The sequence below is a fragment of the Aplidium turbinatum genome, chromosome 16 (assembly GCF_918807975.1).
Source record: "Aplidium turbinatum chromosome 16, kaAplTurb1.1, whole genome shotgun sequence".
NCBI classification, from domain to species: Eukaryota; Metazoa; Chordata; class Ascidiacea; order Aplousobranchia; family Polyclinidae; genus Aplidium; species Aplidium turbinatum.
The window spans coordinates 5,154,771-5,443,128 of NC_137487.1; the positions used below are offsets into that span (position 1 = coordinate 5,154,771).

The following is a 288,358-nucleotide window of genomic DNA, read 5'->3' on the forward strand; positions in this document are numbered from 1 at the left end:
TTAGAAAAATTGTATGTTTTTTTCTTTTCTTAGAGGGACTACGTGATCAAGTGACTTCTGAAAGTCTGCCAACAAAAAACAATGCCTGGAAAGATGTGTCACTTCACGTATTTGTGATATACAGTAATAGAAATTGACATGCAAGCGTAGGCTACAAAAGAGTGTCACAAGATTTCCTGTGTAAACTTTACATGGCAAAGAAATATTGCTACACATTGGAGCTCTAATTACTTAACATTGATTGCAAAGGGCAAGATGAATTGCACGTAGAGTGTTTTCGAAACGACTTGTTGCTAACCTAATGACACAAAATAAAAACCACGAAGCAGAAAAACAGATATGGTCACTGAAGTTTATAAAGTTAAGGTTTCTCTACATCTAAAAGATGTTGTTGTTCAACTAATCCGTCCACTAAGCGCCACTGAATTGAACGTTGTAGCCTACTTGAAACGCTTTGCTCAAATTCGAGAAGTGAAGTCTCCGGCTCAAGTTCAGCATGTAGCCCAGCGTTTGTCAAAGTGGGCGAAAAAATCAAAGGGGGCGATTGGGGGGCGAAAACACTCGAAGAGGGCGAATTTATGAAACCACCAATAACAGTCCAACGCGCTAACAAATGTCCAACGCGCAAACCATTTAGGCTACTGCAAATAAATGATTCCACCTTGACCGACAATGTATCGCTGCTGCTTGGATATGTGTGTTTTGTTCATAATATGAGAACAAGAAAAAATGATTTTTGCGCTCAGTCTTCTTACAGATATTCAGGCTTCAAGCATCTTTTATGCAGTGAAAAACTTCTACGAAGAGGAGGGGATTTCACTGAAGAATATTCTACAATGCGCAACTGATGGTGCTCTGGCAATGGTTGGAAAGCATCTAGGGCTCATTGCACTGATGAAAAGAGCAATTCCTGGACTTATTGTAATTCATAGTGTAATTCACCGTGAGCATTTGGTTGCCCGTAATCTCAGTCCTGAACTGCATGAATCACTGAATATTGGGATAAATGCGTCAACAAGATAAAAGCGTAGGTCAAAATGTCTCAGTTTCCCAATTTGAGGGAGAATGTTACTCAGTTTCCTAATTTGAGCGAGATTGTTATTACAGAAGAACAACGGCAAAAATACTGCTCACATTTAGACATGCTTCATAAAGACATGAAACTTCGCTTTCCAGATGTCGTGGACCTCCATGTTCCAAACTGGGGGGTACAACTATTTTCTACCGAACCTACAGACATACTTTAGAAGTGGAACTTCAGGAGCAGTTCATTGATATGCAAACAGATGATGAGTCAAGAGTGAAATTCAGAAGTGATCGATAGGTAGGCTACGATTTGTTTTGTGCCAGGTTGCTGGCAAATATGAGCTTCTCTGGAAAGAAGCTAGAAGAATGTGGATTTTGTCGTTTCCTACTTCATGTATGGTTTAAAAGGGGTTTTCGGCTGTGGCATCGATGCTTTCAAAGCAAAGACATGCTTGCTAGTTCATAAACGGGATGATCTTCTACTCTATCTTACGAAGATGTCGCCAAACATTTCAAAACTTTGTAAAAGTCGCCCAGGGTATCTAGAGAATGGGATATGAAGGCTCGCAGCGATTGCCTTATTCTCATGACACTACCAGGGCGGTAGTTTGTAGTGCTTTAAACATGTGGTTCTTTTTAAAATCGTAGAAATTTTGTAGTGCAGCTGATACAGTAAGCTACAGAAGAAAGTTAGCAAATGTTACGAGGAGCATATTTAAAGAATACCTGTTTACAAAGACAGTTGAAAAGTTACCAGTAAGCTGTTTTTTTTAACAAAGCCTTTGCAGTAGGCTAGATGTAAAGCAAGTATATTGGTAGTTGAATTAACAAGCAACCATGAGCATGCTGTGAATATCCAGGCCTGATGCTAATAGCGCAATGCAAGTTATCATAACAAGATCTATTAAACTACTATCGGTGCCAATTGTCATTTTACGATAAACACAGATTATTTACGATTAACAAAAGCCCTTCTATTGTCAGACGTAATAAAAGCCTTCGTATCCCCTTCTTTAGATATCCCTGAAGTCGCCAAGCTCATCCATCCCATTGAACATTATCATGTAGCCTATTCATGTTACTGTCAATTTCGTTGATTAAATTCCTAAAACTAAATTTGTCTATCACTCTATTATCAATGTCTATTTTACTTTACAGAATTAGGGGGGCGAAATTTTATTTTAATAACGAAAAGGGGGCGATGGACTAAAAAAGTTTGAGAAACACTGATGTAGCCGGAGACGTAGCCACGGGGAAGAGGAGCAAATTTCATCGTGCTCCACCATACAATATTTTTTATTACTATTACAACGCTTTAATACCATTGTCATTCGTGTTGCATGGCGTTTGCTCCCAGTCAACAATTGATTTTGCCTTCCTGAAATTCTGTCTGGCTATGGCCTACCGCACTTCCAATTGCCAACCCCTATAGAGTTGAACCAGTGCTGCTTGTTCTTATCGTGTTTTTGTTCACTGAGCTATCCTACGGCATTATAAACTGTTGCGATAAATTTGCTAGATCAATTACTTATCAATATCAATTACAGATCTAAATTTACAGATCCAAAATTACAGATCAATATCAATTACAGATCTCAGACATTACTAATCAATTACAGATCAATGTAAAACATCAATTTAAAAAATGTCAAATCACACAACTTAATTTTAGATCCAAATAAAAGAGCTTGAAATAATAACTTGGAGCTTAAAACACAACTTTTTCACAATCATTTACAAGTCAGGACTGCCTCGTCTAAAATGTATTTTAATAAGTCTAGACCTGTGGAAGAGAGTTCTCTTTGTTGCACCCTATCACAGACACAAAATATTGAGTAGCCTAACGTCGGTAGGACGGTAGGTTTAACATAGGCTACTTTTTATTTTATTGTCTACCGTAAACGAAAAAAATATGCGGACATAACATAAACAAAAAAGTAAACTATTTTCAAGTATTTTCAACACATGGTTGTGTCCTAACCAGGTATAGCCTAATTGTGATTATATCAATAAAGGCTATAATAAATAAGAGAAAGCGAGGCAAAACGGAGCCTTGGGGCAAAACGGACTAGCATCACAATTCCTTTACTAAATCATGACAAACGCCAAGAAATTTTTTTTTGAAAATACGAAACGGATGCCATTTTGAACAAAGGAATGAGAAAAGATAATGTGTTTTAGAGGATGTTAATGTAAGAAAAGTCTAGTGAAAGTCGGTGTTGGCTGCAAAAGTTGAAGTGAAGATGAAGTTGCTTGTTTGCTAAATCAATTGTATGGAAATACTTCTTTATTAATCAGAAACAGTTGGAGTCTTTTAGTAACAATTTATTTTAAAAGTGTTTTATGTGAAGCATAGTGTTGGGGCAAAACGGACCCCCGAATGGGACAAAACGGACTGTTCAAGGACCAGACAAAAATGGTAGGGTACTTTAAAATCAGTTTTCGGTTGATTTGGCAAACGTTCCCACCTCGTCAAAGGGCCCAATGAGGATTTCGATAGCATACACGTTACACTGCCTTCTTCTAAGTTCATTTCCAGGTAAAAGAAGAATTGACAATAGGAATTTCTAACAAGCTTTCCAGTAAAAGTCTGTTTGTTGAGAGAATAACAAAAGCGTCAAAACTCAAAAAATTTTAGAGGAAAGACAATTTTTCCAAGCACTCTAAAGCAGCTGTTGTTGGTAGTTCTCCTTTTAAAGGGTGTTGCTAAAAGTATTTTGCAACAGTAAAAAAAGAACGATTTCTCTCTCAGATGGGAGATTTTGCCCTGCATTCCCCTAACGCAAGAAAGTGACCATTATGCTCAGTAGTGTTGACAAAGGGCTCCGGGGGCTACTTTTAGACCCGGGCACGAGAATAATTTCAGGGCCTGTAAAATTTCCGAAGGGGCGGGAAACTTGAGGAAACCATCAATCATACTTCGGATATCGCGCGTGTTTTCGAGAAGTATCTTAATTTGGGGCGAGAAGATCTGATTGGTATGGGGCCACAATCATCCACTCAACGGCCCTGATTATGCTAAATTAAAAGTTCAATTTGAGTTTTTGACTGTCCAACAACTACAAACGAATAGTTTTGAACCGAACAGTAGAAAGTCAACAAGTGACACAGAAATAATAACAAGTAAACAACACTGCGATAAACAGATCAAATGAGGTTAGAGATGAAGATGAACATGGACCTGGGTTTAAATCCGGCTAAATTTGAGGTCAGTGACCGGGTTTGAATAGGATTTAGACTATTTTTAATATTTAACTCGATTTTTGATATTTAACAATGAACTCACAAAAATAGAGAAAAAGCTTTAAAAACGTAAAAACTTATCCTGGAGCTGATTGTGGTACGAATCACCAATTGTTAAAAGCAGCAGAAAAGCTTCAGCTACAGGAAATGAAACACTCCTTGCTTCCAGTTCACGGTAAATGACAATATCACAAAAAATTTGAGGTGTTATTAGATGTAGAGGGAGAAGCATCACCTCAGAGACGCTGGAATAATACAAAGGAAACAATGTTAAAATCTGCCTAGATCACAATACCAAAGAAAAACAGGAAACAACACAATTGGATCAAAGAAGAGACATTAAAAATAAAACAACAGAAAAAGTTGAAAGCAAAAATTTTCAAGACGCAAGAAGCTTGACAAGAGTAGCCTACGCTCAGCTCAATAGAGAGGTACAAAAGGCCATAAGGAAAGACAAACTAGACAATATAGATTTAATATAGCTCTATATCGTAGAATTTGTTTTATTATATAGTTTGTTTTTATTTCTGACCATCACAGTGAAAAATAATAGCCTATATGCCAAATTTCACCTTGAAGTTTATAGCCCGCACTCCTTTCATGGTCGCAAACGCCCCCGAGGGGCGCTGGCGTCCACTTTGGGAACTACTGAGCTAGACGGAAAGAAAAACAAATGAATTTGTCATTCAACAAATAGACGATAACAGAAGTCTGATTAACAAAATAAATCTCAGAAAATTAAGATATTTCGGACACATAGCAAGAAGTCACTCGTTAGAAAATTTAATGTTGACTTGGATAGTAGGCCTACAAGGCAAACAGACAAAAGGACGACAAAAAATGAAATAATTTGATAATATCAAGGAAACATAGGCGTAGCCAGGGGGGGCGAAAGGGCCCATGCCCCCCCCAAATATTGAAAGTTTAGATTCCAAAGTTGAGCCCTTTGTTGAAAATATAATAAAATTTGTAGAAACTTATAACGTTTTTCCAAGAGATCTGGCCAGTAGCGCAGCCAGGAATTTTAAAAGGGGGGATTTAGCCACCCAGCGGCGGGGGGTCTGGGGGGCCTCCCCCAGAAAATTTTGAAAAATTACTTTGAATTTGGTGCATTCTGAGAGCATTTTCAACAAAAATGTGGGTACGAATATTCCTGTAAAATGGTGCTGTCCGGAAGGAAATTACGGGAATGAAAAGTATGTCGTATTGTAGGCCTATAGCAATGGTCGGCAACATTTTTCTAACAGCGGGCCAAAGCCAAACTTCACATTGGCTTGGCGGGTTGTTTCCTATTAATACCAGTTTTGATAGATTCAGAATCATGACTTCAAGGTGTTGACGTAGCCTAATGCCTTCAGAATATCAGCTAGGAAGCTTAATACCCTTGACGGGAATCAGCTGAACAAATTCTTCAACATCAAAACCTTATGTTTACTGCACGCACAAATACTCCCTGCTCAGATGAAGGCTTATCTGTCGTGTCTGTGTTCTCATCTATTGCCATTGAGAAGAACTGTAGATATGCAATAACTTTTTTGCTGTATTTTACGTTCTCAGATATTTCTTCTTTTCGTCGAGTTACGGTTCTTGTTGAAAGACTTATATTTGAAAAATAGTTTTTTTTTTTCTCTGGACATATGTTTTCAATAACATCCATCTTACATCTTTTCCCAAACTCGCCGTTACTATACGATTTCTTATCTTTTGCTATTGAATGTGCTACCTTGTAGCCAGAGATGGGCAAGATCACCAGTATTGGTGATCTTGAAGATCAAGATCAAGATCACCAAGAATAGGTGATCTTGAAGATCAAGATCACCAAACTATGTGATCTTGAAGATCAAGATCACTTTCAAGATCAGTTTTTGTGTAGGCTACTTGAAAAAAAAATGAAGTTTTTGATCAATGATGTTGCAAAAATTAATTACTATGAGCAACCTGGGTAAAGGTATATAGTTGGTATTGCTAACTTTTACTTTTAACTACTCGATCGCTAGCCTAAGAATTGTAATAAGTTAGTGACTGTTGCTATTAGGCCTATCAATTGTTGACGTAGTTTGCGTAGAATCGCAACGTCACACCCAAAGCCGAGGTTAATTAGGGCCTACAGTAGTTTTGAAAAAGTCGCAAAATTTGCAATTAGTTTTATACTTTTTTATTTACAATAAATAAAAAAAAATAAACTTTGAACAGCATCTTTTTTACCAAATTTTTGTCTGGTTCATGTGGGAGTTTTTATTCGTGTTACTAAGTAGTTTTAACTTTCACTAGATTATGTCAATGTTTATGGCACCATTTACCCATCTGGCAACATTGATACTGTTGTCTGCTGTCAAAAAAGTTCAGAGGTTTGCGGTCCGACAAACCGCTCCATACTCAGACCCTAAACAAGTCTTGGTCTGGTTGATTTGCTGCAATAAACCACTTTACATGACCAAAGTTTGCTAGAATCCAGATTTTTTAACACCGCCATTCTAGAGTTTTGAAACATCTAAAATTGAGTCAAAGAAAGCAAACATTTCTTTAAAATTCGCACTTGGAAATTGTGAACAAATTAAATCATTTTTTATTATGCGTCAACATAAAGTACACGGAAGTTGACTTCTTTATTATGACCAACACAGAAAACTTTTTCAATTTTGAAATGGCAACACTGACCAGATTAGATGGAGACTTTAAATCGTCTTTTGTTGGGCACATATCATATTAACAGTGGCTTTATGTTAGTAGTTGCCACTAACTTCTTTGTACAGTACGAGTTCTAAAAAAATGCCTCCATCTAGGAAGTAAAATTCAATTTTAAAGTGATCTTGATCTTATTGTTCTTCAAGATCAAGATCACACAAAAAAAGTGATCTTAGATCAAGATCAAGATCACCAAAAAAAAAGTGATCTTGAAGATCAAGATCAAGATCACGCCCATCTCTGCTTGTAGCTAGCAAAAGAATTTTCTGATTCATTGGTTTTCCTTTCCTTTGTAAGAGAGAAACTTTCTGTTTTAAAGCTATTTTTGAGTAGATTAACTTGCCATTCCTTGTTTGACCCATTAACTTGGAAAAAAATAATATGTTTTGTATCATAATGACGCTTTATGTTCAGTTCTTTGTTTACACAAACAGAAACGCTGCAAATCAAAGAGGTATAGTGCAGCAGGTTATCATAACCATTGTGCAAATTATGACTAAAGCATGAAATTTTCACCAGTGTTAGTATATATCATAAGGTTTATTTTAAGGTTAGGAGGTAAGTTAGATTTGACCTCTGATGACCTTGAGAGGTCAATGACCTAAACATGACCTAAATTACAGTTTTTCAAGATTCTGGTGCAGTAGGCTATGTCTGTCTCGGGAATTATTTGAAAGACATGTTATGATAAATATTAAAGCATGATATTTTCACCAGGGTTAGTACATAATATCATAAGGTTGATTTTAAGATCGGGATGTAAGTCAGATTTGACCTCTGATGACCTTGAGAGGTCAATGACTTAAATTACAGTTTTTCACGATTGTGGTGCAGTTTGTTTGTCTCGCGAATTATTTGAAAGACATGTTAAGATAACTTGCTGCAGTGTAATGTTTAATGTACATTAGACAGAGGCTATAAAAGCTTGAAGTACAGTGAGGCCAGGCGGGGCCTCAGACACATGAATAGTAGCCTACCTATCGGTAATGATATGCAGACGAATTATCCATATTGCCGCATAAATGTCGAGGTGTGTCATCGCAGCTAACAGTCTCCGAACATGCGCATAATGCAGTGCACTTCAGCGCAGCCTTGATGGACTTGCAGTAGCCGGTACACCCTTTCTTGTAGTTGCAGTGGATCAGTTCTTGGCAAGATTTTGATGCCTCTGGCAGTGTCGTCCAGAGAGGCTGCCACCCAGAGGCCTCCTTTGTCCAGCCCCAGTCAGATGGGCTCGGAAACTTGGGATTTAGGACCAGAGTTTGGTTCCAGCAATTGGCCTGGAAAGAAACCCGCTTGATGTGTTTCTGGAATGTTGCCTGCGCAGGAAGGATGTTTTCTAGAGCCCTCGACTTGTGTGCGAAGAGTAGTTTCCAAGCGTCGTTCACTTCCATGATGTCGCTGGTGCGGTCATACATCAGCACAACGAAGCGCTCCAGCAGTGACATTGACTCCTCACTGACATCACTTCACATGCGTAGTAGTTCTTCGAAAGCATCAGTCACCTCTGAGAAAACTGTCCAAATCTCCCAAGCAGTCCTTTTCTCTCTGCCAGCGAATACAGACACATCAATATCGCATCACATCTGACACATCAGGACCAAAAGTTGAGAAAAAGTGAAAAACTATTTAGCTGTTCAGCTAAATTCAGCAAAACGAAATCCGAAAACCGCAGCTCACGAGACTTGAGTGCAATTCGAAAATTTTCGTTTCACCACAGTTCTCGTTTTCTTTCAAAAACACAAATTTTTGAAAACATTCTGCGTCATTTCAACATCTACAAATATCGGATAAAAAGGAAGTGTAGGCTAATAAATTGCAGTTACCTGGTGAAATATATCCGTGACTCAATCACAGTATGAAAACATTACCACAATTGTGGAATTTTCATCATGTTTGTGGTAAAAATGTGGTAATGAAAAACTTGTGGTAAAAATGTGGTAATATGGAAATTTTGTGTGGAAATGTTGCCAAAATGTGGAAATTATAACTTTTGAAAATTTGACATAAAATACTATCAATAAATAAGAGCATTTAAACTGTTGCCCTCCAAAATCGAACAGATATGCAAAAAACTACTTATAACAGCATGTGACTAGCATGTTCCGCTGTTTTCGATTTGATTTTGGAATGCGTCCTGACTTTTGACTTTGAAGGTAGGGTGACCACTGACCATGTGATCATATTCATAATCAAGATGTCTTTCAGATTGTAGCTGCGGTGTCAAGTACAGTACTTTGCAGTGGCGTAGCCAGGGGGGGGGTTGGGGGTTACAACCCCCCCTTTGGCACGCGTGTGACGTCACGATATTGAGAATGATGCTTTCAGTCTCTATGTCTCTAAAACAAAGTTTGCCTAATTTTAAACAAAACTGCATTAAAAGAGCGAGTTTTGCGAATACTAAACATTCAAATATCTCAGCCAGGAATTAGCAACAACAAAAAAATATAGAGACTTAGCTTTATTACCGAAAAATGCCCAAGAAAACATGATCTTATTCTTTTGCTATGCCACCAGACAGCACTATTTTACAGGAATATTTATACCCACATTTTTGTTGAAAATGCTCTCAGAATCCACCAAATTTAAAGTAATTTTTTAAAATTTTCTGGGAAAGCCCTCCAGACCCCCCGCTGCTGGGTGTCGCCTTTGGCAAAGAGGCCGGCGGGCGAAGCCCGGCGGCCGTCAAAACCCCCCTTTCAAAATTCCTGGCTAAGCTACTGGTACTTTGCTTTCTTATTTCGGACGTTCTGTTAATAAACTGAGTAGTTGTTTTAGGCCTTATTTTACACTATATAGTGTAAATATAACCAAATAATAGCGTTGCCGGATAAGGAATTCTGTCGTAATTTGAGAAAAGTTTAAAGCTGTTGAAAACAAAAACTTGCATTTTAGAAATTTTTTTAGTTCTGGGTAAAACCCTAACCTTATTCCCAAGTCTTACCTTAACCATTACTAACTTTAATCCTAACTCTGACAACACCTGATAGTAACTATGGCAACAAGTGGGTAAAGATAGCCACTGTGTTAATGTAAAATACGGTTAAGATCGGGTAAAAAATCACAGTAAAAAATGTGGTAATCTGAGGACAAATGTGGTAATACAAGTGGTAATCTAGTTTTGTAAAAGTGGAAGCACTGAGTTGAATACTATCTCAATCTCACCTTGGCCACAACTCATGAACCTGAATTAGATAGTTTAAGATGTTGTGTAGTGGCATATCTAGGGAAGAGCGATCGAGCCCCGTAAAACACAGAAAAGTAACTTTATTTACGGTACGTTTGTAGCTAAGGTTCTGTTTCTGCTTTGTTGAAATTGCCTCCCCAAAAGCTGCTTGCTAGATCTGCCCTTGATTTTGTGTGATACGAATTAACCACATTTTTATGTTTGCTGTACAAGATGTTTGTCGAGATCACACCGTAAGTAGCTAAAATATAGAACACAATGTCACTGTGGATATGCGATATTTCATGACAAGATGATTCAATGGTTTTGCAGCAGCGTGCATCACATATCAATTAAAATGAAAAATGGAATCAAAGAGTAGGACAAATGTCTGGAATGCTGTAAGTTGCTTCTCCATGCAGCTCTGTCCTATCCAGTGTGGTTACGATTGCAAAGTCATTGGGGCATTCACAACGTTGTGCTATGTTGGCGACCTCCGCACTAGCCAGTACACGAGGCCAGATCATCAAGTTGGTGATGTTTCCTCTATGAAACATTACAAAGATGTGTCATTTGATACAACGATGGTAAACCGCAAACATATAGAACAAAATCTATAGTGTAATTTTTTTTACAATAATCCTTGGGAGAAAGCTTTGATTTTTCTTGCTAGAGCGTATCAAAAGGTGAGTCCCTTACTTGAATCCAAGCATCGGGGTTGAAAAGATAAGGTTCTCATTGTACTAATTGAGCTTTCGGCACTAACGAGAGTAGGGTGTCCAGTTTCTTTCACTTAGCCACCTTTACTTCAGCAACTAACCCCCACTCAATCTATTGCACTCCACATGTGAGCAGTGTGTTTTAACAACCAGCTTAATTGAAAGTTGAACCAGGATCGCATGATCGGAAAGCGAGCGCAGCACCATCTCACTCTATATAGATAATAATTATATACTCACAATATAGATTTCGAGACCATAGGCCTATAGGTTGTATAAAAAACAATTGAAAAGTTAAATAGAAACATTGCTCTGCTGATTTGCAAACTAACTACCACAAGTAGGTAGGCCATAACAGGATATCTTAACTTCACAACTGTCACAATCAATGTGCAGGGTCTCGCGACGGGCTGCTTTGTATTTTGACCGAACGTGCTGTTTTAATGGTGGAATTCTTATGCGATATGTTATTTTTGGTTATTGTCCTGTAGTAACCTTTGATTGCGAAATCTGTATTATGTAACGTATTTCCAGAATCTTCTGTAAGCATGCAAATCTGAAATGTTCTGTTTGTTTTTTTTTCAATTGCTGAGTGTCGTTTGTCATGACGTCATAAGGATGTTTACTAGTAGATCTGTGATTGCGAAATCTTTATTATGTAACCTATCTTCTCGAACGTTTTGCCCTACGTGACAAGCTGGAAGCTTCTGCTTGTTTACGTTGCAACTCGACAGAACAATGATTCCTTATGATGTAACATTACGTAACCTTCTCGAAGTTACTAGACCGAACAGCCTTCTATAAATAGTGGTGTAAATTGATGAATTATTATTATGAGTTGATGATTATGAGTTGATTATGAGAGTTGTGTTATGAGTTGTGGGTTGGTAAAAGGTGCAGAAATTATTGTTGATTGAGATTTAAAGTAATTGAATACAAGTAGATGAGAATTGGTGCTGATATAAATTGTGTTCGAAATTAGAGTTATTTAAGAAGCCTTCGTTAAAGTCTTTCAAGAATTTTCATTATCATTTCACCAGTAGAAATATTCGACATTTAATTGATTACCTTTCGGTAATATCCCATTAAACTACGTCATTGAACCTTTCTAAGTCTCTTTCCTGGTAAGAGATAGAAAGAAACCGTGACAACAACATTTATCCAACAGGATACAATGTGTTTCCGTGACTTTTATCGCATTCAGTGTTTCAAAATTGCAAATTTAAGATTTTCATTCAACACCAATTCGATCAATAAGTTGTTCAGCTTTATCGTGATAGCTGTTTTATTCAGAAGTTAATCTAAATAACACAATAACGATTTTTCGAACCGAAACAGATAAAAATTGTTTACAAAATCAACATGTCTAGATGTGCTGCCTACATCAGTGACTGTAAAACCACTTGTGAAATATTAGCCTTGTGGACTGTAAATGAGAGTAAGAATTAGGCTAATAACATTAATGTATATTTTAGAGAGAAAAAACTAACTTAAACAAAATAAGATTAATCTGTTGCTTAAAATTTTACGTATAAGATTCTTCTGCAAAAAGGTCTCCTGCATCAGTAGCATCCTGCTCTTGCCCCAAAACTAAGTCTCCTCCTCCGACTACGGGATAGGTGTTGGTGGTAATGGTTTCTGCTCTTTCACCGTTGATGTAGACTCCTCTTTTGTTACGGTGACTAGAGAACCAAGCGCAAATTTGTAGCTGAAAATTTAGATGGAGATAGACATAAATGTGATAATTCAAAGTGCTTCTTGATGTTTTCAATCGCTGCAGTTTTGTACAAAATCCAGTTTTTATTGTTGTTCAACAATTTAAGTTTTGAAAATAGTTTGTAAGTAGTGATAGCTAGTCAATTGTGTAATGTTGTCCTTGGTAGCTGATTTTGGTGACCGTTTGGTCTTTCGCTGCCATCCATGCTGTGCGAATTATTTTTGTGTATATTAAAACGATGCAATTGTAAAAAAGAATGCAACTAAGACTATGCAATAGTAAAAAAGAATGCAAAAACTGTAAATATAAAAATGCATATTTAACATGCACTTCATCATGTTCCTGCCCTTGTGACCATGAATAGATATTGTTTACATGTGAATCATTGTCATGAACATGGTTTATGTACTCAGTAGTAATAACTGATAACATAAATGTTGACTGTACATGAATTGTCTTTTTAAGAAGGTATTTTAAGTCTGTTTGGGTGGAAGTAGTAAAGTTTAGACTATGCTGCATATCTGACTGTCAATTTGTGAATCCCTTTCTCTGTCCATAGTACGTTACACACTTGTTTTTGTTAATTACCATCTTAAATCATTCATACTGTCCTAAAAGTAACATTTTCAAGGTAGTAAGAAATAAAACACATCTAAATTGCTTTCATAAAGCAACTTTCCCGCATCAGCCCAAGACGATATGGCGGCCATTTTGAATTTGACGTCAGGGGCCGCCATTTTGAATTTTCGTTTGGTCATTTAAACTTTTGAAATCTACATGGTCCAAAGTACATGTGTGCCAATTTTCATGCTTGTGTCACCAAATGAAGTATTTTCAGGGTTATCTACCTCACTATATTGTGTGGTGAATATTTTTGTTTATTCGCCAGCAGAAAAAAAAAAAACTGAAACTAAAACTTGGTAGTTAATATGTTAAGCATTTTAGACTTGCACATAATTTCCTAATTAGTCAGTTGGATACTTGATAAGGGCTAACATGTTTGTTATAGTTTGTAGTGCAAACACATGCAGGCCTACTAATTTTTTTACAGATAAAGCATTAAAACAATCTTTTTTTCACATAAACATAAGTCTTAAATACACCTGAAGTATATCAGAAAATCATAAAAGGTTTAGTATGCTATATCAATCTAAACGTATTAACTGGTCCAATGTTGCTGTGCTGATGTCTACAAACCTAAATCAAAGATTAAATTTTTTTTAATCGATTTAACTCGTGGTAATGTGGTCTGTGTTCGATTCCCATGTCTGATGTTGTTTTTTTAATCAATTTTACTAATGATAATGTGGTCTGTGTTCGATTCCTATGTCTGATGGGTTTTTTTTAATCAATTTTACTAATGATAATGTGGTCTGTGTTCGATTCCCATGTCTGATGTTGTTGTTTTTATTAAAGCAATAAAAATGTAACATTTCATGCATTAGACGTCTCGTTAGTCAGCTGGTATGCATACATAATCACAGTGGCCGATTCTTTCCTTGTAGCAATTTCAGTTGAAGTCAATTTGGAAATCTTCACTTTATTCGTTGTGATTTTGTCCATCGCATCTTCTTCCATCAGTCTGACCTTATCTACCTCTTCCTTTTCTGTGTTATTTTCATGTTATTTTGGACGTCCTCGTTTCCTTTTCTCATCCACATTTTGGAGAAAACTTCTGTATTGTGCTAACAATATGTAACAACAATAAATTCAAGTAACTAATCAATCTTATTAAAGTTAATCAAATTCAAAATTAACCCATATTGCGTAATATCGTTGTTAGATACACAGCTGGGAACCACTGCAATAATTTAACTTCTGCCAAGCAACTAACCTAACACTTCGTACCTAACACCTCGTATACTAGTCAATGGGAAAGTCATTTATGATGTCACATCATTGATCATTGTGGGTTCTTTAATGTTGTTTAAATTGTATAACTGTAAAGGACGTAAAGTTTATAGATCGGTTAATATGTAGGGTATAATTAAGTTAATTTTATAAAAGTTTTGTTTTTTATTGCGTGACAATGTTTTTTATTCGAAAAGGTGTTTGCTTGTAAGAATAGAGTTTTCACTATTGATTCTGGTAGGTATAGGTCTATTGGCTAGATTCCATATCGTTCCAAATGGTGGGTTTTGTTCTTGCTAAGCATGTTACATCGTTAAATCAATAAGGTTTCACTGCTTTTTTTTATTTCTATAAGTTAGTGAATGTCGTTAATCAGTGTCTTACTTTTAGTTTAATGTAAGGTGAATGGTCAAAGGGGCGCTTAGTCGCTTATTAATTAGCTATATATAATAATCCATGACTTGTCCAAAAGCTTAAAAAATACTGAATTTTATCGTCGTTACAGCAGTGATTTTAGCTAAAACTTTTTTATAATGTTTAATAAAATGTAGCCTACCGGTAATTAACTTGGAAATTATTTTTGTTGATATAGTATCGCTTAAAGATTGTAATAATAATCACTAGGTCAAAACAATGTAACTTTTGTCATTTGTGTTTGCAGGAATAACTTTTACGTATTTTATTTGGTGCTAATAACAACTAAACATTTAACGTTCTCTTTTATGGAATGAGAACACCCAAATGAACAACATGAAACAAATCGTTGCAACACATAATTACAGTTGATGATAAGAACACTCAAACAAGATTCTGAATACAGGTTTTAACTTTATAATTATGAAACAGAAACTTGAAGGTTGTGATGTTTTGCTGTAGTTTCTTTAAACATGTAAAAAAAAAAACATGAAATTTGTTAAACTATTTTCCAGCTTGTGAATTATGAAACATAAAGTTTGTAGTTAGTTAATAATATTTTTTGATTGTTGGTTTTCGCAATAAAAATTTTGTGATTTGTTAAAATTATTGTTCAGTTTGTAAACGAAAAGTTAAGTTTGTGATTTAAAATAATTTTTTGTGTGTATGTTTTTAGAGCAACACTTTCATCATGCTTCCTTATTTCACATTTATTAACTTTACAAAATTACATGTTATGTGTATAATTATATATGTAATGTAAACTTGATATATGATTTAACTTAGGAATTAATTAAGATAATAATAACTCAAATTGATAGTTTTATAGTACATAGTTTTGTTTGAAGCAAAAAAAAATATGATAATGTTTAGTTTACAATAACTTATTACTACTTATTGTGAATTAATGTGAGTTATTCTTAAATTAATAATTTTTTTTCTTATTTCTAAAAGATAATACATCTGCTTATTTCTTTTTTTATATGTTGCACAATTCAGTTTGTAAAGTTTTTAGAGTAAAAAATCAGGATGAGGTATTTCAGCAACCATATCGGAGCGCCTGAAACCATAAAATGTAGCTACTCAAAGCGCACTTATAATTTGCAAACTCTTCAAACACTTTTGATGGGTCACATTATACTTTTAAATGGCAACACCGTTTACTTAAAGTTTCACCTCTATTCTGTTTTGAAGTTTTTATTGTTGAGCTGTTGGTTTCGTAATCGATCCCATGCTTCCGTTTGTAAGAAGTATTAGTTGTCTTGTTAGTACTGGTGTCACAAGTTTTTTTTTTCACATTTTCAACTCGCCTGTTATTTTTGTTAAACACAAACATGGTTTACTTTGTAAATGCAAAAAATTTTATGCTGGTAGTTTTATGAAGCATATAAACTTTCAAGAAATATCAGTTATGAAACTTCAAATTTAAATTGGAAACACAAATTACTTTTTTTTCCTTTAACGGAAACCTTACGCTGGAAAACTATGCAAATGGCTTGCAGTTGACAGGGTTTTTGAGGCTGGCTTGTGAGGGAAGCTGTACTAGTGTTTTTGGTTAATAGCCTGGCTGATAAGCTCAGCTCCCAGTTACCAGGCTATAGGCCTAGCGCAACTACCGCATTAGGGAACGTTCAAATATTACGTAACGCCTTCGAGGGGGAAGGGGGGTTTATGCAAAGCGTTACGTTAGCGTCACATCGGGGGGGAGGGGGTTCAAGCAAAACGTTACGTAACGCTTTCGAGTACGAAATGGTAGTTTTTTGTGCTGAATTCGTAGTGAAAAAGCGTTACATGGGGGAGGGGGGGATTGAAAAAATCGTTACGTTGGCGTTACATGGGGGAGGGGGGGGTCAAAAATTCGGAAAAAAAGCGTTACGTAATATTTGAACGTTCCCTTAGTTACTATAACAGTTAGCCCAGTGAGTTCAGGCTATAAGTTTTACTCTTGATGTCTTGTCTGTGTGTGCAGTGTGTAGTTCATACAACCAGTCAACCACTGACATTAAAATTGCATTATTGCTTACAAAAAGTGTTCAAAAGTCCAGATACTGGATCCAGGAACATTCTATTTAAAAAAGCATGATGTCTTAGAACTTAGATGCATTGCTGATAAGACAATATGATCTGGTTAGCCTAGTCAATTAGTGCACAACTGTACCGGTAGGTTACCAGTTATATGCCATGGGTGTTTTTTTGCCACAATTGACTTTCTAAAAAATAACACGTTAAAATATTATTTGAAAATTTTGTAATTTGCAGTGTGCGGTGCGGTGCAGTGTCAAAGTTCCAGATAAATTGCGGTGTGCGGATAGATGATTCAGTTGCGGTACGGTGTGCGGATAAAAATTTTGGGTTTGCTGCATCTCTAATAAGCACAGCAACATTGAACCAGTTAATATGTTTAGATTGATATAGCATACTAAACCTTTTATGATTTTCTAATATACTTTAGGTGTATTTAAGACTTATGTTTATGTGAAAAACAAAGATTGTTTCAATGCTTTATCTGTAAAAAAATTAATACATGTGTTTGCACTACAAACTATAAACCATTAACTAATCTAAGAATAAGTCACATTAAATCACAAGCAAAACAAGCATAATCAATTAAGTATTGATAAGGTAGGCTACTTTAAACTAAACATTATCATAATTTTTAACAAAACTATTCATCATAATATTATAAATTTGAGTTATTAATATCTTGAAGTTAAATTTATATGTTAATTCAAATGTCAAGTTTAAACTGTATAATTATTCATAAAAAATCCCCTATAAAATTTCGATCAAGCCGGTGTAACGGTCCAGGAGTGACCGCAGTCCAAAAGTTACCAGGGTTGCCAGATATAATTAATTATTTTTTTTATGAAAATAATTGAAATTCCTACTGCTCAAAAAGTAACATTGACAATTCTAATCTTAAATGAAAAAGGTATGCATTAGCTTGAGAGAAACTACTCAATTAAACTTAGTTGTAAAATTTTTGTTTTTATATCGCTTTCGGAAGCGCCGGGTAGCTCTGGTCATTTGTGGTCTGATGTCACTTCTATACTGCCACGCTGCAACAGCACGGTAACTCCTGGACCGTTCCACCGGAAACGGACCGGAAATACATCTTATTCTGCTCTCTAGCGCCAGCCGTGTTTAGGGATCCTAACGGGCCTGATACACTATTAACAATTTCGTCATCCAAAAAGGCTGATTTTTCAAAGAATTATTATTAATTATTACGCAGGACCTGCCAGAGTTTAGATTGTTTGTGTAGGCTAGAGATGTCAACCATATATAACAGCTATTTTGCCAAAGCAAAACATAATCTTCCTTTTCTACACTGCACTCTCTAAGAAAGGTGTTGCAGTTTAGTTTGTTGTAACTTGTAGTGGGGTTATTTACAAAAACAAAATTGACCACAGTTTAACGCAATTTATAAGCTAGACTCAGGGTTGGAAGTCGTTAGTCAAAAAGCAATGACTATTTCACTATTCGATAGTGCCCAAAAAAGCAACGACTCTCCGCTATCGATACTTAAAAAAAGCAATGAATAGCAATCACTAAAAATATTGCATTTGCGTATTTAAAGACCGGTGATGCCAGGTTGTTGTTTTTTAAAACACACAAGTGAATCTAAAATACAAGCCTAAAACAGGCATATCAACACAAAAACAAGCCCAATAATTTGCAACCAATACCAATTAGCATAAAGCACGCAGTTTAGCAGTTCAAAATTTTCAATATAACCTTTGCAGTCCATACATCACGTTTATTTCAAGAAGGACATTTGTTTACGCCATTCCAAGCAATAATTACCTTGAAAAGAAAGGATACAATGTTGACTACAATAAAAACCTCGCAATTTCAGTGTCAAAAACAAGTTAAAAAAAGTTTGACTGGCCAAAAAACAAGCTCAAAAACAAGCACCTCGCAAACTCAAAAAAAATACGCAAACTTGAAAACAAAAACAAGCCCAAACTTGTAGGAACACCGCAAGGTTGGCAACGCTGTTAATGACTCTGGCATGGTTTTTCTGAACTGTGTTGCTGCAAAATTTTCCTTAACCCTTTAAAGTTCGAAAACCGGAAGGGGACTTGGTCGGATAGTAATCCGAAAACTAAATCTCGTAAATTCGTTTTGACGACGAAGTGAGTGAACACCAAAAAATGATTCAGCAGTTCTCCTAAATATCGATTAGTGAAAAACGAATAATGATTTCGTTGCTTGCATAAAAAAGCACTGAATAACGCGCATTCGATATTAATTTTTAAAAGGAATGGGTATGAGCATTCGATATTCAGAAAGCAACGAATAACGCTATCGAATAGTGACAACTAGTCGTTACTTCCAACCCTGGCTAGACTCTATCGATTTCAAATTCAAAAAAGTTGTTGAAACCATTGTTTATTACATGTACCTGTTTCAAAGAAGCGACTGAAGGAATTAAAATATTTGCGTCCGTTCCACCAACATAGAAGCCGATGTTTTTGGGGTTACGGAATCCAACTAATAACTCATTTGCCTGCGAGGTAACTGCATAGCTAAAGAACCATAGTTGGTTCACGGTAGGAGGCAATTCAAGCCAGGCACAAATAGTTGCTTCTTTCATCGCAGGGAAGTACGATCGATACCTCACGTAGTCCTCAATTTGTAGCTCTCGTGGGAAATGATAATTGATCACTGGACAACCTTTACAGGAAGTAGAGAAAAGATAGTTTAACAGCCTACATACTACGGAAGATTACACCATGTAACAAAATTTCGCAGAAGTTTTAGTTGCAGAAAATTTTTTATATATTGTGTTCTGCTACTTCAAACTAATCACCAAAATAGCAAAAAAAGTTCTAAAATGTCCTTACTTTTGATAAAATGTCACTTTTTCTGACTGTTAGTTTTAATCAAAAATTTTCTGTATTAACCAGCATAGTTTTTTATTAAACGTGTAAGCATGCAACCACAAAGAAATATTATGCAATTATAAGCCATATAGCCTATGCATCATGCAAAAATGAAAACACTTCAAAAGTGATCACATTTGTGTGACTTGTGTCTATAAGCTGAAAAATCTTCTCTTATTACGGACCATACATGCCCTCCCCCTCCTTCATGTTATAAACCCACCGCCCTTGGTATTTTCTTGTCATATAAGAAATGTCCTGATGAAACCTTTCACTACGTTTTCCGCTTCCACCCATCACCCCTCATACACGGATCAAAACAATCAAGGTGGTAGTGCAGGAAATGTATTTTAATGGACATGAAACACACCATTTTTCATATTCTTCCATCATATTGTTTCCAAAGGTTGATAATAATATTGCTTCGTTTAGCCTATTACCAAAATTTATGTCTGTATTAGGAAAGTTGAATTCGTCACCAGAGACTTTTTTCTATATCTTGAGACACTGCTGTGTCTTATGCAGACTTTTTGCTCGATGGTTTAAGCAGCGGCAACTCAGCTTCTGAGTGCTATGCGAAACAGGTGCAATGGAACATAATATGGAAGAATATGCAATGTCATGTCGGTTTTTTGTTTTTTTAAACCATGAACTGTCACCAATATAGAAACAACGGTCTTCTGTATGGTTTCGGAGTTCTCTCCAAACTCTTGAAATAGCAAATACTGTACAGTAGTATCAAATGTCGTTTTTCCTTAGCCAGCTATCTAAACTGGATCGATGTGTTCTGCAGATCACACGAGGTACACAGCTTTTAACTTGGTCACCAATTTTCATACCAAAATACATTTCATAAGTATTATATGTGTTGTTTGTAACGTTCTTGTGTTTGTTGCAGTAAAAGCCAGTGGATAATTCAGTATGTTAAGGCTGTTGGCCGGTAATCTATCGTCAACAACTCATAACTTGGATAGTTTTTTTTTCAAATTGAATATATTATAAAATTTATTTCTACAAAAATATAGAAGTGAAGCGAAATAATTAGTGGTCCATATATTTACAAAAAGGAAGTAAAATGGTTTTGTGAAAATGATTATAAAAAATAAGCTATGCAGTGAAATGCAAAGTTAAAATTATCACAGAAGTTAATGCTTCTATGGTGCTTCAGCCATGTGATAGATGAGGGATGTTACTCTGTGATGATTAAGTGGAACTAAATACAAGTGTGCTTTGTCAATAATTATGAAATTTTCTATCAGCTTACCTACCAAATCCAATGACATTCCGGAAAGTCCCCTTTCACCCTTTTCACCTTGAGATCCCCTTTTTTCCGGAAGTCCTCTTTTTTCCTTTGATCCCTGAAGCAATCCTCCTAAACATTGTATTTAAAAGATGTGACTTGTTAAGACCTAAGATAAGACGTTGAGATTCCACAAATAATGATAAGAAAGCGTTTAAGACTACAAGAGAACACAAAAGTCATAAAAATCGTCAGAAATAATATACGAAAACAATGTAGGTTTACGTACATGGCAGCAGTCTACTTCTTAACTAACACTTGGAGTTCCGAACTAGCCTATGTTACAGATATGTGCAGTGTCAAGTTTACATGTTATTGCTGCACATGCAATTATGGATAAATTGTTTCTTGCAGTTGTATTCTGACAAAAACATGAAATGAAACTGAATAATTAAAGGCTTCAACAAAAAGAGAATTCTACTAGCCTAATTAACTTATAATGATGTAGCCTATCGACTATCAAACATAGTGTTTTTGTCACCTTGGTGGTTAGTGCCAAGAACAGGAGCACATACAGGAGCTTGTAGTATCCGTGGTCCTCCATCTTGTGTTAAAACTTCATTTTCGGATTGAAAGACAATTAACAGGATTAATATAAATCTTAAGTCCATTTTAAGTCTTGGAAAATTAAAAATAAAATAGTTTTACCGGATTTTTAAACAGGAATAGGCCTACAAGCTAACTTAGGCTCCTGTAACAGAAGTGTAAATCAAATTTTCTATTCAGTGTTGGGCGCGATAACTCATTTTTCAGTTAAGCGATAACGATAATCGATAAACGAAAAATGCCTAAAGCGATAACGATAAACGATAAATCAAAAAAAAGTTAAGCGATAACGATAAACGATAAATTATCGCCGATAATGTCCGATAACGATAATTTTTTTTTCTTGATTAGCGCTGCCCCATCCCATGCAGCACGAACTGTTTTCATCAACATGACGAAAAATCGAACATAATATACTGTAGTGTAAAGGGACAAAACTTTTAGTAAGTTATGCATAAATAGAATCGCAACAACGGCAGTAAGTAACGAATCTTCAACCTCTTGATCCAGAATCAAACCACTGAGGTAACCGCCGTGCTTATAATTATACCTTCAGGTACCAGTTGGATGCTTTTATCAATTGAGTTACACTGCCGCTTACGTGCAGTAGGCAAAATAATTAAATCAAATGAAAATACCATAAAAAATTCCAAACTTTGTATTTTGCTTTCTGCTTAAAGGGCTGTTTAGAGCAAAGTCAGCAATAATTGAAAAAATTCCAAAAAACGCAAAATGCTTGAAAATTTATCAGTAATCTTAAGCGTTATTGGTAGTAAAAATGTGCATACTGTGAAATCCATCAAGCTTGTCAAATTAGTCGTGTTTGTTTAAGAACAAAAACATAATTATCGTAATTTACTGATAATTTCAGATAATTTTTTGTTGTTGGCAGAACGGTGAGTTGTTGAGATAAGAATATTACAATATAGGCACTGTATTTGTAGGAATAAAAATATTTGATTGAGGTAGGCTATGTCGCATAGGTAAATGAGAAAGGTTACACTGTATTTAGCATAATTTTACCACGCAACTCGATGCGCCTATTGTCATGCAAAAACTACTACAAGATGCAAAAAATGTAATGTCGGTCTGCATGTCAAATGCTTCAAGCAATATCATATTCCGCAATGACTTGTTTCAGTCGTCGTCGTCGTGTGAGCGTCTGGGGCCGAGGGTCTATCCTTTTACCACCCCAGATTCACGATGTTCCCGGACAACACTGGAAGGCTATTAGAGAACAGCCATCAGTCCTTGGTTTCATCATCCATGACACGCAGACCTTCCACTCTGTTAGGTGGCTTGAAGATGGAGCAGTCATTGATGATGTGGTCTGCGGTCTGTTCCTCGGCACCACATTCACAGGAGGAGGAAGAGGCCATTCCCCATTGGTGCATGGTTGAGCGGAAAAGCCCGACGCCCGTACGGAGACGATTGAGGCGCACCCATGCCTGTCTTGGTAGTGTTAGACCGATAGGGCGTGTGTCGGCGTCGGAGACGAACGAATACAATCTGGTGGCGGTTGACTTCCATTCAGAACTCCATTTATGGTCCGCCCAAGCAGCCGCAGAAATGTCTTGTACATCAGCTTCGTTCATCAGAAGTTGAGCGGCTGGCACGAATGGGTGTCTTGATTTCAGTCGACGGGGGTGCTCGTTTGGAAGAGCAGAGATCTTGTGGTGGAGAAGGTGGTTAGGCTCCAGTGCCCGTCAACCGAGGAACAGAGTGGCTTCTTCGCGACGAAGCTCAGCGGGTTGGATGCCAGCGAGAATGGGGAGATTGTCTAACGGTGTGGGACGCAGGCATTCGGTCACTGTGCACAGGGCGCTGTTTATGGCAGTGTCGATGTTATGGCAGTGAGCACTGCGGCACCAAACAGGTGCACAGTACTCTGCTGAAGAGTAAACAAGGGCTAAGGCTGCTATACGCAAAGTGTCAGCCCTTGCCCCCCAGCTAGAGCCTGCCAGGCGCTTGAGTAGCGCAGCGCGAGATGTCAGTTTCTTGCGCAGTGACACCAAATGGTGGCGGCAAGTGAGCGATTTGTCCAGATTATCCAGATCCGATTGTTTCAGTGATGTTGTGTTACTTTGCTAATTTTCATCTTCATATTTTTTGAACTTTCATTTCAATAAAATGCTCGATGACAATAATGACATGACAAGACATGAACAAGACATTTCCCATTTATCACTTTGAGCGATAAGTAAAATGTAATAACGCTTAAGCATTACGCACAAGAAACTTGTGAAATTTGATAACGGATTTGCCTAGCGTCTTATATATAGGACGGCTTTTTTCTCAAAAAGTACAAACACAATTAGGAAAAAAATAATTGTGATATGTTTTTTAGGTCATAAGTATGCAATATTTAAATTTTCCGAAATTTTTTTTAAGTGCTTTCACTTTCGGCACAAATGGGTTAACTTTTTAAGTTAAATGGCACTTACGCATTTGGTTAGGCTATTATTTTTGGATTAAAGTTATATCGCCAAGCTAGAAAAAAAATCGATCTTACAGTTTATAACCGATCTTGTGTTGTTATTGTGTGTGAATTTTGTCTTTTAAACTGAGTTTGTGACGTAACCGCACGTCTCAAGGCCAGTCCTTGCAATTTTAGTTAATCTACTCATCTAAAGATTTAATTAGCTTAAAATAGTAAGTTTCATGTTTTGAAGAGAGAGATTTTATTTTTTTACGACAATTACTAAAAACTAACACTTCCAACGAAAAAAGAAAACACAAGAATAAAATAGCTAATCGTAAGGTGGCGCGAAAGACCATGTTTCCGATGTAAAAGCGGCCTCGTATTGCGACACTTTCACAAACCACTTGCCAATTTCTTTCGCTTCGCTTCAAAGGAATCTGTACCGCCTGTGCGCTTACATTTTGTAAAATTCACTCGCGATTGCCGATTGCAGCAAAACAACAAGAGCCTTGTTGCATGCATTTCATTGCATTGCAATTTGCAACTCTAAAAATTATTGTGTTGTCAGGGCCGTCGCTGCAGGGGGGCGTGCCCCCTCCCCTGACAACGACCTGTGCACACACACTTCAGGCACTGAAGAAGAACTGGTTTTAATTTTAGTTTCATTAACTAGGTGGCTAGTAAAAATATTACTTTTCATGGTCCTTCCACTTGTGTGTTGATCCGAAATAAAATTTATCGGCGATTAATTATCGGCGATAATCAAATATTGCCTTTGGCGATAACGATAAACGATAACTGAAAAAATAATTGAGCGATAACGATAAACGATAAAAATTTATCGCCGATAATTATCGCCGATAAATTATCGTCGATAATGCCCATCACTGTTTCTATTTCTACTGAGTCGTTTAGATATAAAAAAGTTGGCAGTTTAAGGTGCTGTATTCAGCTACATTACTGTTTGGTTTCAATCTTTACCTTCAGATTGATGAACCCTCTGATACGTTATCCTGGCAGTTTCGCATACTTGTAGAGGCTTTGAAAGACTGACTCAGGGCGCTTATCGAGATTGACAGATTTTCCAATAGCTAGATGAAGTGTGAAATTGTAGGCTAATTATCCATTTCGTGCATTCTTTCCTTGCACGAAATGGATGCACCAGTTCAATGAGCCCACCAGCGTTAAAATTATTGTGAGGTCTGTCATTAACTTTTTTAGAAAGAAGCTTTTGGCTGAGGCCTTTTTCATAAATTATTTTACAGTACATTGGTATCAAAATGATTTATTTGCGTTGCTCAATAGTTGAAATTATCTTCTGTTTTGAAAGTAATGAAAAGCATTCCTAACAACCCTCATCCTCCACCCTTTCTTATTCCTATTTAAACCCATGCCAAAGGTAGAAAGATAAACTCATCACAAAAGATTTTAGACATTCATCACAAACTTTCTTTTTCGTACTGCCACCCTTGACTTTATGCAGTTGTCAAAATGTATCGCTTTTTCTCGCATACGTCATTGAATGTTGGCTATTACCGGGTACATCGATGTCTGCATTGTTTTTTCTTCGACTCCTAGGTGTATGACTGATTTTTTAAGTTCTTTCAAGATTTTAAGTTCTAACTAACAGGGATTGTTTTCCCAGCTAGCCTACTCTTCAACTTGTGTAGAAATTATGTAGAAAAGAGCGTTCTTCCTGGCTGTCAGCAGAGGACTAAGTACTCAACAGCCGCATGGACAAGGCACCGGTATAACTTATACGCCTATCTCTGTCAATTCATTGCTACAGACAATCGGCTGTTGAGAATCCTAGGCCTATTATTTAACTTGTTATGTTTTGTAATATATTAGGCTACCGCCAATATACGTTGTAACCTATCTCTTTCTCTGTAGGTATCATGGCTGATACAGCCCTCGATGTACAATGATGTTCAGTTTTGTATAGTTTTTCACCAAAAATTTGAAAATTCCGTTTAAGGTCTCTCCACCTTTCCTACATAGTAGTCTATTCATCAAGACACATTTCACCTCATACTTATAGTGGAAGAGGTTATAGTTTGATTGTTAACTAGTGTAGGGTCAATATAAGAAATATATGGTATAGTTAAGTAAGCAATATGGTTGCTTCGGAATACTGTATCAGTTTTTAGTTTCAAGAAGGGCATAAAAAGACCTACCCTTTCAATGTACTTCTAGAACAGGGGTTCTTAACCTTTTTTGTCTCGTTTAGGCTACCCCTTGACGAATGAAAAAAGTAGAAGTTACCCCCACCGTTTTGGTGACCCCTTGTGATGTCATCGTGTCCAGTCAACCATGCAAAGAAGCGCAAAACATCCTTTTTTTCTGGATGTACCTTGGCTAATATCAAAAACAAGCTGTTTATTTGCCGAAGACACGATTGTTCTTGACGGAGTCCTGTGAAAAATAATGTCTACTCAAATGTCCTAAATAACTATGATAAAAAAGCACACAAGAATGTTTAAGTTTTTTTTCTTTTATTAATAACTGACACTCAATTTCAACAGTCAATCCAGGTCAATCAGTGAGACTTTTGTGCTTGCTTTCCACGAACAATTTTGGAGATTCTTGGAACAGTCGTTGAAAGAGCTACTCGCATGTCGTCTTTGGGAACTAAGCAAGATCTATGTTTTGTTTTAAAAGTCAACAATAAAGAGAACCCTGCTTCACACAGATAAGTAGTTGGAAAAGGTATAATAACTTCAAATGCACGCTTAGTCAGCGTAGGAAACTCATTGACTAATCCACACCAAAACTTGGAAAAGTCACCATTGCACGATAAGAATTTGGAACAAAGCGTTGTTGAACATTGAAGATCAATCAATTCATCTTTGCAAAGATCATCCTCAGCAATACTTTCTAACTTGGCTTCGAAGGGATGAGTTATTCAAAGAGCAGTAGCCTACTGTTAAAACTTTCACCTTCGAAGTAACCGTCAAAGTTGTTTTTTAAGGCTGCAAGGTGCTGGCATATTTCGACCTCGAGGTCACAAATCTTGTTGCGACTTCTACTGACTTTCCTATCATCAAACGTTGGAAAATTTGCATAAATTCCTTTTTGAACTCTTCTACTCCACAGATCTAATTTTGTCTGAAGCCCTGAATTTTATCATGTACATCTATAATGGTAACACTTTTCCTTGCATTTGCATATTGAGCTGGTTCAAACTTGAATAGGCTAAATGTCTGTCAAGTAAGCCTGTAACATGTACCATGTTTTAACCAACAAATTTTTATTTTGAGAACATTTAACCGGAACTTATCAGAATTGCAAAATGCATTTCAACATTGCAAAAATTCAAAACCTAAACTCCGCTCTCACAGAATCTAGGTCACGCTTCCCCACAAATGCCACTCTTACGATAGGCTATTACTCACAACCGGTATATTATGAAATAAGCGGGGAATTGAAAAATGCCCACACTCAGAGACGGACTTTAAAAGAGAACAGACTGAACAACGGAAGGAGAAGGTAAAAATTCACGTCTGGAGAATGTCGCTCTTCTGACACCGGTCGCAATAAACTAAACTGGTTAGACATATTTCTCAATTTCCCAAACTTGTAACTTTGATTTATAATAAATATATTTAATATTACATTTAACTTGTGTAACTTTTGTAGGTAGCCTAATCATACCCTTAGACTAGACAGAAGCCTAAATTATCCATTTAATAACTAAAAGACAGTATCAGATAAGCCAAAACCCTACAAGCCAATGCATCAATAAATTTGTTGTCGCCAAAGTGCTTACTCAACGAGGATTTGCATTCTCGAAGAAAAATCTCGATTTCACCATGTAGTTCGAAAACTCGAGACAAAATGAAGTTTGATTTAATTTATGATTCAGTGAATTTTCCCCCTTGGTAGGTGAAATTTACCCCTGGTTAAGAACCCCTGTTCTAGAATCACATATACCGAGTTGGTTGGTTGGTTTTGAATCTTTATCCTCGGACTGACAAAGCCTTGTTTGGTTATTCCTGGTAGTTTCGCATACTTGTAGAGGTTCTATGAAATGGAGTTGAGCGAGCGCAGCAAGCAAGAACACTAAAACATCAGAGAAAAAATGCATGTTTTTTTTCGTTTTTTAGAGGGTCTACGACTACGTGATCAAGTACCCTCCCCTCCCCCAACCACTGAAGCCATCACTTCTAGTTGTGTGTAGGCTACAGTTCATCTGTATCCACGTGTGTGTGTATAAAAAATGTCTGGTTTAGGCTACAGCGTACTTTAAAAATCAACTTACAAAGTTTTTTAAAACTTACTTTATTGACTAGACTTACCGTATCGATATCGACTTACTTTATCGACTGAAACGACTTTTATCCCATGTCAACAGCAAAAATATATTAATATCCTTAAAGCAGCAGTTCCAAGAAACTTTTGAAAAATTGTCGGCGTGTTCCCACATTGTATGATTGCCTGTAAAAGCTTAAACCGTTTTCTGAAAGTCTGCCAACAAAAAGCAATGCGTGGAAAGATGTGTCACTTCACGTATTTGTGATGTACAGTAACAGAAATTGACATGCAAGCGTAGGCTACAAAAGAGTGTAACAAGATTTCCTGTGTAAACTTTACATGGCAAAGAAATATTGCTGTACATTGGAGCTGTTCTCCAGCGATGCATTTATATAATAATATATACCTTGTAAATGAATGTGCCTTGCTTGTTGGCAGCACAAGAAAAACAGAGATTAACACAAAACCTTGAAACTACTGCAACTCAGCTTATTGCATTCCACATAGAACAGGAACAACCAAATTTTTCACTACACAAGCACTTATTAATTAATGCAACAAACCTCTTACCTCAAACGCCCAACATATATAACATTGCTTAATGCTTATTAACACATAATTGATATGCAGTTTCTGCCGTTTTAGGCCAAACTTGTACATTTGACATACAATTCTTAAGGGAATCACTTAAATACAGTAGGTTGTGACAATGTTGTTCAATGTTTATACATGTTGGCCTTGTTGGGTGCGATTGAGCAACGATTTATGATATGCATTCAATTGGGTCCACACATATTAGGGGGTTGCTGTGTTACCGAATACGAGGCCAACATTAGAAGTTATGTGTTTTTAGAATCACAAGTTTTCAGATTGAACAGTTTGTTAGTAGCGTACTGTATATTATGATTACTGCAACTTTAACAGTTTCTGATATGGTTCTTTGCATGACAATGGAGTCAATGCTTTGCATAACTTATTGAGCAAAATAATGGACAAAGTAGTACAATGTAATGAAGTCATATTCATAAAAATCACTTATATACAATTATACATATATACTGAACAATTGTGCTAAGTGACTATTGGCAAACATTTCATTTTACAACCAAAAATAAGCAATAACAAAAACAACACTACTGACAATCTGACACGTTGCATCGTTTGGTACATTTAATCCTCCCTGATTCAAGTACTGGGTATAAGAGCCAAAGTTTTCATAGTAAAAGAAAGTGTCGTCACTACAAATTTCCTCTTTCATTGTAACATATCCATTATCCAACTAAGTAAACAATGGCTTGCAATTCATCAGATGATAAATTCTTTTCTATACAGTTTGGCAATCCCTCAAACATTTCCACTTCTGATAAAACCATTCTGTATGAGCATAGATTGTAAACATGCCCTGCTGGTGCACATGCAGAAGAAATGCCAATTTCCTGATGCAAAGCAAGCTTGGTCTAGCTTATTGACAGTTTTTCGGAGACCTGGTGAACATTTATAAAATATATTTCCCCCACAACCATGCCAAATAATTTCTCAACAGGATTTGTTGAAAACTCACTGAACATAACAAACTCATGATCTGCTAATAAAAGGCTTCGAGCAAGATCAACTAGACCTAAGCAGATATGATGAAAAGCTGAACTTGTTAAAGTGGACAACTGTTGTACTTGTTTTCTTTGAACTCTACCCATACATTCAACTGAATTAGCCAACTATGTTAAAATCTTCACCTGAATGTCATTGTCAGATCTTACAACATCTCTGACTGGATCCTTAAAGTACAAATTAGCTCCTAACCCTTTCCCATTGACGATCTTCCAAAACTGAAGAAACATTTTTATGAACTTATTTTTGTGTTTTGTCAACCAAGGTTTGTTTGAAATTATTTCAAAATGTTTGAAAAAATACCTATGGACTTGGTTTCGATCACAGATTGTATCACCAATGAACAGCACTACTCAAGTTTATCGATAATAATGATGATTTGATTATATTGAAATTCTGCTGTTAAATGATGAACTGGTATCATTTTTAAAAAGAATTCGAGACCGCCAAAAAATACTTAACCATAATTTGCTAGAACAGCGGTTGCTAATTGTTTAGAATTATTTTGAGCTTTCCAAAGAATCTTTCTTCCGTGGTAAGACATACTAGGCTTGACATAGGCCTACATTTTGTTTATCAAAAGAAATACCGTAGGCCTAGCCCAGGGGTGGACAAACTACGGCCTGCGGGCCGCATGCGGCCCGTGAGACCATTTTATGCGGCCCACCGGCACTTGCAGAAACTCCTACTCATCACTTATTGTTTTAATTAAACAGGTTACATGAGTTACGTGTAATGGTGCACTGAACATTAAGCACGTTACTGATTCAATTGTCAATGTTGTCAATCTTATCAGAGCCAAGAGGCTTAACCACAGACAGTTCCGGGCATTGCTGGCAGATTTAGAAACTGGACATTTGGATGCCCTCTACTACAACCATGTCCGTTGGCTGAGCCTGGGCAAAGTATTGAGGAAAGTGTGGGAGCTAAGAGAAGAAATCGTGATGTTCCTGGAAATGAAAAGCATTCAATGTGATTTTAGTACCAACATAGTTGATGAAGAGTGGAGGTTGGACTTTAGGTTTGCCATTGATATCATGGAAAAGTTGAACAAATGGAATGTAAAACTTCAGGGCAATGGTTTATTTGCACACGAGATGTACGTCCACGTTAAATCATTCCAACTGAAGCTGTCATTGTTCTTCAGACAAGCTGGTGTTGGCTGCATAGCCGAGTGGTGAGAACCCTGGAACGGCAATCGAAAGGGCGCCGGTTCGACACCGCTCAAGAGCATGCAGCTGTGTCTTTGGCAGGACACTTAAAGGCATGCCTGAAGGTGGACACAAAGATTGGCTTCCTTGCCTTCCCGTCCATTTAATCTAAATCTTCAACCACCAGGTGTAAACCTGGATACGACAAACAAAACAGACAAGCTGGTAACAACAGGTTTTGTCACTTTCCTTTACTGAAAGAAGCAAACATTTCTGGTGAACTTGCAGCAAAGTATAAAGTTCAGTTGGATACCTTGGCTATCGAATTCGACAGAAGGTTCCAAGACTTAAAGAACCTGGAACCGCAGTTTAATATGCTCAGCTCTCCATTCACTACAGAAGTTTATTCGGCTTCTGAGGATTTACAGCTGGAACTGCTGGACTTGCAAGCAAATAATGACTTGAAAGAGAAGTTTAAGTCAAATTCACTGCCTGACTTTTACAAGTTATTGTTTGACGATTTGTTTCCAAACTTGAAAAACTTTGCTGCTAAGTTTTTGACACTGTTTGGATCCACATACATATGCGGACAAGCATTTTCTTGTTTAAAAATAAACAAGTCGAAGAACAGGATATCTACCAGGATATCTACCAGCAAACTTGCTCCCAATTTGCAGAAGATTGTGAAAAACTGTGAACAGTTGCACAAGTCTCATTCACTTTTGTGATGATGATTGCATAGCTTTAAACGCAACTGAGTGTGAAATACAAAAATTGTGTTTAATATGAATATGCGTTTATTTACACACCGGGTAAATTTTCCTACTTTGTAATGAGAGTGTGCGGCCCCCCGGCTGCAACATTTTTTCAAATGTGACCTCAGTACAAAAAGTTTGCCCACCCCTGGCCTAGCCTACTTGTTTCTGGCGACTTTGCAATGTCTATCTAAAATAGTGTTTCAGTTAAAACCTTGCATATTATTAACTTTTGATGCAATTCTAGTAAGAGGCGCTCTCAGTCTCTTCACTATCCTTGGGTAAGTGATACATTAAAATTTGTTTATTTCCATCGTAACCAGATTTGCATCCAGTAACACAACACTTTCTGCCCATTATCACTTATCACATTAGGGCTAGCGGTGTCTCTAAACTACGAAACATATATGTTACTTTCAAAAGCACACAATTTAAACTAGTTAGCTTGGATTCAATTTTAACTCATGTACTAAACATATCTAACACACTATAGCCTGCTGGCTGGTGGCCTCTGCAGCTTTACTGCCAGGCTAATCTAGTTTCACAAAAAACTTGAATAGAATCCAAGTTAGACAAAATAACATAATTAAAATCGTTACAGGAGCATTTGAAATGAAAACAAAATTACTGCCACTCTATCAAGAAAATGAAATACTAACTGTTAATTCTACTTATAAACTAACTTAGAAATAAGTAAATTTATGTTCAAATTTTATAATAACAAACTACCGGAAAATTTCAAAACTTTCTTTACACATGTATCAGCTATTCAATCGTATAGCACCCGACGCTCAAGCTCCAATTCGCTTTATACTAAACAGGTAAATACCCAATTATTTCAAAAAATTTTTAAATGCATGGGAATCAAGGTATGGGACAGTTTACTCCAAAATATGGAGAAAAAAAAAAACATATAAAAAGGCTACAAATTTTTCAGTAAAATGTGCAAAAAACACTTCTTCAATAATCAAGAGCTATAGAAACGATATCTACTACCTGACTTTATGTCCATTGTTATTATTTTTTGTATTTCTTGCGTTTATATCTGTATTTGTTTTTTTCTGTTCTTCCTTCTTCTTTTTTGTGTCAATTTGCTACAGTATTTAAAAACGCAATACTTTCTTTCGTATAACTATTTGAATGAGAGAGTGCAGACTGGACGACCTCCTACGCCTTCAGGGCTATGCGGTTTTTCGCACTCTTTCATTGGATGCCCACTGTACGTTTTTGTTTTATGTACGTTTCGGCTTTTCGCATCCAAACAAAAATAAAATGACCATCCATCCATCACACATAAAAACCTCAAAGTCTCTGAAAAAACTGCAGTGCCTATAGTTTAAATTTATTGGTATTAAGCATATTTAGCTCCCTGAATAGCAATGCACTGGCAAAAATCAAAAGCACTTTACGTGACAGCTAAAAACCTTGCTTGAACCATCCGCCTCCAGTTTTCGACTGGAGGCGCGCGGTGTCCAGGCCTGTTATAGAGATCGTCCTGGTTAAAACCGAATAGCATAAACTGTTATATTGCAAAATGTGCAGTAGCTTTCATGACCTTGAAAGGGCACCATTGCCCCCTTCCCCCTATACACAGAAAAAATGAGAGCAAGGGGGCATTCGCCCCTGGCTCTTCCCGCTTCCGGCACCCCTGGACGCGCCTCCAGCAAATAATTATTTGTTTAAATTTGGGTTGTAACGTTTGATTAACAGCGCTTCCTGAATTTTCCTGTCAAATTGGGATTTGCCTTTGCGTAAAATTTTAAATGAGTCAGCAGAGAATTTTCGGTCTGTGCAAAAAGAACACTCCATGATATGGTCTTTGATGGCACTTTTCTTTAACTCCCTAAAGTTCAGATGCTCTCGTGGTCAAATGTCTGGTGGACATACCAATGTACCGTACGTCAATGCCGAATCACACGGACAGGTAAAACTGTAGGGAGATGTGTCACCAACGGGTCATTTTTCACATATTTGTTATTTTCTGTCCATACAAAGGTCTTGCGCCCTTCTTTTTTGGCATAACAGTAGGTCACACACCCTGGTAGGCCTATATATTTAGCCAAAAAAGTTTCTTAATTTTTCAACTACAACAATAAAATTCAATGCAATGTTCTTATTCACGATGTTTCTGATCACTTTCCAATTGTATAGTTGTGATAAACTCTATAAACCCTAAACAAGAAAAATATACACAAAAAGTAAGGAATATAAAAAACTTTGTTCCTGATGAATTCGTTTGTGATCTTCAAAATAGCTTGACCAACCACTGTACAAAAAGGAATGATTCAGTTCATGGTAAATTTCGTCATTTCATCGACACTTTTGATGAAACTTTAAACAAGCATGCACCTTTACGATTGTTGTCTCAAAGAGAAAAAAACTCAAGACCAAACCATGGCTAACAAAAGAATTTTTGAACTCCATCAAAACTAAAAACAGATTATATCACTTAAAAATAAAAGACCCAACAAACACTTCTGCACAAGCAACATACAAAAAGTACAGAAATGTACTTACTCATACCCAGAGATGGGCAAGATCACCAGTATTGGTGATCTTGAAGATCAAGATCAAGATCACCAAGAATAGGTGATCTTGAAGATCAAGATCAAGATCACCAAACTATGTGATCTTGAAGATTAAGATCAAGATCGTGATCTTGAAGATCAAGATCACTTTCAATATCACTTTTTGTGTACTTGAAAAAAAATGAAGTTTTTGATCAGTGATGTTGCAAAAAATAATTACTATAAGCAACCTGGGTAAAGGTATATAGTTGGTATTGCTAACTTTTACTTTTAACTACTCAATCGCTGGCCTAAGAATTGTGATAAGTTAGTGACTGTTGCTATTAGGCCTATCAATTGTTGATGTAGTTTGCGTAGAATCGCAACGTCACACCCAAGGCCGAGGTTAATTACAGTTGTTCTGAAAAAGTCGCAAAATTTGCAATTAGTTTTATACGTTTTATTTATAATAAATAAATAAAAATAAGCTTTGAACTGCATCATTTTTTACCAAATTTTTGTCTGGTTCGTGGGAGTTTTTATTCGTGTTACTAAGCAGTTTTAACTTTCACTGTATTATGTCAATGTTTATTGCACCATTTACCTATCTGTCAACCTTGATGCTGTTGTCTGCTATCAAAAAAGTTCAGAGGCCTGAGGTCAGACAAACCGCTCCATACTCAGACCTTAAACAAGTCTTGGTCTGGTTGATTTGCTGCAATACACCACTTTACATGACCAAAGTCGGCGTCCTAGAGTCCAGATTTTTTAACGTCGCCATTCTAGAGTTTTGAAACATCTAAAATTGAGTCAAAGAAAGAAAACATTTCTTTAAAATTCACACATGGAAATTGTGAACAAAATTAAATCATTTTTTATTATGCGTCAACATAAAGTACACGGAAGTTGACTTCTTTATTATGACCAACACAGAAAACTTTTTCAATTTTGAAATGGCAACACTGACCAGATTAGACGGAGACTATCGTCTTTTGTTGGACACATATTATATTAACAGTGGCTTAATGTTAGTAGTTGCCACTAACTGCTTTGTACAGTACGAGTTCTAAAAAAATGCCTTTATTTAGGAAGTAAAATTCAATTTTAAAGTGATCTTGATCTTATTGTTCTTCAAGATCAAGATCACACAAAAAAAAGTGATCTTAGATCAAGATCAAGATCACCAAAAAAAAAGTGATCTTGAAGATCAAGATCAAGATCACGATCTTGATCTTCAAGATCACTTGTGATCTTCAAGATCAAGATCACGCCCATCTCTGCTCATACCAAAGAGCAAGCAAAAAAATGCAGTACAGTTTTCTTATTACGCAAAGCAAGCACAACACTGGAAAAATATGGAAAACCATAAATGACATCATCAAGTACAAACATAAGCAAACAGCTCACATACCAGAAGAAATAATTAGCACTGACAATGAAAAAATATCTGACCCTGCACAAATAAGTAATTGTTTTAATGATTATTTCACAGAAATTGGTCCTTCCATGGCATCTAAAATCCCTCTACCGTCTCCTGGCTCATTACTGAAATTGCAAAGTGTCCCATTCTCCTTTTTCCTAAAACCTGTCAATCAAGAAGAAGTATTAAAACATCTTAATAATCTTTCTGTCTCTAAAAGTACAGGACATGATGGAATTCCTATAAAATTTGTCAAACTGTCCTCACCAATAATCGCCCCTTTCCTCACCAACTTATTCAATGAGTGCATCGATAAAGGTGTATATCTTGACGTACTAAAGGTTGCTCAAGTTACCCCAATCTTCAAAACGAGCTCCAGGAAAAATTGTTCCAACTACAGGCCCATATCACTATTGTCCTCTTTCACCAAAATATTCGAAAAATGCCGGTACGAACAAATGTACAATTATCTAACAAGAAAAGACCTGATCACACCACATCAGTATGGATTTAGACCACAATATTCTACTTCGTTAGCTGTGTCAAACGTTTGTGATAACATTTTAATTAATCTAGATAATAAAAATACAACTTGCTCTGTATTTTTTGATTTAGCCAAAGCCTTTGACACACTTGATCACACTATTCTCATACAGAAACTGCAAACCTATGGTTTTCGGGGCCTTCCATTACAATTGTTAAAAAGCTATATCAGCAATCGTCTACAGCACACGGTCGTCAATGGAATCTCTTCAAACTCAAGACAGGTTACCTGCGGTGTGCCCCAAGGTTCGACATTGGGACCCCTTCTTTTCTTACTTTATATAAATGACTTACCAAATTCAACAAACATGAATGTTAAACTATTTGCAGACGACACCAATCTTACGATGAGCGACAAATGTGAAATAAATTTGCAGAACAATGTGAATGCCGAAATGCAAAAAGTTTACAACTGGTTGAAGCTTAATAGATTATCGTTAAATTTCTCAAAAACTGAATACATGCTAATAACTAATAAAAAAACAAATAAAAAATTTTAACATTAACATTGGTAACGCAACCATTCAACAAAAAGATCAAATAAAATACCTTGGCGTTTACATAGATAACAAATTAACATGGAAATATCACATAGACAAAATTTGCGGAAAAGTAGCAAAAGGTTCATGGGCGTTGCTAAAACTCAGAAATTATGTTAACACAGACACTTTAAAAGATGTGTATCACGTTTTGATTTACTGTCATTTGCAATATTGTATATCAAGTTGGGGAAAGGCCTGTGACAGTGCATTGGATCCATTAATAAAATTACAAAAAAGGTTATAAGAATAATTACGAAACAAAATTACTATGCTCACACTAATTCTTTATTTTTCAAAATGAACATCTTGAAACTAAAAGACATACATAACATTGAAATAAAAAAACATATGTACAAAGTTCATATGAATCAGTATCCGTCTACGTATTGTGATTTATTTACAAATGCTTCATCCATTCATCAGCATAACACAAGATATCAAACAAGCAACAACTATTTTATAAATAGATCAAACACAGAATATAGCAAAAAGTCCATGCAGGTATTGGGACCAATGGTCTGGTCAAAGGTTCCAAGTAGTCTAAAAAACTTATCATTTCATTGTTTCAAAAAACAGATCAAAATGTTAATTTTACAAAGCTGCAGTGCATCGTAAGTGATATGTTATGGAAACCAACTTGCCAGTTTCATAATTATGCAATAGGCCTACAACATGTTCAGTCGGAAACTTGATTAATCTCTGCTTGCTTCTTAAAATTTTGTGTTTAGGCCTACGTTATCTTAAATATGTTTGTTTTTTTTTTGGTGCGTATGTTGAAGCGCGGGAACGTTTTAACGTTTTATTCTATATTTCTCTTGTAAGCTTATTTTAAATGGCAAAATTGTCATTTCCGTAGGGTGGCAATTGACTAGTAGACCGTATGGTCGTCTCGTTGTCTCCCTGTCGATATGGGAACTTGTGTAACTTTTGCATTGTGTATATTAATTGCATATTTCAAACATGTACCTATGTTCCTGTTACTGACAAATAAAACATTGATTGATTGAACTACTAACTGCCGAAAATTAACTTTTAAATGATAATAAAAAGTGCCCCGTTAGTCAAACCCCTATACAACCAACGGGCTACTGCTATTCGACCAACGGGTCACTTCTACAATCTACATGGCAAAAAGCTGATGCACTGGAGCATATTTTGGACTATTTAATACATGAACAACATACAAACAACATAAGCAATAATTAAGCACTAGAAATATGTTTTTATTATGAAATTTCATTTCATATTTTCATATTCAATTCAATTTCATAATAAGAGCTTCAAATGTTTTTGGTGTTTATTTTATTCCTTTTAAATCTCATATTTTTTTAAAGTTGCAGAAAACTTTAAAATATCAGACAGACGTTTTGTAGATGTCACGAGTGTTGGTGCAGTAGTTTTCTCACTATCCATTGATTTATTCTATAACGAGCCAACGTTGTTCGTGGTAACCTATATCGTATTTTTTCGCCGACTTTCGAACAAAAAATATTTTGTTTCAAAACATCTTCGACAGCTGCTTTGTTGAGATCTTTCGAACTAAACAACTCTGTTTTATTGCTAGTTGTTTTAATTTCTGACATCTTTAGCCTAGGCCTACTCTGAATACATAAAGGAAGACATTGTTGAACAATTAGCTAGTGACCCAATGGTCGAACAAGTGGGTGCGGTCCGTGGTCACATACATGATAGTTCTTGGATTTTATGGCCTAGTTTAATGATGGATAAAATTTAAACATTTAACTCATTGCAATTTCATTAATCAATGAATAAGCAATCAGCAAACAAAAAACAGTCTTGAAAAAATAAACCGATGGGTGAAAAAAATTGCAGAAGAAAAATGTTCAAAATTTACTTTCTACCTTGTAAACCATACTTTCCTTCATAACAATACGAAAAAAAATCACAGGTCCCCGCAAGGAAAATTTCTAAAACCAAAAAGGTTAATCTCGATACAGTACCCCAATAACATTTTTGTGCTTCCGACTTTTATTTTAAGAAATAGAAGGGTGGTCCATTGGTCGTACCCTGTCCGTTGGTGGAACATCTCCTATAGGCTAGGACAGGGGTCACCAACCTTTTTCTGCATGCGGGCCATTTTGGCACTAAGGAGAGCTGTGGCGGGCCGCACTAATAAAATTTTAGGTAGGTTGACTCTTATGCTAGAAAAGAACGCATTTCGTACCCAGTATCCAGCGTTACATAATGTTCATATTTATGTTAGAATACCGCAGCAACAAAATTAATCGAACAACGTGCTACTGCCAGGCCAAGCTCCTTTTACAACACCTTTGACTTTTTTAACAATGACTAATAAACGAGCCTACGAGGCCATTTGTTTTGCGCACTTATAGCGAGGCGAGCGGTTTCATCAGAATATTCATCGCCAAGCAAGAGTGGCTTCACAAAAGATATCTTGCAATTAACAATTTCAGTAAACAAGGAAATGTTTGACACACTGCAATACAGGCAACAATAGTGACCTGCAAACATATTAGCGAAAAATAGGCTCCAATAACAGGGAAAAAGAAACCAAGCACCATGAAACAAACGCTTGTGGAAATCATCGAAAAGTCGTAATACTATCGTAATTCATGAACAGTCTTCCCTCTAAAAAAGCAATGAGTTGGTTTTTCATCCTTTTTGTGAGAGTCTATAAAACCGTCTTTCTTTTATTATAGACTACTGTCGCTTGCGGTGTTTATCAGTGTGGCAAGAATTTGTTGATTAAACAACATTTTGCAGTACTTGCTTCGGCAGTACATATGCTAAAATCGGAGCGATACAGAGAAGATTAGTGCGGCCCCTGCGCAAGGATGACACGCAAAATCGTAAAGCGTTCCATATGTCTTTAAAAACAAAAAAACATTTTGCACTTCTAAGCTAAATATTTTCACTATATCAATCAGAAAAAGTCTTTAAATTTATATATAATATTTTTCCAATTTATTATAAATTGAGTTGGCACACCGACCTATTTTGCCAACAAAAACTTGCATAAAGAGAACACTGCTCGAGAAACACAATAACGGTGAAACGCACACTAGTGTTTACATGACATTTGCAAACTTAAAATAAGCAACCTTATGCTCACAGACAATTTCGAAAACAGACGTTTTAATCAACCACTGGGACGGTGTGGCTGGACATCGCATTGGAATAACTTTAAGCAACCCCCACCTAGAACTATAATCTGATTAGTCGGTCGGTCGAATCGTATGCAAAGCGAAAATATGCTTCCCGGAAAGTATTTTTTGCCTTCGTGCTCTTTAACTCCTCAAGAAAAGTATTTTTGGTTATACTTGTACGCTGATGCCTTCCGCGGGCCGCCAGTTGGTGACCCCTGGGCTAGGACATTTGAGTAGATAGACGAAGGCGTCTGGGACTTTAGTTAAAAATTCGAACTACTTTGAATGTTTTGTAAGTAGGAAAAACGTCCACATCAAATTTACTGTTTACAAAATTAGTGTTTTGTTTCAAACTGTTTTCGTGCTAGTTGTTGTTTTCGCACTTATTTCTGTTGGCAAATGGAAAGCGAATTCTATTTGGTTATAGGCTACATGGCGAAAAAGTCGAGATCTATAGAAGATTGTGAGAGTGGACGTGGGGATGAGGATGCTGATAGCGCTAGCCTACAGTAGCATGGGGTTCACTAGGCCAACTTGTAATCTGATTGAGAGAACGAATCCTGATGTATCGGCAACCGGTGGGTTGTGGGCAGGGCCGGATTAACCATTAGGCTAATAAGGCTATAGCCTTAGGCCCTGGAAAAATTCGGCCCTCAATTTTTTTAAGGTTAAATTTTTGTAAAGCTGATAGTGATACAGATCCAGTACAGTACAGTTTTTGCTTAAAAACGAATGACCGAGTTGTGTCAATACATATAAAGAGCCCATTTCCAAAACCACATAGGCGCCACTTTCAACGAAATTGAGTTTGGAGCAGGGGTTTTCAACCTGGGAGTTGCGAGCCGTTTTTCGGAGAGTCGCGGGGCGCTTGAAATTCCAGTGTATTCTTTTCAATTCTTTTTTGCCAGAAAAGATTAAAAATTGTGTTTTTTTCGCAATCGACCATTCCTCTACTGAGGTTATTATATTGTTTAAGCTTTCAGACGTTGCAAAAGGCTTTAACTATAGGAAAGCATTCGATATTTTTCACCAAGTTCTTAGGCTATACGTTATTGCTTTGTGCAGACTAAAATTAACCAGTAACCGCGCTATGGTAAAAAAGCAAAATTATGTAGAATCTTATGGAAAATATAGGTTTCTCAGTATTGTTTTCAATAGCATTGAAAAAAATTAGTGTCGGCTATTTTGTTTGAAAGTTCTTTCAGCAACAGGTGCACGCATGACAAACTTAATAGTTAAAAATGTGCAGCACCAACCATCTCACTGAAATTGATTTAAATAAATCCATGAAAGATTGCAACAAATTCAACCGGTGAAAGTGCGAAAACGTAGATTATTCTCATTATTTTTTCTCCTATTATCTAGCTAAGCTTGATAGAAAATGGAAATAACAATTGGAGGAAATGTAATAAAAGCCGTAATAAAATCGCAAAAATCGTTTTTTGTTTCGAAAGTTTACGTTGGAACAGCAAAACTAAATACTGGATGTCGGCATGAATCAAATTTGGTTAAATTTTTCATTAAATATGCTTGATGTCGCGAGATTGCATTGATTGCTCTGAGGTCGCGTTGGGAAAAAGGTTGAAAATCCTTGGTTTAGACTTGGGGGTGACGAACTGAGTGACGAAAATCATTAGGTAGACTGGTAGAGTATTACCATAGGCAAGGCCTATGAAAGGAGGGTACGGAGGGTACGGCGTACCCTTGAGGGCCAGGCCTGTGTTTGTTGGGGGGCCCGAATTTGTGATTTTATAGTTTATGCACAAAAATGTTTGGTTAAAACCATCCTAAACGACTAAACTCAAGCATAAAAGTTGTTATTTTTTGTCCTGGGGGGCCCGTAATGTAGCAAAAGGGCCCAGAAAGGTAATTGAGAGCATTGCAAGCAAATTAGAAGCCCAAAATGGTGATTTAATGCTTTACGTGCAAAACTGTTCTGTTAAAAGCAACTTAAATTAAATCATACAAGTTGGTTGTTCTCCTGTATAGAGGGCAGCATAGTGTAGCAAAAGCAGGTTTGGGAAAAACCCGGGTAAAAAGCCCGTGTGTTTTTTTTGTGTTTTTAAAAACTATTTGAAAAAGGTAGTTTCACGTTTATTTCACTTGAAAATGAATATCGGAGTTGGAGCAGGAGCCGGAGTCAATACTTTCGGAACAGGAGCGGAGTTAAAAAAAGTGACTCCGTTCACCTCTGCTAGGCATGTGGTGAATGCAAAAGTTAATGAAGAAAAATTATTGGTCAGATGATTAACTTAATTATGTTTTAACAAGATGTTATGTTTGAGCCTTGGTAGAGAGCTTGACTTGTACCTTACCAAATACATGTAACACTCAGTTAACGGATTTAACGTTTCTATTACAACACAAAAAAAACAAGAAAAAGACTACGTATTAAATCCAACGTTTTTCGACACCACATAGTGTCCTCATCTGGAATAATTATAGGCTACATTTAAGAGAAATAAATGAGTGAACTTGAAAATTTTACACTAAGCTAAAGCTGTACAAACGACACCTCTCAACAGCACCATCAACAACTGACACACGAATTCAATGCAGGATACACAAATTGTCGAGGGACAGATCACATGATATGCACAACACAAAACACTAAATAATAGTTCTATTGCTGCCTGATAGCCTACTATTATTTCGCACAAATGTCCGATTTTGCAGTAAAATTTTGTATGGTGTTATTGGTGTGCAATACGCCTAAGCAAACATCACGCGTTTTGCCCAAGACAAAGGGGGCCCGGAGTGAGAGGAGGGCCGGAATGACTCTTCGTACCCCTAGTGAAAATTTCTCTCAGAGGCCCTGACCATAGGTACCTACATGGCCACCTGGAGATGCGGTCTGATTTGTCACATTTTGCAGATTTTGATTACAGCTTCTGCTGGTGTTTGACTGACATTTTCTGAAATTTTTTTACTTTTTGCTGTCTCCTAATGATAGGAAAGCTTTTTGTTGCCTTGGGGAAGCAGAAGCAAATGAGAAAAGGTAAGTTGAAAAACGCTGAATCAGACTGTTATTGAAAAATCAACAGTCTGACTAAAATCTTTGAAGCCAAATTTTCTTTGTTTTTCAGCATCTGAGGATGTTAAAACCTATTCTGTAATCTGGGGAAAGCAGTAAAGAAAGCGTAAAAATAAATTTTTTAGAAAAATTTGTTTAAACATTCGTCAAAAGTTAGCAAAAGCTGGAAATTTCTGCAAAATGTGACAAATCAGGCCGTATCTTTAGGTAGCCATGGTACCTACTATCCATTTCTTTCTTTCCACAATCCTTTCCATCTGCTTTAAATTTGACACAAAAATTGCGTTTGTTTCCTAAACCAATTACGCGCCATCATTAGCCATTTTTTTGTTATGTTTAGCCTATGTTATTTTGCAGTAAATAATTTGAATTTTTCATGTAGGCTATGTATTCTTACTACTTTTGTAGCTTGGTTTGCAAAATTAGGCCCTTCTCTAGTAAACAGCCTTAGGCCTACAGTAGCCTACCCTTAATCCGGCCCTGGTTGTGGGCCGTGCGTGCCTTTAAATTTTATTCAAAGGGATGGGCTTTGGCCTATTGTCACTGTTACTATTGTCGCAAATCACTCGGCCGACATTTCTCAATTAGCCCCCCCCCCTAAGTTTTTTTTCTGGGTGCGCTACTACTGGCACCTAATAAATGGAATAATTTCCGGGCAACAAGACTTCAACAATCGGAAACTTCACTCTGCCAATCTCGGTAACCGGCCCTGCGTAAAGAGCCTCTACGTCTACAAGCATGCGAAACTGCCTTTTTTCTTGAGTTGTCCCCGCGCTTTTTGGATGTCGGAAGCAAGATTTTTGCTCTCCAGGTCCAAGTTTAAAAACTGGATTTGTGCAAATTTAGGACCTGGAGATAAGCTAAACTCAAGAAAATATAAAGGAAAAATTACAATTTCATCTTCTTCAAACGTTTGCAAGGAAATTACGAAGTGGAATGTCAGAAAAATGTGAAAAAAAAGAGAAGACAAGAAGTAGGCTTTCCAATGGAAATTCGGTCAAATAACAAAAACTGCTTGTGTTGGACTAAGATGTGATTATTTATCCTTAAAATACAACTTTAAATTGTGCAAATTAGTTATTTTTGTCATCAAATTGCTCATTAAATTGTAATATGTTGAATGGTAGCCTAACTATATTTCTAGAAATAGTGCTGCCAGATCTTTTTTTTTGTACTAAAATTCGTATCATCAAAATTATTTTACATCTGCAGCTTTAATGTTTTATACAAATTGTTGCAACTATAATCGTTCTCGTTAATTTGCTTTTGACTACAATTTTTTTGTTGTTGCATTTTTATCACTACCTTTTTGGTGGAAATATAATTGCATTTATGATTTAAAGGGGACCTGAAATAAAAAATTAAAATTTTTTTGGTGATTCTTTAGTGTTTAAGTATTATATTTTTCAAAAATTTTTTTTGATATGCCTTTTTGTTTGGGAGATATAACCAAATGAAAATCGGCCACCCGAGGGCGCTATGTGTCTTGTGACGTCATCGGCTAGCAACCAAGTAAACAGCTTGATGCATTTGCCTTAAAAACGTCGCATAGGTCATTGTATATTGAGCAGTGTTGTACGCGTCATTGAAATAATTTGACGGCGTCAGCGTCAGCGCGAATTGCCTAAAAACTTTACGGCGTAAAGGACTGCGTAAGCTCTTAAAGAAATTGACGGCGTCAGCGCTAATTTCTAGCGCTATTTTTTGCCAGCGTCTCATAAAACGCAAACATTTCAACCAAGTTAAGGCTAACAATAGCTATAAATGAAGAGCAGGTATTATGTTTTGAGACTGTATTGTAACTAGCTGCTCAGCCTATTTGTTATTTCCTTTCAGAAAAACAAGCATTTCAAAACGTTTGTCTGACAATCTGCTGCGTATGGGACGCATATTCAGGGGCGCCGAAGCGATTTTTGACTGGAGGGGCAGGAGTATGAAATAAGGGCACTTTTGTTGCTGAAAGGCCAATTTTTTTTTTAAGTTTTAAGATAAGATATAGCGATAATGCTCATCTATCAGCTCATTATCGAGTAATGATACAAGTATCCGCTACACAAAGAACAATGGCACGGAAAGGCATCATGCTATTTTATAATCATGTAATATAACTTACTGTGATGGAGAATTTTGTGTCGTGAATATTATTTTGAGGCAAAAATAAAACATTATAATTAGGCTAAAAGCGTATAGCATAAATTGTTATATTGCAAAGTGTGCAGTAGCTTACATGACCATAAAAGGGCACCATTGCCCCCTCTTCCCTCCCCATCCACAGAAATTTGAGGGCAGGGGGCATCCGCTCCCCCTGCTCCACCCCCGGTTCCGGCGCCCCTGCGCATATTGTCCTTTCCAAGTGAAAACATGCGTTCCACAGCAGCGCTGGTTGGTATTGGTGTGTTGTATTTCAAAAACAAGTTGAAAACGTTTAGTCGGAAAGATATCACTGTTCCAAGCGTGCTGTGATAGTTTAGCATGTATAAATCTTTTAACGAGGTCCACTGCACCAACATCGCTCTTTTCAGGGGCATAGAGCTCTTGAAATAAAGTATATTCAACGTCCGCGATGCCATTCATGGATTTTTCGCTTTCTGTCTTTGATCCCTCGTTCTCAATACATGGGTGATCACCATTTGGCGAACTTCTTCCGCATGTATTCCAAGGAGCCATTCCAACCAACGCAAAAACTGGTAATTCGGATAAGTCGCGCTGGCCAGAATACATTGTGAAACTCTTATTGTGAAACGAGATTTTCCATGGAAACAAAAAATGACGCTTAGCGCTTGACGCTTAAAATCGGCAAAATAGTTGACGGCGCTATCACTTCCGTCAACTGAAAAATAAATTGACGGCGCTAGCCTCAGCGTCAACAAAAAGTTGACGCCGTCAAATGACGCCGTCAATTTGACGGCGTCAACGTACAACACTGATATTGAGTAATAGAAGATCAGCATAAACAAGATGTCTGAAACAAGACAAAGATTTTTCTTTGAACCAAAAAGACGGCGACTTGACAGCGAAGAACATCATTCTGATTTGTGCTCTGACAACACCAGTTCGGACAGCAGTCGGATGGAAAATTTGCATTGAAAAAAACGCAGGAAAATAATTTGCTTGAACCAAGTGGTTTATATCAACTAAAAGTAGCCGATGTATTCAGAGTTGCCTAATATGCCTACCCTGCCAATGTTTTACTGTCCTAAAAGTTTCAAAGTCTTGTTGTTTTCTCGCTTTGCTATTCGATCCAAACGTCCGATCGTAGGCTACTCACAGACCTGTGTACCTAGGTCGATCGAGTTTTGTGGGTACTGCATTGACAGTGGCTTTCACATATCTTGAAAAATCAAAGACAGAAGAAACAGCTTCAGGGATGAGCAGGTGTCTGGACTTGGTGCCTTGTAGCTCTGCCTGTAGATCACGTTGGTAATCGCTGGCCAGAAAATGATTGCTGCACACAGGACAGTGCTTGTTTACAGGTGGGTTTTTGAGTTTTGGCGCTGAGGTCCATTTCTTCAGCTTGTCGTCATTATTCGGAGGTAAACGATGAGGACAGGCGCGGATTTATGGGGGAGGCCCAGGGAGCCCGGGCCCCCCCGAAATTTTGTGAAAAATTGTAGAAATTGTATATTTCCGCATCAAATGGTTTGATAAGCTTCTAAACAGCTGATATTAGTCCCTCGGCATCACAATTGATGAAAATGGTTCTTTTAATGTCTATTTTATAGCATATCGTATATGTCGTAGTATCATTGTTCATATCTGTTTAGCTTTTTCTTTCTTTTTAATTGATTTTCAAATTTTCTGGCCCCCCCCGAAAAAAACTCTTAGATTCGCGCCTGGATGAGGATCAGGGGCGCCGGAAGCGGGGAGGGAGGGGGGGCGGATGCCCCCCTGCCATCAAATTTTCTGAAGAGGGAGGGGCAGGGGGGCAATGGTGCCCTTTTAAAGTCATGCAAGCTACTGTACATTTTGCAATATAACAATTTCTGCTATTCGCTTTTAGCCTAATTATAATCTTTCATTTTTGCCTCAAAATAATATTTACGGCACAAAATTTTGAATCTCAGTACAGGCCTTAAAACTCGTTTTTTTTCGGCGGTCATCGTGGCCTACCGGAAGCTCCTTCTTAGCGGCCAAATCTGCGTGCGCGGAGGCCAAATTAAAAATAACGATAGCACAAGTAAATAGAATTAAGCTTGCAACAATGCTAAATTGATCACTTAGCGTTGTTGAAATCTGGGCCTGGGCGACGTCCTGCAATAGAATCGTTGTACCACGCAATAACTACTTTATCGGGATTGTAATCCGGTACTGCGGGACCATCTAACGACACTTGCACGAGTGTCTCCAATGTGGCTGATTTTAAAGAAGTTTGTCACTCCCCTAGAATTTTTTTAGCAACGAAAAACAACGTTCGACATGTGTTGACGATGACGGCAAGGTAATAAAATAAGTATTTCAATGATGTGAAGGACATTACTAAAAGAAGCATAATTTTTGCAAAATATGACCCAAACATGTTTTCCCCTCGGATGTCAACTAACCTAGTTCTCCTTTTTAACAACGATTCAATGTCCGACAACATCGAATCGACATAAAAACGACAATATTGCCAGCCGATGTAAATTAGCACTTCGGATTAAGACTTTGTTAAGATAAACGTGGGCAATTACAAACAAGACTTACAGCGCAGGTGATCGCAGGTGGATATATTCCAACAATAACAAATATTCCCGCACAATGCAACAGTGGCGATTATGACGCGCTGACCTAATTTTGCGTCCCTCTTTGATACTACTTATTTTCGACAGTTAATCCACGATCATTCTATTGCGAAAATAAATAATTGGCTAGAAGAGACCGGCGGCCAAACTTGGCCGATTGAGGAGGTAGCACCGGCGGTCATTCAAGCACTACTTAGCGGCCATGGCCGCAGCCTGCTTTAAGGCTTGACAGTAGGTTACATCATTATTACATAGCACGATGCCCTTCTTTGTATACCGGACACTTGTAGGCTATCATTACTCAATACATAGTGAGCTGATAGATTAGCATTATCGCTATATTTTATCTGAAAACTTGAAAAAAAAAGCCTTTTAGTAAACAAAAGTGCCCTTTTTTCGTAATCTTGCCCCCCCCAGTCAAAAATCGTTCCGGCGCCCCTGATGAGGATACCCCTTTGACGATTCCCCGATTAGCACAACCGGGAGCCATACAAGAAGCCACCATTTTAAGGGCGTAAAAACTCCCTTAGCACAAAATTGTTCGCTGTTTCGGTAGCCTACGCGATTTGTTCCTTGTGTTTGCACGCAAAACAGTAGACCTTGGATGCGGCTTTGCCAGCCAATGACGTCATCAAAATTTTTGACCAATCAGAATCATTCAATTCAAAAAAGGTTATTTTAGGTTTTTTAATTAATGGTAACACAAAAAATAAAAAAATTGTTGAAAAACGTTTTATTTCAGAAAGATCTACAAATACAAAAGCCATGTATTTTCATTGCAGTGCACCTTTAAATTTTAAATCGCCATAAATTATTTCACTTGTAACTTTTGTAAAACTTTTGGAAAGTGAAATTGATTGAACAAAGTTTATTTGAACAGAAAGTAGGTAAAGGGTAAAGGGGGGGTCCCATACTTGATTCAAGTGACGGGTATGAGAAGATAAGGTTCTCATTATATTGCCTTCGGCACTAAGGAGAGTAGGGTGGCCAGTTCCTTTCTCTCGGCCGCCTTTACTTCAGCAACTACGCCACCCAATTTATTACACTCTGGGTAGAGGTGAGCGGTGTTTTTCAACAACCAGCTGAAGCCGGGAGTCGAACCAGGTTTGCGTAATTGGAAAGCCAACGCCTTATCCGTTGCGCCACCCCACCGAACAGAAAGTAGTGTCTTTATTTTATTATGCTTCATTATATCTCTATTTTTATTTACTTTTTTCTGAATCCGAATGGTCACACTGAGCCGGTTTCCTGCAATTTTTATTTTTTTGAATCTTTTATGACATCACAACCAAGTTTTGAATGCGAGACTCTCAAAGTAAAAACTTCGAGAAATTTGTCACTTTTTGAATTCCTTTTGTGTTAAATCGCCCTTGCTACTCTAGCAAGTGTTGTACGGTAGGTCTATCTTATTATCGACGAAATAAAAGTTTTCTTTTTTCGCTTTCTTTTCTAGGTTTGGTGGCTGTGCATTTTTAAGATTATGTTTTTCAAACAGTTTTATTGATGCATATTTTAAACCTTTTGGTTTTGTCATCTTCTCCTTTTGTTGGTGTAAAATTCGTGTGATTACTTTATCGTTCTCTACATGTTCGCGCCAGCAAAGAAAAATAAATTGAATTGAAAACTACTAGAAACAAGGCTTTGTCAGTACGAGGATAAAGATTCAAAACCAACCAACCCTAAAAAGAGGTTTGGATTTTACAGTGCTTATAATGTGGATTTGGACTTGGATATGGTTTTTAACTTGAAATACCGAAGTGGATTTAGATTTTAAATTCTAAAATCCGAACATCTCTGGTGGAAGGTACAACCACGTGAAGCTGATTAGAATGCGCACAAAAGAAACGACATTAAATCATTAAAAAAGAATTTGCATTGGCCGGGAATCGAACCCGGGCCCCCCGCGTGGCAGGCGAGGATTCTACCACTGAACCACCAATGCATAAGACAATGTTCCCAGACCGGGAATCGAACCCGGGCCGCGTGGGTGAGAGCCACGAATCCTAACCACTAGACCACCTGGGAGACGTTCGAGGAGAGCTATATTGATATGTTTGTTAAAAGCCAACTCTCGGACAAAATTCATGTCAAGACTAGCCTTTTTTCTTTTTTTAACAATTAAAAGAGCAATAGAGAGAGAGAGAGAGAGAAACCTTTTATTTCGTCTGTTGCGACAATAGTACGGTACAATTATAAACAATACGAATAAAATAGTACCATAGCTATCTAAATACCACAACAGACAGGAAGCAGCGAAAGACTATATCAGTCATCGAGTCAGCTGCTTCCCAGTTCTTAATGTGACAAATGTCAAGCATCGGCAAATTACGTTGAAACAAGATAGGCTGATGTTCAGTAATATTAATGAAAGAAAAAAAAAATCATGTGCTGCTGCGATCCTTAAGTAAAGTCCTGTGGTTTTATTCAAATATAAACTTTATTCCGGGTGATTAAAAATAGGAAAAACTTTTGAAATTAATAAACTCTTGTAGCAAGGGCGTTTAAACTTCAGTGCAACCAAGAAAAGTTCAAGCCAATAAATAGTTCAAGGCTACGAGTAAAAACATTTTCAGTAACAGTATTACAATACAAAAATAATCACAATTTAAAAAAAAGGTATAGCCTAGGCATATTGTTCTGTCATAAAAGAAATGGCTGAGTGACTCTCAGTGGTACCTGTTAGGCTGCATGAAACTAGCGCAATGTGACCATATAATTTGACAAACAAATTGAATAGAATGTAAATGAGAAATAATTGAGTGTAACCGAATAACACAATAGGTCAATAATGTTTTCTTCAGACGAAATTTAACAAAAATCAAATCCAGACGACGTATCCTTACAAAGTTTGAGCCCAAAATAACAATTTATGACAATTTTTGTCACTTTTCCACTGACATAAAGCAACAAAATTTAAATTCAATTAAATAAATCAAACACTTCGCATTGAAATAAAAGCAAGAAAAAAAAAGCATTTTTGTCGATTTAGGCTAAGTGCGATTGATCCAGACTTGTCTGGCAGCCCTGCTTAAAAACTGACTAGGCTTGATTGCTGGCCAACGTTCAATTTTTATGTCAAAAACTAAGTAAATTATCATTAAAAACTCTTGCGCTGGTTTAATTAAATTGATTTAGGCCTATACCGATACAACACACACTAATCCAGAAAAGTTTAAAAAACAAATGAATTTAAAACAAAAAAATTTAGGACAAACTTTGAACCGATTTGATAATGGGCAGCAAACAAGATGTTACACAATAGAATGTAAAACAATTAATCCACATGGCTTACTAATGGTTGTTTGATAAATTTTCTACCGTACTGTACTTCAATTGCTTCACTGGATAATAATTTACTTTCCTCATCCCTATTCTTTCAAAGCTGAGGCTGGCGAGTCAATTGCTTGTTTGTTACATGCGGCAACCGCAGACTTGGATTCTTGATATGGGTTTCTTTGAATTGTTCTGTCTTTGCAAATTCTTTATCGATTTCGAAAATTTTAGGACTGAAATGACCACAATTAAATTCCTTTCTAAATTTGACTAAAATTTGCTATTCTCCAGGCCTAAGTTTTTCTTTAATCCAATTTATATATTTAGACCTGGAGAGCAAAATCTTTGCTGCTTACTTTGTAAAAGCGCGGGAAAAAAAAAAAAAAAAAAAAAAAAAAAGAGTGATACTCTATTTCCCAATAGAGTATCACTCTCGTGCTCGTTCGTGGTTTCAAAAACATTTTGATGGTTAGTAGCCTCTGGCATTTCCACAACAGACCTATGGCATTTCCACAAACAGACCTATTTAAAAATTTGCCAGAGTTAGTGAAAAATTTAGTTTCATTTGTGTTACTATAGTTAATTTTACACTTATGTGTTTTGTTTAGTTGTTTTGATTGTAGCAACAATGAATGGTGTTGCACTGTTGCTGGAATTTGCTGCAGAATGGTAATTTTCATTCTAATTACGGTAATGAACGAAAACCGGTTCTGCAATAAATAAATTGTAAAATGAAATTGTAATGCTGTGTGGGAGATAGCTAGTCGTCGATGGTATAAAGATTGACTTCGAGCAAAAACTGTAGAGTTTTATGTCATTTATTGATTCGTTGAAGTTTAGATGTGTGATCGCCCATAGAGGAAGTGCCTTAGTGCCTGATCCTTTCTATGACTTTAGCATCTATTCACTAATTACGGTATTGAAATAATAATTTTGGTGGCGTGATGTATCAATGCCGTCTGCTGCATAATATACGAACCTTGATTTTAAGCAGCTACAGTCAGTGCTTCCACTCTGACAATTGATAAATCCTCTTCAGTTTCCTTTTTTGTCCTGAAAAATCCCTTTTTTCCCAGTCGGAAATCCTTCAAAATTTCCTTCATAAGCGAGGTTATATTTGACGTTATTTAAGTTAAAAAAGGTGCTAATACCACTTTAAAGTTATTATAATATAATATTTTAGTTGCATCAGACAAAGCTGTCCATATCTAAAACAACGAAATACTACACAAACTGCAAATGCACAAATAACGAACAACAACAACAACGAAATAACAATGTAAAACAACGAAATAATACACAAACTGCAAATGCACAAAATCTCACTAAATAGGCTATCTACTGTTACAAGTTTACAGACAATGGTACGGTAGTGTTACAAGTTAGAAGAACTGAAAGTATATCAGAACGATAAAAACAATCAGATGACATGGCAGCCATCAAAACTAGATAACAGCATACATAGAATTATTATAATGAATACGGTAATTTGATATACGATGACAATCAGACCTCATCAGGGAGGCAACTATAGAGTTAGACGATACTTCGCATCTTCCAACAAAAGAAAAAACATATTTACGAAGTAATGCATCAAATGTTATGATGTTGCACAAGACTTGATGTTCACGTACGCTATAGTGTTTAGGCAAATCGTGTATAATTCTAAATGCATTATTGAAGGCAACACGCAGACGATTAATGTCACGTTGATGATAATTTTCCCACAGATGACATGCATACATTGGAGTACAATAAGAACGGAATAGAACATTTTTAATATCACTGGAGCACTTGTAAAATTTTGATTTTAATTTGTTTGCAGAACAGTAGATTGATCGCACTTGTCGATTTATATCCTTGTCGTCACACATTGCCGTGTCAAGAAAAACACCCAAATATAATCTCAGTTAAAGCTATTTTAGTAAAAAGTATATAAAGTAAAAAGTAAAGCTATCTTTTTTACTGATTTTATACGTTTGGTTAAATCCTTTTACATGAATCCTACAAATAATATAACTTATGTCCTATTCTCTAAACACCGAGAAGCCAGAACACAGGTTAAGGGTCTTCAGATACATTTTATTACTAAAGCTATTTTAATCTTGATTTTTTTTTCAGTGGCATCGGTATGTCAAAGCAATACAATGACGTGATTTACTACCTTCGTTCACTGTCCAGCCAAAAACTGCTTGTCAGTTAGTCGATTCTGGGACATTTACCACCTGGAGTCCTGGACATCATTTACCAATTACCGTACCACTCTCATCTTTCCTACCCGGGCTCCTAACCTATTACTAACATCGAAAATGTACAGGTGGTAAATATCCAGTACCCAAGCCCGCAACCAGGGGGGGCATTGGGGGCATTTGCCCCCCCCCAAATTTTTTGAAAAAATTTTAAGCGTTCTATGCAGCAATTAAGCAATTCTTGAAAGTGAAAGGCCAACAAGTAGGCTACGATTGATGCGGTGTCAGCAATAGAATCCCAAAAAGAGTTTCATCCAAACATTTTCAAACTCTTGATAATTTTGGCTACACTTCCAGTCACAACTGCTTCTGCAGAAAGAACATTTAGCTGTCTACGACGCTTGAAACGTTACCTTAGAAGCACTATGGGGCAGGACAGGCTTTCTGGACTAGCTCTCATGCAAATCCATCGTACTCAAATTCCAAGCGCGGAATTGGTGTTAAACGAACTTGCCAAATCAAGTAGAAAGTTAGACATTATGCTCTAAATTAAAATGTCATTTTGCATTTGCAAAGTCAACTTCTTTGGGCCTACAAACATAAAAACTTGTTGAGCCAACAAAATGTTTCAGGATTGTAATTTGTAATTACCGTGTTCAGTTTATTTTATTCATGTGTATCTGTTTGTTTATGTTGATGTAAATATATGTTAGATTTTCAACAGGTCCTTGATAGGCCTGCCTTTCGTTTTACCGCATTACTCCCGTTAATTTGTGTATTCGCCACCTAGCGTCGTTTCCCCTTCATTGTTATGTTATCGCTCTTTGCAAATGGCAACACTCACCACGAGATTGTCTATGGAACTTTCGAGACGTTTTCGTTTTTGCTGCTAGTTTGCCAGCTAGCCGAACTTGTTAGTTACTGTAGTTTGTGACTGAAAGTTGATTGATTGATGTTTATGCTTTGTTAGCTGCTTCTCTGTTATGTATTTCTACAGGACTTAAGTTTGACAACTGCTATGGTAATACTTATTTGCGTGTAGGCTGAATTCCATATTTGCAGCTTGCTATCTCAAAGTTCAACTTACTGGTGAGCGTACTTGTGATGTAATAATGTTTTTTGTAGCTGAATGTTGACTGTCTACCGTAAACAAACGTAACGTATCTCTGATGTGCGTAAATTGTTGTTAGGCTAATACTTCAAACTTAAATATTGCAGAGTCAATCACTATAGAATCCTTCGCGTACAAGTGCATCATTTGGCATTACTGATCCGGTCATACTACCGGTACGTTCATTATTCTGAATTGTATGATTGATTGATTTGTGTCGTGAATTGTGGATTTATGTTTACTACTGAATTATTGACCAATAATTTGTCAGCCTAATGGAAATTAATTCTCGTAAACCGATCTTAACTAGGCCAAGTGAATTGCCACGTTTCTTTGTTTTTTAATGATTATTGACCTAGCGTTATGGTTGTACGGTACGGTAGCCTACGTAATAATTGTGTAAGGTAACATCGCGAATTTATTTATTCAGTGCGTCATTGGCCAACCTGTGGAACTTGTGTACCGTACAGTGGATTGAGAACTGTTTGTCAACAAATTTGGTACGTTTATCAGTTCGACTGTTGTGCTTGCTGAATTGTGACTAGTGTCTTATGTTGTGTTATTTCTTGACAGAAAAACCGTATAAACTTCATTGCTGCGAAGCAGTCATTGGAAACCGAGTGATTTCTTCAAGTTGGCGTGCTTTAACAGTTGCTCAGTCCTGCCGGGTGGATTAGGAAAATCGTGACGTCACCGGCGCAATTAACTACCGCACCTGTTGTGTTCGCGTCGCACACAACATCGTTTTTCAAATTTGGCATCAAAGCTTGACCATCTTTGAACTGAAGCTGATTTCGTCAATTGTACCGAACTGCTGATCTTCACCAACCTGACGATCAAATTTGCGTTTACTTACCAAGTTCCCATCAGCGTTACGTGACATCTCTCATTTGCTGAAGTTAGCTTATGCTGTTACGAAGCGGATTTGCATACACAGCTATGGATTCCAAAGCCGAAGCTATTCAACAAGCAGCTGATACTTTGAGAGACAGCTACAAGCGTGGTGAACAACTGATGAGCAAACGTGAAAACCTCACAGAAGTACAGACTATCCTGTTAGAAATTGACAAAAATTTTGCCTCTTTAATGGCGCTTTGTGTCGATGTCCCTGACAATGAACAAATTCCAGGAGGTCTTTCAACCAAACGGGATTACATTCAAGGTAAAGAAGAATTTGCTGATAGAGCCAAACAGTGGTTCACGGAATGCGAGAGGACAGACACTAAAACTCCTCCACTACGTTCACATCACTCGTCCTTGCGTACCCATTCTCACCGCTCCAAATCCGGAAGCATTCGGTCATCGAGTACAACGTACAGTTTGCGTCAACGTGAAGCACATGCCAAATTGGAACTAGCTCGTTTGACAAAAGAACAGAATGATGCCAGGCGACGAGAGGAAGAAGAACTAGTTCGCATGGAACAGGAGAAAGCTCAGATGGAACAGGATAAAGCTCGCTTGTTCGCTCGCATGGAACAGGAGAAAGCTCAGATGGAACAGGATAAAGCTCGCTTGTTCGCTCAGTTGGAACAGGATAAAGCTCGGTTGGAGCAGGATAAAGCTCGCTTTGAACGTGAGAGAGCCGAAGCTGAAGACCTGCGTCAAATTAAAGCTGCCGAAACTGAAGCCGCACTCTGGCAAGATGATTCTTCTTCGGTTATCAATATTGGATCAATGACACCCGTACGATTGCCACAGCAAACCTTCACTCACAAAGACACACACCTGGAACCTCTGCGTCACGGTGATGAGCGGCACAAACAAGAACCAACTGCAACATCTGCAAGAATGCCAGACCAAAAGGTAAATTACCCTTGTTATTATACTAGCCGACAACCTGATCTTTCAGAACGACTTCTACCTAAACCAGATGTTAAGAAATTCTTTGGTGACCCACTCGATTTCTGGGCTTTCTGGCACCGTTTTAAGTCCCATATTTCTGATTGGTTGACACCCGACAGGAAGATGTCTTACCTCATGCAGCACTGCTGTGATGCAGTCTGTGAACAAATAAGGCACCTTGCCGATAGCAGCGAAGGTCACAACTGCTATGATGAAGCGTGGGAAGAATTAAAACGGAGGTATGGCCAACCACACGTTATTGCGCATGCTTGCGAGGAACGCTTGAGAGCTGTTACCAGAATTTCTCACCACGAACCCGAACAATTGGAGAAGTTGTCCGTCCTGTTGAAAAGATGTTGTTCATCATTGAGCTCAAACACCGAAGCTTCGAACTTGGATACCGTGCAGTTTATCACCTGCCTTGCAAATAAGCTGCCAGCGTCTCTGAAAGAAAAGTGGGTAATTGAAGCTCTGAAAATCAATGACGACACTGGAAAAGTGGCTGGATTCCAACATTTTGCTGACTTCATAACGAACGAATCTAGGATTGCCAATTCAATCTATGGCGTGAAACTTTTTTCATCAAATGTCGACAAACTTAACAAGCCTGACACCAAAGGGAAACAAAAGGCTTCACTGTTTAACGTAGTGACAAAACCTACTGAACGATCCGGACAGCTCCGAATTGGCAACAAGCGACTCATACAATGTATCCTGTGCGATAGTACACATTATTTGCAACACTGCAAAGAGTTCAAAGCCAAATCCGTCACTGAACGTGAGCAATTTGTAAGGAACAACAAATTGTGCTTAAACTGTCTTGGACCAGATCACATACGTGCCGACTGCAGAAGCCGAGGTAAATGCACTGAATGCGGAAGCTCATCACATCATTCTCTTTTACATCGGTATCTGGTCACAACTGGAGAACAAATCCAGAGACGACACCCTAATCCCATTGCTAATAGAAGAAATGATAGCCAGCCAGATGATCCCGTAAGAAGACCATCAGAAAGGAACACAAATAAAGTTGTAGAAACCTTCCATTCCAGAACAAGCAACTCGGCAACTTACTTGGACATCGTTCCCGTACGTGTGACAGGAGAAGGAAAGGTAATACATACTTATGCTCTCCTAGATTCTGGTTCAAACCGCACCTTTTGTGAACGAAAACTTGTAGAGATGCTTGAACTGAAGGCTGAGCCATCTGGTGACTTCCAGGTGCAAACACTGTCCTCCAGTGGACCATATTCCTTTAATTCTTCAACTGTATCGTTGAAAGTTCTACCAGTAGTTGGCGGCGAAGTGCAAGAACTGACAGATGTGATCGTCGTTGACAAGATACCTACCAAGCCAACTCCAGCGCCTTCTCCGGAGTATCTGCAAACGCACAAGCACCTCCAAGGCATTGACTTGAAGCAACTGGACCATGGTACAGTTACACTGTTGATCGGAAATGATCATGCTGTCGCCCACCGATGCATTGAAAGCCGCTTTGCACCTAACCCGAAGCAAGGACCTGATGCAGTCAGGACACCCTTAGGCTGGTTGCTTAGAGGTACTCGTCCGAAGGAGAAAGGCTTAGGCAATTTCGATACTGAATCCGACATTTCAAATTTTCTTGTCCGTGGCATGAAGTGGCCCACCGATGTAGAAGACTTATCCGATTTAATAATTACTGATGAAGGAGAAACGTTTTCTTCAACAGCTGACCAAGCTTCAAGGGGCATGACGGCCAAAGCCTTGATGAATTCTGGGATGTGGCTCAATGGTCCAGATTTTCTGAGGAAACCTCCAGAAGAATGGCCCAATCAAACTGCTCAGAAACCACAATTTGAAGATATCTTTGCTGCTTACAAACCAAAGAGGAAAATCGAAACCTTTACCATTTCTACAACTGAAAGCCAAGGAACAAACAGGCTAATCTCCTACTTCTCATCTCTGCGCCGACTGAAACTATCAGTAGCCTGGTTCCTGAGATTCAAATCGTACTTACTGATGCGCATGAAGAACGAAACCCAGATTACACTGAAAGGACCAATCAGTGTGCCAGAACTTGATGAGGCAGAAATTGAGTTAATCAAATACGAGCAGCGTCAGAGGTTTCCAGCCTGGATCAAATCTCTATCCAAAGCAAAACATCCAAACATGCCCAAAGCCAAGAGGATCCCACTCGAAAAACTCAGCCCTGTCCTAATGAAAGATGTTCTACGTGTTGGCGGAAGAATCGACAGATCCGACTTACCGTTCGAAACGCGACATCCTGCTATCATAGCTCCAGAGCGCCACTTAACGGACTTGATAATTGAACATTGTCATACCAACGAATCGAAGCACATGGGTGAAAGCCATACACTGAACAATATTAACCGAAAATACTGGATAGTTAATGCCAAAGTTGCGGTTAAAAGGGTACTTGCAAGATGCCTGCCTTGCCGGCGAAGGACCGCAAAACCTAGACAACAGCTCATGGCAGAACTGCCAGAAGCAAGGTTACAAATGTCACAGCCACCATTCTCACAGACTGGCGTTGACTTTTTTGGGCCGCTAAATGTCCGAAACAGACGAAGTGACATTAAGAGATACGGCTGCCTTTTCACATGTCTCACAACTAGAGCCATTCACTTGGAAGTGGCACCAGACCTGACAACTGGCGCATTCATAAATGCCCTACGGCGTTTCATAGCTCGCAGAGGCCCCATCAAGAAAATCTTCTCTGACAATGGAACCAACTTTGTGGGTTGTGAAAGAATCTTGAAGCAAGCCATCGATGAGTGGAATCAGAACCAGATCCACCAGAGCCTTCGACAACAAGGAATAGAATGGTCATTCAACCCCCCAACAGCCAGCCATATGGGCGGAGCCTGGGAGAGAATGATTCGCACAGTACGTCAAATTCTTATGAACATCTTACCAAAACAACCACTCGATGATGACACATTGCACACATTACTTCTTGAAGTAGAAGACACCGTCAATTCAAGACCACTCACCGATGTGAAACTGGAAGTTGATGGCGACTTACCCCTGACACCTAACCACTTGTTGAAGTTGAATTCTTCATCGAATTTACCGCCAATGTTAAGCTGCGACAGAGATGGCTACCGACCAAGTGATCGATACCGCCATGTGCAGTTTCTGGCAGACACCTTTTGGAAGCAGTGGGTTAAGGAATACCCACGATCTGTGATGTCAAGAGCAAAATGGCTTCACAAAAAGGAGAATGTCCGAAGAGGAGACATCGTCCTTTTGATTGATGACTCTGCTCCCAGACAACGATGGCCACTAGGCAGAGTAATTGAAACATTTCCTGATCGTCACGGCGTTGTTCGTTCCGTAGAAGTGAAGACTGCAACCGGATCTCTGAAGAGACCAATATCCAAACTTTGTGTAATTGTCCAAAGAGAAGAAGATGATCCAGATGAAGATGAGACACCAATAGACACCGTTGAGATTTTGCTGGAAGATCAGAGCGATGAGGAAGAGACTGAACTGTTACATGACAATAGACTGTTGAAAAACTTTTATTCATGAAAAGAACGAGCCAGTTTGGCCCTTCTTTGGCCCGGGAGTGTTAGATTTTCAACAGGTCCTTGATAGGCCTGCCTTTCGTTTTACCGCATTACTCCCGTTAATTTGTGTATTCGCCACCTAGCGTCGTTTCCCCTTCATTGTTATGTTATCGCTCTTTGCAAATGGCAACACTCACCACGAGATTGTCTATGGAACTTTCGAGACGTTTTCGTTTTTGCTGCTAGTTTGCCAGCTAGCCGAACTTGTTAGTTACTGTAGTTTGTGACTGAAAGTTGATTGATTGATGTTTATGCTTTGTTAGCTGCTTCTCTGTTATGTATTTCTACAGGACTTAAGTTTGACAACTGCTATGGTAATACTTATTTGCGTGTAGGCTGAATTCCATATTTGCAGCTTGCTATCTCAAAGTTCAACTTACTGGTGAGCGTACTTGTGATGTAATAATGTTTTTTGTAGCTGAATGTTGACTGTCTACCGTAAACAAACGTAACGTATCTCTGATGTGCGTAAATTGTTGTTAGGCTAATACTTCAAACTTAAATATTGCAGAGTCAATCACTATAGAATCCTTCGCGTACAAGTGCATCATTTGGCATTACTGATCCGGTCATACTACCGGTACGTTCATTATTCTGAATTGTATGATTGATTGATTTGTGTCGTGAATTGTGGATTTATGTTTACTACTGAATTATTGACCAATAATTTGTCAGCCTAATGGAAATTAATTCTCGTAAACCGATCTTAACTAGGCCAAGTGAATTGCCACGTTTCTTTGTTTTTTAATGATTATTGACCTAGCGTTATGGTTGTACGGTACGGTAGCCTACGTAATAATTGTGTAAGGTAACATCGCGAATTTATTTATTCAGTGCGTCATTGGCCAACCTGTGGAACTTGTGTACCGTACAGTGGATTGAGAACTGTTTGTCAACAAATTTGGTACGTTTATCAGTTCGACTGTTGTGCTTGCTGAATTGTGACTAGTGTCTTATGTTGTGTTATTTCTTGACAGAAAAACCGTATAAACTTCATTGCTGCGAAGCAGTCATTGGAAACCGAGTGATTTCTTCAAGTTGGCGTGCTTTAACAGTTGCTCAGTCCTGCCGGGTGGATTAGGAAAATCGTGACGTCACCGGCGCAATTAACTACCGCACCCGTTGTGTTCGCGTCGCACACAACAATATATGTTATTGATTAATTTATGACTCCAGTCGTGCCAATGCAGTTCGTAGCCTACAGATGTTGTATTTTATTTGTAATCGACTGAACACATTACTGTAATATCGTAACTTTCTTCCTTGGGTAGTCATAGCTAAATGAGAAAAGGTTACAAAGGCTAGTTTCCTTTAATGCTGTAGGCTACTAAACAAAAACATGATTGACATAAGTTATGACCACTGAACCGTAACATGGTAGTGCCACACACTTTATCAATGGGCGTGGACATTAACATAAAAATGTCACAATACATCATTTTAATGTTTGTTCTTTGATAAAAATTAAATGCCCCCCCCCCCCCCCCGAAAATATTTGCTGGTTGCGGTACTGGCAGTACCGTAACGAATTATCCATTCATTAACAAATTTATTTTTTTGTTTAGTGCAGTTTTTCTTGATGCGCTAACTTAACACTATAGGCTAGGCCAGGGTTGTCCAAACTTTATGGGACGCGGGACGCATTCGGCAAGGAAATTAGATCGCGGGCCGCAGTTGACATTTTTCCTCTTATACACTGTCTCACCGTACCAGATGTAAAGTAAAACACGTACATGTGTAAATGAATCTTTATATTTATCATAAAAACATATTGGAGAATAGATTAAAGAAGCTAAGATGTGAATACTACGAATAAGAGAGTTTTGGAAATTTTAAGCAACGTCAGTAGACCAGGAAACCTTAAAAATAACTGACAAGTATGAATAAGAATAAACCATAAATTTATTCGTAAAAAATATTTAAGGAAGTACGTAAAACGGTACAGTTTACTTAAAATTCAGTGAGATGGGTGTGCCTGCATTTTGGAAGCCAGCTCCTTTGTGTCAATGTCAACTGAGGTTAAGGCTAAACGAAGGCAGGCTTCGAGAGATGTTTGTTTAAGTAGATTCCTCTCTTTGGATTTAATCGACTTCATTGCGGAAAATGCTGCTTCACAAATGTAGGTACTGCCAAACATTGACAGCAAGTGCAATCCAAAACGGCGTAAATTAGGATAATGCTCTTCAGAAAGAAGAGGCCAAAATTGAGTGATTGGCAGTGTAGCTTTGCTTAATAAAAACTGGTCACTTTGCAAGTCACACAATTCAAGCTGCAAATCGTCATCGGCTTCTGATATAGTTATAGTCAGCGGAGCATTGAATACATTGAAGTTTTTTGGATTTAGCCATCAAAAGTGATACATCATAAGAAGCAATGGTTGTAGAAGACGAAGGCTTCACTAATTGAAACATGTTTTCTTGACGCTTACGCAGGTTTGATTTGAGATCATTGAGTAGGGCTCGCCGCGCCTCACCAGTGTATTTATCATAGCCAGTGACATGAAGAGTGCTGTAGTGTCGTTGTACATTGTACTCTTTCATAACAGATATCATTTCATTACAAATTAAACATAAAACTTATATGCGGATTTTTATAAATTTACCATTTTAAGGTTGTTTTTCTAGGGTCGGCTTATATGCGAGGATATACGGTAATTTTTAAAAGTTTTCTAGAAGAGGCGGCGGGCCGCATTGAAGGAGGTCGCGGGCCGCATGCGGCCCGCGGGCCAGGCTTTGGACAACCCTGGGCTAGGCTATCTCTTTTTTCTCCTTGTCAGTAACGTCTTCACAATCATCTGAGACTGATGAAAAACTTCAGGATACCGGTACTAGGCCTATTCATGATACTGACTCAGTCTGACTGTGTATACTATGTTGTACACACATACACAGCCTAGCTAGCTCTATTATTATGACACCATAATAAGATAGCATAGGCTATATTAACTAACTTTTCTAAACCGGAAGGATACCGTACCACTAGCCTAAGCTTATCATACCTAACTGTAGGCCTACGTTGAAGCTCAGTGAACTTTGTCATTGCTCAAGTTCAACTGTGAATCAACGGATTACCGGTACCTAATTGTAACTAAAAGAATTGAGAACTAACTCACTGCACTCACGTCCAATTCCCACAATATCGAGAATAGAAATCAAGCGACAGAAAGGCGAGAATGGGAAAGTGAGTGAGAGCATAGATCTGAGGGGGGGTTCCGGATGGCGACTGACCACGGAAACCAGCTGATCATCGTTATTCCAGTCGTTTTTAGAACTTTTGAAAGGGAATATCAATAAAATTTTCTTTAAAATTGCTCAAAATAACAATTCCCTTTTTAAGACAAAATTTCCTTGTAAAACTGTTAAAAATCCTTAAAAAATCCTTCCCATCTTCATTTCCTTTTTTTATCCTTCGAAACGTTGAAAAATCCCGATTTCGGGATAAAATCCTTCAAAGTGGAAGCACTGGCTACAGTACAACAGTGTGGTTCTTATAGGGAGCTACTTGGCTTCGTAAGGAGAAGTTTTTAACTTAAAGGGAGGCATAATCCTGTTGAAAGGAATTGGGAAGAAATGTAAATCAAATGTAAATTTATCTAAATAGTCTATTGAAATGGTTAATTTATTTATCTGAGTCTTTTATGACATCACAACTAAGTTTTTGAACGCGAGACTCTCCAAGTAAAAACTTCGGGAAACTTGTCACTTTATTTCTTTTGTGTTAAATCGCCCTTGTTGCTCTTGCAAGTGTTATTTGTAGGTCTATTTTACAATCGACGAAATAAAAGTTTTCTTTTTTCGCTTTCTTTTCTAGGTTTGGTGGCTGTGCATTTTTAAAATTATGTTTTTCAAACACTATTTTATTGATGCATATTTTAAACCTTTTGGTTTTGTCATCTTTTCCTTTTGTTGGCGTAAAATTCGTGTGTTTACTTTATTGTTCTCTACATGTTCGCGCCAGCAATTAAAAATAAATTGAAATGAATTGAATTTATGACTGAGCACATAATTTTAGATCAATGTCGAGTTTTTACAACACTTTATGATGTAGTAGCATAGATATCTTATATATAGATATGCAACTCAGTGGTGCGTAAGATGTTTGAAGGCTAACAGCGTAGCTATGGCTGTATGCATTGACTTCAAACTTGGCACAGCAAAACAACTTTATTTTTAATATATTTTTTTGGTTTTTGTTTAAATAAAACTTTCTTCGTTTTCAAGTTGACGTATGGATTGCATGTGATGACGTCACATTCTCGTTCCGCATGGACTGCTTTATGGAGATTCTGGCGATTGAAAACAAATCACAGTCACAGAGGGTACCTCTAAATACCCTTTGTCAGGCATTGTAGGCATTGTCGGGCATTGTCAGGTATTGTCGGGCATTGTCGGCTTTTTGGGGGGTTGTGGAGCATTTTCAGGAGTTGTCGAACATTTTCAGGGGTTTCAGGTATTGTAGAGTAGGCTAACTACTTTCAGGCATTGTTGGGAATTTCTAGGCATTGTGTAGGATTTCCAGGCATTGTCGATCATTATCAGTGGTTGACAGGCTTGTGAGGCATTGTCGAACATTTTCAGGCATTATCGAACATACTCAGGGGTTGTCGAGCATTTTCAGGGGTTGTCAGGCATTGTAGAGTAGCTATTTTCAGGCATTGTTGGGAATTTCCAGGCATTGTCTAGGATTTCCAGGCATTGTCGATCAATATCAGTGTTTGACAGGTTTGGTAGTCATTATGGAACATTTTCAGGCATTGTCGAACATGTTCAGGAATTGTCGAGCATTTTCAGGGGTTGTCAGGCATTGTAGAGTAGCTACTTTCAGGCATTGTTGGGAATTTCTAGGCATTATCTAGGATTTGCAGGCATTGTCGATCAATATCAGTGTTTGACAGGTTTGGTAGTCATTATGGAACATTTTCAGGCATTGTCGAACATTTTCAGGGATTGTCGAGCATTTTCAGGGGTTGTCAGGCATTGCAAAGTAGCTACTTTCAGGCATTGTTGGGAATTTCCAGGCATTGTCTAGGATTTCCAGGCATTGTTGATCATTATTAGTGGTTGACGGGTTTGTCAGGCATTGTCGAACATTTTCAGGGGTTGTCTAGCATTTTCAGGGGTAGTCAGGCATTCTAGATTAAGCTACTTTCAGGCATTGTTGGGCATTTCCTAGCATTGTCTAAGATTTCCAGGCATTGTCGATCATTATTGGTTTTTGACACGTTTGTCAGGCATTGTCGAACATTTTCATGCATTTTTATTCCCAGCTTTGCATGCGCAGCAGAATGATCCCTTTCTATTTTGCGTAGGTTGTAAACGTATTTACGGTATACACAAACACAGCAGCGTTTAAATGACCTGGCTATCATAAGTATCGACAATGCCTGACAAACCTGTCAAAACCTGGTAATGATCGACAACCCAAGAAAACGTTCGACAACGCCTAACAAACCATCAACCACTGAATATGTTCGACAATGCCTGGAAATCCTAGACAATGCCTGAAGATGTCCGACAATCAGTGGCGTAGCTAGGGGGGGGGAAGGAGGGGAGGACCGCCCCGGGCGGCACGTCTGGGGGCGGCACTTTTAGACTACGATTTTTGATTTTGATTATAATCTGATAAAAAACGCATTTCATTTTCACACAGGGCCGGATTTAGCTAATGGGGGGCCCGGGCACTTTTAGATCAGGGGCCCCCGTGCAAAAAAATTCGCCTACGGCGCGAAACACCCCCTCGACGTCTACAGTAGCATCAATTCAGCACTGCACAGCATTTTGCAGAAACCACAAAAGCTAATAGTAAAAAAATCACATTTTTTTCACGTAGGGGGGCCCTTTAAAAGTCGGGGGGTCCGAGGTACCTGCACCCTCTGCCCCCCCTTAAATCGGGCCTGTTTTCACATGCTTTTTCTTGAAGGGGCGGCAAAATCTGAATCCACCCCGGGCGGCACATTCCCTAGCTACGCCACTGCCGACAATGCCTGCCAGAAAGAATCTAAAGTATTTTATAATGCCTGAGAGCCCCTGACACCTAAAAATATTCGACAATTCTTGAAAATTTCCGACAATGACTGATAATGGTTGACAAGCCTGTCAACCATTGATATTGATCGACAATGCCTGGAAATCCTAGACAATGCCTTGAAATTCCCAACAATGCCTGAAAGTAGCTACTCTACAATGCCTGACAACCCCTGAAAATTCTCGACAACCCCTGAAAATGTTTGACAATTCCTGAAAATGTTCGACAATGCCTGAAAATGTTCCATAATGACTACCAAACCCTGTCAACCACTGATATTGATCGACAACGTCTGGAAATTCCCAACAATGCCTGAAAGTAGCTACTCTACAATGCCTGACAACCCCTGAAAATCCTCGACAACCCCTGAAAATGTTTGACAATTATCGCTATCGTATATCTCACTCTAAAATCGTTCCGGCGCCCCTCTATCTCAAGTTTGTAAACTGCCTACAACAAGCTTTAATGAGTCACTGGAAATAAGCTTAAATGATAGTTCCAACGATCATGAAACAGAAGTTGCATAACCTACGTGAAGAAAGATTATTGTCTTGATTTTTCATAGTAGGCTATTCTGTGAAAACTTGAAATATGCGCCATCAAAAATATTCCAAAGGAGCTCAAAAGCCACCACTCGCCAAGCCCAAACCGTACAATAATAGCCTACCATAGATACGCTAGCCAAGCTGGCAACCTTGATTGTTGATTGTGTCCATAAAGTCAGTCGAGCGTGACGATAATTCCACGATTGCTGAGTTGCATATCTATATGTAAGATATCTATGGTAGTAGACCACTTTGTGATTACTATCAAGTCATAGCCCAGGGGTGGGCAAAGTTGTTTTACAAAGTTATAAATTCTTGTAAAAATGAATAAGTAAGTTCTGGTACTACTTCTAAGCTTCAACTGATTGCTGCTTATAGCGACTTTACTAAACTTCCAATTGTTGCTGACTGAACGCAAAATGAGCCAGGAGAAGCACAATGTTGCTTTTGCAAAGTTACAATTCCATTGTTTAACAATGACTACAGTAAAAGTGAGACTCTTGTTTGATCTTTGTATTGTATTGGCCGCAAATTAGATTTCGAAGACAGTGTATAGGCTAAGTCACAAATTTTAATTTATACCAACCCATTTTTGCGCCCCTATTAATGTGGCGCACATGGCTCGAGCCATACCTGCTATACCCTAGGTACCGTACGCCACTGCTTGGTTGACAGTCCGAGATACATTTATAAATTATAATCTTAATTTTTTTTGTAAAATTGCGATTCAATACAAGAGCCACAAAATTTATGTTGAAGAGCCGCAGTTTGCCCACCGTTGTCATAGCCTAACTGAAAGCCGTAGCCTACTGAAATTTGTGCAGATCTGTTTTTAGTATTTTTTTGTTAATTATTGAGGGAGAAATTGACAATAGTTGTGTCTTTCAAAGAAGGAATGCGGCATTAATGTTGAGAACCACTGTAACTACAAGTTGGTCAGTAACGTTAAGGAGCACGCATCTCGTTGATGCACGGTATAATCTGTTTTGGAACATTTTCTTCTGTTTTTGTTTTTAAATCTATTTTGCAGTTTTTTTCTTGCATAAACAAGTAGCCTATAATGGGCCATAAGAATGTTTGTGCAACGAAAATGGGCCACGAAAGAAAAAAGGTTGAGAACCACTGGCTTAAGCAGACCCATGAAGTCTCTTGCTAATGATCAAAATGTTCGCCACAGAGTTGGTAGAAAATGGGAGAGCCTGCTGTCGTAACCGGTCGTCATAATTCACCGTAAAGGCATAATGTGCGTGATCCTTACGGCAACACTTAGCCTACCAGAGAAACCGGAGGCATTTAATTGATGCGGAGCCGACATTTAAGTTTAATTCTGTAGCCTAGTGCCTGATACACACGTAGCCTACTTGATGTATTTAACGACGATCTCAATGTGTCATGTAAAAATAATATACCAACCCGTATACCTGATAGCAATCAAGCAATAGTTTATTCGTCAGTAACAGGAACATAGTACATGTTTGAAATATGCAAGTAATATACAAAAAGCATATTTAAGATAACGTAAACACAAAATTCCAGAAAGCAAGCAGAGATTACTCAAGTTTCCGACTGAACAGGTTATATTGCATAGGAAACTGACGAGTTGATTTCCATAGCATGTTATTTACGAGGCACTGTAGCTTTGTAAAATTAATGTTTTGATCTCTTTTTTGAAACTATGAAATGATAAGTTTTTCAGACTACTTGGAACCTCTGACCAGACCATTGGTCCTAATACTTGCATGGACTTTTTTCTATATTCTGTGTTTGATCTATTTATAAAATAGTTGTTGCTTGTTTGATATCTTGTGTTACGCTGGTGAATGGATGAAGCATTTGTAAATAAATCACAAACGTAGACCAGTGGTGTTCAAATGACGGATCTCGATCCGGTTCCGGATCTTTCCAAACTTTTGTGTGGATCTTCCAATGTCAACAGAAAAAAATGGGATACCAGTGGATGACTGTGAAGCATTTTGGTTTGGTGTGCTTCAGCATAGGCCTACTACATTCAAAGACTTGTCGATTTATGCCCTCTCATGTTTATTGCCATGTCTATCAATTCAGTTATAGAGCTAATCTCTCATCCATTGTCTGCTGATGTTGAAGGCACTTGGAAAATCAAACTTTCCACTGAATATGCATTGCTGGTGTCTAAAATGCAGGTTGAACTGTGTAATCTTAAAGGATTAGGCTACACAGTTGAGATTTGTATTGCAGATCCAAATGTGTTTTGGTTATCACTTGTAAGTTGTATCCTTGGAAAGGTACCCAGTTACAACCAGGCTGGCTAGAAGGGTCCTTACTTGTTTCGCTTCTGCGTAGCTTTGTGAGTCGTTGTTTTCATCAATGAATTTTGTGAAAAACAAGCATAGAACGGGACTCACAAATGCTCATCTTCATGAGCATTTGAGGATATCAGTAAGTGACAGAAAGCCCTGTATCGATGCTATTGTGAGATCTAAACCAACTCATCATTTTTCCCACTGAAACATTGATTGATTGATTGAATCTTTATCCTCGGACTGGGAAAGCTTCTTGCAGAGCTTAATCCTGGCAGTTTTGCATACTTGTAGAGGCTTTGAATCACTGACGCAGGCCAGGGCACCGAGATTGACAGAGTAAAGTTTCCGATTGTTGAAGTGTTGTTGCCGGGGAACTATTCCATCCATTAGATGCCGCTGAATGGAGAGCAGTCCTTAACGTGCGTTGCTCAAGCGCACACCCTGAGAGTCGAACCAGCGCAGATTGATCTTGAAGCTTCTTCGTTCCAGAAGTGACGCGCTAACCAATTGAGCGCTAACCAATTGACTTTTACAAAGTTATTAATTTGTTGTAGGGTACGGTACATTTACAAAATAAAGCACCATAAAAATAAAAGTATGTCCAATATGTTTACTATTCGTATTTAGTGGATCATCATGTTGTCAGGTTTGGCTGTGGTGGATCATGGCAGAAATCATTTGGACACCCCTGAATCGTAGAAGGATACTGATTTATATGAATTTTGTACATATATGTTTTTTTATTTCAATGTTATGTATGTCTTTTAGTTTCAAGAGGTTTGTTTTGAAAAATAAAGAATTAGTGTGAGCATAGTAGCCTAATTTTGTTTCGTAATTGTTCTTATAACCTTTTTTGTAATTTTATTAATGGATCCAGTAGCCTACACTGCCACAGGCCTTTCCCCAACTTGATATACAATATTGCAAATGACAGTAAATCAAAGTGTGATACACATCTTTTAAAGTGTCTGTGCTGACATAATTTCTGAGTATTAGTAACGCCCATGAACCTCTTGCTACTTTTCCGCAAATTTTATCTATGTGATATTTCCATGTTAATTTGTTATCTATGTAAACGCCAAGGTATTTTATTTGATCTTTTTGCTGAATGCTTGCGTTATCAATGTTAATGTTAAATTTTTTTTGTGTTTTTTATTTGTTATTAGCATGTAGCCTATTCAGTTTTTGAGAAATTTAACGATAATCTATTAAGCTTTAACCACTTGTAAACTCTTTGCATTTCGGTATTCATATTGTCCTGCAAATTTATTTCACATTTGTCACTCATCGTAAGATTTGTGTCGTTTGCAAATAGTTTAACATTCATGTTTGTTGAATTTGGTAATTCATTTATATAAAGTAAAAAAAGAAGAGGTCCCAATGTCGAACCTTGGGGCACACCGCAGGTCACCTGTCTGGAATTGGAAGAGATTCCATTGACGACCGTGTGCTGTAGACGATTACTGATATGATATGATATGGTGTTTGTGTAACTATGTTTGCGGAGTAAATGTCTGTGTTTGTGGGGTAAATGTGATAGCCTAGTGTTAAGTTATTGCATGTGGGTGGGTGCCGCAGCCGTGTGGGCGTTTACACTACTAGTTTATGTTGAAGTCTGAGTAATGGTTAAGTCCAGGTTGAGATTCAAATTAGGTTATCTGTTTGCGTATGGTAGTTCGTCAGTAATAATTAGACGACAAGGATTTAATGTAACAGTACAGCAGGCCTACATACACTAAAGCTAAGTCGGAAACCGTTTTCAATTGAACGCAAAACAGGACTGCCAATAACAATAGGCTATTGGTAGACTAGGCCTACACGGCGGCCCTGGAAGGCAGCCGCAATCTTGATAAAGCTACAAGCGCTTTGCTGAGAACATTGCTGGCATAACAGCGGTTGAATGGTAGAATGCGTAACACGACAGTATGGTAACGTAAACGGGGCGTAGGATTAACCTACTTGTAGATTTCGATGCTCCGGTGGCAAAATGTGATTGATTGCTCGGTTGCATTCCGAGCTCCACAACAACAAGAAAGTGACGTAAAAAACGCAAAAACGTTTTTAAGAGCTATAATATGCAGATCTCACAGGTGGACATCCGCTAACTTTGAACGTAGCGCACTACCGCTACAATTGCCAAAAGAGTAGCGCAATCGCTACTCGAAGCAAAAGGAGCGCCCACCACCGCTACTTTTGTTGCAAATTGAACGGCGTTGGTTCAGGGTGTGCCACTGAAAAATGCATTTTAGAATAAAAGAATGCTCTTCATTTATTGGCACCTATAGTGGATGGAATAATTTAATTTTCTGACAATACTTGAACAAGAGGAAAATTTACTCTGTTAATGCGTTGGTTATTGTCGGCAACGTTCTGTAATCAGTGGTTCAAAGTCTTTGAATGTGTGTTGGCACGAGATGAGGCTGGAAGAAAGATCATCTTGTAAACGTTCTGGTTCTTTTTCTGGAGTAAACTCACATGTCACAGCTTATAGGCTACTCTTATAGCATCATATAGGCTACTCGGTAGGCTATATTCAAGGCCGTGTGATCACTACCTTGCCCCATACAAAATCCACTAATGGCCCCCTATGTTTCGTGATGACTTTTAAAAATAGAACAAAAAAGAGTTAGGTTATGGGTGTAAACTCTTTCAATGCAAGGAAAATATTCACAATCATCATTTCAGCAAGCATAAACAGCTTTAAGATTTAATGTAAAAAGAAAAGTAGCCTATGGTAGACCTAATTGTGCCGACAATGCAACACCGTAACAGATATTCGAATAAAAAGTTGGGAAAAACTACAGGTTTAACGAAGCAAAGTTCATAAGACTGATGGACAAAGCAAAGCTCCGAAAAAGCAATGGGTGGTGCGGGGTCTTGTCCCTCGAAAAAGTTTGACAAGTATAATCTAGCTTTTGTAACTTTTTAGGCATTTTTGTCGCAATAATGTTGTTTTTATCAAGATGCACACTTTTTATACAACCATAGGTTGCTTATTTGTATGTAATCAAATTCATTGGAATTGGGTAGGCCTAGAAGGTTTGCTTTAAAATTAATTTAGACTACCATTTCAAAAAAACTTTATTTACAACCACAGAAGGATTTCAATGATTTAGGCCTATAGCCTAGTAGCCTAGCTATAGTAATCTATAGACTAGCCTTTCATCAGGCTAAAACTTCAAAAATCTATCAGGCGTCTTCACCATTGCTTCACCTTGCCTATTGACCTAGTATTTCCATGGCACATTTCAATTTATAGCCTATTTCCGTTAGCACCAAAATTTATTATTTTAATTGTTAATTATCTAGGCCAGTGGTTTTCAACCTTTTTGGTGGAACAGAACCCAATGAAACATTCCGAAAGCTCGAGGAACCCCTGTTCAACAATTTAATTGCCTTATGCAAAAAACATTGTTTGATTAATAAAATAAAATTAAAATACACATGTTCAGATTTATTTATGTACAATAAAAATACAAACTGTAAAGAATTACATTTATTCTCATAAAAAATTCAATAAGAAACTTAAGCCTGGTGTTTCTTGCACAAGTCTTTAATATTGGGTCGTGTGTTTGACAGACACACACGAAGTTCATCTTCCACAGACAGCAATTGTGCTCGCCTCTTGTGCTTGATAGTTGTCAGAGCTAAAAATCCAAACTCACACAAGTAGGAGGTTGAAAACAGCATAAGAAGTCGTAACGCTTTCTGAGCAATTGCAGGATATTCCTTTTCAACCAACAACCAGAATGCATCCAGGCTTATTTCAGAATGCTTCAACTTTAATGTTCTATCACTTGAAACACTGGCAAGTTCTTCTTCTTCTGATTGTAAACTTTCCTTCAGATGGCTCAAATTCGACAATTGGACTTCTAACCCAGTCATACTGGTCAACAGATAGGCTATCGATGGAAAATATTTGTCAAGATTTATTAACAAAGTGTCCAAGTGGTTCAAGATTAGTAGTGCAATTTCTGGACAATTGCTTAATAGTGGCAAACCAAGGATCAAATTTATTAATAGTGGCAAACCTAATCAATATTTGATTATATTTAAACAATGTGCATATAATAATAAAATAGACTCTCGGATTTGAATGTAAACTTGCGGAACCCCTAGATTTAGGCTACTGGCGGAACCTTAGGGTTCCGCGGAACCCTGGTTGAAAACCACTGATTTAGGCTATTTAAGTGAGCCGTGTTTACTTCGGAACAGGCTATCACATTGTTTTGTTAGTTTTTTATGGGGTGCAAAAAACTTTTTATTCCTTTAATCCACTTTCTGAAACTTTGAATTCCTAAGGTCGCTGGTTAGGCTCGGTGAATGAACTGTTGTTGAGCGAGCAAAGCTAGCGAAACAATTTTTTAAATATAAAAAGGAACATATATGTAAAATTACAAGCCGAGAAACGCTGCATGAATTAAATATGCGTCGGCCTATAGACGGAGGTGGCCACCCCAGCCAGGGGTTTGGGAAGCAGTAAATAATATGACCTTGCATAAGTTAGCCTAGAAAGATTAAGCTTCTGTTGCAGCTTTTTCTCTTGTAAACAGCCAAAAAAATTAAACAGACCAAAATGAGCAGGCCCATAAACTATCACGCCCCTACCACCTCGGCCGAGGAGAAGGGAGAGCGGTTAATGCGGCTCTGGTTATATTGCACAAAGGTAGTAGGCTATAGGCCTACCGTACCGTAGGCTACAACAAACAGTTGACTTTTATCCATATGGAAACTACACAGGGAAGGTCTTGACCTACGAGCCACTTTTTAGATATTTTGCGTTAACTTTTTTTTTGCTAAAGGTAGAACGCTCAAACTTTTAAAGAATTTAACATAACTATTGGGGCAGATCATGGGCAAGTTTCAGATCAATACCTTTAATAGCGTAACAGTTATAAACATTTTCCTGAAAGTTTCCAAAATGGTTCAAAGGTCATGCTGGTAATGACCCATGAACCACTCCAAATGACCCATAAGCCACTGCAATTAAATCAACCAATTTTGTTTGATTGCTGTTATGAAATGTACTTTAGACGCAAAAAAACACAAGCATACAAAAAGTAGCCTACAGTAGGCTACAAGGTACTATTAATGGACCAACTGAACACCCCCCCCCCCCCCCCCCCCCCCCAGCGAAGTCCGTAGTTTTTTCACTCCTCCTAACATAGCTCAAAGTAAGGGTGGAAGAGGGAAATAGTTTGGCTGAGCACAAGTGGGGGAAAGATTTCAGCAGACCATTTTCCCTCCCCCACCCCATTTGGGGCGTTGCTAGGCAGGACAGAAAATCTACAGATTTTGATAGGGGGGAGATTCTTCAGTTGATCCTGATTAATAAAACACATTAGATGCTGCTAAATAAATTGTCCTCAATTTATGCATTTAACACAAAACCCAGGGATTCATAGACAAAGCCTATTCAATGTTGTAGCAGGTTCATTCTCACCAACTGCCCCCTTAGCCCTTCATGTGATGACAACGACCTCAAAAACATCACAAACAATGCTCTTACCTGGCTCCGACACTGGCGTGACAAGCTGTGAATGAATCTACAGAAAAATGCTTGATCCTTGTGTCCATATAATGGGGCCACATGAATTTGGTGGAGGAAGTAACCATACGACATCAAATATTTGCACAAAGTGAATGTCTCCAACAACAGGTTCAACAAAATCATTTCCGTTCGGATTGCTTCTCAAAAATGACACCTCTACAGGCTCTACATCACCTTTTTCTTTTGTGATCTTTCCAATATAGTGCACGTCCCGCTTCTCACAAAACTTATCAACCACAAAGTTCCCAATGCTAACTGTAGTTTCATCTTTCAAATCATTGATCGTGTCGTCCACCTCATTTTCATCCGAACTGTTGTCATTAAGATGCAGAATAGTTGCATTTTCAGCTTTACTTTACGAATCGTCTGACAGCACTTTAAAAAGATTTCTCTTTTTTCTTTGTCTCATCTGAGCAGATTTTCTTGCAGCAACCTGGAAGCTTAGCCTACATCTTCAGCAGCATTGAGTGTGGTAGCATTTTCTGCTGCTTTAGCCGGCGAGTCAGTGAGGACTGCTGATTTTACTCGCTTAGGCCAACGGTTTGTCACTTTTTTCTCAGTTAAGCATGTGGAAATGACCCCACCTGTTCTGGTGTTATGCCTGCCTTGTTTGTGCTGCATAGCGTGGTTCGGTCAACATTGTTATCTCTTGCTGCTGCACGTATTGCTTTCTTATTCTGGAGAACATTTTAGCTGTGCCATTGACATTTCAACGCCAGTGAAGTCTCCCCATTTTTTGCTTAACTTTGGTCTAGGTGACATGCTTTGATTTTTATGCTAATAACATATAAGTAGGCTAAGCTATAGTTTAAGTAAGCTATAAATGTAAATTTAAAAGTGATTAAAACGTTATTAAGTCATTGTGCAACATTTTAAAAAGAGGCCTACAGCTTTGGTCTGTTCGTTTAACTACAGGAACAGGCTGGTACTATAGTAGTAGTAGCTGAGTAGGCTAGCCTACCAAGCTAAATTATACTTAGCCTAAACCTTACATCAAATACACCTATAGGCTACAGTCCCACATACAATGATATAAATGGCATCACCCATGAATCATGGTTCAAGAGTCATGCTCCTAGGTGGCTCATCGGTCAAGACCAACCTGATTGGCATGCCTTGCACCAGAACTAAAAAATTAAAGCAAGTTATTAGCCACAGTCTGACTAAGATTCAGCACTAATGCCTACCATTGCATATCTATTTGAATAAGGTAAGTGCTCACGAGCCTTATTCACTGCGAACGATTATCTGCAACTTGGTGGCCTTGGAGACATTGCTGCCAAAAAGCGTTTAACAAGCAAGCCTTGCTTTCCTCGCTAGAGCGAGCGAGTGAAAGCGACACCGGCCTAACTTTTACCAGCCTTTTTAGATTTTTTTTAAAGTCAGTTAGATAAATAAATAACTAGAAAGTTTAGAAAATAGCCTAAGTCAGCTAGATCAGTGGCCCCCTGCTGGGAACCACTGATCTAGGCGAGTAGTTAGCTTTTTTTCCCTCCCTAGATTTTTTTTGGAGTCAGCCTTTTCCCCTTAAGGGAATTAGCTGATTGCCACGTAGATAGGTCAGGTGAGAATAGTCAGTTAGCTACAGCGAGTCTAGATAGTACGTGACCAGCTTTTAGGGTGTGGTCAAGTCAGAATTAGCTGAATTTTCCTTCAGAAGGAAAATTTAAAACTTTAAAAGCTTGGACTTTGGTAAGTCTTTGTTAATTCTTTCTATTTAAAATAACATACTCTTAACACTAGCTATACTCATGGGCGACTCTAAGGCCAACGAGTTTAAATATCAAAGAACCATGGTTGTGCAAGCATCCAGCCAGTCCTGGCTTGATGAAAGCACTTTCATTGGATTCTTTATGAAAGATGGCTTCCTTTCCAAATACGGCCAGGAGCTAAAAGCGGTGCGTGCCAAGAGCCTGCGGCAGCACATTTTCACCGTCACGTTCTCAGCTTCTGAGAACGAAACAAAATCCTTGTTGATGGAACAGCTGGCGCTAGACCATCAGTCACCTGTGACCTACAAGTACAAGGAAACTGATTATGTAATCAAAGTATGGCGCCCTATGCCACCATGCGACGTGATTACTTTATATCCAGTTCCAGACGAGTGGAATCTGGATTTAATCAACGAGTTTGCTTGCCAAGCAAACTGGGGGAAAGTCTACCAGATGACCAAAGGTAGACATAAGCAGCACCCCACCATCTGCAACGAGTTTCTGCATGTTTACCTGCAGAACACTAAACTCGATAACATCCCAGAGAAGGTGCAGATGTTTGGTGAATGGATCTCCATCACCAAGCCTGGAGAGGGACATTTGCCGCTCTGCCAGATTTGCAAAGCCCGGGGCCATTTAGCTTCCAAATGCCCCACGAAGCCGAAGAAGACCCAGGCCAATCCACCTCAAGACGGGGCGTCCAAAACTGATCCACCCCGTGACCGGGCGTCCAAGCCGACCAGAAACCGGACGCCTAAAAGAAGAACAAAACACTCCCGGGACAGGAGCGACAAAGTATACTCAAAACGCTCCCGGGATTCGTCACCGGCCAGATACCGTCTACCCTGCCATGTTTGCGGATCAACAGACTTTCACAAGCCTGGATGTGACGCAAGAGAAAAGTTCCGGGAAATGTGTAGTGGAAGAGGAAGGGGAAGAGGAAGAGGCAGAACCCCCCCCGCCCCAAACAACAGGAAGAGGAAGACCCCCCCCACGAGCGACGATGGCTTTATCACCGTGGGCAAAGGAGGGAAACACAAACCCAAAACCCACGTGCGCAGCATCTTCTCGCCAGATGCTGAATTGGATAAGCCCATGTCCAACACAGAGTCCAAGACATCGACTCCAAAAGAACTCGCACACACGCGGAGATCGTTTACTCAACCTGAATCTCCGAAGACGACGAATCCCAGAGATCACGACGCATCCCACGCCAGCTCCAAGGATGCGTCGGTCTCAGTTGACAATGACAACTCGTCAACTGACTTGGAGTCCGTTTCTTCGAGAGAGTCTCTGCGGGCTGGACTGCCCGGGACCTCTCCTCCCCATCGAAATGTCTTCAGTTCGGTGGGTGAGCTCACGGACTCAGACGGCGACGACCCAGCCATCTACACGGTCTAGTCCAACCTCTTAAACTTTAACCTGCTTTTTCCCTATCTATAATCATGTTTGCAGATACGGAGAGTGACGATTCGGACGCCGGACTGGGTAACCTCAAGGTTGGCTCAATGAACATCAACGGAATATCCAAGAAATTGCGAGATGTCAAACAGTTCTTAACATCTCACAGACTCTCTGTACTGGCAATTCAGGAAACACACAGAATCCCCACCGATCAACTCGAGACGTGGGCTCAACATAACAATTACATAACATACAACAACATAGAACCTGATAGAACCCCCTTCTATGCAGGGACAATGTTCATCGTAAAGAAGGACATACACGATAGGTCCGAAATCACACACCATACCATAGTACAAAATCGAATACATCACCTCAACATCAAATGTGGTAAAAATAACATAAACATATTCAATGCATACCTTCCGCAGAGCAACGGAGAGAGAAAGTCATGTTTTGAACTGCTCTCCGAGGCTATGCTGGAATATGAACATCAACATGTGGTCTTACTTGGTGATTTTAACGTGATCCTTGATCCGTTGGACACTGCTAAGCCGCAATTTTTCTTCACTACACCGGATAAAACAGCACTTAGAACATTAATACATCACAACCAATTGACAGACATATTCAGACAAGAATATCCTTACAAAAGACTGTTCACGCGCCAAAACCACAACAGTAAGACCAGGATAGATAGAATATACATAAATGAACATGCACTTGAAAATTATCATAACATCAAACATGAATACTTCACATCATCAGACCACTGCACATTACCAATAATTCATCTCCAATATCAACAACACACCAAATGGGGTGAATATTCATACAAAATCAATAACAGCATATTAGAATATGCTCACGTCATAACAGAGCTCGAAACGGCTTGGGAAAATTGGACTATAAACGTACCACAAATAGAACCACCAGACATGCTTATAAGGTGGGATCATGGCAAGAAAATGTTGAAAAATCGACTGATTGAACTCTCGCAAGATGTCGCACTCAAGCGTAGAGAAGATTACAATCAAGCGAAAAATATGCTCCACACTCTGGACGCTCATCCAGACCACGTCCTGGAAGATCGTCGCCCGGAATTCTTGGAGAAAATCAACAACTTCTACGATTATAAAGCAGTCGGATCGCAAATCAGATCCAGAACTATACCAACTAGCGATGAAGAGCCATCTAAAAGCTTCTTCAAAGCAGAGGAACAAAATTGTAAAAGTACCTCTATCACTGAGATACACGACGCAAACAACACAACTCTCACCAAGAAAGAAGACATTCTCAAAGAAGTACACAGCTTCTACCACTCCCTATGGGGTGTAAAAGACAACATAAACTCTCAAGAACAAAACAACTACTTAAACATTCTTGGAGAGGCCAAAATTGAGGAAGACGCAGCTGAACAAGCGGAACAGCTGATCAGTCTCAAAGAAGTAAAAACCGCCATCGATTCTCTTAACAAGGATTCTGCACCTGGATCAGATGGTCTCGGCTCATTATTCTACCAAAAATGCTGGCATTTCCTAAAACACGACATTCTAGAGATGCTTACAAATTGTTACTTGAGAAAAACAATGACTCCCTCAATGAGAGAAGCAAAAGTGAAGTTAATCTTTAAAAAAGGTGAAAAAGAAAAGCTCAAAAATTGGAGACCGATCTCTCTGCTCAACACAGACTACAAGATCTTGAGCAAAATCCTCTCCAACAGACTCACACCCATGATCACAAACCTGATTTGTCCGAATCAGAAATGTGGACTGCCAAACCGCAGAATAGAGCATGTCACAATGAATATACAAGCTGCCCTGGAAGCTTCTCAAACACAACACAGGGACTTGTACGTCATGATAACTGACTTTGAAAAAGCTTTCGATAGAGTTAGTCACTCCTTCCTCTATGGAATCTTGAAGAAACTCGGAGTAAAACCAATAATGATGAATTACCTGTCATTAGTTTACCACAAAACAAAAAGCAAGATAGAAATCAATGGAGCTTTAACAAAACGAATAAACGTCAAAAGGGGCATACGACAGGGTTGTCCCCTCAGCATGCTCTATTTCATAATCTGTGCTGACGTTCTCACCCGACGCATAGAGAAAAACCATCTGATCAACGGTTTTCGCTTTTCCAAGCTGACAATCAAAATCCAGCAATATGCGGACGACACCACATTCATCACAAGAGACATTCCATCACTCAAGGAAATCAACAAAGAACTAGCCATCTACCAGACGATGTCCGGCCAGAAAGTGAACCAGGGAAAGACCCAGATCCTGGCGTCCAAACCTGACCTGGCCCAAAGAGCTCAGCAACTCTTTCCAGAAGCTGCGATCTTGAACAACGTGAAGATCCTGGGCATCTGGCTAGGCACAAACAAAACACAACTTGACAAGATGAACTGGCAGACCGCCATCAAGAAAACTCAAGCGATCGCCAACATCCACAAACCACGAAGACTCTCCCTCTATGGAAAGATCTCGATCATCAACACCCTCATGGTACCCGTCACTTTGCATCTCAGTAGAGTGCTGATGCCAACGAAACAACACATCAAAGAACTAAACAAAATCCTCTTCGACTTCCTCTGGTATCCTTCACCATTCGAACAGCTCCAGAGAAGCAAGACGTTTCCTCCTGTCAAAGATGGAGGCATCAACATGGTGGACATCCAATCAAAATTTCAAACAAGCCGCATCGACAGAATTCGCCACCTCTTCTCACTAGAAGACGCCACCGAAATCTGGCACGAATGGGCCATGTTCAATTTGAGTTACAGAATGAGACACATTAATCCTCATCTGTTCTCCAACAGCATTCCGCATGCTCCAATTCCAAACGAAATGTATGCGGACATCTTCAAGTCCTTTTGCAAACTCAAAGGCTTGAAACACGACTGGGAAGATACTTCCTACAAAAATATCTACATCAATCTGAAAACGCAAAATGAAAAGAAGATTGACAAGATTGATGAAAACGGAAAGAAGATTCCTTGGAATGAGATCCTCTTGAAAAACAAGGGAATCAAACTCTTCCTTCCACCTCACCTATCCTCCATGTCCTTTCGGATTGCACATGGAGGATACAAATGGGGAGATTTTAATAGATCAATACATTCCGACAGAAAAACAAACTGCAAATTCTGCAGAAAACCAGAAGACAATGTGGCCCACGTCCTCACCAAGTGCTCCTTTGCACAAGGAATATGGGAGCGCCTGAAACAACAATATCTTCACCTAACCAAGGAAGACATAGAAATAACAAAGGACATGATCCTTTACAACCAACTCCCTGGAGGACAAAAGAACAACCCGATTCTTTTGACCATGATGAATGTCGCCAAGCACACCATCATCCAAAAGAAGAAATCTCTGGACATAGGCGACACATATATACAGGACACAAAACGGTCCACCATTCAAGCCCTGTGGGTCATCATGACAAAAACGAAAGACATAACACAAAAGCATAACATTCCTTTGTCATCTGACATTTCTACTCCTTCCAAACCTCCTCCTACGGTCAGAAGAAAGAAGAACCAGTCGAGATCCACTCTTCAACCGCCCTCTCAGTCGTCCTCGGTGGTAGGGATGACTGATTGCAGCGGTGGATCTCACTAGCACAGTACGGTCGTAGATCATCTTTGAAGAAGTTTAGACAGCCAAGGGCGTAACAACCCACCTTTAACCCGTCCCTCTCACTCATCTACAACGGCCTGATGCCGGAAGAGTGATTGCAGCGGGAGATCTTTAACCGTCCCTCTCCGTTGTCCCACTCGCTCTGGGATGACAGGATTGCAGCGGCCCATTCCAAGACGACTCTGGGGTCAGCGAAAGCTACCCTCTCTCTGGCCGCTCCTCTCTGGCATCTCCGCCAAATGAGGTGTCAGACTGCAGTGGCCCGTTTCCTCCAAACAGGTGCCCTTCTTGAAGCGGGCAACAAGAAGATACACACACACAAACAAACCCAAATAAAATTAAAACATGAATTATCTACCAAAACGCGCTAGTTCTCATGCTTGACCCGCCATCTCCTAGTCTGCTCCAAGATCAGCAAGAGGAAAGTCGAGACAGGCAGATCAGCTTGAGGCAGCCACTAACCAAACATTTACATCCACAGATTACCATCTACCGCGGTGGGTCCCTTCGGTCGTAGTGAGTCCCTCGCCTCCCTGGTAGGTATCTTCCATGTAAGTATGGTGTGCCTGCTGAGTGTTTGGGTGTGTGGACGGCTCCCGGAGCGGACGCACTAATGATGAGACAGGAAACAAATCCATTCCATATGGACAATTTGTAAACCTGCAAGATGTAGTGGTATCCATCTTGAAGTCTGAGCGTTGCGCGAAAAAGAAAAAAAAAAAAAACAAAAAAACATTGCATATCCGAAATACAGCTTCCTGCACTGAACTAAACTTTAGGTACCAGAACAAAAAATCAATGGCACCAAAAATTTACTCTGGAAGGCTCAAAACAGTAATTTCTTAACAACTGAAAAACGCGTTTTAGCTCTAACCCAGAATTTTCCATGGAACCTTCTGAGACATTAGCACATTCAGAAATGGTACAAGTTGGCGCTAAAGTGCAACAGATTTTTTTAAAGGGGGTGGCTCATGGGTCAACTCGGTGTATAGGTCAAGACCTTTCCCTACACATCAATCGGCTTGACAAAGAAAAGTCACGATCGAGAAAAAGTCGCTGCCCCGGTTTTTCTGTGCCAGTTTTTTTAATTTCAGAAGTTTGTTTTTAGTACATTTTACCTTTATGATGTAGTTGTGAAGAAAGGCGTTCTTCCCGGCTATCAGCACAAGGCTGATTACTCACTAGCACAGCGAGCTGCAGTGACGCTTCGCTAACCAGAACGGTGTAGCTTCCACGCCAGCCATTGAGACCTCCAATTAAACGTTTAAGTTATTTTGGCAGCCGATTGTAGCATCGAATAGACAGCGATAGACACGTGTTTCGCCCATGAGGCTGGGCTCATCAGTATCGCACCGTATTCTTGCCACTTGAGTAATCGACCGCCGCTTTACCAGTCAGTTTAACTCTTATCTTTGTGGAAAGAAAGAGCCAACAAAACCAGCAGGTGCCAGGGGTAGGTCAATGTGAAGAAAGGCGTTCTTCCCGGCTATCAGCACAAGGCTGATTACTCACTAGCACAGCGAGCTGCAGTGACGCTTCGCTAACCAGAACGGTGTAGCTTCCACGCCAGCCATTGAGACCTCCAATTAAACGTTTAAGTTATTTTGGCAGCCGATTGGCAGCTGCTAGGCAGCTGCTAGCAGCCAGGCAGCTGCTACAATCGGCTGCCAAAATAACTTAAACGTTTATGATGTAGCTTAATGTTGGCTCTGCGGCTGCGCCTCTGATCGCTGCATTCAGGCGCGGATCTAGGAGTCTTTTTTTGGGGGGGGCAGAAAATTTGAAAATGAATTAAAAAGTAGGAAAAGATAAAACAGATATGAACAATCAGTGGCGTAGCCAGGAAATTGGGGGGGGGGGTTGACGGCGTGTTCGCCAATGGCGACACTCAGCGGCGGGGGTCTGGGGGGCCTACCCCAAAAAATTTTGAAAAATTATTTTGAATTTGGTGCATTCTGAGAGCATTTTCAACAAAAATATGGGTATAAATATTCCTATAAAATGGTGCTGTCCGGTGGCATAGCAAAAGGATAAGATCATGTTTTCTTCGGCATTTTTTCGGTAAGAAAGCTAAGTCTCTATGTTTTCTTGTTGCTAATTCCTGGCTGAGATGTTTGAATGTTTGGTATTTGCAAAACTCGCTCTTTCAATGCAGTTTCGCTTAAAATTAGGCAAACTTTATTTTAGAGACATAAAGACTGAAAGCATCATTCTCAATATCGTGAATTCACACGCGTGCCAAAGGGGGGGGGGGGGGGGGGTTGTAACCCCCAACTCCCCCTCCCCTCCTTGGCTACGCCACTGTGAACAATGATACTACGACATATACGATATGCTATAAAATATTCATCAATAAATTTTGCTGGAATAAAAATTGCTAAGCATGCAAAGTAAACCTGAAATCTGGTTTAAAACCCTGTATGCAGTGTCCATGACCAATTGGATATTTGTATGTGTTCCAGCCAATTGTTCACGAAATCAAACGTCATATAAAAACCGTTATGGTCTACTTAACCTAGCTGGCATCTTACGTCATGGAAATTGCTAGAAAATGTCCAAATATTGCACCATCGGTCGTAAGACCTGATGAAATATTGCATCACTACCTTTGAACACCGGTTTGAATTGGGTGACAATGTCTTTCATTATTGCGTCACAGTTACTGTCTACGTGCATTTGAGATATCGCAAATTATTCTAGTCATTCGTAAAAGGTTGTTGCTTGAAAGTTGGAGGCATATTTAACTGTTTGCTTAGTGCTTGCCAGCTGGACGAAATATCCGTCTTTTATCTAAGTAATCTGTTCTGTAGTGACAAGTTTTAGTGGTGTACGGCGTTGCATCCCATTTTCGACAGCTTTGAGGCTATTTTTACAGAAATACAATTCTCGAATAGACGTTTCCTGAAGAGTGTTTCTTTTTCGGTCATTACATACAGACGAACGGATTCGGGAATCTGATGTTACAATTTTCCCACGAAGAGATTATGGTTTACCGCTGTGACCAGTATGTTTGCAGACATAGGCTATAGCCTACGGTAATTGATTGAAATTATGATGAAGACTAAAAATTATAAAACAATTCAGGTTTCAGATTGTTTCAACTGACGTCATTTGGCTCAGCGTTGGTTTCAGCTCAGCCAGCTCCAACAAATGTTGCTATTAAAATGTATAATCGATGGATAATTTCAACCTTAATAATAACAAAAAGAATTCCCCCCTCCCCCCCCCCCCCCGGGATAAGTTAAGTCCGCTGTGGGACTAATATCAGCTGTTTAGAAGCATATCAAACCATTCAACAATTTCTCACAAAATTTTGAGGGGGCCCGGGCCCCTTGGGCCCCTCCCTTAGATCTGCGCCTGGCTGCATTGTCACTGTCTGCTTTGTAAAACGTTGGGGAGCAACACATATAGGCTACACCGCTATTGAAAAACACATTTAATTTCCTTTTGTTGGTTATGTTACTGTATTTATTTCCACAATATCGTTTCTTTTGCAATCCCACAATTCCATTCCGCCCAGATAGCTCAGTTGGTTAGCGCGTGACTTCGTGAACGAAGAAGCATCAAGATCAACCGGCGCTGGTTTGACTCTCGGGGTATGCGCTTGAGCAACGCACATTAAGGACTGCTCTCCATCAGGCCCGGATTTAGGGAGGCAGAAGGTGCAGTTGCTCCGGACCCCCCTTTTGAAGTGCCTCCCGACGTGGAAAAATATGATTTTGTGTTATTATTATTATTTTCTCTCTGCCTTTGAAGGCGCGAAAAAAAATTTTGCACAGAGACCCCGATCTAAAAGTGCCCCGGCCCCCCATCAGCTAAACCCGGCCCTGCTCTCCATTCTGCGGCACCTAATGGATGGAGCAATTCCCAGGCAACAACACTGCAACAATGGGGAAAACTTCACTCTGCCAATCTCGGTAACCGGCCCTGCATCAAGAGTCTCTACAAGTATGCGAAACTACCAGGAATAACCTATCAAGGCTTTGTCAGTCCGAGGATAAAGATTTAAAACCAACCAACTCACAAAGAAAAATAAATTGAATGAAATGGTAATTATTATTATATTAAAATTGGAAACTTTGTTTGCAGGAGGCTCTAGTCTAGGGAAACACCCGCACTCACTACTTAACTCAACATTGTTCACTTTTCAGCAGTCGCCAAGAATCTTGTGATGTGACAGCTTAGCTGAGACTAATTGCTGTATATTATCTTTTTTGAGCAATCAAGCTAAAAATTTTCGTACTTGTACTTGCATTTCTACCTTTTTTAGTTTAAGATGCCTATCGTGCCAAAGAACCTAAGGTTAGCTACTTGAAGGCCCCGCCAGCATAGCCTGTTGTTGAGACTTACTGTAGCAGTAATTGATGTTTGTAGATGCATGGTTCTCACATGACTCAAGAATGCTTGATTTTAGCCCATGCTTGTTTTCATAATAAGTTTTTCTTAGATTCAAACGATTTGATTTGTACTTTTATCAATAGGCTAGTTTATGTACAGTAGACTTATTTTTTATATAATATAAAGTGTGGCTCAATTTTATAAAAGAAAGTGGTTGTATTTACGGCACCCCACTTGTGCTTACATTGATCTTATTGTTCTGGTGCATAGCCTAGTCAAGTAATCATGCTCATGGTTATAATGATAAATTTATGTTAATTTAGGTCTGCCTCAATAGTTCAGTTGGCTAAGCACCTGACTTTATGAAAAAAGAAACTGCCAGATCAAGCAGTGCTGGTTCAGCTTTTGGGGAGTGCGCTTGCACAACACATTTCAGGACTGCTCTTCATTCAGCAGAACTTTATGGATGAAGTAAATTACAGACAACAACATTTCAAAAACTGGAATCTTTACTCTGTCAAAACCAGTAACCAGGCCTGGGTCACTGGTTCAAGACCTGTAGCCTAAAAGTATTTGAAACTGAATTAAGCTCTCAAAGAAGCTCTTTCAGTCCAAGGACAAAGATTCCTACAATCAACCAATTAATGTTCCTTTATTTTGAAGTCTAGACTCAGATAGTCCTATAATTACTGGAAAGAAACAGGGATAGCCAGAATTTTTTTTTTGTAAATGGCGGAATTTCATTTCAGGCCAACTCTTCTTGTGGCTGGTTTTTTAACTAGTCTAGTTTAAAGGTTTATTAGTAAAAAGTAAAATTAATTTTATTTGGCCATACTATTTCATTCTGCGCTATTATGGCCCTCACCTTGTTATTTAAAAATATGGTCATCTAACACAACGCATCTCGCTTTTCTATGTCATACAAATGTTGCACACAGCAAAGCAGCTGTATATTCAATCAATCAATCAATCATTTTATTTTTCGTCATTAACGCGTCCGGGACGAAAAAGATACTAACTACAAAAATCGATATAAACCTACCAGCACGTTAACGAACTGGAAAAGGTGGCAAAACCTTGAAAGGTTTAAAACGTGCCTGAATGAAAAATTATGTAGTAGGCTACAGTACATATATCAGTAGTTAGCACGGCCAGTCGGCCACAAAACCCAAAAAACAAATAGCAAAAAATAAAACAAAAATGCAGAGAAGCACATATGTAGTAATGAATGACAGCCTAATGAAAAGTGTTGTGGATTGAATTTGCCAGTTCCAATATTGATGTGGATGAGCAGTCATAATAATAGGATGGAGAAAGAAAACCGGACATAAAAGAAACCCATCCTCAGGCAAAAGCTCGTTTCAATGTGGCCCAGGAGAGCAGGTGTTGAGCTCTTTCCATGGTTAGACTGCACATCACACAGTAGCCTGAGACGATTGAAGTTTGATATCCAGTTTAAGTTATTGTTTCTTGTCCTGGTGGGTGATGGAATGGATGAGCTGGTAGATGATGATGTTCTGATGGTGTTGATGAAGCTCTCATCCCCTTTTGCGACGTGTCATGTTGATTATGGAGTACCAGTATTGCGTTTGCTGTTAATATCTACAAACATAAAAGTACAGCACAAGCAATCGATATTATTGTTCTCAAAGGTAAGCCTAATCTTTTGTAAATAATTTCGGATTTCCACTAAAATCTTCACAAGAATGCAAGAAAGCCTTTCTACGTTGTCTTTCTATTGCGTGTCCGTTTTGCTTAAATGTTGTTTTAGTTTGTGAATAAAAAGTGACTAAAATTGAATGAACCTAATAAAAATATTAGGTTCATTCTCTTTTTATAGCCTAGACTTCTAAGTAAAACCCTGGTTGTTTATCATAATATTTTTTTTATTATGTCATGAGAAAAATTACTGTGTACCCCTGGTAACCACTTTGTTATTGTAGCAGCACTGTTAGTAGTAATCGCCCATACAAAGCTGTAGTTAGTACAGCAACATTCCGAGCACACTGGTGGTGGAGATGACCAGGGTTGCCAGATACTCCAGCTATAGTAAGGCCAAATCCATTATAAAATAAGGCCAAAAAAAGGCCAAATTTTTTATTTACTTCTAAGGCTAAATAAACGCTAACAACTTAATTGAAATATTTTTTTGAAAATGCCATTTTACGATCAAATATGACAGATAATAATTTAGCACTGTCAGAGCATAATGACCGGTTTGTTTGCATAATTTGATTAATAAAAAATTACTGTAGTAGCAGATAAACTAGAAACCATTATAACTTCAATTCATGAACAGGGCTATTCGGAACATGTAGCTAAGCAATAAGCATGAATTTGTCTTATTGAGTATATGTACCAGGGATGTCTACAACTACAGGATTGGAAACTATTTTCAGTGCTATACATGACTACAGAAGAATTATTAAAATAAAACACAGTTTGTATCAACGAAAGAATGTATAAAATTCAATTTTGCAATAACAATATAAAATTAGCCTTCACTCACATCAAAACTTATTTGATGTATAGAAGTTTAAAACCACGAATCTAAAAAATCAAAAATAAACCAATGCAAAGATTCCCTGTCGTTCTGTAGCATTTTGCGTATTGCAAACCGGATCAGAAGTAAACGTGGAGTGTTCAACAATCAGTGAAATGTGTTGTCGCAGGCTTTTATAATAAACTTATTCACAGACCAACCCAGTACGAAATCAATACGTTTAAGATGTCATAAGAACTAAAACTAATAGCCTACTCGGTTTTGAAATTATTTAGCAGCAAACAAAATACGACGAGATTGCACAAATGGAATGCAAACACATCACATTAACAAACAAGGCAAGTGTATACTTTACGGTTTACGGCAGGTGCAACTTAATAGAACCGCCTTGTCCACCGCTAACACATTCTCTACTCTCTTCGTCTCTACCTATGTCTCTGCTCACTAATTAAAATTAAAACGAATATAGGTCAGGCTCTAAGTGATGATAAGTGATACATTTATATTACAATTGAAATTAAATTTCCTTAAAATAATAATTTCTAAACCGGTCAAAACTTGCAGCCATAAAAAGGGCCAAATAAGGCCAGATTTTTTGGCCTTATTTGCATCAATCTTTTTAAGCCAACTGCAATTTAAAAAGGCCAGTTTTCTGGAATTTGGCCTAAAAAAAGGCCATCTGGCAACCCTGGAGATGACCTGAGAACAATAGTTATACTCTTGCGTAGCAGTGTATTGCAGTAAGAAAAAGAATTGACATTATCAGAACAAATAGAGGATGATCGGTCTGATGGCGTATGAGCGATCTTTCCAGGCTAGATTGGAGGGCAGGTAATCTTCAGCCACTCAGCAGTCTCGTCGTCCAGGACTCTCAGACCATACGCACCGTGTGGAGGCCGGTGGGTTAGGCAGTGGTGGATGACATGGTCTGCGGTCTGTGCAGTGGCAACACACTCGCATTCTGATGAAGGAGCCAGGCCCCACTTGTGCATGTCCGAACGAAAGCGGCCGACGCCAGTTCGCAAGCGGTTAAGCCTGACCCACGCAAGCCTTGCGAGGGACATCCCTGGTGGACGGGGATCGGCGTCGGGTATGAAGTCACGGAACGTGGAGGTGTGATTTTGCCACTCCGTGTTCCACATATGGTTCGTCCAGTGTGCTGCACTTAAACCAAGTTCTTCTGCGTTCTTAAGTAGTTGTTGTGCGGCAGGCACAAAGTGGCGTCTTGATTTCAGCCGCTGCTTTATAGGTGGTGATCTCTTGAATGTTGCATGGAGGAGATGGTCGGGGTCCAAAGCGCGGCGAGCGAGAGAAATCGTGGCTCATTTACGGCGTAGCTCAGCGGGTTGGATGCCTGCTAGGATGGGTAGGCAGTCCGTTGGAGTGGCCCGCAGGCATCCAGTCACAGTACGCAGTGCGTCGTTGATGGCGGTATCAATCTGGTGGGTGTGAGAACTACGACACCAGACCGGCGCGCAGTACTCAGCGGTGGAATGAACAAGGGCTAGGGTAGTTGTACGAAGAGTTTTAGCACCAGCTCCGCAGCCGGAACCCGCCAATCGCCTCAAAAGTGCGACGCGTGTAGATAGTTTTTTGCGCAGTGACTTCAAGTGCCGGCGGTACGTGAGTGACCTGTCCAGGGTTATGCCGAGGTATGTAGGTTCGGCACAGTAGGGCAGGCGTTCCACATCAATGTTGATGTTTATCTCACGCTGTGCCTCCCGATTGTTAAGGTGGAAGGCCGCCGACACTGTCTTTGACTTGCTGAGCTGTAGCTTCCATTTCTGGAGGTATGCTGATAGTGTTTGCATGTCTTGGCTGAGGTTCCTCTCCACTGACTGCCAGTTTCCTGCTGAGTGCAGGAGTGCCAGGTCGTCTGCGTAAGCATATTTCCTGGAGATGGTGGGGGGCAAGTCGTAGGTGTATATGTTGAACAGGAGAGGAGCCAAGACTGAGCCCTGTGGGACGCCGTTTTTAAGTCGGCGTAGTCTGCTTTGATGACCGCTACCGGTTGTGAGGGTAAAACTGCAGTTTTGCTCAAGTTCCATCATCATATGGACCATGTGTCTGTCAGGGAGCAGACGGAGTAACTTGCAGGTAAGGCCGCTATGCCATACAGTATCATAGGCAGCCGTGAGATCAACAAACACGGCGCCAGCCTTCTTCTTAGCCGAGAAGCTGTCCTCAATGTCTTGGGTCATAAGTGTGACCTGATCTACGGTTGATCGTCCATGTCGGAAACCAGCTTGTTCACGGGGGAGCTGCGTATCTATTATTGGTTCGACACGGGCGTAGATGAGTCTCTCGAGGATCTTGAAGGGGATGCAGAGCAGTGAGATTGGACGGTAGCTCTTCGGGTTCCCTGGGGGCTTCTTCGGCTTAGGAACTGCAACCACAAGGGCTCTTCTCCAGATTCTGGGAATTCTCAGGTGGCGCAAACAGCAGGAAAGGAAGTCTTTTAACCAGGACTTTAAGGAGGCAGCAGCATGGAGTATCAGCTCCGGGCATAGGTGGTCAGGGCCAGGGGCTTTACCTGGCTTTATGTGCTGGAGGGCGGCGGAAAATTCTTTCGGGGTGAACTCACCCGAGATGTTGTCCCCGTCTGGGGTTGTTACCCTCCAGAGGTCCGTCATTTTTTGCAAAACGGATCTATCTGATTCACGGTCTCTCGATTTGTATTTCCCGTTCTCCACAAGTTGTGAGGCGATGGAATTTGCTGAAATGGGACATTGTTGACGAGAGGCACTTGATCTGCCAGCTAGGTTGTTCAGTGTACTCCATGCTATGCGGCTGGAGTGCGTGAAGTCGATTGATTCAACGGCTTCTGTCCAGCGCTCCTTCCTCTTTGAGTCCAGCCTTGCCAGCAGAGCTGTGGCTGAGCTGTTGGTGTCATTGCCCTGAGGGGCGTGGAGGAAGTCGGAGTAGAGGCTTTCGCACTCCTTATCCCAGCACGGTATGTAGGTCTTTCGTCGGCCGTGGGGGATGGATTGTTTTGCCGCTGATGTTATTGCATCACAAAAGTCCTGGTAGGCTTTTTCCACGTTGTTGGTGTGAGGGGATGGGAGATACTGTGTGGCTTCATTTGTGAGGAGGCTATAGTACTCCCAGTTAGCCATTCTGAAGTTCCATCACTTAACAGGCTTGCTCGGGACAGGCATTATGAGCATTGGAGCCGTGATAATCGAGGGTCGATGTTGGGACCTGGGGAACTTCTCTAGCACACGTCTGTCCGGTTGGCAATTATCGGGGTCATCACTTGTGAAAGCCAGATTGGGGTTTATACCAGTGTTCCAGCGTCCGGAAAAGAAGCTCGCTGCACCCTTGGGATCGTGCAGTAGGGTGAGGTTATTATTGGCTGACCATGAGGCCAGGCTTTCTCCGTCGATGTTGGTGGTGTTGTAGCCCCAGTAAACGTGGTGGCAATTAAAATCGCCAGCATAGAGGCTGGGTTGGGGAAACACTGGGATGGCTGTTGGTGTTAAGCGTGAGGGTGGTGGCTTATAGACATTGATGATGTGATAGCCTGATATGTCTATGCATAGCCACTATCTCCAATTGGGCACTGGACTGGTCTATTGGCGTCCAGCTCAGTTGCTCATGGACAAACGTGGCGAGGCCGTGTTTCCTGCTGATGGTTGCGCCTGCGAGTGTGAAGTTGGGTAATACCAACTTATCCACAGATGTGCAGTGGGTCTCCTGGAGGAGAATGACGAGGGCCTGATGTTTTGTGGCCAGATACTCGATGATGCTGAGCTTGCTGGCCGTAATGCCCTCGGTGTTCAGCTGCAGTACGGTGGGTCGTCGGTACTTTCGACAGAGGAGCTGCCGCGCCCTGAGAAGGGCGTTTCCCTATCCACCCTGCGCTGAACCTGGGCCTGGTTTGCTCGAGTATGACAAGCTTCGCTTCGCATATCTTTTTTTCTTGAAGATATGGTACTGACGGGAGGGACCACGAGAAGGTGCTTGTTCTTCCCCCCCCCCCCCCCTTGTTCTTCCCTTGTTCTTCCCCCCTTGTTCTTCCCCCTGATCGGTCTGATATCCAAAATTAAACCATTTATCGAATATTCTAACAGAACTGCATAATACTGATCAGAAATCAGTCTTAAAAACTGATACACATACCAAAGTATGTACTGATATACTGCCATCTAGATATGCTGAGGTATAAGCTACTCTCTGATACATATACATCGATACATATTGTTACATAGTGAACTGAAATATTGTGAAACTGAGCGCTATTTGCTCCAGCTTAAAAAACCCGACTTGATTAAAATAATGTAGTCTCTACACATTGATTACAATTGGTAAGAATACTTAAAACACTTACAATTGTAGGTGAACGCAAAACTATATAGCCAATATTAGGGGGGTATGTTAAAATATGAATTTTAATTACAAACTCTGAGTACCCCCCAAAATTATGCCACTGGGAGGAAAAAAAATATATTTTGAAAAAAAATTTGGATTGCCCCTCCGGGAACTCCCCGCTACCAGGGTTTTTTATGAGCGATTGGGATTTACATGGGATTTGATACCTAAAATTTGAACCGGTTGTCATAGAAGGCTGGGACCAGTCTCAAAAGTTTCGTTTTGAAAAGTTAAGATAGGAATGTAACAGTTTCAGAAGTGTCAGTATGGACAGGCCTATTTTGGTCCGAAACGGCCTATTTGGCCTATCGTGATTGTATGAAATTCAAAATTTTACCTCAATAGGCTAAGTTTGAAACTGGGATAATTTTTTGTTTAAAATGTTATGATTCGAATTAGTACTTTCAAATGAATCATATGCATGTCTGGTTGTAGAAAATTGATTGATTATATGACGTCATTACGTTTAAAATCAGGGACGTTTTTGGTAGTGTCGTAAAAATTGAAATATGGGCATACAGCCAGTCATGATAAAGCATTTTCAATTTTCTTGCTCATGTTTGCTCTTTTGAAATATAAATATATGAACGTGTCAGTCACCAATGCGACATAATATATATATTCAGTATAGTTATTACTATTTGTATATATATATACAGTATATACTGATAAAATAATAAGATCAGGATGCTATGTAATATTAAATGATAGTTTGTTAATAGTGATGTTTCAAAGGTACAATGTTATGGAAGTATTGTGTAGTAAGAAGTATTCTAGATATCAAATTAGTCAGTGTTTTTTTATCTTTTCATTAAGAGCTTCATTCAATAGTAGAACCGTTTCATTTGAAACACAGCATTTGATTCAGGCAGATCTGACATACGACACAAGTCGACACATCCAAGCTATTATGAATGATCTGATAAGTATCAGTAACAAGAAGTTCAGGATTTTCAGGAAAATCCATGCTTTTATTGAGAACTACACTTCTGGAGAGACTGTATCAAGATTTCTTTTACCATAAATATTTATCTTGTAGTTCACTATTCCGACACTACATTCTTCACCCAGGTTGGGAACTGGCAGATTATCCAGTTTCTGTAGGACATCATCACTTGCCGAACCAATTTTCTACAGCGATCCTGTGTCCTCATTTGCAGCAGGACCAAAACCAACAGAGACTCTTTTTGAGTTGCCAAGCCTTTTGCAAAAGATTGAAGGAGTAGAGCAAGCAAGCTTTTAACTTCATTACAGTGTTCTTGCAAGCAGACATCGATAGAGCTGAGAATTGTTGGTTTAGGTAATGTTGATTTGAACATATCAATTGACGAAAAAGAAGTAACACACTCTGATGTTTGCAGGAAATGATGTGCCTGAAGCATAGTCAAATCGGCATATATGACTCATGCAAAAATATTGCAACCCTATGATGATGATGGCGTATGAGCGATCTTTCCAGGCTAGATTGGAGGGCAGGAAATCTTTAGCCACTCGGCAGTCTCGTCGTCCAGGATTCTCAGACCATGCGCACCGTGTGGAGGCCGGTGGGTTAGGCAGTGGTGGATGACATGGTCTGCGGTCTGTTCCGTGGCACCACACTCGCATTCTGATGAAGGAGCCAGGCCCCATTTGTGCATGTCCGAACGAAAGCGGCCGACGCCAGTTCGCAGGCGGTTAAGCCTGACCCACGCAAGCCTTGCGAGGGACATCCCTGGTGGACGGGGATCGGCGTTGGGTATGAAGTCACGGAGCGTGGAGGTGTGATTTTGCCACTCCGTGTTCCACATGTGGTTCGTCCAGTGTGCCGCACTTAAACTAAGTTCTTCTGCGTTCTTAAGGAGTTGTTGTGCGGCAGGCACAAAGGGGCGTCTTGATTTCAAGCGCTGCTTTATAGGTGGTGGTCTCTTGAGTGTTGCATGGAGGAGATGGTCGGGGTCCAAAGCGCGGCGAGCGAGAGAAATCGTGGCTCCTTTACGGCGTAGCTCAGCGGGTTGGATGCCTGCTAGGATGGGTAGGCAGTCCGTTGGAGTGGGACGCAGGCATCCAGTCACAGTACGCAGTGCATCGTTAATGGCGGTATCAATCTGGTGGGTGTGAGAACTACGACACCAGACCGGCGCGCAGTACTCAGCGGTGGAATGAAACCCTATCATAAATGAAACCCTATCAGAATGAAACCCTAATGCAACCCTATCATAGCTTATTAATCAAAAATTTTAGGCGCATTTCCAACTCATTAAGGCCAATTATTGCCAAATTTTTGATTTTGTACTATCGCGGTAGCCTAAATGGGTCATTTTGGGTCAAAATGGGCTTGTCCGGGCCAAACTATACACTTGACACTTCTGAAACTGTTACATGCCTATCTTAACTTTTCAAGACGAAACTTTTGAGACTAGTCCGAGCTTTCTATGACCACCGGTTCAAAAGTTAGGTGTCAAATCCCATGCTGTTTGGAAGTCGCTTGTTAGACCCCCCGGTAGCAGGAAGTTCCCGGAGGGGCAACCCAAAATTGTGTTCATAATATGTTTTTTTACACCCAGCAGCACAATTTTGGGGGGTACTGAGATTTTTTTTAATTTTAACATACCCCCCTACCAATATGTAACGTGATTGTAAGAATGCATCCAAGCACTTGTGGAATTCCAATCCTAAAGGTTGTGAGAAAAATGAAGGAATGAACTATGAAGAGCCTGTCAGGGTTACACAGATTTCAAATGCACTGATAGCTTCATACTGATTCAAACTGATTTAACATAAAACTATTATTTTTTTAATTTTTAGGTTCATGTTTATGCAAAGATTGTGTACATAATCTATGTTTATCTTTCACTATGGAAAAAAAACTGATTAAAACTAATGTAGGCATTAAGTGCCTCAAGGTATTGTTGGGAATCTTTACTGTGATTTTTTGGGTAAGTTGAGGCTAGACAAAATTTTGTTTTTAAAATTGGCTTTTTATAATACAAAATAAAATTAATTTTTTTTGTTAAATTGATATGTTTTTGGCTTTGTTCAACATCTTCAAAAACTTTGAATCAAAATTTTTTTTTTTTTAACAATTTAAGTAAAAACCCTTTCATAGCATAAATTTTGAGGTTACGTTAATATGATGGAAAAATACACATTCTTACCTTGCGAGTAAACGCTGTACATTGTGTTTTTAACCAAGATCAATGTTCTTTTTTATATAAATTAAAGATCATTGAACATCAAATGTCTTTTCTAATTGTCAAGAATAGATCTGATTTCCATATTTTATATATGATATATGTCATTCAATGTTATTGCAAAATAATGCTTGGCAAAAATTATCTTGTAGGCAGCATTCTTAATCTCTGAAAGCTTTTTAGGCAGCTAGTACTAGGATAGAATATTATACATACTAGAATACCAGAAACAGTTACTCATCCGTGATTTTAGCTGCTCTCTTATCTCTCAGCTAACTGGAGCAGCCCTACTTGGTGGAGGAATCTACAGCAAAATTAAACTTGGAAGTTATGATCTTCTAACAACGATGAATATCGGAAAGGCACCTTACATCTTAATCGGAGTTGGTGCTGTCATACTTGTTGTCGGAATGTTTGGTTGTTGTTCCATCGGAAAAGAAAACACATGCATGTTGCGCACAGTAAGATCGTGTTTTATCCCAAGATTACATGTTAATTAAAAAATCTGATATTTGTAGCCTTGTGTAACTTCAGGCCTTAAAACTCGTGTTTTTTTCCGGCAGCCATCGTGGCCTACCTAGAGCTCCTTCTCGGCGGCCAAATCTGCGTGCTTGGAGGCCAAAATACAATAATGATAGCACAAGTAAATAGTATTAAACTTGCAACAATGTTAAAATGATCACTTAGCGTTGATAAAGTCTGGGCGACGTCCTGCAATAGAATCGTTGTACCACGCATTAAATGCTTTATCGGGATTGTAATCCGGTATTGCGGGACCATCTAACGACCCTAAATTGTTTTAACTGCTCGCAGCTCAGTAAATTGTTTCAACTGCATACCGCCTTTCATAAAACCTGACCATTTATTCCGTTATGATGTCAACATTGAGGGTGTGAAGTCACTAACCCACAGCGTTCTCAACTATGAAGACACGTGTTTTCCCCTCGGATGTCAACTAACCTAGTTCTCCTTTTTAACAACGATTCAATGTCCGACAACATTGAATCGATATAAAAACGACAATATTGCCAGCCGATGTAAATTAGCACTTCGGATTAACACTTCGTTAAAATAAACATCGGGAATTGCAAACAAGACTTACAGCGCTGGTGATCGCAGCTGGATATATTCAATACAACAGTAGTGACTATGATGCGCTGACCTAATTCTGCGTCACTCTTTGATACTACATATTTTCGACATTTAATCCACGATCATTCTATTGCGAAATTAAATAATTGGCTAGAAGAAACCGGCGGCTAAACTTGGCCGACGGAGGAGGTAGCACCGGCGGTCATTCACACTACTTAGCGGCCATGGCCGCGATGGCCGCCGGCTGCTTTAAGGCTTGAACTTCCTTTTTAAATCTAACAAGTTTAGAAAAGTGGTTTATAAAATGAAGTATAAGTAACCCAAAATAATGCTACATCTATTTGTTTAGTACGCTGTTACCCTTGGAGTGTTGTTTCTGGCAGAAATCGCTTTAGCAATCTTGGTGGTCGTATACCGTGGCAAGGTAGGTTATCAACTTGCATAGTCACACAAAATAATTGCAGGATTGCAGATACAGGTGCAGATTTTGCTTCGTTTCTTTGATTTGTTTGATGAAATATAAATTTAGAGCTACTACATTCATATAAACATTTTTATATGGTACTACTTTATACTCATAGCTACAAGGCAAGGAGTGCTGGTATATGTTCGTGTAGAGTTCAACATTTCGTTGACAAAACCTCAAAAATGTGTCTTTGGTGCAATATCTTGATTTTGAGACTTTTCTTTACCCCATTACTGACTTCGGTCAAAAGTCAGTTAAGGTTTTAAGAGCTAGCACAACAACGTTTCTTTTTTTCACATCTCAGATCGTCACAAGTTTTAATGATGGAATGATGAATGCAATGAAGCGGTACCAGAAAGATGAACAGTACAAGGAAGCAGTAGACAATGTACAAAAGACGGTAACTTTTTATTCTATTTACTGTGAATTAAAATGATGTACAGGACCTATCGCCCTATCAGTTGCAACAAAATACAAAAATGATGGTAAGATGAAGATTTTTTTTGGAAATGTTTTAAAAGTGAGATTACAAAACCAACTTTCGAGTTTGAATAACGAAATGCATTTTATTTCACGTAGACTTCACTAGCTTGTAACATCACAGCCCTACATCAATAGTAGGCTACATCATTACTAGAGCTCTTGAAACATGTTGCAGTTGTATATTATACTTGTACAGTACCGGTACGGAATGGCCCGTTTCGGTGAGTCCGATTCGGTGAGTCCGATCCCTTAATTGGGGATTTTTTCAATTTTTTTTTTTAAATTATCAGGTACCGTAGCCTAATTATCATTGCCGTTTTAGGGTTAGGGGTTAGAGATTAGGAACTCACCGAATCGGATTCACCGAATTGGACTCACCGAATAGTAGCAGACCCGTACCGGTACGCCTCTTAAATGTGCAAATTTTAGCTACTTTACTTTTACATTGTTATGAGGCTACATCAGTACATCGCTTCATAATTCTTATTTGATAAAATCGCAATTATTTCTACAAGTCATCAAAAGGCGTGTTTTCTGGCATCGTATAGTTACTTTAATGATTAGCAGCCAGCGAGTTTTAATCTTCAAACGCATTTTGCGTTATTCGGATTGCCCCAGCATTGCAATCATGGTGAGGCGGCTGAAATAACAACTCTTAGCCGGATCTGCTTCTTCAAGCCATACAAGATGTTAAAACACCGTCTTGCTCAGACCTAGCTCGAAAAGAAAAAGGGTGACTCTTATATCGCCTCTTCACTGGTGTTGAATGTTGATCTCTTCAAACACAACATGCTGCGCTGGAGTTTTTGTGTGACTCATCAGCCTTTGGTGAACTTGCAGGAAATGTAACTTGCTATACTCTAAGGCTGAGGCAACCTGCTGGCTTGTAATAATTAATATGTGTTGTCTGAATTGCTGCTGTATAAGCAAAAAGAAGTTGTAAAGTAGGCAACGTTTAGTTTTTTAAGCACTTTTTTGCTGATAAAACTTTCATCGCAATGTTAATATTAACAATTACCAACTTTTACAATTTGAAAAGGTGTTTTATCCTCCCATTTCACTTCACATAACTTTTCCACTTGACCCCCTAAGAAAAAAATTGAAGTCATTGCAATGTATGCTTTTTGGGGCCCTAGGACACTCTGAACTTTAATTGAAGCCCGACGCTTTTATTAGATGGTCCCTGAGTCATGAACCTATACGTATCTTTCGGGACCCCTGCTCTCATACATGTATCTGCAGTCGGCTACCCCTTTCATGGGTCTTGCTTGGACAGATGTGGCAATTGGTTTTACATTAATTAGCTTTATATCAAATCACCAGGTAGAAAACAGAAGAATTATTTTTAAATAACCCCTCTAATATGGTAGGCTACTTAGATTACTGATGTTTTTTTCCACAATTAGTATTTTTTGACGATGCGGTGCCACAAAGGTGTCATGTTTGTAGTGTTTTTGTGAGCTTTTCAACCTAAAGGCAATATATATTTCAGTGTCTTCTGCACATTTTGCGTAGTTTAAATTGTTTATTGGGCTATAGTTGGATGTATCTATAAGAAAACGCATAAAAATTTTACTTTGGTAGTAAAGCTTCCACTTATGTGATCTGTTAAGAGTTGTAATAGTTCGGTTAGGGCAGTGTGGTTGTACAGCGTTTATTCTTCCTTATAACTTCATGCATCAAATCCCATATGGTCTTGTGAATGCATTAGATGTTTTGAATAGTTTTTTGTCAGCAATCTTCATAGAAATTTAACCTCCGTTTCCTGATTCTATCTCTCTGTTTCCTACAACAGTCCAAATCTAACCACAGGCCCTTCTACAGAGAAAGACGAATATAAACCGTTTCTTTGTCCAACATTGCATTAGAGCTACTGTAAGTCAAACTGCAATGCACTCATAAATAGATTAAGTATGACATTCTTCTTTGTAGATGTTTCCTTGCACTGTACTATGCCCTGCAATACTGTGCGGTCCATTTTCCCATGTGTCCACAGCAAATGTTTCCTTCTATTCTCGTTCTATCACTAAAGTATTGCAGGTGTAATTTTAACTCGGTTCGATCCATTTGAACCTTTGACCTACGGTACAACTTGCATATTCCGATGTTGAAGTTAGGCAAAAGATCTGAGTGTTAGTTATGACGTATGCTGAGTTTGTGTGAAACACACGACTGGATGACAACCATCACGCTATCGCAGACAAACCCAAGCTCTATAAGTTCAGTTTTTATTTCAATTACATTTATAATGGTGATCTAGTCTATGCTTGGGACACACTTGCGTTTAGCCGACTGTGTGGCCCTGGAACGACACTCGAAAAGTCGCCGGTTCGACACCGCTCAAGAGCATGCGGGTGTGTCTTTGGCAAGACACTTGAACATGCCTGAAGGTGGACACGAAGATTGGCTTCCTTGCTTTCCCGTCCATTTAATCTAAATCTTTAACCACCGGGTGTATTGGTGTAAGCCTGGATACGACGACTAGTGTTTTTACTTTTACATCATTACTTCGACGTATATCTCGGTCGTTTTCTTCAAGTTGCGCTTAGACAACTAACATATCACAATCACATGTACATCTGGGTAGAAAGTCCATCCTTTTGTCCTACAAACACTGCACTTTAAATCAAGTTTTCGATTTTTTATGATAAAATTTACTCAACTTTATTTTTAAAAAACGAATTTGCGCTCCTGTTTGCTGTCATGGAGATAGGCAGTTACTCCAATCAAAAAATAAAGAGCCCAAAACGTAGATACTAAACTCATGTTCCGCAAACAAAACTTTCGAAAACTATACTGCCTTCATCTTCAGTGCTATAAATGAAAGCAATCCCTGATGACGTATAATTTTAGATTGAGTTACGGCTGACGTCACAAGGACTAATCAACAAGCTATTATTATTATATTAAGCTTGTTGATTACTTCTTGTGAAAAGGTATATCGCCCATGTGAGGAAGTGCCATAGTACCAGACCGCCTTTTCAGTTAGTTTTTTTCCGCTTTTGATTTAGAAGTACACAAAAATAACAACTGTGCAAAGAACAGCTTAAATATTTTCAAAAAATCAGACTTCGGCTCCTGTTTATGCCAAAAATTTCTGACTTCGGCGGAAACCCGAGACTTTGGCTCCAAAGCTCCTGCCCCTGTACAATGTACATCTTTGATAGACAGTTACATTGTCAATTTTTTGTCCTAACCAGGCTTACAATCGGTGGTTAACGATTTAGATTAAGTGGGCGGGAAGGCAATCTTCGCAACCACCTTCAGGCATGTTTTTAAGTCTCTTGCGAAAGATAGGCCGCATGCTCTTGAACGGTGTCGAACAGGTGTCCTTTCGAGTGCCGTGCCATGGATTTCATGACTATTACAATGTTGCAGCTGAAATGTTGCGGGGTTCACAATTTGACAGATTACTGGACAGCGGCAAATTGGACAGAATATTCTCTTCCCGAAAGTTGCTGCCACAATCCAACGGTTTGTGAGCCTCATGCTAAGGATGGAATTGTGCGCCCACCTACTAAAGCCATTGCTGTTAGAGTGGCTTATGGCATAGTAAGTCAACATGGAAATTAAAACGTACAATTCACTCACAGATGTTTAGCTGTAATTCACGCCATAATTGATTTGTTTACGGCTATATTGTTATTGTTATATGATGTCGCAGCTTTATGCGAGAAATGCAGTAGTTACTGTACTATAGTGTAAACACTTCAACCGAATTTGCAGCACATTCCATTTGTGTGGTGATTGTTTATGTTTATAAAAATATCTTCATATCAAACAACCTTTAAGTTTGCCTGGTCAAGCAGAACATGATTTTTTGTCTGCGATTCCATTTAAAGGTACACACCACTTTAACGTGAGAAGTATTAGCACTGTAATTTGTATAATTGTTATTATAAGGTATCTTATCCCTTCTGCGATATCAGAAGCAACTTGTAGTGGTAAGTAGATCATAAGGTACAGGTTCGAAGTATCATACCCAGACAGATAAATCCGCCCTTTTTACATTGATTCAACGTCTGCAGACTACAATCAATGTAAAAATGACGGTTTTTGCTGTCTGGCACTGCACACCCATGAAACCACTTACTACAACAAAAGTCAATCAATAAATAAGTTTATGAATTGATCACCATTCATCAAGATGTGTAGCAAAAGGTACATTTTTTTAGCACATTACAAACATATATTTTACTTTTCATTGAAATTAACTTGAGCGCATTCCCAGGGTTGCCCTTCCAAGGTGCATGAAGGCATGAAGAATCATTTCGGCATTATGATGGGAGTTGTGTTGGGAGTGGCATTCTTGCAAGTAAGTGTTATTTAACTGTGACAATTACAATTTGCACTGCTTTAATTGTGTTATGTTGCCGCCACTCATAGGCAAATCTATTGTTTTTCTTTATAATTTTTTTTCCAAATGTTTAGTAAAATAAGAGCACTAGTTTTTGAAGATCTTGACTTGTAATCTTTTTCTGTTGTTCCATTTTTTTTCCATCTCACACAGTAGCGATTGATAACCAGTGCTTTGTCCAGTATAAGCAATGAATACTGCAAACGATAAAGCGCGCTCTGACAAAACGATGAAATTTGTCACCAATAGATCCGCATAGAATTTCTTTTGCGTTCAGCTGCCCACACCAAGATCCCAACCCGGGTCGCATGATCATGCTCTTTTTATTTAAACTTCCACACAATCAGGTCAGGCTACTCAAGTACTCAACGTCATTGATTTTTGCAGCTGATTGGTATTATCGTGGCCTGTTGTCTGTCTAACACCATCAACACCAACAAGTACGAAGCAGTGTAGAAGTATGTGGAGTTGTAGACTTGTTACGTTAGTTTGACGTATGCTGATCGTCAATTTTTAGAACATATTGCAATGGTCAGAACCTCGAAAGCAACGTTTGACTACGTAGAACATTCTGAAATTGTTGAGAGGAATTAATTTAAAATTATTTGATGAGCACTCTATAATCTGTCAATTCAACGTATTTTTGTTGCTATTCCCTTAACAATCTTATACTTGCTTTTGCTTATACTGTAAAGTAAGGTTTAAAATTTTCTCTTAAAGCTATTGTCGACTGCAATTGCAATTATGGTCACAAATATCTGAAAAGTAACTTTGCTTCTACGAAAATCTGTAATAAAAAACAAAGGTTGGTTCCTGATATTGTGTTGGAGGTTTCCTTGTAAAACGATGATTTTGTGCAAAATGCCCTTGGCTGTTGCTGGGATAGTTTTGTTTCAAAAGCAATTCAATAATGTTTTCTTAGGAAATCAAAAAGTTACCTAGAATTACAATCAAATCTTTAGTTATTGTTACATAGTTTGCACGTTCCCAACCATTGAAACAATGTAAGAAAAGACAACTTTGTTAATTATTGGTATCACTTATACATTTGTTTGATATGAACTAGTCAATTACTTCCTACATTTAATTGCATTGCTTTAATTTACTTCAGTTTTATCATCTTGGGAGCTTATGACATCACTTCTGTGACGAGACTTGTAAAAAGATTTACATCTATATTTATTGCGAATAGATTAACATTACCTTATCGGTAAAGAACATGATTTATGTCCATAACTGTTTATAAATGAAGTGACTTGGGTTCTTCTGGTGACTATAAGCTATTATTTTACCTTCTGATGTTAAGGAAGATACCTAGGTTTTATTACCGACGTTTCGTCAGTCAGCACGACTGACTTTATTCACCTATAGTCGCCAGAAGAACGCACGTCACTTTATTTATCAAATGCCTGGTGAACAGTTTCACTCTGTTTTTCCATAACTTATATTTACTAGAACGATTTAATTGTGATTTTAATGATATAGATATCACTGTTAAATCACGATACAAATACTGTACACTGATGGTGACGATGATATTGTAAACGATCGTGGAGGATGAAATGAGACATGATATGTTTGATTGTGAGTGCATCGTACAGTACCATCTTCTTGTGCTTATCTGCTCTTGCCTTTTACCCAGCATACTGTTTATGGGTCTGCTACTATTCAGTGAGTTCGATTCGGTGAGTCCGATTCGGTGAGTTCCTAACCTCTAACCCCTTACCCCTAACCGTAAAACGGCAATGATAATTAGGCTACGGTACCCAATAATTAAAAAAAAAAAATTTCAAAAAATCACTGAATAGGGATCGGACTCACCGAAACGGGCTCACCGAATCGGACTCACCGAAACCAGCCATTCCGACTGTTTATTGCACATTCTAAAGCGCATAACCCACGTTTACCTGTTTTTTTTATTTACACGTTTCTGTATGTCTTTAATTTATTATCTGGAAAGGTGGCCATTGCTTGTGAAAAGTCTCACTTGTCAATAATTCACAAAACTTTTGATCAAACCTCAGTCATTTAACAGTGTATCTTGTAGTCTGCCTAATACTCAACAGAAACACCAGTGATGTTTTATGCCTGTGGTTCTCAACCGGGGGTCTACGAAGCCATTTCAGGGGGTCCGTGAAAGTTTCCGAGTTTACAGCATGATTGATAAATTTCAAAGTTTAAAAGTTGGTTGGTTGTTCCTTCTTTGTGTATTAGGACTGTACTTCCCAACGAACTGGTGCGATGTCCTTTGAAAGTTTAAAGGTTTGGTTTCTTAACTCAAAAAATATCATATAAATGACTTAATTATTTAATAAGGCTATGTTCAACTTAATTCTTTTAATACAGCAGTCTAATGATCAATGCCTAACTTAGAAATGCAAACGTTAGTGAGCAGTCTATCACCACTCACAGTTTTGCAATGACAAAGATTGTAACGAATTAATATTAATTAGAAATGAAAAAAGGAAGAAATTCTTTGTAATGGTCGCAAAATTCTATTGATTTTTTGATAAAAATTATAGAAAAATACCAAATCAACATATAGATAAGATGACTGATTTTAGATGTTGATGTGTGCCAAAAAAAAGCTCATAACATCACTTCGTCAATGTCATCAATCGTCATAAGTACGTCGCGAGTTCAGCAAATTCTTCTAAGTGTTCATGCAAATTCTTCTAAGATTCCATTATTATAGGAGAAGCGATATACCAAAATCTCAGATAAAAATTTGTTAAGGGTCCGCGACCGCTTCGAAGGTACCAAAAGGGGTCCGCCAAAACAAAAATGTTGAGAACCACTGTTTATGCATATTTAAATAATACAAAACAATGACTGATAACTTCCGTGATCTGGCCATATTGAAATTTAACGCTGTGTTGGTCTTTGCTTGAATATCTTGATTAGGTGGATTATCATCGATGGTTTCACCTGACTCGATTCTATGACTTTGTCATGAAAGTTAAATAAAGGAATGGAGTCATGATTGGAACGCCTGGTCAATCAAATAGAAAATAAGAGGCCCAAAACGTAGATACTAAGCTCATGTTCAGCAAACGTTTGGAAAACTATACTGCTTTCATTTTCTTTCAATGGCGCTGAAGAGTGAAGATGAAGACAGTATAGTTTTCGAAACGTTTGCTTTTGAGTTTAGTATCTACATTTTGGGCTCTTTATTTTTTTAATTAGCTTAAACAGGTCTATGTCTACATTTTGTCGGACATCCGAATTCTGTTGCACATGTTCTAACCCACAAATCAACTATTTTTATGTTGAATCAACGTCTACATTAAAATAGATGATTTGCTGGATGGGGTAGCATGTTATTTACAGTAAAAGAACGTGATACGCTAAATCAATCCGTTTATTGCATTTAAAGCTTTTACCACGTAAGTGTAGATTACTCAGTATTTGCTTTTTTAAGTCGAAGGATATTTTTATTGAGTATTTTCAGAAAAACCTATATTTTTAATGCAAAAGCTCTAAATAAATCAAAATTTACTTTTTGGAGTCACTTGACCAAGCACCCCCGCTTGATCCGCCACTGATCGTTGTGTGTGAATTTACGAATCAGGTCGATTGTATCACGTTGTAATATCGGTGCAAGATTAACTTATTTAGAAAACAAAGAAAATTGTATTTTGTATTGCTTGTCAAGTGCAGTGTTGCTTTTACTGTGACGTAATATTATGTGGAAGATACGTCATAATAAAAGAAACACAGAGGCATGATTGTTGCAGCAGTTAGACCACTCAGAATGGGGTTTACATTTTTAGGTGTACGGTCGTTTGGTCGACAGACATTTGGTCGACAGGACGTTAGGTCGACAGAACGATTCATTTTAGGGTTAGGGTTAAGGTTAGTTAACTAACCCTAAAATGAATCGTTCTGTCCACCTAACGTCCTGTCGACCAAATGACCGGGTACCCTTTTTTAAATGATTATTCTGTTTTGTGAATCACATTCAGTTGCGTTTGCAGATTCCAGCTAGAGAAGGCAAGGGCTGGGGTTGGCAATTTTTCAGTAAGACAAAGAAAGCAATTGTTAGACTGGCAGTTCAATTCAAACAGCTCCTTACAGCTGCTTTTTATTTTGACGATGTTTGCATTTCTTAAATTCCGTTCTTCGTTGCACCTTGCAACACTAGAAGCAATCTTTATAAAACTCACGATACAATCTTGCCGCCAAAAAGAATTCGTTTATGCCTTCAACTTCCTTCGTTAGGCTAATTTGAATTACTCTGATTAGCCAAAATTACATTTTGTCGTTGTTTCCTTTCACCATAAATACTTCACCACATTTAGGTTTCTTTCATTCTGACGACAGCCCAGCTCATGTTTCTTTACTTGAGACTGTTCAATTAATTGCCAGGCAAGTCGGGTCACACTGAAGATTTTAAAAATGCTAGACCTACTGATTGTAGTCTATTCTTTCTTGCATAACGGAGTGAAGATAAGTCAGGTAATTATGTGATGACATGACTATGTATAAATAAAACCATAACATTCTTATTATTGTGACGACAGCTCCTGAAGAGAGTCAGTCGAAAAACTGCAGCTTCGAGCTATGAGCAACCTTCTACTCGCTATTTTCATTTCTTAAATGTATCATCCACTTTGGTCCATTATACCAGACTGTGAAACTGGCATACTGTGACCATCTTACTTTGGTTAGGTGTTCACTTGTTTCAGGTAGGTTCAAAGACACAGTAGCTGTATATTCACTTTACATCGTTCCTTGTGCCAAGTCGATCTGCTATTTCACAAAGCTTCCCAGCGGAAACCTTGCAGCCCATCGGAAGTTTGTGAGTGTTGTCCTAGAACTCTTCGGGATCTGCGAAATGTTTTTTAATTTTCCGGGCATGATATTGTTCATGAGCTGTTATGTTGAATGCTTCCAACGAAAGTAGGTTACAAAGTCGTTACACGTAGATTTCTCCCACCGCTTTTTCTTTATTATCCCGTTAAGCTCACCATCACATTATTACACCACCGGATTAAAACAGGGCTACTAGCTATAACAGGGCTTCCCAAACTGGGGGTCGCGACCCCTTGTGGGGTCGCGTAACGAACTTCAGGGGTCGCAGAGAGTGTGCCAATTTTACTCAAAGTACTGCATATTAATACTTTTGTGCAAGTTATTAACTGTAACCAAACAAGTTGAGAGTAACGCACCCAGTAGGCTACAGGTATTTTCGCAAATTGGTGTGATAAAACGGAATCGAAATTCAAAACCCTTTTATTGCAATGTGAAGTAAGATGGCTTTCAAAAGTTGAAGCTAAAAAGTATTATTAGTGCTATTAGTTAAAATTGAAGTCGTGATTTCTCTAACGAAAAAAAATGCAGACTTTGCCCATCATTTTCGCAATGACATCTGGTTCTTGAAATTAAGCTATTTATCAGATTTTCTTAACTGAACGAACTTCATTTGCCCTTTTAATAGAGAAAACATCTATGTTTTTACATTTGTTTTACATTGAAATTTAAAATTAAAGCGCTCTTCAACACATTAAACGTCTGGAAACAAGAAGTTGAAAATGATTCATTTGAAATGTTCTCATTAACTGAAAAGTTTTTGGTTAACAATGATGTGAAATCAAATGTCATTTAGCCTTTGGTTATTAAACGTTTGTCAAATCTGTTGACAGTTTCAGAAGTATCTTTTTCCAGAATTGGACAATACCAAATTATATTGAATCCAAAACCTATTTGCAACGCAAAAGCAAAGTAGCCTAGCTAACCTACCGAGCACTTCTCTCAGAAAGAAATTACTGATCTATTTTCTGACTTAAAGTTTAAATTTTGTGGAAATTTATAAATTTTATGCAAAAAAACCTTCACGCTTTTTGGCTTAACGTTAGAGCGGAATATCTATCATGACCTGATTCAGCGGTAGGCCTAACCGCACTCGTGTAGTTTGTCTTGACGTATTTGTCTTGAAAATTTCCAGCAGAGGAAACAGACACATGCTGGGTAGGCTACTCGTTGAGAGGATCGTCTCACCAATGGCGCAATTACAAAGATCATACAATATGACTTTTGGCCACGTCTTTTCCACTGTAGACTAGGCCTCCAAAGCCACATCCGACTGGAAATAAAACCAATGCTCGGACACGAGCTGGAGCCTATACGGCGTCAATTTGTGCGAGTCAGCGTTTTTAATGTTGACGAACAGGCACCATCAAAACTAAGCAACATTGAAACCGCCTTGGGACCAACATTAGCCAATTATGCCACTGCTGGACTTGCTTTGTAGCAGAAAACGGTCGCATCCATCACACTCATATCCACCTGAATAAATGTGTTTGGTTCTTTGTTTTGTTTCCAGTAGGCTGCGTGTAAACTGTAAAGTAGCAGTCATTGAGTTGAGTACCGTTAGCTTGTTTTAAGTTTTCATTTGAAAACCTTTCCATCAATATCACAGATGTAGGCTATATTTCGCACTATTTATCATTTTGACCGTGAAGGGTCGCGAAAAGTTGTAGAAAATTAAAAGGGGTCGCGAGCAAAAAAGTTTGGGAAGCCCTGAGCTATAGGCTACTACATAAACTGTCAGAGCTGCAAACCTGATTGATTTTTTTTGGTTGTCACGTCACCAGAATATTCGCTAATTTGAGTTTTTCATCCTACTTGTCTTCTAGCCCAGGATTTCCCAAACTTTTTTGGGCCACGGACCACTATTTGTGAATCTGTTTATTCGCGGACCCCCAATACAAAGATAAAAAGGAATAAAACCGAATTTTGTTTGTTTAAAAACTGACAACATCAATGGGACGGATGGGATTGTTTCTTATTGCATTAGTCATCAATTCTCGGAGTTGTTTGTAAAAGGCAAACTCGTTAGTCAGGGTCCACGGAAAGTCTGGACCTATATTTTGTCTTCATGTTGGTAAGAGCTGAAAATGCTGTCTTACACATGTAGGTCGTGGTAAAAGGCAATAAAATTTTAGTTGCCTTTTGCGACAGCAATGGGTGTTCCTCCACAACACTCAACCAGAAAGATGCAACATGCAATAGCTGTTTGATTGAAACTAAGCATTAAAGTTCGATCAGATGTTAATTCGACTAAGGGAACGTTCAAATATTACGTAACGCTTTTTTTCCGAATTTTTGACCCCCCCCCTCCCCCATGTAACGCCAACGTAACGCTTTTTTCAATCCCCCCCTCCCCCATGTAACGCTTTTTCACTACGAATTCAGCACAAAAAACTACCATTCCGTACTCGAAAGCGTTACGTAACGTTTTGCTTGAACCCCCTCCCCCCCGATGTGACGCTAACGTAACGCTTTGCATAAACCCCTCCCTCCCCCTCGAAGGCGTTACGTAATATTTAAACGTTCCCTAATTCTTCTTCTTCGCGTCCTGACAGATCAGACTTTGTAACAATAAAAGGGTTTAAAATTGAGTCAAAATTCTCATATGTCTCTTTTAAAAAGTACTTCTTAAAATAAAGTGTGCAGAAAACAATTCCAAATGTTGTGTAACGTCAGAGAAAATCAACTCTGTATTAATTAAGGATTTGTTGGTAATGTAGTCACACAGAACAGGAAACATATCCACAATATAGGCTACTATTATTTATCCTTGTTTTCCATATGTTGAGTTTCTTTATGAATGCTGTTATTTTGTTTTGAAGAATACGAGAATTTTTCTTAAACAACTTTTTAACGGCAACGAAGGTGCAACAAGTAAGATTTACGATAGGCCTACTGGATAGCAAAAGCTTTCGAAATCATTTAAGTTGTAAAGAACTGTGGCAATTATCTTTGACAGGATACGTACTGTACAACGTATATGTGTGACTTTTTAGTTTCTTGTTGTATCGCCACGGACCACCTGTGCAGTCGTCGCGGACCACCAATGGTCCGCGGACCACAGTTTGGGAAACCCTGTTCTAGTCTACCAATTCAGCAAGATCTGAACTTAACACAAATAAAAGCAACAAAGACATTACATTCCCCACTTTTTTCCCGGTATTTGGTAGCCTACTAATGTACCGTATTTCTACCGCAGTTGTTAAAAACTATCTTTATAGACTTGTTGTTGAAATATTTTATCCTCGGACTGATTGAGCAACTTTGGAAGCTTAGCCTTGGCAGTTTCGTGTTGGCATACTTGTAGAGGATTTGAAACACAAACGCATGTTCGGCCACCAAGGTCGACAGTGTAAAGACTCCTCTTGTAGAAGTGTATTGTCTATAAAATGATTCCATCCACTAATTGTCGTTGAAGCGAGAGCTATCCTTGAAGTGTGTCACTCAACCGCACAGTTGTCATTGCTGCTTGACCGTTTCTTCGTTTATAAATCTGAGTATTTATCTAAGAAGCCATATGATCTTCTTTCTAATAGTAGCCTACAGTAACAGAATTCAAGTAACAAATTTTTTTTGTACCGGTAACCTATTAAAGTAGCCTACAGTAACGTATATTAGGCCTAATTGTTAGATTAAAAATTGAGAAATAAATTTTCTCGACTCCTTTTGACTCATAGACAGATAAAATCAAGCAACCACACAACATTTAACATGATACATCAACTACGAACGTTTTCGGCCATACACATGTTAGCCCTTTTCAAGGAAGCCCTCTTTGGCTCGTCGAATACTTGTTGCTGTCAGTTTGAAATACTTCGAAAGCTGAACAATCATTGTCTATCAAGAGTTGCAGGTTACGGGGCTTATCGGAACCGAAAGCCAAAAATGTCATCTAACTTCTATATGAGGGCAACGCGTAGGGCCGTTAAGCGGATATTTTAGGTTCGATACCAATGAGGTATTTGGGTTTTAAATCAACATATTTATAAGAAACACGAAATGCATCCACAGAATACTGTGGTTTCTTTATGTTTCCAGGCTCCTAAAAATTATTCCGGGTCCAAAAGTACTCCCTGAACCCCCATGTCAATGTTACTGGCAACATGGAATCAGTTTTGTCATTTGTAAACAACTCTCGATGTTTCTCTTGACCAAAAGTTGTCTTCATGAAGTAAAGATTGTATTCAATAATAGGACAGTGATACGACATAATCTTGAACGAAGAAAGCTCCATGTTTTTTTTCAGATCTTCTGAAAATATGAATTGCATTTAGTGGAGAAAGCACTAGGCCTACAAATTTCATCAATCTTTCGACAAAGCTAACCAATTTCAAATCACATCACCACTCTGGCCAAATATACACCATAAACAAACCAGTGAGAGACTGCAACTATAAATTAAGCTGCTTCGTTTCATCTTGAGATAATAATCCACTTTTGCAGTTCAAGAAAAGGAGATGGTTTTAGCCCAAAACAAATTTTGCATAGCCCAACATTACGGTGTTACCATGTCCTTATAGCATACCAACTCACTGATGAAAAAATTCCATTACGTTATAGGCTCATAATTTTATTACTACACCGTATCCTTCACAATAGACGACTTAAAATGGTTAGTTGGTTTGGTTTTTGAATCTTTATCCTCGGACTGACAAAGCATTGACAGGTTATTCGTAGTAGTTGCGCATACTTGTAGATGCTTTAGACACAGGGCAGGTTACCGAGGTTGACAGATAATGAAGTTTCCGATTGTTGAAATGTTGTTGCCGGGGAATTATTCCATCCTTTAGTTACCTCTGAACGGAAAGCAGTCCTTAGAATGCGTTGCTCAAGCGCACACCCCGAGAGTCGAACCAGCGCCGCATGATCGTGAAGCTTCTTCACGAAGTCATTCGCTAACAAACTTAGTTATCAGGGCTTATATAGTTATCTACTACAAATAAAAATCACCTTTATGTAGATGTAGGTGATATAGCTTAAAATGACCTAAAACCTGGACAAATCAAAACTCAATTGTGTAACTTATTACATCCATTTTGAAAATCGTTGGCCTATCATTTCCAATTTCAAACAAAAGACGTTAATCTTTTTTAATTTTATGTTCTTATTGGGTAAGAAAGTAATCTCAGAAACATTTATTGCATTACTGGCGTTTCGCGTACCATGGCAATAAGCAACTTGAGTTCATAGCGACTAAGGTTACCCGCTCCGAGGATGCGCGTTGTTATGGTTGTTAAAACGTCAGTAAACAAATTTAAGTTTCAGTAATTTTTAAGTTTCTGGCATTATTGTCTGATTCAGCGCATAAACATTAAATTTAGAGCTAAACTAGAAATCTTTACGATAAAATACTGTACATAAGTTATGTTAAAAACAAGAGTAGCCTATAGGTTAATGCTGATGAGCTTTTAAACTTTTCGGTATTCTGTATCCTACTTTGGGCTATGTGTTATTGTGGTGCATACACGTAAAGCGCTTTAAGATGGATGTTGCGCTACCACAGTAACATATCACAACATAGTTGTTACTTTGTTGAAGACTTTAGGCGGCTGATTCCTATCCAGAGACTTTGGCTGATAATGGATGCGTCGTCTGCATTTCCTTTGGAATTAGTTGTAGATCGTGTTTAGGCGTAGAAGACCTTTTTTCATTTGAAAACATCCTTTCATGGCTGAACGATTTTCTACTTGTTTTCTTCACCGATGTGATTTTTGTGGAACTCCATAAACTTTCGCTGCAAGTTTTGACGCAAAATAGCTCTATCCTAAGGGTTATGAAACAAAATATTATGCATAAATTTTCGCCATTACAAACTACCAAGAACTTATAGTCTATGATCGATTTATGGGTCTACTCTGAGCAGGGCCGTGTTAATCACCCCCGCACCTCCCGGCCAAGAGGGGCCACGGCTGATTAGGGGCCCACTCATTTTAGTTTGTTTAAAGTTTTTGGACTGTTTAAAAAATAAAATATCTGCTACAGAAGCTCAATATTCAATAGCTTACGTATGCAAGGCAGTAATTTACTGCTTTTCAAACCCCCGACTGAGGGCCCACCTCTGCCTAGGAGCACACTCATATTTTCTTCGTGCAATGTTTTTCGGCTTGTAATTTCACATGTACCGCGCTTGCTTTACTCGCTCAACTCAAACACATTTTGTTCACCTCCGTCGACATTAGACATGCATAGATGGGGATTAAGGAAAAGAAAAGTTTCTTAGGTCCCAAAAAACTAACAAAATGATGCAATATTCCAAAGTAAACACCGCTCACTCAAATAGCCTAGTTGATTAACAATTCAATTAATAAATTTCAATTTAATATGAATGGTATCGGTGAAGGTACTCCTCAGATAAACTTCGAAGTTTTAGCCTGCTGAAAGGCAACACCAAACTAGACTATACAAACTTTCAAGAAAGAAATTATTGAAATGTTTCTGTAGCCGTGAATGATTTCTTTTTCGAAATGGTAGGCCAACTTAAATTTTCAACCAAAACTTCTACCCCAATCCAATTTTAATTTCATGATTTCGGTCTTCATATAAAGTGTGCATCTTGATAAAAAAAAAACATTTTGCTCCTAAAAAGTGACCAAAACAAGATTGTATTTCTCAAAATTGTCTGGGGCTAATTCCCCCATTCCCCATTTCAATTTTAATTTTTCAGATAGGCCATTAAGTCTTGCATTGTTCATTTATCATATAAAATTTGCTTTTTTAAAAATCTGGTCCTTCTCCAACTTTTCTCTAGATCCACCTATTAACTATTTTTTCTAGAAAATCTTAAAAGTTGTATAGGCTACTCTTTGCTAAAATGATGAATGCAAATTTGTTTCCCACATAGAAAAATTATGCGGCCCTAAATGCTTTCTGGTCCTATTTTAAGGGGCGATCACTAAACATAGGAGCCCACAAGTAGATTTCAAGAGGGGCCAGAGATGGTGCTCACACGGCCATGAGTCTTAGTCAATTAATGAACTACCACATCTAATAATTTTAAATGGAATTCTCTAAATTTAAACATATATAGGCTAGCACCAAAACGATTAAATTACCTATTTCCTTTCGTATAGAAACTAGTTCGGTCAGATTTCCAGGTCAGCAAAAGTCGCAATTTGCTCCGAAACTTGACTCCCATGAACGAATAAACAAGCGGATTCATCATTGAGTTACAGAAACCGAGACAAACAGTGAAGAAGTGCAGGTCGTAAAAGCTACAAAAACATTAACGCCATTATGAACTATAATAAGCAACTAGATTATAATGACGAGCGTTTGACAGTAAAAGTTTGCTGAAAAACACCTGGCTATACCTGGCCTTGATTCGACCCCCTTTCAAAAAAGTGTTAAGAAGCTGAGGCCTTTATATTAAATTATAGGTGCAAATCTTTATGTTTCTTTGTTGAAAAGAATTAGTTATTGAAACTAGTAATGTGAACTATGTAACATGTGGAGTTTGGAGAAACATTTTCAAGGTTTGAAATTTTAAGTACGTTTTCAACAGTTTGATACAAAGTGTTCAACAAGTTTGATTAAGAGGGTCAAAAATTTGTCTCAAACTGACTACCGGCATGATTAACCAAGATCCAGAAAACAATTTGGTGAGCGCAGTAAGTTTGACGAAGCAAAATTTGCAAAAGAGAATGGACAATGTAAAAGCTGAGATCCGATGAATGAAACAGCTTGAATAGAGGTCTGGAAACTTGCCTCAAAATTTTCAACAAGTTTTATTTTGATTTTGTCACTTTTGAATATTTTGTGGTCTAATAAAGTAGGCTGATGTTTTATTTTCAGCTAAAGCTGCCACTGTTCCTTTCCATCTATTTGAAGACGTGATTTCTTTTTGACCAAATTGTAAGTAGCCTACTCTTTATATGTAAATTAAGATAAAGCAGGTAAGCTACTGTTCGAATTGAGAGAGACTTCGGATACATGATAAACCAATTTATTTACACATTTGAAAATTTGCTGCGAATATTACTTCTTGCCATTTTCACAATGGTTTTGAGACACAGTGAACACAAAATATTCGTCTTGTGCTTTTTTATGATTTTTGCATAGCAACAAACTTTCGAAAATCAGTTGAAGATGTGCCACCTTCCTATATCAAGGCTTGCTTCACCTCATACCTCTATTAAGACTGAAATTAATCAACTCAATTCCGACTACTGCAATGGGATAAACCAAGAGAAACGAGCAAAAGAATTTTACAACAATGAGAAAAATTGGAGTCTTCTCCGTTTTGAAGGGGGACTTGACCAAGTGCCTCCTAATAGATAGGTTCAGGAATGCTTTTAAACTGATATAAGTCTAATTGTAGTATATAAGTCTAATTGTAGTTGACGAAACCATAGTGAAATGTAGGCTTAATACACAGTGGAAGAGAAAGTTTATGTTTCTAAGCATAATTAGTCTGCAATTTCCACCATTATCCGTTTTTTCCATTGCTAATTTAGAGTTCAGAATTCTTCTTTAATGATAAAAAAGTTGTAAATTAATTATTTATGCAGCAAGATTACTCTATAAAAACTAATTTGTGATTTTTAGACAACTTACAAAATCTAATCATCGTTGGTACAATGTTTTTTTTATTTCTTTTGCATTCCAGTTATAAATTATGCAAAATTTCTGTTACACACACCGTCAAAATGTAATAAAAACCATTAGATGCGTGCGGCCAACCTCGTTTTTATTTTCAGCTGATAGCCGGTGTTTACGCAATAGATATAATCTACAATCGCAAAGTACCTCTTTGCAGGGCCGTTAAGAGAATACTTTGGGACCGGTACCAATGAGACTCACGGGCTCCAAATCAAAACAATTCTAAGAAAATCGCATTATTTATATCCAAAGAACACGCGGTGGTATCACAAGTTCCCGAGCCTCTTGGAAAAGTTCCGTGCCCCTAAAATTATCCCGGACCTACGTTCAAAAGTACACTTGGACCCCCCCTATCAACGCTACTAGCCTCTCAGTGAGTGCTACTCAGCTTTTGTCGATGCCTGCCTCTTCTTGTTTGTTACAGCACACCCACCAGTGTTGCCAGGTTAGCAAATCCTTTCTAATTTGAGAACATTTAAAGAACCCCGGAAAAATAAACTTGCGAGTGAGAAAATTTGGAAGTTTTGGAGAAGATTAAGCACAGTTGAGATTACGTAAACAACAACTATTGCAAATGTTTACTACAACATAATAAGTTATTACAAAATTATAAAAACAAAAAATATAGTTTAACACTACTGCTGCTAAATCGTTTCACATTAAAAAGTCACTTTTTTTAATAAAATAGTCAAAATGAATCTGCCATTAAATGAGTAAGTAAAAAAATAGAGAGGAAAGAAAAATCGCACTCACCCATTGCAGAGGAAGCTGGCAGACATGTGTGATAACATATCTCCGCCTTTTTCAGTCGCATTGGACGTGCTTAAAAATGTTCTTTGCAAGGGAGCAGAAATGGAAATTGCAGTTGATTCAATCTAAAAAGTGAACTAAAATTTCAATAGACAGCCAAAAAACTGGCTAAAGCAACAACTTCTTTGTTTTTTCGATTAGTTTGGTGTGTCCTGTCACGAAATCAGTCTTCTTTGCATTGATTCAACGTATGCAGACGTTAACTAAATATACAAAAAGAAGTGATTTTCGACGTTGCATCATCTCTATCGGTATAGGAAAGATAGGCTGGTGAGACAGGAAAGCAACCAGCTTCAAGTAAAAAGTTAGCATCACCATTTTTATATTTATTTATGCTTAAAAAATCTTTTCTTATTTAAAAAAAAACAATCCAACTACAGTAGGCTACTTGAGTTATGGTTTACTAAAAGTAATTATCTCTCTTTTGCATTTCAAATAAACGTTAGACGTCATCAATAGCTCCATGGATACACTGCTCGATTTTTCGCTTTTTGTTGTCTTTTCAGTAAGATTTCCCTATTGTCACTTACAAAGGTTTGCGGTGTGGTCACGTTGATCAGATGGAATTCTACAAAAGTTTGGTTAAAATCAGTTGTGTCCCATTGGCAGTCGATCACATGAGCATGTATGAGAAAAATTACAAAGTTTGTTATCTGCAGAAAAATGACAATTTTTAAAACAGTCGAAACACAAAGACGTATAAAAAGACATTGGGTATGCAAATGTGATAGTAGTGATAACCAAACAAGGATAACCTGAATTGTAAATGTGAAGCAGATTCAAGAATCACACAAATGTGCTACGTGCCTTCCTTCTACGAAAGTGTTTATATAATTCCTGTATTATGATGGCCAGAGCACTGGAGCGCAAAGTTAGGGCTGTTTTGTTAATAGCGTCTTGCTTTGGTTATTCTGGTGTCCTCTTCTATGACGTTATAGTTGAGTGCCCGGTCCTGATATCTCAATTCCTTACAAGCTATCTGGCCTTTTGGCAAAAAGTTTGTCGACTCCTGTGGTGAAGAAGCAGGGCAAGCACACCAAAGCTTACCTGATTGGGCATCCAACAAATGACAAAGCAAAAAATGATAACAAGGACCATGGAAGTCAATTTGTTGCTTTCTGCAAAAAATTAAATCACTCGATGATTGGAAAGTAAACGGCAACACTGCATAATAATAAAACTTAAAAATAAAACAAAATATAAACCATTGCAGCAGTGCAACTAATGCCACCACAGTCCACAGTTAATCTAATGAGAAATTAAGCTTTGCTGATTAACGTTATAGAAACGTTTTTTGGGTAGACATTTTTGCTTTTATTTGGTAACACTATTTATAGCAATTTAGAGTAACAGAACAAAAAAAGAAAATCAATTAAATATAGCCTAAATTTCTTTTGAAGTTTTTAACTTCAAACAAGATTGGCTCCATGCAGGTAAATTGAACTTAACGTCAGCTAAATGAGGCTGTCAAATTTAAAACTCATTTAATGATACAGTAAAAGCCAATTCTGTTAAATTTTGAAATATTACACCTTTTTATTAAATTGACGGTTGTTTGATTAAAATAATTACCTAGTTGTCATTTTGCGATCATTTAAGAAATAGAATTCAAGAAAGACTTTTCTGTTGTCTCAAGTTTGCAAAAAAGATCAAGTAGCTGTTGAAGATGCTTTTAACATTTGTTATTTGAAACAATCATTCATCGTTTTTCTTAAGTTGATTACGTGTTTATGAAAGCCGCAGCTAAAGTGAAATCACGGTTCTCTGCTGATCAAAGCAAAACATATAGGACCACTATAGACTTTAATGTACTTGCCTACAAATATTTTCTGCAACGCCAAAACAAAATACGTTCAACAATACCGTACCCTACCCTGGTTTGGTTTTGAATCTTTATCCTCGAACTGACAAAGCCTTGATAGGTTATTCCTGGTAGTTTCGCATACTTGTAGAGGCTCTTGACGCAGGCCTGGTTACCGAGATTGACAGAGTGAAGTTTCCGACTGTTGTTGAAGTGTTGTTGCTGGGGAATTATTCCATTCACTAGGTACCGCTGAATGGAGAGCAGTCCTGAAGTACGTTGCTTAAGCACACTCCCCGAAAACTGAACCTGCACCTCGTGATCTTAAGCCGAGCGTTTAATCACTAAGCTAACAGAGCGGACGAACTCTAAAACAGACAAAAATTTGTTTGGATAAAAGCTTAACTGTGAGCGGCTGTATATAAGATTTTTGTATACTACATAATGAACATGACATGTTTGACAGCATATTTTTCTTTCCGTAGAATGCAATCAATGTATTTAAAACCTAAGGATAAATACAGAAGTTTATCTAACACTTTCCTCGATGCACAAATGTTAAAAACTGCATTTGTCGTTGCAGTTTTTTTGTTGTGATGTCTCAAGAAACAAAATTTGAACATTACATTCCTCGAACGTTTAAGCGGCTATTGGGAATGAAAACAAGTTTCAAATGTTGCAGAATATCGGTTCGCATAGGTTTCTTTACCCGCCTTTAATGCTTCGCTTTTTCGCCTGGTTTCGCCTGTGTACGTAAGCAATGAGATCACAATAACAGAAAACGATGACAAGAAGAGGAAGAAAAAAGCCAAATCCGGATCGCAGGATGTTGTAGATGAGGTTCAGCGTTATGTTAAGATCTGGAGGAAACTTCCACGAGCAAACCGTTCTGGAGAACAGAACTATTAGAAGTTGCTGTGTTATCATTGACACCGAAGATATAACAATAAATAGGCTGCAGTAGCCTACTGTACTATCAATATTACAAAAAAGTGTTCAATGCTACGTAAAAAAGCCAAGTAGAGCGAATTGTATCAAATGCAGTTACTATTCACCTAAAAATCTTAACGGACTGTTTCACCCTTATTTGGAAGCAGTAGTAGGTTCTTATTCCAGTTAATTCTGCTTGAATAAGAATCTTCCAATGATCGCAGTAAAGCTAAAACAGGCTGTAGGAAAGGTTTATAAATGAATAGTAAACTACCAGTATTCGATACGAAACGGGTGATGTGGAAACGGTTATTTACAGTAAATTCCAAGTTTTGACATTTTTATTTCTGAACGCTGTGACAATAACATGACCTGACAAGAAACACTGCTCTGTTGCATTAAAGTTTTAAAACATACAGTACAAGGATTTGTTTTAAACTTTAATCTGATTTATAAACAATTCTCATTAGTAGGCTATCCCTCTGATGTTATTATCACCCTGATTCAACACTGTAGGTTTAACTTTTGTAAATGATTTTAAAGTCATATATTGACATAAGTTTGAAAGCTTTTTGTTAAAACAGATTTTTCATACCTTCCGCCTTCCACTGAAATTGTGAAACGGTACAAAAGCGGAAAAACAATAAAGCAAAGTCCGCAAAACCAAATGAATCCGCTTGTTATTTGTGCGTTCCGTACAGTTCTATGCTTTCTACATGGAACAGCCTGGATGAAAAACATTAAAAACAAATGCATAATAGATTCATGATTAGCTGCTTTTTTTCTTTTTGAAATCGTTATAGAATTGTAAATATTATTTTTTTCAAATTTTACGTTATAACTTGAAAAGTCTTTACTACAGAATAACAATTAGGCTATTTGTCTAAGTTGAGCTACCAAGTATTAAGGCCAGTTATCAAACATATATCGATTTTTGTACTTTGCACTTTTTTTTTACTTCATTGAAATCTGCATTGTCTCGTTCCAGCTTTTGCTGTTTGCAAAAATGAAACTAACATGAAACTTCAATTTATTTTTATGCTTTGAGACATTCTAGGTTGGATCACAACAAGCTTCAATTAAACACGTTGTTTATGACAAAGCTTTGCTAAGGAGAATGTCAATTTGCTAATTTGCTGTTAAAAAAGACGCAAAAATAGTGAAGCAATAGCCTACCACATGGTTTAGAATCAAGTTTATTCTGCAAAAAAAAAATCCTTTGCTGACTTCTTGCAGGAGTTCTCAATAAGAATATACTGTAGATGTTTTATAGAAGAAATAATAAAACTCCATACTACTTAACTACTTGTGCATTTCTGAATAAGACTACAGAAGACATTATTCTATAATATTGCACCTACAGCTACATATCGCACCTTCATTATTCACCATACTTAAATACACAAAAAAGCACAACGATAGAAAACATCGGTCGTTTTTGTGTTTGCATATGAACCTGGCTTGACGCTTTATGTGTAACTCCAAATCAAAAGCTTGTTTATTTTAATTCAATGCTTTAATGTTGTATTTGTATCTCAATTTATTTAAATGTTTCAAATTCTGCCTAGTTTACATAGCCTACTACATGACTGAATATACTTTGCATAGGTGTATATATTAGGCTACATTACCCCACCGCAAGGATAAAGAAATCACTTTTTTATCATCAATGGCGTCAATTATTTTTTGAAAGTTATTTTCAAAAGTCTAATTTTACTATAGCCTACATCATGATCCACAACCGCCAAATCTGACAACTGAGATCCACAATGAGCTGAAGATGTGCATTTTTCCTTTTGTATCATACAAAAAACATGCAATTATTTGTGTACATCTAAAACAAGGCGTGTGCTGTAATAAACAGGTCTGGTATTAGTAAGAAAAATGATAAGTGGGCTTTGATTTCACAATACTATCGAAACGTGGTTTCCTGCTACTTACAGCGATTCTTACAAGTTCATGAAGATAAGTATTTGTAAGTCGTGTTCTATAGTTGTTTTTCACAAAATTCATTGCTGAAAACAACGATTCACACAGGTAACTATTATATTTTTTGCAAAGTTAACCTCTCTTTCAAAGTTTTATTTAAATTTTATGCATAAATTCACATTCTTATTGCAAAGTAAAACAACTACAAACTATTTTCTCAATCTTGTGCAACTTTAAACTTCAGGTTAGTTTTAAATGGACAAGCTTTGGGCAACCACTACTCTTTAAAAATGCCAAAAAAACAGTTTTTCTAAAAATTTAAAAAAATATCTGGCAACACTTTTACACTCCGCTTGTCAGACATCCAGCCGAGTTGGCGATCCCTATACTATGAATCCCTGATAAAAGCCTTAAAAATATATAGGTTATGGACTTATGGACTAAAAGCCTTATGCACTAAAAAAATAGCCTACCAGCAAACATCTATAGGATTGGCCCATGATACCAGAGAAGGATCCACAGAGGATACAAACTGATATGAATGAATCAACAAGTAAATAAAAAAATAACAGTTTACCTCTCAAGTACATGTAGCTCCACACAGAGTGAAATTTACATGCCTTTTGACTCTTTTTTATTTCTTTAAAAGTAATGTCTAAAAAGACATTATTGACCCAAAAAGAATGACATCTAAAAAGACATTATGAAAAGTAACTACGGACAAAGGCCAGTGTTTCGATCTTCCGATCTCTTCAGCGTAGTAAAGTGAAGGTAGAAAGTTGTCTTGAAGTGTTGGTTGAGGTGATGATTTGAAACTTGAGTGATTGTTGTGAGACAATGAGACTGGATTTAATATTTAATTTCGGACTCAAGCGAAACGTAATTTTACAACCTATTGGAAGGTGTGATTTTTTTGAGAGAATTTGTGCTGAGGAATGACTGGAATTTGTTAAAAATAAAAACTAGAAATAAAGACAAGAATTTGCAACTGAGCTAGGACATAACAATCATCTGAGATGGATCTAAAATACAAGAAATTAGGTACAAGTGGCACATAAAAGTATAAAAATTCAAAGAAAATGAAGGGGTGTACCAGCAAACATCTATAGATGTTTTTATGATAACTTTTATGTGCCACTTGTATCTAATTTCTTGTATTTTAGATCCATCTCAGATGATTGTTATGTCCTAGCTCAGTTGCAAATTCTTGTCTTTATTTCTAGTTTTTATTTTTAACAAATTCCAGTCATTCCTCAGCACAAATTCTCTCAAAAAAATCACACCTTCCAATAGGTTGTAAAATTACGTTTCGCTCGAGTCCGAAATTAAATATTAAATCCAGTCTCATTGTCTCACAACAATCACTCAAGGTTCAAATCATCACCTCAACCAACACTTCAAGACAACTTTCCACCTTCACTTTACTACGCTGAAGAGATCGGAAGATCGAAACACTGGCCTTTGTCCGTAGTTACTTTTCATAATGTCTTTTTAGATGTCATTCTTTTTGGGTCAATAATGTCTTTTTAGACATTACTTTTAAAGAAATAAAAAAGAGTCAAAAGGCATGTAAATTTCACTCTGTGTGGAGCTACATGTACTTGAGAGGTTAACTGTTATTTTTTTATTCACTTTTTAAAATAAATACTTTGAAATTTTTTTCAGAGCCAACTTGAAAGATCCACAAAAAGTTGAAAAGATCCGGAACCGGATCACGATCCGCCATTTGGCCATGCCTGGCCTACATCATCCGAACTGCTGTATGTGGGCCTAAGTGGGGATTCCTAGCAGCTTTGTGCGAAATTGACATTTTAATTTAAGTGAAGTGCAGATTATTTTCCTTAAAGTTGCTCATCAATTGGATTGCCTACAACGACAGAGTGAAAGAATCCTTTTAAAGATATCTATAAAATCAAAATCAAATCCACATCAGATGAACTTGACCTCTGCTTCACGTCAAGACTGATCATCCCGATGACCTTTCTGAGGCGCCATATTGGAAGCAGAAGAGGAGCTTAGACTCGATTGATTTGACTATAAAAGCGGTGACATTAAAACAGCAAAAGTGTTTTAGACACCTTTAAAAATAATTGGTTCTCAAATTTTTGAAATTGCTTCAAACAATTTAAATGTCTTTGAACGTCTTGGCGGTCACTCTGTCTAGGGTAGATGAAAAATTTTTTAAAGACGTGCCATGGCAGGCAGCGAATACCATTTTTATATACTTTTTACCAAAATAAAGCAAGCTGCCAACCAACAACACTTTGAGATACTGGACAACATAGGAAACGCTCGAAAATTTTACGAGTTACGCATCTAGTATTCTAGTCAGCTGCGCATCCAGAAAAAAATGTAGGGGGGGGCTAATTTAGAAATGTTGGCCGAGTGATTTGCGACAATAGTGACAGTAGACCAATGCCCATCCCTTTGATTAATATTCAAAGGCACTCACGGCCCACAACCCACCGGTTGCCGATACATCAGGATTCGTTCTCTCAATCAGATTAAAAGTTGGCCTAGTGAACCCCATGCTATACTAGCACCATCAGCATCCTCATCCCTACGTCCACTCTTGCAATCTTTTATAGATCTCGACTTTTTCGTCATGTATGACAAAATAGAATTAGCTTTCCGTTTGCCAACTCAAATAAGTGCGAAAACAACAATTAGCACGAAAACAGTTTGAAACAAAACACTAATTTTGTAAACATTTAAATTTGATGTGGACATTTTTCCTACTTACAAAACATTTAAAATTAGTTCGTATTTTCAATTAAAGTCCCAGAGGCCTTCGTCTCTCTGCTCAAATGTGGTATACAGTTTTGCATGTCCGTGTGATTCGACGAGCGTACGGGAGCATCTCAATTTTAGGGACTTGAAGAAAAGTACCACCAAAGACCATATCATGGCGGGTCAAAAATTCTCTGCTGACTCATTTAAAATTTTACGCAAAGGCAAATCCCAATTTGACACCAAAATTCAGGAAGCACTATTAACGCTACAACCCACATTTAAACAAACAGTTATTTGCTGGAGGCGCGTCCATTCTCCTCAACATTTAAGTTACTTGATTTGTCACGTTCCCTGTGGTGCAAATTTTTTTGTAGTTATTTATGTAGTTGCCTTTCCTAATGTAAATTTACCTTCAAGAAGTTGAAATTTATTGTATTTTTTAGTTATTTTCAGATTCCTGATAAGGGCTTAAAGTTTAAAGCCGACTGTTCGACTGTTAAAACTATTTGTAAATATGTAAAATATATATTGTTATAATGCTCAGCCCTGTTGTATTGTTGTGTCTTATTCATATCTAACCTGTAAGCAAAAGGTATAGCCTAAATGGGTACATACAAAAGTCAAAAACTTCATTTTTTGTGGCGGGTTTGGAGGGGGCTTGAGCCCCCTTAGCCCCATGCTGGGTGCGCTACTGATTCTAGTTTATCAAAGGTCGCACGTAAGCTTGCATACAACGAATGTTAGAACCTTCGTATACAGAAACGTAGACATTGAAGTCACGTTTAACAAACATTTTAAAAACTTAACTGCTTTCACCCCCAAACAGCAAAATCGGTCATTTTTGCATTGATTTAACTTCTGTAAACGTTGAATCAATGTAAAAAATGACCGATTTTGTTGTTTGGGTACATGCTATTGAATGATAAAAAAATGTTTTTTTTGTGAAAAGAAATGCTTTAATAAAAGGCTTTTTGTATTCGATAGCACTGAAGATGAAAACAGTACAGTTTTCGAAGCGTTTGTTGAACATGAGTTTAGTTTAATATGCATCTTCGGCTCTTTATTTTTTGATTAATTAACCCATAGACCTAAGCGTTTTATCATTATTGTTATCATTAGTGTGAAGCTAACATAGGGTACATAGAGATGATTTTCAAACGGATATGGAAGAAGGTAAATTACGCAAATACGTAAGACTGTGAAGTCACTTTACAAACTAAACTGAGGTAAAACCTTTTAGCACTAAGTCGACAACATATTTGAGATGAGACTGCGCAGTTCTTTATCTGAAAATCGCTTGTCAGCTAATGCTCGGAAACTGACGGAAAAGATCCGAAACAAGAATCGATTCTGTGTTTATTTTGGCACACGATTTGAATTTTGTGATCTTTTCTATCTCTGAATTTATTTCATTTATCTTTGATTTAATTTAAAACTTAAATCAAGTCTCATTGGTTTATTGATCACTCTTTAATAAAGCCAAAGTAATTTAAAAACATTTAGCAATGTCTTTGTAGACATTATCTTTAAACAAATAAAAAAGAGTCAAAAGGCATGTAAATTTTACTTTGTGTGGAGCTACATGTACTTGAGAGGTTAACTGTTATTTCTTTATTCACTTGTTGATTTATGCATATCAGTTTGTATCCTCTGTGGATCCTTCTCTTGTAGAATGAGCCAATCCAATAGATATTTGCTAGTACACCCCTTTATTTTCTTTGAATGTTACCTTTTTTAAACTTCTCCTTCAATATGACATACAGTGACAAAGCAAATGCTTTCAGAATAACCCATAAAACAACAAAATGCAAGCAATCCATTACTTGTCTATGCTGCATATGAAATCGATTTTAGTCTAATAAGGTCATCGCTGTGAATCAGCTTGGTATCTTAAATCTATGAAATCCATATTTTCATAATCGTTATTTTGATGTCTTCAAATCCACATTACAGTAGATGACCTTGGCCTCTGCTGCACGTCAAGACTAATCATCCCCATTGGAATGAGCTTTGACCAAGTAGAAAACAATTAGATTTTTGGATATACTTTACTATAATTAAATTGATGTTAAAAAGGGCAACAGTTCAAATTTAAAAGGCAAAAAGTGGTTTGCTGTTAAATATTTGCGTTTTAAATGATTGATTTTTAATTTAATTTTTTTTCTAAACAGTCCCTGAATATCTGTGAAAGTTTAACTCTCTTCCACCCCAGAAAGTGCTTCCGATTTTACCGTTGGCGCAAATTACCCTCATCCTTATAACCTCAATTTTAAATACATGCAGTAGCTATAAGACAATTAGAATGCATATGTATAACTATAAATGATGCTGTTTTTCAAATTGAAGGAATCTGTCTTTGACAAAGCAAGTTATTATGACGTCACAACTTATCACGTGAATGCAGCATGATGATGTCACAATATGGTATAACTAAATAAGTGAACAGAGGATATTGATGCAATGGCAGTCTGAGTTTTTTAATAAGATATATCACAGTCAAAAATAGCTAATTGCCTGCAAAGCTAGATTAATAAAGTGAGTGCAAACGCGTGAAAGACACCAATTACAAACTGAGTGTGCTGTTATTTCAAGATGTGTTTTTAAACAAATCATTACTTTGACAATTCAAACGTTATTGCAGCAATCCACAACGCAAAACTACCAACAGTTTAATTCAAACATTTATATTTTCTGGCAAATTTGTGAAATATTCATGGGATGCTTTTTAATTTCCCTTGTGTTCAATTAGGGCGATGGAATTTCCATTGGCACTTTCCTCGAAGAGCAACCGATCAATGTTTTGTGGCCTTTAAATTAATAATTTAATGCAGTAAACCCTAACTAAAGCGTCAAAAGAGAGTTGCTGGAAAACCTCCTGTAAATATTTTTCCGCCCTACACAATGTCTCCCACCTAAGAACACGATCTCAGCTTTTGATGATATACCCCGGTTGAGTTTGCTGGGATTTTATCCATTAATTCTAGAAGTAATAAAATCAAAATCTCCGCATAATCGTAATGATCATGTTTTATTTAAGTCCCATTGCGACAACATACAGTACACTGCGATCACAAATGAAAAATTCATTGGCATGAATTTGAAAGAAGAAGAAGAAGACAGATGCGATAATACAACAGATAACAGGAAGCAGCGAAGTTACATATTAGTCTTCGAGTTTGCTGCTCCCCTTGTTTTGGCATGTCATTAAGTGCCTTTGCTAAAACACGGCGGGGTGCTCTGGAGCGGTGTCAAACCGACGTAATTTCGAAAGCTACGCAGACGTTGTTACTGTAAACTAAAAAAAAGCTTTTACTTCTACCACCATAGACTAATAACGTTCAAAGCAAAAATAGTTCGTTTCGTTTTCGACGTAAAATTGACTTGCTTTGTTTAATAAGTTTCTGAAAGAAAATTTTTGTTTGTTTTTATTTCGAAATAAAAATATTTTTCTTTGATCATAAGTTACGTTTGAAAGAAAATCCAACCCCATGTAGAATTGCATTGTGGGATTGCGTTCCCATAATCTTCTAGCCAACGTAACTTTGCGAAGTCACATCGAATTAAAACTGCGCTTAAATTTAGAAACAAAATGAAACTTTTTATTAAGATTGTGATTTCGGAACAGTAGGCTAACAAGTTAAAAAAAAGCCCTTGGAAATTAGATATTTCAATCCTTTGAAGCAGTTTCATTCCCATCAGCCTAAGCATACACATTCTCTACCCAGGTTTAAATCTAAGGCTTAATTTTAGAAGCAGTTACCACGTTTGACTATGTTTATAACTAACGGCAGTCATTGTAAATGTCCTACCAGCATTCTTGGAAATGACCCATGACATGATCTTAATATTCTCCTGTCCATGGTAGCCTATAAAGTAGGCCTACTCGCATGATAGGCTACATGGCACATATGAGATCATTAAACGATGATAATCACAAATCAGAATTGCTCAACGGAAAATTTGCTATTCTCTTAGGAATGAACATGTTTGAAAATTTTATGTATGGTATATGTTTGTTTTCGTTCAATCGATGTTTGATCCCCTGGTCTGACCATTCTAATTTTGTCCAGCATGAGATGTAATTTGACAAACACTCAATTCCGCAACTGGAGATCAATCAACAGCGGATAGACTCGCTGCGTGCACTTTAGGGCTACACAAAGGCTACCTTTGATGTACTGGCGTTTGTTGGATGGAATAATTTATGGGCAATAAAATATCCAATATAAACGGAAATTTCATTCTGTCAAACATGGTGACTGACCTGTGGTATTCATTCCGAACTTCCACAATATATTTACAATTACGTGCATTGTGTAACTTCTGGAGTTGCAATCCTCTTTATAGCAAGACAAACTATAGGCTATATTTGTTGTTTTTACCAAATAAATTTACCAAAATTATTTCTACCATTTAGTTATTTCTACCAAAGCAACACAACCAAGCAATTTTAAGAAAACAAACTACAAATCTTAAAATAAATGTTTTTAATGATTGAAGAAGAATATCAAGAAATGTTATGTTGGTCGAAAGCCATTTTAGGAGGGGAGTAACAATTCCTTCTCTAAGCTTTCCATGCCTGTAGCCAGGGCCTCCAAGAGCCCTGCCGGGCCTCGGTGCAGATGTTGCTGCCGGGCCCCCCACCGCGACATGTCGCGTGACATCTCACGAATCACAAGCAAAATTTGCGGTGCGCGTTCTTACAAAGGATAAATTAGGTTAAAGTATTAACACTCCATTATTTCACAAACAATGCACTATTGTAAATATAACTTTAAATTCAAAGATACACACTAGTTATACACAAAGATAAAATGCTGTAAAATTCTAAAACACTACATAGTGTAAATATAGCCTCAATAGCGTTGTCAGATATGGAATTCTGCCCTAATTTGGGGAAAAGTTTATAGCTGTTGAAAACAAAAACTTGTATTTTGGATATTTTTTTTAGTCCTGGGCAAAGATCAAAACCCTAACCTTTTCTAACTCTTCCTAACTCTGGCAACACCTGATTGTAACCATGGCAACAAGTTGGTAAATCAGCCATTTTGAAGATAAAAATTGCATTACTATCCGACATGGCTGACATAGCATTGCATATGTGTGCTTACAGCTTTACATTAACATACAATACCATTTCTGACCTTGAAATATGCAGAGACTAGGGCAGCAAACTTAGGATGAATGCATTGCTACTGTTCATGACATTAAGAAACACCAACTTCAATATAAGAAATACCGACTTCATATAAGAAATACCAATTTAAAAATATTAAAAAAATTTTATGCAAAATTGACCTTAACACGCAAATTTAAACATTTTATTGGCCCCCTGAACGCAAAAAAATGAAAATATTGTTGTTCTAAAAAAGGGCATACCCATGAGGGGGCCCATTCAAAATATAAAACTAATATTCATATAAAAAACAATATTTTATGCAAAATCGACCTGAGCACGCAAATTTAAACATTTTGTCGGGCCCCCCTAAACTCAAAAAATTAAAAATTCTGTAATTTTAAAAAAGGGCATATCCTAGGCTACACATAAGGGGGCCCCATTCGACATACAAAACTAATATAAAACCAATATTTTATGCAAAATTGCTGAAATTAATCTTTTTATCGCGTGAATTTGGACATTTTGTCGGGCCCCCTTGAACTCACCGGGCCCCGGTGCAATGCACCAGTTGCCCCCCCCCCTCTTGTGGGCCCTGCCTGTAGCTACGCCTTTGCTTTTACTAATGACTTTCATTTTCTAGGCTTATACCCTACTTGATATTTGCTTGTGAATGTGATCACACTCCTTCAGTTAAAAACATTTTTGTTCACCTTCCTAGTTGAAAAGAAGCAGAAGGAACGCCGGTAAAGTCCAATTTTATTTCAATGAATAAATCCACCCTTACCTTGACCACAGCCAGCCACCTGTCCAAGCTCATGGCAGTTAGAAAGAAGATTGAGGCGTAAAGATTAAGATACGTCATACAACTGATCACCTGCAAAAGTTAAGTCAAATAAAAAACAACATTCCATTTGTTCAACTGCAAGATCGTTGCATTTCTTATCAAATTTGTTATTATAGTGGAAAGCACTAATGCTATCAAGCCATCAACCGCTGAAGAACCGATGCTTCAACCGCTTAAGAACTGGTATTGGCAGGTGTAAAACTTTGATGAGACACTGGAGGTATTCCATGGGGAGCACAAGTTGCAAATGCGGACAGGAGCAAACGATGCAACATCTACTCGAATGCCCTGACCTAAAAGCAAAGTGCTCTGCACAGGATTTGGCCGAGTTCAACGATAGAACAAGAACTTGCGTGATGCTCTGCTGGGCTATGGTTGTGTGACACACGATGAAGAAGAAGATCAAGCTACAAATATACGGGAAATACAAAATTTTTATCTTTCAGGGCTGGCGTTCGTGAATATAAGCCTAAACAACGTATCAGTTATAGGCTACTAGGACAAGATTTTATCATTCTGTTCTATATCAGTTTTGTTTATAGGCTATTATTGAAAATAAATTATTGTAAACAGCGGAGATTTATTGGCTTGGGTTAAGACCATGGGTTAACTGTATTAACTATTTCTTGCTATGATATTTTTACAAAAGAAAATAAAGTAATATTTTTATTTTAATGGCTAAATTTAAAAGGCTGTGATCTAAAGTTTTGGAGATTTTTTTCGATATCCAACACATTGAAGAGAACAAAACTTTTGATATTTGAAAAGCTTCGTATACATTTGACCAAATGCCAAACGCATAGGCTATAGTCTAGTCCAGGGTTACTCAACTGGCGGACCGCGGTCTGCATCCGGACCTTCTGGGTGTTGATGGTGGACCTTGAGCTTTTGGAATAATAACCTCATTGCCGCGTTTGAGGGCTTCTTTAAACAGATTTTTACTGGAAGGAAGCAATTTTTACTTTGATTATCCTAGTTGCTGGGGGGCGTCGACTCCCAGACTCCCCAACACTTTTTCAGAAATTCAATTCGAGTTACATTTTACCTAAAAAAGTGGTTTGGTACAGATAGTTTAACTGTCGTGGTTGCGTGTGAAATAACTTATTCATCTGACCGCTAAAAATATTTAACTTGTCAAACTGGACCTTTGTTAAAATTAGTTGAGTAGGCTAACCCTGGTCTAGTCATTAGCTTTAAGTTACGTGATATTATCGCAGTAATACAATTGTGGTTTTGAAGAAATGGCAATATTCTCACCTTGCACATTAGTCCACCAAACACCCAACTCCCCAGCACCAAATCAATGGACCAGCATGGAAGAGTACACAGAAGTAAAAGGTCAGCTACTGCAAGATTGATCACAAAGATGTCGGTGACAGATTTGTTCTGAAACAGGGTAGGCTACGTAACTTGTATAACACTGGTCAACAAAAAAAATTTTTTTTTTCTTGCATGGGCTTTGAGAACTGATTTAGGGTAACTTTGGGGTGCTGAATCCGAATCTGACCTCAGATTTATCCTATCACGTCAGGTTTGTGAGATATGATAACAGCAAGTTGCTACTTTTGTCAAAAGTGGAAGATTTGGCGTTGCGTTTACCACCAACATATGCAGTGCTATAACGAAAGGTTAGTGTTAGACAGGCCAAAACAGCTTATTTATAAGGCTACTGAACAAGCATTGCCATAGGCCTGTTTAAATCTTTGTGGTTTCATGCAAAACATTGACGGGGTGAAGGTCAGTTATACTATTAGCCTCCCTTTTAGCTTGTTACTACTGCATGGTTAATAATGTTGCTTAGACAACAAATTGGTATCAAAATTATAGTTGGTGGGTGTATTTCAGCTACTTATGTACTACATGGCCTGGATTTCTGGATATAGCACACTTTTGACAAAAGTAACAATTTGCTGTTATCATATCTCACAAACCTGACGTGATGGGATAAATCTGAGGTCAGATTCGAATTCAGCACCCCAAAGTTAACCTAAATCCATTGAAAAACTCCATGCAAGAAAAGTTGTGTTGACCGTGTAATGTATAGATATTTTTTGATTCTACTGAAACACACCAGTTTGGTATTGCGGTTTTAGCTGACGTGTGTATATTACCAATGGGGATAACATGACGTATCTGCTACAAGCTCGGTGGCCGAGTGGTTATTGCATTCAGCTCTATTGTAATGCTGCCAGATCTCGGTTCGATTATGTGAAAATGTGGGTTCATGGTTTGATGAAACAGACGTAAGATTATGTTGTTTATTCGAAAGTGAAGCAAAAGATGAAACTATTTCCAAACTGAAAACATTGTTATTTTTAACAAACCCAATCAAAACACCATGATTAGAATTAACTATTATTATTTATTTGTCGTATCCAGGCTTACGCCTTGTCATTGAAGATTTAGATTAAGTAGAGGGAAAAGCAAGGAAGACAATCTTCGTGTCCACCTTCAGGCATGCCTTTAAGTGTCTTGCTACAGACACAACCGCATGCTTTCGAACCGGCGCCCTTTCGAACGTCGTTTAAGGGCTGTCACCACTCGCAATGCAGCGATGTAGGATTAATTGTTGATCTTCCTTTCACACGAACGATATTTCATCAAATGTTCCTACATGTGGAAAAGCAAACCTTCAATGAGAAAACATGCAAGAATCTCATAATTTCTCAACAGTGCAAAACGCATTTTTTTGGCAGATGTTGTTTTGTTTTGTAGGGTCAGTAGTCTATCTTTCAGCTCTAACGACGCAGTAAAATATATGTGCTAGGTTTAACAAGACATTGCTGCTTTGTGTGTTCAAGGAATTATCACAAACTACTAAACATTTCACCACTTTCTTACCGGTACCATAGTTCTCATGATATGCAACACTATTCCATTTCCAGAGATTCCAACAACAGTGATGACCATATACAATGTTGGAATGATCAATTGTTTTGTTACGTTGTATGACGAGTCAGTCAAAGTGTTGCCAGATGGTAAGTTTAATTGGGTAGTCACTTCCAGGACTTTTGAAACACTAGTCGATGATACTAAACCATGCATCTTAACCGCCAGTTTTTGAAACTGATTGTTTTTTTTTTTATTTATTATTGGACAGCTTGAAACAAGGAAAACATTTCTAGTCAATTTCCTGGAAAGAAAAAGTTGGACCGGAAAACAAAACTTTGTTTTGTAGCATTACTGTAAAGATGAAAACAGAATAGTTTTGAAAACTTTTAATAAATTTGAGTTTAAAATTCTTCTTATTGATGATAAATTAATTATTTAAGTTGCAAACTATTTGCTAGGAGGTTAACTGCACGTTCTTAATCACCTTGCATGATCTACTACACTACACAAAGTCTAAACGTAAAATTGCAATAAATATTTTACTCTTTTATTAATCTGCTCTTCAGCTTCGAACGATTTTTTGTTGAAACCGACTCACAAATAAATTCAATTGTTTGTGATAACTGGTTTAAAAACAAAAAACAAAACCTTTCTTCTGCCTGTTTTCAATTGCAGCCGCCCTTGAATGACCTGATCAATTTTGTATTGATTAGAACACATAAGGAAAGATTACCAAATGCAGAATCGTAAACTGACGAAGTGTATTAAGCCAATCACTGCACCTTTAATTAACTCTACGTACTTTGTCATTGAAAATCGCTTGCGCATTTATGTCCTTGCTGATATCTCCATGCAACTGCTTTACAGTAGAAAAAGCCTTCTAAAGTATCTGTGGTATTTTTCATCTCGATCAGGTTACGGTTACTGATGCCACAAGACTATGTCAGGTGTGGCGTGAGATAAATGTAATCTGAACACACAATACCATGCTTAAAAAAAATAATTTTTTTTCATTGAAAATCTTTTAGCAAACCATAATACTTTTTCATGGAACGTCAAACAAATAAGTTTGTATGTACCTGGCCTATGGACCAATACGACACGGCCAACCAATCTTACAACTGAATGACAATTCCCACAATTTTCATAAAACTGCAAACACCTCTTTAAAAAAGTTACAAACTGTGTGCTACATTATAATTGCACTTTCTATTTTTTTACGCTGTGCCATTCCAACAGCTCGATTCGGGCTTACGGCGCTCCTCTTAAAACAAGCTGATTTTTTTAGTAATTTTACTTTTGATTTTTCTTCCATTTGATCCTACGCTGTCCAGCGCTATTCAATTAGTGTGATATTGATCTAATTACAGAATTGCAATAGAGACTTAGGTCGGGGTCACTCTAACGACGAAAATGACAACACAAATGCGATGTATTTCTATAAATTTTTTTATGAACTCATCATCTGTAGAGAGAAACCACATTTCTTTAATATCGCCAGGTTTTTTCTATCTTGACTCTTAGAAATGGCGTGTCAAAACACTCTTGCAAGTATGAAACTCATTCGCTATACAGATGAAGTTTAGAAACGCACATTTGTCGGTATAAAAATATTCAAACATCAAGAAAACTGCTGATACGTTGCGACTGAAGAAAACTAGTTACGAACTTCCGTTGACGGAAACTTTTCTGTCGTTCAGTTACAGATCAAAAGTCAGAGTTCTCCTGGAATTTATTCGTAACAGCTCCAAACAGACCTTTTACTGCATTGACACTTGCAGCTTCAGTTTGAACTGGGGTTGTTGACGTCTGTTACTATAAAGAGTTTTTCTATAACCTAAGCAGGGCAACATTCTTTACAGAAAACTCATATAGTAGTGGCCTAAATTAGCTGTCCGCAACCGTTTTTCTCTCACATTCCATGTCAAAATAATGGAGGAGCTGAAGCGATGACTTTACGTCTCTTGGCTACTTCATGTTGTCTGCCTTACAGTTTTTATTGCAACGGTTCCAACACATTATTGCTATTATTACATAAAATTAATTCAAAATCTAGTTTTCTGAGGACTGTATATCAAACACACCTAAACTTTGGATGTGAAATGCTGATGGAGTAGCTTTTTTTGTGATAACCGTTGAGTCAGCGCCAGCATAGTAGTTTGGAATCATTGTGATTCTTCGTTGCTTCAGTGTGACATTTACGTTTACTGTTGATTTATAGCTAGCAATCTAGCACTATACAAGTGAGAAATAAAAACTACAAACGAAGGTATCGTATTTTGGACGAGATGTGCCACCGAATTGACAGAATGGTGTGCCGTGAATGATAGAAGGCTGTGGAGCACTGATCTAGGTGCTGGTAGCATGGGCGCCGATCCCTATAGGACAGCGGGGACATGTCCCCACCATCTTTTTATGTGTCCCCACCATCTTTTTACATGTCTCCGCCATCTTTTTACATTATTTTTATAACGTAAAAGGGAAAATATTAAACGAATGTCACAATTTTATTAGTCAGACGTTTAAAATCTATTGAAAGAAGGGGACAACATTTTGAGGGGACTTCAGCATGAACATGGCCATGGTCAACCTCCTCAACTTCAAACATCAGAAACGAAATATCGGTCAGAGTATTTTGCAGTCATTGGCAGCGCGCAGCACAATCTTACTAACTATTTCAAGTCGACTGATCTTGAGCACTGCAAAATTCTACAATAATAATAGCTCTTTTGTGGAAAGCTACAATCACATGTCTTGAGTCCTGAGTTCTCTGACACAGAGTCCCTTGCACAAGAACTATGCTTCTTTCGAAAGCACTTCAATGGAAAGTTGGTGGAATATTTTTAAATGATGTTTAAGAAGATGCTATCCGCTGTTCGGTAAAATGTTTCCGCAAGTGGAACTTTTTGTGCGACTTTTACTCATTTCACCAGCCAGCTCGTGTTCAGCTGAACGGTCATTTTTAACTTTCCGACACGTCATTGGTTACGATCTACCATGACATAGAAACGTCTAAATCATGCAATATAGACTGCCATGTGCACAATAAAGTTTTGAATTCGATCAACTTCCATAACCTCTACAAGGACTTCGTTTTTAATTCGCCGGAGACTCGTTGCCGAGTGTTTGGACGTCTGCTGCTCAATGCTGACACTGACAATTAAAAAATATATATAGGCTATATACATACACCGCATTAGACTTGTTCCTACCGTACTGTATTTATTTATTTTTCAGAACAGACCCCCGATCTTTCTAGCTCGTCGCCCCTTCCTACCTTTTCTAGTAGCCTAAATGTCCCCACCAATTTTAGAGGGCGATCGGTGCCCATGGCTGGTAGTGATACTGTACGTAAGCTATTGATTTTCTAGGCATATTTTTATCACAGCTTGGTCACATTTTATCAACTCTCACCTATTTAATGATTTGGTGTATTTCTATAAAACTCGTGTTTACTAGTTCATTGGCCGAGTGGTTTCGCCTCGGTTTTAATGATTGTAGATCTGAGATCGATTCCAACTTCGGTCAAACCGAAAACTTTAAGTACGGTACCGATTGTGTTTTTTCTTGCATAACGCAGCATGAATAAGTCGAGTAATAATGTGGTGACATCATAAACCTGATGTAAAATTTAAAAGGAGCCATGTCGCTAAAAAACCTTAATTAGCAGTTGTAGAGCGAGAATGAATAAAACCATAACATTATTGTAAAACTCGTGCACTAAGGAACTGATTACAATTAAATGTCTTTTGCGTTGGTAAAAAACTGCTTTGTCTTGGTTTCATTTTTGACTAAACTTCTTCGTAAGGAAATTTGTCAGGTCACTTTGGTTCAAACATCTCACCTTGCAACGATTTATTAGCATTTCACAACAGCCACTAATCTTTGTTTTCAACAGAAGAGCCAAAAACTGTAAATTAACTGAGTTCAAATTTAATTTGTCGCTGGCCATTTTTTAAGGGTGGTTCATAATTGCAAGGTGATGACAATGTTACTTTAAATCAGGGTTGCCAAAATAATTTAGAAAACAAGCGTTCATGATAATTTGAGCGTAGAATCGTATCAAGGTTATAATGATTCTGAAACTCTACAATAATTAATCAGAGATCTATTGTCGTTTTATTTCACTTCAACAAAATCATAACAAGAATTATACAAGAAGACTTTTTGATAAAAACACATTCAAATGACATATTTCTGGATTTAAGTGAATCTAAACTATTGGTAACGTCATCAACATTTATTCCTTAAATTTCATCTTCAAAGCGATATAGAGCTATGAATTGCAACAAAAGAATAAACATAGACTATATTCCAAATAGACCTGTAATAGATCAATAAGAATTGCATTTGTAAACTCATTTATATTCCTCTTCTCTTAACTTTTATCCCAGGAATGATTTCTCATTTCCACTTGGATTTAATCAGGGTTGGTTTATTTAGTGGACCCTCTTCATGAAATCCTACAGATTATAGGCTACAAAATTCATTTTCATTGATAGATCTGAGATCTAAACATTTGAGTATATGCTCTCAATAATCGCTGTTGAAATAGCGTTGTTTTTTAGTTCAATTGGGTGATTGTGAAGCAATATTTTGACACTTTCAACTTTTTCGCGCCCAGTGTTTCACCAATATCTTATAGAAAGAACGAGGCGGTTTCGCTGATCTGCCTTGCAAGGATCAATATCTGATACAAACTTCTAGCACCTGATAATTTGCCCAATTGTAAACTATTGCTTCCAACCCTAATGCTATTTCTCATCTAACGACACGCATATTGAAAGGGTCAGTAAATTTATAGATTTTTCGTTGCAAAACGTTTTGTCGGCATTTGATGAACATCACTTTAAGTTAAAAAAGTAAAGCTAAGGGTTTCATATTATCTTAATCATTTGTTTATCATTTATGTGCTACTTTTTCAATGCTGTTTTAACTGCATGAGAATGTTCTATAAATGGCAGCAAAAACCTTATGACAGTTAACGGAAAGATAACTGGCTTTTCCTGTTGTTCAAAACACCAAGTAACGCAAGCTTTGTAGCCTGCACTAGTTAGTTAGTAGCTTACTGTGTAGGCCAATCACAAAAGCCATTGCAAGTGAAAAGATAGCTAAAAAGAATTGTATCGTCGGGAGTTTAATTAAATCAGACATGGCCACCTAAAGATATGGCCTAATTTGTCACATTTTGCAGAAATTTCCAGGTTTTTCTAACTTTGGACGAATGTTGAAATAAATTTTTCTAAAAATTAGATTTTTACGCTTTCTTTATTCTTTTCTCCAGACGACACAAAAGGTTTTAACATTCTGACATGTTCAAAAACAAAGAAAATTTGATTTCGAAGATTTTAGTCAGACTGTTAATTTTCAATAACAGTCTGATTTTGCGGTTTTCAACTTACTTTTTCTCATTTGCTACTGCTTCCCTAAGGCAACAAAAAAGTTTTATGTCATTAGGAAACCGCAAAAAGTAAAAATATCTCAAAAAATGTCAGTCAAGCACTAGCAGTAGCTGTAACCAAAATCTGCAAAATGTGACAAATCAGGCCGCATCTCCAGGTGGCCATGAATCAGACTAATGCACAACTTCTCAGCAGCATCTTCTCATGATTTATTTTGCGCTTCGCTTAGATTTTGTAACAGTAGCCTATAAGGAAGGCTGAGGTTTTATTTTACTAATTCGTGAAGTACTATTTTAGAATGTCGTATTTGCGTTCCCTACTTTCTGCTAAAATATTTAAGAAAATGTCATTTTGGACGATATTGTTGTCACTTGACCTTGTAAAGAATCCAAATAATCTCAAGCTGGATTATTATCCTGCTATCGCAAGTGCTAGTTTCAACTCTAACCGACCTATGATACATTATAGCTCTTACCAGCCAGCGATTTGACGAAAAATCACTGAAGACTGATGTCATTTTAATTGCAAACTCTAGACTAAATGTACCTTTATACCACTCTGAAGTGGAGTTACGAGAAACTAAACTGCCAAAGTGTGATTACTCCATTTCAAATTACTGCAAAAATGACTTTATAATGCAATTTTGGTAGAGATGTGATTTCTTTTAACCGTAGACAAACAAAACCCAACACCACACGGTGATTAACAAAATAAAGTGAAAATAAACTAAATATTACAAACGTTTTCGGCCACACTCATGTTAGCCCTTTTCAAGTAACCAACTGACTGATGTTCTTCATGAATTGAAGTTACAGAAACTGATCTACATACACAAAAATCGAAAAAAGAAACGCATAAGAATGAAACGGCAGAAGAGAGGCAAAATCACATGACGTTTAATTGCCTGGGAAGAAACACAAATCCACACTCTATCTATCCAACAAATTGTTTGCCAACTTGGAAAAAAACGATGTTATCATTTTCCATACGAATCTGGAATCAGTAGGCAATAAGGCCACAATTGAACAAAAATGGAAGATGTCATACTCTAGTTTCCCCGTTGTTTGGAGTTATTAGTTTCAACTCGACTCTCAAAATGCTGTTAAAGAGACGGACGTAACCTACAGTAGGTGTCCCTCAACCGTCTCCACATTGGAGTTAAACGTTTTTGCTTAAAATGTTTCCCCATTGAAAGGGTTGCATTTGCTTTTTTTGCTACCGTCTCACTGAGAATAACGATGCAAACTATATCATAAGGATAAGTGATTATATACAATGAATGTACTTTTTCTGCCATAATGTTGCAGAAGATCTGCTTGTCTTGTACGACTATGTTAAGCCTAATTATAGCTTACTATCTAGCAGTCTCTCTTCCTCCAATAGTGAGGTTCTAAGAAAATAAGACTAGTTGTTGAAAAAAAGGTAATTTTCACAAGTGCAACGAAGTCATTAGTCACATTTTGTTGACAGTTAGAAGGTATTTAAGTATTGTTTTGTTTATAATTTTATTACTCACTTTGTGTTGTCGTAATAATGCATCATTTTTACAACATTTTAAAAGGAAAGATTTTTCTAAAAATTGTACAGAATACAGAATTATCTCCAAAACTTATAAGCAGTTTCTAAAAAAAAACAATCATATAAAATATACATATAAAAAAAAAGTTTTTCCCAAAGGTGCGCATCTGCGTTGTAACACCAGACCAGTTGCACAGTGTGATTTGATTTCTGTCCACTTGCAACGCTACAACCTAAAAACAAAGCTTTCAAGTTTAACTTCTACAAGACGTATCTGTGATTTCTTGAATTTTACCCACTAATACAATCAAACTGTGCGTCTTAAACAAACTATCATCGGAATCAAAAACAACCAAAATAAAGTAAACATTTGTCAGATCCAGCCTATTTCATATTTATTAATACCTCAACTTTTATAGGCTTCTATCCTTTGCTATAAGGTTGTTTTGGACCGAGCTTGGTAAGCCCAATTTTTATTTTTAGATCCGCTACTGAGTGATGGTTAAATCTGTTTTGAAGCATCAGAAATAATTATTTATTAAGGACTTAGATATTAAGGACATTGAAATGAAAAGTGTGTGATCACCGGGAAAGCTGTTTGAATTGAGCTTGTAATTTGTTCGTCTTGTTTCATACTTTGAGATTACTTATAGCATTTTGTTAAGTTTGTAATTCACTTGCAACTTTGCAAACGCAGACTTAAAAATTAATGCTCACAGAAAAAAATGTTATGCTGGAAAATTTTCTTATATGATATACTGATTCTGATCGAACAAACCGGTATGAGTTAGAACCCAAACAACAAATCAACCATTTTTACATTGATTCAACGTCTGCAGACGTATAAATACATGTAAAAAATGATTGACTTGCTGTCTGGGAAGGCAAAAGCTGGTATGACAAAACAATGCCCAGACAAATAAAAATAAATTGAAAGTCACCTTTTTACAACAGCGCGTTTGTTTATCAGTTGATTGTGAGAGTAAACAGAAGAAAACATGTCAATGCTAAATAATTAAGACTGCAAAATCAATAAAATATAAGCTTCATTACAACACGGAGAGTGTTTGACCACTGCTTATTTTTATTTTTTATTTTTAAATTGTATTCTAGATTTCATGCGTTTGTTTGAATTGCTAGAGAGCCCTGTGTTATGGGGCGCAATCTGGCTCACGGGTCCAACAATGACATATCCTGAACATATCTCAAAAGTCTGTCTGAATAATGTGAATTGGCTAAAGTAAGCTACCCTGTATATAAACTTACTAAATTGACTGAGTTCAGCATTTGCAAGAAAAGATTTTTTTTTTAATAATCCCGATATAAAAGCGGACCTCGAACCGATACAAAAAACTTATAAAGATTTTCTTTGGGGCTACCTTGTTTAAAAAGCGACTTTTGACGAACTAGAACTGACTGGACAAAGCAGTAGTTGCCGTGCTATTCTTGGGTGTGTAGGATTTCATTTGTTGACATTTTCGTATGTGCATGGCGAACTTTTTCCCATCTTCTGATAAAGACTAATATTATTTGGTTTGTAGACTTACCCACACCAACGATTAAAAAGTGAGAAAATGTTTGCTCGCACAGCATCTTTTTCTTTCTGAAGTGTTCTTTTTTTTTTACTGATGGTATTCTAGCCTCAATCTCGTTGTTGCGCTACCCTTTCTCTAATTTTCTATAGTAGCCTGTATTTTTGTATTGTGTAGACTTAGAGACTTCTGCCTGTGATTTATGTGCATGTAAATGTGTTCTGTAGTATATTTGTAAACAACTTTGAGTTTTAGCTCAAAAAACCAAACGTTGGAGAGCTTAGCCACCCGATGAATTTTTCACTCAAGCAATACACATTGAAAACTCAAAAAAAAATTGATTAGAGAAAAAATTTCCCGAAATAGAAACCTGTTAATAGCGTAAGAAAAGTCATTGAATGTGCTTTCCAATATTGATTTGTGATGGCTATGTGCAGAACGAGAGCATAATTATGTGAACAGTAGCGTGTGATCTAGGAACATAGCCCTAGGGACCCACCTATTGCATATGAGGAATTTGACCCAAGCAAAAAATATATTTTTGATATTTAGAAGATTATAACTTAGTGCTAAAATTTTTCCCAGGCAGGCAAACTGTTTGCTTAGTAGCTGACTCGTATCAATCAGTAAATTTACGATCATAAGTCATCAGCGTTAAGAACCGAATTTCAATCACTTTTGTTAATGAAATGTTGTTCCTTTTAAGTTTAGAGGGTTGAGTCAGCACACTCAACGTATGCTGTTAAATCGATAAGTCTTTATATTCCAACGATAACTCGAGTCTTACATTAGTTTATGCGACCACTACCCAATACCAGCATGTGATTATGGCTGCAAACGAGTAGGCTTACAAGCATTAAATCAAAGTCTTAGACGTTGACTTGGTGTAAAAACGTTGCTTTCCGCTAGTTGTATGGCATTCTGCAAGTGAAGAGAGTGAACATTTTTTAAATTTTTTATTATTTTAATCTCGGGATGTGCGCTTGAACAACGCATTTCAAGTGCAGCTCTCCATTTAGCGGCACTTGGTGGACGGACTCATGCGAGATAACAACATTTCAACAATTGAAAACTTGTCAATATCTTTAAAATGTTGGTATGGCATTAAAAACACACTTTTTAAAGGGGGCAAGGAACACTATTTTTCTCTTCCAAGCCTCCCTCCGTAGCTACTGTCCTGTCCACTGCACATCACTTCGAGAGACCAGACCTCTGCAACTAAACTCGCCACGAAATCTTGCTCACCAACGCCACCTAAGGGAAAACTGGTTCAATTCTCAGATGACTCGTTTTATAGTATTTATTTTCAGATTCTTGCTATTAAAACCAAGAAAATGTTTGACACCATATTTCTCTGGTCGAAATAAAACAAAACAATTCTTTCTGATATGAAAAGAGATTCGAATCTAAGCGAAATTAGATCAAAAAACAATACCAAGACAAAGCATATTTGTGTCAAAACGAACCGGTTTCTTAAAACTTAAGTTTGAAATTTTGAATCACACGTGAAAGTAAAAAAATTGAATATCGTTGAAAAACATCGTGTAATTAAGACGATGTGCTTTTCCAAACAGTAAAATCGACGTCTGAAAGACGTAAAAAAGACGTCGGCAGACGTTGAATCATGTAAAAATGATGGATTTTAGTTTACTGTCTGAGTTGTGCCTTGATGTGATTTGTGAAAACACTTCGTTTTGAATGCCGGACGAAACGAAATCGTTTGGATTTCGAAACAAAACTAAATGGATTGTTTCCCTAAGCAATTTATTTCGAAAAGAAACCAAGAGGAAGAAATTTAAATCGGAAACGAAACATGTCGAAATACGGTAGGCTACTGTAAAACAGTTTTTCTTACGAGCAGCTTTAGTAAAGTATGGGACAGCTTTAGTAGAGTATAGATCGCATGATAAATACAATAAAACCATAGCCTACTGAACTTTTTCTTCCATTTGATGAGTGATCACTGATCAGTGACCACCATTTGTAGATCCACAAAATTGCGTGGTTTTGCTAAAAACTGTTTCGCGTCAAACATCTTGGTCTTGTTCATTCATAGCAGTATCGTAAAGTGTATAATTTTATTTAATATCATTTGTTTTGAAACCGTATTTTAGTCCATGAAATACAAATAAAATTAATATAATTAAAATTTATAAATAAATTGATTTTTCTGATTTAGCGTGATACTGTCTACTTTGTTTGAAATAAAACCTTGCTTTTCTTATTTCGAAATATGTCAGCGTGTACGTGCGGCACGCGCACATGCTCAGAGTGTATGTTCGAACGCGGCCGCGTGCTAATGGATATTTGGTGCGAATCTGGCATGTGATGTTTTATCGAAATTCACCCCGTTGCTCAATGGAAAAGTAACTGCAGGATTGCTTCGATGCTTCAGGAGTAAACCTGCTCGCAAATGTCAGTCAGCATAAAAGTTTAGTGAAATCGAGAAGGGTTTCCAAAGTTTAGCAAATTTCAGTTTTTTAGAACGACGCAACACTGTTTTTTAAGAGCAACATGAAAGGAGTATCGACAAAGACAATTAGAATTAGTTGTTCGTTTGTCAGATAGATTGTAGTTTTTTCATTCAGTAAACCGATTGGTAAAAGCTTGTAAAGAATGTCAGATTCGAACGGTCTTGAGAGGAACTGCACAGACATCAGAAGGAGTTTGGACAAACAAGTTGTAGCAGAACCAACAGGTCACTGTTTGAGGTTGTTTATTACGAAAATAAAACTATTTATCGCCAAACGTTTCGTTGTAGATTTGTTTGTATAAGTTAAAAATACATGTCACCGCTTTTGAAACCTGGCACCGTGAACAATCGTGTTTATTGTTTTCTGCAATATTATATAAAGCAAAATTGCGGAGTAAACAGGGCAATAGATGGTGTCATTTTGTTGGAAAGAAAAAAGCCTCGTATGCTTTTCATCAAGCAATGAATTGACACTGTGCAATATTTGTGTTTAATGCAAAAGCAGTTCTAAAATGTTAAGCAGCCTATTGCAGCTGCAATAATTACGAACAGTTGCGATTCGTATGTTGCAAATCAATAGCTATTCTAGTTGCATTTACTGCTTTTTTTAAGCCAGGATTAAAGCGTAGCATATAGCAACTCCCTGAATGACTGGATGAAGCAACATAAAAGTTGACCTATCCTAAAAAAATTAGCTTTATATTAAGCAACTTGCACGCAGTGCAATATTATAAGCGTCCTTTTCCACTACGTTTCAGTATGGCTACTGTGGTCACTGGATGCATTACTAGCAATGAATAAACAACGTTTCTTCCGATAATAAAAGGACAGATCTTGATTAATTTATTGATTTAGAAAGCACAAATGGGAACAGAACATCATTAGCAACTGCACCAAATGCCATGAAAGAATTCAACGCAGCGCAGCAGAATTAGGTTTTAGACACTGCTGTACAGATTAACTTTGGAAACCTCTATTTTGTCCCTGTGTCGAGTGATTGTTGGCATTTATATGGTCAGGAAAATGATTTAGTTTTGTTGAGCAGTATTAGCAGCTTGACTTTAATAGCTTTTAGTTGCTCCAGGGTAGCCAAAGGTTTCTTCATTTGCAAGTATTCTAGTTTATCAGAATTTCTTGACGTTGCCAAATTGTTTAAAAGCGTCAAATCTATGCATGTGGCATAGCTTTTTTAAACGGATTACTTGCATTGTATAGAAATTGTAATGGACAAGACAGACCTTTCCAATTCATCAGCTAGAGGTGATGCAATTTCTCTGCCTTTCTTTAATAGGATGCCCACAATCAGCCTTAATAAACACAGGTAAGAAGCTCTTTTGTTCGTAGTGTTTTTTAAATATTAAGTGTTATCATAAAGCTTTTTAATGTGTGTGTTTTCCAAACTAGTTCATTATCAGATGCTTTCAAAATGCTGCATTTTTCCAGCCTGCCGAAAAACCTAAGGAATGTTTTACCACCTTCAAAATTGTGATTGACGTAAGATAATGTGAGCACATTCATAGCAAGAGTAGTTCGAAGTAAATTTTCTTGATTTAAACTTGTAAAGCGACATTTGAATCCATAAAACATAGTGAGAAATAAAACGAAACAAAAGTATTCAACAAAAATTTAACTGTACATTCCAAAGATGAGTTTGCGCTCATACAGAGTAGCATTGACGAGGGGTAATTTTGGAACCGGAATTATTTTAGGGGTCCTGGAAACGTGAATAAAACACCGCGTATTCTTCAGATATAGTGCGTTTTTCTTGGTAGTGTCTTGATTTATGGGTCCAGGATCACATTGGTACAGGCCCAAATTATCCTCTTAACGGCCCTGCACACACGAAATGTCTTCAATTTTTACATGTTTTGTTTTATGCAATCTTAGAAAATAATGTTGAGTCCCTTTTTGTAATGGAACAGAGGTTTCAAAATGTCACTCGTGAGGAGTGATCAAGTCAAAAACAAAAGCAAATCAACCTCAAAGTATTAGCTCAGCTGAATCCACTGATGTTTTGGATTTCACCGCTTGTTAACTATTTGGCTTCAATTTTACAACTGTCCTGTCGCCATTGTTTCAGAAATTAAGCTTTAAAACTAAGCTTCGTCATTTTTCACAACTTGAAGGAAATCTTGGATTGAGAACAAAGTAGCAGAGCCTCTATTTTGAATGCTTACATTTCCTAGGTCGCAGACTCTCAGTTGAGAATTTCGTTTTTCGTTAACTTGAGATGTGGCAACAATTAAAACAAGGCAAAGGTTATTGATTTAATTTAGTTCAAATGTGTTTAAGAACTTATATACAGGCTAAATGTGAATGTTAGTTTTACTTTTAGCCCGGTCTTGCAGTGATATATTGATATCCCCAGAAATAGGCCTGTGCCTATTGCAAGTTACACATCTGCCTGATCAACAAATCAGTCTTGTTTGATGTTGATTTAACGTCTGCAGAAGTGGAATCAATGTAAGGCTAATTAGCTCATGGCTCTGAGTTGAAACAACTGTAGAACAAAGCTGGTTTCTGCTGAAATACATTTTCCAGACAGCAAAATCCTTACATTGATTCAACGTCTGCAGACGTTGAATCAATGTAAAAATAGTAGATTTTGCTGTCTGGGTTGGTGGCTTGTTCAATCCAAATCCCTTCATACTTTAATCAAGATTCATGGCAATCATTGTGTGTTATAGTTTTATTTTCCCAACTTAAAGTGGTTATGATGAGGTAGGTGGGCTTGCATAGAGTGGTTATTTCATGAGATTAACAGCAATCATCACTAAAAAATCTTAAGTAGAAACGAAGCTCAGACGAGAAAAAAACTTTTTACCTCCTAGTAATCTAGTTAATAAATTTTGAAGCAATAATGGCCAAGGACACGCACTTTTGAGGTAGATACGGGAAAAGCTAATTCTCAATCTCTGCTGTGTTTTCTTTACTTCCTGCTGTCTCACAAGTTTCATGGTTATTTCATGAGATTAACAGCAATCATCACTAAAAAATCTTAAGTAGAAACGAAGCTCAGACGAGAAAAAAACTTTTTACCTCCTAGTAATCTAGTTAATAAATTTTGAAGCAATAATGGCCAAGGACACGCACTTTTGAGGTAGATACGGGAAAAGCTAATTCTCAATCTCTGCTGTGTTTTCTTTACTTCCTGCTGTCTCACAAGTTTCTCCTCACACCAAATCAAAGTCTTGCAATGTTAAAGCAACGTAAAATTAACGATTTATTTGAATGTAGTTTTGCGGTACTGTGACCTCAATTAAAAGTAACAATGAGATACAGTAGTTAATGGGATTAATTAGATTTGTTCATATACAGTACACTAGGTCAAAAAGATCAAAGTACGTAGAGTAATAGTAGAGTACAGTAGAAAACACGCTGGTTACGCGTTCGTTCACGCATCAAAGAGAGCAGCATGGACTCTAGATCTTTTAGAAGAAAAGTAAACATTGCAATTTTGTGAAAACTTTGTTTCATAAAAGTATTTACGAGTTGTTTACAGAAGTGTAAATACTATAGAATGGTTTGTTTGTACAGAATTCCCATTGGAGGCCCGATAAAGTCTTTTGCTTCTTGTCCAAGTAACTCCGAAGTGGATGGTTACCGTGGAAACAGTTACTCTTCTACAGGTAAAGTACTATAGGCTATAAATGATGCAGAAATAACAGATGGATTGACACTGACCTCAAAAGTAACAATATTGGAGCAATCGCCCTCCCAAAATATTATCTTGCTTTCTCCAAAAAATGGATTTGCAATGCAATAAGACGTTTTAATGGCATTGTATTACATGTTGAATGGCGTTTCATAAATGATGGCAGCATTCAGTGGCTATGATTTTAACAAACTTTTTATTTCAAATATTAAAGTGTGTTCCCCCCAGCAGTTGCTTTTCCTCCCCTAAAAACATTTCTAACTACGTCACTGGTATTGGTCACCACTGTACAATACCAGGAGTGAAAAGCTAATATGAAGTATACAACTAGTTCGCACATAGGCTACCTTCAAATAACATGAAAATAATTAGAGTTACTCTTCCTGAGCAAGAGATGCGTGAAAGGCTTTGTACTGATTGTGAATTACCTTCGTCATTTAAACGAGCTGTCGTTTTACACAAGAAACGCTTTGAAATTTCAGTGTGTCGCATCTAGAAACAAATTTTGGCACTACTAATCTTCACAAAACTAGGACGAGTGAGATCTTGTGTGAAAAGAATTAAATCACTTCTGGCCTCTGAATTTTCACGCGCTCTGTTGGTTTTGGAGCAGCTTAAGTTGTACTCAGCAAGCAAAATCTATAACATTTTGTTGCAAAATGTGCAACGTCTGACAACGTTGAAACGATGTACAAGCACTTTTTGACCTGATAATGCACCTGGCAACAAACCTTTACTTACTGGCGGCTCACTTTGATGCAATATTGTAGTTGAGCTTGGCCTTTGCCCAATAGAATGGAACTTTTTATCTTGTGGATTTTGTAGTCCATCGTTCTGCAGGGTGGCCGTAACCATACACTGCTTGATCAAACGTCAATAGCCCAAAATGTAGATACGAAACTCTTGTTCAACAAACATTTCGAAAGCTAGACTGTTTTCACCTCTGAGCCTCAAAACATGGAGAAGTTATTTGAAGCTTTGCAAGCACAAATTTTTAGCCAAGAACGCCATGCATGAAAAAAAATAGTGATAACATTTAGGTCTTTAGCACTTTCTTGGTTTCTATTGCTTCAATACTAGCTTATGTCTCTGTTTAAATCCTCAGTTCTTTGCAATTCGCTGTGTTGTTCAACGTCATTAAGTTAATACAACACATTTGCAGCTAGCTTTTGCATTTCTTCGTAATACATACCTGCGGCTACAAATGCTCCGAGTCTGCGATGTTGTTTGTTTGGCAATTATTGTTTGAAATGCATCGGTCCGCTATTTTATTCATTGCATGTGAAGGCAGTTTAGTTTTTAGTTTGTTTTTACAACCATCTATTTACACCTTGCAGTTCGAATTCAGCACTTTCATTTAACTTGACCACGCGCCAAAAGTTATCAGAGCAATAAAACTTGGTGTCCTATTATTGTAATTTATTTGGATCAGACAAGAACGTCCATATTCGAACACAAAATACACAAAATTGAAATACGTACAGTAGTGCACAAACAGCAACGGAGTGAACTGAAAGTAGCTGCGTGCTGCATCCCAGTTCATAGATCTTATATAACTTATAATGTTCCTTAAACTGTAAGTGGGAACAAAGGTTGAGAGACACCATCTTCTATTTTATAACTTATTGTTATATTTCACAGCAACTTGGGAAGACCATCATAGTGGCACCCTTGAAAAAGACAACAACCCAGGAAGGTGTGGGGGCAGGGGAAGAACTACGTATTCCGACGATCAAGTACGGTTGTTATCAAATTTTCCTTAGATTACAAAGCTGTTCGAAACGCCTTTGTAATATTGTAATATTAAATCTATAAGTTTTATGTTTCCGTTACCAGCGTCTCGTGTTCTTCGTGGCATGTGAGGTGTTAATGGGCTTACCTCTTCTTCAATCTGAATAAAGAAAAGTAATTTTTTTGGAACATTAAACAAAATAGCAGTCAGAGGGAAGTTTTGTATGTTTAGTCTAGTTTCAACGGGCGAAGTTAAAAAGATCTTTAAGCTTATCCAATGGGCCATTTTCTTGTAAATTTAGATATGATGTGATTCCAATAGACATGAACTGGTCAGTTGTGGGCAATACCGCCTCAATGCGAAGAGCATAATTTTTCTACAGTTCATAGTATGACAGAAAAATAAACGCTTGGACGCCGCGCTATAGGATGTTCGACACCTGCGCAGACTGCCCCGCTTTGTGCTGACAAAGTAATTAGTGTTTAAAAAGAGTCTCCTACAAGTTAGCAGTTGTGAACTGGGCAAGCCACAACTGAGCTAGCAACATTTGTGCAAGTGGCTGAAATTGCTAAATGATGAACTTAAGCAAGTAAAAACTGAGAAAGCCGATACTTGTCATGTCACAAGTCAGCAAAACGAGTTTGACAAGTGATGACCAAGCACGTTCGACGTGAGCACGTAAATCTCTTTTGCTGACTTGGCAGTAGCTCAAATGTACTTGCTGAGTTGAAGCACTTGCTGAGTTGTCGCATGCCTAGTGATCCGACTACCGCTTGAAAATGGCCACGGAAAATGGCGTTCCCCTTTTCAGTCTATTCAATCTAATTCTAAATTTTTAATCACCGTGCGTAAGCTTTGGTAGGATAAACAAAGCTGCAAACGAATTATGTTCAAAAAAATAAAAAAACGGAATTCTTCACTAAGAATCTAAATACAATTTTGGTAAAGAGGTGACTTTCTTCAACCAACCATAAAAAGAATCTAAATGTGAAATGAAACAAAGAACTTGAAAATTTTATTATAAAATTAATAATCCCGCCGATGTTCAACTTACTGCGCCCCCGATGTCAAAATCTTCGCTTGCTTGTTGCGTCCACGTGGTTAGGTCATTGCCACTATAACCGAAAAGCACAATCTTGAAGTTTGAAGGTAAATTTTTTTAAATAGTTTTGAAGGTAGTTGAAGCCAGGCGCGGATTTATGGGGGGGGCCCAAGGGGCCCGGGCCCCCCCGGAAATTTTGTGAGAAATTGTTGAATGGTTTGATATGCTTCTAAACAGCTGATATTAGTCCCACAGCGGACTTGCAACCCCCCTTTGGCACGCGTGCGACGTCACGATATTGAGAATGATGCTTTCAGTCTCCGTGTTTCCATGGCCACCTGGAGATGCGGCCTGATTTGTCACATTTTGCAGATTTTGATTACAGCTACTGCTAGTGTTTGACTGACATTTTTTGAGATGTTTTTACTTTTTGTGGTTTCCTAATGATGAAAAAGCTGTTTGTTGCCTTGGGGAAGCAGTAGCAAATGAGAAAAAGTAAGTTGAAAAATGCTGAATCAGACCATTATTGAAAAATTAACAGTCTGACTAAAATATCCGAAATCAAATTTTCTTTGTTTTTCAACATCTGAGGACGTTAAAACGTATTGTGTCATCTGGGGAAAACAGTAAAGAAAGCGGAAAAATATAATTCTTAGAAAAATTCATTTAAACATTTGCCCAAAGTTAGCAAAATCTGGAAATTTCTGCAAAAATGTTACAAATCAGGCCATATCTTTAGTTAGCCATGATGTCTCTAAAACAAAGTTTGCCTAATTTTAAGAGAAACTGCATTAAAAGAGCGAGTTTTGCCAATACCAAACATTCAAACATCTCAGCCAGAAATTAGCAACAAGAAAACATATAGACTTAGCTTTATTACCGAAAAAATGCCAAAGAAAACATGATCTTATCCTTTTGCTATGCCACCGGACAGCACCATTTCACAGGAATATTTATACCCATATTTTTGTTGAAAATGCTCTCAGAAGGCACCAAATTCAAAGTAATTTTTCGAAATTTTCTGGGGGAGGCCCCCCAGACCCCCCGCCCCTGGGTGTCGCCTTTGGCGTACACGCCGTCGGGCTTCGCCCGCCGGCCGTCAAACCCCCCAAATTCCTGGCTACGCCACTGGTTGTTCATATCTGTTTTTTCTTTTTCTTATACTTTGTTAATTCATTTTCAAATTTTCTGGCCCCCCCCAAAAAAAACTCCTAGATCCGCGCCTGGTTGAAGCTGTACCCTAAACCTGAGATTTTTAACTATATTGGTTACATCCGAGGAGTATTCTGTTCAGCCAAAAGACAAAACTAAACATTTTATTTGCATAGATCAGACGAACTTACTGAGTGCGAACAAAATAAGTTGCATAGATTTGTTGTGTTTCTGCCTTTGTTAACACAGTTTGGCAAGGAATTATCCAAGGAAGAAGCTGTTTTTCTGATTAAACATTTTACCGCTTTGGAAAACTGACTTGAAAAATTTCAATGAAAGTTTGACGTTTATTTTAAGGTACAATTTACAATAAAAATCTCTTGAAATTGCCAATTTCAATCTGTTTTGTTTTTAAATTTTACTATTTGCTTTCATTTCCAATTCAGAATTCTTTCATTTTAAATCTTGTTTTTATAACTTTAGATCACAGAACTAGAAAAAGTATTTTCTGCCAACCCTTACCCTACACCCCAATCCAGACAGCGGCTAGCCAGGGGTATAAACGTACCTGAAGGAAAAGTTAAAGTAAGTCTTTATGCGAAACAATTATTTTTGTTTATCATAAACTAATCATAGTAATAATGATGTGGAACAACTTGAAATGTTTCTTAAAGAATTTAAGAAATGGATGATTTAACTAGAACAAGGACTTGTAGATAAACTTCAATTGTCCAAAAACCGGCCTTTCTGGCTTGTTTGTGACAAGTTTGGTCTAAGAAAGCCTGTTTGTAAGATTTTGTATTTCTTTGAGCTTTGGCGTAAGTCTGGACAAATGGCATATCGATAATTTGATTTATCGCCAAATATCGAAATGAAATAACATACAAAACGAAGGAACCAAGTCAAAGATGTTATATTGAAGCGACACTAAACATTTGCTGAATAGTTTATTTTCGGACACTCTTATACTTGATTTTGGTAATTTGCGATTGACTTAAAGTTTGCGAAGTAGCCTATGAAGTAAGCCTAAGTGAAATTATAAATAAAAAAAAATGGGTAGAGACGTTTTTGCAACGTCCATTTTAATTTCCTCTTCAATAGTGTTCGACTCATTAAAAATTGCGAGTTGATTAACCTGGACAGTTTTTAATTTGGAATTATTACGTCATAATTATTTACTTCTCAACTTCAAGGTCCGGTTCATACCACTCAGACAGCAAATCAATCGGTATTTGCATGGTTTCAATGTCTAAAGATGACCTGAAATTTGAACTGCTTCGATTTTTGTTCGCGATTTTGAGTTTAAAAGTATTGAAGTTTTCTTGCCTGAAGAATTACATTCATATTTTCTATCCAACGTTACGCCATTTGCATGCCAGCAAGATCTACTTCACTTGTTCTAATTCTGGGTTTTCCAAACTATGCGACACCAAATGGGGTCCCAAGTCGTCCTTTCTAGGTTGCCAAACGAATTAAAAGTTGGCCTACAGTGGTTAGTTTACATTGTAAACTACCCACCAAGGTATCGCGTAAAAATATTTCCAGAAATGGGGTCCCAAATAAAAAAAAGTTTGAATAGCACTGAATCTAGTTCTTTAATTGGAGGGGAGAGGGTACGTTCTGAAGCTGGTCAAATCAACCGCTTGCGTCGTTTTGTTGTTCCTTTAGTCCTGCTTAAACAACAACAGCTTGTGTAATTATTTAGTTGATCTCGTCCGTTTGCAAGCTGATTGATTGCAACTAGACATATGACTTCACAACTGCCGAGGTTATTCCCTCTAATCTTGTAAGAAGAATTAATTTAGAAAATCCTTTATAGCTTGTGTTTACAAACTTGAAAGCCGCGCTGTTTTTCAATATTCAAAGAGTCATATGAAGCCGTAAACTCATTAATAACCTGAGGGTCGCACAGGGTCAAAAATAACCTTTCGACAGGTGCGGGTTTACATTGCCTTGATGCTCGTATTTCTGATGTTTATTTCCAACTCTCAAAATCACCAGGCCACTTTCTGATTGATCACATTGTGCATAACATCGCTGCTTATGCGTGAGACTCTTCCGGTGATTGGCTTTCAGAAATCATGTGATTGAATATTTGAAAGCAATTGAATACGTGAATTCAAAAAGGGGCCATGTCCATTTTTTTCAAATTTCACTTTTTGTGCTTTTCCAATTCCATTCGGTTCTTATAAATAATACCTGGAAAAAAAAAAGAAAAACAGCCACATTTTTCAAGCCTGGTATGAAAATACCCCCTTCTACATTTTTCTATTGATCTTAAAAAGGGCCCAACTCCAGCAGTTGGATTTCAACTTTTCCATAGTTTCTCCACAGAATCTTCACCAAGTGAAGGTTTCAGGCATAGTACTTCTTGGTTATTAAAACAAGCAGGTTTGACTAAATACATAATAACTGAATACCTTTTATTCGGTTGCCAAACTTGCTTGTTTTATTTACCGATATTATTCGTTTCGCTGCATCCTTAAACATGGATCCTAATAAAATTTAAATTTGCAATTCTCCCAACAACGACAAGCCAGAACAGAAGTTTAAGAGACACCAGGAACACTTTATTACTCATAATACTTCTTGCAAGTATATCTAAGCATATGATTATTATATCGAAGTTTCACCACAAAAGTAAATGACCACAATAATTAAAACGCTTTTATCTCAAAAACATCTTTGTGGAAATTGGATCCTTTTTGAATTCACGTATTCAATTTTTACTGAGCTGATCAACCTTTTTCATTTACCATGTTTAGGTAAAATTTAAAGAAGGACATTCCCTTTGACGCCAGCTGTAAGTGCCGAAGACTTAGTATAATGAGAATCTTATTTTTACATCCTGATGCTTGAATCCTGATGCTTGAATCAGTGTGGGACCACCTTTACACCGTTACAGTGCAGTAGTCGTGTTCTCTTGTGAATAGGTTAGAGTTTAACCTCACAGTGACAGACAATGTTTTGTGACGTAGGAGGAGACTTAAGGTGTGTCTTCAAAGCCAACACAGCAACAATTCGTTGCGCACACTATGGATTTTAGAAACCTGAAACCGTTATTCAAAATTTGCAACATCTTGGATAAACAAGTATGAGAAATCCTGATCAGCAATAGCAGATCAAAAACTGATCTTACATCGAAGGCGAATGTTGTATCATTCATCAACCTGTCATGTCACTTCTGGCAGATGACTTTCGGAAATGTTTCTACGCCATTCTATTTTGCCCTACTCCCATCACGTGGTACCAATATGTCAATATCCTTCGGCTATCCTCTGTTCAGTCTGCTTGTTGTTGTCGTGTGCCATTATTGTCCGGAAGATGATGACGATGGCGTATGAGCGATCTTTCCAGGCTAGATTGGAGGGCAGGAAATCTTCAGCCACTCAGCAGTCTCGTCGTTCAGGACCCTCAGACCATGCGCACCGTGTGGAGGCCGGTGGGTTAGGCAGTGGTGGATGACATGGCCTGCGGTCTGTTCCGTGGCACCACACTCGCATTCTGATGAAGGAGCCAGGCCCCACTTGTGCATGTCCGAACGAAAGCGGCCGACGCCAGTTCGCAGGCGGTTAAGCCTGACCCACGCAAGCCTTGCGAGGGACATCCCTGGTGGACGGGGATCGGCGTTGGGTATGAAGTCACGGAGCGTGGAGGTGTGATTTTGCCACTCCGTGTTCCACATGTGGTTCGTCCAGTGTGCCGCACTTAAACCAAGTTCTTCTGCGTTCTTAAGTAGTTGTTGTGCGGCAGGCACAAAGGGGCGTCTTGATTTCAGCCGCTGCTTTATAGGTGGTGGTCGCTTGAATGTTGCATGGAGTAGATGGTCGGGGTCCAGAGCGCGGCGAGCGAGAGAAATCGTGGCTCCTTTACGGCGTAGCTCAGCGGGTTGGATGCCTGCTAGGATGTGTAGGCAGTCCGTCGGAGTGGGACGCAGGCATCCAGTCACAGTACGCAGTGCGTCGTTGATGGCGGTATCAATCTGGTGGGTGTGAGAACTACGACACCAGACCGGCGCGCAGTACTCAGCGGTGGAATGAACAAGGGCTAGGGTAGCTGTACGAAGAGTTTTAGCACCAGCTTCCCAGCCAGAACCCGCCAATCGCCTCTAAAGTGCGACGCGTGTAGATAGTTTTTTGCGCAGTGACTTCACAAGTGCCGGCGGTACGTGAGTGACCTGTCCAGGGTTATGCCGAGGTATGTAGGTTCGGCACAGTAGGGCAGGCGTTCCCCATCAATGTTGATGTTTATCTCGCTTTGTGCCTCCCGATTGTTAAGGTGGAAGGCCGCTGACACTGTCTTTGACTTGCTGAGCTGTAGCTTCCATTTCTGGAGGTATGCTGATAATGTTTGCATGTCTTGGCTGAGGTTCCTCTCCCACTGACTGCCAGTTTCCTGCTGAGTGCAGGAGTGCCAGGTCGTCTGCGTAAGCATATTTCCTGGAGATGGTGGGGAGCAAGTCGTAGGTGTATATGTTGAACAGGAGAGGAGCCAAGACTGAGCCCTGTGGGACGCCGTTTTTAAGTCGGCGTAGTCTGCTTTGACGACCGCTACCGGTTGTGAAGGTAAAACTGTGGTTTTGCACAAGTTCCATCATCATATGGACCATGTGTCTGTCAGGGAGCAGACGGAGTAACTTGCAGGTAAGGCCGCTATGCCATACGGCAGTGGTTCTCAAACTTTTTTTTGTTGCGACGCCTCTGGAAAAGTTTTCTTGACTTGCGACGCACCAGCAAATAAAAGTAAATGAAGAAACTTATTATTAAAGTTTTGTTTATTGATACAACAACAAAAAACAATGCATATTATATTATGTGACGTGTGGGCTTGTTTGTTTTCACAAAGTTCATTGAATCTAGGGAGAATTTTTGAAATTGCCGCACGCATTTTTCTTTCACTGTTTATTCGTGATCGATATTTCGTTTTATCACCGCCAAGGCAGAAAATCCTGCTTCACATAAATACGACGTGGCGAATGGGATAATAATTTGCAGTGCTTTCTTTCACCAAACCTGGATAATCGTCATTCATTGAATCCAAAAATTTGCCGGATTTTCTACCACGAAAGGATCACGAATCCATTCGTAGTTTAAAAAATTTTCCGGGAAGTATTTCGCAAATTTCGACTCGAGCTTGGACAAATGTAATAAATATGCTTCGCAAATTTGAAGGGAAAAAACGCACTTGTAACCTCAACTCTTCACTGTTTTCAAACTGAAATAACACCAAGAAAAATGATTCAGAGTTAGCAATTTTTTTTGAAGGATAGACATCCAATACTGCGTTAGGGTATCAGCAGTGGCAAATTTTTTAGTTAATTGCGGTGTAATAGCTAAGTGCATGGACACATGTGTCTCAGCAATCATCAAAGGGTTAACCTCATTTTTATAATCTTAAACTGAGTTCAGCCTAGAAACGGAACTATTCTGCGACGCCCTTGGAAAAGTGAAACGACGCACCAGGGCGTCGCGACGCACAGTTTGAGAACTACTGCCACACGGTATCATAGGCAGCCGTGAGATCAACAAACACGGCGCCAGCCTTCTTCTTAGCCGAGAAGCTGTCCTCAATGTTTTGGGTCATAAGTGTGACCTGATCTGCGGTTGATCGTCCGTGTCGGAAACCAGTTTGTTCACGGGGGAGCTGCGGATCTATTATTGGTTCGACACGGGCGTAGATGAGTCTCTCGAGGATCTTGAAGGGGATGCAGAGCAGTGAGATTGGACGGTAGCTCTTCGGGTTCCCTGGGGGCTTATTCGGCTTAGGAACTGCAAACACAAGGGCTCTTCTCCAGATTCTGGGAATTCTCAGGTGGCGCAAACAGCAGGAAAGGAAGTCTTTTAACCAGGACTTTAAGGAGACAGCAGCATGGAGTATCAGCTCCGGGCAAAGGTGATCAGGGCCCGGGGCTTTACCTGGCTTTATGTGCTGGAGGGCGGCGGAAAATTCTTTCGGGGTGAACTCACCCGAGATTTTGTCCCCATCTGGGGTTGTTACCTTCCAGAGGTCCGTCATTTCTTGCAAGACGGATCTATCTGATTCACGGTCCACAAGTTGTGAGGCGATGGAATTTGCTGAAACGGGACATTGTTGACGAGAGGCACGTGATCTGCCAGTTAGGTTGTTCAGTGTACTCCATGCTATGCGGCTGGAGTGCGTGAAGGAGAGGAGGAGGAGTAAGGAGAAGAATGCTGAAGATGAAGGAGAGGAATGCTGAGCGGTCTTCTCGTGATAATTCATGCCAGTTTTTTCATTTATTTTTTTTATTTTTGGCGTGACTTTTGTAACTTTGGCGTGAAGTCATCGCTTCAGAAAGCCTCATACGCATTTTGTTTTTGCAGATTTGGTTTCAAAACCGCAGGGCACGAGCCAAAAAACAGCGGAATCCAGGAAACGGATGGAGATGCGGATCAATGAGAGTTTCTTATCCGCCATCCTTGTCATCTGGAGATAAAAGAAGCAAGAATACGGAGTCTGGGAAGCCGTTATTTTATCGTTTCCAAAGCAGTGCACTCCAATCCGGCAGCGGAGCCGAATTGAACACACTCGCAACATCTTACCTGTCGTCTGGGAGCAGCATCTCAGCGGATTCTGGGCCTTTGTCGTTGTCACATTTGTCTCTTTGCAATCCTGATAAGTTTGCTTCAAAGCGAGAGGCAACTGCAACAATACCCTCATCCTGTTTATTCAATGAGGCTGTCCCTGCGCTACCTAACCTTTCAAACCATGTCTCTGCCTCAAGTACTCCTATACCTCTTCCGAAATCATCCAATAGCCTCCCGAATGTTTCCTTTTATCCTGAAAGTGCGCAATCTAACGAAGAACAAAACTCAATGTATCCTCCTCGTTTTCCAGTTATTCACAAGAAACGGGGCTCTTCTTGTCAGTTCGGAGGACAACTCATTAGTTCCAATGATTCGTTTTACACCGAAGTTCCGGGCTATCTTCCTAGATCTGGAACTGATGGAGCAAAGGCATCCACTGGATCGCAGTTAAATCAAAGTTATAGCGGTAGTACCTCTTCAAATGCTTCTTCCGCCGTCCCAGGTAACGGAAATTTTGCTAATTCTTTGTGCATGCCGCCTTGTAGCACGTGGTCAAATGTTAGTAACAAAGTTGCTGGGAATGAAAATTTGCAGGTTGGCACTAAAGGACTTTATCAAAAAACAAACACGTCCATGTGTTCAAATCCCGGGACATTAATGCAATCTCCTCCACCCGTTCGACGATTCGTTTTTCCTTTTAAGACATTGTTGGAAAATGCGAGATACACTCCGATGAGTTTGTCTTCTTCAGTGGGTGAAGCAAGTCCCCAGGAACCTAGCAACAACAGTTGTTCTTTTCGTCATTTGCCAAAAGTAAATTCAAAAAATTTGAATGAGGAACTTTGCTTCAAGAACGATTCCACGGAGCAGTGTGATTCCACATCATATGAAGACACGTGCGACTTGAAAGAAAACAAAAAGTCTCTGTCCTCTGATGGACAATACCAGCATCAACTGGAAGTTCAAGATCTTCATGGAGTGGACCATCGCCACCAGATGTCTCAAATTGACCGACAGCGACACTGGCCCGGGGAATTCCCATCCGGTGCCACCTACGCGGCGAATGTTTTATCGGACTCGGATCTTCAAGATGATGGTACTTCCAATTCCTGGTATCCCAATATCACAGCTCCTCGCAATAGAGGAACCTGGAACCATTCCAACTGTTCTCAAAATTCTGGCTCCTCAAGGTTGCAACAAACGTCTCACATCCATAAAAGCGATGTAAGGAGAAGCGATGAAGACGAATGGCGAGGACACATTTTTCCTCCTGCTGGAAAAATCTCAACATCCACTCCCGTGGTGAGATGAGAGTTGCTATATTGTTGTTCCTGATAAGTTCTTTTGGGTTCTGGTTTCTATGAGTTGTTTACCGATGAGAGCACAACTACTAACTTATGTGGTTGCTATGTCTTCGATAAAAACTTGTCGTGGCTGTAGTTTTTGTGTGTGTGTGGAGGGGGGGTGAGTGACACTTTGTTTTAGGTGATAGTTAAGTCGGGCAAACATTTGCAACCTCTTATTTTTACTAGTAGCTGCGTTCTTGCCTTTGTTGAAATTTAAGAGCAACGCCATTTATTTCTGCCATCAATTAGTTACCAATAACTAATGTTTATGTTAGTCATACTTTTTCGTGGTGTCTTTTGTTTGCGTTTTGTACTTGACATTGACTTGATTTTTTTTATGCGAAGCCGCTTACAATCTGTAATCTTTAATGTACACAGCCACTACATTTAAAATAGTGATACCCTAGTAAACTTCGATTTAACTATTGCCATACCTTCATAGGAAAGTGTTGGCTCAGATTTGTCGGAATTTGCTTCTTCGGTTCTTTGTTCAATTTCAGCTCGAATAAACACGGAGGCTTAGACTTGTTTAAACTTTCTGCTGATGATGCTACACGTAACGGTAACGCTTCTGTTTCAGTGCAGCAAGTTAAATTTTGCACAAGCTTCAGTGAATAATGGAAACTTTCTAGATTGTTCGAAACGAAAAAAATTTCAAAGTATTTTTTTTTTCAATTTAAATTTCTGTATCGTGGTTTTTTCGCATAAAGTGGTAAAGAATTTCATTGAGTTTTGTCCAAACATAATTTTCTTCCAAACAACCGTAGAAAGTTCAGTTAAAGGTCACACATCAGCAGCAGATCCTACAAGTTAAATCCCACCCAGCAAATCAATCCTTTTTTACATTGATTCAATAGGTTTCATAACAAAATGCAATATTTTGTTCTTCTTTTATGCTACTTCTGTTGGTAGCCACAAATGATCACATTCATTTTAAACCCCGAGACATCAATCAACGTCTGCAAACGTTGAATCAATGCAAAAAACACGAAATTTGCTGTCTGGAAACCAACACCAAAGATCCTGGTTCGGTATTTTAAGAAAAATCATCCAGTACATGTTAGATTACTGTTTTTGTATTTGTTATTGTAATTTCTTTGTTTTAAGTTCGTGTGCGAATTTTTTCGATGAAAATAAACAATCATTATTGTATTGCGCAATTTTTGGTTGGTATTGTGACAGCCCACAGTATGTTGAAAGCCAGCTGGCAAAACTTGTTCTTTTTTACTTTGATTTAACGTCTACAGACGTAGCATCAATCTGAAAAAAGGCAACTTGTGCTAGCTGGGAAGGCACCATCAGGTTGAAGCGAAGTTGCAGGTGCGTTCCAAAAAGTTTGTGTGCTTCGTGTCGCAACAAAACTGTGCGGTACGTTGTTGCAATTCAATCTCCAATTCTCGTTAATATTTTTTTTTTGTATTTTATTCAATAGTTGAAATAATTACAATATCATGCGGCTATGTTTTTTCCATTGCAGACATGTGGACCAAGTTTGCCCAAAAATTTGCATAGTACACGTTTGCGTGATATTTGTACTGTATCATTGAACGATAGGCCTATCATAATTGTATGCTAGTAATCTACAAACATAAAAGTCTTGCTCCGATTTTATTCAAAACTTGAAAAGAGGTTATGTCCTTTTACCACTCTTTGATAAAACGTCCCTAACTACAGGGTTGCCGTTTGTATTGCTACCTGCATTGCTGCACAAACGTTCAATTCTAGTCAAAGCGCTTTCGGTCGATGTGTATTTGGACGAGTCTCCCCTGCAAGTCAGCAGATTTGCACTGAGCAAGTGACAGCTGAGCTAGCAACATTTCAGCAAGTGGCCGAAAGTTGGCAAATGATGAAACTGAGAAAACTGAAACTTGGCATGTCACAAATCAGTAAATTCAATTTAGCAAGCGATGGCCAAGCAAGTGGGATGCTAGATAAAAATACACCCGCATCGTTACACCCCTTGCGATATTAATATTTTAAAATCTCTTATCAGCCCAAGTAGTTTAGTTGCATAAACGCCCGACTTTGAGCACAATGAAACAGCGTGATCAAGCAAAGCTGGTTCGGCTCTCGGGGAGTGCGGTTGATCAACTTATTTTGAGGACTGCTCTCCATTCAGCGGCACCTAGAGGATGAGAGAATTCTGACAACACTTCAACAAGCGAAACCTTCACTTTGTCAACGCCTGTGTCAGTGGTGCCAAGTCTCTACAAATATACGAAACTGCCAGTATGAAGCTCACAATAAAGCTTTCTCAGTCGGAGGATCAAGATTTTTCACAATCAATGTAATGTCAATGGCACCACCACTTGGATGACATCCTTCACTTAAATAGTTTCTTTTACTGTTTCACAGTGCAAATTTCCCCTTTTTTATGCAAATTTGAAACAGACGCCGGGAGAGCTCATAACACCGAAGTTTGATTATTAAGAAAACTGCTCGCCTTTTTCCTTTCAAGGGTAATCAATAGTCGTAATTGGAAGGGCTTGCCGTCACATAGAAAAGTTTATTATATATTTCCCATTCATTTCACAAGCGCGAGCAAAGTTACTCTCAATTCTTCTACAAAGGAAATCGGTAAAGTAAATCCGAATTAAAATGTCACCAAGAAAAATTTTGAGTAGATCATGTTACTTCATTCTTGAAGCCTGAATTCCGGTCTGTGAGATGATGGATGAAACTTTAATTATTACACGCAATTCAAAGGCACAATTGTCCATCTCAAATTCATATCAATTAATCACGAAAAGTGAAAAACCCTCCACTGAATGTCGATGTTATACGGTGCACAAGCGTTGCAAATGCGTTTTTCATCTATGAAAATGTGGGATATCATAAAAGTAGAACTTGCTAACTTTTGTAGAATTTTAATGATTTCCGTTTGTGCAAGAATTACAATCAACCGCAATTAGCCAGTCTTGACAAAAACATTGCAAACGAGAGTTTTTTTTTCAATCAAGTGATCAAAGTAAGACTAACAAAACAAGTTTATCTGAAAAATCACCATATTTCAATAAAAATCAAGCATTATCGTTATAATAACCGTTTTGATTTAGTTTTTTTGTGTGAAATTTTTCAGGCTACTACTCACACAATAGATTACTACATATTACAATGCTGGTTGAGAATTCAAAGACTTTGTAGTTTGCGACATTGCTGGCAAACCACTGCTCCACATAAAAAGCTTCTAGCCCAGTCCAAAAAACTTGATTAGGCCTACCTTTCAAACAATCGTAGCCTATTTGCTTACAATCTCGCTTGAGAAATGTCAGAATTTTGAACATTTTGCTTGTAATGCAACTTACATAGCTTGCTTTTATACGATGGTGATATTTTCAATATGTAGGTTGCCACGGTCCATTGTGAAAGCTGTGGTTCACTGTAATCATTTATAGAATGAGTTTTCATTGATATAATTTTAAAATTATTTATCACATTCCTAAATCAAAAAAAGTATTGAAGTTACATTAATCAGTTAAGGCCTATTAAGTTTAAAGAAATTCATATATGCAACCTAAATTACTCGCCTTATGCCCATATGTGACAGCGAGAAAAGATTTAGTCAATTGCTTATATGAAAAACTTCCTCATTACAAGTTTTTGCTTTTCCGACATTTCTAATTGTTAACTCAGCGCGAACGCCGAGAAAGAATTGAATCGTGGGAAAGGAAACGACACATAGATGTTTGTTGATTGGAATCTGACGATTTTTAAAATTTGCGTTAGTTGATGATTACTGATGGCAAACAGAACTGAGTCAAATGGTTGAAGCAAAATTTGCTTCGAAAAGAACGCAATCGTACCATTCGTACGTATAAGAAACATCTAGCCTTATTAAATGGATTGTGTGGGAACTAAATAATTGTATTCAACAACTATTGATGGAGTTTCGTGCAAAACTTTAAGCCATTGTTACATGGGTTAAGAACAGATTACTCAGTTCAATTAAGGCCCTTAAAACAAGGACCGGGCAATGAAAAGTTGTCTGAAGAAAACCAAATGTATGTAAGGGGGGCTTTGAGAGCGCTAGGCTACGAGCAAACCATGTAGATAAAACTAACTCCGTTTGCAACGAAGCGTGTCCTCATTATGGAACTAAATCAAACGAGCATCATGTCCAGGGGGGGGGGGGGGGGGGGGCAGGTCTCGGTACCAAACCTAAAACTTGGAAGCCCTGCACATAAAACGCAATAACCATTATTGCGTTTTATGCCGCAAATAATCCATTTATGTAATAACCTATGAATAAGATACATGAAAGTTTGGTTGAAGAATTAAGTATTTTCACTAATTGAGGCAAATTTTTAGCAATGCACTTTCTGAGTAACATGTTTTGCCCCGAGCCCCCGACCAAAACAGCCATGACTGAACAAAAAGAAATATCCAACAAAACTTATTTCTGAGGAAGAACTACACGATGAATAGTTTTAATTGATTGATTGATTGACATTTTTATTTTGTTGCGAGTATAAATACACAATACACATATTTAGCAAAGTCAGATAAAACAAACGATAACATAGAATGTATGAATACTGCAACGGGTGGCTGCGAAGTGACCTGGAAGGTCTTGTAGTCGAGCAGCCACCCTCAACAAAAGAAAAGATAACAAATTAAACATAAAAGAAGCGGTGCAAAATAATTTAAAACACAAGTTTACGGTATAGTTGCTTGAATGAAAACAAAATGCATCATCTAATAAGAGATCCATATAGGCCTGAAGCCATCATCATTAAAAGTACGAAAGGAGTAAATTTTTATAAAGATTTTTAAATGAGTTAGGTGAGTTTTTTCTTATTTTCAATGGGATTGAATTCCAAATTTCCACACCTGTATACTTGAAACTACGTTGAAGTTTTGAAGTTGAGTATTGAGGAAAATAACAATTATCCTTGTCAATTGCATTTCTAGTATTGCGAGAATGAACATTTTTTGCTTTTTTAAAATAATTAGAAAAAGTACATGGCAGTAAATTGTTTTCATATTTATGCATTAATTTTGAAGTTTCGAGTTTGAACAAATCTTTTATTTTAAGAAGATTTAGTTGTTTGAAATATGGAGTCACGCAATCCGACCATCGACCTCCCGCGACTATTTTTATTTTGTTTTGGAATGCTTGGAGTTTGTCAACATGTGTCTTAAAAGTGGAACTCCATATTGTTATTGCGTATTGTACATGGGGATGCACAAGCGAGTGATATAACTGAAGTCTGGTTTTCGAAGGAATGAAAGATTTTAATTTAGACAAGATGCCGACGGACCGAGCAAGTTTCAATTTTATATCATCGATGTGAGGATTAAACGAAAGTTGATTGTCAATAGTTACTCCAAGATATTTAGCGTGGTCAACTATTTCTAATTTATCATCATTGTAGAGAACATGGATTTCATCAAGATTACTGTAGTTTTTTTTTGGAGGAATTACTAATAACTTTGATTTGGAAGCATTAATAGTTAACTTGTTGGCATTTATTCAGCTATTAATTTCAACTAGATCCGAGTTGAGCTTGTTTTCTAACAGACTTAAGTTTTCAGCTTTGATAATGAGACAAGTGTCATCGGCAAACAATCTTGGTATTGATGATATGCTATTAGACAAATCATTTGTATATAACAAGAAGAGCAATGAGCCTAGTGTAGATCCCTGCGGAACGCCGTACTCAATATGCTGATGAGTGGACAAAGTAAGTTTGCAATAATTCTAGCTTCGTTAAAGTAGAAAGTCTTGGTTTAATTATCAACTTCCATAGTGCAATGCTCTAGTCTATTTAATCTAAACCACAAAAAAAAAGTTTGTCAAAAACATAAAGGTAAAATTTTACACCGACTTACGTTTCGCAGCCTAGACCAAGACAGTAAGCAAAATCTGCACAGCAGGTGGTGTTGTCACATCATAAATTTTTTTGAGTGTACTTATTCCAAAAGAAAAAGTTATGCTTGATTGAAATCAAACTGACCGGTGTTACCCGACGACTTGTTTTGCCCCGAACAACCCCACAATAAAGTAACGCTTTGTGCAACAGGCGCGGGTCATACGAAAACATCTTGGGGGCTGGACTTTGGACACCCCTTAATGTAGACTTGCGAATTTTTTTTTCGACATGAAATTATTTCCATTGATTTAGCGCAGCCGAGTGACCTAATACCTTAATACCCTGAAACCCCAAAAGTAAAAACCTTCAAACATTCCGAGTTTTAGTCCATAAAGTTGAGCCTCGCAAGCGATTTCTCAATAATACAGTGAGTGATGCAACTACAGCGAAAGCTCCAACTAACTGTCAATCATGATCGAAACATCAACCAGTGTCATTTGACAGTTGTTGACAAAATAAAACTTATTATGAACCGTCTATGACATAAATCAGCAAGAGACATCAAAACCCTTCATTTTTACATTGATTCAACGTCTGCTGACGTTGAATCAATGTAAAAATAAAGGATTTTGCAGTCTGGTGTGGCATGTTCTGCTATCTGCGCATCCTGTGGTGCTAGTTGTCCGTTCCGAACTATCAAGTTCGACGTGGGCTAGTGTCGTGTTTTGGAATTGAACATTTCCTTTGTCCTTTAAATAACCGTTCATGAAGCTGTATGTTTGATGCAGATTATGTTGAAACCACGTTATTCTATGATAACACTACCGTCGTAACTTCTGACACCTCCCTGACATTGCAAGGGTTGCTGTATTCACTAATGCATGAGGAAAGAAATGATGTTTATTGCAACAGTCATTAATTTTTCTACCAAAAGAAAACAATATTTTCTGTTGCAGGCGACAAGGAAGCTAGCATGAGACAACATGATAGGACTGCTTGGCCGAAAATGCTGAGATTTAATATCGACTTAGCAGCAACTGAACATAAGAATCAACATGGCCATGATTTCGTTGTGGCTGATGTTTCGTAAATACAACAGATATCTCCAGAAGAAAAGTAGGTCATTCACCCATCACCACAAATTGATATAACGTTCACTACTGTGTTATGTAGACAATGGTCCGAGAATTGTCAATGCAATAGAGTTGCCATATTTTTAATTTGTTTAGAAACTTTAGATAATAGTATGCTATGGATTGAAAGAAAAAAAGTAGGGATGATGGAATGTCCCTTTAGGTGGTTACGCCCAAGGTCTTTTTCATTCCATACAGCAGGCGGGTGGCACAAATAACAGCTTCTCCAGCCAAGTAATATGGGGTTTCAGCTTCTTGGAGGAAGACATAGATTGGGCACTGCGCTTCCTGATATACGACGAGCAGGAAAGCCTTGACGTTATGCTTACAAACTACTAAAACATCCTTTGTTGCATCTTGGATCGGGAACAAACTTTTTGATCGTCGTCGTCACTTCTGAGAACCAACCATTAAAATATTTTGTCGGTCTTTGAAGAGAATTTGAACTAACTATTCCTGATTAAACATTTTTTTTAAATTTTTGTTTTAACTTCGCTCGGTCGCAATAGGAATGCTCAACCACGCCATCTTGCTGCTATTTAATCCCGAGCCGTTTAAATTCTTCTTCCAGAAGCTGGCGGTAGGTATCAAAGCCTCCTTCCATTGAAAGGACTTTTTGTTTCCCACAAAGCCACATCTCGCGGCACACCTGGCGGATTAATCTCTCGTCGTGGGAGACAAGTATTACTCCGCCCTGTAAAAATAAATAATTTCGTTAAGCGAGAAAAATTGCAAATTTCGCACCGAATACAACACAACATTGTACGGCCAACAGCATTAATGAATAGAAAGTTAAATATTAAATGTTCAAGTCAATATGGAGATTTGCCGACCGGGCAAAGGTAGTAGCGGACAGATGTTAGTATTGGACTGCAGAAATTCACTCCAAAAAGACACCCGATTACTTCAGTGCGGACTTCATTACATTAGAGGCAGTTAGGCATGTTGCTTGCTATACGAAATGGCAAAATTAGGAATAGTAACGATCTAATGACAGACAATTTCTCTAAAGCCTAATGGTCACAACATATGCAAGGACTGTAGATGATAGTGTACCGCACACGAACGGTTGAGAAAGGGAGCATGTGAGGTGTAGAGATTTCATACAAGGTAATCAAGAAAAACAACAATTTTTAATCACACAAATTGAAATTTGATAGACTTGTAAGAGCCCACCAGCCTGACTATGTTTAAAATTAACCACGAATAATTGATCAAGGAATGATAATTTGAACTTGTAATTTCGAAGTGATTTTTCCGAGAGATTTCTCCAGTTATTGAAATTAAATTAAAAAAATAACATGCTACACAAAACTCTACAATTATCCCAACTCTACAGTAGTTGTTGAACTTTTAAAAATTGTGTTTAAAGTTACCTCCACTTTTGTACGCATTTGCAAGGGACAAACTTTTTAAGGCCGACATCTCAAAAGGGACAACAGATATCAACCTAATTGTTGTTTTAACACAAAGTTGTCATGAACGAATTATGAAAAATCAACTTTCGTTCGAGTGTTTGAAAATTTATGACAATAATTGAACAACTTTTGATGTGCGAGTAAAATTGTGAACATTGTCCAGCGGCAAGCGGCGACAATTGTGTAAACGAAGCCGCAACATGAAGATTTTTTCAATTTTCTGTGCACAATAAAATTGTTTAATTAGCCTCAAAGAATTTTCACACTCAAACATTGCTTTTTTTTATTATCGATTTTCTTTCTTAACATAAAAATGGGGCAACTTTAAACCTCATTTTCAAAAGTTGAACACTTTGAGTTGGAATTTTTTCAGACGTTTGTGTCCCCCGGTAATTTCTTTTCTCAGAAAAAAAAATTAAAATCATCATCTTTAGAAATTGTCAAGTTATTAAAACTTTACATAATTATGGAAATTTTAAACTTAGCCTAAATAGTAAATATTGACAAATTGTCACAACTTTGTCAGCTCTTGTCCAGTGGGCTAACTATTTATTTTTTTGAGCTTATTTGGCTTGCTAAATATCGATCCAAACTTCCATAGTGTGACATACAGGTCTCAACCACTTGACATGGAATGACTCCATTTACATAACTGGTGAAGTTAGAAAAAAGTAAAGCAGATAGAATTAGGTGCAGGAAACAATGTTATATTTGTGGGCCTGTGTAAGGCTGAAGCATTCTGGCTAAACTCGCCAGTCGCCAAGCTACAACTGATCTGTTTTTGTAAATATCAGTGTTCAAGACCATTCAGCAGTGATAAACACTGCTGAATTTTGACTTTTAAAATGATAGTCCAAAAATATTTTAAGAACTTAAATAACACTTTAAATTATTATCATTTGTTCTACTTTCTCTCTCTGTAGGTATCATGGCTGATACAGCCCTCGATGTACATTGTACAATGATGTTCCAGTTTGATCGATCTCGTGCGTCTTGCCAAATTTTAGTAGGGTTTTTGATATGTGGTTGAAAATTGTGCAAAAATGTGAATCTTTGAGCTCCTCTTGACCGTTTTCCTAGTATTTTTCCACTTAAATGTTTTACTTTAGTCGATATAAAATCAACGTAGCATTTAGGTAACAGAAATCCACAGTTAGCTTACATTAAACTCATTGATAGCAACACCCAGTGCTTCGATGGTTTCCATATCCAAGTGATTAGTAGGTTCGTCCAAAATCAAAAAGTTTGGCCTGAAAATAAGAAGTTGTTAACTTGACATTTGGCAACACTGGAATTTTGAATGTACAATTGTACATAAGCAGATTATTTTAATTTTTTGAGATATACAGGAGAGCTATGAGGAAGTAAAGAAAATGTACGGGGCGGTTTCGAAAACACCATTATTCTATTTACTTGACTGGATAGAGGTCTAAGAAAAAATTTGCACTTAATTTTCAATGACAAAATAAAAACACCAGCTTGGCAATCAGAATAGGGAAGATTGTTGTTAACGAATTGGAAAAAAGAATGCCTAATATATATTTTCTCAAATTCCATATAGCATAGAGTTGGCAGTTTAGTTTCAAAATGAAAAGCTGTTAAAAAGCAGCGGTAATGTAAAAGATGGTCCAATCTGACAACTCTGTAAAAGGCAGTTTGTCAACAAAAGTTAACCTAACCAAACCGTAAGGTACATTGGTTGTGCTGTACCATAAACAAATAAACAACAATTCAAGATAATTGTGTGCAATAACACTTTGCAATCACGAAACCAACGAATTCAATATTGCTCACTACAGTTATTTGCGATACTAAGATTTTTTCAAAGAATAGACAGGTAGGGACCGGGGAGTGAACTAGACAGAGCTGAGTAAGCTATACTATAAATCATATGCTTGTGTGACAGCAAAATTACTTCTCTCCAGTGAATTTGTATTTAATTCATGTGATAAAGCAAAAGAAATAAAAACAAATACATTAGAATTAAGTTAGAACTGTTTCAAACTGATGATGTTACAAAGTAAAGTCGTGTTTAATTTAAGTAACACAATGCATGGCAGGCGTTCTAAGGATCACCTTGGCATGGAAAGAAGTGAAAAAGCCAGTCTGCTTTTTTGGCCACCAGAGAGGCTGGATATGGATTGTAAAGCCAAATCACCAGTCACCCCAAAGCTTCCAAGCTGATGACGATATTCTTCCTGGTTCCGACCTAAACCGGTTCAAACTGGTTTTATAGCTAACACCATGGCCACTTGGAGATGCGGCCTGATTTGTCACATTTTGCAGATTTTGATTACAGCTACTGCTGGTGTTTGACTGATATTTTCTGAGATTTTTTTTACTTTTTGCTGTCTCCTAATGATGTAAAAGCTTTTTGTTGCCTTGATGAAGCAGTAGCAAATGAGAAAAAGTACGTTGAAAAACGATGAATCAGATTGTTATTGAAAAATTACCAGTCTGACTAAAATCTTCGAAATCAAAATTTCTTTGTTTTTCAACATCTGATGATGTTAAAACCTATTGTGTCATCTGTGGAAAACAGTAAAGAAAGCGTAAAAATCTAATTTTTAGAAATATTTATTTAAACTTTCGCCTAAAGTTAGCAAAATCTGGAAATTTCTGCAAAATGTGACAAATCAGGCCGTATCTTTAGGTAGCCATGCTAACACCAAGCAATGCTTTGTCGACTGTCTACAAAACCTTGCTGTGCAACATAAAAGCTTCAAAAACGAAGAGATCAATATTGCGGAAGAAGTAAAAAAATCAAACAAATGCAATAAATCGTAAGTTTGTATTGTTTTAAAAAAAATTAGAGTTGTAATTTTTATTGTGTGATTACAAGAACAAACAGATCGACAAAATCGTAACTTGTGATTGTAGAAACATGACTACAATTACACATCTATAGATTAACTTGCAAAAAATAATAAAGAAAAAATTCATAAATCCTGTTTCAACCATAAAAACGAGGAGAGAAAAAGACTGAAAACAAATGGATCAGAAATGACTATGAAAGAGACTATAGACCAACTTACAAGGACAAATGGAGTAAGATGGTATGGGCATGTATCAAGGCAGGAAAAAGGAAGTTTTCTTTCTTTGAAAGGCATTGACTTTGAAAGAAGATGGGAGGAGGAGACAAAGACGACAAAAAAAAACATGGTGAAGAATGAGGCAAAGTCGGACTGAAGGAAGAAGATGCGATGGACAGAACGAGATGGAGAATAGAAGTGAAGCCAATCACTGCAAGGAAAAAAATCGGCCACCCCACTAGTGGGAACAAAACAGAATTTGGGTGTTTTTGGGTTGGAAAACATTCCCACCTGAGAATCGGTTTGCAAGAAGCTCTACGCAAGTGACCCCCATGTCCAGTTGGTCGACATGATGTTGGGTGAAGTAGCCTATCCTCAGGTTGCGGTGGGTGTGTCTGACCCCTTTGACGGGTTCCATGTCCCCTGAAAGGATTTTCAACAAGGTCGTTTTTCCGGACCCGTTTTCGCCGACCTGAGGGGAACAAAATGGCGTCAAATTAAAAAGTTATTTATTTTAAATTAAACGCCTAAGCGCAGCAAGCTGCTGTCTGAGCAAGGCATATAATGACATACTTGTAGGAATGTAGGTGAACACACGAAGACTGATTTCTTTTCCTTCCAGCCCACACGTTTTACTCTAAATTTTCAACCACCAGGAATGAGCTTGCCACAACTTTACAAGCTTCATAACAAACAGATAAAAGATATCTCAAACTTGGGTCGTGTTTGAACTGATATTTGCAAAGTGAAGCAAAAAATCGACCTAACGAACTCAAAAGCAAGGCACGAAAACTCAAGTATTGAAAATGCCACATAAAAAACAGCAAAGTATCTTGCGACACACACGCATCCACACTCTGCAGACGTTGAATCAATGTAAAAATGACGGATTTTGCAGTCTGGGCTACTCACAATGCATATCCTTGAGTCAAAGCCAGCGGAGATATCGACGTTCTCAAATATGAGTTTGTCTTTGACATAACTAAAGGTGACCTCGTCCAACCTTAGGGCGGTCCCAGAGAGCTTGGGATCCGACGGGAACTTGATCACTGATGGCGGGTCTCTAACAACGGGGACTATTTTGGGTCTGAAAAGAGATACATGTTTTCAGGCATTGGGTGTCAAAAATACTGATGTTCGACATTTTGGTAGTGCAATGGGTTTTCTAAACGTTTCCATCATTAAACAGTAAAAAATATGCGATTAAATTCCTTTAAATTGGTGACAAACTTTTAAATAAACTAATTTATGATCCATGTATTGTCGTTAGGTCGAAATTTTGACATTAGACGGCTAGGCGAAACAGCCGGCTGGTGCTCAAGATGAACGAAGCATTAATATTAAGAGACTTACAACTTTTCTAGAAGTTTCAATTTGCTTTGGACCTGGGAAGCTCTATTGGCGTTGTATCTGAACCTGTCGATGAAGACCTGTGAAAGGATATGTTTCTTGGTAATACATGTGGCGGTTACATCGATTCCACATCAGGGAACGAAGGTTGATGGGAACTCATGGTAAACATCAACCGTCATAAAAAAAACAACAGGGGATTACAAATTTATATATTTCCTGTCTTAATTTCAAGACCACTTTAAAACAACAAAAATAAATATAGTTTCGGGAGAGAGTTTGCTTCTTTTGGTACAAAATAAAAATGTTGTTAAGTACAATGGAAAGCAACAAAGTCAAGCTGCGTCTATACTGTTACTAATTAACATTTTCTAGTCAGCACATCATTTCTTTTTAAAATTCAAAAGTGAATCATGTGAGTGCGCCGGCTGAAGTTAGCGAGTATTGTGAAAATAGACCTTTCTAAAAACTGCAATTAAAAAAAATTGATGCGATGGAGACAGTGTTTGAATAATTATCATGGAAACACTTCCTTGGATCAGGAAGATTCTAAAAAACCTGGAGATGGTCGCGGTATTGCTTCTGAGCCTCGTACTCCTTGATCCTGTTCTTCAACTTCTCCTCTTTGGTGGTGAGAAACTGTTCAAAGCTCCCACGGTAGGGGTCGATTTGTCTCAGATTGAGATGGAGGATGTCAGTGCAGACGGAGGAAAGGAAGTTGCGGTCGTGAGATACCACGATGATCGTTGTAGGCCAGTCCTGGCGGAGATGGAAGATGATAAATTAACAGAAATGAATTTATTTGCGGAGGATAAAGAAGCAACAAAAATCGTAGAGACGATTTCTTAAAAATAAAGAAATAATAAAATTTACCTTCAAAACTATTTGAATAAATCAAGAGAATAACTCAAAACAATTAAAAACAACATTCTAGTAGATATTAAAGTACTGGAACTCTCATTCAAAGACTTAAAATTACAATCAATCCCCACAAGTTAGCAAATAGCACACAAGCAAACAAAGGGCGTATCGACAGGATATAAGAAAACTTTTTAATTAATTATTTTTTCCATGATTGAGCTCTACAAGCGTCATCGCTGCATAAGCTCATGACGCTACTACACAAACGTCACAGTGATATACCTGGAGATAATCTTCAAGCCAGAATATTGCACGCAAGTCCAACATGTTCGTCGGTTCTGTAACATGAACACCATCAAGTTGGGTGATTGAACCTGACCGCGATGCGAAAAGTCACCGGTCAAGAAAAATACAGACACAACAAGTTGCCTCCATTCATAGCTTGTCGCGCCAGTGTAGGAGCCAGATAAAAGCATTGTTTGTAATGTGTTGGGACAGGAAGGGCTAAGGGGGCAGTTGATGGGGATGTGCTCCATTAGTTGAGCTATTGGGTCGAGAGTCATCTTCCATTGGAAAAGATGGCTTTCATTACTCCCGACTTCGCACCAGGCTCTATTTAAGCAACACCACTGTTTCTCAAGAGCGAGAGTTTGTTGAAAGCTGATAGAACCAAAAGGTTTGGCGCCCGGTTTTTGATCGATAAGCTATTGTATAAGAAAGTTTAACCAACCGAGGTCTTTACCAAAATTAGAAAGTGTTAATTAAAAGTTAGGAAAGACGCAGGCAACCAAAAAATCAAATTTAAGCTGCTTACAACAGCGAAGCCACCATCTGCTGATGTCTGAGAGACGTTTTGTTGAAACTTTTTTGTTTATTACCAAGATGGAGGTTGTACCTAATAATGAATTTTGTTTAAAAGAAAAGGCCAAATGTATTAGTGTTTCCCAAGAGCAATTTGTTAAATCAAATCGCAAGTATAAGATAATTAAATTACTTCACAATGTAGACACTAATAATCCGTTTTAGATTGATGCAGAGTTCGTTGTGATAGTAGCGGTTTGTACCAGCTTTCGGAACACAGTTCCCTAGTACATCTATTCCCTAATATATAACGATATTCGTCGTAGCATATGACTAGGAAACTGTGTTCCGAAAACTAGTACAAACCGCTACTACCACAGCGAACTCTGCATCAGGCTAAAACAGGTCGTTAATGCATACAATGTAAAGTAAGCAACAATTATGCTGCTAAAAGCGAAACTCAATCTATATTGCATAATATTAATTAAACTATCTTACCATCCAATAAGAGAAGGTCGGGCCTGCAGAAAAAAACAACAGAGTTAGATACGTCTTGATAAAGTTTGTTGAATCAAAATTTCTTTTTGTCCAGCCTAGCAAAAATATGCATAAACGAGAATAGTATTCGACAAGCATTGATCGTGGCAACAAACATTTCGACAATTGCCTGGATTACGGAGCGTCACCCGTTCGATTGAACCACGTGACAACGGTCACGTTCAGTAGTAAGACCACTTGCGCTACGTTTACGTTACAAAGTTATGTAAGCAACACATGCGTCACAAATAACTTTAAGTCACATATGCAATAAAAAAGCAGCTTTGAACAAATAGAAAGTGATCGTAGTTTAATTGATAAGTTCTGGTAGGATAAGCTCTTACTTTGAGAAGAGAGCCCGGGCAAGAGCTAAACGCATTCTCCAACCTCCAGAGAATTCCTTAGTCGTCATTTTCTGGAAGATAACGTTATTTAAAGTCAAAAAAATGTAAGCAAGTAATGGCAAGGAAAATAGATCCGCTTCAAATTGATGTCAGTGATGAAAAATACCTGCGACTTTGGTACCAAGCAGCTAGATCCTTACCTATTTTCTAAGGATTAAAATTACAAACGAATTTTTAAAAACACAATTTTTCAAATGGAAGTTTCATCAAAACAAAATCTACTCTACGATTAACCTAGGCAGCAAATCAGTTCTTTCTTTCATTAATTTAATCTTCCCAAGTTAAACCAACGAAAAAAGGACTGATTTATTGGCTGGTAAATTGGCCTTATCGGAGTCAGTAACAATCAATATGAAGAATTCGTATCATGTGAAGGAAGGTTTCATGCATCCTCATCAGGAGCCAAACCTGCATGTCATTGGTGAATCCAAGACCATTGAGGACGACCGCGGCTTGAGCAGGCGCTTTGTCTGCCTCGATATCGGCGAGTTTGGTGAAGACTTCAGCCAAACGTTCACTCAGCTGAGAGTCTGGCTTTCTACAAATAAGCATAGACAATAATAGTAAATCCCCCGGAAAATTCTTTGTCATTTCGAAACATGGCAAAGCACCACAGGTTAGAAGATCTAAGCAAAATTCGTGCGTGGTAAGTCTGATAAGTGACTTATGAAATTTGAATGAAGCAAAAAAACATTTAAAGCTTGGAGCTTTGAAAATCTTACTCTTGCTCCTCCATCTTGGATTGCAACATCTTCTCTTCATCCATCAGCTTCTTCCTGACGGTATCGCATTCCAGGACGCTCTCCACAGCGGTGGTATCATCTCCCTCCACCTCCTGCTCCACATGGAGGACAGAAATGTGATTCGGGATAGACAAACTTCCCCTGAAGATGAGGATGCAAAAGATGGTCGTAAGGAAATCGAAGTTAATGAATTCTATTTGAATAAGCAGTTGATTGAGTAACATGAGGCGTGTGCACTGTGCACCTTTTGGTAAAGAGCAAGTTTCGTCCGCTTGCTTTAATCTGTTTCTTCACCACGTCATCACTCAACATCTCATGGCAGAACCCTATGACGTCATGCCACAAAGTCATGATATGACGTCAATACACCAGGTATAAAGTATCTGTTTATAAAAATCAACTATTTAAAGGAATAAAATTGTGGTACACGAAATGAGGCATTGGAATACTTAAGTGATAACCAGCACTGGCAGCACATACGTGGAAAGCATTTTGAGCAGCGTCGTCTTCCCCATGCCGTTGCGGCCGACGAAGCCGTATCGACGGCCGCACGCTATATGAAGGTTGGCGCCTTCGAAGAGGACTCTGAAGAACAAAACAACCGTTTTGTCACAGGCTGGTCGTGTTACTTTGAAAACACAGGCTATTTATTCACATGTTAAACCAGTTTGGAACTTAGACATGACCAAGCTGTGGGTCAAAGAACATAGCAGAGTACAGCGGTCTGTCAAAAAGCATTTGTGGTGACAAATTATACGTGGAATACTCTTTGCATTTAATTTAAAATGTAATGGCCAGATGATGTCAATGTAAGTAATAAAAAAAAGCTACTAAGGGGTAAAAATATTTCTCTAAGCAGCATCGATAAGAACTGCACTTCGTTGATGAACACAAAGCTGTCATGAGTAAAAACATTTTAAAACATCGGTATTCTAGGTTTTTGTGCTTTTTAAGTTATTCCGCATTATTTCGAAAAGTGTCGTAGGTTTATAACTGTTTCAGCCTTCGAGACAAACTTTTTGAAAATGTAGTAAAACATTCGGTTCTTGACATGTGCTTCCTCAAAACACATACATCGTGTGGGAGCAGGTGGATTGAAAGATACATGGGTGGTTCTATTACTATTTTTACATATAAACAGTTAAACACACAATATGAAAGTTGAATAAATCGCTGAAGAAGCAAAACCAAAAAAATATTTGCCATGAGCAAACTCCGATCTTTCTTACTTGCTCCCAAAGGAAACATCGAAGTTTTCAATGTGGATGTCTGTCATCTTGTTTTTTCCAAGACTTTCGCTCTTGACATCTTTTCTGTTTATTGACTGACTTGCCGACGCCTCGGCATTTAACCTAAAAAGTCATTAAAATTTACAAAGACCTCGATTATTTCCAGCCGTTTTAAGAAGAATCATCTCTAAGCGTATAATATAACACAGAAATAGATTTAATAAAGAACCAACAAAAGATCTGGAAGTCTAGGAGAAGAAGACCAGAGATGGACTGCTCAAGTTGATTGTCAGTGTAGATAGTCTGAGCAAACATAGACGCTTTGGGATAATAAAAATATACTCTGGACAAGAGGATCAACCCACTACAGTGGCGCTATTTTATAAACACGCTTGTATATATAAGCAGGTGATTTCATAACTTTCATACACAGTAGTTCATTATAGCGTGTAGTGTAGTACAGTATACAATAATAAACGTTTAAAAATAAATTGTTATCTAAAGAAAAACTGTCCTTAAAACCGGCTGGTCACACCGCAACAAGGAAAACCCGCCCTTCAGATTTTCAATCAATGTAAAAAGCACCCACTTTGCTGCCAGAAAAATATCAAAAAGTTGCACAAACAACGTTCATACTTGGGCGAGCTGTCTGACTTGGTGAGGCTATCTGCCACTTTCTTCTCCTGCTTCTGCTTTATTTTAGCCTCAGCTTTTTCAAGCTTCTTCAAATCAACCGTCTAAAGAGGCAAAGAATAGAAAATATGAGGTTAAATCCCAAGGCAGACAAGTTTTCAGCTGTCAGCAAAAGAATTATTTCTAAAACAATAAAAAACAAACTTCAACGAACGATTAATTTGGATCAAGTTTTGGAAGAGGTGTGATAGATGATGAAGCACTGTCGGTGTCTAAACCTTAACTCATTTGGCTAGGCTAATACTCACAATAGTATTTTAATAAAATTTATAATTTGTCAACATAAATTATTCACAATTCCACAACATAAATTACTGTATAACTTTTATTGAAAACTGTTGTGAGTGTTAGCCTAGCCAAATGAGTTAAGGTTTAGACCAAGGGTTCTCAACCGTGGACCTCGGCTCCCCAAGGGGGCCACGAAAAAAGGCTTCATTAATGAATTATAACATGCATTATTTGACAGAAACGTAGAATTGTGACACAAAAAGCACTCATGTAGGTGTTAGTATCGTAAAGCTAGCTAAACGCTTGTTTTTTCGTCGTATGTTCTATCTCACTGCATGTTGCATTATCTTTTGTGATTGTAACGTAACAATCAAGGATACGCTTGATTTATTGACGTAGTCTATTACGAAAAAGAAAGCATTGGCGTGGCTTTGTGATGTTTTCATTTTGTAAATGAAAAACGTGTAGCCTACGGCAGTTTTAGTTAATTGGATTTAGTTGTAGTGATAGACTGAGCGTTAAAGTTCGTTTCGTTCGTTGTTCTTTAAACAAATACATTTTTATTTCACTCAAGGGGGCCACGGTCTTTTGGAGCCACAGTCTGGGGGGCCATGACTCAGAAAAGGTTGAGAACCACTGGTTTAGCCTGTACATAAAAAACTATTGATTTGTTTTCTTAGTGTTTGCTTCAATATTAGGTTGATGTCCGTCTGTCCGATATTGCAACAAACTATGAAACATGCTGCGAGTTGGTGAACGGCAATTTGAAAGACTTGTAGGAAACGACCAAAAGCATAGGAGCAGGGCTGCGATTTTTTCTTTCTTGTCGAACGACCAAAAATTCTGCGTTTGTTTGTCGAATAGTGGTATGACGTCACAAGAGTTAGATTATAAGCGTTCGATTATAAGCGATCGCCCAGTACGTTCATCGCATCGATCAGCGATTTTGTAATGGCGAGATGGTTTGCCTATGAAGCGAATGCTTGATTCGTAGTCGCCGTTTGCTTTATGGCGGAGGTACTTGGCCTGTTGCGTCGAGTTTCTTCCACTATAACGCCAGCCATTTTTTTATGATTTAAATTTTTCTGTGTTAAAAACTCTTAGGGAAGAAAGGATATACAGCACTGCAAGTTACAGAAATCAGCCGAAGATGTTAGATGTATTTACCGTAGTTCGTCTCGTAACTCGTTGGAGAGCGTTCCAGCTTCAGACCTAGATCTATCGATTGTTGGTGGTACTTCAACATGAGATTGAGAGGTCGTTGCAACTTCCTGATCGCTTCCTGATGAGCTTGAACATCTAGTGAAGACGTGCTATCGCCAGGGCCTGACCTTATATTTGCAGATGGAAGCTCACCGACCGAACTTGAACTGCTTGTTGGTTGTGCTTGGGCAAACTCAGAAACGTTATCACTGTCTCGTCGAGAAGCATGCTTTTGCTTACCACTATTAAATTAAACATGTTCAAAATTGAGAATGCTTTGCGACGTTAGGCTACTAAACGCTATTAGCCGGAAGTTTACCTGAATGATAAGTTCCAAAGTGACGTGGCAATGCTTCTCTCAATAGCTCCTTCGAACAGATCCTGCACTTTACTCGCTGTTTGCTGAACCTTAACCGCTTCTCGGTAAGACCGACCGATGCTTTTGCCATCCGTGTTGTCGGAGGATTCTATCGTTTTTTAGCCATTACCGGATACTGACTAACTGAAGATTATCCTATCTGTAGTTGGGCAAAGCTATGCTGTGCTTACAACTTGCCTATTACCTTGCCTTGTCCAATAAATGTCCACTCCCAGTGACTACCTCTACCTACTATTCTTCTAAAAGCGAACTCTTATATATAGCGACCTTTCTTATCTCTGATTCTGAACATCTGGTCGGAAACTAGGCTATTTTCTTGATGTAAAAAACTTGCGTAATAAGTAGGCTTTATTGTGTTCTTTTATTATGTGCTTTTGCGATTATTTTCTCGTGTATCAATCACCTGCTTTAAGTTATATAACGGAAAGGAAATCTTAAATTTGTTTTCGTCATCATGCACTGGCTACATAAATCCATCATTGTTAAATCTTTCAAAGGATGGTATCTCGCCTGGTGCGAGACAAATTTCCTGCAAATGTCCAGACTTCCCAGCCAGCAAACTTGTTGATACATGTCATGCATTGTGATTCAACATCTGCAGACGTTGAATCAATGTAAAAACGACGGGTTTTGCTAGCTGGGTTGTGTGCTTTTGTGAATGTGCAACATCGCCCATTACGTAATCACAGAAACTCTTTTAGTGGAAGGAAGTCGACTTCCAACCGTGTTTATCTGTCTACTATTCTTTATTCACATTGCAAAACATTTCAGAAATCTTGGAACAACAAATGCATAAGTCAGACATAAATACACACTTGCAAACACGTTGACAACTAAAAGTAGCCTACTTCGGTTATTTTATCTATAAAAGAAACCCGTTGTGTCGAATAGCACGAAACGTGTGTGGCGAAATGTTTGATGGCAGGCGTTAGAACTTCGATCAAAGCATTTTCCCGCAGTGTTCAAAATGTTCTAGAAGAGAACTCCTTTCCATAAAAATAGCGGCTTTTTTATTTGTATTTCTGAACATCTGGTCGGAAACTAGGCTATTTTCTACATGTGAAAAACTTTCATAGCAAGTATCCAACAGTCATTTTACCAGAGCAATATTGTTAATTGGCTCAAACGCGAAATACAAACTGGCATAGACGTTGACAACTCAACGTAGCCTAGGTTATTTCATCTATAAAAGAAACCCGTTGTGTCGAATAGCACGAAGCGTGTGTTGCGAAATGTTTGATGCCAGGCGTTGGAACTTCGATCAAAGCATTCTCCCGCAGTGTTCAAAATGGCGGCGCTGACGTCTTGGGAGTTTCGCGTGTGAAGCGTCGCTTTTAGACCTTGCTTTGAAGTACCTGGTGCAAGAAAGTTTACGTAAGTCAGCACTTTTATGATTGCATCACGTGATGCCCCCCCCGATTGTTCCTCGACCTGACGATGTTTAGTTCTCTCTCAGTTTTTTTTATTTTTTTTCCATAAGGCACGGCGTTTGTCGAATAGTGATGGCGCGTGTCGAGTGACCTCGTCACCGAAAAAGGCAAAAATCGCAGCCCTGCATAGGAGCAAGGTCAGTCTTGCGACAATCAATACAAATAACTTTTTAAGATGAATGAAAACATTAACAACTAAGACAAACCAAACATTGTAAAAGAGGAAACAGACAAGGCATGCATGTAGTATGTTTTTTGTTTGTCGTATCCAGGCTTACACCTGGTGGTTGAAGATTTAGATTAAGTGGACGGGAAGGCAAGGAAGCCAATCTTCGTGTCCACCTTCAGGCATGCCTTTAAAAGTCTTGCCAAAGACACAGCCGCATGCTCTTGAGCGGTGTCGAACTGGCGCCCTTTCGATTGTCGTTCCAAGGGGAGCAAGTCTTTTAGGCGCACACTGTTACACTGCGACAGTTAGGCGCCGGTCAAATAGGCGCGCACACTGTGGCGTCTGGATATTTAGGTGCGGAGCACTGTGGCACCCGGTCATTTAGGTGCTATTTCTAGTAAAGTCTGCAGATTGTATCAGCTTGGCATGTAGGGCAATGCTTTTCACACAAAAGGTTATTGAACAGAAAAATATGTTATGGCTTCCGTGAGTGAAGCTGCTTAAACCGGCAATGCTTTTCACACAAAATGTTATATTGAACAGAAAACTATATTGTGTTTTAATGCGCGTGTTCGGCATTTATTTGTTGTTAGTCGAGGTTTGCGTCGGCGAAAGCTTTATCAGTAAATTATTCAAGTTTCCGAACATGACTGAGTTCACTTTTAGTCAAGTAATAACTACACTAAACATAAGTAAAAAATATACCGGTAGCCTATACTCAAGCGGGTGGTAGGCTTGAGTGAGGAGTGACTTAGTTTTCAGTCAAAACCCGGACTAGGTTTAATAACGAACAAAGTCGTACCATTATGCTTGTAACTTGTAGCCAGGGTTCATATGCCCTATAGAAATGCATTCATGTAGTTTATTGTAGTAGAGCGTTGTCTCATACGTAGGGCTACTCGCCACACGACCAATCCATCTCGAGTAGAAGTAATTGCAAAAGATAACAGATTAAGTAAAGTTCCATCTGGCTGCAACCTGTGTTCAGGATGCATAGCAAATGTCCTGTGGAGAACTGGAGATGTGCTAATATCAAGAGTAGTAGAGCGTTGTCTCGCACCTCATCTCCACACGCGCATTAACAAAACAACATATTTCTGTTCAACATAACATTTCGTGTGAAAAGCATTGTAATGCCCTACATTCCAAGCTGATACAATCTGCAGACTTTACTAGGAATAGCACCTAAATGAACAGGCGCCACAGTGCTCCGCACCTAAATATCCAGACGCCACAGTGTGCGCGCCTATTAGACCGGCGCCTAACTGTCTGCGCCTAAAAGACGTGGACCCGTTCCAAGGCTCTCACCACTCGGCTATGCAGCCTACAATTCCTTTGTAGTATATGAAGAATGAAGATAAGCGGAATAACGGTGGAGCACTAAATATATACATTTACATATTGCTTATTTAGTATGTTCTAACCGATTTTTTGTCTTGCTTAGTCATCCATATGCTTGAGGAGTCTACACCATCTCCATTCACATCTGCAAAGACAGGATCATATTGGGGACGATTTGAAGCTAACTCAACAAACAATTATATAAAAGTAGAACAATTTTTTCAGTGCTTGTGGTACACTACAGATGCTCATAACAATCGAGATGGCAGTTTGTTGCTCTACTACAGTCTACAGCACGAGTGTCAATGGAATTATTGCATTGGATTTGCACAATGTAAAGTCAATATCCCCATTTCGCCACATGTAGAAGCCAGGTCGTGTGGTTTGTAAAAAAGCAAAGCAACAAGGCAAGTTAAATTTTATTCCACAAGCTATTGTAAGAAATTCAACAATTAAAGAACAAATTACAAATAGTGTAAAACATAAACTAAAGCACATACCATTTTTTGTCCCTAGTTCCCCAATGTGTATTGGAGCATGCAGTTTCTTAACGGAGCTTTGGTTTACTCGACCAGTCCTGTAAAAATAAAAATGGTTTAAAATGGCCCAAGTCTACTCACACACCAATTCATTACGACTGCCAAAACATGAATTTAAAGCAGTTTATCTTTAAAGATGGACGAAAAGGATTTTTTCATGGACATTGCACAACACCATAAATAACAAAGCGCAATATTTTAAATTAAAAACTGTAAAAGCATATGTTGCTCCTGAAAATCAAAATAGAAGGTTCACAGAAATTTATCGTTGACAAACAATTTGTTACCACCATTTTGCATCTTTTAAAACTTTCAAATGAAAACAACAACTAAAATGTCCAACAGCAAACAAGCTGTTAGATGAAACATCCCTTACGAAAACTTATCACAAGTCGAAACACCTAGGCATCTCGCAAACATTTCAGTTCTTTAAACTGCAGAAAATTAGTCCGAGTGGTGACATGAAAAGTTGCAAAAAGCATGTAGGAATTCTGACGTTGTATAATTGCAAAAAATACCATTGATAATAACCGTTGTTACTTACGTTGATAAAACATCAAAAAGAGTTTCACATAACTCTTCAACAAGGGCAGCATCACAACCAGCGGAAGATTCAATCACCTCTCCAACAGCTTCATAAACATCAGAAGGAGATGAAAAATCTTGAAGCCCATTTTCCAAGACGCCTGTACATGTAAAATGATGCATTGGTAAAGAATCTTGTATGTTTACTGTTGCTTATGCTAATTACTAAGGTATACCAACCAGAGCATGTTGATTTTGAATGAGTGTCCAGCACTACTCGTTAATATAATCCTTGATGGACAATGCTATGTTTTTAAGAAATGCATGACATTAACTGAGCGGGATGAACTTGGTTGTCATGCACAGTTGCACACTAGTCCGAATACATGCTGCACTTGTATCATATGTCTCAGTAATTTAATCCATCAATATATATATCATAATATGATATATATCATAATAAGACATATAACATAATATTATAAAAAATATACAACAAAGATAGCAAACAGATGCGTCTTTGGCAAAATTTAAAGGAACTCAATAACTTACTCTCTAAATAGTTTTGTATGTCAGTGTCATCTGTTTGTAGTTGTTCGCAGATTAACTGCATGCATTTTTCCATCACAATGTAATCCTTTCACACAGTAGCTCTCTCTCCACTTAGAAAAAGGGATGTTTTCAAGTTTAATTCTATAAAAGTATGATTTCTTTGTAACTTTAAATAGGCTTTTCTTTAAATATAAACAATTGTAGGACTATGGAACAAAAAATAATACATTATAAGCAGGGTTGCCATACCGTCCTTATTTTAAAGGGCAATATCTTAGAAAAATTAATTGTCCTTACTTCTAAGAAATGTCCTTGTTTTTGACTTGAGTCCTTATTTTGTCTTATTTTTAACAATTACAAATCTTCTATCTTTTTTTGGGAATATATCAATGAGTGGCAGGCCTATCAATTTGAGAAGCATCCAACATTCTAACGCACATCAACTGGACCCTGATACCGGTATGAGATCAAAGAATTGAGTACCGTATGAGAAAGTTAAGGGGTTAGAAAATCCGCCAATGAAGCATGAGTTCTTTGATGAGGTCTCAGCTGCCATTGCTCTGCTCAAGAAGATTCCAGATGTTGTGTTCCATAAGGATAAACCTGAGGACAAGTGGATAAAGATATTTTCTAGAAACGAATCTTTTCTGTTGCTCTACAAGCTGGTTAGCGTCATCGTCTCCCTTCCGGTCAGTAATGTTTTCTCTTGTTTCGGCTCAGTGAATCAAGAAAAGAAACAGACTTAGTAAAATCTCTGCTACAAGTAAAGGTAAGCCTAGACTTGAGCTGTCATGAGATGCAGGAAGTATTTTCTACAAACAAGAAATTGCTGGAACAGATTGTTTCTGGCAAAAACTATGGCATATGATATATCATAGTTGTGAAAGTGCAATAATTTGCTCAAAAATGTTTGTTTTGAATGAAAATTTTAATTTTAGGTTGTCTTTATTTTGGGTCCATGTGGATGGCAACCCTGCTATGGGAGACTATTAAAAATATGATGCAACAGACGGCTGGAGACAACAAAGAAATGAGATTTTTAGGCTAAGTAATTTGCATGTCAAACCAAAATCATACAACATCTCACAGGTACCACTATTGTAATGTGGGTAAAAATATATACAGAGAATATCCAAAGAAATTTCTCGCTTGGAAATATCCTTATTTTTCAAGAGGGGATATTTTCTGAGTGTCCAAGTGCACGTGGATATTTTCTGGGTGGGGATTATTTAATCAGAATTTTTCTGTATAAGTGTTTTACTATCGGAACATTTTGTGTATCGATATTTTTCAAGTGAGATATTTTTCGTATGCACAGTATGGATTTCCGATTGACTGATTAATTGCCATTCTGGTATGTTAGCGAACATATGGTACGGTACCGGTAGCCAACTGTAGAAAAGGAGAAATTAAAACAAAATTAACTTATGCTTTTATCCGTTCTAAGGATGTTAGCTTAACTTTCATTGATAGCATGCAGCTCACTACATGCTAAAAAGTTGAGTAGCCTAGCTAACTGAATCATTGTACCACTGTAGCCTTTCATTGTTAGGGTAAGGTACCGGTACCTGTTGTGGGATGTGTTGCCAATCATATTGTGCACTTGCGTTCAATACGCAATTACATTGTAACTTTTTCTATATTTTCATAAAAGAGAACAGATGCATTGTAAAACAAGCACAGTTTCTAATCGCAATTACGTACTACTATGCAGAAAGTCACCTTTCAGTGGGTCAGAAAAGGTAATTCCTTCCTATCCTATTTCCGAATCCCATTTCTCAATCCCACCTGACAAACCAGAGACGTCAATTGCAGCGTTGCCAAATGACATTAAGTAAATTTTCTAAAAGCTGCTTTAAAAATATCCCTGATAATATAAATTTATTGCTTGGTGCAAAGACTTTGTACGATTGTGAATAAATTTATTCGATTGGTCGGTTGAATAATTTATTGGATCGGTATCATGTAATTGTTATCATGTAATATCATATTGGTATCATGGTATCATGTAATATCATATCATTGAAACCAATTCTTTGCAATAAAAATATCTCTTTCAAAACAAGATCTAGAGTTTTAAAATGCTATATTTATCCTGTTTTTCATTACAACTCTGAAACCTGGAATATTTCAACAAAAATGGCAGAAAAGATTAATGCGTTTGAAATGTGGTGCTTCCGTAGAATGCAACGCATTTCATGGCTGGCAAAGAAAACAAATAAAGAAATTCTACACCAAGTGAACCAAACCAGAACTCTGTTAAAAAGTATGAAAACCAGACAATATAAATTTCTCGGCCATGTAATAAGAAATCAAAAACTGGAGCATCTCCCTTTAACTGGTAAAATTTTTGGAAAGCGGGCACCTGGCAGACAAAGACAAACACATCTGGAACAATTTAACGACAAAACAGAAACAATCATCCATGCAACATATAATAGGAACATTTGGTCTAATTATTCATCTGAGGCGGTCGATGCCTGGTTCAGGCAAGGCAATCGAAGAAGAAGAGATCATGTAACTTTGTAAAGCGTGGAAACAATTTTTGAATTTTTGTTTGAGTGCCTTGCGAAGACGCCTGTAGCCTACAGTAGGCATAGGTTGATTAATCAGTTCAATTCAGTTCGTTTTCATTTTTGACCATCAAAACGATAAAAAATATTTGCCAAATCTAGAAAAAGGTAGAAGTGACAAAACAAACGCTAGCCTATAGCCTAACGTGCATGATACTAAAAAGGACAATCAGTTTAAGATATGACAAGGTCGCAACATTGTTGACTTTTTCGAGCACACTCAACCAGCACACATGAAATACTGAAACAGGATCACCAGCTTTGTTTAATGGTAAAGCAAGCCAATCCTACAATTGGAGCTGGTGGCATGCTGCAGCCTTCATCCACCTTCATAGCTGTTGAGTTTTATTGACTTTATACACCTGTTTCGTTGTACCGTATGGGATTTAGGTAGATTAGGCTACTTTAGTCTACATTTTGTCTGGCCTCTACCTTTCGACCAATCTGGCTTGAGTGACCCTTCAGAAAGCAGTTTTTTCCCGCCAGCACAGCTCTAAAGGTCACTGAGGTACGGAAACTTTCTCGCCACTTTGAGGAAGTTGTCCCATGAAGAGAGTGACTGAACTGTAGATCAGCATCTTTATGTTAGAAAAAAATTTTAATATTTTTAGTTGTTTTAAACAAACTAAGAGTTTTTTACAAAAAAGAAAAAGAAAAGAGGTTTGCAATCATTTTTTTTAACTGTTAAAGTCCAAATTGCTTCAACAGCGGTTTTTTTCTTAATCGTCAGTGAGATCAAGAAACGAGAACAGGTTGATAGGCATCAGCGACTCAGAGTCTACTTTATTACTTATCTTTATCTGGCAACTTTAGCTCAGGGCAATGAACCATATAGCCGACAGAAGTCCCCGCTTATTAAACTCACCTCGGGCCAGGATAATTTTGAGCCTATTAAGCGGATGGGTGGGTCTATTAAACGGAAGAAGAATTTTTGCCAATCCAATATGCATAATTAAATATGACCGAATGTACTTTGGTTAAAAGTTGCTAAATCTGAACAACTGTAGCCTACACAACCATCGGTTCCTTTCTTTAATACGATGTCATTTTTCTTTGTCATTTTCTTTAATACGATGTCTAACGATGTCATTTTTAACTGCAAAAAGTCATTCGCTGTGTACTTCCAAACCAATCACTTAAAGCTAAATTTGAATCCAATTGTACGGCTCAATGGAAGTGAGATCAAATTCGTAGACAGTGTCAAATATTTGGGTGTTTTTCTTGATACGCAATGTATGACGACAAGGATATAAATCGACAAGTGCGATCAATCTACTGTTCTGCCAACAAATTAAAATCAAAATATTACAAGTGCTCCAGTGATATTAAAAATGTTCTATTCCGTTCATATTGTACTCCAATGTATGCAGGTCATCTGTGGGAAAATTATCATCAACGTGACATTAATCGCCTGCGTGTTGCCTTCAATAATGCATTTAGAATTATACACAATTTGCCTAAACACTATAGCGTACGTGAACATCAAGTCTTGTGCAACATTATAACATTTGATGCATTACTTCGGAAATATGTTTTTTTTTTTTTGTTGGAAGATGAGAAGTATCGTCTAACTCAATTGTTGCCTCCCTGATGAGGTCCGATTGCCATCGAATATCAAATTACCGTCTTCATTATATTAATTCTATGTATGCCGTTATCTAGTTTTGATGGCTGCCATGTCATCTGATTGTTGTTATCGTTCTGAATACTTTCAGTTCTTCTAACTTGTAACACTACTGTAGGCTACCATTGTCTGTAAACTTGTAACAGTAGATCGCCTATTTAGTGAGTTTTTGTGAATTTGCAGTTTATGTATTATTTCGTTGTTTTTTGTTGTTATTTTGTTGTTGTTGTGTTTTGGATATGGACAGCTTTGTCTGATGCAAATAAATATTATTAATACGCCATACATTCAGTTCAGTTCAGTTCAGTTGTTTTTTATTTCTGACCATCATCTCAAAAACAATACACGTCAACATAGCAAAGGTCGAGAAAAAAGGTAGAAGCGACAAAACGCAAACGTTAAAACGTCCCAGCCAGCAAGCCTATATGGGCCCCACATGGGGACCCATATGGGCTGATGTACGGGCCCCATGTGAGCTGCCCATATGGGGCCCATACACATTGTGTCCGCGGGCATCACATTGCCCCCATATAGGCTGCCCATATTCATTTATGGGTTTCATGTGGGTTGCTCACACTCAACCCACAAATCTAATATGGGCTGCCCATATGTAACCCATAAATCTAATACAGGCTGCCCATATGTATATCAGGTATATATATAACTGCAGACAGATGCCAAAGTGCTCAAACTGCAAGCAGTGAACTTTGTGCAATGCATAGCAAGGTGCCCCCAGTAAGCGTAAGCCAAGAGCGTCAACAGACAGTGACCACCGTTTGGTAATTTACACACTGGAATGGCCATGAGGTATATACCTCCATGTGACATTTTCCTATTTGTGGTACGTAAACACCAAAAATAGTACTACTGGCAACCTTGCCAAAGTGCTCCAACTGCAAGCAGTGAGTTTTGCGCAATGCATAGCAAGGTGCCCCCAGTAATTTTGCTTGTTCAATTTCATTTTGTGTTTGTTTAAAAGATCAATAAAAGTCGTTTGAGACAACTAAAAAATCTCAAAGTCTAGACAAATGCTGATCGAGGTGTATATCATATTAGTATGGGTTGCCCACAAACCTTTGAATCACTGTGTGGGTAGCCCATGGTCTGCCCATAAAAATGTGGGCAGCCAGTGGTCTGCCCATAAAAAAATGTGGGCAGTCCATGGTCTGCCCATAAAAAATGTGGGCAGCCCATGGTCTGCTCATGAAAAATGTGGGTAGCCCATGGTCTGCCCATAAAAAATGTGGGCAGCCCATGTTCTGCCCATAAAAAATGTGGGCAGCCCATGTTCTGCCCATAAAAAATGTGGGCAGCCCATGTTCTGCCCATAAAAAATGTGGGCAGCCCATGTTCTGCCCATAAAAAATGTGGGCAGCCCATGGTCTGCCCATAAACAAAGTGGGAAGCCCATCAATATTTCATGCTTAGCCCATAATCAATAATTTTATGTGGCTAAATTTATTAAAATGCATTTATATGATCACGCATTTGAAGACTAGAAGTTTTATATTCCACCTTGTCATTTAGCAACACATTCTGCAAGAAAGCCCATATTGGGCACATATGGCAAAAACACAAAAACCCACATAGAACCCACATGCCCACAAGCCCATTAAAATAGTATATGGGGCCCATATGGGCTTGCTGGCTGGGGTGCTTGTGACCAAAGTAAGTTATTGAGCTGTAAGAAATTTGGCACGGTCGCAACACCTTCAGAAAAATTTAAGATAAAAAGGGAAAATAAAAAAAGGAAAATGTTACAAAAATCAAAATAAACAACATATAGGCTACTTAGGCTACAGTCTGAGCGTAAAACGTATTGACCTGGAATAAATTGCGACCTTAACAATTTAGGTATCGTTGGAAAGCTTACCTCCTCTAGATTTAAGATTTTTACTCTCCTCCAATCAGAGACCCTTGGCAAAAAAAGTTATGGCCGTTTTTTAAGCAGCACCTTGCGCCGCTAGTTGCGAAAGTGCAATTTTCCTTTTGCACAAGTTTCTAGTTTCATTTTCAACTTTTTTCCTTCGTGTATAAGAAAGAGACAACTCACATTTGATAAAATATTTTTTATTTTTGAATGACGTCACTCTGACGTCATCAAATTAAAATTGCTTACCTATTACTCCCAGCCCATTGATAATTGCAGATCCAATACATTTCAGTTCAGTTTTTATTAATTCTGACCATCATATCAAAAACAATACATGCCAACATAGCAAAGGTCCAGAAAAAGGTAGAAGCGACAAAACGCGAACGTTAATACGTGCTTGTGACAGAAGTAACTTAAGTTATTGAGTTGAAAAAAAATTGGCACGGTCGCAACACCTTCAGAAAAAGTAAGATATAAAGGGAAAATAAAAAAAAGAAAATATTACAAAAAACAAATAAACAACATATATTTTACGCTTGGCAGTATAGAGCGTCCAAGTGGTACGAGATCGTAAAAAGTTTGGGAACCCCTGTGCTAAAGGGTAGGCTACAAATAAGTAACATGATTTGCTAATACTTATGATATCAATAACTTTATTACCGATACAGTAGCCTACGTTATAAATGCACCCAGTAGTTGCCTTGTGCACTTCTACGACCTCAATCGTGTCAGACCGGTAGTCTATTTGGTCATTCGAAACGATAGGCTGCGAGATCGAAATAGACTGGCTTTAGTTTTTGCTGAAACATTGAAAATTCACAAAAATCTGTGATGATTTGATGGATCACTTCGTGGTCAGTTTTATTTGCCGTCCCTGGATACCATGACACAACCACGATGGCAACAAAAGACTTCTTGTGTTCATGTAGTCAGCCACCAACCCGTAACAACAAAATTAATTTTGCCTGAGCTAAACACTTATGCACATAAACAGGGCCATTTTACTTAGTCATCTCGTATTCTCCTGCCGGGAACTTTAAAACTGTAAAAAATTTTAAGTCATTGTGTAGGCTAGCCTAGCCTACTACAAACCACTCTACGTCAAATAGATAAAATAAATTTTATATTTTTACCAACCACACCTTTTTGATTATAGGGTTTGTATAACACACACTTCTTTCGCCCTATCAAGTCAAGTGCATTATTAAAACGGTGTCGAGCAGCGTACACTACAGTATTAGGCCTAGTCATAATTGCTCTAAAAGTGTGTTTGAAACTCTGTGGTTTTTAATTGAGGTGACTCAACCACGCTCTCCGGGCAGAATAATGTCCGCCCAAATCTACTTTTTAATTGAATTTTGTGCGGTCTGATTAATTTATCTGTCTGATTATGTTGATGGGAGTGGAGCCAATGCTAAAGGAAAATGCGCCCTCTAGCGGGAGTTTTCATGTTTGGTCACAATGTATTATTTTTATTATTATTCATGTGCATACGACAAAGCTGTCCATATTCGAATCACAGTTAAATTGAAGTGCATGCAGGGGCGCCGGAACGATTTTTGACTAGGGGAGCAAGATTACAAAAAAAGAGCACTTTTGTTTGCTAAAAGTCCAATTTTTTTTCAAGTTTTAAGATAAGATATAGCGATAATGTTAATAGCGATAGCGATAATCTATCAACTCACTATGTGGGCTATTGAGTAATGATAGCCTACAAGTGTCCGGTATACAAAAAATGGCATTATGCCATGTTATAATGATGTAACCTAACTGTTAAGCCTTAAAGCAGCCTGCGGCCATGGCCGCTAAGTAGTGCTTGAATGACCGCCGGTGCTACCTCCTCAATCGGCCAAGTTTGGCCGCCGGTCTCTTCTAGCCAATTATTTAATTTCGCAATAGAATGATCGTGGATTAACTGTCGAAAATATGTAGTATCAAAGAGTGACGCAAAATTAGGTCAGCGCGTCATAATCGCCACTGTTGCATTGTGCGGGAATATTCGTTATTGATGGAATGGAATATATCCATCTGCGATCACCAGCGCTGTAAGTCTTGTTTGTAATTCCCGACATTTATTTTAACAAAGTCTTAATCCGAAGTGCTAATTTACATCGGCTGGCAATATTGTCGTTTTTATGTCGATTCGATGTTGCCGGACATTGAATCGTTGTTAAAAAGGAGAACTAGGTTAGTTGACATCCAAGGGGAAAAATTTTTTGATCATAAGTTATTTTGCAAAAATTGTGCTTCTTTGAGTAATGTCCTTCACATCATTGAAATACTTATTTTATTACCTTGCCATCATCGTCAACACATGTCGAACGTTGTTTTTCGTTGCTAAAAAGAATTCTAGGGGAGTGGCGAACAATCAGCCACATTGGAGACACTCGTGCGAGTGTCGTTAGATGGTTCCTCACTACTGGATTACAATCCCGATAAAGCAGTTATTGCGTGGTGCAACGATTCTATTGTAGGACGTCGCCCAGGCCCAGACTGAGTGATCATTTTAGCATTGTTGCAAGTTTAATTTTATTTACTTGTGCTATCGTTATTTTTATTTTGTATTTTGGCCTCCAAGCACGCAGATTTGGCCGCCGAGAAGGAGCTCACGGTAGGCCACGATGGCTGGCGAAAAAAAAAACGAGTTAGGCCTGTAGCCTACTGTGTTGCAGTTGCAAAATTTTGTGCCGTAAATATTATTTTGAGGCAAAAATGAAAGATTATAAATAGGCTAAAAGCGAACAGCAGAAAGTGTTATATTGCAAAATGTGCAGTAGCTTACATGACTTTAAAAGGGCACCATTGCCCCCCCTACCCCTCCATCTGCAGAAAAATTGAGGGCAGGAGACATCCGCCCCCCTGCTCCCCCCCCCCCCGCTTCCGGCGCCCCTGTGTGCATGTCAAGATTTGTTTACAAATAGGCGGTTGGTGTAGAAAAGTTGTTACTGCATGCGCTTATTGCTTTCAATTTTCAAAGGTTGCGTTTATGCAGTTCTTACATTCTGTTGCAATTTCCAAGTGATATCTTTCTGGTCCTAGGATATGATTTTCCACATAATGTTTTAACTTCTAAAAATTTTGTTAAAATGTTATCTTGATTCCTATCATTTTCTGCTAGACAAAGATGTCCAAACTGCGTATGATTTGCAGATTTCATATTGACCTTTGCTACTCAACGGTGACGTTGCTTCCACAGCGTAGCCCATGATTGCAAAAAGGTAAAAAAAACTCAAAAATTAAGGATAAATACCAATGTTTTGTTTGTTAAAATTCGTTGTGTCATGGGCTATATTATGAGTTGCCATCATATATTCGATATGTACGTTATTTTTTCTACAATTGTATGTTGTTAGTTTTTCTTCAGATGGCATTTTTTTGAACAAACAAGATAATTTAAACTAATTGCTTAGGTTGGAGCAGTGACTCTGTCTTTAAAAAAGGTGGAAAGAAAATCCATGAAGGTAAAGATGATGGCGAGAGTGATCATCCCCGCTTACGTAATACCAAGCATCGGGGAATGAAAGGATAAGGTTCTCAAAATCTAGTACCTGTTTTAGACTCCACTTAGTGCCTTTGTTAATAATGAGCAATAACCTCGCGTTGACTGGGGGTCCAGAAGGTACTTTTGGATTTAGTCCGGGATGGGTTTAGGGGCCCGGTAAATTAAAGAAACCACCTCGTATTCTTTAGATTGTTTTTCCTAGAAGTGTTTTGATTTGGGGCCCAAGACTCCCATTGGTCCGGGAACCGAGATATCCTCTCAGAGACTCTGCTAACCAGAATAGGGCCAGTGGCGTAGCCAGAAAAAATTGTTGGGGGGGGGGGCAAATATTTGATGAAATGATGAGAACGACAAAGTGTTTGAATAAGCCATCGCCACCTGATGTGCAGTGGCGTATCCTGGTGGGTTGAGCAAGGGAAGCAATAAAGGTGGTGGGGGTTAGAGCGTGCCGAAGGCACGATTATTGTAGGGGGGTCCGGGGGCATGCGCCCCCGGAAAATTTTTGCAAATTTACACTTAAATAATGGATTATAGCGCTTTCTGGAAACACTTTTAGGGTAATATTTGTATGAAATTTATTAGCAGATAAACAGCTATTAACTTATAAAATTAGAGAACACCAAAAACTCAGCTACACAAAAACTCAATAACTACACAAAAACCCAACAGAGTAAGCCATTCTGAAATTGCTCCACAAATTAGTTAAAAGAAACGTAAATCTTTTGCGCGATTTACGATTTGCAAAATTTATTGGTGTCTTTCTGTGTGTCTAAAACAAATCCTTGCGGGTGTTAATAGCCAGATGTCTTGGAAAACGTTATAAATTTCTACAAATTTTATTATATTTTAAACAAAGGGCTCAACTTCGGAATCCAAACTTTGAAAATTTGGGAGTCCATGGCTCCTTTTGCCCCCCCTGGCTACGCTTATGAATAGGGCGACTGGTTGCTTTCTCTCTGCAACATTTTCTTTAGTAACCACGAATGGTCAATTTATTAGCCTCCATCTTGTGCAGAGGTTAGTAGCGACCTTTCGACAACCGACTTGATCCAACAGTTGAACCAAATTCGCATGATTGGAAAGCGAGTGCCTAACTCGTGTGGTATTCCATCGTCTGCAAATTTTACATAAGCAACTAAAATTGACGTGAATTAGGACCTCATAGATAGTGTATGTAGTGGCCTATTCAACCTTTCAGATGCCTAAATGGAGCCTGAATAACGCAATCCACCGCATTGCAGCTTTGCTTTAAACAACAGTAATTGGTACCGCACATGATTCATAAATTATGTTCTGATGTTTTATTTGCTTATCAATATTTTCCAAACTGTACAATGTTACTGCTAAAGTTACTTAAATTATTGCCGCTACATTTTTCAATGTGCATTGGCAAGTTTATTTAAACTTCAAATCATTGCATTGCAACCGTAACCTTTCTTGAAAGGTTGTCAAAGAATAAATAAATAGCTTAACACTTGTCTTATTTTTAGAATTAATTTGCAACACCTTTAAAGAAGTTTCAATAAAATCGGGTTTTAATTTGATCTATAAATAGAAATGTCTATGGGGAATTTTTCTTTGCATACTGTTAGCTCGGTCACACCTGGTTTGCGCTTGGCATTTGTTGTTTTATTTGACGTAGCTTTGTTTAGTTTTAGTTGATGAAATGTTTTCGTAATGATTCTGGTGTTAGAAAAACGCAACACAAATTTTTAAAAAAATTAGTCCGAAACAATGTTGTCGCAATGTTACATTTTGTAATCGATTCATTTCAAAGTCATAGCTTTGTTGATTGGACTAACAAAAGCGTTGTGTTGATATAACACGATTGTAATCTTACGAAGCTAAAAAAAACTCGACATTTGTAAAATATCTTGGTCTTGTTATTGTCTGGTCGACGTTGAAAGTTGAATGATGAAAATTGTTGTCTGGGGAATCACCTGGGCATCACGGGACAAAGATTTAGGCTTGCTTGTAGGCACGAACATTCGAACAAGTCGCCTACAAACAAAATAACTTACCGTGCATTGCAACTTCTTTTTTATCTGTTATGAAAAAAAAGATTCGCTTTTGCTTTTCCGTGTCTCGTCTCCATCAAAAATGAATCATCAAAAAAGGACTTGTAGGAATTAGCTTGTGTTGAATCACGTTAACTTTCGGTTTCTATAAGAAAAGATGTTTTGGCCGCAAGTAGTCTCAAAATAAAAGTTGCTATTGAAACTGGACAACAGCAAAATGTACAGCCAATAAACTAAAACATGTTGTTTTGTATTGCATCTAATCTCGTATTTCAATTAGTAGAAAAGTAAAATAAATTCCTTTACGCTTAAGGCGACGTGTGTCCAGCTGCTCGGGCCTGAGCAACTTCGGTCATGGTCTAGCATACCAGAAATAGAGTCAGGTCAGGGAAACTGTACTTTTCTTTCTTTCAAGTTCAACGAAAAAGAAAAATTGAAATGACACAGAAGAAACACTTAAATCACACTAAATGTTAGTACAACGACGAAGCGTTTCGTTTTTGTGATGTATTCATAAAGTTACTTTTTTGTTACTTTTATTTTTTTCAAATTAAGAAGCAATCGCCATTTTAAACTATTAGTAAGTAACAACCATTTAAAAGTCCAAACATTAAGAAAGCTTAAAAAATTTAAATCAACATGGTAAGATGAAAAATTCGCTTTTGTGGACACCAAGAATCTACCACGCATCATGTCTTTACTATGCCGGCAGATCCACTTTGGGAACAGCTAGATCACACACTAGAAATAGACGAGAAGAAATGAAATGTATTTTTACATGACCATCGTTATTCTATTTTCTAAAATAAATATTTCTTATTGAAACAAATGTTGCATGAGATTGTTTGAAGCATTATTTCAGTTCATTTTTTGGCCGGCTTGCTTAGAAAGTGGTGCTCAAAGAAATATTGTTCTGGGACATAAAACGACGATTGTCCTTAACAAAATTCAAATCTAGACAAAAATCTCCTAAAATAGAATTTGTGACCTTTGCTGCATTGAAGCTTGAAATATCTTTGAAGTTTCAATTTTCCACTTGCTGAGTGGAATCAGTTTCATTTTCGAGATCCAATTGATGGTCATAACTAAAAATAACTTTAATAGTAAAGTTTATCTTTCACTCAACTGGTTAACAATTAAATTAATTTATCCCAGTGATTAAAAAGGTTTGCTAGGTGAAATATGCCTTGCATATTACAGAAAACATTGTAGAAAACCTTTAACGTGTTTTTGTAATTTCATTAAAAAGCTATTTAACACGATATACTTTGCGAAAAAATATGTTGAAATCCTTCGGTGATTATAAAAAAAAAAAATTTCAAAGTTCAATTCTACCTCTAACTCTAACTTCTACAGAAATCTAGTTTTGATTTGTGAATTTCGTTAAAGAAAAAATATGCTATTTTAACAAAAATAAGAAATCGTAAAATGAATTCTGTTTGTCTGTGGAACAACTAAAATATTGTCCTTGGCCTGAGTGTCTTACGGATAAGTGCCGGTCTTTAAGGTGTGCAAACCGTGCGATCGCACAGGGCCCACAAATTAAGGGGCCCGCAATTTACTCAGAAAATGCAGTAATTTTTGTAATGGAAAAAATTCAATTCGATTCACAATTAGCAACAAGAAAACATAGAGACTCAGCTTTAGGCCGAAAAATGCCAAAGAAAACATGATCTTATCCTTTTGCTATGCCACCGGACTACACCATTTTACAGTAATATTCATAGCAAAATTTTTGTTAAACATGCTCTCAGAATGCACTAAATTCAAAGTAATTTTTCAATTTTTTTGGGCGAGGCCCCCCAAACCCCCGCCGCTGAGTGTCGCCCTCGGCGAAAACATCGTCAGGCTTCGCCCGCCGGCTGTCAACCCCTCCTCACCTTTCAAAATACCTAGCTACGCTACTGAATTGGATCATTGTCATTGAGGCCCGCAAAGCATATTCCGCACAGGGCCCGAAATACCCTAACACCGGCACTGTATGGATCAATAGATTTGCTCAATAATTTGAATCAAAAGATGGTGAAATGTTTCGAGCAGTTCCATAGCATCTAAAAAATTAAGATAAACCGAGCCTTGTAGGCCAGCCTACTCTCCGTGTATTCAATTCAGTAGCGTAGCCAGGAATTTCGAAAGGGGGGGGTTTGACGACCCAGCGGCGGGGGGTCTGGGGGGCCTCCCCCAGAAAATTTTGAAAAATTACTTTGAATTTGGTGCATTCTGAGAGCATTTTCAACAAAAATGTGGGTATGAATATTCCTGTAAAATGGTGCTGTCCGGTGGCATTTTTTTATTTTTTTTCTAGACTAGGCATTTTTTTTCTAGACTGAAAGCATCATTCTCAATATCGTGACGTCACACGCGTGCCAAAGGGGGGGGGTTGTAACCCCCAAAACCCCCCCCCTTGGCTACGCCACTGATTCAATTTGTAGTTGTACAGCAAATAACACGAGATTTGAGTAAGTTTACACGGCCTTTAACCTTCGTTATGACTAGGGCAACCAATTTTTTGACCTAAAAACTTGAAATTTTGACTTTATAATTTACAAATTTTGACCTAATTTTGACCAATAGCTTTCTGCGTTTGCAACCCAAATGCGAAATACAAAGCATATTAGAAATCAAACCGTTAGGTAAGGATATTTTCTTTTCTAATGAAATATGAGAAAAATGTGGAAGACTCAAGGACACCACATCTATCGAACAGCGAACAGGTATAAAGAAAGTCACTCGAAAAACTGCAAAAGATAAATATGGAGTGTCTTTAAATATCCCGAAATTACTGAGAGGGTTTTGCACTATTATACTTCAACATCAACTAATGTTTCACATTATCGCCTTTGAAGTACCTGTCTCTCGCCAAAATTTTTCCTAAAATAGAGAAATAGGCTACAGAAGTTGCTTGGGAGTTCCTCAGTAGGCTATAAAAATGTAGTGAAATATCATCTCGTCCCATTTTCACAATGCACTTGATGTTATTCCTTGAGATTCTTGCTTGAATATATTTTCCAATTCGGCAGTCATCAACACCAAAGTTAAGGGACCTCATTTTCTGGTAAGCTTCTTGAATGGTGTATCGGCTGTCTTCCATCTTCTGAATTGAATCGAACAGTGCGCTGTACTGCTCCTCTATTTCTACAAGGTGAGTAGCTAAGTTGGGAGCTTTTACAGCATCTTAAGCACGCCGCAGCAAGACACCACCATCATGGAAGTCTTCCGCAATATTCCTTACTTCTGGTAGACTTCTTGAATAATAGTAAGCAGCTTTCAACCAAGTAACCCATCTAGTTACATTTGGCTGTGGAGGTTGGCCAATGGAAGTAAAACTAGCTCTTCTTGACCTGTTTTTAATGGTCACTGCTTTAACCCTGGCAACCAACTGATCAACAGCAGGGTAGTTGGCTAATATTCAATCGTCAGTAGTGGGCGAAACAAGATTATTACCTCAGAAATTGCAACAAATCGATTATTACGTCAGAATAGCAACAAAAATTGCAACAAAAAATCAGTATCTGTGTAGCTTTTAATAAAATATCAATAGAGAGAAAAAAAACTACATTAAAAGAAAATTTTGACCTAACCATGAATTTTGACTTTTTTTTTACTTGATAACTTTGAAACTTCTCTTCGTGTCAGCCTGAAATTTAGTTTGTGGACGTTTTATGAACTTTGAGCAAGGCAGAAAAATTTTGACTTTATTGACTTTTGGTTGCCCTAGTTATGACTTATGAGAGTAAAAACGCACCATTATATGAAACTGCGCACATTGCAAGTTCAATCAAAGACCTGCATTATGACTTGCAGCTGGTCCATACTTTGATTCATGTTTTTTGAAATGTGACTAACACGCTAATTTCTACTCTGAAACTCTTCTCTTTATTCCTACCAAATATGGTCATTTTCATATCTGGCACGCTTCTGTATCGTGAGACCAATGTGTAATTTCAAAACGCAATCTGTAATAAAAATTCAAAATCGGTGAGAATTTTAGCTGAATGTTATTTGAAATATTTGAAAGGGTTGGCATCGCATGTCATGTGTGCTCGGGCTTTGCGTCATAAAGGACACTATCTCTACATCATACATGATTTAGTAAAGGCAACTTGCGGTGAAAAGCGAAAATTACAATTCATTACATTTTTATCGGTCAAATAATTTTAAAAATCAGATGTAACATCTAAACCACAGAGCTTTAAGTTTTGCTATTGCTTCAAATATATTGAAAACTAGATAAATTACAGGTTTACTTTGATGTTGCCATTTTCACCTATAAAAACCTGCATCACGATCATAAAGTGGGCTTAACTGGTTGAATTTTCGAGAATTTTTTTTATGATGTTTGACTTGAAAATTTAATCTAATGTGTTGATCCAAGCCACCAATAATCTAATTGATCCAAGCCACCACAGACTCGGACAACCGATCTGACAGCTCAAACTTGAGATAAAAAATTAGAAGATTGTTGAGAATTCAACTCGAATAGAACTCGATTGTACAGTAATTAAATTCAGTGACTCCATCAATTAATCGAAATTGACCAGCTTCATTACTTGAGTAAGCAAGACTATCTTGAAAGAATTTACATTTTGCTAAAAAGAAAGTTAAAATTGATAATAAATAAAAAACTTGCAAAAATTAAACATGAAGAATCTCAACTGATAAACATTGACTGGGTTTGCAGCTTTACAGCGCTGCCGCTGCCAAAACATTCCTTCGAATAGCATTCTAAAAAATGCTGCAGCCTACAAGAGTTCATCAAAAACAAAAGATGTTGCGCTGGGGCTTGGCAGAGAGTGCTGCTTGTGAGTGTGGCAAAATGCAGACGGCAGCCCACATTATCAAGGATTGCCGGCTATACAGACCACCCCATGGTATGAAAGGCCTAATTTCCATCGATGACGACACCAGGCAGTGGCTAACCAACGGATGCCCTGACATATAGCGACAACACGAGAGAAGAAGAAAAGATCTTTCACTTTCATAGCTGATTGGATCGCCACACGTGAGCAACCCGTTTGTTGACGTAAATATAAAATGTAAACACGAAGAGGCAAGGTCGTTGAGCATCTGTGCTTTAGCAAATTTTGCACAAACGTTTTCTTCAATAAACCTGGTTGAATGTTACCGCTGCTAAGTCAATCAACTCTGACCTGCACCTGACAAGGGTCTCAGCAATTAAACAAATATCTCAGGTGTGCAGTAGCAAAGCCTTGTGAGCAGACTATGTTTGTGGGTTGCCAATGAAATAATATTTTGGTAGGTTACAGCATTTTTTTATTGTTGATGGAAGTTTTAAAAACGAAGCGTTTTTTTACGTGCCCCAGTCACTTAATCACGCCATTACCATATCAAAGCAATTTTATCCATTTTTGAGTGATTTTGCCTGTTTTTGGAAAAACCGAACAGGTAGGAAACAGTTTCAACATCAAAAGCTGTTCCCATGTCAGTCGCCTTTCTTTTTGCCACGCTTGAGTGACTATGGGTCACGTGGGTTAAGTGTCGTGTTCATCGGAGCAATGACAAACAATGAAGGGACATACAACATTTTTACTGGCAGCTCCGAAAGATCGTTTGACAACTTCAATATTTTATCGTACATTCAATTCACACAATACGTTAAATCAACGTGTATCGAACCTTGATCTTTGAGTTAAAAGAATGATAAACTAGAGAAGAAAAGTCCACGGCTTCAAAATCAGCAAAACAAACAAAATCATGACAATGTTGGACCAGAAAGTTTTGTAAACAAGTTATTCTTTGCAGGTGGCATGCCTCGTCTTAAAAATACAAAGGAATCTTTTTGCAATATTGTGTGAAAGAAAAGATAGCACTGTACAGTGTACATGCTTAAAAAATAGCCCACTTTCTGATTTTGGTGGTTTGTTTGTATGGAATCGCCATGTCTGCAGCGAAATCCAACAAGAAACTGTGATAAAAACTTTTAGCGTAGACCCTGATCAATTTTAAGGACATTACCTCAGTCAAAGGGCAATAACAGACTCTGTTAACACAAATTTTTCCATAAATATCTTTGATATTTTTGCTAAACTTTGTACTGTTGACTTGGTGCAAAAACCAATAATAAATCAGTGAATCTTGATTGGAGCTGAGACTCAAACTTTCTCGAAGTATGCGGGACAGTAGCGGATCTATAAAAGAAAACTTGGGGTCATGGAATTTCGATAAAGCAAAAGTTGAAAGAGACAAGGATAATGTATGAGTGCAAAGAAGCAAATAGTCTGGTAGGGGGTTTAAGGATCCGACATATTGAGAAATTTTACCTTGCTTTGGTCTGTTTTAGGGAATTTTGTAGGCCAATAGTCTTTTTCTGTTTTAGACGCACACTTTGTCTTTGACCCAAGTATATGCAATTAAAACGACCTTTGTAGCAGTTGGAGTTGCAAGGTTTAGTTTAAAATTGCAATTAAATTTCACATTATTTTTTTTTCGTAGGCTTGCCTTCGAGAACATATTGACAAATTTCGTTTCTGGTATGTTTACTCGCTTTTAAGATACTGTATTTTGTGGTCCAATAATTGTTTTAAGACGCACACTTTGTATTTGAACCATTATAAACAAAACTGGATTTCTGTAGCAATTTAATTATAAAGTTTAGTTTAAGATTGCATTAACATTTTACATTATTTTTTTCGTGACTACAGAAGAATTGCAATTATTTTTCTCACATATAGCGTGGTATAGTTTTTTTGGTAAAATTTTGAACATCCGTCGGTGAAGATCCGACCTCTACAAGAAGGCACATCTCATCTCACAATTCTATTATCCCTGAAAAAAGTTAATTTAATTGTTAAGACTGGTTAAGTTAGCAATGTGTGCTTTTGAATATTATTCTCTCAGTTTTTGGACGCACATAAAAACATTTTCACCGCGTTATAGGTGCCCTGAAAAATATAAACTGCTGTGGGCTGTCGTAAGCTTTCGACAACTATAAAAAGTTGTTTCCACTGCAGTTCAAAATGATTCGATCAATGTGACTGCAATGCATATGAATACACATACAAACTGAAACTTTGATAATGTAAAACGTCCATCAAAATGTAGCGATCCCTTGCCCAAGAAATGACATCGTACAATGTATATAACACACATGCACAGCTTTAGCTATTGAGAAGGCCAGACTTATTTTTCTTACAATCATTCGTTAACGTTACAAGATGTAAAAATAAAAAAAAAATTTTATCGTTGTTGGTAATATGAAGTAGTGTAGTGGGGCGCAGCCGGATTAAGATCAATCATCAAATGAGCTTTGTCCAACGAATTGAAGCGTCCATAGGACACCACCCATCCGTTTCCCTTTAATATAATCCTCTCATTATCTACTTGCCAATTTGTTCACAGCTTCTAATCCCTGTCTCAGGTCAACCAGCCAACGCATATTCCTGTCTTGGGTGTCATGTTGATCTGCGCTGTGTTTGAAACGAGCCAATGAAAAGATACAGTCAAGGGCATCTGCGGACAATTCCAAACAATTGTTACACCTGTGTGTTAACACGTGTTTTGTCACGATTCGAAACGCCACCTGTATTAGGCAATAAACATACGTGAGTGAATCTGTGAAGGAGTTAGTCCTTACAACAAGCGTAGACAACACTGTTGATTGACATGATTTTTGTATTGAACGCGTGGCATGACATGTTCTGTGTCTCATGCATTTGTATGCAACAGAGATATGTAGCGGCAGCGTCTCCCCTGATAACATAAGTTTTGTAGGAGTAACCTTTACTTGGAAATTTTGGTTACCTTTTTTGAAAAGGAACAAGATGGTGAGACTTGGAGATTTGTTTAGCAAAGTTCTACTGCAGCAACTGCATAAATTAGCTGAATGCAGCAAGCGCAAATAAATTCATGTAAATACCGGTATAAAAACATGCGGTATCACGAAAATTCGTTGATGAGAAAACCAAAACTCAGCTGCGAAATGTGAGCATCAGTCTGCGTCTCTCTTTCATGGATGTTAACTCAGAGCGTTAACCCAAACTTGAATCTAATTGTATAGTTCTGTATTCTAAATTTAGGCTTAACCCATAGAATATGTACCTTGATGTTATTCAAGTTTTAAATATGAAACAAACTTGTCTCACGTAGTACCAGATTTCATATTAAGATTGTTGTCCATACACCACAGCCGTGTCTCACAAGCTGTGGCGCTTGATTGAGGCTAACTAATAAATTAAAAAAGCTTCCAAACCTGACTGATTTTATTAATTTGTTTAGTTGACGTTGGTCGGATAATTTTTAGATTTCGAAAAAGTTCAGCCTTGATATTTTCAGTCGTCGTGTGAGCCTCTGGGGTCGAGAGCCTATCCTTTTACCACCCCAGATTCACGATGTTCCATTCTTAGTAATAAGTCACTTCATGTTGAGAAGGAGCTACCTTCCTGTCGTCAGCACTGGAATGCTACACCCTACTTGCAAATAGCGCCTAATTGATGGCAATATCTTTTTTTTTGGTAAACGAAACTTGTTGTTTGCTGTAAATTAGGCTACTTTTTTGTCTCACTAGAGGCTGTCTGAATTTTTCTTGATCAAAACATAAGACAAACAAAAACAACTTTTGCTAAGAAATAAATAGTTTATTCCCTGGACTTGGAATAGACGCGATAAAAGCACTGGTCCATAAAATTAGTCTTTTTTCAGATTGCGGACATTGATTCGGCAGACTTTGAATCAATGTAAAAAAAAGACTGCATTGCTTGCTGGGAACAGGCCACAATTACAATTCAAGAAAGACGGACAAGTTTGCACATCAGGCGATCTATTGATGTGTTCAAACGTTTACATGACGTTATAATAACATACCATAGACATGAGCACAGTATCCTCAGTCTTAATGGTTTCAGACTAAATAATCTATCACAAAGCAAACGGTTCCCAAAAAGTAAAATGCATAATTGTTACATTGTTACGTTTGCAAAGAAGGAACAATAAAGCGCCTTGTGTCGCTGCAAAGAAAACTAACAACATTTTACCAGCTGAGTTCTCCTGTCGAAGTTGAAGCCATTCAGGTGAAAATGCAAATGTTTTCTTAAAGTAAACCAACAGGTTTTGGTAATTACTTAACGTCAAAACGTGTAGTTTCAACGACAAGCAAGCATTTTGTCATAAGTTTTAGATTTAGACAAAAGAGATAATGGAACAAATGAGTCACATTAATTTACATAACAATTCATAACAAAAAAACAACAAACTTGGTTAGGTTGCTGTAGGCTTCTGTGGCGTACCAAGTTGTGACATAACGCGGCTAAAAAAAACTGTACTTTATACATTGATTTAACGTCAACAGACAATTTAAAAAGAATTCATTTTGTTAGTTGACAATTGACAAAAACAATAGAAAAACATAAAATAAATAAGTGGAAGACTTGACGTAATAAAACAAATGCGAAAGCAATTAAAAGTATATAGGTCACCTATCCACTGCAAGTCCTATGTAGATGATTACGTCGTTTTAAAGTATTGCAGCGAAAATTTAGCGCTTTTTGTAGTGCTGCAGTGTTGTAGACATACGCAATGCAATAACGTTGTATTTGCATTAAAATACGCTGTTTTGCTGATGACTGTAAACGTTTGTAGCCTTATTTATATGGACATAAAATATTGTGGTTATCTCTTAAAACTTAACTACTGCGCGGAGAAGATGGTTCTTCCAAACTGCTTTCGCGTTTCCTCAATCAATTCTTTGGTTCTTAATATTTTAAAAAAACAAAGATAATAATATCCTGTTTTGCATGAAAACTTTAATAAAAGTTAGTCTGTATTACGTAATGAAAAAACAAAGTTTCGGTGTTTTTTATATATCCACCAGGCAGCAATCTTCTGAAACATGATGGAAATGAGTGGAACTTGAAACTTGTCCAAAACAGTGTGTTTTGCCAATTAAACTTCAATTTGTTTCAATGACGCATAGAATAAATTTAGAGCAGACTGAAATAGCGCGTTGGTTGGTTTAAGTTATGAATTTTTCTCACGACTTCCTTAGATCTTGGAGCGGCAAAACAAATATCATAACAATGTACACTTTGTAAATGTTTGAACATTCACAAAGCATACGTTGATGCGACGTTTTTAGATGTTGACTGAAAGTAAAAGCAAACTTGCGCCCAAACTGTTGATCTCAATCGTCCGTGACCTAATCAAGTCGGGGATCTGGAAATGCTGTTTAGTTCTTTACGAGATGGCGTCGCTGTTGAGGGCGTGGTGCTTTTTCTATTCAGATGCATCTCGGCGAATTATTCCGGGCTTGCGGGGTCGCGTGCATCAAAAGTCGGCGTTTTCTTTGATTTTTTTATCCGGGTCATTTAGCACTCCAGATTTTTTTGACTTTTTTACAAAATTGGTATGGTTCAGGGGCTGGCGGAATTTCGACGAATGCTTTCGTTTTCCCACCGTTTCACTGTCCGGTGTTTGAAAACTTGGCATCACGACGTCAGACATTTTTTCACTGACGTCATCCTTTTCCTTCTTTTTAGAAGATTTTGGTAAAAGATCGGCAAGAAGATTTTCAATCTCTTCTTCTGTTCCGTTAAAATTACTGAAATTTACGGATAAAACTTTTCCTTTTTTAGCCGGCAAATAGTTGGGGAGCTTTCTGGCAGAGAGTTCTCCAATTTTTAAAGGGAGGAAGTGAGACTGAATTAATTTAGGATTTGCTCCTTTCAGCTTCCGAACTCTTCCCTTTTTGTTGACATTGAGGAAGCAACCCTTGCAGGATAGGGACTCGTACGTGTTCTGATTATTCAGCAAGATCTTCTCTCTGAATTGGCAGCGCGACCTTTTGTACTTTTTCTGCAAAACAAACGATAACATATGAAAAATATGGTCAAAAAATCAACTGATACTCAAAGACAGAATTGAAAATGTTCAAATTTCAAACTTTTTAAAAGCACGATTTGCACAGAACGGGCAAAAATCAAAGGGAAAGCGCGGTAATGAAGCAGAAAGTGTATTTCCGGTCTCTTTAGAAACGAGTTAACTTCATCTTTAAAGTTATTTGATCTCTCGTGACAGGAGAACATGGCAAAGTAATGCTTATATTGACAGTGAGATCGATTTGTTACATCTTGCTGTGCCATCTTATTCAACTAGTCTCAACTGCTGTTTACATCCTTGCTAGTGTGATACATGAGCTAATCAAACCAGAAGGGGAAAAATGGATAATGAGAAGTGCAGTTTAAGGCTGCTATGCGTTAGGCTATATGCTACCGTGTCTCCGTTTGCAAAACAAACTGAAACTTCAGTCCAAGGAAGTGAAACAACTCCAGATCACAAGCTTTTTCTTGAGATTGAGTATATTGTCGCCTTTTCAGAGTCCCGCCTCTGTTTGTGCATTAAACAAGGACCCCTTTCTTTGCGCATACCCCAAGTTATTATGCTAACAAACACGGTCAAGCCCATTAACCTCAACAATTGGAAGCTTGGACTGCGATGTTGAAACAAGTTTGTAAACTTTTCAAATACTTCTTTCCGTCTGTGTTTAATTTCCATAGCAGTAAAGTGTGAGATTGAATGTGTCTTGCCATGAATGTGCACGCCTAGGGTTGTTCTTGTTAGTCAAGGAGGCAATTTATATTCTGCAAGCTTCGTATACACGGAAAAGTTTGTAACCACAGAGTTTGTATGGCTTGCATTGAAGTAGATTGTGTGATTTTGCTACTAATACTGATAGTTGCAATGCTGTGTTGAAACGTAGTATTCTGACTGCAGATAAGTGTTTACAGATGCTCCAACACACATACCAAGGGTTGATCTATCATTACTTGTTAGTTCTTCGATCACAAAACCAATTGTCAACTAAACAAGAGCATGTTGAATTTGTGGATATTGATAAATTTTACTTCGTTTTGACGAAGTACGTAAGTAAAGACATATTATAGACCTGACGAACTCGATGCGAGGATTAGGACATGTACGTTTATCACTGTAACTTTAACATACGTTTGCTTTTTTCAATAGGATACGTAGCTTAGTTGTTGGTGAGAACTTTGCTTTTAAAGTTTTAATTTCAATAGCATTTATACCGCTCTTTAGACCATAAAGTGCAGACGTTAAAGCGAATTATGTCATCGCTTTAATTCAAACTGTGAAGGAATATAAAGTTTGACAATATTATATTGTTAAAACACAGTGCTACTTTTCCGTTGCTTTACAGCTTAATAACGACACTTTTGATCAAATGTAATTTAAACGGCTTGGTGAAAAAGAATACAGTAAGTTTTTTGGAATCAAACCACAGTTGTGATAAATTGGCTTGCAGAATTACTGGTCTATAAAAGAGGCACAATCCTATAAATAGAAAGGTGAAGTTTTTACAAAGCACGGAAGTCACGGTCATAGATTTTGTGAAACTAACCCCGACGAAAAGGTCTTCATAAACAATGACAAACAGGTAGCTTTATTCCAATTCAATTAAGTAATCGATTGAAATTTGATCAAGTAGGTATTTCTGAGCCAAAATCAAGGTCATTTCTTTAAATTTCAGCTGACAAATGCTATAGTGTCTCAGCACGTCACTTCTTTCTTTTCACTCTGCCAAATACGCTTTTGCACCAAAAAAAATAGTTTAAAAAGATATAATCAACACCTTAGATAAAGCAAAGTCTTTTTGAATAATTTGATTTGCAATTACGATACACCAATGAACGATTGTTTGACGTTGCTTTTGCTAAACGAATCCTTTCTTCAGCAGTAACAATATTTTAAAACTACGAAGAAGAGTTTAATTATCAGGTTTGAAGTCACACAAATGATATTTGTGAATTGAGTTGCTCGTTTGAAACGTGTACAGCATTCATAATCTCTGTTTAATTTGCACTTCAAGAGAAAAGTGACCAATTGAAAAAAGCATTACTGGTTAATTGATGGCTGATGGTTTTTCATTATAAAACTCGCAAGTCTATTAGGCTTTTAAAGCGTTTAAGACTGCCATTTATTTGCCCTAATTTACAAGAATTAATTTCGAAACACTGTTTTTGGACTTGCAAACAGCTGAATTATTTTGAGGAGAAAGTTTCCAGAAAGAGTGTCAAGGTACTTTTTAATTGATTTGTGCGGATCGAATGTATTCGGTATACACGCCCGAAAAGTTTGACAACTAAATTCTCGGGAACTGAGAGCTGAAGATTACGGAATCTCAAGCAAAATGCAAACACCTTTGCAGATATCCTATTGCTGAAAGTTTGACTTATTACCAGCTGTTGTGTATGCAAACGATGCATGTGTGATTCTCCGCAGCAAATTTTACAAGCGTTTAAACATAGTAAATCTAAAAAATGGTTCACGCATTTCTTGGGCGAGTTCCCATTCTCAAATCAATACTTTTCTTTTAACCATTTTTTACAACTTCAACGTGATCGAGTAGTAAATCAAAGGAAATAACGACAATGTAACATCGTCGAAATAGATACGAAATTGTGAAGTTTTTAGTCTTGCAATGTTGTAAAAAAAACAACTAAATTTTAATTGTCAATCTAGTACATTTCCTTCAAAGTTCCATTTTGACATAACCTCATGAAGTGTGGATTTAGTGACAGTCTGAAGCTAAAAATATAACAAACTTTTCCCTTTGCGATGGCAACGGGCTGGGTTGGCCTTTTAGACAAATAAACATCACAGAGTCAATTACGTCAAACATCTATCCAAGAATAACTGGAGTGGACTTTTGACATTGTACTCAAGGATTTGGTAAGGTGCTTATACTTTCATTGTCGTTCTGTCACTTTGTATTTTAACGTCTTGCTTACAACGGAAATAGAATCGCACAGTTAAAGAAAATCTTTGCTATAATCTTCTCTGACTTCAAAGAAGATATCCGGTATATTTCGGAAAAAGCATTAAATCTAGTTCCACATTTTTTGATAGATTTAACAATTAAATGTCGTTTCCCAATTATTGATATATTACCTACAACAACCTAAGAAACTTTCTACTTCTTAGGAGTTTTATCAATCTTCTGTTTGCACCAGTCTCTTACTACTTTAATATGCAAAACAAATTATTTAATAACAGCCTGATATTCATAAGATACTTGGTAAGTCATTCTACTTCTACCCAACCAGCAAAACCTATCCGCTTATTACATTGATTTAACGTTTGTATACGTTGCATCAATGCAAAAAGGATAAATTTTGCTTCTGGGAATGCATTATTGCGGCAGCACCACAGAAGCATCTTTCCTCTCCGGGCCACTTCCTGAAACCTTTCCCACCAATTACGAAGCAATTTAAGACCACTATTGCCACGCTTTGCGGTATAATGCCCAAACAAATGAATAGTTTTACATTGATTCAAAGAATGCAGACTTGGCTTTAGTGTAAAAATAGGGATTTTTAGGCTGGTGCGCTCAAATAGTATTGCTCAGTTCAAAAACTTTATTTGCGCTTTTTTCTGACAATCTCTGGACAGTTGATTTGCTGGAGACCGGTTATTTATTTGATTTTTGTTTCATTACCATGTTTCCACATAATTGCGACCAAGTTGAATTTTGAAAACTGTCTTACCCTGGATTTGACAACCCCTTTCTTCGTGACGCAAACAAATCGCTTTGACGCGACACCCATGATTGTCACTCTCCCCCCGGCTCCAACACCCCTGATTTCAAGAATGCCTGAAACAAAGATAAACAGTTAAGATCGGTGGAAAATGGTATTAATGGGAAGTAAAGACATACAATAAAAACACCATTATCCCGGACAGCAAAATCCGCCATTTTCACATTAATTTAACGTCTGCATCAATGTAAAAATGGCGAATTTTGCTGTCAGGGATATGGATTAAACTATGAGTTCTACAACAATGGATTAGATGGCCATCACAACTTCCCAATAATTGCAGATAATTCCAACTATTGGATGATGTTTAGGTCTGATCCTAAGCGAACAACGGAGACACATCACAATTAAGTTGAGTGTCTGTTTGAACCCGACCAAATTATATCGAAGATAAAAATCATTTCTTTCAATAAAACTTACAATTAAATCTGTCACATTCTGTTGAATAAGCTTAAGCTACTCTTAGCCAGACCTAACTACTTTGTTAACCTTGGTAATATTTTCAGCTTATTTTGTTTGTTTTAAACACAATAATGTCTCCCATTAACATTTATATTGTCGCGAGAAAAATAATTTTTAAGTTTCATGACCATAATTAGGTAATTTAGACCTACATAAAATTTCCAACAAATATAATGTGGCCTCTCTTCTTCGAGCATATTTTTCCTGCTTTCCTTTATTTTCACTATCGTTCGTGTATGAATATTTTTTTAACATTGAGAAGGAAACATATGTTTAGATTAAAGATTAGTAAGTTGTATGTTTAGGAGTTTCATTTCATAGTTTGTTTGACAGCTGAATCAACTAATTTTAATTCTGTTTTGATGCATTGCTTTTACGTTCTTTAGTGTTGAAGAAGCATCACAGAAACCGTTTTTTACCTTGCACAAGAAATGTCTGTGTTTGCTTTTGTCAGTTTTTAACCTTTGAAATTCATGCATTTCTCCAGTTATCGTCAAACCAAATCAAGTAAAAGCTTTTGTTATTGTTATTGTGCAAATACTACGTGAACGCCGCATTTTTTCTCAAACAACCTCAGCTCTGTTTGTTGTTTTATTTAAGAGTGTGCCTCGCACTGTCACAATATCGAGCTAAAATCGCAACAAGTCAACTTTTTCCTATCGTGCTTCAAGAGAACAGCCAATGCATTGTTGACTGAATGTGCTAATTTCCAAACATCTGTAACAATGATATTCTATTTTATTCAAGCCAAAACTCGTCATGGTTCAAGAAAGCCCGACTTTTAAGGTGGCATTTGCGTGTAGCGATCTTAATTCCTATCCCAACCACACAAAAGAACATTTTTCTAGCCACGCAATGTCCAATCGGTGGGGTCAGAAAAACCAATAAAATTGACCCAGGTGTTTGCCATTTTTCGACGCTAGTTTCGACGATATGCCCATCTGGTTTATTAACAATACAAACTGAATAGCCCGTCAATCGAATTTGGTTAAGGCAACCAAATAATTACAAGATGTCACATCTCGACTACAGTTTATCGCTGCAAAAAGAAACCATTATTTTTTTCAAAAAAAATACGCATTTGAAGTTTCATTTGAGAAATGTTTCACCTAGCTTTCTAAACTCGATCTGCGTAGCAAGGTTTGGTAATGGAGAAGTCAATTTGGTAAATGTAGTCTCAGTAATGACAAGTTGGAAGGTAATTGGCCTTTTACATTCAACCACCACCTACCGGCAAACGCTCCACTGTTAATTACATAGTTTGATTCTTGCAAAATGGTCACCATGGTTTCCGAAATCTAAGTGTTGCCAGGTCAAAGGCTGTGTCTAATTAACTCTCGTGGTGAAAAAGGAAAATGTGAGTGTTGTAAAAACACAACTCTTCCCTCGGGTACAATAAAGCCTAAACTTACTTTAGTTTAACACTTGCGCTTACATACGCGGTTTGTTTTGTAAAAAAGTTGACTGTACATCAAAAACAGTTCTACAGATTTCCACATTTCACAGCCTATGTTTGTCAAATTGATATATGAGACATAAATGAAAAAACAATTTTTCTGAGTGAACACCTGCTTGAAAAAGTGATAAGACTCGCACTCCCAATACAAGTGTTCTTGAAGGCAAAGTTCTATGAAAATGCATGCTGCAATCGCTCTGACCGCAATGCAAACGGCTTCTGACTGAACCGCTTATTTTCCAGCTGACTTTTGTTAACTGTCGCGTTTATCAGCTAGTCTAAGCGGCGTAGCCGACTAGCGAGAAAACTGAGTAATCCGTGCTGGTGTTTTGGCTGCTTTAACGTGCGACCTGGCGATCATTATCTACCGTCATGCGATTGTTTGACAACTAATTGAGCTTTATTTAAATCTGTTGCAATTATTGCGGTTTAAGTCAAAGTTAAGACGCGATCCGTGCTAACCATACGTCGTGCTTTGTAATTAGCGAACGACGTTCAAAGAGTAAGTAGAATGAGCCAACACTTACAAGTTACGGACGTTAAGACCGATAGGAAAGTTATAACTGAGTAACTGGGCAATTGGTTGTCAAAGGCAACTAAACATTAGGTGGGGCAAAAATTTACTGGCTGGACAGTTTCATCTAGAAGTTGTAGCTCAAGTTAAAATTTAAAATAAAACCCAAATTTAATGTTATTTGACGTTATATTTATCAAAAACTAATGTTACTTTGCTGAAGTCCTAATTTGAGCAGGTGACATACATCACAATATTGACATCATAACAAAACGAATAATAAAATCACTGGTGGAACCATTGAAAATGTAAAGATCTGAGGACAATTTCAAATGAATGGAGTACCGTATTAGATCCAGATTCAATTTATTTGGAAAGGAGAACCTACCGTAAATAATATTTTGTGTTAACACAATTTTATTAATAAGTTTTGCTGCAAATTCGAATGACAAATGGGATAATAAAATTATGGTATCTATAACAATTAAAAAAAAGTTCGATAACAATTTGCTCGATATATTCAACAGTGAGCAAAGTTTTAAAATAATTTTTGGCAACCACAAAATAAAATCGATTTCAAATTTTCAAGCAATAAATTTCGACGAAGCATCTTTAATCGCTGAAATGGTTCGTCCATGACCTAATATCCACGTCTGTATGATTATTTTTATATATATTCACACATAAATTTATTATCAAAATGACCTTTCGCTGAAGATAGTTATTGGTTGTCATTTTGAGTTTAAAATTATTTTAGCTTTTGAATATGAAATTCAAATTAATTATTTCTTTAAAAGGTTAGTTCCAAATTTAAAATTGAGAAAAAAATATTTTAAATTAAGGTAAGTATAATGTTGTTTGAAGTCTTTACACTTCAGAATTTGCTGTATGTTGAGGATCGGAATGGCGTATGACAGCAGGTCCACGTACAAAAGACAACACCGGATCATAAACCCCATTTCCACACCATTCAATTACAACAGAAAATACACGATTGATAATAATAAGTTAGTTTCATGACGAGATAAAATATTTCTCAAAGGCTGGGCGTAAGCCTTCAGTCAACATGGACTGTCAAATGTTGATAAGGACGAACAGCGGAATTTCTTGTCAATATTTTCCTACGTTTTGATATAAACTTTTTTTTTTTAAACGTCTTTGTATTGCAAATAGAAGATCTTACCGCGACGGCGAGTGCTCAGCTCATCATTTAAGTCTACTAATAACTTTTTGATAGCGGTAAATAAGTCCTCTCTGTTCGTCATTGAGAAGTTCATAAATTGAAGAAAGTCTGAAGGGGCCAGCATCTGTTTATTCTATTTTAAATCACTCTGCAAAAGTCGGCGAGTCAAATGGGATGAAACCATCCGATGTCAGTGATAAGAATGCAGAAATTTACACAAGGTGTTTGAAGATTGATTTTATGACATTGGCTGTAATCACTTATTGCTTGAATATTGCCAATATGAAACAAACATGTAAACAGCCAACCCTTTCTACACAAACACTTGTTTTACGATTATACAGACGAGACGAAAATGTTTTAGGGTATGTGTTTGCACTGCATGATTAGTTTCGAAAACAAACCGTTAAAAACTGACTACAAACTTACTGTTGTTGCTTCGGATGGCGGACTTCTCTCCACTTATGGAGCCGTCTCCCCAAACGGCAAGATGGAAGGAGTTTCCGTTTTTGTTGTAAAGACGCTGTCGCCTAGGAGAAGCCAATACCTCGTTACGATCCACTTTGGTGTGAATGACTTCCGGTGAAAAAGGAACTTTTTTTTGTGCTGGTCTTTTTTGTCGTCGATTCTTTTTCCGCAAGCGTTTTCGACGGAATCTTTTGTTCTTCTTTCCCTGTTTGATTCCTTTCTTCCTTTTCCGATTGCTGGAATTCTTTTTCAAATGACGTCGTCCAACGGCAGAGCGTTTCGTCTTTGTTGAAATTCCATCAAACTTTGTAGTTGCCAATTCTACGTCTACTTTTTCTTGAATTGTGATTACGTCACTGTCAAAGTTTGTTTCGGACAATGTCAAGTTTTTGTTCTCATTTAAAGATGAGGAGTTCGCTGTACTGGCTTTTGATGCTGGAGCGCCTTCGGTGCACAACGTCATAGATAATATCAGACACATAAGCAGAAATGTCTTTGTCACGGAAAAACTAAAATTCTTTCGTAAAGAAAACGTCGAGTTGAAGGCATAGTTAAAATCAAACCATCTCACCCTTTTCCATAAAGTTAGGCTAGATATATTGTTTAAAGTACAGTGATGATTGTGTACTTTTGGAACAAGTTCGAAGTACTGTAAGTTGTTAAAACCATTTATCTTTTCCGTCGGCATATCTTTAGCGCAAGGTAATGTGGCCTGTCTACATTTTATGCAGCACCGCGCATCTACGTTGATGTCCAATGATTGCTTGGAGGTGAAGAAGGTTTTACATGTGGTATATAAGCTTCCCGATGGTACATCAGAGTAAGTTGCAGTGTCTTGAAAGTCCACTTTGTCGTTGTATTGCATGTTTTGTACTGTCATGCTTCTCTGGTTGCATTTAACGAATCCTACTGACAGACCATTTGTCAACAATTCAATGCTTAGGCTGTTTCCTGGTCTTGGTTTCACACGACAGCTAGGGCTAAGCCGCAAAACAGATGTCAGTTTTTTTTTTGTAAATCACCTGCTAGCAGTTGCTAGTTAAAAGTTTAAACTATATAATTCACTTATACGACCAAGGTTTCTGTAAAAGCAAAAATAATTATTAAAGCCGCTAGATTAATGGTACACAGTATTTTTAATATGCATGATATAGTTTTAAGTTACAGTCCTAATGTTACTAGGTAGGAAAACGTTTTAGAAGTTTTCTATAGCACATGAAGGTCAAGCAAATGTTATGCGAAATGTATTTTTCTCTATGCTGCCAACGCCTTTATCATTGAGTCAATATCAGAGGCGGACTCTTCAATAACGAATGCAAATCCATTATCCAAGTGATGGCCAATGTTTCGTTATTGTTGGAAAAACTGTTTGAAGACGTTAGATTGCCTTAAAATTGATATGATCTATTCAATAAGTAGGCTAACTGCTACTGTTTGATCAAATAATAACTAGAACACCCTAGCTGGCAAATTTTGTTTAATCTGGTTATGGGCGGACATGATTTGCCACCCAATGTGGGGATACACTTTGATCTCTTTCTTTAGAATTAGCTTGCCTGCTTTAACTGCGAACAAACAATGGCACATCAAGATAGGTTATGTGACGCGCACAGTCTACTCTTGAAATACGTGATCAAAAACCTTTATATCAAGTTTCTTTTTTCTTTCGTCTTTTGGCGTACGCCATTGCTGCAAAGTGAAACTGCCAATATGAATAGCTGCCGGCCGCAACAGCCAGTCACCGGTTTGCTGTGCCCACAATACCTCGGGAAAGAAAGCAACAATCGTCTGTAATGTAGTTGTTCTTCCCCGGCCAAAACATTAATTCTTTGTCGATCATGTATTTTTTCGCAAATAAACGTGTTTGTCATCAAATAGAGGCTCAATTAGCAATAATAAAACGAGGTTAGTTGAGTTAAGAACCAATCGAATAAATTGCAACAGTAACGAGGGGGTTAAACCTTTTCAACTTACCCTCATAGGGTTAGTAAAGCCCAAGTTTAGACACTCAAATCCAATGCATCATATCCTCGAACAGAAGTTGCAACATTCAAATAAGTTAAAAAACCTTGAAATTTAAGATATTTTTTGAAATTTTTTGTGTTTTTGGCTTTCTCAATTTCGATAAAGAAGCTGTGTTTTATCGTATACCTGCTTTATCCATGGATCACGAAATTAGTGATCCACGCCTTATCACATGAAAAAATTACAGATATTTCATTCCTTTATTTTTTTGTAGTTTTTGGTGCCCACGTATGCGACAATGCAGACTGTCAAAACATTGATTTTCAATTTGTTTGTTAAAAATGGCTGCTCCTTGGTCCTCCTAATAAGATCTTTTGGCAAAAGCAAATTAGACGACTTGTCATGACCATGGAGTTGTCATTTTTCAACACCAATAAACAAGAAGTATAATGTTTCTTCTTTGTTAATTTTTGTGTGATATCAAAAGTCTTTCCTAGTCTTGAGTTTTAACTGGGGGCATTTTATTTGGCCCCGTTTCTTTACTTGCGACAATGACACCATCCCTACTGGCCTGGTCCTACCAAGCCAGGAGCAGATGTGTTTCTCTCGTATTCGAACGGACGTCGAGAGTTTCCTTTCAATCATGCACCAATGAAGAGTGGAGTCTTCTTTTCCTGCGAGTGAGATGCTGAGGAATTTAACGCAGATCATGTTATTGACGATCTGTCTACCAAATGGAGAGAAAGATCTACATGTCTTCGATGAAGACCCAAAAGCTTGGCTGCTCTTTGCTGCTGCATTATAAGCGGCAAATAAAGTTATTTCTCCCTCTTTGCTGTAGCTTCTGAGTGCAATCGGGAAAACATCTCCAAACTGAGAAGGAAGATAAACTTACGGCCTTAGAAACTCAAACAAAAACAAAAGACTGAAAAAATGGTTTTGTATCAATGTTTCATGGAAAGCCAAAAATTGTTTTTTTTTCCTTTTTGCAGAAGCAGTCAAAAGCCGTCTTACAAAAAAAACTCACATTTATGTTTCAAAGAATCACTAAGTTTATCGTCTCATTTCAAGTACGCACTCAACTCTCAACATATACGCCAAATCAATTGTTACGTCACACAATTAGTCCCTCAACGTGAGATGAAATCTTTGAAATGCTTATCACAAAAGATTAAACTTATTTCTTTAATCTTTTTTTTTTGCACTGAAAGCTCCATTGGCAATTTATTTCTTTACACCTTTTGTGCATGTAGCAATATTTTCATCAGACTCTTTTGTGGAAACCATAAATAAATGGTAGCCGTCAATGCCAAGCATTTCTGAGAAGCAGTCGTTTAATTTGATATATTTGCCCCAGCAGTGTCTACCAATTAGTCTACCAGTCTATTGAAGCCAGATTTCATGCTTTCAAACCCTGTTTCAAACAGTTAAAACTTGTCAGATATTATTTGTTCTGCGACTTGCAGGATGCGATGACGCGCGTAAAAAGTGGTCGTATTTTGATAATTTGAGGAAATCTAATAAATTTTCAACCGAGTAAAAACCAATTTTAAAAAATTGAAACTAATAACAAGATTTGTAATAAACTTATGAAGCTAATTAAAAACGGAGAAAAGTGAAAATGACAACATTAACATTTTTCTGGCTGTGGTATTCGTAAAGTGAACGAAGTTTTTTGAGCAGCTTTTGATGGATTTGATTTTTTTTTTCATTTGACGCATTAAATTTATAGATAATCAGCATATTAAAAGTGTATTGTCCTAAATGACAAAGTGTTATAAAGATTTCAAAAAATAAAAAAAATTTAGAGAAGAGAAAAATTACTGAAACAATGTTTATTTCTAAATAGACTTATGGGCGTATGGTCCTATTATAGACGGTGGCAATTTTCATTAGGTATGGGTAAAAGTTGAGATTTAAAAGTGGGTAGGAAATATTTATAAAAATTATTTGACTCCCAAATCTTTATCCTGCAATTCCTTGGAGGGAATCTTCCATGTGAGTATGGGGTGCCTGTCAAAACAAAGACGATAATGTAACTTTTTTTTCTTTCGACAGTATTGTTCCAACGGTAGCCTATTCCTAATCTTGTTTTATAATTTCAGTGATATGTTTGAGGGATGTTTACGTGAGACGCTTCAAAACAGACGTTTTGCAACGGAAACAGAACAAGAAAAATCGCAAACCACCAAAATTTTCTAGATAGTAACAAAAACATTCAATTGAAGTGTTTAGAAACAAACCTCAAAATAACCTAAGAAAAATCACAACATAGCTTATAAACATTAAACAGCCACAACCTATATTTAATATACAGTACGGTATATTAACATCTCACGCAGAGTTACGCACTACGACCTCTCACAAATAGGTTGTAAACCCATGTTGTTAAACTGCTTCAGTTCAGCTATATTTATTTTGAACATACTCAGTAGTTTATCTATACAAACATGAAAAAGTATTAAAAATCGATATAGAGTTCAAAGTTTTTCTGAATGTATGAAATTAGAAAATTCGAGCTACTTTAAAGCCTGCATGCAAATTTTCAAAATTCAGGTGGAAACCCGCACAAATCATACCCGAGTTGAAGTCCCCATCAAGACTTACAACTTTGATCAGAAATATCTCAAATGAACGATGGCAGGCTTCAAAAATGATTTAAATGTTTCTGAAGTTACCTACAGTGAAAATGACTTGAAATATGCTGCTGACATTTTCGGTGTAGATCTGAAGGGAGCCATACATCATTCCTAACCATGTGGCCAAAGGACTGTCATCTTATGCTCATTATTGATAGCTTACGTGAAACATAATCAATGAATTATTTCACCTTATGACGAGGGATGTAATTTAACACAAATTTATCGTCTAGTAAAACTAATACAAAATGTCAACATGGTGCAATGTTTTTCACATGGCCGAAAGTAACTATGATTTCTTTACACGAAAGGAACAAAATCCATGAGAAATCTTTAAGAAACAACTCCCATGTTCCGCATTGTAAAGATTTCTCATAAAAGTGACTACAGTTATTGCTTAACAAACATAGCTTGGCCTTTCACAACTCCAGTGTGTGTTAATTTAGGCATAATTGGAAGACAAATCTAATTGTTTGAGCTATGCGTACTGCGTACTTTAACTTACATATTAAGCAACGTAGGCCAATAACCAAATAATTCGTGGTAAGAGAGTACTTTCAGATTGCGTTATGTTTTCGTATAAGTGGACGATGTATAAATAATCTGGACAAGAATGTTACTTTACGTAGTGAAACGCCAAGCAACTTCTTCATCGAAGTGCCTTATTAGGCTTAGAGAATGTAAGGAGTTAGTTTTGGAAAAAAAGCTTTCTTTATTAAAAACGTTTCTGCATTTGACGAGTTCAGTTTTCCTGGTGCTGTCTATGAGAGCATGTCTCAGACATGGAGGAACCGTCTTAAAAATAGGTGGGCCCAAAGGCGAAGCAGTCAAAGTCAATACAACTTCTGGGGGCTTCGCCCCTCAAAGCTCCCATAACATTGTTGCATTCCTATTACTTGAAATCGTTTATAAGCTATATTATGTTTTCATGTTTGCCTTTCGTGCCAACAAGCAAAAAATTTCCAATTTTGGGCCCGCTTTGGCCAAAAAATTTACAAAAATTGTTAAATTGCTCTATATAAGCGCTTTACATGATACGGCGATGTGCACACAAATAAAAAGGCAACAATACACACACAGTTATACTTTTTAGAATCAGGTTTCTCTGAGTTTACTTCGAAACTGGACTTGTCTAAAAACCGTTTGGCGAAAAACGATATAATTTTCTTCATTTTAGTTGGCAAATAGATACAAACAATACAGTACCATACAGTAGGCCTATAGCCTACTGCCTTACTCTATGAATTTCAGTGAGACCTAAAAATCTTTTCATTGATCTATTCTAAACAATGATACCATTGTTTCAACGGTAGAGAATATTGATTGATAGATTGCTCCACCAATCACACGCAACCACACCCACACGTGCTGCCCATCAACAGTGGGTCCAACAGAAAAGTTTGAAGATTGGATTTCATCATTGAGCTATCAAAGATAATAATCAAACTAGTGTGTATCAAATGAGTGAAGACCTTTTTTTTGGAATTCCGTCTCTGATTTGCTGTTTCTTTTCAAAGAAATTTGGCTTTCAAAAGTGGGTGGGCCTGGCCCACCCAAAAAATAGAGTAGGTGGGTCCAGGGCAACAACGCCCACGTTGTTCCTCCATGCCTGGCATGTCTGAGTTCACATTTCAAATTTTGGTTTAATATAACTCGAACAGTAACAAGTTTAAACAAACTCGGTGAGAATGTTTTTTGCTGTTGTAGGCTACCCAGGTTTATACCCAGGCCCGGATTTAGGGGGGGCAGAGGGGGCATGTGCCCCGGGCCCCCCGACTTTTGAAGGGCCCCCCTACGTGGAAAAAATGTGATTTTGTGTTATTTTTTTCCTTTCAGCCTTTAAAGTCTCTGCAAATTGCTGTGTAGTGCTGGAGTAATGCTATTGTAGACGTGGAGGTGGTTTTTCGCGCCGTAGGCGCAAAATTTTTTTTTACAGTGGGGCCCCCCGATCTAAAAGTGCCCCGGGCCCCCCATCAGCTAAATCCGGCCCTGTTTATACCCAGTAGTTATTTAGATTAAATGCATAAGAAAGCCAATTGTTGTGTCCACCTTCAAATATGTGTCTCACCAAAAGCATAACTTTGTGCTTTCGATGGGTGTAGAACCACGATCCTTTCGAACGTCACTCTAATGCTGTCACTTCTCGGCACTAAATAATGAAAAATTGTTTATCAATAATAACAGAACGTATTACGGAGCAAAGTTGCCAGGAGGAATTCTGAGGGAATTCGAACTGTCTTAGTTTCAAATTCGGACATTATAGAACAAACAATGCAAAATTTATTATCTATGATCCAATACTTCACTGATATCACAGCAAATTAAACGTTTGCACAAAAAAATGTGCGAATGACTTGCTAGCCGTCGGACACAGTATATAGAATTAGGCCAATTTATCGTTTTTTGTCCGAACTTTAGGCCACCTGGATGCCCTGTTGTGGAGACACTAGTGAGCACATAAGCATAGAGCTGCTGGAAACAAATACTTTTTAATTAAAGCGATAAGTCATTCTTTAAAAAAGGAGTTTAAATCGAAACGAAATCAGGCTAAAGATTTTTACACAGAAAAAAAAAACGAATGTTTTTAAATCTTTTTGAATACTTAATGGCCTATACGCTATGAAAGCAGCCCAGTGTCAATCGTTTGAGCTGACAAAGTTGTATAAAGAGCGCACGTGCTCGCTTAGGATGTGTTTTCAGTGTTCTGACGTTGTAACTCTTGCAGAGTTTGAGTTGCACGCACTGGCGTAGCCTATACGCAGGATTTTCTTAAGGAGAACGAGCATTGAATTTTTTTTCGAATTAAAACGAATTGAAAAAACACCCATTTGCCAATAATAACTAATAAGTCATATTGTGTAAGATTAGCCTTCCATGCTCACTTGCTCAGCTTGCATTGACGATAACTTTTTAGTTTGCAGAAACTAGTTTACTCATTTGGATAGTTTTTGTATTGAAAACAATATTTTTACTTTATCTAAAAGTTAGCCTAGAGTTGACTTGAGGAAAAGTACTGGAGGAAATGAGAAAGCCACAGGTCTAAGTAATCTTAAAGTGGATTAGGCCAACTCTTACTGCAGAGTGAAGACCTACAGAAGACAGGGCAATTTTCCAGTTGTTCTCTTTACGATGTAAAATGAGATCGTGTTATGAATAATTACAATCAGTGCTATAAAAAGGCGAATTAAAGCGGGTAGGCTACCCATGGCATTCCCCCCCCCCCCCCTACAATCATCCAAAACAAAAACACCGCGAGTGAAATTATCGATGAAAGGCGTGGTTTCAAAACACAAAAGCAGTAGCGTTAGCATGAATGTCCAGGGGGAAGTTGGACCCAGTTTCGTTTCATTTCATTTCGTTGCAAGTTTGAAAATAAATAAAACTCTTGTTTTCTTTCCAACGTTCTAACAAACGTCACAACAATGATGCTCGGGATCTTGAGAAGATGCTTTGGGCCCGGTATAAATGCGATTATTTGACCCAAAATAAAAACACTTCTAAGAAACATGCACCATATCTCAAGAACACCCGGTGATTAGTTCAAACTCTTGGTTCCCATGGAAAGATTACGAGCCGCCAAAGTCATGCCGGGGCTCGAGTCCAAAAGTACCACCTGAACCTCCCACCCAACGCTACTGATGTTTGTTCCACTTTAGATATGTTCCACTTTATAATTTATATCACTTTAGATGTGTTCCACTTTATAATTTGCAAATATGTTACACTTTATAATTTGTTCCACTTTAGATATGTTCCACTTTATGATTTGTTCCACTTTGTTCCACTTTTATAAATTAAAGACAATTTATAAAAGTATTTAAACCGATTATGAGGCAAAGTTTAATTGCACTTTCACTCTTTTTGAAATATTAGTCTTAGAAAATAGTAGAAAACAAAGTCTTGTTTCAGAATTGGAGCTGCTGCACACACAGCGTTGCTGAACAATTGTTGTCTACTTGTAGCTGTTCACATGAAACATTTCTACAAACTCCTTTTGTAATAAACTCCGTCTCCAAGTGTTGATTTTGTGCACAGCAATTCCAAGAGATTTGCACAAAGCTTTCTTTTGATTAAAAATTTCTTTCTTTTTTTTCATTTTTTGTTTGTCAACACTTTGTTGTGCTTCCTTTGAGCTACCGCGCGTGAATTCATCTTCAAATGATTCCAAGAATTTTCAAATACAGCACAGAACTTTGGTTATAAAGATGCATTGCGGTGAAAGCTGGAATGACAAGCAGCTTACAAGTTACAGACAAAGAAAACTTCAAGGTGTTGTGTTACCGGTACCTAGATTGTTGTTTAAAAACATTTTGGAACAATAGTAGCATTGGCAAGCACAGATTTCCGTCCCGTATAAAAACTCACTCGAATGTCAGCTAATTATGCTGCAATGTATTTTACGATTACCAAATTTTCAAGAGACACCCAATAATGTTTTGCAAGATCATGCAAAGCATGATTTTATGTTCGTCTATTCAGAGATTTTCTTTCCAAATTAACAAACCGACTAGCCAGCCAGCAAAGCTGCCCTTTTTTATGTAATTTCATTTTTTAGGTGCCCTTACGTCAAATTTGTTGGTTTAAAAACAGAAGTTACAAACTTCTCGCGCTTGGGTTGTCATTGCATACTATTAAGAGCTGTATAACAATTCAATTAAGTGCATTCACGATTAAATGTATGTACCACGTGTGTACATATTGACATGTACACAATAATAATAGTGTTATGGTTTTATTTATTGTCGCTCTACAACAGTTAAGGTCTTTCAGTAACAGTGCTAATAATTTTGTATCACGTTTAAGATGTCACCACGTTGCTACCGTGGTCACGTTACTACCCGACTTTTTCTCGCTGCGTTATGGAAGAAAGAACACAATCGGTACCGTGTTTAAAGTCTTTGGTGTGACCCGACCTGGAACCGATCTTAGATCTACCAGCACCAGAGCCGAAGGCAAAACCACTCAGCCACTGAACTGGTCATAACAATTACAAAAAATTGTTTAAAATGCGGTTCATTCTTATTTCAGCAAATCACATTCATCTATAACAAACCTGGTCATAATAATCGAATTTCAACGTAAGAAAATTCGTATGCGGTTGGTGGCTGTTTAATGATGTGAACAATCAATTGAAACCCAACTACGTAAAATGTGCGTGTGGAAGAAAGCAATTCAAACCACAAATGAGATAAGTTTTCATATCTGTGATGAACCAATCATCTTTCATCGACTTTCTTAAGCACTTGATATTTTAGCAAAAAATAATAACAGGCTAATGCTATTGTTCCAAAATTACAAAACGTTGTGTGACGCATTGATCAAAAAAGCGAGCCAACCTAATTTGAACCCGTCAGCACCTGGCGAGGCTTCGCCCGATGAATGTTACGTACAACACACAGGTTTTTATTCAATTATGACGTAAGGGAATTCCGGTGGTCTGGCTTTCATACGTGCCAATGTTGATAAGCAGAGGCGTAGTAAAAACGAGTAGCTTGAGATCTAACATTTTCAGACTTTATTGCAACAAAACACTTGGCAACTCAAGATCGAAACCGACCTTATTTTATTAAGTAGCTTGTTTTATTTACTGATATGTACAAATATTTTGAATTTGAAAAGGTTGAATGCTAGTTAACATGAAATGACTTGAAGTGTACCTTTACCACTTTCTTCCAAATGAAGCAAGCGGGGTTGCATGTAAATGATTATGAAGTCAATCAAACGGTTTTATGGTGTGTTTTCTTGTTGAATGGTTGGGTTCTGACTAGAACCGTCGAGGGGGTAATTTGGGCCCCATAATAATAAGATTCTCGGACCCCAGTCAAGATACTTTAGAAAAAAACGCACTATATCTAAAGAATACTCGCTGGTTTCTTAAAGTTTTCGGGCCCAGATAGGTTATGAGCCTCTAAAATCATCTCGGACCCGAGTCTAAAAGTACTCCCAGGACCCCCTGTCAAAGCTACCTATAAAATTTGTTTAAAGTTTCTGAAGGGAAAGTCTCTGCCCCCTACCAAACTAGTTACTTGTTTAGACATCAATTTTTATATTGTCCATTTTGTTTTGACAAATTTTGTCGTGTTCAAATTCTAGTGCACCCCCTACCCCTTCCATATTTTTTTAATAGATGTGCTATTGCTCACCATAACATTTTGATTTTATCTCATTCAGTCATCTGAGAGCTTTTCTGTTGCACAGACTTTTTAGTTTTCATGAATATTTCACCACCTTCTAACTGGTTTAAAGTGAGATTTTATTTTTCATCGTTTACATCCTCTGAATTTCAATACGCACGTGTTCAGATAGGAAATTGACATCGGAAAATACTGTTGGCAAATTTATTTATGGTCGTCTCAATATTGTGAAAGGTATTGCCTTGTACTGTATTGTTAGAATAAGCTACTCTTTGTTCTTGTAAGCAACAACGGTGCATTGGCTTATTACAGTACTGAGGCAGCCAAGTTGCATGGCATCCGTTGTAGACACTAATAGCGTATAGGCTATGCTTTGTTGAAAAGACGACCAACCTCGCAAATATATGTTTTCGACATTTTAATGTTTTGCCACTGAACTTTGGCTGGGAAAAGTCCAAGAAAAAACACCTGACAATGATGGTCTACTTGTCAATGCTTGATGTCATGTAAGACAACATGATTAAGTAAGTTAATGGCGCCCCAGTTTTGTATAATCTCTTTTTTGCAGCAATTATACTTTTCCTTTGTTACTTTCTCATGTGGCAATTGACTTTGCCGTATCTGGTCTGCAGCGTGTAATTACTTTTATTAGTCTTCAATCCCGCACAAATATGACGCGCTTTTTGTTACCACAAAAGAATTATTTGGAGTTCTTGAATTCATTTCAAAATTAATCATTTTAGAATTTATCATATGGAAATTTATCTTTTAATTGTAGCCTACTTGCAAGTGAAAATTTCCAAGTATGGTTTTCATGGATAGATTTTCAAGTTTAAAAGATGAAGAGTGAATTGTGGTCGCGGATACTTTCCACAACGTCAAGTGGTTCGTCCTAGTTTGATATCAGAAATAATAATTTTAATCTATGTGGGCTAACGTAACCCACAACGACAAGCGCATGAAATCCACGAACAAAAACGTGAAAATAGTAGATCTGCAATAATTTCTGTTTCTATATTCCGTAATGCCCACAACGTGGCAGCTGCTGTCAGATTGTTACTAAAAACGTTAAAAAGTAACGATTGATCTTGTGATCAAAATTAAATATTGTTTCACACTACGGCTGGCCGACCTCATAAAAAACAAAATAAAACAGCAAATCGTGAAAGCTGCAACTTGCAAATAAAGTTAAAAAATAGCAAAAAATAAAACAATGATTTTTCTTATCTAAAAATGGTTTTCAAACAACTTTACAATATTTTAGGCTACAAAAAGCGATAGAAACGCTAAGTTGTAAAGAACTTTCTCTCGGCTAACAGTCGTAGGCCTATAGAACAGTTTGGAAACTTTCTGGTTTGATTTTTAAATCGCCAGGTTTCCACAGAGTTGCACACAGGAAATATGTTTCGACTCCAAATATCATTTTATCAGCAGACTAAGCCATGATTTCAGGTTGTAATATACTGTAAGTCAGATTTTGAAACGACCAAAGTCTAATAAAAATTTTGAGTGAAAATTTTTAAGGTAACCTCGAAACTGAATGCATTTAACATTTGCAAACGGGTAAGCTATGCTCGCACGACACACAGACACAACCATACTCCAAACTTCTAATATAGGCTATCAGTAGCCTTATCAGTGCCGAAAAAGAATTCCAGAAACACGTAAAAAATCGCATAGCATAAGTCCAGTTAAAATTTCTATTCGTCCTAAAGGGCAGCAAGGGGATGTGCAAAATGTTTCAGGGCGCCCGATTACGGCATAATGTCTAGATTAAGAACACTCTCTAAAGATGCATCTGCATTGATCGAAAGCCCATATTTCAAGCTGTTTGGTCTGTCAAAAGAACACGCGCAATCTTGTTTTCTTGCTTGCTGTCTCTAATTGCGTAATGTTTGATAAGCCAAACAAATCGTAAGCCTTAATATAGCCAATGGCTTTAAATTTGGCTAAGATCAAAGTCAGACTGACAGCACCGATTCGCTTATCAACCTTTTGCCTTTGGTACACAATCTTTTGGAAATATCGACGCGTGCCTGTAAAGCCAGCCATGACAAAGATCAACAGTGACTCTGTCTTAACTCTGGACATGAAAAAGTCTTTCATGATAGATATCATTAGGCCTACATTGCCTCTTGTGATGTGATCTTTGCTCGAAAAGTAAAGCTATGACAAACGAGAGTGATAGGCTGAGTAGGCTACTATGTAGCTTCGGCTAACACTTTTTACGCTTGAAGTCAAGAATTATCTTTTTTATAGACTGTTTCAACTAATTTTGTGGACAGCACTAAAACTTCATGAAGGAGTTTAGTTGAGTTCATTACCAACTTTTATTCTTGTCCTATCTGCTTTGATTTATAGTTCAATTTTTCTAATAAGCTTTTTAACAGATCTCTTGACGTTCAAGGGAGCTAGCTGTTATCCAAAAGTTGTGTTCGATTTTGGAAATTTGATAGGGTGCGACCCATTCTTGTGTAGGCTATGCCTACCTGTGATCGAAACAATATCCGGAGGTAAATTAGAAGTGTTCAAGCAAAACATTTTAAATCTCACCTCCACATAGTCGTGTTTGAGAAACATGATGAAATGGTCAATGGTAGTTATTTGCATTGTTTCATAAAAGTTGTAACAAATCACTTATGATGACAAAGATGATACGAATCGATGAAAAGACATTTTGTTCATGACAATTTATAATTTCAATGCTGTCTTTTCAACTTTACTGGCCCCTGGAGATGATTAAAGGCACGGTTTTAACTTTGTTTTGCACATTCAACTTTTCAGTTTTCACAACTGTGCTAGAATAAATGTCACTCTAATGATGATATCAAGATGCAAGTTTGATGTCAGCCTAATTAGTTTAAGCTTGCAAGCAAGAAAAAGCAATTAGACGGTAAAAATACAATTTTAGGCGACAACGCATAATTCGTTTGTTTTATTGCATTGCTATCCATCCAAGATGCAATGCACACAAAATTTCAAATAGTGCAACACTTGACACTAAGTTCATTTTGGACCTTTGTATACTGTAGGCCCACACTACATAAACCATAACAAGCTGATAAGGTCTTTGGCCCTGTCACCTCTCAAGTCTTTATGGTTTTTCCTTTTCAAGTCATATCTAAAGATAATGCCGCGTGATAGCAACTTGTAGAGAAGATAAACATAACAGAAACTCACCGTCGGTGGCCTGGCTTATCATTCTGTTCACATCATCCACTTGCTGGGTGCTTTTGCGCAGTCAGTTGCCTATATCATGCACGTAAGCTTTCTATCTGCTTCTTAACTGAAATAACGTCAACCATAAAAATCCATTTGGTCTTGCTTGTCATTTACTAAGCAACATTCTCTACGTTTCTTTAATTAAATCTTTCACCTCCCTGCAAATGAAGGTCTCGTCAGTAAACCGTCTGCTGATCACATTCCCAGGATCTTCGGCTGGAGGTTTAAATGTTATCCAAACAAGGTACACACACACCCAGTGATGGGCATTATCGGCGATAATTTATCGGCGATAATTATCGGCGATAAATTTTTATCGTTTATCGTTATCGCTTAATTATTTTTTCAGTTATCGTTTATCGTTATCGCCAAAGGCAATATTTGATTATCGCCGATAATTAATCGCCGATAAATTTTATTTCGGATCAACACACAAGTGGAAAGACAATGAAAAGTAATACTTTTACTAGCCACCTAGTTCATGAAACTAAAATTAAAACCAGTTCATCTTCAGTGCGTGAAGTGTGTGTGTACAGGTCGTTGTCATGGGAGGGGCACGCCCCCTGCAGCGACGGCCCTGACAACACAATAATTTTTAGAGTTGCAAATTGCAATGCAATGAAATGCATGCAACAAGTCTCTTGTTGTTTTGCTGCAATCGGCAATCGCGAGTGAATTTTACAATTAAAATGTAAGCGCACAGGCGGTACAGATTCCTTTGAAGCGAAGCGAAAAAAATTGGCAAGTGGTTTATGAAAGTGTCGCAATACGAGGCCGCTTTTACATCGGAAACATGGTCTTTCGCACCACCATCACTGAAACAAGTCATTGCAGAATATGATATTGCTTGAAGCATTTGACATGCAGACCGACATCACACTTTTTGCATCTTGTAGTAGTTTTTGCATTACAATAGGCGCATCGAGTTCGAGTTGCGTGGTAAAATTATGCTAAATACAGTATAACCTTTCTCATTTACCTATGCTGCATAGACGAGTGGTGACAGCGCTGGAACGGCAATCGAAAGGGCGCCGGTTCGACACCGCTCATGAGCATACAGTTGCGTATCGAGTTGCGTGGTAAAATTATGCTAAATACAGTATAACCTTTCTCATTTACTTATGCTGCATAGCCGAGTGGTGAGAGCGCTGGAACGGCAATCGAAAGGGCAGGACACTTAAAGGCATGCCTGAAGGTGGACATGAAGATTGGCTTCCTTGCCTTCCCGTCCACTTAATCTAAATCTTCAACCACCGGGCGTAAACCTGAATACGACGATGATTTACCTATGCGACATAGCCAACGCTCAATCAAATATTTTTATTTCCACTAATAATACAGTGCCTATATTGTAATTCTTATTTCAACAACTCAGCGTTCTGCCATTGTTTGATGGTGTTCACAAAGAAAACAGAAAAATTTATCTGAGATTATCAGTATATTACGATAATTATGTTATTGTTCTTGAACAAACACGACTAATTTGACAAGCTTGATGGATTTCACAGTATGCATATTTTTACTACCAATAACGCTTAAGATTACTGATAAATTTTCAAGCATTTTGCGTTTTTTGGAATTTTTTTAATTATTGCTGACTTTGCTGTAAACAGCCCTTTAAGCAGAAAGCAAAATACAAAGTTTGAAATTTTTTATGGTAGTTTCATTTGATTTAATTATTTTGCCTACTGCACGTAAGCGGCAGTGTAACCCAATTGATAAAAGCATCCAACTGGTATCTGAAGGTATAATTATAAGCACGGCGGTTACCTCAGTGGTTTGATTCTGGATCAAGAGGTTGAAGATTGATACCTACTGCCGCTGTTGCGATTCTATTCATGCATAACTTACAAAAAGTTTTGTCCCTTTACAGTATATTATGTTCGATTTTTCGTCATGTTGATGAAAACAGTTCGTGCTGCATGGGATGGGGCAGCGCCAATCGAGAAAAAAAATTATCGTTATCGGACATTATCGGCGATAATTTATCGTTTATCGTTATCGCTTAACTTTTTTTTGATTTATCGCTTATCGTTATCGCTTTAGGCATTTTTCGTTTATCGATTATCGTTATCGCTTAACTGAAAAATGAGTTATCGCGCCCAACACTGCACACACCTACACCTCCCACACATTGATCGTTTTACTGCTTTAACATAACTGGTCCATTCATCTTCAAATAAAGCAAATATTCAATCGGTTTATAATTCCATTCTGGAAAATTTGATTACTGAACGGTTTTTGCGAATTGCTACAGCTTTGCAAAGTTACTCATGGGTTTCCACTTGGCTTGTATTGAGCTGGCAAAGCTGGCAAAGCTGTCGGCTGCGTAGCCTAGTGGTGAGAACGTCGGCGTGACGTTCGAAAAGACGTGGGTTTGACACCGCTCCAGAGCACGCGGCTGTGTCTCGGCAAAGACACTGGCAAGCCAAAATAAGGGGAGCAGCTGACTCGAAGACTATATGTCACTTCGCTGCTTCCTGTCGACTGTTGTATCGCATCTGTGATCGCAGTACTGTATGTTATCGCAATGGGCGCAAATAAAAACATAATTATTATTATTATTATTATTGACTATTCTATTGTAAAGCCATTTTGTTTTGTTTTACTTTGATTCAACTTTATTTTAATTTGGTTTTCATGGTTTTCCTTTTAGACCAGGGGTGTCCAACCGTGGCCCGCGAGCTTAAACTTTTTGGTCCGCGGAAAAGTACGGTTTATAATGTATGCCCGCTACACGATTTTCATTTATATGTAAAATTTGCAACGTTTAGTAAACATTTTATTTTTGTTTAGAAACCCGACAAGTTCAGCCAGTGTGAAATTAGTCTAGCTAGGCGTGAGGTAGCGGTATATTCGTTTATTGTACATTCATTACAATCAGAGGTGGGCACCCGCTACTTTTAAAGTAGCGCGCTACCCGCTACCCAGTGTTGTACGCGTCAATGAAATAAATTGACGGCGTCAGCGTCAGCGCGAATTGCCTAAAAACTTTACGGCGTAAAGTACTGCGTCAGCTTTCAAAGAAATTGACGGCGTCAGCGCTAATTTCTAGCGCTATGTTAGTCAGAGTCTCACAAAACGGAAGTAGTTCAACCAAGTTTAGGTTAACAATACCTATGAATAAAGAGCAGGTATTATGTTTTGAGACTGTATTGTAACTAGCTGCTTAGCCCAGGCCCGGATTTAGGGGTGGGCCGAGGGTGCAGTTGCCCCGGGCCCCCCTTTTGAAGGGCCCCCGACGTGGAAAGTGTGATTTTGTGTTATTATTATTATTTTCTCTCAGCCTTTGAAGTTTCTGCAAATTGCCCACTTTTTCTTTCAAGGTTAATTTTTAGTCACAAGGTTGTGACTGAGCTTAGCGTAAACCGTAATGGCATTAGCGGTGTAGGTAACTTTTAAGTTACCTTGCAAATTTTTTAGCGCCAAGGGCGCGCAAAAGCTTTTTGCACGTGGCCTCTCGATCTAAAAGTGCCCAGGTACCCCCATCAGTTAAACTCGCCCTTGGACGTAGCAATAAGTTTTAGTTTTTGCACCGGGGCTCCCCCATCTAAAAGTGTCCCGGGCCTCCCATCAGCTAAACCCTGCCCTGGCTTAGCTTATTAGTTATTTTCTTGTACTAACACAAACATTTCAAAACGTTTGTCTGACAATCCGCTGCGTTTGGGACGCATAATGTCCTTTCCAAGTGAAAACATGTGTTCCACAGCAGCGTTGGATGGTAGGTTGGTGTGTTGTATTTCAAAAACAAGCTTTGAAAACGTTCACTCGGAAATGTATCACTGTTCCAAGCGTGCTGTGACGGTTTAGCATATATAAATCTTTTAACGAGGTCCACTACAACAAAATCGCTCTTTTTAGGGGCATAAAGCTCTTGAAATAAAGTATCTTCAACCTCCGCGATGACATTCATTCGTTTTTAGCTTTCTCTCTCTGATCCCTCGTTCTCGATAGGCTACTGCTCACGATATGAGGCTACTGCTGGATAGGCTACCCCTATCCAGCATATGAGGCTACCCCTGGATAGGCTACTGCTCACGATATGAGTGATCACCATTTGGCGAACTTCTTCCGCTTGTATTCCAGGTAGCCATTCCAACCAACGCAAAAGCCGGTAATTCGGTTGAGTCGCGCTGGCCAAAATACATTGTGAAACTCTTATTGTGAAACGAGATAACAAAAAATGACGCATAGCGCTTGACGCTTAAAATAGGCAAAATAGTTGACGGCGCTATCACTTCCGTCAATTAAAAAAATAATGACGGCCCTAGCCTCAGCGTCAACAAAAAGTTGACGGCGTCAACGTACAACACTGCCGCTACCGCTACTTGGGCCAAAGTAGCGCGCGCTACCGCTACCCGCTACCAATTTACAAAAGTAGCGCGCGCTACCGCTACTTCTTCCGCTACTTTTGTCTAAAATGACACTAGGAAACACTCAAGTCCCTAATGACGCAAAAATGACCTTGAAAACGAATGTTATCATTTGTTTACGCTGTCATTTTGACTTCGTTATAGAAAACACATTCTACTGTATAAAGGGAAATTTATTGTTACGCATCTTTCAAAAACACGAGCATTTCAAAATGAGAGTCACTAAGTCCTGCCCGCTTTCGCTTAACACATCTTTTCCAACAGAGAAAAGTCTCTCCACCGCAGCACTGGAAGGAATGGGGGTGTTGTATTTAATGAACAGATGTTTTAACTCAGTATTCGAAAAGCTCAAGGACTTGCTCTTGTCCGAAAAAAAGGCGTCCACAATTGTTGCTTCCTTCTGCACCGACGTTTCACGGGATGGCGCAAACACTCCAAAAAATACTTCCTCGTAGTCATGACTGGTGTTGGTGCCACTCTTCTCGGTATCAACCTGGCTTGATGTCTCCCGCAACAGTCGAATTACATCTGTCTTGACTTTTTCTCGCAGTGCGTCAGCATCATCCGTGGAAACGTAGTGCAGAAATTGTAGCCACGACGTCTTGAGGGAGGGATGAAAACATGATGCCATAACGCATTTCATGTTGTTGAAGCACTTGTTGAATCGTTTCTTCACCCCTTCAAGAACTTTCACTTTCAACTCCTCACAGGTCACAAGATCACTGATCTCGGTCAACGTCTTCCCGCAAATTGTGATGGTTGGAACTTTGGAAGCAAGACTCCGTAATATGCCTTGGACTCGCCCTGGAGAATGTCTAAAGCCTGGCAAATAGGCTTCATCACACGGAGATATTCGCCGAAGAAGTTGACGTCAGCTAGAAAAGACCGAAACTTTGCAACCAAGCCGATTATATAGCTGCTTGACCACGCCAGTATTGCAAAAAAACAAGCATTTTTTTCAAATAGAGAGAGACTGTTCACCAGGCATTTGGTAATAACATTAGTTTGCGTTCTTCTGGTGACTATATACTAGGTTACCTCGTGATGTTAAAGATGATAACTAGCTTTAGTATTTCCGACGTTTCGTCCGACGTAACTAGCTTTAGTATCGTCCACGTTTCGTCATTTTTTTCAATTTAAATTAAAAAGTAGTGGGTAGCGGGAGTACGACTGAAAAAAAGTAGCGCCTCTCCCGCTACCGCTACTTTGGAATAAAAATAGCGCCGCTATTGCAGCCGCTACTCTAACTAAAAAGTAGCGCCGCTACCGCTACTTTTACCAAAAAAATAGCGCCGCTAGTAGCGCCGTTAGTAGCGCCGTTAGTAGCGCCGCTACAAAAGTAGCGCGCTACTGCCTACCTCTGATTACAATACAGTGAACAATATAGCCTATATTTCCATGGAACGCCAGTGCGGGCACTTGACAGCACAGTAGTTCAGTTTAGTTTTTTTTTTAATTTCTGACCATCACAGAGAAAAACAATATAAGCTTACACGTAAATGTAACATAGCAAAGGTCTAGAAAAAGGTAGAAGCGTCAAAACGCGAACGTTAAAATGTGCTTAAGACCGAAGCAAGTAATTAAGTTAAAATATTGGCACGGTCGCAACTTTTTCTTTATTGTTCTGCATACCGGCCCAACGTGCCCCATGTACGGCCCAATGTACCCAGGGTGGGGTACATTGGGCCGCAAAGTTACCGTTTTTTAAACCTTAATACATTTTTCCCCGAAAGACTTAGAATAAATTCAAAAAGAATTACTCGAAGAATCAAGATCGTAATGATGCATAGCGTTCTACAATCGAATTAGAGTTTAGTGATCTACTTTCAAAATTGTGAAAAATGGCCCAACTTCCCCCAGTCTCTCCTACATGATCAATTAAAGTTGAACTTGTGGAAGTTACACGGGTTGGGCATATTGATTGCAGCCTAAACTGAGGAATGCATCACAATAATATTTTACAGCTGAATTTTTTGTCTTGGCTAGCATATCAATATTGAAAGCACCACATATGTTATATTTTTTTTTGCAATTGAAATGCTATCTGAGTCATCTTAAAAACGTCACTTAATTAGACTACTGTTTTTTCAGTTCAGTTCAGTTGTTTTTTATTTGTGACCATCATATCAAAAAAACAATACACGTCAACATAGCAAAGGTCGAGAAAAAGGTAGAAGCGACAAAACGCGAACGTTAAAACGTGCTTGTGACCGAAGTAAGTCATTAAGTTGAGAAATTTGGCACGGTCGCAACACCTTCAGAAAAATTTAAGATATAGGCTAAAGGGAAAATAAAAAAAAAAGAAACTGTTACAAAAAAAAAAATAAATAAACAACATTTGTTTGTTTGTTTGTTTATCTTTATCCTGCATTGCGGGAAAGCGGACTTGAGCGCTATGCATCGGTGTACGCTTTCCGACATACACCTGACCCACGCTGCAGCCGACGGCAATGTCTGTTTCCGGTTGTCTACTCTACGTATGATTTAAATTTGGTACTACCCATTACTCGAAATCGATCACTAGGTAGAGGCAATTATCGTAAAGTTTCTTGCCCAGAGAAACAACAGCAAGTGCGGGTGGCTGGAGTCGAACACGCAGGCTCTCGACTGCGAGCCCAACGCGCTAACCACTCGGCCTAGGCTGTAGCTTTATTAGCCCAAATAGCTTTAGCTGATATATTTAAGCTTTGTATGGACAGTTGCTATGAAGATCGGCTATGGTGCGTTATCAAGAGTGGTGATGGTCGTAAGGGGAACACGTCTTGATGCGTTTAGCTCATAGCAAAGAAGAGCAAGGCAGGCAAAGAAAACCCCACAAAGAAATCCTACCACGGGCAAAGCCATTTCAACCGCAACGCACCAGGCCTTGCACGACTCACAAAAAAGACACAACTTGACGATGCGAATCAATGACGAAAACAAATAAAACAAACTAGCAAAAACAACATCATCATCTTGCGGAAATTCAATTTTACCCAAAAAAGTTATGTCTTGAAGATGTCAAGCGTGCTTTGATATAAAGTTGCGTTGATAAAGCGATAATTTTAGACCCCAGTCAGCTAAACTCGTCACTTCCACACCGATCCAACGTTAGCAAACGTTGAATTAATGCAAAAACGACAGGCATCGCTAGCTGGGACGTAGTAGTGGCATGTCACAGTAATATGAGAAATTTGGGTTACCATATGTTTTACACGTTAAACCATAATAAAAGTGAAAAAAATTCGGCATATTAGCCTACGTTAGAAAAAATGGATAAACAAACAGACAATAGCATGACGTTCCAGTCCAAGATATTGATATAAAACAACTGGTTGGAGCACATGGCCACCGCTTCACCGAAAGATGGCGATTGGTCAAAAAGGATGGAAAAACTTTTGCAGACTCTGTAGAACTTCTGTGGACAAAAAACACAAGAACCAGAAAGCCAGCAGGAGTATTTACAACCTTATTATTTTGCTAATAAATCTACACACATAGGTCTATCATTGCTGGGCAAAAAAAATATATATATATATATATATTAGTAGGCCTCGTGCCAGGTTAGTGAGTTAGTGGTTAGTGAGTTAGTTGAATGAGTTAGTTGAGCACTTTCTTTTGATACCACCACAGTCGAGAGCCTGCGTGTTCGACTCCAGCCACCCGCACCTGCTGTTGTTTCTCTGGGCAAGAAACTTTACGATAATTGCCTCTACCCAGTGATCGATTTCGAGTAATGGGTAGTTCCAAATTTAAGTCATAAGCAGAGTAGACAACCGGAAACAGACATTGTCGTCGGCTGCAGCGTGGGTCAGGTGTACGTCGGAAGGCGTACACCGATGCATAGCGCTCAAGTCTGCTTTCCCGCAATGCAGGATAAAGATAAACAAACAAACAAACAAACAAAACCATCCGGTTATTAGTAGGCCTATGTTTGGTGTACGGTTACTTAGATAGGATTATTTCAAGGAAGATTTAGCTTGTTTCTGCCATTCTATCAAAAAATTAAGCAGTGGAGAGAATAAAAAACTGCAAAACCAGCGAAGGAAAAATGCATCAAAAAAGGTTGAGAACCACTGGCTTAAAGTTTTTGCACATCAATTTATTGTCTCTGATAGCCCCCTTTCGTTTTGAATCATGTCACGGTTGTTAAGCAACAAATGACTCCTTTTCATGCACTAGAGGGAAACAAAGCTTATATCACAAATATTTTCCATTGTTAGTGGCTACCAGTGCTTCCACTTTGAAGGATTTTATCCCGAAATAGGGATTTTTCAACGCTTTGAAGGATAAAAAAGGGAAATGAAGATAGAAAGGATTTTTTAGGGATTTTTAGCAATTTTACAAGGAAATTTTGTCTTAAAAAGAGAATTGTTGTTTTTAGTAATATTAAAGAAAATTTTATTAAAATTTCCATTCAAAAGTTCTAAAAACGACTGGAATAACGATGATCAGCTGGTTTCCGTCGCCACTCGCCGTCCGAAACCCCCTCTCACTCTCTTTCCCATTCTCACTTTTCCGTCACTTGATTTCTATTCTCGCCATTTCGGGAATTGGACGTGAGTGCAGTGAGTGAGTTAGTTTTCAGGGTACGAAATGAGGGTACGGTACCAAGTGTTCAGGGTACGAATTCGGTTGCACCCATAATAGAGCTAGCTAGGCTGTGTAGCCTATACGATATGTATAATTGTACCGTATGATGTACACAGTCAGACTGAGTCAGTATCATGAATAGGCCTAGTATCCTAAAGTTTTTCATCAGTCTCAGATGATTGTGAAGACGTTACTGACAAGGAGAAAAAAGTGATAGCCTCGCCTTATAGAGTTGAACAAGTTAGCGCACCAAGGAAAACCGAACTAAACACAAAAATAAATTTGTTAATCGATGGATAGCGTAATTTGTTACTGCACATTTACCACCTGTAGCCTATATTTTCGATGTTAGGGATAGGTTAAAGAGTCCGTGTGGGAAAGATGAGAGTGGTAATTGGTAAATGATGTCCAGGACTCCAGGTGGTAAATATCCCAGAACCGACTAACTGACAAGCGTTTTTTTGGCTGGACAGTGAACAAAGGAAGTAAACCATGTTATTGTAAAATATGTGCTGCTTTTGTGTAGACTACTGTTCTAATAAAGCAACGTTACTTCGACATACCGTTGTTACTGAAAAAAATCAAGCTAACCTTTGTAATTTATTCAGCAACTTTATGGTATTAGATTGGGTTTGTCAACTAAATCAGCCATGCTAGGCATGCTACTGCCAGCAAGGTTTTGTTTTTTGTAGCGATTTGAATACTGTAGGCCAGGGTTTCCCAAACTTTTTTGGGCCACGGACCACTATTTGTGAATCTGTTTATTCACGGACCCCCAATACAAAGGTAAAAATGAATAAAACTGAATTTTGTTTATTTAAAAAACTGACAACATCAATGGGACGGATGGGATTGCATAAGTCATCAATTCTCGTAGTTATTTGTGAAAGGCAAACTCGTAAGTCAGGGTCCACGGAAAGTCTGGACCTATATTTTGTCTTCATGTTGGTAAGAGCTGAAAATGCTGTCTCACACATGTAGGTCGTGGCAAAAGGCAATAAAATTTTAGTTGCCTTTTGCGATAGCAATGGGTATTCCTCCACAACACTCAACCAGAAAGATGCAATAGCTGTTTAATTGAAACTAAGCATTAAAGTTCGATCAGATGATAATTCGGCTAATTCTTCTTCTTCGCGTCCTGACAGATCAGTCTTTGTAACAACAAAAGATTTTAAAATCCAGTCAAAATTCTCATATGTCTCTTTTTAAAAGTAGGCTACTTCTTAAAAGTGTGCAGAAAGCAATTCCAAATGTTGTGTAACGTCAGAGAAAATCAACTCTGTATTAATTAAGAGTTTGTTGGTAATGTAGTCACACAGAACATGAAACATATCCACATTTATCCTTGTTAATGTTTTCCATATGTTGAGTTTCTTTATGAATGCTGTTATTTTGTTTTGAGGCATATGAGAATTTTTCGTAAACAACTTTTTAACTGCAACCAAGGTGCAACAAGTAAGATTTACGATACTGGATAGCAAAAGCTTTCGAAATCATTTGTTGTAAAGAACTGCGGCAATTATCTTTGACAGGGTACGTAGGCTACTGCGTACTACGTATATGTGTGACTTTTTAATTTCTTGTCATATTGCCACGGACCACCTGTGCAGTCGTCGCGGACCACCAATGGTCCGCGGACCACAGTTTGGGAAACCCTGCTGTAGGTTACCACTTCTTCAATTCACTGATTTTCTGTTCTTTCAGGTTAAAACGTAACTTAAGTGAGATTAAAGTAACTTTAAAGTTGTATTGGCACTTTTTTTTAACTTAAATAACGTCAAAAATAACCTCGCCTATGAAGGAAATTTTGAAGGATTTCCGACTGAGAAAAAAGGGATTTTTCAGGATAAAAAAGGAAACTGAAGAGGATTTATCAATTGTCAAAAGTGGAAGCACTGGTGGCTACATTGTCAGTGCGAAACTAATTTGACTGGGCTTTGCCGGTCAAGGATATATCCGGATGGGAAAATCAGGTTGTAGCTATTCTGCATTGTACTGAAAGTTTGACACGCCATCACAAGAGATCTATGTGTACTGGATTAGATAAAAGAAAAACGAACAACTTGGCTTGAGTTGAGAGTCACCAGTTGGTCAACATTTTCAGCTTGTCTAAGAATATAGTTAACCCAAAACCAGTTGTTGAAATATTTCATGTCAGGTGGCATAAACAGTCAGATATTTTGTAGTTTAATGTTGGTTATATTTCTGCAAACTCACTATTTTTTGACAAAAAATGCAGAACCACTGTGATACTTGTAGGTATTTTGTTTGGGTGCAACCTAATTCGTACCATGAACAATTCGTAACGTCAGTTCGTACCTTGAAAAGATCGAGAGAAAAAATTAAAAAAGCTGAAGTTGCTGATCGCAGTTTTCGCAAACATTTTAAAGGGGTTAGGGTATCGGTTAGGTATCGGTATCCACAAACAAACTAAAAAGACCAAGAGAAAAAAATAGAACATTGCTGATCGCAGTTTCCGCTTTTCCAAAGTTTCCGCAAACATTTTAAAATTTCCGGTAATGATCCTAAGAGTTTGCCGAAGTCGCTGATTGCAGTTTTCGCAAACATTTTAAAAAGGTTAGGGTTGATCGGAGTTTCAGCAAACATTTTAAAAGGGTTAGGGGTTAGGGTTGATTGGAGTTTCTGTTTCGCAAACATTTTAAAATTTCTGGTAATGATCCTAAGACTTATTGTTTGTTTGCGGAAAATTTTAAAATGTATATGGAAACTGCAATCAGCGACTTCAGCTTTTTTATTTTTTCTCTCGATCATTTCAAGGTACAAACTGACGGTACGAATTGTTCATGGTACGAATTAGGTTGCATCCTTTTGTTTAATTTTGTAATTTTACCAAGGTACGGTACCTACTGTATTTTAGCTATAAAGTCCAATATAAATTTCAGTTTGTATTTATTGCTGACCATCACAACGAAAAACCTGTATGTATGGCAAAGGTAGAAGTGATAAAATGCGGACATTACAATGTGCTTGATATCAAAACAAGACAATCAGTTTAAAACATGGCACGGTTGCAATAATACTATATATATGTTATATGTACAGTATTTGTTGACTCTTAATACCAGTATATTTTCAGTACTTTGCAATGCCTATAGAATCTATATTGCCTATAGAATGTAAAGTATCTATAGTATAAATACTTTACATTGCCAACAAATTTCTTGTTAACCTTTATTTGATTAGCCTTAAAGCAGTTTTAATTACATCAATTGAACTTGCTGCATTTAAAAGTGTAACTTGCTAACTAAAACTTCTGATAAAATAAGATCTCTTCATCAAACTAAGTTTAATCTAAAGATGATGTCAGATTGAAATGATGAACAAGGCTGGTTACACAAAAATTGCAGCGGTGAGAGAAAAGAGTGCCAGTTGTTATTTATCTGTTTATACAAAATCACTACTGCTATCAACACGTATGTAATTTTTATTTGAAAATTTTTGACAACAAAATCCAAGTGACGTGAGATCAAAGAATTGCAATTAGAATATGTTTGGAGGAAATAATCTTAATAGCTGCACAACAATGGTTCAAAAAAAGATGCACAAGTACACTTAAGACAACTAATAAGTACGGTAGCCTATATTAACTAAATTGGCAACGCACCTTAAAAGGAACTTCATTGAATGAATTTTGCCGCTGTTCAAAAGTAGCCTACTGCACTAATTAAAACAAAATCAGTTTGTAGTACCGTATATAGTTCTTGTTGTTATTCTGCTTTTCCTTAAACATTCATAGAGTTTGATTTGCAAATGACACAAGTTTGTTGTGACTGTGGCAAAAACAGAACATTTTTATGGTTTCAATTGTTGTATATTTCTAAATTATGATAACAGTTGTTTGTTAAAGGAGACTTGATATCTTGCACTGCTATAAAAAAAGGCAATTGCTTTAGGGAAGCAAGTCTTTTAGGCGCTGACAATTAGGCGCTGGTCTAATAGGCGCGCATACTGTGGCGTCTGGATATTTAGGTGCGGAGCACTGTGGCGCCCGGTCATTTAGGTGCTATTCCTAGTAAAGTCTGTAGATTGTAACAGCTTGCCAGAAAATTATATCATGGCTTCAGTGAGTGAAGCTGCTTAAACCGGCAATGCTTTTCACATAAAATGTTATATTGAACAGAAAAATATATTGTTGTTTTATTGATTTATTATTGTTTTATTTGTTGTTAGTCCAAGTTTGCGTTGGTGAAAGCTTTATCAATAAATTATTCAAGCTTTTGAACATTATTGGAAGTAATTCTACGGAAGTATCCCTACGTCGTAGGCTAAATCATGGCAGATCCATAGTCTTTGCCTGTCCTTTTTTGGCTACGGTAATAATATAATATTTTGTGTGAAAATCATTGCCGGTTCAAGCAGCTTCACCCATATATTTTTCTGTTTAATATAATTCGTGGAAACAACAAGTGAAGGATGAGTTTAAAAAAGTCGGACTGAAGGAGGAAGATGCAAGGGACAGGGTGAAATGGAGAAAAGGGATTAAGACAATTGCTGCGCGGAAACAATCGGCTACCCCCACTAGTGGGGAACAAACCGACGATGGATTATGATGATGATGATAATATTTTGTGTGAAAAAGCATTGCCGGTTTAAGCAGCTTCACTCACGGAAGCCATGACATATTTTTCTGTTCAATTTAACATTTTGTGTGAAAAACCATTGCCGGTTTAAGCAACTTCACTCACTGAAGCCATGACCAACAACGCACACGCATTAACAAAACAACATATTTTTCTGTTCAATATAATATTTTGTGTGAAAAGCATTGCCCTACGCCCCTACCTGCCAAGCTGATACAATCTGCAGACTTTACTAGGAATAGCACCTAAATGACCGGGCGCCACAGTGCTCCGCACCTAAATATCCAGACGCCACAGTGTGCGCGCCTATTAGACCAGCGCCTAATAGACGTGGACCCTTGCTTTAGTTGTGTGGAAGTGTTGTTATTAACAGCAAATACAACTTTAAATAATCTTTATTTTATATAGTGCATACATCATAGTGCATAGTAGCCTAGTGTAGTATTAATAGCAGTGCATAGTCCATCATAGTTTATTATGTCATAGTGCATAATTGTTTGTATGAGCAAATCACACAAAATATTGATGTACTGGATTGCTGCTTGACATGTGATAACTCTACGGGGTTAAGCTTTTGCATGTTTGATTTGCAGATAATTTCATGCATGTTGTTTTTAAACGATTGCAAAGTATGTAGACAATGTAATCAGTCAATATCTTGTGAAACAAAAGTGCGTCTGTCAAAAGCTTGACAATTGCTTTGGAAAGCTATCTCAGTATTGTTTTGAAACCTCAATTTACTGACAATGGCAACGTCTTCAATCGAAATCCTGCAAACAAAGCTGCAGTCTGCTAGGAAATCTGTTTTGTTCATGGAGACCCAGCATGCCAACACATTAAAAGGTCTTCATGCAGAAATTGAACAATTACAAAAGAAATGCTCAGGTAGACTATATTATTGTATGCTTTATATATATATAGGCTATTAGCATTGAGATATTTGTTAACAATTGAGTGTGACCCGTATTTGCAACTCATTTTCAAATACTTTTCAACATGCAGTGTGAAAAATCTTGGCAGTAGATTATGTACATATGGTGTTAATTCCGGTCATGCAAGGTTTTTTCCATATACTTAGATTAATATTTCACGTGTATATAACATCACATCAAATATATATAGTTATTACTCTCTAAAACCTCTACAACCTGTTTCACCCTAAAAGGAGGATCATCAAAAGGTCCTTATTCAAATAGAATCAGAAAAGAAAATGTAGTATATATTAATAGTATTTATTGTTTATATAACATCATAAATGTTAAGCATAGCCATAACATGTTTCATAATCATATCTCATTTTCTTTAATTTGAGTTGTACAGAATTTAAAGTAAGAAAAACAGCAAAATCTGTTGTTTTTACATTGATTCAACATCTGCAGATATTAAATCAATGTAAGAATGACGGATTCTGTTGTCTGGGTTAGTACAGGCATAAAATAAAAAAAAGTATGTTGCATTGATTTCTTCACAAATTAAATGAAACTAAATCCATACTGGGTAGGTGCAAAGTGCAAACTATCGAGATTTAATCTATAGCCTATAATATCATGAAATACATTTTATTAATTTAAAGACATTTCACGAGATGTGGATTGTGTTAAATGCTTGTTTATGTATATTGCAGAATTGACCTTCAATGCAGCAATGAACACTGACATTGATGAACCAGGTATATGTTTAAACAATTTTTTGTCATATATAATTGCTAGAAGGCTATTTACAATTACAACTGACTATTTATACGTAATCTTAGATTTTTTGGTTTGTTGGTCATTGAAAGAAATGGCTGCCTTTGAGTACGATAGAGGTACCAGTAATATGATAAATTCAAAATTGCAAGAGATAGAGAAACCTGCTACACAGTAATCTTTGTTCAGCCCGCAATCTGGTTGTTTGTAAATCAATGCGTAACAAGTTTTGAATTATTAGCATAGATTCTTTTCACTTAACCATTTTTTTTTTTTTATCATTTATAAATGTTATCAAAACTACCATAATAACTATATTGAGGTCTGATTTATACTGGAAGGTATGGTTTTGAGGAAGATATTTTGTAGATTCAGATTGTGTGCGTTACTGAGCTTTGTTTTTTTTTCTGAACTGAAATGTAAAACTGAAGAGCACATGTCTACTGATGATGATTACGTGCCTAATCTGATACAGACGTTCTTGATCATGGTTTTTCAAAGTACTCTATCGGTTGACATTCGTATAAATCAATAGTTTTGATTCAAGCTGTTTAGTGTTTATATGTACTGGTATATTATTTTTTGTCAACCTCTGTGTCTTTTTTCTTGTAGAATGCCCAATGTAGGAAGGGTTAATCGGCTTTTTTTTCAAATCCAACTTTGAAAATTGTTCCTGGTAGCTCGAAGTGCGCTGGTAGCGTGAGTAGAATGTTGCTCATGATAGCTCGAAGCTGCAGGTTTTCGTCTGACTCTTTTCAGGAGCCATCTTCAGAATAAATCTGCAATAGGACAACAACTGCTGGATAATGAAGAATGTGCTTTAAACTTTAGACTGAAAATGTTTTCAGTTACTGGTAAAGGCCGTTCCTCGTTACACCTCGCAGCACTGGAAGCAGTTTTTATATATAAAAGCTCTCAATCCAATCTTATGCAGCCAAAAAGAAAATTGTTTATATATATATGTCTTAAAACTTCTTTGCTAATTTTGAATTATTCTGATTAGCCAAATTTATATTTCGATTTTCATTTTTCTTCTACTATAAATACTTTATTGCTTTTATGCTCTATTTTATTCTGACGATAGCTCCTGGAGAGAGTCAGACAAACACCTGCAGCTTCAAGCTACCATGAGCAACATTCTACTTACAATTTTCAAGTTTTGTACCACCAATCAACTCTTCAAATTCAACTTTAGCCCTGGTTTTTGGATACAACAGTAGGCTACATTGCAAGACTTGTGGTAAAAAATTGAAATTTCCGTCCAAAATTTAGGCAAGTTATTCTCGCAGATTGACTTGCCTTTGGTATGCTTCTGCTGCAACAACCAATTGAAAACCTCAAGCTGACAACTGCTGCTTAGGGTGGAGTGAAAAAAAATTTTTTTTTTAAATTAAAAAATCAGATTAACCAAAAGTGGCTTATGGACCTAAAACCAACTTCTGAGAAGGTTTTAGGTTTGTGCCACCTACACCCAGGTGGCCCATAATTTTTAAAGGTCATCCGAGGGTCAAATTTCATGAAAATCCCATAACTTGGAAACTGGTTAAGCTAGAATGTTGGTTTTTGGCTTAAAATTTCCAGAAGGTCCATGTTTATATATGCTCTAATGCAACTTTTGTCTCTATTTTAACTACATAAGCTGTGAATAATAAAAAATGACACTTTAGTTTTAAAGCTGTGTAACGTAAAGTAGTGAAAATGCTATATTTGAACTATTTGCACCCACAGCTATTGTGTTAAGGCATAATAGGTACAAACTGACTAAGTACTGCTTAAAATACTTTCTAAGTAGTTAGTACAAAGGATATATGCAAGCAACAATCATGGATATGTGACAAAAAAACTCAATGACAAAAATAATGTAGCAAAGACTCATATGCAATAATGTTACAATGTTATTAGACATTAAGTTTCAAAATTTACATCTTTGGTTTCCATGGAATTTATAAGAAACTACTTACAATCAGTGTTGCAGGGTCATTTCATTATAATTCATCCAGGCCATGGAACCATAAAATTTATAATTGTCCCATTTTTTCACAGTTTAAAATGCTTGAAATTTTGAGTTATTTGGCACAAATTTTGTCAAAATTGGTCGAGCGGTTTTTGTTTTATCGCTATTTTAATGTTTAACCACCAGGTGGCGATTTTTTTAGTGAGCCGCATAAAAATGCTCATATCTTGGGACTCAGTTGCCCAATCTTCATAAAATTGGTATCTATCCCCCCATTTTCAGGGATGGGCTTTCCAAAAATAAAGGTTAAAATGAGCTAGGAGTTATACTTTTTGTGATATAAACATTTGTAGTGCTTCGATAGCATGGCCGATTTCGCCATGCGGCCACACATTTTTTTCAAAATTTTTTTGATCATTATTATTAGCATAGATGTTATATTCCAAAAATATCTTTTAAATCACTTACAATTCCCAACCTCATAATAAAAATTGTGCACAAAAATGTAGAATTTTTAAAATAGTCAAAAACATTGGATTTTATTTTTTTTGGAATTTTGGGATAAGACTTTAGATTTCATTACCACTACTTGTATTACAACTATTTTATGAGCAGAACTGTAGTCAAGCTTTCTTCTCAATGCTAATATTGACATAGATAACTGACTCCTATTCTAATAATTCTACTTTAATCACTAACAATTCATCAGCCCATACTGGGTGGTCCGCCCCTCCCCCCCCCCCCCCCCCCCCCCTTACTACGCCACTGTATGCCAAGCAAAGCATAGTAGTATAATACACTATTACACAAAGTGAAGGAGTCAAGACATAAAGATGAAGGAGTTTAATACATCGAAAGGATGTAATGAGCTTGTCCGATGTGGGAAATAATTATATCATTTTCCAACATGGCTCGCTGCTACTGGTACGACAGTGTGCACAGTACAATTGTGGTACTTTAATTTGTTTGAAGTTACATTAAAGAACAGCGACAGTCTTAATAGTAAAGTGAGTTATATGCAACAATCTAAGAAATACATAACAATCTGAGAAAGAAAGTATATACATTACAAAATAAAGTCACACTATTCTGACGATATAACTACAAGTCTATACACTTCTGCTATCATTTCTGAATTGGAATACAGTATATAGGCTTTGTCTGCACTGATCATGGTAAAATTACATACATACATACACCATTGTAAGATTATTAGTGCCAAGAAGTGTACGAAACATTAAAGATAGTTTTAAGTGACTTTCTGCAATAAAATACAATTAAAAAGGATTCAATAAACCTATAGTTTTGCATGCATAACTAGTGCATCCCATTTTGCATTTAACATTATGTGACACTGGATATGAAATATGCTCAAATATGCTCACTGCAGAGCCATTACAACATGTGAGGGGCAACAATCGGAATGAATAAAAACGCAATTGAACAAGGGCCGCCATGCATGTAAATAAACCGACAACCACGGTTTCTACCATCTAGCTAAACATGTGAAAAGCAGCATGAATTACTATACAATTGAACACGGGTTGTCATGCATGTGAATAAACTGCAAACCACGGTTTCTAGCATGTATTGTACAGTAACTAAGCTCTGTGAGAGGAAGCAAAAATATAAATACAACATAAATGAACAAATGTTGTTGCACACTTGGACACATAGAACAACATGCCATTATTGTAACATTAGTCAAGACCTAGACAGCAATTTCAGGCAATCAAACCCAACCTAATAGAAGCCAATCAATGCTCTTCTTGAATGCAAATGAAGCGACGATTCACAGTTTCCATGTTTGGAGCCGAAAATATGTATATTCTGCCTGTTATAGTGGAAACTGTCCAAAATCATCATGATTGAAGAAATGTGCATGTAACACTTATCTTCACGGCCAGGCTAATCGAAAGATGGAGAGGGGCCACAAGAATGCATAAAATTGACCAGAACATCATTCTTTTCTTTCTCCACAATAATTCAACAAGCCCAACCCACCACTGTCCGTCAGAAACACATGCTACATAAGACATGACACTTACATCTTGGATGTTTATCATTGGGGCTGCATCGAAGAAACAATGTGTGCTAGGCTGCTAGCGAATTGTGAATCATCTGATACGCGCTTAAAACTGAAAGAACCAATACAACTTGAACTAAAGTAATGGTATCCACGAGTACCAGGCACAGTGCTTCCACGCTGGAATCTTTGTTCAAAAGTGGTCATTTTTCGCCACAAATCATGGTAAATCTCCATGTGACGGGATTGATGGAGTAGTAAAAAGGAAGCTGGGTAACGAAAGTCTAGGCAGACCAACTGCTAACCAAATTTTGACTGCTGCAGCTGCCTATCAATACTGCTCTGAAGCTGTAACAAGTGTACCTTTCTTCTATATAAAAGCTGAGGAACTGGTGCCAGTGAGAAATACTCAACAAAGATTCCAGCGTGGAAGCACTGTGCCTGGTCCTGAATTTCTTCAATCCAGATGATTTTGGACAGTTTCCACTATAACAGGCAGAATATACACATTTTCGGCTCCAAACATGGAAACTGTGAATCGTCGCTTCATTTGCATTCAAGAAGAGCATTGATTGGCTTCTACTAGGTTGGGTTTGATTGCCTGAAATTGCTGTCTAGGTCTTGACTAATGTTACAATAATGGCATGTTGTTCTATGTGTCAAAGTGTACAACAACCTTTGTTCATTTATGTTGTATTTATATTTTTGCTTCCTTTCATAGAGCTTAGTTACTGTACAATGCATGCTAGAGACCGTGGTTTGCAGTTTATTCGCATGCATGACAACCCGTGTTCAATTGTATAGTAATTCATGCTGCTTTTCACATGTTTAGCTACGTGGTAGAAACCGTGGTTGTCGGTTTATTTACATGCATGGCGACCCTTGTTCAATTGGGTTTTTATTCATTCCGATTGTTGCCCCTCACATGTTGTAATGGCTCTGCAGTGAGCATATTTTGTCCAGTGTCACATGATGTTAAATGCAAAATGGGATGCACTAGTTATGCATGCAAAACTATAGGTTTATTGAATCCTTTTTAATTGTATTTTATTGCAGAAAGTCACTTAAAACTATCTTTAATGTTTCGTACACTTCTTGGCACTAATAATCTTACAATGATGTATGTATGTAATTTTACAATGATCAGTGCAGACAAAGCCTATAACTGTATTCCAATTCAGAAATGATAGCAGAAGTGTATAGACTTGAAGTTATATCGTCAGAATAGTGTGACTTTATTTTGCAATGTTATGTGCCGGTGGGGTGTTGTACAATGTACATACTTGCTCAGATTGTTGCATATAACTCACTTTACTATTAAGACTGTCGCTGTTCTTTAATGTAACTTCTGACAAATCAAAGTAACACAATTGTACTATGCACAGTTGCACACTGTCCTACCAGTAGCAGCGAGATATGTTTGGAAAATGGTATAATTATTTCCCACATCGGACAAGCTCATTACATCCTGTCGATGTATTAAACTCCTTCATCTTTATGTCTTGACTCCTTCACTTTGTGTAATAATGTATTATACTACTATGCTTTGATTGACATACAGTGGCGTAGTAGGGGGGGGGGGGGGGGAGGGGCGGACCGCCCAGTATGGGCTGATGAAAAAAATTAAAATCCAATGTTTTTGACTATTTTAAAAATTCTACATTTTTGTGCACAATTTTTATTATGAGGTTGTGAATTGTAAGTGATTAAAAAGATATTTTTGGAATATATCATCTATGCTAATCATAATGATCATAAAAATTTTGAAAAAAACACGTGGCCGCATGGCGAAATCGGCCATGCAATCGAAGCACTACAAATGTTTATATCACAAAAAGTATAACTCCTAGCTCATTTTAACCTTTATTTTTGGAAAGCCCACCCCTGAAAATGGGGGGATAGATACCAATTTTATGAAGATTGGGCAACTAAGTCCCAAGATATGAGCATTTTTATGCGGCTCACTAAAAAAATCGCCACCTGGTGGTCAAACATTAAAATAGCGATAAAACAAAAACTGCTCAACCAATTTTGACAAAATTTGTGCCAAATAACTCAGAATTTCAAGCATTTTAAACTGTGAAAAAATGGGACAATTCTAAATTCTATGGTTCCAAAATTTCAATTTTCTGGATGAATTATAATGAAATGACCCTGCATTATAAAAATTATCATGCGGTGAAAAAATATTGAAAACCTTCAACCTGAAAACATCAGAACTACCAAAGTCAGAAAAAATATATTTCGACTCTGATCCATTGCAAATTTGGGCAAGTCTGACTGGGCTTTGGTAAAGACCCTTGCCAACCTTAATCCACCACTAGGCTATTTGCAATGAGTGTTACAGAAACCATGGCATCAACTCGTTTATAATTACACGTATCCAATAGCAATACACTATATATTATATTATACCGTATGTCTGCCTAGGGGCCCACTCATATCCAGTTCATGCAGCATTTTTTAGCTTGTAATTTCACGTGTAGCCCACCGGTAAAATTTAATATTATATAAGTTTATTGAAATAACTAACAAAGCAAAATATATTAGTTTTTCTGATACTGGTTCCCAACAATTTAAGCTTATTCTAAACATCACTCCTATGAAAATGCATGCTTGATTGTTTATTAATTAAACACTAAATTAAGAATTTGGCTATGTAGTGAACTGTTGCTTTGTATTGAATCTCTTCAGGAGTTTTCGCGATCTTATTTTCTGACGTATATGAAAACGAGAAGGGAAAAAAGGACTGAAGAATTGTTGGATATGCTAGAGATGAGAGAGACCATAGACCAACTGGCAAGGGCAAATGGAGTAAGATGGTATGGACATGTGATAAGGAGGGAGGAAGGAAGTTTTCTTAGAAAGGCACTAGATCTAAAGGTGGATGGGAAGAGGAAACGCGGTCGTCCAAGAAGAACGTGGAAACAACAAGTGAAGGATGAGTTTAAAAAAGTCGGACTGAAGGAGGAAGATGCAAGGGACAGGGTGAAATGGAGAAAGGGGGTTAAGACAATTGCTGCGCGGAAACAATCGGCCACCCCCACTAGTGGGGAACAAACCGACGATGGATTATGATGATGATATATATGACCGTCCCTTCTTTCAAATCCGGCGACAGGTGATGAAGCTTTGGTTACCAATTTAATGTGCCTTTCAACAGCTTGGTTGTGGCATGGGTGCTGAGTTTTAACTTGTTCTGTTTAAAATCTTCAATATCTCCATTCTTCAAATATATTTTGTAATGCAGGTGGTTCATACATGGTTTTCAGATTCAAACTGGATAATTTATAAGATATTATACTTTAGCAGTTGGGTTAAGTTTTGGAATTTGAAACTTTCGGACTTTTTGATATGAACTGTGACCAAACTCTTCAGTGGTTGCCAATTCTTGAAGGTCGCTGCCATCATCAACACAATCGAATGCCTCATTTTCAATGACATACTGTCCTGCTTCTCGTCGCATGCTAAGCACCTTATTAACCCCAAGCCGGCGAACACTTTCATCGTCATCGGCCAGCATTGCCAACAAAACATTTTCATGGTGCGCAAAATATGCATTTCTTTGAAGAACTTTCAATGCAATATCTCGTACATTTTTTTCTTTGGAAACTTTACCACACGATCAACAATACTGTAGAAATTTATTGGTCCATCAGTAATCTTGCTCTTGAGCTTGATTTGGAACCAGCTAAGGAAATAGATTTTGAGTAAAAACTCCACCATAGTGCACAATGTTGGTGATGCATTTTCTTGAGACACATAAAAACGCAGTATACGGCACCCGAGTGTTAACCAACGTGAGTGACATAATCCACCGACTTCTAACAGCTCAAGGTTAGCATCTGCACATCCCAACATGACAGCAAAGCTTATTCGATACGCATAAGATTGGTCACTGCTTAAATCATCAATTACGTCATTCGGGATGACAGGAAACTTTGGGTAGGAATAACCTTGAATTTCACCACGCTCCATTCAGAAACTGCACCATGTAACTTTTTACCCAGAGGTCCTGAGAAGAATCCGAACCTGCTGTAAGACCATCCAGTTGTTGGAAAATGTGCCTTAGTGGAAGCTCATTTAAATGGAGCAAGCATACAGCCCATTGCAATGGCCATCCCAGTAAAGCTTCTAAGGATGCAATTCAGCTACTTTTGATACCTGTCATTGTAACTGTTTCATCAGAACCAACAATCTTTAGCACCTTTTCCAATAATGTGCCCTGCCCTTAATGACATTGAATATAGTCTAAAGATTCCATTTGAAAATCGAACATGATGATGGATGCTACGTTTTTCATGAGAATAAGGCAAAAACTTTATTTTGGCAAATTCTGGCTTATGTGGTAGAAATAGAGACAAAAGTTGCAATATAACAGATATAAACATGGACCTTCTGAACGTTTTGAGCCAAGAACCAACATTCTAGCTTAATCGGTTTCCAAGTTATGGGATTTTCATAAAATTTGACCCTCGGATGACCTTTGAAAATTATGGGCCACCTGGGTGTAAGTGGCACAAACCTAAAACCTTTTCAGAAGTTGGTTTTAGGTCCATACGCCACTTTTGGTTAATCTGATTTTTTGATTTTGATTTCAGATGTTCTATCAAAAGGATACCCTACCAGACAATGCGCTAATCCTGTGAAGTAAACTTTCAAAACGGCCGTTCTTTAAATTCCTTCACAATGCACAGCATTGTACTCCAGGCAAATGGCATTCATGAATGAACTGCTGTTTTTTTGTTTTTTTTTCTCGAAACCTATCGTATTCCTCCATTGTTATTTTACCCACAAGCAAGATATGGAGAGTTTTGGTTCCACGGTTTTTAGTTAACCTGTACAGTGTACACCCGTCACCTGTGGAACCCCAGCCAGCTTGGCCCTTATCTATAACCCAGCCATTCATGGATATTGACTAAGTTTGACCCTACAGGATATCCAAATCCATGGATGCACATTTAATTGGTTTCATAATTAAAAGTAGGCGATTGTCATCACTCACTGTTCTAGCAATAGTAGCAACCATCACTAATTTACATACATAAGCCTACATACTCCTGGACATGACCTACAATGGATCTTGTCATTAAACTTTTCACAGTGTAACACATAACATGATTAAACGGCTGTAGTTTTTAAAAAAAATTTCACGTAAATATTTCCATGGAAAATCCGACGACGTTATTGTACCGAAAATTATTTACTGCCCGAAAGTAGGCTATTTCTATGGGAGAAAATGCTGCATTGGCTAGGCCTATTATAAATATGTAACCGTCATGGACTTTAATATGGATTAGGTTTTGGACTTAAATTAAAAAAATATTATAACAAAAGTCTTAGAATATACTGCTGTGTTCTAAGATAAGAGCTTAAGTTGAAATTAAAATTAACCCCCGCCCCCTCCCAATAGTGCTACTTTTTTTTCCATATCTCCGTGTCTGTGAATATGACCTACAGATGTCTACTAATATTGTTAAAGGCAGAAAACAAGATTGATTATATTTCATTTGATCAAATGGAAATTGTTTCCATGTTTTGGTAAAATTTGTTTTATATAATGTTTTGGTCGAAAAACCTAAAACATCCCACCATTTTTTAGTATTGAACAATCCTTTCAACGATGGACGATTGTGATCAACAGCATGGCCCGACTAACAGACTGACTCATTTAATAAATAATTAATGACACAAAATTCACTGTTTGTCTTCTGCAATTTCTGGCTTAGCTGAACAGCCCATATTGAGTGAGATCAATGTTGTCTGTGACGACAAGTCATGCCACAAAAATAACTTGTGTGTCTGACTCTAAATACACTTTTCTGTTTTTATTTTTTCGAATGACTTTAGTTGTGAGTTTATACTTTATCTGATTTGAACTCGACATAAGTGAAATGTTCAACATTTTACATTGTTGTGTTGTTTTGAAAGCGTTTAAATAATTTCCTCTGCCGTTTTCACACGAAGGCGCGGTAGCACCATTATTGCAGCATTGGTTGATAATGTAAAATTTGAAAATACCACAACTTTTAAAAAAGAATTTCACTGTTTCAGATGAAAACTGTGCAAAGGTGATAGAGCAATTACAAGCAGAAGTTGCCTTGTTGACCCAAGAAAAGATTTCTATGGTTCAGTTGTTGGAAGAGAAGGACAGGCAATTTGTGGAACTTGAAACACACGCAATCTCTCAAGAAAAGAAATATCTGAACGAATTGAAGGTCTGTTTGTCAATTGAATTGTCAACTTTGTAAGCTGTTTTCCATCACCATGGTTGCAAATGAGCATTTCTTTTAGCAATGTTACTAATCACTATTTACATATTTCCAGGGTAATTTTCAGGGTATATAATTCACTGTATTACACAGTTACACTATTATAGTCCTACACTATTTTCAGGGTAATAGTGTAGGTCTAATTTTTTCAACAGCCATAATCTGCAGTCGATGAACCACTCTGAACGTGTATATCCGGTTTTTCGTTTTACTTTAATTCAACGTCTGCATATGTTGAGTCAATGTTAAATTGACATAGTATTTTTCTATTTGGTATTAATTTACTTGTACTGGCGTTAATGTTTAATAATTATGTATTGAACATCTCAACTTCATTGGCTAATCGCAACACCGTTTGGATACAGTTTGTGTCTGACGACAACAAACGGCACTCGATTAAACTGATCTCAGTGTACTATAATTGCCAACACAATGGGTTGTCGTACAACAAAATCGATTCTTTCATTATTTAGCATTGAATCAATGAAAAACAATAAATATGCGAGCAGTGGTAACAACCAATCACACTATGTAATCCTAACAGCGTATCAGTTCCTTTTGACAGTCTGCAGACGTTAAATCAATGTGAAACAGGACTGATTTGCGGGATAAAAGGTCAGGATACACCAAAGATTTTCGTAGTCATTTTCCTTTGTTTCAAAATAAAGTTTGTTATTTCTCTTGTTGCTACTGTATTTCTATTGTCAGGAGCCAAAAGCTTTACCTCGAATGTTTAGTTTCAAGTATCAATACAAATTCAATTATATCACCGCCACTCATCAAAACGATCTTTCATTCATTGTCTTATGCTCAATCAACTCATTATTATGTTGAATCGATCAAAAAACAAAACATTTTCAACTGGGCTTCGGTACACCCTGTAAAAAATGCCATGCTATGGAAGTTTATGAAGCATTTTAGACGTTATCAGCGTTTCTTAATGGACTCTGGTACATCCTGTGGTATAAATTAATCTACACAGGCTAGCACCACCTAATTATCGTTAACTTCCGACTATTACAATGCATGTTGTTTTAATATAGGATATGTGCTCACTCCCATGCATTTCGCACTTCTGGGCACCCTCAAAAGTCGATTCTAGCGTTCCCGTTAAGACACTTTAAATACGCCACGGTTTTTAGAGCAATTCGCATCGACTTGGGCGGCTTTAAGCAAAATCGAAATTATTGCCTTATTTTTAAAGCAACTTAATCGCAAATTTCTAATATTTGAATAGACCTACTTCTTCAAAATTTTATAATTAATATTTTTACAATTCTTAAATTTCAACACAGGTGAAAAGTCACAAAATTAGTGCTCTTGCCAACGAAATGGATTCTCGGTCCAATACAATCGGATATCTATCTGCGCAGTTGCACCAGACGAGGTCGAAACTGCACAGTTTACAACAGGTAAAGCAACCTTCCATGTCCCCAGCCCCCCCTTCTATCCCCCGAAGCAAAGGCCCCCACCGAAGTTCAAAGTCCACAGATGGTCCTGTGAGGCCGTCCAGTTCCACATATGCCAGCACAACAACCAGAAGATCTGTTGGTTCCAGGCCGTCTTCTGCTGCGTCTGTCAAAGACAGTGTATCCTATAGTGCATCAAAATCATCATCTAATTTGAACCCTCGTTTTAACCCAAGTCCCATGCCGGACCCGGCTCCCTTTTTAAACGCAGGAGAGAGCGTTGCTGCCACAATTGTCCCAAAACCTCCCTCGATATTGCCTCCGATTCACAGGCGAAGTGCTGTGTCCCCTGCTGAAGACACAAATGGCAACAAGCTTTGTGGTACGTCCTCGTCACTGCAAAAATATTCGTCACGTGATAAATCAACGAAGCGTGACCGATTTCGAGAAGGTGAGAAGATGGCTGTACGTCGCGTCACCACCACAATCTCTCCTGAGCGAAAACTGCAGGAAGGGAGCATTCGACCGATGTAAAAGCTTACACACACAAATTGATAAAACTATTCATCATTTTCTATTGTACCGCTGTAAAATTTTTACTTTGCGTCGGATCATCGTTAATAATTTCCTTTTTCCTTCAACAAAACAACGATATTTTCTTTCGTTGTTGGTGACAAATTGCACTGCCGCAAGCTGGCTATTTGGTTGTCAAGTTTGTGATTTTACCTGAATTGTATGATTGACGTAAAGTTAATTTTCGTCTGGATAAAATCTACTTATACGGGCTGATTTAAGCTGGTGTGACGTTGAACTGTTCTGTATGCACTATTCTACATGCCTATAGTTTTGTGTTGTTTGTGCTTTTCGCTTCATAGTTTCAAAGCTCGATGTTGAAACAAAAAGTGGAAACACTGATGTATCAAACTTATGTTGCCCTGGGTGGCTTTTAAGCCGTCGTTTCTGCGGTTATTTTCACAATGTGAACGGGAAAAATGTACTGGCTGTAACACTGTGTCCGTTTACTGCTGGATTGCTGGTGGTTTTGCTTTAAATAAACGTAATTGTGACGTTTGTCTCGTTCACTTTATAGCCGCTCTGCACCGGCTTAGTGGTTAGAGTGTCTTCCTCTGAATCGATAGGCATGGGTTCGATGCCCTGTCGGGTCATACATACCAGTGGTGCTGAACCTTATTCGTGCAAGTCTCTTACAACTCAGTAGTTGTAGACTCAGCATACTGCAGTTGTGCAAGTGACAACTGAGCTAGCAACATTTCAGCAAGCGGCTGGAATTGGTAATGATCAATCTAAACAAGTAAAAACTAAGCAAGATGATACTGATAGCCTACCTACTTGGCATCTAACAAGTCAGCAGATTCAGTTTAGCAAGCCATGACCAAGCAAGTGCGATGCTAGATGAAAATTTTATTTGCTGACTTGGGTAGTAGCTAAAATGTACTTGCTGAGTTGTCGCCTGCCGAGTGGTCCGACTACTTAATCCTGCTTCACTGCTTGGTAAGAAAAGACTAACAACATACTCGATTGTGCTGGCACTGTCTGCTGTATAAAGAGCGCTCAGAGCAACGCAGATTTGCGACTGTACACAATAGCCTAATTATAAGAATCATGTTTCATTGTACGCCCATCACAATAGTATTATTTAAACATGCATGAGCGATGTAGCAGCCTACTGATAATGCATTCAGTCGCTATGTTAATTAAATATAAACAACAAAAAGATAAAAAGGGCGTAGGACTACACCCTGTCTGACGCCGTATGTACCGGTAACTAAATGAATCAGAGAGGGCAAACCTCCATTGTATTCGCATGTGCTAATTGCGGTACCACCAACTTAATTATCGCACAATAGGCCTACATCATGGAATGTCAAGCGAAAGTATCTTTGCAAATGAAATAGTGATTGGCTCTGCCAAATGTCTTATTTGACGCCTCTCAAGATCAGGGCCTCCGAGAGAAGTCAGTAGCCTACTGGTCGGGAAACAATACGAAAAATGGGCCCCATAATATTTTTTAGCAAATATTGCGTTGCATGTTCGTGTTAAGCTGAAATTAGCCTACTTTCCTCAACATGAAAAGAACTTCGTTCAATGTAAAAATTATCAATAATTAATCACTGGATTACACTTGTAGCAAAAATGCCATTGAGGCTAACTATTTTGTCTAGAAAGCTTTGTAAACACACAATAGGCCTACGTAGGCCTATACAGGTAACGAAAATAGTTCAACCAAGCATTTAATTCAGGAGTGTCCAAACTTTTTCCCACGCGAGACAGATTTGATAATAAGTGTTCGCGGGCCAACAGCCACAATAATTTTTCTGAAAACTGCAAGTTGAATTTATATGATTTTTGTGTGTCTGCAGGCCAAAAATAACACATTGTACAACAACAGGCGCGGCCATACAAAAAAGTCTCGTGGGCCGGAGTTTGGACATCCCTGATTTAATTCAACCCTTTCTGGACTTTTTGCAATGCAAAGTTACGGATCACAGCATCAAAAAATAAAATTTTGCGACATCTGAATTGATGCACAACTTGTATAGTTAGGCTTTTCAATCGGTTTTGAGTCATAGGCCTACTGGAGCGCAAACAATTCTTTACAAATTTCAGTAATTGCTAGAACCACGTTCTCAAAGCGCAACCGTTGGAGGTAGCTACTAGAACACAAAAAATCATTACAAAACTATTTGGAAAAACCTTTCAAAAGTTGCAATCAATGATTTCTTGTGTAGAGATTATGGGGTGGTTCGTTCTGGTTTGCAGCTGAAGTTTGCTGGGTGGCTTTCTGTCAAAAGTACCAACTCATCCAAAATGTCTTGAAAAATGTCATTGTTGTAGCCTACAAATGGTTTAAATTTGTCCACATGCCCGCAACTGCACAGCAGACATACGATGAAATTTTCATGGAACTTCAAACTCATCGACGATATGTTTGAGTTTGTTGATAGCCTACATTTGTCAATTCCAACAACTATCGAATGCTTTGCAATGCACGGTAGAATACATTTCCTTCGAATGATTCAGCTAGGAGGTGGAGTTATAAAAGCGTTCTGTCCTCAGGAAAAGAAAATCATTTTTTTTTAAATTTATAATTGCCACTGCAACTTTAGCTTGCGAGTAGTAGCCTACTCTTCTCAGCTTTCTCTTACTTAGATTAGCCTACATCTTCCTTTAATTTCATTCATCATTGAATCTTGTTTAGGACCGTAATCCACATAATGCAAAGCAGTCACAAATTTAAAACTGCTAGTTGTAGGCTACTTTAGCATTGACTCAGCTTCCGATCAAGGTCTTGTTGGTCTTCAATTGCAAAAGGGTAATGTAAAGCATTGGGTTTGACTACACCACGCCTTGATTGCCCTCTCGAAGTCAATTTTCTTTGCAAGATGATAGGACAGCTTTCTTTGGATTTTTGAGAATTTTTCCTCTGACTGGGCTATAACTTTAAAGATGCCACAAGCTAACAGATAATAATCAATTACTCCAAAAATGATAAGACATTTGAACAACGCTGTCTGTAGGCAACATTATGAATACCAACTAGATTTAGCCTAAGCAACAACATCCATAAACAAAAAATCAAATAAAGAAAAATACTCACTACCTTCCAAAATCACATCATGAGAAGCATGACCAACAAAAGGCTACTTGACCACACGAAAACAGAAGATCTTTTAACTATGACAAAATTACATCCAATTGCAGCAATACGTTAATAAAATCAAAACTTTTAAAACTGTTAGGCCACACTAAAAGATCACAATTCGGAATCAGCAAAGTTTGCACTGAAGGAAAAGTAGAAGAAAAAAGAAAACGTGGCAGACAACCAAAACAATGGCAAGACAACATCCAATCATGGACCGGACTCAACTTGGCGACACTGGGCGAGCTGGCTCAAAATCGCCACTCTTGGAAGCAAATAACTCATGTTGATGCGCAATCTGCTGCAGGCGGAGATGATGACTGATGATGATGATGATTCATAAACAAAAATATACAGGATTTACTTTCTTTAATCGTGCTTGGACTTATGCCCTTAACTTTCCCAGATAACTTATATTGGATACAACGTCCTATGCCTGGCCAACGCAGATTTTAAAGTTAAGGTTCAGTTGTCAAGCAAAAATAGTTCCCGTTTAGCTAAAACAGCACCAGTTTTCAAGTTGAAACTATCAATACAATCGAAACTGTTCAGTGATACAGAAATCATTTCAGCCTCAGATTTTACGTCTTGAAGCGTAGGCCACGCTTGAAGCTGTTCAACATCGCCTACCTTAACACGAAAATCATTTTGTTCTTGATGAGAAGCATCGAAAGTGACATTTACAATGATTGAGAAATACTTGGAACTACGCACTTGATTTAAGAATTTGTTGATTAGGCTATTTAGTTGGTACATTTTTACTTTAGTACTAAAAATGGGCCCCCTCAAAAGTGCAAAAACAAAAAACTGCTCGTTTTTCCTTTACAATGTTTTGCTAGGGGGGGGAACTGGCCCGACTTCCCCCCCCCTCTCGGAGCCACTGCTCAAGATGCCGAAAATACTAGGGTGCTTTGATTAGTTATTAGGCTATTATTTATTTGCGTCAGACAAAGCTTTAGCTGTCCATATCCAAAACAATGAAATAATATACAGTAGGCTACAACCTGCAAATGCACAATGGTCACAGAGAGCCATTTTGGATGTCGTCAGTTAGCCTACTCAGTTTAAGAGCTTACTAAATGTCTACTGTTACAAAGTGTAGTTTAGCCTATTGAGAGAAAGATTGTTTTAATAATAGTATACAGTATAGCAGGGATGGAGGAACCTCGTGGGCCTGGGCTCACCTACTTTATTTTCTGGGTGGGCCTGGCCCACCCACTTTTGAAAGCCAAATATTTTTGAAAAGGTAGCCAAAGAGTTGACCAAGATAACTTGCAGTTTATTGTGATATAGAGAAAGTAATTTTAGCTGCAGCAAGGAAAGAGGATGCAGCAACTTTATCTCTAAAAGAAGGCACTTAAACCAGGCTAGATGGGGATATTGATGTTAATTCTCTCAAATACGAACTCAAGCTGTTAAAATAGATAAAACATTTACATAAATCTATCACAACTGATACAGTGTTACCTGAAAATCCCTGTGTTTAATGCTACTGCAAAAAGGTCTTTTTCATGCCACAGACTGGTGAAAAATTACTTAAAAAGCAGATTAACCCAAAAGCACTTGAACCATATAGGATGAACAGTTGAACACATTCACAAAAACTTGATCGATCAGGTTGATCGCACCTCAATTTGCCAAGAACTTATTGCTTTCAATGATCGTATTATTAACTTTTTTAGGAAAATATTTCAAGTGTAATACCGTACAGTAGCAGTCACCTATATAGTGACAGTTGAAGGAACCTTGTTGTTGTTTGATATCATTAGGCCTATTATATTTGTATACTGGTGGTGCAGCTGTTATGTATGCACATAATACTGCAGGTTGTTACTCCCGGATAACTTTTCTAAGTGTTAAATATGTGTATATACCAGTACCGGTATTCCTGGTATTGAAACTTTGTGGTAATTAGCTGTGCACTGTTGATGCCAGTATTATATTTGCATATTGGTGCTGCGGCTGTTACATATGCGCATGAGGACACACGTAGCCTACGTGTCGAAAACGTTTGAGTTTACTTTAATTATGTTATATTTTTTTGTGTGTATTAAAGTATGTTAAACCCGCTAAGGTTACTATGTTTTATTTCTCTATGGTTCAACAAAGCAAACTCTCTACCAAAGCTTTATCACTATAAAGTAATTTAACAATTTTGTAAATGTTTTGGCCAAATTGGGCCCAAAAATGGAAACTTTTCGCTTGTTGGTACGAAAGGCAATCATGAAAACTCAATGTATAACTGATGCAAAGTAGCCTATTTGGAATGCAGCAATGCTAAGGGGGGTCTGGGGGGCGTAGCCCCCCAGTAGGCCTAGTTGGATTGACTTTGCTGCGCCTCTGGGCCTACTTACTTTTAAAATGATTCCTCCATCCCCGGTATATAGCCTACACAAGGTACGGACGTCTACTATGGTGTTCGGGACGTCGTTCATGAGTAGATCGACGTAATGTTTCTGGTGCGACAACATTTCGCCCTTTTGTTATATCGTCCGTAACAGTTCCAGGCCGTGTATCAGTAATTGGAGCGACAGCTTCTTCAGACAAAACCGGTGTAGCCTATTATTCCATTCCGATGCTTTTGGAGGAGTTTTGGTGAAGTCAGTTTGTTCGGCGACTTTACTACCGTACTTAGGAGAGACCGGGGAGGGTTGTTACAGTTTTCAGTAAATGTAAGATTTCTTTCCTACTATTTGCGCAAAGTTGCTGCAAATTTAATACACTATTGCCACATGACTGGTTGTTATAATCGCAACTTTAATTATTTTTTAAATTGAGCTTTAAAAAAAATATTTGCATTTACATACCTATGAGTCAGTTGTAACATCTCACCCCAGTATCGGGGTGAGATGTTACATAGTATGAGGTGAGATGTTAGTTTTTTTTTTAGACTGGTATCAGCTATTTTTTATAACTAAGAAGTCTACTTTTAAGAGAAAACATCTAAAACTGATGGCATATTTAACAAAGTCTGTCAGAATTTATTGAACACCCAAGTTTAATTGAAAAAAAACAAGAACAAACAAGCAACAACATCACCAAACACAATCCATTATAACTGGGTGTAACAAACACACAATCTCTACCCAACTACTCATTGCAGTTTTCACAGACATTTTGCTTTTCAAAGTCAGTGCAAGCTTCATGAGACCAGTCTTTGCAGTGTACACACTGAATCCATGTTTCTCCTGATGCAGAGTTTGAGTATGAATCATCACACACCATGCAGAACCACTCCTTTGATTTTTGGCTGCAATTCTTCTTCAAAAGGTTTCGCTTGGCTTGTTTGTTGTGGCCAGTCTTTTTAGCTTCTCTGATAATGAAGGCATCTTCTATTTTCTTTTTTTCGGGAGTAGAAGTAACAACAGCAGAATAACGTTTTCGAGAAGTATGTTTACCTACTCTTGCTGGGGCTTTCGGAAAGGGCCGAATTGAAACCCGAGATGCTGTTATGCCTTCAGGTAAATCCTCCAATTCAACACATGCTGCTGCAGTTTAAGGCATTTCAGATGCTGCACTAGTAGGCTACCTTCCACAGAAGATGAAGTGGCGCATAATTTAACTGCTTGAGCAATTTAAAACTTGAAAAATTTATTATTTAAATACCAAATCAAGTAAATTTTCTGGTAGGGGAGAGATGTTACACCTTGTAACAACTCACCCCTATGGAGGTTGACTGAATAATGTCTAGATATGTCAAACATTTGATAATCAGCTCCAAAATATTTTTAATTAATCTAAGCTACAGCTCTTGAAGCCTACAGTAACTTTGAAACCAAAAGGATATCACTCCTCTCTTTATAGAAATCACATTTTCTTTGACAATGTAAAAATTTACTTTTGATACCCCCAAACCACTTTTCATAAATAATTTGCTAATACACCTTTCAAAACAGCTGAAACTTTGTTTGGAAAGAGAAAACAAGCGTCTGAACCAATAAACTTAATTTCAGCGGTTGGAATAATATAATTAATAAATTAAAGGGAGTGTAACAACCCACCCCTGTAACATCTCTCCCCGGTCTCCCCTACTACTGGTAGTATTTTTTTTCATTGGTCATCTTCATCATCTGGACCACACACTTTGTCACAATTGAGTATTATCTCCAGTTTTTCGGAAGATCCTCCATACGGTGCTAAATGCTTTGTAGCTACTGTTGAGGTTCGTCCATCTGGATATTCTAAACGAGCATAATGTGAATTAGCTTCAATGAGTTGTACTTCATCAACTAACGGGTCGTTTTTAGACTTTCGTACATAGCGTTTAAGAAGCACCGGGCCCGGAGTCGACAACCTTGTAGGCATTGAATATCCACTTATAGATCTGCGAACAAAGTTAAAAAGTCTCTCATGTGGAGTGACGTTATCTGTGCATAAGACTAAGAGGGATCTTATGTGCATAAGACATAAGACTAGGAGGCATCGAATGTAGGACATCAGGCAGTACATCCTGCCAGCACTCAGTAGGTAAGCGTTTCGACTTTAAGACTAGTTGAATACCTTTCTAAATAACGTCATTGCATCTCTCGACTTGTCCGTTACCGGCAGGATTGTACGGCGTGGTTCTACTTGTGGCTACTCCTCTTTCCAACTAAAACTGTTTTAGTTCTTGACTCATGAAAGAAGACCCTCGATCAGAATGTATGTAACCAGGCATTCCAAAAACGGTAAACAATGAAGTTAACGCTTCGATCACACTTTCAGTGGTCATACTGGTACCCTAGTGGGTAGGCTATAGCAAATGGAAACCTAGAAAATTCATCGATAACACACAAGAAATATTTGTTGCGATTACGAGGTGGGAGAGGTCCTTTAAAATCTATGCTCAAACTTTCGAATGGTTGCGTTGCTTTCACCAGGTGCCGTGCGTCTGGGCTGTGAAAACGAGGTTTCAGCTCACTACATAGCCTATTCTGCAATCAGCTATAGTTTGTTTTACATTGTCCATTGAATAAGGCAGATTATGCACCTTCACGAAGTGAGCTAGTCTTGTAACTCTAGGATAGGATATGACTGCAAGCAGTGAGCTCTGCGCAATGCACAGCAAGGTCTCTCCAGTAAAGTGCTCAATCGGCGTAAGCCAAGAGCGTCCATAACTGCAGACAGTACACACCGTTTCGACCTACCGGTCTTCGTTTCTCCGTGTTCTCCGTTCCTCCGCTCCGTTTCTTCGTTCCGTTTTCTCCGTTCCTCCGCTCCGGTCTCCATTTCTCCGTTTTCTCGGGTCTCCGTTTCTCCGGTCTCCGTTTTCGACCTTCCATTAATGCAAAATAAGTGAAACTAGCCTGATTGGATCCGCTAAACAAGGGCTACTCAACTAATGTTAGCAAAGGTCCATTTTGACAAGTTGAATATTTTTGCAGTCCGGTGAATATTTCATATGCAACCACGAAAATTAAACAACCAGTAGCCTACGAGCACCGAAACACTTTTCAGGTAGTGTGTAACACGACTTGGATTTTTGTCTGACACAAACAGAGAAATAAAAAAGGAAAAAATGTATTGTGTTTCTTTGTAGTCTAGCTGTGTGGATCGCACATCAGAGAAGATGGCAAAGCGTTGGGGAGTTTGGGGTGAAGCCCCTAGCTCCTTGGATAATCATTGCAAAAATTGCTTTTCCCTAATGGAAATCTGTTTAAAGAGGCCTAAAATGTGGCAATGAGGTTATTCTTCCAGAAGCCCGAGGTCTACCTTCAACACCCAGAAGGTCCGGATTCGGACCGCGGTCCGCCAGTTGAATAGCCCTGCGCTAAACAAAGCTTTATTTACGATTTCATGACAGACTTGCACAAATTAAAACCGTAGGCTAAATAGGTAAAGAAAATGCAAACAAGATGCATATGCTTACACACCGTGCTGTATTCGAGGGTATACCGCGGTATAGGCCTAAGCAGTATGCTCTCTGCTTTTTCGAGCAACAAATTGTATGCCCTCTGGTTTTCCAAAAATAAATACTTTTGTACCTCTTGTCCAATTTTGATGTTGATAATTCATGTTATGGTAGAATAAAGATTAGTATTTTGCAAGTTGTGTATTATTTATCATTTTGGCAAATCTGACAGTATACCCTGTGCTTTTTTTACAAATACAGCACTGCTTACACAATACGGAAGACTGTTTTTCGTTAAACTTGCCATAGCAGTTCAATGATGAAAGGTGAAACGGATAGTGATGATAAACGTGAAACAGAAGCTAGCACATTTCTTGCATCGCATGCGCATTATTTTCATTGTTGTTGTGAATTGTGAAATTTCACTTTACGCTCTAAGAATCTAACTAAAAATGAGAATAAATGAAATTTATCACTTTTAAACTGCTCCCTTAGCCCTTCATGTGATGACAACGACCCCAAAAACATCACAAACAATGCTCTTACCTGGCTCCGACACTGGCGTGACAAGCTATGAATGAATCACTTTTAAAGAAGATTTCCTTCTTCCTTCTTGTTACAGAAAAGGTGTCGACCATTAGAAGAAAAAAGTGTTATTAAGTTAGCCTAATTGTGGTATAATCGTAGGGGGGTAAGAACTCATTGCCTACTACTTTAAATGTGATTCAATAATGACGAATCCAAAATGATTTAGGGTTAGATGCATCAACAGCAGACCTTTTAAGCTGCCAGCTACGTTAGTCGTCTTATTAGTTGATTGAGAACCAGTTTGCACGAAATTTATTGGTGGATCAGTAATCGGCGATTATAATCAGGGGATAAGGTTGATTGGAAAAACTTTAGAAAAAAGATTTAGTTTGAGCGTTCTAAGTGCATTCTCTTGGGCTTAAAAAAGTCAAAAGGAGTATTGCTGACTTGAACACGTTTCAAATAAAAATTTCTTTATTTAATTTATTTTTGATTATATGGCTAACATTAACAAGAAATGTTTGTAAACAATTGTTTGTTTGTTTTCTTCGATAGAGATAGAAAGTTTAATAATAGATGCAACAGAATGTTTTTTTTTTTGGCAAACATGTTCCAAGTAATATTCTAAATTTAATCTAAAATGGAATAAACCATCCAGTGCAGAAGCAGGTACAGTGAGGCCGAGGTTCCAGGCCGAGGTTCCAGGCCGAGGTTGCATAACTGGTTAGTAGTAACACAGTCTGACACGGGTGTAGAATATTATACCAAGCCTACATATATTAATCTACGCAAGGAATACTATCACTGCTACTATTACAAAAAAGTGCTCAATGTCAAGCAAAAAAGCAAAGACGATCGAATTACATCAAATACGGTTTCACTAAAAACCCTAACAGGCTGTTTCATCTTTATTGGAATCATAAGAAAGTTCTTATGATGATGAAGTTTGATCTACATGTAAATTTCACTTACTAAAGAGTCGCTTTAGGTATTAAGCTGATAACTTTCGACCCTCACTATGCAGTGTAGAGATGCAGCTTAAAATGTATATCACGGTACTACATATTGGCCAATACCAAGAAACCAATAATCGCTTTTTCTATTCAATTTGTTTACGTGAACAGATAGGAGCAATCATGAACAAAGAAAACATAAATATGACACTTACGAAATTAGCAATAAACTATATTTTTAAAATTGAACGAGTCTGTTCACCTTATTACAGTATATCTTGTGATAGTTCAGCTTAGTGTGCACCAGAAAAATGTATATTATGTTATTTAAACTATATTTTTGCTTAAATTGTGTGAAAGACTAATCTAAGAAATCCGTAGCGTAAACATTTAGTTTTAAGAAATTGCATTGTACTTTTTCCTTTTTTTCATACAAAACGATTGTTCTGAATCGTATTTTAAAAACGTTTCACAAAAGTGTCGCTGATAGACTTCCCACAAAACAAGCCGATAAAAACTTTCATTGAGAGTAGGCAAGAACGTTTTTATTTTCAAGAGTTTTCTAATACAAAAGATACGTTTCAAAAGGATGACGTCGTTCAAACACCTTTTTGCGTAAATATTCTTAAACTTGAATTTAAAATAAGCAAACTAATCAAACAAAATCTCATTGTACATTTCAAAAACTAATGTTGCAAGCCAAAACAGGCACGGTTATTAAACAACAATAGGAAAACATCAATAAATATGAACTAGTTTAAAAGTTATCAAACGACGCATGATGTAACATTTTAAAAGCATAATGCAGCAAGCACACGGGAAATGATGGAAACGTCTTTATGGCTGCGGGCCACAGCAGTTTGAAATTAAAAGTTCTCATATGATAAAAAAAAAACATTATTTGCTGCTAATTCCTTTGCTGTAGATATCTTTGCTTCCGTTGATATGCTGATAGTAGTAACTTATTTGCAGAATTGTTAGCGAGCCAGATAACGCAGTGAACCAGATCGCCGTTTGGGCCACTCTTTTTTGTTTTGCCTGTCCACGATGTAAAAAATAACATTGCTTTTTTAGATTATAGAAACGCTTTGAATTCGTATTTGGCATATATAAAGTAAAAAAGCTTTCTTTCTAAAAAAGTTACTTTTCACCTTAATTTGATCACATTGTTTGTGCTGTTACAGCAGCATTCATTCATAGTCTTTTCCCTGAAGTGTAAGTGAAGCTTTCATGTTTTTTTTGCTCTTTTTGCAACTGCTACAAAATTGTCCAACCATCCCAAAGGTTATTATACTTAACTAGTTTGTCTGTTATTTGAAACGGCGTGTGTCTCGTAAAACTATTTTTACCATTGTTGCGGGTAGCCTGTGGTCCGTTGAATGCTGCTGGTCAACCAAATAAAAAATCTTGTTTCACTTGTATTGCTTCGGTTGTCTTTTAAAAGTGGACACTTTTTTCTGTTATTTCACTTTTTCTACCAGCTACCCAGTCGTCCAAATCAAGATCACGCTCAAAAACTTCGTTCCATCGACGAAAGAAATCTTCACTTTTTGCCTTGAATCTTGCTTCAGCCAATGACTTGCGTAACTGCACCTGCAACATACACAATGCCATCAGCATGTGTGAACACTCGAAGGCAGTCTCATTGTTTGAAGACTAGCAGTGGTATCGAAATAACTTGCTATGGACAAATTTGCTATAGACTTTTGCTATGGACAAACACATTTTGAAGTTTTTATCTTCCAATATCTGGTTTAGTGGTCAGTGGGCAATTCCTTTCTTACATCGGCCAACATTGATCTACAGTAGGCCTATGTGACATTTGTTGATACATTTCTCTTGTCTGCAGAAAATTATTTCATCCGAAAATAACATAGCCTACCGTAGATAGACAAACACATGATAATCTTGATGAAGATTTTTCTAAAATCGTGTGTAGTTCGACAAAATGTTTTACAAAAATTAATTCAATAGTGATAACAATATTGCAACCCCTGCATTCATGATAAGCTAAAAGCCATGCACCTAGAAATGATTCACATTGACAAACAAAAGTCATTTACAAAATCTCTAGTAAATCATTGTAAGATCATTAATAGCCTATGACCTAAAATAAAAAAGTATAGTAATCTCCAAAAACCTCAGCAGTTCAAAAGCGATATAAAATATGACGATGTCAATATTAATATATCGTTTTTAGTTCTTACTATTAAATGTTATTGCTTAGTTTTAGTTGAACAGAAATGAGTTGCCATTTTACCTCCATTCGTACAACAGAACTTCTTGTGGGCCTGTAGTTGTCAGAGGTCATGTCACCCATGGTTTTCCGGCGTCTGGTTTGTCCAGGAAAGACTTCTTCATAAGTGAAACTGTTCCCAGTGCTGACACTGATTTGATCTTAATGCAATAAAAAAGGACCCGTTCAAAGTTGAAGCTTGTAAATGTAAACAAAAATTGTAAGTTGGAACTTTATTTTAGGCCGGCACATGGCCACCTAAAGGTACGGCCTGATTTGTCACATTTGGCAGAAATTTCCAGGTTTTTCTAACTTTGGGCGAACGTTTAAATAAATTTTTCTAAATATTAGATTTTTACGCTTTCTTTATTCTTTTCCCCAGATGACACAATAGGTTTTAACATCCTCACATGTTGAAAAACAAAGAAAATTTGATTTCGAAGATTTTAGTCAGACTGTTAATTTTCAATAACAGTCTAATTTTGCGTTTTTCAACTTACTTTTTCTCATTTGCTACTGCTTCCCTAAGGCAACAAAAAAGTTTTATGTTATTAGGAAACCGCAAAAAGTAAAAACATCTCAAAAAATGTCAGTCAAGCACTAGCAGGAGCTGTAATCAAAATCTGCAAAATGTGACAAATCAGGCCGCATCTCCAGGTAGCCATGGCCGGCACATATGGCCCAAACTACAATAATTAATTTAAGTTGAATGCAGGATTCTGGGTTCGGTTTCTTTCTACCGACCTGCTCTAAACACATAAAGTTGCGACCGGCTTGAAGTACTAGCGCCATACAACAAAGCCAGAAACTTGAACGGCGTGCTTTTTATACTTTGCTAGGTAAAAGTTAAGGAAATTTCTCTCTGTCTCTATTACATTTAAGAAGTGATTATTGAAAAAACTGATATCCTGTAGGCAGTGATGGGCATTATCGGCGATAATTTATTGGCAAATCTTGCAAATTTTATATCAAATCCTGTTATTTTGTAACCGAAACAGAAATTTAGGGTACCCAACATTTTTATGTTTAGGAAGTAAGCACTGTCCGCAGTGCTGCTGCAAAGAAAACTCCGCTCAACCTACTATTTGCTTGTCATGTTTCCTAATGTAATGGATATAATAGCCTGCCACTTGAAAATGTTCTGACTCCTAAAAACAATGTTTCACTACAGCCAACATGTTGCTCTTTAGTAAAAGAAAAATTTCACAAAATGTAACATACGACATTTAGAGGAATAGTAAAGTAAAAAGAGCAGGCCTAGTTGTTTTTTTGTGCTAAATATTTCTAAATATAGAGTTACAAATGAAACTTACCTAAAAATTTATGAACATCTAATGCCTCTTGATCAACATTTTGTAGGTTTTTCTTTTTATCTTTTTGTAACTGCTCAACCTGTTTTGCTAAAACTTGAAGTGCGCCATAGTTTTTCTTCTGAGCCATTGATTGTGATTGGGTAGAGCTCATTTCCGCCATGTTGCGTCTTTGAAATTGCAGCAGAAATATTTGAATTTTTATGCCTTGATCCTACAAATTGCTAACCTACTTATGCATACGATATGCAATTTAATGTACTGTTGTTGTTTGGTATGAGGCTAAATAACAATTGGTTTATAAACTTAGCAGTGAGCAGCTGTTTGATAGCCTCAAAATGATCTGGAGTAGGCTAATACCAATACAAAGGGGAGGAGCAACTGCCCCCTTTGACACTTTCTGACTACGCCCCTGGTCACCAGTATAGTAAAGTGACTGTTTCTCTTCTCATAGGCTATTTACAAACGTATACAGACGTTATAAAAGAAACTAAAAAAATGAAAAGCCAACATAAAACTAAACAGAAACAAGCAGAATAGGCTACCTCAGTCACTAACCGCATCTGTACAAGCTGGGTGGCAAACTGGTTTATCCTTTGGCTCTTGTGCTGGTAGATATGAGATCGATTCCAGGTCGCGTCAAACCGAAGACCTTAAAAATGGTACCGATTGTGTTCTTTTTTTGCATAACGCAATGAGGGTAAGTCAGGTAATAATGTGATGACATCGTAAATATAACGCTATTATTATTACCAACTACATCAATAAAATAGAAGCAAAAGTAGCCTAGGTGCTATTGTCTTAAACTTAAAGTTTATAACTGGGCTACACGTCGTCGCTAACCATAAACGTATAAAACTACGTGACATAACCGGAATTAACGTTATTTGATTTAAATCAAGAAGAAAAACACTAATTAATGTAAAGAATTAAGGTGAAAGGTTTTGTGGTGGCATTGTGCGTTCATCAGAAAGTATAAACCAATCAATTTGACAAAAAGTTAGAAATTAAATTTAACTGCTATGTTAAAACTGCAAGCGATACTTCAGAAATAAACAACGCAACTCAACATCAGAAAAATCAATGATGAGTGAAGCTGTCCCGCTTGTCAAGAAAAATATCTCAAGAATAGTTTGTTTCAAACAAAATTTTTGACTGCAAATCAAATGTGAGGACATCTCATTACACGTTAGCCTACACAAGCAATTGTGTGTTTGTTCATCTACACTTTTGCTGCACAGCACTAGCTCAACTGCGAAAATGCAGGAAAGTGCAAGATACCGGAAATGTACAGCTTTCTGAGTTATCTAAACCTCGACAGAACAAATATACCTTACCTACGCTTTCATCAAAGCCAACTCACGACGATTATACAGAGATCATATGAACAAACGGAATATCGTATTTCGTTACCTCAGCGTTAGTGGAAAACTGATAGTAGTAAACAAAACAAAACAATTGTAAAGACAAAAAGTATCTACATTTCTCGCTAACTGTATCAATCATCAAAAGAAATTGCTTGAGAGCGATATTATCTTTTATGTTTACTAAACATCAGCTCTGCGTAACCCCACATTTCAAATCTAACCTTCACCAAAATCTATTTTCTCTTAAATGTAAAATATCTGACAAGCTTCTTCGCCGTCCCACCGATTGCTCAGTGCTTAAGCGCCCGACTCAAGATCTTGAAGAGCAAACAGTGCTGGTTTGACTCTCGGGGTGTGCGCTTGAGCAACGCATTTAAGAACTGCTCTTCATTCATTGGTACCTATTGTCAGGGCCCGATTAACCATGAGGCACACGAGGCACAGGCCTCAGGCCCCCTGGTTTTGGGGGCCCCCAATTTTTTTACATTAGTACCATAGGCGTAGCTAGTGAAAGTTGTTGTGCCAGTAAAACATGTAAAACGTTGCACAGAGGTGGGTTTGTTTTAACATTCTATTACTGATACCACAATGAAATGGAACTAGTTTTAGTTACATAGGCTATTAATAATTTCTGGAATAGCCTGCCATAATATTTTTATGAGTAGGCTATTTTGTATTTTTTCTTGTACTATCCTGGAATCCTGCTGCCAACCAGCTCACATTTCAAAAACAGTAAATCGTAATAAAGTCAACAAGAGTTATAATGACTGAACAGTTTACGTAATAGGGCCTGGCACAATTATTCTGTGAAAACATTTGTTTTTTTATTTCTCTAATGACTACCGCTTTTACTTTTTAATTTGTTAGATTGTTTATATTACTATTAGATATTACTGGTGTCAGTAATTTAAGTGTTGTTTAATACCAAACCCGATAACCATAATTAATATATAGGCTATACTTGCTGCAGCATTTTATGCCAATCTTCCATCGTATGTAAAAAAGTCAATACTTTCATAGGTTTCAAGAAACCATTAATAAACTCTGCTAGTTCAAATTCAAGTGCATATTTTGCTAGTGTTTTTAGTATGAATTGCGCTCAATTTCCAATCTGTTAGATTTTTCATCCAATAATTTTTGTAACAAGTAGCTATCATCATCATCCTTAAGTTCCTTTCTTTCGTCGAGGGTTGGAGGCAATGAGGCGCCAAGTTTTTCTGTTGTGAAATTTTTCTACTGCAGTTTGTAGTCAAGTTCTGTCCAGTCTTCGATATCATTAGTCCAAACTCTTGGTGATCTGCCCCTATTTCGCTTGCCGTTCATTTTTGCTTCTAATAGTTGTCTTTGAATAGAATTATTGCGAATCATGTGGCTAAAATATTTTAATTTTCTTGATTTAATTGTTTGTAAAATTTCCATGTTGGTTTGTATTCTAGAATCTAGATCGTACATCTTTGTTTGTGATTTTATCCTTCCATAAAATTTTAAGCATTCTTCTATAAATCCACATTTCAAATGCCTCAAGTCGTTTAACCATTTGTGATGACAGTGTCCATGTTTCTGCATTGTAAAGTAACGTAGTCCAGATAAAGGATTTCATAATTCGTTTTCGAGTGTTGATATCAATTTTGCGTGTTGTTAATTTCTTTTTCATTTTTACGAAGTTGTTTCTTGTTATTTCTACTCGTCTCAATATTTCCGTATCGCATCTGCCATTTTCAGTTATTGTGTGTCCTAGATAGGTAAAGCTTTTAACTTGTTCGACCAGCATTCCGTCAATAGTAATATTTAAACTTGGTACAGTTTCTTTTCTTGTAATAATTATCGTTTTCGTTTTGTTTGTGTTGATTTTCATGTTATATTCCATTCCAGTATTGTTCACTTTTTCTATTATTGTTTGGAGAGCTTCTGCTGATTCAGCCAACAAAACAGTATCGTCTGCATACCGTAGGTTGGGTATATTCATATAAGTAACAAGTATAAGAGTGTTCATACTGTTAGAAAGTTGTAGGTAAATTGGTTAAATTAATATTTATGAAGTTATAGTTTTGCTTGAACTATTGGTCAGCCCATATTTTATCACTCGCAGAGACTACATGGCATTGCATCGAAGGCGACTGCCAATCGAGGCCCCTAAACTTAGTTGTGCCTCGGGCCCCCATGAGCCTTAATCAGGCCCTGCCTATAGTAGATGAAATAACTCACAGACAACAACATTTTAACTTCGGATACGTGATGCACAAATGGGGTCTATCAGCATCTGCGTCATGCAACTGTGGTGCAGAGGAACAGACTGCAAACAATATACCCTATCACTGCCCGTCTTTTACTCCATCAAGGGCGGTTGGTCTGTCAACGATGGACGACTGTACGATCAAGCGATTGCTCGAGGAATGCCCAGACATCTGACCCCGATGAAACGTAGTCTAAAAACAACTTCTTATACGAAAAAGGAAGAACACTTAAACAAGCGGAAACTTTACTCTGCCAGTCTCGGTGACCGGGCTCATATCAGTGGTTCAAGGCCTCTACACGTACCGTAGGCTATGCGAAATTGCCAGGGCTAAGCTCTCAAAGAAACTTTTTCTTCCCAAGGGTTCCCACAATCAAATCATTATGTAGTGAAAGTCGATGCGTGATCTGATACCACAAGCCTAAAAAGATCATTTGTAATGAAAGTCAAATGGCTAAATCATAGTAGTCTTGGGCTGTTGCTGATCAAAGTTTCGCACAGCAATTAGCTCAATATAATTGCTAGGCTGACAAAGGGTTTGGTAGATGAAGATGGTCGTTCAAAATTATCTATCTTGTCTTTTGTAGGATGAATGCAATGCCTCCGTTTCCTCTTTACTTGTTACGTCGATTACAACTCAACATAACTCAACAACTAATCAGAAAAGAGTGTTGAAGATTACTTCGCGCCTAATCTTTCTTACTGCTTCGCCCAGGGGTATCTATACATACGGGATTGGAAACTCTGTGGAGACTGAAACCACTTTATACACTACTAGGGACACTTTTCTTTGTTGGCCACTGTGATAAAGGTTCAAATAAATTGACCTTAATGTACACAAATAAAGCACAACCAATTTTAAAATGTTGTAATTTATCAATCTTGCTGGAAATTGGAAACTTTTACCGACCCTTTGGGGTTTGCGGACCCCGGTTGAGAACCGCTGCTAATATCACATGCCAATAGTTTGCAACATCCAAACAAAATAATCTAGCCTACTATAAAAACTAGACTATAGCCTAAGTAAGTGGAACTTAACTTACTGAACATTTCCTTGTCAAATTGAAAATATTTTTAACTAACAAGTTTTGTAATAACCAGGGCAAGTTATGCAATTTTGGTTTTGGATCTTTATCCTAGGACTGACAAAGCCTTAATTGGTTATTTCTGGTTTTTTCGCATACTTGTAGAGACTCTTGACGCATGGCCGGTTACCGAGATTGGCAGAGTGGAGTTCTCCGGTTGTTGAAGTGTTGTTTCCGGGAAATTATTCCATTTACTAGGTGCCGCTGAATGGAGAGCAGTCCTGAAATGCGTTGCTCAAGCGTACACCCCAAGAGTCGAACTTGCACAGCATGACCTTGAGCTGGACGCGCAACCACTGAGTAATCACTGAGCAACTTTCTTTTACAGATTTAGGCAGTTATCAAAATAAACAAAACTGAATTGGCTACCACAAGATACTTTGAGCTTGACTTTATCAGCGACCAGGTCGGGACAAACTTGCGTTTGGATCATCGGTTTGAACTGAACAGTGACATAAAACTGAAATATCTTAGCCAAATATTACTCCAGCATCGCATGCAAATTATGACATGGACATACTGTAGCAAAGCAATTTTGTGCAGTGTTGCGCTAACCTTTATTTCTCGTGTGTAAAGGCAATTTTTTACTGAAACTTTCTTCAACGTAGGCCTAAGTGCAACTGTGCAATTGTCAGATCTTACTGAAACAAACAACTTATCCAGGAAATAACTTCAAAATAAATGCTACACTTAATATTCCACCTGCAGAACATGTGGATCTCATAGACCCTGATATGAAGACATTGCACTGGTTGCAACAATTGAGAGGTGTTGCTTGAATTGCTGCCTCATAAGCAAGAAGAATAATGTTAGGCCACTTGTCATAGCAGCGATAGGTTAAGTTAAGGAATGATACAGCAGCGTTGCCAAGTGGTTTAGCGAGTAACTTAGGGTACTTTTAGATCTGGACCCTGAATCATTTAAGAAGCTAGGAATCTTTCAAGGGATGCCTGGAACGAAGAAAACACCGCGTCGTATTTATTTTCAAATACGTCGATTATTAGAGAATATATACTAGTCGAATCATTTCGGCTCTTGTACAGTACTTTTCTTGTGGGGGCCGGGAGCTATAGGTACCGGGGGAGGGACCTATGCTAGGGGACCTAGCCGGCATTCTCCTTTATCAAAATAGTCTTTATCTTATCCATTATCAAACGAAACCCGATTACAACTTTGATGATTTTCTGAATGCACGACGCCATGACATGCCTCAATTGCCTCATGCAATTGATGTGACGTACATTATGAACGGTAGCGATGATACAGATTGGTAAAAGAATACCGGTACTGTAGCCATAGCCTTCCATTTCGACAGACACTAAACCACACAAAGCAGTGGAAAAATACCAAGTAGGATAAACAATGTTTAGTTCTTGTCATTGTAAGGTAGTTCCAGTTCCATGGAATAGTATTTCTTTGGTTTCAGTTCTTTGTTTTTAATGCGAATCGCAATCGAACTGAAATGAATTTTAAATCGGAACAATGATGTTGTTTCATATCCTGTTCGCTATTAAACATTGAAATGTTTTTATCAATTTTGTGGCGTTTGCGGTTTCCGATATGGTAATCACAATAATTGTACAAATTCACGTAAGTAAACCACAGTGTTTAAAACTTCAATAAATGTTTGTTACTTTATTTTGAACTCTTTTTTCTTAAATATGACATCAATTTGGGAAATTTCTGTTCAATCGAGTAAAATTTAAAAGAAATGAAATTAGTTCAAAAAGAATTCTTTTAAATTTAAAATAAAGTTTTGTCCAAAGTATTCAGAGCTCACTTTTGTTTAAATATATAAACTGTAGCCTATGTCTAAATTTCCCAAAACTAAACATTTCCAATGAATCCTATGTTCACTTGCAACAACTTTGTAAATGCCCAAAGTTTACTCAGAAATAATCCCGTCTTTCATTTGTGTTTAGTGGTTTTTGTGATTATTTTTGAGTCTTAAAACGTTTCGTCTTCTTCATGAAGAAACAGCTTCGATTTCAACTCCTCCACCTCCTAATCCTGCGGAAAGAGCTTTCACAATATATGGGTCGCCTTTTGATCCCTCTCTGAATTCATCTTTTGTTAGTTTCCCATCGTTGTTCTGTGTAAAAGCAAACGCTAAATTCAAAATGCATTTCTTCATGAATTAAGGCATATTGTTTCTGGTGTGAGGAAATAAGAGACAAAAATACCTTCCATCAAACCAAAATTGTAAGGTAAGGCAGCTTGCATTAGTCCTTATCAGGGGCGTTGACAGGGGGGTCTAGGTAGTACTTTTGGTCCCGGGCTCGGAATATCTAAGGGGCCGGATTAAAAAGATTTCCCGCGACTCCATACATTATCAAGATCTTAATATAATCAGATCTAAAGGAATTACCATCAGAGGTTAAACAGCCACTTCAGCCTCAGATGGTAAAGTAACGGGCTCCCTTCTGGGTACTTGGCCCGCTTCAGCCAGCAAACGGTAAAATAAGAATTGGGTTTAGTATAATAATTTTCCTAACCACGAATATTTAGCGAAATAACCCGAAACACGAATTTCAAAATAAACAAGCTAATATTTGTTTGAACTCAAAAACTGAAATGGCACAGGTAAGAAGATTGTTATCCCTGTTTCTGCACTAAAAATTAGACCAAAACTGTTTTTCAGATTGCAGCAATCAGCAAATATTTGACCTAGTCCTAGAGCCCAAAAACTTATCCCAAATCAAATTGAAAACTTTCTGACCGTCTGCACTAACTTTGCTGTAAATTCTCTTCTGGTGAGCCTAGAATGACCAGTGAAACATTACTGGAATCTGGAAGTAATACTCTAGCACCTTGTGACAAATAAAAGTTATAAAAAGCAACCGCTAGGTAGAGATAGTAAGTTTTGCAGTTCGGGAAGTTTTAAGATTGCACAAGATTTGTTAAACAACCATGCTCAAACGACATCAATAAAAGTTTGTACACTACCTTTATATTCATAACATTGTCGATGAAGGGGGCTCGAAAATAAATTGGTACCGGGGCCGAGAAATCCTGTCAACGGCCCTGGTCCTTATACCATCTTCAAACCACAAACATAGGCTATTGTTTGTGAGAATACTAAAAGTCATATAGCCTATTGGGATTGCTGCAAGTTTTCCAATTAACAAAAATGGTTCCGAAATTTAGAAGGATCAAACTCCAGTTAATGAAACCTGTTGATTTAAGAGGCGATACTTCATTTTAGAGTCAAGTTCTTTCAGGACCAAATTAGGCCATACGCTTTTTCTTAACTTAACAGTTTTCGAACAATCAGACGGTATAGAAAGCATTCTAAGTGAAAGTTTATGGAAGTCAATCTGTTGCCTTTGTTCCCATGGTTAGTCCTTGTCAGTAGCCTACGAATTGTTGTGGTAAACTTTCGAACAACTAGGACAACTGGTAAACTTTAAAACATAACCATAGAATTTTTTTTTTTTGATAGAATTTTTGAACCATAGAATTGATAAGGAAGAAAGAGAAACATGAATTTTAAAGAAAAAAGTGTGGGTTTCGAAAAAGAGAAATCAAATTTTTTTTTTTCAATTTTATGGTCAATGGTCATGTTTTAAAGTTTACCAGTTGTCCTAGTTGTTCGAATTCTTCAGTATAGACGTTGTTAAAAAACTATTGTATTTATTATTCACTTTGTTTCATTACCTTGTCCATTTGGCTAAAAATTTTATTCACTCTTTTGTCTGGGGTATTTTCATCTTCAGGCAAATCCATTTGATTTCCCTACAAAATTGAAACATAGCGTTGGGCAGCAAAATCAAATCAATACAAATGAATTGAAACAATAAAGACTTTTAAAAAATGTGTGTTTAATTAATCCCACGGCAACATGTGGGAATTGGATGATAAGTTTGTAGCATGTAAGGTAAGGCCAAAGTGGCATAAGAAATATTTAGATCTATTTCGTAGTTTCAATTGTCATGTCATTTATCCAAATTGAGTCTCACCACCATGGCGTAGATAGCATCAACAATATTAAGCATTTCTTTTCTGGTTATAAATCCATCATGGTCCAAGTCATACAAGTTGAAAGCCCCTAAAAAGAATATGACGTCAAGAAAATAATCATGAAACCACAGTGCATGATAATAAACTTACATTTGCAGCTATTTTACCTAACGGTACTAGGATTGTTCTAAACAAGTTTTATTCATTCGAAACCCTTTGAACAACCATTATATTTATAGTTTACATAGTTTGAGACTGACTGACGATTAATACTAAATAAGCAGAATTGAAAACAAAATGTTTATCATAAAATGTTCTCATAAGCCTGCAAAACGAACCAACTGTGCTCGACAGCACTGGTGGTTTGTTTTGATTTTTCAAGAAGGTCCCACAATGATTCCTTTCGTATCTAAATGCAATCGCGATACGTAACAAGCGAGATCTTTATTACGAAATTGTAACAATTGATTTAATTCAGCAATCACATTGCACAATTCTAATTCACTTCGTCTGGAGGCAAATGAAGGCTGGAGACACAAACAAATAAATAAAATGTATTGAAATTTCTATCGCTGGGTGCTTCGCAAGTCCAACAAACCTTTCCAAAGACGCCGCAAGGAAAAAGGTTTGAGGACCACCGCCTTAATATAATAATGATATAATACTTTGATAATTATATTCAGGCCTGTTCAATCTTTTTAATTGTAGGCTATACTGAAACTATTAGACCGAAGTTATTCTAATTTTATTTCTGAAAAACTAAATTGGGTTTATAAATTTTAAACTTAGCTATAGATATAAACAAATCAACTCACAATCCAACTTCTCGTCTAGATTTCCTCTCGACGTGACGGATAGCGCGGAAATAAATTCTTTAAAGGTAATAAATCCATCCTAAAATATAAAGTATTAAACCCTTGCACTACTATTACATGTGGAAGTGATAAAACACGTCAGAATAACGCAGGCAATGGTTTTTAAGTGAGTTGTCACTGTACCAAAACTTTTTTTCTCAAGACATCTGACACTACTTGATCAATCTGAAACGACAGTTCAGTTGTTCTTATTTCTGACCAACACAGCGAAAACAATGCACCTCAACATAGCAAACGTCGAGAACAAGGTAGAAACGACAAAATGCGAAAGTTAAAACGTGTTTGAGAGTAATACCATAAGTAAGTTTTTAAGTTAAAAAAACCTGGCACGGTTGCAATAAGTCAGCTTTGTTGGAGATGGCCGAAACCTATTTTTGTTTAACTTAAATTCCTAGCACGCATGAAATGAAATAATTCACTTCAGAAACCTTTTTTCTCGGTTTGAGAGTTCTATTGACTGAGGATCAGTGGTTGCTGCCCACAAATGTGAAAAAACAATCCGAAAGCTTTTAACAAGCTTACTAAATCATTAGCCTCGTCCAATTAAAACTAAGGATGCTGGAAATAAATTCGATTTCGGCAAAACTAACCGAAACTCCTCACTGAAACGAACAAGCGTAATGCGACTGAAACAAAATGGCAAAAGGAAAGAATTTTGCTCGAAACGAAATTCAATTTGTTCCATATTTAATATCGAACAAGATACAACAAGCAAATTGAATCATTCACAAAGTTTTTCAAGCCATTCCTGAATGTTTGGAAAAACTAAAATAAATTATTGTTTATTAGAGGTAGTCTGCTAGTCTACTGCTTGGTACGCGTTGAACTAAAAGGTCATCAAAATGTAGACCGTAATAGCAGTCTCACTCTGTATTCAAATAAAACATGGTTAGCCTAACACTGGTTTCGACTTTCGTTTTGGTCGATGATCAGCAAACAATATCCTAATTTAAACCAGACTGTTACGCGATTACTTTATGGCCTGCCATGAGTTAAGCACAGCAAAGTCAGACGTAACTAAAACCTCAGTTCTTTCCAAAACCTTAACTAAGTGTCGTGATTTCTTTAATGTTGTCAGTTGTCTGTAGGCCTATATGCAAGTCAGAGATTAAAAATTATGAATTCTTTACCGGTCGTATGCCAAATGTGACTATTTTGCAGCATGTCACAGTTTTTTGTAACATAGCCTACTTACAGTAGCCTACATATGGCCTTCATAGACAATGTTTGTCAATGGGTCTATAGTAAAGATGTTACTGAATTATCCACAAGAGAGAGTGTCAAGCTTTAATGCAGTCTATGCCTATTTAGTTTTTTTTACTGTCTCAAGCAGAAGTCATGACGCAAAATGGACAGTGGCTTAGTGGCAAGAGTGCATCTAATGGATAACTTTGTTTTTGTGTAAATAGTCGTTAAGCCAGGGAAACATTATCGGAATCACAGATTTTGACATCAGCACAGAACTGAGTAGCCTAATTGGCCAATGTCAAGAATTACTTCCCGTTTCCATGCATCTCAACTAAATTATTCATGCGTATCTTTTACAGTTGCCATTTTGCATTTTTTCTTTAAGAATTAATCACTCGTGCCACACGCAGTCGTTTCTTGTGTTTTGATTTGGAGCTGAAAATATGCTAATCTGAAGTCATGTATCAAATTGATGCCACAGTTGGTGGGCTTAGAAAAGCAACAAGTATACTGTAAGATATTGATTATGATCTAGTTTTGAAATTCAAACCTTATTTTCTTTCAAGTAAGTTAATAGCTATAGCCAACATCCGGTCCGTTTGTTAGGACCCAAATTAAAACCTTTGATTTCACAAAAGTGTTGGCTTTGTTTTAACATAAGTTTACATCGTTCATTGAAAAAAAAGCAATACTCTTGACTTTGAGATTTTATTTAAATTATCTGTATTTTAACTAGGCTAGTGCAGGAAGAGTAAACTTTTTAAATAATTAACGAATCTTGAAGAAAATTAGTTGTTTTCATCACCAGCTTGGAAGACGAACAAGAACAATGAAAATAAAGAAAGTAAAAACACTCTCTCTTCATCTCACCACGTACTTTATCGGCATCGAAGACATTGAAAACGAAATTGGCAAACTTTGACGGATCTCCGTCAGGGAAAAATTGCTGATAAACATTCTGAAATTCCTGAAAGGAAAATGAATAATTTTAATTAAAAACTTTATAAATTAAATTTCTACAGATTTTTTTTCCACAAAGTGTAAGTAAATTGAATTAGGATAGCTGCTTTTAGTGCAAAGCTTAGTCGATGGTCTTCACCAATTAAGAAAGTGAAACTTACTTTTGGATAGGAAAGCCCTTTAATTATTTATATTTTAGAACTTTTATCTTTTCAATGCTAAAGCCGGGTTAATGTTTATGTCCCTTTTCTGGCTTATCAACATTGGATACATTTCAAAGCGTTACAGTTATACAGTCAAGCTTTTAGCAATTTGAAGTTTTTGTTGAAAATAATGTAGGCTATGACGCTCGGGTGACCAAAATGACTAAATTTTGATTAAGAAGTCGTCAAAAATGTAAAACCTATGCTACAGTAAAAAGTAGCAGAACATCTAATTTATTCTTAGATTCTTTTGATTGGCACGATTATTAGGTACGACTAGGATGTGCCTGGATGAAAGATTGTGCAAAGAAGTAGGCTAGCCTACACTACACATCAGAGGCACGAGTGATCGTAGAAACGTAACAAAATCGTAATAACGTAACGTAATGATGTTGATGTATTAACATGTTATCATAGTCACAAGTTCGCTCCTTCTACACAACATTTTAGGTTGCCCAAAGTTTAGATGTCTGAAATGTTTGAAAACAACTAGTCTGCAACAAAGAAAACGAGTCTCATCATGAACAGAGCCATTTCCGTGATTTTTCTGCAGATTTATACCAAATCTAAGTTACGAAGCTCCGTGCCCACTTTTTCCGTTCAAATTTGAAATCCGTTTGAAAACATTCTCCAGTTTCGAGAACTGTGCTGGGGCAGTTTGAAACAAACGTGTTCTACCGCAGCATGAACTGAGGTCGCTGTAGTGCGAGTTACAGATCCAGCTCAAAATGACAACCATCTGATCCAACAACAGAGCTTTTGCTTTCAAAATCAAAAGTTTAAAGTTACAAAATCATGAAATCCGGATCAAGTTTCTGTCTGTTTCTGTTTATTGAGGTTGGTTCCAGTTTATTGCGGTTAGTTCCGGTTTATTACAATTGGTTCCAATTTATTACGGTTGGTATTAGTGCATTGCGGTTTGCGGTTAGTTAGTTCTAGTGTAGCCTATTGCGGGTGGCTTCAGTTTAATTTTATATTTTTGTTTTTTTAGTTTACTTTTATATTCAGTTTCATTTTATTGCGGTTGGTTTCAGTTTATTGCGGTTTGTACCACTTTACTGTTGTTTGTTCTCGTTAAGTTTATGACTATGGTTGGAGCTTCTTGCCGAAACTATTGAGCAGGGTTAGCGTAAATTAAAAAATTCCTACAAGAAAAAAACAATCAATCAAATCAACAAAGTGCCTTTGTATCTGATTCTTCGCTTTATGGACACTTGAAGAAACAAACTTTCAACTCGATCATCTGATTAGAGTTTTCCTTCAATTCTTTTTGAATAAGTGTTTAAATGTGCAGGCCAAGGATCGCATTGGTATCGCATCCGCAACTTGTCTTCACTACGGCTCCGAAGACAATCTAAAGCAGGCACTAGCGCCTCGTGGTGATACTGGAAACCATTACTCGGAATATAAACATTGTTGTTAGAAATAAAAAATAAATTTTATTTCTTCTGCTTTGCACTCAGCAAATGGAATAGATGCAGGATATTAATGCAATCGGCTGCGCCTCTATACGGCTGCACTGACATTGTTTTTATTGTAAAGTGGGAAGAACAACGCATATCTGCGATGGATACTGCGTTATACAAAAACACACAATCTATTTATTATTTTTGATTCTACTAGTGGTTTGCTAACCACTTTGCAATTCAAAGTTATGGGTGGTAAACTATGAAAATAAGTTGTCAATCTCTGTAGCTGGGCCTGCGCCAGTTGTTTAACACCTTTACAAATATGGGAAACTGCCAGGATTAAGCTCTCAAAGAAGCTTTTCCAGTCCTAGGATAAGAATTTCAATCAATCAATTGTAAGGTATAAGGTGTATGATTATTTTGTTAATTGGTTTTTCTCGAGCTTGCAAAGTTTGAAATCGGCCGCTGACGTTATTGTTTTGGATTGTGATGCTGCAACAACCAGTTACAAACATCGAAATCAAAAAGGGGAGCGACACTTAACTTCAAACAATCGATTGAAACGCAACAAAGCAACCTGATAGCGGATGACGTCACGTAAAGAACATGTATCTGCAGTAGTGACGTAAATAACATGCTTCTAATCTATCGAAGATTCGATAGATTCATTATCATTATCTACGAAACGTTTACAAAAGGAACATGTGCTTTTCTGCAAGTCAGTGTTTTTTCCCCATTGGCATCCATTGAACTGAAATTGTATCGGTTGACAAGGTTTAGTCGGACTTTACATGTTTGATTTGCATATTGCTGCTAACAATCATTTACTTTGCACTAAAATTAGCTGCAAGTTACCCTCAAACGTTCTCTAAAGCAGCTTTAGAAGCTTGTGACATAAGGAGAAAAGCAGCAATAATAAGACTACTTGCCAATTTTTTTCTATTTTTTTTTTTACAGAAAATAAGAAAGTTCTAACCCATTTACGTCTTTTCTCCAAAAGCCTTTTTCTTGTCACTTTGATGTGTGAATAGTAATTGCACTAATCTCAGAAAGCTGAACATTGTACAAAGATGCAACAAATAATTTGTTTGCGGGATTCCTCCACCCTGCCCGCCACACAGTTCAAAGAATGCGATATATCACTGAGTAAAAATCCTATCCAAACTCAACTCTGTTTGAAGTGTTTAACTTCTCGTTTCCTTTCCATATTTTCCACTTAAACTTTTTGAAAATAACAATTTTTGCAAGAGTAAGTATGTATGTGTGACCTTGAAGGTTCTTATGATAAAATAATAAGTTTTTTTGCATCCCATTAGCCAGCAACGACCGAACGTATCAGGTTTTGTTTGCAGCTGAATCAATCACACCAACGCTGTTGAATCAACATCAAAAGTTACAGACAGTTAGTCAAAATGACTACCTAGTTCAAAAATATCTTTTCTCACAGTTATGTGGGCCGCTTTCAAAAAGGTCTGTTGACCTTTAGTGTAATTTAACTTCTTGTCGCCTTAACCGCTATTATAACTTTGCTAGTCATTAATCTTTCAAATTATTGTAGTCACTGTGAACACCTCAGATATGAGCTAGATGCAGGCATGTAGCCAATCATTTTCGGACGGAGCTCTCTCTGGAAATGCACATCTTTTTCATAAATCAACAAAGCAATACGAGGCAAGAAAAAATACTTGCCTAACTCAGGGTTGTAAAAAACAGTTTTTTTTAATAAAACCTACCACACACGGTTTTTTATTGGCAAAAATGAGCTTTTTGGTAAAAAAAAAGATTTTATGGACAAAAATGGGTTTTATCATTTGAAAAATATATTTTGCAGAATTTGTTTATTGATTTAAGAATAAGTTTACTATTATTTATGCAATATGCATTCATGTGAAAAATCATGCTTGTAGGGAATGAGTTTCTCGTTGCTAAGCTGCTGAATGTAACAAGAATTTGATGATTTTTTTTTCTTTTCTAGCAATAACTTACTGTAGTTGCAGCAAAACAAATGCTAGAAAAGATAGCAATCGCGTTGAACACTCAAACTTTGCAGTATTTCTTTGATCGCTTGTTGAAAATAACACTTTTGAAAGTTTTGAGTAAAAGCTTTGTTTCATCTCAGGTGTTGCCACTAGTTTTTTAGCAACTTTGAAGTTTTCTCAAATTGAAGCAGAACTCCTCATCTGGGAACACTAGTTTTGTAGATCTAGCCACATCCTTAAAAAAACGGATTTTTTATAAAAAAAAAAAAAAAAAAAAAAAAAAAAAGCAATAGCACGAGGACCCGGGCAGCTACTCATTACAACCTTGGACTAAATCCACTGAAAATATAGATAGCCGCTATAACAAAGCTTCAAAGCTTTAGCCAATTCCTTAATTTAGAATATTTCCTTGAAGAAGGTGACATTGAACTCACATTATATCATAAGCTATAATGCTCTTTATCTTTAAGACGACAGTGCCAAACTGGTCACTTGATTTTCGTATTCAAACCAGAATAAAACACAAGGGTGGTGAGTTGGTTCATTTTAAAACTTTTAATAAACCTGTTAAAAGCACATTAGACTTCATTTCTTTTTCCTAATAGTTTAAAAACTTCAAAAAATGAGACAAGTCTACTCTACGAACGTATTCCCAGGATAACAAAGGTAACACCAGTGCAGTTATATCCGTACTCATTTGTTTTTTTCCAATCTTGCTTTAAATTGTTTTTAACGATTATTTCTTGAGTTAGTTTGTATTTTCATAGACATACGACGCACAAAAATGTGGTTTATAATGCCGCACATTTACGTCTTCTGAGACTAACACCATTCATCACTAAAAACAAATTACGTGACTACGTTACCTCTTTCTTCAGATGCCCTTGAGGGCAATCCTTCATGAAATCTCTGTACCATCGCTGTATTTCCTTCTTGTCGACTGAAACAAATAATTACAAATGCATTTGAAACAAGTTTTATGTTATGCTTCACCAACTGCCCCCTCAGCCGCCCTTTCTGTGACGACAATGATTTAGAAAACATCACAAAATATGCTCTTGTCTGACTTCGACACTGGCGGGGCAAGCTATAAATGAAATGGATAGAATAACTTACAATCAACGCAACAACTACGATGGTGAACTTCCCTTGCCAACTTTAGTGACAAGTACAGCATAGGCTATGCAAACTGCTAAAACTAACGAAAAGATTATTCCGACATTATTGAAAATGATACTGAATACTGATTCATTGATTGCCTTTGTCATCATTTTAGTAACACTGATTGAATCCATTCTTTTAATGCCTCTTGACGTGCTTGTGTTTTGCTTGCTGTTTCGTAAGATTTTTAAATTTTTGTTAATTTTTTAAAACATTGAAAAGCAGTGGTGTAATTGGTAAGCGTTGGTCATGCGAGGTGCGGTCTATATGTTTCCATACTCTCTACTGTTTCATTTCAAAACATTTCACAACACCTAAAAACGACAGTGAACAACACCATCAATGAGCAGTCGGTTACGGTTTGATGAGCCAAATCTAGAGAAGTCGTCACCAGTGGCGTATTGTGACCATTTTTGGGTGTTCACTTTTTCAGTAAACCCCAGTTAGGCATATAGCATTTCTTGTATTTAAAAACGGAAATAAAAACAGTAGAGCAGACTCGGATGAATCGCATCCAGAGCTTTTTTTTTATAATGCATGTAGACTAAAGTTTGCTGACAAAATGAACACCTAAAAAATGGTCACGCTACGTCGCTGACCAATGGTGACCGTCATCTATCCAACTCTCAGATGGCGATTCGATCGCTTGACACAGAAAAGATGTGCCACCTGGCAATGTTTGATATCAAGCTGCCGAAACAATTTCTTGCTATAGTATCTGTCATTGACTGTAAATTTTATTGAGAAGCGTTTTAAATTCAGTTTCGATTACTAATATTAGAAAATGTTTGTTTTTTTTTTTTCTTTAGAAATTACAAATTGCAATGATTCAGCTGTTTTTGTTTTAGATTTTGAAGCCTTCTTTTGATTCCCTCCGTTTGGTAAAATGCAACTGCGCAGTGCGCAAGACTATTTGTAACTAATTTTAAGTGGAAAGAAATGTTACCATCAAAACAAAGCTATCCATCGACTTTATGTCACAGAATGTTAAACTGAAGATAAATAAGACAAAGAAACTATAAAAAATAGAACCAAATTTTATCACTATTTTTATTGTTTCACAACTTCAATGGGATTTGACGAATTATTCCCAGAAGAATTCTCCGCTGTCAAAATACGATATTTTAAAAATCAATAAAACTAAATAATAACCAACAAAAAGACTCCACGCTATAATAACATTAACTGGCGTTTGAATAATACTTTATAAACCCATTGTATGCTACATGACAAAAAATGCATAATTTATACTGTTTGAACCGCAATAAAGAATTCTCCAGGGTAGTAATGCTCATTAGAAAACTCACTGCAAAGGTTGGTTACGCTACATCTCATCTGACATTAAGGTTCAGCTAAAGAAGTATTTTGCTTATTCCTACGATTGCTACCCGCAGGAGGCTAATATGAAAATACAATCCCATTGCTTTTTTATGGTTGTATTTTATAGTCAGGATTTTAGCGGGCTCCATAGCCACGACCAAATTTTTTTAAAAGCTAATGGATAGACAGTAGTCTGGTTTATTCCACAAGTTTAATCTTAAAATGTGTTTGATATAAAAAAGCGAAAAAGTTAGTTTTGTCGAGGGATGCGATAGGTGGTGGTGGGATGGCGTAGCGGTTAAAGCGCTCGCTTTCCAATGATGCAACCCTTGTTCGACTCCCAGCTTAAACTAGTTGTTGAAAAAACACCACTCACTACCACTAGGCAACTTTTAATCGTTCGATTGCATTGTAAATGCAGCATCCTTGTATAACTCTTCATCCCTAGTAACATCGAGGATGGACATTCTACAAATTAAATAAAGAAAATTGAAATATTTTGGCCACATGATTCGCAATAATTCTATTTAAAGACAACTACTATAGAAGGAAAAATGAATGCAAACGAAATAGGGGCAGACCACCAAGAATTTAGACTAATGATATTGAAGAGTGGTCAGGACTTAAATACAAAACTACAGTAGAAAAATCTCACAACAGAGAAACTTGGCGCCTCGTTACCTCCAACCCTCGACCAGAGGAAGGAACTTAATGGACTTAATGATGATGATAAACATCGAGGAACCGAAGTGGAGGGGCAAGAGACATCAGCGTCTACTTCATCATTCATATTATTGTAATATCGCAATTGACTTACAATGTGTGTTTTTCTGCAGATCTTGAACATCTTCAGCACTCAGTTTACTTCCACTTTTTCCCATGTTATTGTGCGTAGAACAATGGAATCTTACTAACTTAAGTCTTTCTTGTTATAAAATCACCAAGCCGCACAGAGCTATTTAAATACATGAAATTTTGCTTTTCATCTACACAGAAAAAACTTGAATCATCTTTTATCAACTCTTCAAAGAGATTTTCCATTACCAGTAATCACATTGCAGCGTGGCATATTGAAAAATGTGGTATATTGAATCAATTGTTTTTTTAAACTTTTTTTTATGCAGCACAAGTTACTTTCTCTTGTAAGTTTCTGAGTTATGAGGAACGGTTTCTTTTGTTTTTGGCTGAAACAGTTCAGGAAGTCGGTCTGTAACTTGGATTTGTCAAATGCATATGTCGGATCCAATATATTGTCAGATCCAATCCCTTGTAGGCAGTGCTGTATTCGAGGATATACGGCGGCATACGCACTACGCAGTATACTCTCTGCTTTTTCGAGCAACTATAGTATACCCTCTGGTTTTCCAAAAAGAGTGCTTATGCTATCCTTACTACCCTTTGAGGACCAATGGTACACGGGTGTACCATGAACTTAATTCCGTACCGAGGTACAAAAACATTGATGTTGATAACTCATGTTATTGTAGAATATAGATTAGTATTTTGCAAGTTGTGTATTATTTATCATTTTGGCAAATCTGACAGTATACCCTGTGCTTTTTTTACGAATACAGCACTGCTTGTAGGATCAAATCTGTTGTCGGATCTAATCCATTGTCGGACCCAACCCGTTGCCGGATCCAACCCATTATCGGATCCAATCCATTATCGGACCCAACCCATTGTTTGATCCAATCCATTGTCGGATTTATTCTATTGTTGTCAGATCCAATCCGTTTTCGGATCTAACCCATTGTCTGATCCAATTTACTGGCGATTTGGACAGCGGTAGCAAAGGCATGCACACCGCTATTCTATGGATTCTCCTGTTATCCATGGGAAAGACTTGACAGGAAAGACTGTCAGGCATCTCCTCCTCCTTCTTTATCAAATATGTGTACGAAAGTCCGTCTCAGCTGCATTTTAATTGTTTGGATGAATTTCTTCTTGCTTCTTGATGAAATAGATGTACCAGTGCAAGTGTGTGGTAATGGTTGAATCTTTAGCTTGAGATAAGTGAATAACTTATTCTGCATGACGCTTGGCGCGTTATATGGAGAAGAGGGTAACAACAATACCTGTGTGTTGCGAAATGCATGAAAATGAAAGTAGCAGGCAAAGGACGGCATACGATATTTGAACGTGTCTGGATGTTGCCGAAGAGCAACGCCGTTGCAAGCAGGGCCGGATTTAGCTGATGGGGGGCCCGGAGCACTTTTAGATCGAAGGCCCCGTGCAAAAAAA

The 288,358-nt window shown here is 37.7% G+C and overlaps 12 protein-coding genes and 3 non-coding genes across 15 annotated transcripts; 6 read left to right on the plus strand and 9 right to left on the minus strand.

Moving 5' to 3' along the window:
• Positions 1-10,421: 10,421 nt before the first annotated feature.
• On the minus strand, positions 10,422-21,621 carry LOC145785938 (pentraxin-4-like). Its single transcript, XM_082597631.1, has 5 exons — positions 21,492-21,621; positions 20,979-21,082; positions 19,230-19,466; positions 12,369-12,547; positions 10,422-10,666 (listed from the first exon to the last, which is right to left on the minus strand). The coding sequence occupies exons 1-5, from the start codon at positions 21,619-21,621 to the stop codon at positions 10,492-10,494; spliced, it is 825 nt and encodes a 274-aa protein (XP_082453757.1). The 3' UTR covers positions 10,422-10,491.
• Positions 21,622-29,522: 7,901 nt separating this feature from the next.
• Positions 29,523-31,021, plus strand: LOC145785939 (general transcription factor II-I repeat domain-containing protein 2B-like). Its single transcript, XM_082597632.1, has 2 exons — positions 29,523-29,608; positions 30,637-31,021. The coding sequence occupies exons 1-2, from the start codon at positions 29,523-29,525 to the stop codon at positions 31,019-31,021; spliced, it is 471 nt and encodes a 156-aa protein (XP_082453758.1).
• An 8,481-nt stretch (positions 31,022-39,502) lies between these two features.
• LOC145786037 (U6 spliceosomal RNA) lies at positions 39,503-39,609 on the plus strand. Its single transcript, XR_014291258.1, has one exon. It is a non-coding gene; the product is annotated as a U6 spliceosomal RNA (small nuclear RNA).
• Positions 39,610-49,512: 9,903 nt separating this feature from the next.
• Positions 49,513-49,583, minus strand: Trnag-gcc (transfer RNA glycine (anticodon GCC)). The gene has a single exon. It is a non-coding gene; the product is annotated as a tRNA-Gly (tRNA).
• Positions 49,584-49,594: 11 nt separating this feature from the next.
• On the minus strand, positions 49,595-49,666 carry Trnae-cuc (transfer RNA glutamic acid (anticodon CUC)). Its single transcript has one exon. It is a non-coding gene; the product is annotated as a tRNA-Glu (tRNA).
• A 5,487-nt stretch (positions 49,667-55,153) lies between these two features.
• Positions 55,154-59,590, plus strand: LOC145785940 (uncharacterized). The gene has a single exon (XM_082597634.1). It carries the CDS (start codon positions 55,154-55,156, stop codon positions 59,588-59,590), a length of 4,437 nt encoding a protein of 1,478 aa, XP_082453760.1.
• A 12,414-nt stretch (positions 59,591-72,004) lies between these two features.
• LOC145785941 (protein FAM200A-like) lies at positions 72,005-72,364 on the minus strand. Its single transcript, XM_082597635.1, has one exon. It carries the CDS (start codon positions 72,362-72,364, stop codon positions 72,005-72,007), a length of 360 nt encoding a protein of 119 aa, XP_082453761.1.
• A 22,478-nt stretch (positions 72,365-94,842) lies between these two features.
• LOC145785943 (tetraspanin-7-like) lies at positions 94,843-102,519 on the plus strand. The gene is made up of 7 exons (XM_082597637.1): positions 94,843-94,923; positions 95,451-95,639; positions 96,620-96,694; positions 97,041-97,136; positions 100,598-100,771; positions 101,451-101,534; positions 101,964-102,519. The coding sequence occupies exons 1-7, from the start codon at positions 94,843-94,845 to the stop codon at positions 102,030-102,032; spliced, it is 768 nt and encodes a 255-aa protein (XP_082453763.1). The 3' UTR covers positions 102,033-102,519.
• Positions 102,520-110,572: 8,053 nt separating this feature from the next.
• Positions 110,573-132,197, minus strand: LOC145785944 (apelin receptor A-like). Its single transcript, XM_082597638.1, has 9 exons — positions 131,994-132,197; positions 130,410-130,538; positions 129,093-129,182; positions 119,123-119,253; positions 118,351-118,486; positions 116,327-116,449; positions 115,740-115,861; positions 113,441-113,599; positions 110,573-110,636 (listed from the first exon to the last, which is right to left on the minus strand). The coding sequence occupies exons 1-9, from the start codon at positions 132,195-132,197 to the stop codon at positions 110,573-110,575; spliced, it is 1,158 nt and encodes a 385-aa protein (XP_082453764.1).
• A 14,214-nt stretch (positions 132,198-146,411) lies between these two features.
• LOC145785945 (uncharacterized) lies at positions 146,412-158,346 on the plus strand. The gene is made up of 4 exons (XM_082597639.1): positions 146,412-146,538; positions 148,206-148,300; positions 150,974-151,075; positions 156,832-158,346. Exons 1-4 carry the CDS (start codon positions 146,430-146,432, stop codon positions 158,344-158,346), a joined length of 1,821 nt encoding a protein of 606 aa, XP_082453765.1. The 5' UTR covers positions 146,412-146,429.
• A 6,678-nt stretch (positions 158,347-165,024) lies between these two features.
• Positions 165,025-184,539, minus strand: LOC145785132 (ATP-binding cassette sub-family F member 3-like). The gene is made up of 20 exons (XM_082596833.1): positions 184,484-184,539; positions 182,762-182,902; positions 182,229-182,370; positions 181,646-181,722; positions 181,229-181,290; positions 176,339-176,439; positions 175,703-175,825; positions 174,954-175,058; positions 174,453-174,614; positions 174,139-174,268; positions 173,671-173,741; positions 173,288-173,310; positions 172,271-172,326; positions 171,686-171,886; positions 171,131-171,207; positions 170,690-170,864; positions 170,069-170,249; positions 168,822-168,954; positions 167,908-167,995; positions 165,025-166,021 (listed from the first exon to the last, which is right to left on the minus strand). The coding sequence occupies exons 2-20, from the start codon at positions 182,832-182,834 to the stop codon at positions 165,863-165,865; spliced, it is 2,139 nt and encodes a 712-aa protein (XP_082452959.1). The 5' UTR covers positions 182,835-182,902; positions 184,484-184,539; the 3' UTR covers positions 165,025-165,862.
• Positions 184,540-204,629: 20,090 nt separating this feature from the next.
• LOC145785946 (uncharacterized) lies at positions 204,630-213,464 on the minus strand. The gene is made up of 3 exons (XM_082597640.1): positions 212,963-213,464; positions 208,868-208,974; positions 204,630-205,157 (listed from the first exon to the last, which is right to left on the minus strand). Exons 1-3 carry the CDS (start codon positions 213,462-213,464, stop codon positions 204,630-204,632), a joined length of 1,137 nt encoding a protein of 378 aa, XP_082453766.1.
• Positions 213,465-241,104: 27,640 nt separating this feature from the next.
• Positions 241,105-254,923, plus strand: LOC145785439 (coiled-coil domain-containing protein 92-like). The gene is made up of 4 exons (XM_082597096.1): positions 241,105-241,392; positions 242,132-242,176; positions 252,230-252,393; positions 253,743-254,923. Exons 1-4 carry the CDS (start codon positions 241,254-241,256, stop codon positions 254,388-254,390), a joined length of 996 nt encoding a protein of 331 aa, XP_082453222.1. The 5' UTR covers positions 241,105-241,253; the 3' UTR covers positions 254,391-254,923.
• Positions 254,924-264,575: 9,652 nt separating this feature from the next.
• On the minus strand, positions 264,576-268,593 carry LOC145785746 (uncharacterized). The gene is made up of 3 exons (XM_082597454.1): positions 268,378-268,593; positions 267,089-267,225; positions 264,576-266,421 (listed from the first exon to the last, which is right to left on the minus strand). The coding sequence occupies exons 1-3, from the start codon at positions 268,535-268,537 to the stop codon at positions 266,266-266,268; spliced, it is 453 nt and encodes a 150-aa protein (XP_082453580.1). The 5' UTR covers positions 268,538-268,593; the 3' UTR covers positions 264,576-266,265.
• Positions 268,594-274,094: 5,501 nt separating this feature from the next.
• Positions 274,095-287,096, minus strand: LOC145785480 (neuronal calcium sensor 1-like). Its single transcript, XM_082597129.1, has 7 exons — positions 286,932-287,096; positions 284,500-284,573; positions 279,960-280,049; positions 277,835-277,913; positions 277,019-277,107; positions 276,717-276,794; positions 274,095-275,151 (listed from the first exon to the last, which is right to left on the minus strand). Exons 1-7 carry the CDS (start codon positions 286,993-286,995, stop codon positions 275,026-275,028), a joined length of 600 nt encoding a protein of 199 aa, XP_082453255.1. The 5' UTR covers positions 286,996-287,096; the 3' UTR covers positions 274,095-275,025.
• Between the last annotated feature and the right edge of the window lie 1,262 nt (positions 287,097-288,358).

What these genes read in the sequence shown, in the direction of transcription:
- LOC145785946 (XM_082597640.1), bottom strand. Translation starts at nt 213,464, where the DNA reads ATGACGTTGTGCACCGAAGGCGCTCCAGCATCAAAAGCCAGTACAGCG. An exon ending in CGCCATCCGAAGCAACAACA is followed by an intron (nt 208,975 to 212,962) that starts GTAAGTTTGTAG and finishes TCTTTGTTTCAG; the next exon opens with GCATTCTTGAAATCAGGGGT. An exon ending in AAGGGGTTGTCAAATCCAGG is followed by an intron (nt 205,158 to 208,867) that starts GTAAGACAGTTT and finishes TTTGTTTTGCAG; the next exon opens with AAAAAGTACAAAAGGTCGCG.
- LOC145785943 (XM_082597637.1), top strand. Translation starts at nt 94,843, where the DNA reads ATGGAAAAAAAACTGATTAAAACTAATGTAGGCATTAAGTGCCTCAAG. An exon ending in TCTTTACTGTGATTTTTTGG is followed by an intron (nt 94,924 to 95,450) that starts GTAAGTTGAGGC and finishes CTTATCTCTCAG; the next exon opens with CTAACTGGAGCAGCCCTACT. An exon ending in ACACATGCATGTTGCGCACA is followed by an intron (nt 95,640 to 96,619) that starts GTAAGATCGTGT and finishes CTATTTGTTTAG; the next exon opens with TACGCTGTTACCCTTGGAGT.
- LOC145785480 (XM_082597129.1), bottom strand. Translation starts at nt 286,995, where the DNA reads ATGGGAAAAAGTGGAAGTAAACTGAGTGCTGAAGATGTTCAAGATCTG. An exon ending in TCTGCAGAAAAACACACATT is followed by an intron (nt 284,574 to 286,931) that starts GTAAGTCAATTG and finishes TATTTGTTTCAG; the next exon opens with TCGACAAGAAGGAAATACAG. An exon ending in ATGTCTTCGATGCCGATAAA is followed by an intron (nt 277,914 to 279,959) that starts GTACGTGGTGAG and finishes TTTATATTTTAG; the next exon opens with GATGGATTTATTACCTTTAA.
- LOC145785746 (XM_082597454.1), bottom strand. Translation starts at nt 268,537, where the DNA reads ATGGCGGAAATGAGCTCTACCCAATCACAATCAATGGCTCAGAAGAAA. An exon ending in AGATGTTCATAAATTTTTAG is followed by an intron (nt 267,226 to 268,377) that starts GTAAGTTTCATT and finishes TATTGCATTAAG; the next exon opens with ATCAAATCAGTGTCAGCACT. An exon ending in GTTCTGTTGTACGAATGGAG is followed by an intron (nt 266,422 to 267,088) that starts GTAAAATGGCAA and finishes TGTATGTTGCAG; the next exon opens with GTGCAGTTACGCAAGTCATT.
- LOC145785132 (XM_082596833.1), bottom strand. Translation starts at nt 182,834, where the DNA reads ATGGAAAAATGCATGCAGTTAATCTGCGAACAACTACAAACAGATGAC. An exon ending in CTTTTTGATGTTTTATCAAC is followed by an intron (nt 181,723 to 182,228) that starts GTAAGTAACAAC and finishes TTATTTTTACAG; the next exon opens with GACTGGTCGAGTAAACCAAA. An exon ending in AATACCGCGACCATCTCCAG is followed by an intron (nt 171,208 to 171,685) that starts GTTTTTTAGAAT and finishes ATCCTTTCACAG; the next exon opens with GTCTTCATCGACAGGTTCAG.
- LOC145785941 (XM_082597635.1), bottom strand. Translation starts at nt 72,364, where the DNA reads ATGACTGGGTTAGAAGTCCAATTGTCGAATTTGAGCCATCTGAAGGAA.
- LOC145785940 (XM_082597634.1), top strand. Translation starts at nt 55,154, where the DNA reads ATGGATTCCAAAGCCGAAGCTATTCAACAAGCAGCTGATACTTTGAGA.
- LOC145785944 (XM_082597638.1), bottom strand. Translation starts at nt 132,197, where the DNA reads ATGCATGGTTTAGTATCATCGACTAGTGTTTCAAAAGTCCTGGAAGTG. An exon ending in TCATGAGAACTATGGTACCG is followed by an intron (nt 130,539 to 131,993) that starts GTAAGAAAGTGG and finishes ACCCTGTTTCAG; the next exon opens with AACAAATCTGTCACCGACAT. An exon ending in ATTTCAGTGGAAGGCGGAAG is followed by an intron (nt 118,487 to 119,122) that starts GTATGAAAAATC and finishes TCTGTTCTCCAG; the next exon opens with AACGGTTTGCTCGTGGAAGT.
- LOC145785939 (XM_082597632.1), top strand. Translation starts at nt 29,523, where the DNA reads ATGGCTTGCAATTCATCAGATGATAAATTCTTTTCTATACAGTTTGGC. An exon ending in ACTTCTGATAAAACCATTCT is followed by an intron (nt 29,609 to 30,636) that starts GTATGAGCATAG and finishes CAATCTTATCAG; the next exon opens with AGCCAAGAGGCTTAACCACA.
- LOC145785938 (XM_082597631.1), bottom strand. Translation starts at nt 21,621, where the DNA reads ATGGACTTAAGATTTATATTAATCCTGTTAATTGTCTTTCAATCCGAA. An exon ending in CCGGAATGTCATTGGATTTG is followed by an intron (nt 19,467 to 20,978) that starts GTAGGTAAGCTG and finishes TTCCCACGAGAG; the next exon opens with CTACAAATTGAGGACTACGT. An exon ending in CAGTCGCTTCTTTGAAACAG is followed by an intron (nt 12,548 to 19,229) that starts GTACATGTAATA and finishes CTAAATTTTCAG; the next exon opens with CTACAAATTTGCGCTTGGTT.
- LOC145785439 (XM_082597096.1), top strand. Translation starts at nt 241,254, where the DNA reads ATGGCAACGTCTTCAATCGAAATCCTGCAAACAAAGCTGCAGTCTGCT. An exon ending in ATTACAAAAGAAATGCTCAG is followed by an intron (nt 241,393 to 242,131) that starts GTAGACTATATT and finishes TGTATATTGCAG; the next exon opens with AATTGACCTTCAATGCAGCA. An exon ending in CACTGACATTGATGAACCAG is followed by an intron (nt 242,177 to 252,229) that starts GTATATGTTTAA and finishes TCACTGTTTCAG; the next exon opens with ATGAAAACTGTGCAAAGGTG.
- LOC145785945 (XM_082597639.1), top strand. Translation starts at nt 146,430, where the DNA reads ATGGTTTGTTTGTACAGAATTCCCATTGGAGGCCCGATAAAGTCTTTT. An exon ending in AAACAGTTACTCTTCTACAG is followed by an intron (nt 146,539 to 148,205) that starts GTAAAGTACTAT and finishes TATATTTCACAG; the next exon opens with CAACTTGGGAAGACCATCAT. An exon ending in TACCTGAAGGAAAAGTTAAA is followed by an intron (nt 151,076 to 156,831) that starts GTAAGTCTTTAT and finishes TTGTTTTTGCAG; the next exon opens with ATTTGGTTTCAAAACCGCAG.